The sequence below is a fragment of the Diadema antillarum genome, unplaced genomic scaffold, assembly GCF_040938485.1.
Source record: "Diadema antillarum isolate AM-2024a unplaced genomic scaffold, OU_Dant_1.0 scf00000035, whole genome shotgun sequence".
Classification (NCBI taxonomy): Eukaryota; Metazoa; Echinodermata; class Echinoidea; order Diadematoida; family Diadematidae; genus Diadema; species Diadema antillarum.
The window spans coordinates 496,640-784,997 of record NW_027270924.1 but is presented as its reverse complement, the minus strand read 5'-3'; the positions used below and the strand labels follow the sequence as shown (position 1 = coordinate 784,997).

Below are 288,358 nucleotides of genomic sequence, written 5' to 3'. Positions count from 1 at the left end.
CTTACGGTACATGGAATTGTTGTGTGAACACAATAAACATTGTCATTTTGTCCGCGTCATCATCATGTTTTGTTTTTATCTTGTTTGATTTGGTTTTCTGCCCCCCCCCCCCCCCCCCCATTCTCCCTCCCTCCCCCTTTCCGGACGAGTTTTTTTTTTTTTTTTTTTCTTCTTCTTCTTTTTTTTCTTTTCTTCTTCTTCTTCTTCGTTTTTTTTCTTCTTTTCTTCGCTTTTTTTTTTCGTTTTTTGCGCCCTCAAGGAGTGGCGCCCGGGGCACGTGCCCCCCTTGCCCCCCCCCCCCCCCCCCCCTAGATACACCACTGGTCTGCAGTGAATACTTCCATATTTTTGTCCCCTCGTTTTTTTTTTAATCTCATAGTTTGTTCTGTTTATTTGTTTGCTTTGTTTTTATTTCTTCTTTATTTCAAAGAAACCAGTAGATAAGTAGAACAGAGGAATAAATAATCGACTGGGGTCTGTTGTCCATGTGATCTGCAGTAGCAGTACACCGCAGTGTGTGAGCACTGCTGAGCAGCGGATGGTGTACAGCATGTACAGCAGGGATCTTTTGAAACAGCGCCATCTGCGTCAGTAATGAATCATTGCTCCATCGGCTCGCTAGCTAGAGCCAGCACTAGCAGTGACTGGCGAAAATAGAGCGAGAGAATCACGAACACCAGTTGTGTGAACAACATTGTCTGGCATGCACATTACCGATTGAATGCTCGGTTTTACGTAGTTTATTTCGTCGTTTTGTTCTCCTAAAACCAACCTTAAACTCAAAATGCAGAGCATACCTCACGGCTACCAAGAGGTTCCGAGTTATCATCCAGTGGAACATCAACGCTTCAATCCATATTCTTTCAATGGAGGGTAAGACGGCGGGTGTTCTCGGTCATGTGAATAAATTTAGAGTTTTCATGATTAACGTAGACTACGGTATGGAGGTGTATCCTATTACCGAACGATTTTTATTTTATTTCTCCAGACGCGCAACATTATGCTTCAATTTAGCTAAAGATCTCCTGGAAGATAGTTAAAATTCTGATAAATTTAGCTGTAACATTAACGTTAGGCCTAACACTAACAGTAAGCCACGCACGTAACAAAATCATTTAACATTTCAAATAACCCTTCCACAAAAACCGTGTCTTTTTACCGACGCAAATCGTATTGTATTTACCGAACATGCCCCCTCTGTATGGGGAAATTTAGGCATTGCATTTTCGGTCAATGTTATTAATGCAGAATAACAAACATCAACATTTCAGCGATTATTACTAAAATTTGTAACGTTACTGTAATGTCTGTATACTTGACGTTTTTTGCTACAGTTTAGCAATTTTCTGCACCGGCCTCCAGGGATGCCAAGTTCAAAAAGATTTTATGAGTGAGATTTTCATGACTCGGCATCTCGGCATGCGAATGTGCGCGCGAGCGAGGGTGTGGGAGGGGTTGTTTTTCCCCCCGTGGCCTCCCACGGTAGGGAGCTTTTTCAATTTTGAGCTCTTAATGGTGCGATCAGGTGCATACTTAAGTGACTATTTTTTACTTATTTTGAAAGACAAAAGGGAAATATACCTTCAAAAATTGCAACTATCACTTAAATCTTTTGAGGTATGCTCATTATAATAGGCCCAAGTTGCAGACTTCGCCCGATGCGTGTGAAAAATGGGTGTCATGCGTGAGATCGTGAGATGGCCCCTAAATGCTTGAGTCTCACGCAGAATGCGTGAGACTTGGTAGCTCTGGGCCTCCCTTGTGAGCAACATTGCGTACATAGTGCAATGGATGCGCGCGTTGTTTAACGGGCTTCCATTGAAAATGTACGTGTTCGATAATAGGATACCTGGCTAGGCGCTCTATACATGTATCTCAGTTCGGGAAACCTACTCACAAGGGGGGCCCCTCCTTATAAGCAACCCGTCCCCCTTTTAAGTAACCCCGTCCCCCTTATAAGTAACCCCCGGGGCACCCCGTATAAGGAGTCTCCACGCTTTTTTGCAATGCAACGCGAAAATGAAAGGACTGCGGCAATTCGCTTGATTATGTCCATAAAGCTTCACAAGTTTCCTAGTTACTCACGAAATTTGAGCAAAATCGGTTCGAGGCATCATATCTAAAATCATGGATTTAAATGCGGTGTCAAACGACCCATGCGAATGCTGAAATGCGAGCGATTACTGGCGTGAGTGTCGCCAGGCGCGGCGGCGCGGCAATGCTTGAGTGCAGACGTGGCAACTGAGTACGGACGAGACTTTTGTACTCAGTCGCCACGTCTGCACTCAAGCATTGCCGCGCCGCCGCTCCTGGCGACACTCACGCCAGTAATCGCTCGCATTTCAGCATTCGCATGGGTCGTTTGACATCGCATTTAAATCCATGATTTTAGATATGATGCCTCAAACCGATTTTGCTCAAATTTCGTGAGTAACTAGGAAAGTTGTGAAGCTTTATGGACATAATCAAGCGAATTGCCGCAGTCCTTTCATTTTCGCGTTGCATTGCAAAAAAGCGTGGAGACTCCTTATACGGGGTGCCCCGGGGGTTACTTAGAAGGGGGACGGGGTTACTTATAAGGGGGAAAGGTTACTTATAAGGAGGGGCCCCCCCTTGTGAGTGGGTTTCCCGAACTGATCTAGGGTCTAGCTCTATACATGTATCTAGGGTCTAGATCTCGGTAAGTTTTAGGGTCCTACACTTGTTACCATTCCCACTTGGTTTTGCTAGGACTCTCGTCTAACAGAATTCTTTTTTTATTTCCTGTAGACTTGATCTAACACTCCATCTGCTTCTGAAACGCGCTACCCAAGAAATGGTCAATTGTCCATCCTCAGCGCAGATGAGGTCCAGCAAATCCAGCTCCTCCCAAAAAAGAGAAGATTCCCCCCCCCCCCCCCCCCCCCCCATAACGACTAACGTTAGCACCACTTGCCACCAGTCTTGCGCCCCAGTAAATTAGATCTAGTAATTACTGGTATTTGATTTAATTGTTTTTTTTTTGTAGCACATCATTATTGTCATTAGATATTTTGATATCGCACTGCATGCACCACACTGTCACTGAGCCTAACTAACATTGATTTAACGTTAGTATTACGTGCCAGTATTACTAATACTAACAAGGCCCTATTGTTTCTAGATCTAGTAACAATAAACAATCAGTAGATCTAGGCCTAAATTTAAATTTTAGATTCTAAATTTTACCTAAACGTTAACTTAACTGTTACACCACTCACCAGGACTCCATAGACGGGTCTAACAACCGCTAGCCTAGGAGATGGACTTCATTCAGATTTCAAGAAGAATAGGAAGGAAGAAGAAAATAATGTTATTAAAGCATTTGTCATGTGGAGACAATCTCATGATCTGCAAGTGCAAAGTGATGTGTGGCAGGGATTGTTGCATATAAGGGCACAAGGCCCAATCAGGTGGGAGGGGGGGGGGGGGGGGGGGGGGGGGAGGGGGGTGCGAGAGTATCACTTTGCATAACACTAAATTAACAGTAACACTTGCAAGTAAGTTTAACTCCCAAAACGGCCAAACACCCCCACTTTTATTTGAAAGTCGTTGGGACTGAAATACTGTGTAAGCACACATGATGATGCTCTTGGACTTTATTAGCTCTGTTTTATCGATGGAAACTGCTGCCCCTGCCACAAATTGGCACCCTATCAAAAGCGGGAATAGATCCTAATTGAAATTACTCCAGAAACATACTTCGGCCTTGGGTCTAACAGAACAGTAAATCATCCCTGTTTGCGACAAGGTGCCTATATGTGGCAGGGGCAGTTTCATTTGTTGATTAAACTAGACTATTACCTTAGATGTCTACAAAGATTAATTCAATAGTGTAGGCTCTGTAGAAGTCTAGTTCTAATTATATTTATTAGAATTACTCTATTGGGACACAAGTTATCCACTCTGTGCAGGCTGACAGGTGATGCAAAACTTTATCTGAAAATTATTTAAATCAGCTGATGGTTTTGTTTCTCCTCGGATAGCAATATCCCACCTTCATTGCTGCAGCTGACAATTCATCTTAATTTTATACCTCTGCAGGGGAGATTATGTTTTTACCACATTTGTCCATCTGTCTGTTTGCAAACAGACTTCTACAACTCAAAATGTTACGGCATTTGGATGAAACTCACAGGAAAAGTTGATTCACTTGTATACTGTATGACACAAGGAGCAAATGATTAATGGTGATCCAAATCACTGTCTTGATACAGCAATTAAAAAAAAAAAAAATGAAAGGATTTTCTATCATTGACATACTGGCCATAGGGCCAACGAGGGAGTTCAAGCTGTGTTTACTTCAGCACATGCTAAAGGCACAGTACAAAGCTGTTCAAAGTGGATGCTGAGACATTAGTAAAAAGGCTTCTACACAAATTCTCTATCATTGAAAAGAAAAAGGGTGATTTTCAGCGTGTGTGAATGGGTCAAAATTAGCTACATGTACTTGGCAGAGGTCTGTGCATCCCTAGTGCTTTTCTAGGGGTGATAGATTTTTACTTCTACCCGTTTGATTAATTAATTATACTTGTGCCATCTTTAATGTAGCATCTAGGCATGGTCACACTACGGGAAACTAGGCGTAGTTTCACTACGGGAAACTAGGCGTAGTTTCACTACCTGGTATTTTTCGTCGCTTGGGCAGTGTGACCTAAAACTTCTGGAGAAGTTAACAGCGAAACTCCCTGCGTGCACTTGGGAAGGTTTCTGTCTTCTCGTAAAACTGCATAATTTTGTGTAGTATGACTGCGTGTGGCTAAAACTAAAAAAAAAAATTAAAAAATGGCTTAAAACTGCATAAAGTTCACTATGCATTTGCACACTTTTTTTTTTTTCATCACTGAAAATATAAAACTTTGGCATAGGATGCATACAAGGAAATCTTGACAGTGGTTGCCAAGCCTGATGTACCCTCGATGTGAGCAAACTGACCAAAGCATCCGGCTTCCAGTGTTGGATAATAAATTCGGTAGCACACTGCTCTCCACGTACAGCTGTAAATGTAGAGCAATTGTAACTAACCCTTCAATCCGGAGCATTATTCGACCTAACTAAAAAACAACACATGCTTTCTTTTGTAATCAGGTGATGTTTACTTTTAGTCAGGTTTGATAGATGGTACATACCCTTTGTACTCTTAGAGCAGAGACTCCAACCCCAAGCACCTGCTGATCTGGAGATTCTCCCGCCCGAAACCCCTAGCAAACGGGAGACTCCAAGTTTATGTGTGCAAAGCGCGAAGTTCCTAGGATTCTAGATGTTCTCTGGTGCTATCTAAGGCTTATTTTTTCAACATACGATGGAAATAAGTAAGAAATCCTTTCCACCGGGAGACACAGAGCCAGGGCGGGAGAAATCAAATCTCAAACGGGAGAACGGGAGATTGTGCAAAAATAGGCTTTCGGCGGGAGATCTCCCGTCGAAAACGGGAGAGTTGGAGTCTCTGTTAGAGTGTACCTCACAAATTTTAAAGTACATTTTCTGAAGACCATAAACTGCACATAATAAAATAATAATAACAACAACAGTAATAATTATTTACCTTTTTACCGAGCTTACTACAGAGTTTACTGGAGAGTGTCACGAGTTGAATTTTTTGAACAAATTGTGCAGTTCTCATTTTTTCATTTTCATTTCTCATATAAACATTATTCCTCTACATGAGGATTTGCCACAATTGCTTGTAACCGACATGGCTTGATCAAACTTCATTGCAATATTGTGACTGTACATGTATGTGTATGGCTGAGTGAAGACCAAACGGTTATTAATGTATGAATTTATCATCCTCCAGGACTCTTTTAGCCATGGCAGGAGAAGACTATGCCATCATTGCATCCGACACCAGACTTAGTGAAGGCTTTGCAATACACACACGAGACAGCCCAAAGACGTACCAACTGTAAGTTTCAAGATTTCAAAGCCTAATTATTCCTTCTGATCTTGCCATTGTTTTCTCAGGGATGACAAAGGAAATGCGATTTGTAACTTTCAAGGGAAATATTGAAAATGTGAGATTCATGCTGAAGAAACAACGTACAGTATGAACAAGGAGGTACCTCCTTGGTATGAATAACTACATAGTTGTTGGTGAATATGATACATGCCTAGAGGAAGAGGAATGCTTGGACATGCTTTGGTTTGGAAACTCTGCATTTTATGAGAAAGAGTGTCTCTATCCAGAAAATATGATTTGAAACTGCATAGTTGCTGAGTTGCAGAGATGTGTGCAGTGATAACATATTGAGTAAATACTGCTCGAAATTTCCATGTCAAGGAAAATCAAGAGTCTGCTGCAAAGACTATTGGTTTGTTTCTTTCTCGATTAAGTGTATGGTCATTTCAATGTACGTACAAATTACACTCATCAAGTTAAGTGATATTGAGATATTTTAAGTAGTGACATGTGAAATGTGTTTTTCTTACTACAGAACTGATGCAACAGTGCTTGGCTGTGCAGGTTTTCATGGAGATGTTTTGACATTGACAAAAGTCCTTGGTGCAAGGCTGAAGGTAAATGGACGATACTTGTTTTGTTTGTTTTCTTTCTTTTTTTATAGAAGAAATTGATGTTCAGTACAGAAGAGCATTAATTGTTTTTAAGGTCTGTAAGACGTGTAGTTCTCAGTATTACTCAAAAAGGGCAAACAGTTTTTGTATTATGCAATATGTGCCCCTTGTATGCTGGTAAAACCATTGTCTCTTGAGTTAGACATACTGGAATATACAGAATATCAGAATTTTGTAAATATTAACGTACAAAGTTTGAGCATAAATACTGTGCACTACTGTTATAACAAATACAGGTATAACAAAATTCCAGTTACAACGAAGTAAAAATTCAGACCACAAGAATATCTGTGCTATGTTTTTCATAATTGTTTATTTGGTCCGTTATAAGGAAAGAAAACTGCCAGTCTGGAGGACTTCGTTATAAGGGAAGTCCACTGTATGTAGGTAAATTGGTAACACTAGCAAAAGATGAGCTTGCAAAGTGGAAAGAAGGAGAAATGAACTGTGTCAATGGTCAAATACAGAAGAATGTAAGTTTTCATAAAGTGTGTGTACTCTCACAATGTTTAGTAACGCTGGTTTGGAATGTGAACCACCTACTTCTGCAATATGATCTTGCCTTCTTTTTCTTTTGTATCTGTCTCATCTTTTTTCCCCTCCTTTTCTTTTTGCGGTCTTCTTTTTTCCAAGATGTATGAGCACGAGCACCACAAGAAGATGAAGACGTCTGCCATTGCGGCCATGCTATCCACAATTCTCTACTACAGGAGATTCTTCCCCTATTACACCTACAACATCCTGGCTGGCCTGGATGATGATGGTGAGATTCATGTCACCAGTATATCTTGTAAAGATAATTCCTTCCTTTTCCTGGTGATCTTTTTACACTTCTTGTGTGGAAAACCCCCAGAGTGTGTAATGTAGTACTGTAAAAGTGATATTTTTGCGCGACTAATTTTCCGCGCTTGGCTGGGTGAGAAGAGTTTCGCATGTTTTTAATTCTGCGGAATAAAGACATCAACTACTGGAACATATGGCATGCAAAAATATTCCCGTGCTTTTATTTTCGCGCTAGTTTTTGATTGCACGAAATGTGCACAAATTTCAACACCACGAAAATTAAAACTTTTACAGTATACATTGAGAAAGGAGAGGGCAATATACAGTCAACCTTGCCCAAGTCAAATCCATTTGAACTGAAGAAATAGCTTTGACTTCAGAGAAAATTAAGACTTATGGGGGATTAAAATCAATAGAATGTAAAGAGAAGAGGACTTGAAAAAAAAAACATCGACTTCGTCGATGATTCAACTTATACGAAGTCGACTTAAGCAGGGTTGACAGTAAATACATTTTATCTACCCTTACCCTCTTAATCCTGATCTTTAATAGTGAGGAGAGGTATATTGACTAATTGTGCTTTATAGTGTAATATTTCCTGTGCATTGCTTACCAGGGATATCATTGTTGCACATTAGTCATTGTTGCAACATTTTTAGAGGCTTTCCATCAATTTAAGTGCAATTTTACACTATGCTTGATTTCACTACAGAATTGCAGTAAAATTGAATTTATAAAAAAAAAATCAAATCAAGTCAAGTTCATATGTGACCACCAGCTCAAAACCCACAAACAGTCACAGATTAGGATTCTATGTAATAAACCAAAATATGTCACTCGTGTTGACTGACTCAAATTCGTAAAGTTTGTCTTGCATGGAAGAGTAATCCTTTCATTACCTACTGTCAAAATTTGATGGCTTAGAACAAAACTGAAATAGAGATATTAAGCAGTTTTTCTGGACCACTGGGAAATTTATACTTCTGCATTGCACACTTCAGTGACTAATCTTTTTCCTTTTTTTTCTCCCTTTTCTATCACACTGCACCTCCTCATTTCAATTACTTTTTTAATGGGTAAGGATGGTCCAATTTTGATTAGTTATATATCATTTAAGAGTGTAAAGCTTAATCTTAGAAAACCTAGAAAACTTCAAAAACTATGTAGGAAAGTGGACATTCATTTTGACTACTTTTTAGGGGCTTTGAGCAGGGCAATCAACTTGCATCTCATGTCTTGTCATCAGTCTGTGCACGAAGGTGTCATGCTTTTTAGACAATTCATTGGGTGTCATAGCAACTGACAGAAGCTCCACAAACATTTGCTTCAAAGGAGGCAGTTCTGTTAACAGATTAGTTGCCAAGTGATGCTTCAAATGTGTTCAATGTCCTGTGCTTTTTTCACTGTGAAATCACAATAATTGTTGGTTGTGATCCTCCAGGCAAGGGGTGTGTGTACAGCTTTGATCCTGTGGGGTCGTATGAGAGGGAGACCTACCGAGCTGCAGGGTCATCCAGTGCGCTTCTACAGCCTCTCTTGGATAATCAGGTCGGTGATCAGAAAATCACTCTTTATTACATGTATTGCGCATGTTAACTTTTTATTTTCCATTAATATATGCATTGGTCATTCTTCCCAGCTATGGTCTTGGCTCTACACATGAATGTGTGAGCTTGTTGCCGGTTTGTAAGCTGCTGCTAATTCTGCACCTGAATAGATGGAGGAAAGTTATGAGTGTGCAAATGTATGTATATGTCAGTGATATAATATCATTTCAGTTTCATTATAATTCATCTCAACTTCAATTTAGTCAGATACAACATTTTAGAAAAAAAGTGAAACTGGGTGACTTGTTTTAAAGTTTTTGAGTGCACCATGTCTCTTTTTCTGATGTACCTACTGTAAAGATAGAAATTTTTCCCCAAGTAATTTTATTTTTTGCACTCTGCCAGGTAAGATGAATTTTGTGCATTTACAGTCTATGGTGCAAAATTCCCTTGGTCATATTGAAATTTTGTTATAATGTAGAAAACTGCAGGTCCAGAGGACTTTGTTGCAACAGGAGTCGCCTGCATACACATCTTGAAATTTTCGGATTTTTTGTCTCTCTCTTGCCCTCTGATCAGATTGGAGGTAAGAACCAGGAAGGGTGGGTGAAGGAACCCATCCCACTGGACAAGGCTGTAGCCCTGGTCAAGGACGTCTTCATCTCTGCGGCGGAGCGTGACATCTACACAGGAGACGGGATCGTCCTCCACGTCTTGACAAAGGACGGGGTCAAGGAAGAGCGGTTCCCACTCAGACGAGATTAAATCTTGCGACATGTCTCGCAGTAGTGTAGATATTAGTGTTGTATTGTCAATGTCTCATATCATTACATAGTCTGCGTTATGTTTGAATGTGATGTCCACAAAGGTGACATCTCAGTCTGGAAGATCTGGGCACTACAAGATGGTGGTCCAAGACCACAGGGTAGAGATGATCATTTCCTGTGCTTATGGATAACTTTGGTCTTAACTGTGACTGAACTTGAGTCTTAAAAATGTTCTCTAGCATTTCTTTATCAATGATGTAACTTAAGAGAGAGTGAAAAGAAAGTGCACACAGTGTCCCGAGAAATACATTTAGGTGTGATTGCCACATATGACATCATGTACGACATATGTGAGTGAAAGCAGAAACGATTCAAGTTTGTTCTTGATGAGTAATTTTACTTCTTCTTGAAATGCAGATTTGGGGGAATTAGGTACGGTCTGATACAAGAAGATTCCTACAAAAAGTTTTATAAGCCTAGTCCCATATTCAGTGCCTAGTGGTCTGTAGAAATGTGATGCATGTACGGAGCTGTAATTGGAGATGTTGAGTATGACCTGCATTCCATGCAGGTAAGTTCTGAAAGAAAAAATAATAATGCTGATGTATTCATGCACACATTGACATTAGGGCCTTGTGAGTAAGTTGTCCTGTGTAAGCCAGATTCTACATGGAGGTGAATAGCAAAACAAGAAATTTATAGTACAATGATAAAGATATTTTTGTTGGGAAAGTAAAAATTGTCAACCATGGAATGTGCAGATATCCAGCTTTGTGCAGTAGTAATTGTGCCAGATTTAGTGATTCCTTGGCCAGCTTTGACATTCAAAAATCACCTCCTAACTCAAAAGTACCAGTTAGTTCCAACACCTCAGAAACATTTAAAAAAAGACAGAACTTATCCACAACATTCATATTTACTCATTTGAATAACGTTCTCAATCTTTGAGTCTATTTAAGATGAACTGAAAAAAAGTATTGAAGAGAGAAAGAGAGAGAGAAAAAAAAAAACATGTACAAGCTCTTTTAATGTTACTGAACTCATGGGCCCGAATTCACTAAATAAACATTTACAAGCTCTTTTAATGTTACTGAACTCAAGAGCCCAAATTCATGAAGGTGGTTTAAATTCAGTCCATGGTCTAAAAATAGGCGTGAAATACACATACCTTTGACATGCGTGTATCAAGGCACGTTTATTTGGATGTCTGTCAACATACTTAATATTGTATCACACATATTTATGTAGAAGTAATTTACATAAATCATGGTCTAAATGGTCTACACCACCTTCATGAATTTGGGTCAGTATAAACTGTCAGATGGTCTTGTGTTGTCTCTTAGTATATCTAGCTGTCATCATGTACACTTGTACATATCTTGTACAACACACCCTGTCCATACTATGACATTGATGAAAATAAATCAATTTTGTATATGATATCAAATAGACATGTCTCTTTAGCATGTGGTGTATGTGTATGCATTGGTTACATTTGTGAGTGCTACGTGTAGTATACTTGTCAAATGATCTCCAAACATGTACAACTCACCCTAAATGTTCCACAACATCAAATTACTTGCATCTGGGTCTCAACTTTTTTGAAGGTGGATATTCGCCATTTGCACACTTTTAGTCAAGAAATTGCACATTTGAACACAAGCGATCATATCCATACCTATCACACTGATATTTCTATGGTATCTCCAACTTTACTTTATACTTAATTGACAAATACTTGCATAAAGGCATTTGTGTGTGTGTGTGTGTGTGTGTGTGTGGTGTGCTTTTTTGCATGTGTGTCTCGGCATGTATGTGTGTGTATGTGTGTGTGTATAAGGGGATATACGGAGTAAAAAGGATAATAGGAATGTATACTACAGTATGCACAGTGTTTATGTATGAGTGTTTTGGATATGTGTGGTTTTGTGTATAATGTGTGTGTGTGTGTGTATGTGAAAGAGAGGGAAAATGTGTTTGTGTGTGTGTCTGTGTGTGAAAGAGAGGGACAATGTGTATGTATGTGTGTGATAGGTGCGGACATGTATGAGTTTTAGGTAGGTAGCGAGAGGAAATGGGGGATTGATGGTTGGATAGGATTTGGGGACATGGGTTATGATTTCAATGAAATCAAAAAAAAAATTTCATTTCATCTATTCAAGAATGCTTTATGAGATTTTAGTTTATTGAGGCTCCCATGCCATGCTATCCTTTCATTTGTATATTTTGTGCTATTAAGAAGGCTGTCATACCGTCCTTTCAATTGTATATCTTGTACAATCAAGCAGAAGTTATCTTTTTTTTTTCAATTTGATTGTTTAGTTAGTTTAATGTTTGTATTCATTTCATTTTAAAAATGGTGGTGATGGCACAGAATTCCAATAAAAAAATTTAACAAGAAAGTGTGCAGGCACGCTCACCGTGATGTGCGGCATAATTCTCCTTCCTCATCATTAATATGCCATAACTCACGGCTCTGTCTAGTTCTGGATTCTGGCATTCAGACTAAGATAACAACCACATTCATCAGTTACCCTGCAGCACAATCGTGTACACGCACATCAAACATAAAAATGAAATATTGACTGCAGAAAAAAAAAATAAGAGCACAAAACATGATACAGAGGTATTTGTCTTAAAGATATTCTGTATTTCTTGATATATTTTTGATAAACCTTCACAAAGGAACACTTTCATAGACTTTTAACAAGGAAATAAAAAAAGAGATTGTCTCATGAAAAAAATTGTAGATCTTGTCAAAATGAAAGGGATACTCTAATTTTGTTCAATACATAAATGCAAACTTAGATGAAAAAAAAACAAAAACATCAAGCAAAAACAAATACCATAACTTGATGGAACATTTCATATTTGACAATGAAAAAAAGTGCGGGGTTAAATTAAGGAGGTACAACCAGGTACTATTGTTCGCCTAGTACCTCCTTGGTTAAATCACAACTCGAGTTATCACGCGGACAGAGAGGATGGAGGCACGTTCGGACCAAGACGGACGGACAGACGGACAGACGGACAACCCGACAGCAACCCTCTGCAAATTGGCATGAAAACACGATCTGCCAGAAATTAACGGTTGAAAAATACTCTGTAGAAATGATTTAGGCCTACATTCAATTATGACCCCTCCACCCCCCCCCCCCAATCTGCAATAATCTCTAATTGATTGTCATTTTCAAATATGTTGAAGGCTCTATTACAATAAAGTGCTAAAAAGTCGAAATCAGAATTGGAGTTTTACTTTGTTACAATGAAACTGCAAAACGCTTCAATTATTTGTAGGGCGCCCTCTCAAATACTTTCTGTAAGATCTAAAATTTTGACGATAACAGTTGAATGAAGGATTACACGAATGCACATGATTGAGAATACAATTTACTAGTATGATCGTTTGTTAATGACTATTCTTCAGGACAGAACAAGGGGTTCTAAAATTGGAAAGGAAGACAACACAATATTTCCCTTGAAGCAAAAGCCACATCATGGCCGCTTGGTGAACAATATACAAATGATGCACAGGACAGAGTGGATCGGTGAGAATTGGATGCACATGTTTAACTTTGGAACTGTTTAAACCCACGAGCGCAGCAAGTGGGTTTTAGACTGTTCCAAAGTTAAACGAGAGCATCTTAGAATTTTATGATTTGCTCATTAAGTCGAGCCATGAAACAAGAAATTAAATTGTCAAAATGTACAGCTCAAACAGAAAAGCGTTGATTTAAAAAAAAAAAAATCATTGGTAGTCATTGTTCACACTCATCTTTATTGCCATACCTTGCACTCTTCCCTTTATCATAACAAACCTCAGTCTATCACACTTTCCTTTCCACAACTGATGCTTATGTGGAGTCATAAATTCACTAGTCCTTTCATTTCAGGTCACTAACCTGATCCCAGTCTCTGATCGTAAAGCGTGCGGTCTAGCCTCTGTTCAGACAAAATAGTAATGTTTTCTATTCATTGTCAGCTTTCTTTCCCCATCCTAAATCATCTAGTCTTCTCTCAATTTCTTCTATTCACTTTGTATCTTATCCAGCCCCAACCCCACCCTTTTCCCAACTGTGTGTATAGTCAAAGGAAAAACAAAGACATGAAATACTTTGTAGATGGAGTATCCATTAACCACCGAGTGACACCATTCTCTCATCAGCTCTACCAGTGTCCGGTCTGTGTTCTCACTTTCGTCTTTCTCACGCCAGCACGAATTCCATTGTCTTCTCGCAGATACTTTACCCACATGAACTCAAAGTAATAATAAAGGACCCACTTTCCAGTGGAATTAACAACAAATATCATCTCGCCTCCTCAATGTTATAAGATCAAATTAATATGTCACTGTTTCTATGTAATATATCAACATGATTCATGAATAAAGACACCTGCATGTTTCTCATTTTCGAGATATCAAAACATCAAACAAAAAGAAAGCAGGATGCTTTTGATAGCGGCAAAGATTTAATCATCAAGGAAATCTCAGAGTATTATACACTGTAGAATCCCCCTCCCCATTTTCGTATAAAACTCTTTATAAAACCCAGTGTCAGATCAGTCGGTGGTGAAACATCCTAGGCTTCTATTAAAACGAGAGAGTTATCATTTTCATCTTGTAAGATGGCTGCTGCTCAGCCTTTAGGCAGGAATGTGCCGAACCAGGAAGAGTTTGGAGGATTAACTATCCAAGATGGGCCATCGATTCAAATATGACGTCGATGCCATAGTTCGTTAGTGTCGGAACCATGGACTACTTGCCACACACATGGACTGTGCTGCCTTTGGCCGACCATGTCAGAAAAGACCCTACAACAGGACAATTGATGGCGTCACTTGGCGTTGCCCATCCCAAGCCTGTTGTAAGACAGTGAACATTTGTGAGGGAACTTTTTTTTTCGAGAAAAGCCACCTGCAACTCTGGTAGGTTTTTGCACTGTCATATATTTGGTCAACAAACTGTTGTTGGGTGAGAGGGCTACCTCAGGATGTCAAAATGAAGGAGATCGGAGTGTCCAACAGGACGACAGTTGACTAGATGCAGATTTCTTTCGTAATCTCTGAGTGCAACATTTTCAAAATCATCAACATCATATCGGAGGTCCGGGCGTCATGGTAGAGATCGATGGATCGCATTTCGCAAAATAAAAGAATAATGGGTTCTGGGCAGATACAAACCTGCCCGCAAGGTAGGTTTTCTGGTCAAAGTCCAGCTGCGGGACGTGGCAACCTTGCTTCACCACATCCAACAATGGGTGGCCCCGGGGAGTGTCGTCTGGAAAGACATGTGGCGAGCGTACAACAATCTGCCAAACCTGCCCAGGCAGTATCAACACGAAGTGGTAAATCACAGTCTTAACTTCGTAGGCCTGAAACACTGGAGTCACCACGAACAGAGTGGAATCAATGTGGTGGAGGGCTAAGGCGACGTTCAAGGCGCTGCAATGACAGACCAACCGGGAGATGATTGGGGATTACCTGGCAGAGTTTATGTGGTCCTAGCACTTCTCAGAGAGTCCACTATTTCATCTGTGGACACAAATTGCCACGGACTTAGGCCCTGTCAATTAGTGTCGGAATCATGGACTACGTCCCACACACTTGGACTGTTCTGCATATGGCCATTTCAGAAAAGACCCTACAACAGGACAATGGATGGTGTCATGTGGCATTGCTCATTCAAAGACTGTTGGAAGACAGTGAACATTTGTAAGGGAACTTTTTTTCGAAAAAAAGCCACCTGCAACTCTGGCAGGTTTTTGCTCTGTTATACATTAGTTCAACGAACTGTGGTTGGGCAAGAGGACTACCACAGGACGTCATAATGAAGGAGATCAGAGTGTCCAACAGGACGACAGCTGACTGGATGCAGTTCCTTCTTGATGTCTGCGTGCAATACTTTCAAAATCATCAACATCAAATCAGAGGTCCTGGCGTCGTGGTAGAGATCGATGGATTGCTATTCGCAAAGCGAAAGAATATTATTGGACACGCCACACCAGCAAAATGGGTTCTGGGCGGATAACAACCTGCCTGGAAGATAGTTTTTTTTGGTCGAAGTCAAGCTGCGGGACGCAGCAACCTTGTTTCACCACATCCAACAATGGGTGGCCATTGGCAGTGTCGGCTGGAGAGTCCACTATTTCATTCGTGGACACAAATTGCCACGGACTTGTACCCCATCAATTAGTGTCGGAACCATGGACTACTAATTCCCACACACATGGACTGTCCTACCTGCGGCCATGTCAGAAAAGACCCTACAACAGGACAATTGATGGTGTCACGTGGCGTTGCTCATCCAAAGCCTGTCAGAAGACAGTGAACATTTGTAAAGGAACAAGGCAAAAGAATATCGTCAGACACGCCACATCAGCAAAATGGGTTCTGGGCGGACAACAACACGCCCAGAAGATAGGTTTTCTGGTCGAAGTCCAGCTGCGGGATGCGGCAACCTTGTTTCACCACATCCAACAATGGGTGGCCCCGCGCAGCGTCGTCTGGACAGACATGTGGCGAGTGTACAACAATCTGCCAAACCTGCCCAGGCAGTATCGACATGAAGTGGTAAATCACGGTCTTAACTTCATAGACCCTAAACACTGGAGTCACCACAAACAGAGTGGAATCAATGTGGTGGAGGGCTAAGGCGAAGTTCAAGGCACTGCAAGGATAGACCAAACCGGTGATGATTGGGTATAACCTGGCAGAGTTTATGTGGTCCCAGCACTTCTCGGAGGGTCCACTTTTTCATCATGATGAGATTGTTTACATCCTTGACTATCACAATGTTGCTAATAGAGGATACCATTCTCTTGCTCGAAAAAACAAATTTCTCTCTTGTGCCTGTCAGGTAAGGAAGAAATTGAATTCAATGATAGACCTAAAACAGGTAGATGGAAAATATGTAGGTGCCTATACAAGCGTCAGAGAGAGTATCATTCGTGTCCTAAGGGAGCAGGTTGATAACGGCGATACTGTGAAGGATAAGGTACGTGTGAAATTAAGTGGCGATGGTACTCGTATCACATGTAAGCAGAGTTTTGTGAACATTGCTATCTTACTTTTTCAGATCATAAAGATGCTACTGTATGTCAGAAAATGGAAATCACTTGATTGCCATAATCAAATGCCCTGAAAAGAATGATTCTCTGAAATCTGCCATCCATGACTTGATTGAGGAATTTGAAAATCTGAATACCATTTCTATTGATGGTAAAGAAATATTGATTGACTAGAAATGTCGCTATGGCGACTGGTATGCCTCCGCCATAATGCATGATTCTCCTAATAGGTCTAGATAGTACATGTGGACAATGTGTGATTACATTTTCACAAAATTGGCAAAATATTAAAATGACAAGTTTGTCACATATTATGTGTTGAATGTCCACCTTCCTTGACCTAGGTTTAATTGGATGAATAGGAGAGCATGTATTTGGGATTTAAGGATTTTAACTTGACATTGACCCATTCATACGTTTATGCATTGAGCAATTTTCAAGGTATGGAGAAAAAGTGCAATTTCTGTATTGAATAGTAAATTGTTACCATTTTCATCTGGCCTTTGACCCTAACTTCACAAGATAATCAGGCAGAACATGCATAAATACGTACAATGTAGCACATTTCAAGATAACTTGAGCCACTTCCGAGATATGGAGGAAAAAAAGTAGTTCAGCACTTTCACTTGATATTTGACCTTTTGACCTTTGAGGCAAAAACAGAAGGAAAAAAAAAACTTTCCAGAGAATCTCTATTAGGTTATAAATGCATACACCAAGTGTAAAAAAAAAATAATCCTGCTGGCATTGCATAAACATGAGGGAAATAGTAAAATTTTGAAGTGTTGCCCTTGACCTTTGACCCCTGACCTTTGACCCCATGAACCCTAAATTCTCTAGATAATCACTGCCAGTCAGTACTATCTTCCATGAAGATACCTTGAACAATTTCCAAGGTACAGAGAAAAAAGATGAAGTTTTAATAATTTTACTTGACCTTTTGACCTTTAATGTCATGACCCAAACTTTCACCAGAGAATCTTAGTGGGTAATACATATATAGACCAATTCTGTGACGCGCTATGTGTATTTTTGGCATGACCAGCGCCATTAACGCGATGTCTTAGCCGACCCCCCCTCCCCTCTCCCCACCCCCTTCCGCGCGCGGAATGAAAAACTGATGCATGGTCGTTTTAGCCAATAGGCGTCTCGTACTGAGTGCGCGAACACTTGCTTAGTTGGCGAACCTTTGTTACAAGTGCGTGATAAACATGTTGCCCGGGGATGGGGGAGAGGAGAGGGGGTCGGCTAAGACACCTGAAAATGAGCTCATGGCTGCGCCCAGTGCCACAAATTGTCTGCTGCCTTCAACGAACCCGAATCAGTCTATACACTAAGTTTCAAGAAGATATCTTCAGGCATTGCATAGATATGGTGGAAATAGTGAAATTTACATATTTGACCTTGACCTTTTGACCTTTGACCTTGAGCACGTTCACCCAATTTTTAAAGAAATAACCGCCCATCTGACGGAAATGGGTTTCCAGGCCCGACCCTCATCGAGAGTAAAACAAAAAATAAACAGGCTGAAGGGGGAATACCGAGAGATGAAAAGAAAAATGAAGACAAGCGGTGAAGGAAAGGTATTGATTGACAAGTCATCAAGGATTACGTAACGCCTTCGCTCGAGAATTCGAATTCTAATCACAGTTTTCGATTGAGCGTGTGTAAGGTCCGATAATTCTAAAGACGAATTGCAATCATCATTACAATGATGATTCAAGTCATGAATTTTCTCTCGTGTGTAACCGATCTTGGAAAAAAGAGAAAGTTTTGCTGCCACTTGGAAAAGAGAGGAAATTCTGGTTCTCCTCCTTTTAGGAAGCAAAGAGTGAGAAAAACTACAAGACTTTGTGAACATTGTAGTGAAAGGAAGGAAAACCCAAATTTTGAACACAAATGAAATTGTTGTACAACTGTACCAGTGTACTTCTCTCAGTTAGGAAAAGAGGCAGAGTATGCATCACATTTATTGTTTTATGTTGGTTGCAAGGAAACTTGTTGTGTATACATTTAGTTATAAAGACAAAAAGTACATGTTGAGTATAATTATGATGCGTGATACAGAAACCCTTTGGCAAAAGAAGATTTATTTGTTACTTTTCACTAATAGGTTTTGACAGAATTTTGGTTTGACAATATTTAAGCTATAAGATTTAACAGTAACTGGATATAGCTTTCCCAAGAGGAGAATAGAAGTTATTATATAAATAGAATAAAAGGTGATTAGAAATATTGGTTGATTTATAATTTAAGCAAGAAGGAATTAATCAGAAATCAATCAGAGAAAGGAAGATAATGTGATATATAATTTGCTTGGAGTGAAATTGGTTTGATTAAGTAATCACGTTTTTATATAATTCTGTGACAGAAACAAGAACAATTTTGAGCTACATGATGTACAAATGTTCAAGCAGTTATGAATGTAACTTTATTGAGAATAAAGAGAACACTTTGCAATGCCATCTCAACCTAACCAGATCGTCTCTCCTTGTCTCTTTTTCCAGCGAGTCCAGTGAGTTTCTTTCTAAAAGACCCTTGCCACCTTGGCGCCACCTTGGCACAGGGCTTACATTTGGCGACCCTGCCAGGACGTCACACTGGCTGAAGAAATACAGGTAAGACAGCTGTGGCGTCCCATGGACCAGAACTAGGAATCCTGAAGAGCCTCTAACCAAGTACCCACACATCTACCATGGCGGCCAAACTCACTACAGTGACGCAGCAGGTGCAGGAAGGACTCCACAGGCTAGACGAGGGTCAACTCCTGGGGCTGGCAGAGACGCTGAAGATCTCCCCGGAAGAAGAGAAAAAGGTAAGGGGGAGAGGGAGGATGGGAGCCTTTAGGTGGGTGTGTAGGTATTTGGACAGGGAAGAGGTGGAGGAAATGGAGGACGGTGGACTGGCGGTTTTCGAAGGCGTGCTGCACTACATCGAAGGACTGGTGGGGAAAGAGAGCAAGGAAATACCTGCACCAGCAGCTGATGGGGCGGACACGTCCATCGGAGAGCACCAGCTACCACCACCACAAGCCACACCATACGTTCAGCTACCAACCAACCCCAACTACATTCCCGCCTACTTCTCAGTCCACCATTAATCCAGCTACTTCATTCCTCTTCCCAAACCAGTACCCGCCCATCCCTTTTCAGCACCAAACTCTCCCCCAATTCCTTGGTCACCCACAAGTACCACTAATAAGGCCACCATCAAATGCTGGCCTCAATAGCCCCATCAATGCAACCATGAATATGCTGTATACTCGCAGTGCTGACGATAATCCTTAAAATCACCTTGGAGATGCCGGCAGATGCACCCTATGGGCCAGCCCTACACAGTGACGGGATGAAGGTTCTCAACAAGATATGGACTAGAAGGACGTAACAACATGATTGTGAGGACAAGACGGGACCAACGAAGAGTGGGGAAAAGCGGTACAAAGTCATCAAGCCCAAGTATAAGCCTGTGAAAGCATCAGTTAAGGTCTGCAAAGGAAAGGTCTCATTCTCCTATGTTCATGACCGCATGGAAGAGGTATCCGTCGGAGTGTCAACTACAGTGCAAGTGAACTGGAAAAGAAAAATGCCCCACCATTCCTTAGCAGCTACACATACCAGGCCAAGGATGAGCTCATTCGCCAGCATACTAGCCGCTTCTGTCTGGATACCTGATTATCCATCCCATAGGCTTTCTTACTAGTCCTTTCATCCATATGCAAGTACTGCAGTATGCTTGACACATAGTTATAGACGAAGGTATCATGAAGACATGAACACTTTTTCATGGTTTCACTCTGGACCCTGTTTTCTGTGAGACATGTACATTTACTGTATCATGTTCATAATCATATTGTATGCTTTGGGAGGCTGTTCTAGCAATAACTTAGCTTATGGCACACATATGGATGTCAAGATTAGTTAACCTTGCTTGCCAATTTGTATATCACTGTATATATGTTTAGTAGGTATAGACTATTTTATATACATCATTGTAATATATCATAAACATGTATTCTTGTATTTATGTGTTGTACTCTCATACCCCGGAATGGGGTCGGAAGAGTCGAATAAAATCTAAATCTAAATCTAAATCTAAATCTAATATATGTCATATGATGTACAGTGCACTCCCGAACACGGTTATAACGAAATTCCAGTTGTAACAAAGTAAAAATTTGGGCCGTAACATTATCCACTTTATGTGTTTTTATTGTTTGTTTGTTCGGTTACAACAAAATTTCAATATAACGAAAGAAAACTGCCGGTCCCAAGGTCTTTGATATAATGGGAGTCCACTATGATACAGTCATTCAAGCATGAAAGAGGTTAACATGTGGCTTGGATTCCATAGTCTTACATTATTATCATAAAAGTACCCCTAGGTGTACTCAGTTCCTTCCTCTAGCAGATTATTATACACCTGCCAAACATAGTGTGAAAGGGGTATGTGATAGGTATCAGTGTGACGTTAGTCGGGCAGGTGATGCAAACTGCGACAGCTTTTATGCAATTGACATAAAAATTTGTGTAAGTGATGAAATTGAGGTGTAGGTGTGCAAGACTTATTTTTTGTGTGTTTTTCAGACAAAGTGATGCCATGTTAACCAAAGTTTCATCAAAATGTTGTACAGCAATAACTTCCACAGCATTTTAGTAGTTAAGGTCAAAGTTGGTGTTTGTGATGGTCTGTTTCTATTTGTGCGACACACCCTTTGTGTTTGTACCTGACTAAGCATTAGCCATATAGTTTTCTTTTTTATATTCTATTTTAGTTGAGCCATTTACCACACAGTCAAGAGGTGATGTATAATGAAGTACTGTACAGATATCTAAGCACCTTCAACTTTTACAACCTTGCACTTTTTGTGGTCACCAACAAAAATGCAATAAAACAAGGAGTACTCTGCATACAAGTTGTATTAGAGAGATTTAACAATGACAATAATGCAGTTAATGCCAATAACATGTAAATGGGAGTTATATTTAGGCGAGGTCAACTGCGATACAGTAAATCAAAGTCACAGAGAAGCATACTGTCAAACTTCATCAGTGGCGAATCCAGACGGGGTGCACCACCCCTCTTTATTCATTTATTTATTTTTTAAACAAAAGAAATATGACAACAATAGGGGGGGGGGGCATAATTTCTGTAGGCTATCACATGTATTTTATGTATGTTTGCATGCCATTGCCATTTGACCTTACCCCCAATACATGTACTATGCATAAATGCATCTCATATAATTAGTTACTTTCAACATTCTTTTGCTATACATGTAGTATCCAGTAGTGTTTCATGTGCATGCTGTAAACACTAGATACGGTATGTGAACAATCTGTTTCATTATGAATATAAAGATTGTTTAGTGTTTGTTTCATATGTGAAGAGTGATCAAGTATTTTTAGACACATGTAGGCTGAAAATGTATGCACAACACATTCTTGCCTTATGTTTGTTTGGTACAAATAATTCATGTTAAAGGGTGTGTACAGTTCTGGTCGAGGTGAGGATTTAGCTTTTTACGTTTTGCGAGATATTTAGAAACCACTCTATGAGATGTCAAAGAGCATGCAATTCTAAGGGGTATCAAAAGTTTATTTGATGAAAATCGGTTTTGAAATGGCTGAGATATCCCAAAACAAGGTGAAACAAAGAGATCTTAATAAAGTTGTGCATGTCGCCTTTTATTATTATCCCTTTTTTGGATATCTCAGCCATTTGAAAACCAATTTTCATCAAATAAATGTTGAATCCTTCTTAAAATTACATGCTCTTTCATATTTCAAAAGAGGTTTCTCATTATCTCACTTAAGAATGTTCAAAACATGAATCCCCACCTCAACCAGTACTGTACAGTCCCTTTAAGCTTATCACTACTTATTGCATTGAACAAATGGGTCTTTTTCAGCTCAGTTTAAACCTATGTTGTGCCATGTAGTGTATGTAAACGATCCAGACAAGTTCTCGGTCTATATCATTGTATCTTTGTTGTACACATTGCATACATCATGTGTGTTGAGAAAATGTTCAGAGTTTGAGAAAGGATTAAAGAGAATGAAACAAAATAGTGTTCCAATTACCACATACCTAAAATCAAGTTTGTATTCCTTTTTTTTTTTTGTACAATGTACCAGGTAGTAAAATGAAAAGGGAAAAGTACCTAAGATTTTTTTTAGTGTGTGTTTGTGTGTGTTTGCATTTGAAGTATGTGTGTGTGTCATAAAAGGAAACCCGAGTGTACTGTAGATGTACATACTTAGGGGGTGTTGTAAGAAAGTCGAGTTGCGATTAATTGCAAATATCTATTGCAACTTTGCAATAGATAGAACTACTGCAACTTGCAATCAATCGCAAGTTGCAGTAAGTTGCAAGAAGGGAGCTTGCAATTAATTGCAAGATGCAATTAATTCTAAGCTCCCTTACTGTATTTTGTATATTTATGAAAGCGACTGGCAAGACAAGCCTAGCAAGATGCAATTAATTTCAAATATGATTGTGGTATCTTGTATTTATAAAAGCGACTGGTTAGACAAGCCTACCAGATTTCTCTGTTTTCAGGTCATTCCAGCGATATCGTCTGTATTTGCAACGCTAAGCTACAAAAACAAGCACTCATGGCCAAGTATGACAATGACAGACTAGAGCAGTACTCTTGGCGTGAATTGGTTCAGATATCTGGGATCCCAGCAATCAAAGACGAGGATGTCCATAAGAAGGTCATTGATCTAGGAAACAAGCTCGGCGTGGACATACGTGATCAAGATATCTCAGTTGCTCACCGCTATGGAAAGAAGAGATACATCCACTGCCAACAAACTAGTGGCAGCACGCTAGTAACTGTACAGTAGGAATCAGTGGGAATGCTGGGGGTTGATTGTTCCACTTCTTGTGGGATTCATTTAAGAGTACATTATATCTATTGTTTTGTGAAAATTATTTGTTTCAGAATGGTCTCATATTTAAGTAATGTGCAGTTTAATGTTTCCAAGTTAGCATGCCTGTACAGTGACAGGGCATTAAACTGCACAGTGCTTGAATATAAGACCGTTCTGAAGCAAATAATTTTCACACAACCATAGATATATAAAGCACTCTTAAATAAATCCCACAGGAATTGGAACAATCATCCCCCAGCATTCCCACACAAGATCAACCACCAACTCATCCTCTGGCTCAACATCCACAGACCCAAGATCAACGACCAACTCATCCTATGCACACACAGCCTTCTTCCACTGAGCAGCATCATAGCCAACATTCCTACCACCAGCACCCCATTCCACATGATCAAGGTCCATCCCATTTTCAGCATGCACAAGGCCAGCAAAGCACATCTCAAAATTGTCAATCACTCTCGGAAGAAAACAAATGAGTACACCCTAACAAAGATGTAAATGAGAACTATGATCTCCTGACTCCATGTAAAGGATTAAAGGTGAAACTCGCTGACAAAATCATCGCAGTTAGTTTGCCACCCACGCCCGGTCTCCATATCTCGAATGTTGCTGCCCCCAAGCTGCAATCAGCTCCGACGCAATCTGCATCTGAACTCGGAATTGAATTCTTGTTCCAGAGCTTTCCTTATCCCACTACTGAACTCGCCCTGTAACAATGCATGATGACATGTATCCACTTCAAACTTATTTTTGTGGTGGTGTCAGAGGTTAGAAGTATTTCTTCTTCCTTAACTATCAAACAAGAAAATGTGTATAATTAATTAAGAAGGGGGGGGGGTGGGTATTTTTTTCTATCAATATGTATCACAATACACTGTAAAACTGTAAATGATGTCATTTCACATCAAAATGATATGTCATTATCAAAATGCAAACTTTATCCTACAAAATATTGGCCTACCTATGCACCTCATAACATTTTCCTTTTTTCCGTCTTTTACATTTGTTAGGGGGAAGCATTTAAAGAAGCTTGGTGCCTTTGGGAGCGACTATGGACGCTTGGCTTAGATCCCATCCCTCATCCCATGGGCAGTTCCTGTTATAGCTTTGACTGCAACATCGTCACTGGCCTTGAGGAGCGAAATGATTTCTAATTTGTCACTCACATCACCGTCAATCATCACTGACACGCCAGATCGACCGAATATTCACTACAGCATCATCAACACGTCACAGAAAGAGCAGCCAGAAATATTCCACAGTCTAGTCCTTGAGCTTAAGGAGAAGAAACAACAAGCAGTACAAACTGTCATCTTCTGCCGCACTCACAGACAGTGTCGTTTTCTGTACAGTTACTTTTTAGGTGAATTAAGCACTGAATGCAAACAATACTTTGCAATGTTTCATTCAACCAGTGAAGAGAGTGTGAAGGATCACGCGCTGAAGTCGTTTTCAGACCCAGATGGTGTTGTCTGTATTCTGTTTTGTACAATAGCCTTAAATTTGGTATGGGGATCAACTGCCAGAACCTGACAAGAGTTTTCCACTTTGGACCGTCAGAAGACATTGATGACTTATGTGCAGGAATGTAGAAGAGGTGGGCGTGGTGGTGAAATTTGCACAGCAGTTTTGGTTAAGTATCGTGGTTGTACACGTCTTCCTACCAGTCAGAGGATCAAAGAGTAAATAGAAAAATGAGACGCGGTGCAGGAGAGAACTTCTTTTGGCACCTTTCGGCGAGAAACCAGACACAAGAACGTTGATGCATACATGCTGCGATGTATGTGCAAAGAAGTGCACTTGTGGTGGAGTGACGTGCTCTGACTCACAGTATGGTGACTTTGTCATTATGAGTCCTGAAGCTGAAGAGGAGGACACTTCGGTTTGCAGAAGACTGACAGAAGAAGAGAAAGCTACACTCAGGGACCAACTCACGGCATTAAAGAGAGGAGAGCTTGCAAAACCAACGGTCGACACTATACGGCGGGCATGATCTTGCTGGAGCTCTACCTCAACATGTTATCGACTAGGAGACTGTGAGATCCTCAAGAGCCAACACATCCTGGATGCCAAGTATCCATCCTTTGGAAACTCATCAAGAGTATGGGAACTCATATCGGCCTCAGGAACTGTTACTACAGATAGCAGTGGACTCAGCGCTGAGTGCTCAGCAAAGCTTTCAGATTCAAGTGAATATTCTGACTCTGACATAGATACCGAGCACAGAGGAGTTCTGATTTTTTCATCGGACTCAGATTAACTTTTACATACATGTACATACACTGTACACGTACATCATGTACACATGCCTAAGGGAATTCGCGCTTCGCGCTCATGATGTGCGCTTTGCGCACATTTTTCACTTCAGATTTTTTGAGACTTTTTTTTAACCAGCTCTCACACCCCTGTTAACTGATAGATATTTTGATAAACATCTGTGCCGTGAAAGGTGTCTTGTGAAGCAATTTGTAGAGAGAAATCTTTTATATTAGTGCTGTGGATAACTTATACCTCATATGCAACATGATCAAAGCAATTTGCAAAGACTGAACAGAGACTGAAAAGAGACTGAACACTTAAGTGCTTGTCGAAATCAACAATGTAAAGTTGGATGGTGCCCTTTACCTTGTTTAAGAAAAACATGGCTTTGTAGTTGAATCCAAATCTTAGCTGCAGAGAAGTTCAAGTTCATGGATTCAGTGAGTAGTATTGTAAAAAATTACTTGTAGAACGTTCTGGTTGAAATCAAACCAGATTTTTTTTACTTCAAAACGACCACTTGCTACCCCTGAAAAGGGTAAATTAGCTCCCCCAAAGAAAGCGAGCACCACACAGTGAGTAATCACACTTTTATTGAAAAAAAAAGGTATATTAAACGTGAAATTACAAGGAACCTTTTGCATATTTATAATACAATTGAAAGTATGTCGCAAACACATTTTTGATGGAATTTGGCAACCCGTCAATCTTCCAAGACTTTTAGTGTACGGTACTAATTATATGAAGGGTAACTAAGCGGGTATCGGTCAATGAAAGAAGATATTCCCTCCCACCCGATGGAAGTTTTTTTGCATATTTTATTTTTTTCCTTTAACTGAAGTGAACTGTGATATGCTCCTCCCCCTCTCACAGGATCCACGTCCCTGCGTCAGATGTACGGTTGTGCATATTGCATCACTGCATTTTTAGGAAACACCTGGTCTGGAGAGCCTCGGTTTATATGGCCATTTGTTAAAGGGATGGATCAGTATTGCGGAGATAAATATACTAGGCTTTTGACTTTCTGCGATATAACAAGAAACCACTTACGAAATAATACAGAGCATATATTATTCTAAGAGGAAATCAAAGTTTTTAAGATGATAGTTGGTTTTGGAATGCCTGAGACATCCAAAAACACAGTAAAACAAAGTGATATAAATAAAAGGTGGGTACCATCTTTTATTAGGATTGCTCTGTTTTGGATATCTCAGCCATTTCAAACCCAATTAACATCAAATGAAGGTTGAATCCCTCTTAAAATTACATGCCCTTCCATATTTCATACGAGGTTTCTCACTATGTCACAAAAAAGTTAGAAACTTGAAGATAGGTCCTAACCAAAACCATGAAATCGAACAAAATATTGTACCATTCATCGTTCATGGCCTCCAAGCTCGACTCCAGCAATGCTCTGCTTGGGAACCTGCCGGAAATGGAGATCAAGAGACTGCACCAGGTGCAGAATATAGCTGCCAGGATAGTAACCAAGGTCCACAAGAAGCAGCACAGCACACCTCTGCTTTCAACACTCCACTGGCTGCCAACTCACCTTCGCATTCAGTTTAAGATTCTCCTCCTGGTTTCAAATCTCTAAATCAAATGGTAGCACACCTTCATACATTTCTAAACTCAACAAAGATAATGCCCCAACCAGAAACCTTCGGTCAACTCGTCTGCACCTTTTCCAAACACCCAGGGTTAATACCAAGTACTACGGGCAGCGTGCTTTCAGCATCTTAGCACCAACACTCTGGAATTCTCTTCCTCCCCAACTCCGAGATGCATCAACTGTCAACAGCTTTAAGAACTCACAAAAAAACTTAACTATTTTCGCACTGCTATACTCTGTAATTTTCTGTAGATCAAGTTTTGTTTAATATTTACTTTTTCTGTTTATGCATGCTATTACATGTACTGTGAAGCGCATAGAGACTTATGCTTGTATTAAGCACTATAAAAGATGTTATTATCATTATTAGTATTATTATTATTCCTTTTTCTTATACATTGCCTTATACTTAAGAAATTCCAAAAAAAAGGATCATCTCATTTGAATAGCACACTCGTAAAACGGACTCAATGTTGCACGGCGAAATCAATTTGGCATAAGATATAAAAACTAATATTACATGCATCTAAAACAGTGAACCACTAAAAGAAGGACGACAGTAAAGTGCGAGTCTGATTTTGGAAGCTACAAATCCAGACTCATCTTCTACAATAATACCTGCCTACAGCAACAACTCTCAAACCCAACTCTAGGAAAAAGTTCATAAATTAGACATCCATCAAAGAGTGATTTTTACCTCTGTGATTAAGCTCATGTTACAATTGAAATTACCTTTATGTGCAAACTGGCAACTGCGAAAGTCTACGTTCTTGAGAGGTTCGAACTAAGAACAACAAAGTTGTTGTTGTTGTTATTATTATTGTTGTTATTATTATTATTATTATTATTATTATTATTATCATAATTATCATTATTGTTATTATTATTGATATTTTCTTATATATATGTTGTCTTATACTTCAAGAAATTCCGATCATCTCATCATCGAATATAGGGCATTTGTAAGACAGACCTGTAATAACGCATAGTATACATTTATTACAGATGTTGCAGGGTGAAATCAATTTGGCATAATAAGATATAAATTTCATGTTACATTTGAAATTACCTTATTATATGCAAATTGGCAACTGCTAGACTTTACATTCTGGAGAAATTTGGAGCAAGAACCACTAAAGAAGAATGACGGTACAGTGATGGCATGATTTTGGACGCTACCAATCCGGAATCCTCTTCTACAATAATACCTGCCAACAGCAACAACTCTGAAACCGAACTCCAGGAAAAACTCCAGAAATTTGAAGTACATCAAAGAGTGATTCATGTTACATTTGAAATTACAGTACCTTACTACATGCAAAATGGCAACTGCGAAAGTTTACGTTCTTGAGAGGTTCAAACAGAGAACCACTGGACAAGGACGACGGTACAGTGTGGGCATGATTTGGGACACTACAAATCCGGAATCATCTTCCACAAAAATACCTGTCTACAGCAACAACTCGTGGATCAAAACTCCAGGAAAAATGCCATAAATTAGACATTCATCAAAGGGCGATTTTTACCTCTGTGATTAACACTGAAAAAAATCTACGGCTGACAAACAATTCAAAGGTACATACCAATTATTCTCAGCATGTCTATATTACAAGTGAATCACAACTTATTATTTGGACGCTATGTGCAAAATGGCATCTGCTAAAGTTTACGTTCTGGAGAGGTTCAAACCAAGAACCACTAAAAAAGGATGTTGGCCGGTACAGTGCGGGCATGATTTTATATGCTACAAATCCGGAATCATCCTCCAAAATAATACCTGCCTACCGCAATGGCTCTGGATCTAAACTTCAGATAAAACTCCATTAATTAGACATCCATTAATGGGTGATTTTCACCTTCGTAATTAAGCTCATGTTACATTTGAAATAACCTTATTATGTACAACATAGCAACTGCTAAAGTTAACGTTCTTGAGAGGTTCAAATAGAGAACCACTAAAGAAGGACGACAGTATGGTGCCGGCATGATTTCGGATGTTACGAATGCGAAATTATCATCTACAATAATACCTGCCTACAGCAACAACTCTGGAAAAAACTCCAGGAAAACACTACACCAATTATTCTCTGCAACTTATTATTTGGACGCTATGTGCAAAATGGCAATTGCTAAAGTTTACATTCTGGAGAGGTTCAAACCGAGAACCACTAAAAAAGGACGATGGCCGGTACAGTGCTGGCATGATTTTGGATGCTACGAATCTGGAATCTTCTTCTACAATTAATACCTGCCTACACCAACTCTGAAATCGAACTCCAGAAAAACTTCATAAATTAGACATCCACCAAAGAGTGATTTTTACCTCTGTGATTAAGCTCATGTTACAATTGAAATTACCTTATTATGTGCAAAATGGCAACTGCGAAAGTTTATGTTCTTGAAAGGATCGAACAAAGAACAACAAAGTTGCTGTTGTTGTTATTATTTTTATTATCATCATCATCACTATTATTATTATTATCATTATTATTATTAATATTAATATTATCATCATTAGTATTATTATTATTAAAATTATTATTGTTATCAATTTTTTCTTATACATTGTCTTATACTTCAAGAAATTCCAAAAAAAGATCATTTCATCCGAAAATAGGGCATTTGTAAAACAGACCTGTAATAATGCATAGTATATGTTTATTACAGATGTTGCACGAAGAAATCAATTTGGCATAATAAGATATAATTTTCATGTTACATTCGAAATTACCTTATCCAAAATGGCAACTGCTAAACTTTACATCTGAGAGAAATTTGAAGCGAGAAGCACGAGAGAAGGACGACGATACAGTGCGGGCATGATTTTGGATGCTACCAATCCAGAATCCTCTTCTACAATAATACCTGCCTACAGCAACAACTCTGAAACCGAACTCTACGAAAAACTCCAGAAACTCCTAGTACATCAAAGAGTAATTTTCAACTCTGTGATTAAGCTCATGTTACATTCGAAATTACCATACTACATGCAAAATGGCAACTGATAAACTTCTTTTGAGAAGTTCAAACAATGAACCACTAAAGAAGGATGATGGTACAGTGCTGGCATGATTTTGGATGCTGCCAATCCGGAATCATCTTCTACAATAATACCTGCCTACAACAACAACTCTCAAACCGAACTCTAGGAAAAACTTCATAAATTAGACATCCACCAAAGAGTGATTTTTACCTCTGCGATTAAGCTCATGTTACAATTGAAATTACCTTACTATGTGCAAACTGGCAACTGCGAAAGTCTACGTTCTTGAGAGGTTCGAACTAAGAACAACAAAGTTGTTGTTGTTGTTATTATTATTGTTGTTATTATTATTATTATTATTATTATCATAATTATTATTATTGTTATTATCATTGATATTTTCTTATATGTTGTCTTATACTTCAAGAAATTCCGATCATCTCATCATCGAATATAGGGCATTTGTAAGACAGACCTGTAATAACGCATAGTATACATTTATTACAGATGTTGCAGGGTGAAATCAATTTGGCATAATAAGATATAAATTTCATGTTACATTTGAAATTACCTTATTATATGCAAATTGGCAACTGCTAGACTTTACATTCTGGAGAAATTTGGAGCAAGAACCACTAAAGAAGAATGACGGTACAGTGATGGCATGATTTTGGACGCTACCAATCCGGAATCCTCTTCTACAATAATACCTGCCAACAGCAACAACTCTGAAACCGAACTCCAGGAAAAACTCAAGAAATTCAAAGAACATCAGAGAGTAATTTTCACCTCTGTGATTAAGCTCATGTTACATTCAAAATTACCTTACTACATGCAAAATGGCAAATGATAAACTTCTTTTGAGAAGTTCAAACAATGAACCACTAAAGAAGGACGACGGTACAGTGCTGGCATGATTTTGGATGCTACCAATCCATAAATCATCTTCTCCAATAATACCTGCCTACAACAACAACTCTAGAACCAAACTCTAGGAAAAACTTCAAAAATTACACATCCACCAAAGAGTGATTTTTACCTCTGTGATTAAGATGGAGAGGAATCTTCGTTTGAATGTAACTAGTACGGGCATGCATCAAGTAAATTTATCCGTCTATTCAAAACTACATCTAGTAAGTCTTATAAGATTTCTGAATTTCTTGATAATGTTGAAGTAATATTACGGAACCTTTATAGTTATGCATTATAACCAAGACCTTCCAATGTTTCTGTATGCTTGAAGCATTTCTGTATGCTTTAAGCAACCATTATTAATTAATATCTACACTCATCCATTTCACGTGGCTGTACGCTAAAATGAGAGTGTAGCGTTTATGTCTTTCTTTTTTGTTGTTGTAAGCTTTGTATATTGCCACAATTTCAGGCACGCAAGATGCAGACAGATGTTCCTTGTTTGTTCAATTTCACTACGCTATCAGCTGTTAGCTGGTCAATGAGCAGGCCGCGGATAGTTCTAGGTCAATAGTGAATAAAACAGCATATTTGTGACTGGTTATCTACCCATGTTTAAAGCACATTTGAAAACATGTGACTGGTAGTGACCAAATAGGGTGGCTATCCTGTGGGCGTTCTGGTCAGCCCGCGAAATCTAAACTCGCTGGCTAGGATTTACATTCTCGTCTTTCGAAATTATTAAGCCCAGACACTTCCACGGCAGCTGAGCTGCTGACATCTCCACGGATGTCTGGGGGCATACACCAGTGGAAACGACAAGTTCTCAGCTCAGCGCTGCGGTCCCGCCAAGGAACCATCTACAAAAATTGGGACTGATATAATTAAATTTTGCTTGACATACGTGCTAGAGACACTGTTTCCCTCAACAACAAATAAGGGGGGGGGGGGGGAAGAACAGTATTTCGGGACGCCATGACTGGCACTGCACATCGTTTGTACACTAGGAAACAACATATGCCAGCACGGCGGCCTCGATGGCCAGGGGTGGCCGCACAGAAATGTTGTTAGTGCTAACAGCACACTTACAGTACTGATAGCACTGATTTGACCTCACAGAAGCGTGCTGTTAGTCGAAATCACTAACAGCGCTGTTAGTCTAACATTGCAAGGCCGCACAGAAGCTAACAGTAGTGGTGATTTGCCAGGGGCACCGATAGTGACAATGTTAGTGAATAATTTTTTGCGAGCGCTATGTGGAGGGTAGTGGGTGACATAGATTTTGCTAATGACGACACGAGGACACCACGATATGACCCTTTCATGAAGAAAGTGAAAGTGATTTTTTTCCTCCAGGAAATATCAGTTTACCAAATTGTACAGTCAGGTCTTGCTCTGGAAAGAACAGTACATATCGTACATGTGTAGAATGATATAAAGAAAATAATATTTTGATAAGTTGAATTTTCTTTATTTACTTATTTATTTTATTTTGATATGTTAAATTTTCTTTATGTCATAAAGAAAATTCAACATAGTTTCACTTTCCTCGCATAATAAAAGGACACTTGAAACTAAGGGAGGAAGACTCGCTTACAAGCGTGAACCAGAGTTTGCTATAAGTAGTGTATGATGACCCGGTTTGATCACCAGATTCTCTGGCAATAAATTATGTTCAAAAGGTAACATCACTGACTTCTGGTTATTTTGTTTGAGCAAAAAAAATAATAATAATAACGGGTGAAGAATTATGTGGACGTCGGAGCTGACATGTTAGTCGCCGACGGTCTGGACACATGAACATATAGTAAAGATTCTATAGTAATCCATTTGATGCTTTGTGACTACAGAAGTACATCAACATAACACAGGTTGTCCACATTTTTTTCAATTTATCAAACCATTATTGCCCATAAAACTCGTTATTAAATTTGCAGCACCCAATACAGTGGACTCCTGCTATAACAAAGTCTTCAGAACTGGCAATTTTCTCTCATTGTATATAAATTTTGCAAACAAATACACAATAAAAAACGTAGGATGATGTTGCATCCTGAATTTTGATTTCTTTGGAACCAGAATTTTGTTATAACTGTCTTCGTTTTAATGGAAGTTCACTGTAAACTTTCGAAGCAATCTTCTAATGTTGCACTAAATGTTGAAAGCACATCTCATCCAGATGGCCTCATTCAAAATCCATCTCACCATGATTTTTATTCTTAAGTCGTCTCGTGAAACATGTTAAGACACATGTAAAACGCGATACCTCACTAAAAATTTAACAATTCTATCTTTTATCGAATGAGTGGGGCAGATTTTCTATGTGGACAGAGCCGTAGCAACAAGATCGCTTATCGCATGGTCGGCATATGAAAAACTTTCACAGTCCACAAGAGAGCCTCGTTCTTATAATGCTGACTAGAGAGTGAACTCAAGCATGCAGTCTACTAGAAGTTCCAAAGGAAAACTGCTATGGAACAGCACTTATTTTATTACTGAATGACTTTGTTTATCACTTGTATTGGATCAAATAGCTGCCTCACTCACCCACAGTGATAAGCCACTTGTGTGGTTTCAAAAATTTGAGAAACGTTTTTACACAATTTTTGTTAAAAGGCTAGATGACTTGACCGAGCAAGGTTACAAAGAGTAAGAAACTGGACAGGGTCACACTTAATTCAGAAAGCTTATCTCAAAAGTTACATGAAGCAGATAAAAGCTGAGAGAAAGAAGATTCTGGCACAGGTTGATGATCTGGAAAAGCGAGGTCGGAGGTGCAACTTCTTGTTTAATGGTGTTCAAAAGACTACACATGAAAACTGCAATGATACTGTCAACAAAATCCTTCATGATTTCATTGGTCTAGATCTTCCTCTGGGCATGTTTCACATCGAAAGATGCCAAAGAACTCCTCCATCAGTATAACAAAGGAATGATCAAGAAAATCAGAACCACTAAGAAATCATATATGAGGGATTCGCTACATTTTTCAGAATAGGAAAGAGTTCACCATGCTAGCATCGCTTAGTTCAAGGATGGCCATTTCAAGGGTTAAAAACGTTTTGTCAGCAAGGATCTTTCAAGGAGGGTACTTGATATGAGAAAGGGCAGTGTGAGATGTTGAAGCATTTGAAGGAGAATAAGAGGCCCTTCTTTTTGAACTGCCCCAAGATCCTGGGGACAAGGGCCCTGAAGCAAGGGGAAGCTCGTCACTCACCAGTACTGCTCAGCAGACTTGAGAAAGCCATTCTCATCCAAATTCTGCTTCTGCTACCACCAAAAATGACAGGCATCTTTGTTTTACCACAGTGCATCTTCATGCCAAATATCTATTATGAAGTGACAATGTTTTAAATCATGATAAAAAGGGAAACACTTAGATGGGATTACTGCATACACTCTGCCTGTGCTTGTTATACAGTAACTCTGCACTGCCATCAAGTATAACATGCACTGGAATCATTTGTTAAGCCTATGCATCAATTACGTGGAGTACTCAATAGAGCAGTACCTCATTATGCAGAGGTTACTGTACAACACAAATTTGTTTGTACATAAAACTGCATAATACCAAACCTCTGACATAGCATTATCTATAAGCCAGTTCGGGGTTCCACTTTGAGCATGAACAGAAAAAGGTCATCTGTACCGGCAGAGCATGTTGGCTTTTTATTCACTGAGATAAGCATCTGTGATGTACTGATTATTCAAGTGATCATTATGAGTGGTGCTTGCCAGCACATCCACCTGACAGCAAAAGTGATAATTGACAATATCAATAGAAAAAGATTATTAATACATTCAATGCAAAATAATGAAATGGATGCTTTCCAAAGTGCTAACTGATGGATCATTCTGGTCACCTGGTCTACGCAAGTTCATCCTTTGTTTGAACTGAAATACCTTCTCTCGCTTGAAAACACGTGGAGTGCCTAATCAACTGAGAAAGAAGAAAGGTCAATTGTACCGATGTGCCCATGAGCCAACCCCGAACTGGCTTATTGGCTACAAGGTTGTAGGAGATGACATCAATAGAGGATATAATGCAGTCTTCAAAGAAGTAAAACTTTCTGGAAATCAGTGCTCGGTTTCCTCAGTTGCAACGGATTCCACCTCATTGGCCCTGACAGCACTCACTCTCCCTGCAGGTATTCCTGAATGCCTTTATGAGTTATCATGCTCTTTCATGACAGCGTTCCTCTCGAGATTTAAGAGTAGTCACTCACTCCAGTGATGCAGGGTCAAAGGTCATGCTTTCCTCAGTGGGTAAACCCTCATGTGTTCCCTCAGCTCTCCAATGGGAGTCTCCCAGTGCCGCTCAAAGTAGACGTTCAGGAGCAGCTTCGACCTCGGCGCCATCTGTAGGACAGCCGGCACGTAGTGCGTGAGCAGCTCCCGCCTCTCGCTGCAAGGGTAATCACAGAGACATTCCAGCAGATTAATATTCTAACTAGGACAGGCACTCTGAGAGCACAAACCTCCACCAAGCAGTTAATTTCCGTTCATACACACATACAATGTATATGCTGAAAATGGCTCTATTTCTCCATGATAAACAATCCTTTCTAGTGTCTCTACCACATGATGTGTGTATCTCATTGAGCACACATTCAGTGATTGTATGAGCATCTCAAATATGCACAGGTTGAATTTCTTCATTTGTTGGCCCTTTTTGCAAATGACAGAGAATCTTTCAAACAATTCAAAACAATTTTTGCATCCAGACAGTGATTTAAATCACTACTACATTCAATCATATGTTCCTTGTGTCATCAAGTTTTCCTGTAAATTACATCCAAATATGTTTACAACTTTTTAGCTATTTTCCAAACAGACAGACAGGTAGAAAAACAAACACCAGCAAAAATCAACACCTTCTTACCTGAGGTAATAACTAAGACTGTAAATGAGAAGAGTTCACACAGCTCCCTTACTCATCCATAACAATTCACATTCAGGAACGGCTTACCAGTTCAACAACAATACATTAAAAAAACACACATTAAACAAAATTCATATCGAACTGCAGTAAGGCTTACCTTCCCGACAGATTGATGGGGCCCAAAATGGCTCCCAAGGCACACATGGGCAATCTGGTTTGGACCGCTTCAAACCACTTCACGACCACCTCTCCCATGATGTTGATGGGCATGTCTAGGAGGGTGTGGTAGAAGTCATGGACCTCCCGGTAACGCTGGAGGACATACGCTAGGTCTGGATCGTCGACGAAGCGCACAGGTGCTCTTGTATCAGCTGAGATGTTCTATGCAGAATTGAAAACACACATATTCTGACTTGCTAAAGATTTGATTTTCATAAACTTCAAATATCTATTCCCTCTTTCAAAGTATCTGGGTCATGCACTAAGTGCACTGGTACTCAAACGTCAGCAAAGATGTTTTAAGGGATATTTGTAATCATGTAGTGTATTACATATACTCCTTTTTTTTTCCCAACAGTACGATACATTTAACTTCTTGCGAATGAGTCTCTCTTTTTAACTTACATACACACACAAAAATGAAACCATCAATTTGAATTAAGTTTATCAAATGCAAACTGCTACATTGAGACTGTGTGATGAAAGCCACAATTTTTTTGTTCAAAAATTTCAGTTGGGATTTCCTATTCAAATGACTGAAACAAAGAAATAATGAAACTCACATTGGACACCATAAAATCATAATACATCTTTCCAAATGTGTCATCTGGTAGACCAGCCAGGTATTGCATATCAACAGTCTTGTGATTGATGCGAGGTCTCTCCCTGTGAGAGCAAGAAACAGAGAGAGAGAGAGAAATAGTGAGGGTGAATGGTATTAAAGATGGCACGGTGCACATTTTAAAGGCATTATTTACCATTTGCAGATGAAACAAAAACCCAGCTTAAGTGCTTCAAAATACATCTAAAATGTGAGTTAGGGATAGTAACAACCAATGTAAAAATGTCAATCAGTATAATCAATGAACCATAGTTAATAATAGAATTGTTTCAATAATAAAACGTCTACAGTTATGGTTTATTGATAAAAATAGTGATATCTCTGTATATTTAGGCTTTATTGCAAAATTTCAATATGGCATGATGAACTTTTTGTGATACAAGTGACCTACAGAGTACTCATATGCATCAAATGTGATAACTCGAATATTTCTTTAAATCACTGCTCCCAAAGGTAAAACAATACCTTTAAGCCTTAGTAAGTGCATTCTATTGCTACCATGACAAAGTTAAAACACCACTCTAAACTGAGAAGTTCTGTCACATTCACATCTGAAGATGGTTTTTTAACATTAGAAATTGATTAATTATACTACATGACATAAAATATTCACTTGTTCTAAACGATAAGTTAGTTGCACTACAAAAGAAATAAAAAATAAGTATTAGTAATAAAATCAGGTGATTTCAAGTTTATGTTAGATTTGCTAGAAGATTTTCATACACATTGAGATGGGAAAAATCTGAAGAGCATCATGCTGATTAGTTTAATTTCACTTCAATCATGAATCGAACTTGATATGAAAAATAAAAATGAAGAGATAAAATTTGAACATCAAATATACAAGCTTGACCTGTTTTAAACTTCAGCTTTCATTTTTTGGGACCACTGTTTGATCAATGCTTCAATCACGGTACTCACTCACTTGAGTATTTCTCTGCCCACTGGGTCCTCTTTCATTAGTCTATACAGTCTTGGAAGTGCGATGAATCCAGTTGTTTCTCCGAACACTGCTACCATATCTGAGCAGAAAAAAAATATAGTTCACATTACTACTAGTAGGCAGCAACCTTGTTTCAATACAACCCTCCCTGCTCTGGGTTGGCTTGTAAAATTGTATTCAATCTAAATTCATTTCACAAAAGCATTCAAAAGAACATCAGTAAAAAGCAGGATATCATAACATAAAGACAAAGTAATACAATATGTTATGCAGGACTCAACATTAGTAGTCGTTCAGGGCCACTAAACGGCTATCTTTCAGTGGTCCAATTGGGTAACTAAGGATTCAAACTGGATTGTTATGCTTGCTTTTATTTCTGGCCATATCTGAAGTTTGTAGTGGCCCAAATGAGGCCACAAGAGAAAAAACACTGATGTCAAGCCCTGCTACAAATAGTGAATGGCACAAGATTTCACACGAGGTGAAAGATGTAGGTGCTCTATTCAAAGAGGCAAAGCCGAATTGAATACTGCACTTCATCTTTCATTGAGTGCTCAATCTTGAGTTTTATACGACACCTTGGAGGTCAACGGATGAAGTCCACACAGATTTTTGAATTTAGTACAGAAATTGCAACCATTTTTTTTTTGTAAAAGGTGAATGGGTGGCACAGTGTAGTCAGTCACACACAAAAGTGATTAGTTGGACTTGTTGATGACAGTAAAATGAGTGACTGAATGCGCTTGTATGTGATTGAGTGCGCGCAGCAAAGTTATGTTTATTGTGACATCAGAGGTGTAAAATGGTATGAATACTATGAATTGATCATGAATCTAACAATGTCAGAGTCAATGTAGATTGGTGACGTCAGGTGTGTGGGACCCATTTTCGCTAAAACACAATTTCCCGGCTCAACAGCGACAGCATGTCACATGATGAGCAATTGACCAATCGCATCACTAGAATCTTTTCAGGTGTTGTATAATACAGATAAAAGTCAATGAAACTGAAGGTGAAAAAAATATTCAATTTATTTATTTATTCATTTATTGCAATTCTTTATCCAGAGTAGCCTGATCAGCATGAAATATATATAAACAGTATAAAATATTACATTTCAAAACAATATGAAATAATCACACACATCACACACATCAAATATTCAATACAACTAATGTATTTAAAGCAAAAAGCAAACAGCCAAGGAAAACTTCTGTGTTTGTTTAGAGAATAGACACTAATCTTCAAACTACATGTACATACATGTATGACAGAATTACTACCAAAAAAAGAAGATGTATTGAGGAGAAGATCTCCTCAATGTGTTCTTAAAACTTAAAAGTGGGGGGCCAAGTCTATATTTCTGGTACCACTTCCGGGTTTCATCAGCTAACAAGCAAAAAAAGAAAAAAAAAAAAAAGGCCCCAAGCGCAACTTTCTGCTGCCACTTACTTCCGGTTTCTTTGGCTTACAAGCAAAAACAAAAACAAAAACAAAAAAGTTCTTACCCACACTAAGGCCTCTGTTACAAATAGACCCTATGTATTTATTTAAAAAAAAGGGGGGCCCAAGCCCCCTCCCCCAAAATCAGTTCTGCCTGCCCCGCTTACCATGCCTGTAAGGATTGTAGAGTGACATAAAACCAGATCCAGCTGTGAGAAGGATCTTCTGCAGGGCTGTAGTGGGAGTGTGATGTTCATACAGGAGACCATCCATGTTAGGCTTTGCCATTGTCTCATCTGGATAGCCATCTGCAAATCCAACAAAAGTCAGTGAACACTGTCAACCTAAACTAAAAAAAGGCATAAAGTTGATAGGTCAACATCTATCGTTCTGTTTCAGTGGGGTTGCTGCACATCACGGAAAACTTGATTTTTGTCAAAAGCGAAGACAAATGTTTTTTTTTTTCTTCTTTTCAGCATGGAGAGTGGACATGTGTGTAACTAAAAATCACTGTGCAAACTGTGACAATGTCAGATGTGAGGTGGATGAGAAGTGGACAGGGGGGCCTCATCACGGGCATCTCGCTCCACGGGCCTCATGAGCACCTCGACCACGCTCAATAGGAGGAGCCCCCCTCCCCCATGACGTGACCAGGTTTCCCGCACCGAGTTGTAAACTTGTAATTAGGTAAATTACAGTCATTACTGCTTGGAAGTTCAGTTGGCAGCAGCCCTGCATTTACTGATTTATCTTCAGCAGAATAGAATTAGACTAAACACACCTTAATTCAATACCACAGTCCACAGACAAACTTAACCCAACTCGGGTTGCCTTTCGCCTTTCGCCTAAAATTACTTACCGTTCCCCCGACGCTCGTGACATCTCCTAACACCGAAAAACCAAACAGCTTTATGAACAGCAAAACATCGTTTGTTTTTTAGCTGTAAAACTGCACTTCTCGAAGAACTCAGGACGGACGATGCATTCATGTTGCAAAGTGTGATTTTTGTATTAACCAAGAAAGAGTTCTTCCTTATGTATAATCAAGGATTCGGTAAGTGTGAAGGCCATGCCGATGTCTGATGAGAAGCTAGAAGTTGATAGAACACCAACAAACACACATAAGATACGGTAACATGCGCGCGCTCAGCGCTCGCACGCTGCGCCACACTGATCGAGTACTGAGTCACGTCGATTCTAAACTGGATTGCGTAATAAAATGTTATGATCGTGCATACACTCACGTGCGTCGTCCGCGTCCCCGCATCCAAGAGTTCGTTTAAACGTGAAACAAACCATCGCCTCACCGCCGCGGCCGCGACTTCCCTGTAGATGATTTGCTGTAAACTTACTGGCAACACTATTGCAGAGGATACCGAAGCTGATTTGAAATTGAATTTGAGGTCTGCTAAACGGAAAGAAGCTACAAAATCCCCTGAAAACCACGTATTTTTTTTTCTTTAAAGGCACTGCCCACACAAATGTAAGTATGTGGGACAACAGTAAATTTACAGATGAGATGAGATGCACTACCACTACCTACTACTTGTGGGCCTGCGCCTGGAATGCGCATGATGTAGATTTTGTTAGTGTTAGATTAAAAAGATAACAAGGATTGAAGGAATAGTGTAGCGTGTCAAAGTAAATGTTGTGAAATTATTAAGAAATGTTCTCGATCCTGATCCTGTAAACTTAACAGAAATCTATTTGTAAGACGGGAGATAAATATAACTTAATGTTGATAACTCGGGAAAGCAAAAAAAGATGAACTGGAGTCGATGAAGTCTGGGTAGTGCTCTGCTTTATTCTGAGGGCAACTCGCCCTTAGTAAACTTCTGCATGAACATAATTTACACAACCAATATTTACATATATTCAAATTATCTATAGCAACCAATGGAACTAAATGGAACAGAGGACTTCAATAAAGTAGAAGAGTCCAATTCAATAAATCAACCAATTAAAGTAAAGGAGAGCATGAGATGATGGAAGCAGGATGGGGTGATTACGTAAGAGTGGGAGCTGTCTGGGCTTAACTCAAGAATCGTGTGTAGGATGGAATGAATGAACATACCTGAATAGAGAAAGAATGAAGGTGACAAAACTAAAGAAGAGGAAAGGTATGTGAAGTGATGATCATGGAGGCGACAACTGAATATCATTAATTTAACTGAATTAATGTCAGACTGCAAGGCAGTACTGAAAAGCAAACTAATGCAAATTAATACAAGGTCTAGACAGACAACAAAAGGGGAGTAGGCATACAAGATATACAGCAAAGTAAGCAACGACAAAATAACTGTCCTACATTAGCAAATCTTGTCATAATTCACTAATGTTAAACATTCACTTCGGTGACTTCATTCAGTTTGTTTTGAATAGAAAGATGCCAAGCCTATAACATTTAATGAATACTTTTTAGTCATTCCGATCATGAATTCCTTTTCACTTAGTACAAATTTACAATACATTACTATACTACAGTCTATAGATCTGTTTAAATATAAAAAAGAAGAAAGAATTAAGATGGTTGACTAAAGAAAAAGACTGGTGTTCGGGGGAAAGGGGAACCATGAATCAGCGTGATGGAGATAGGTGACCTGCTGCAACGAAAGGATCCAAAAGTCGGGGGAGGACAATTTTCTGAAAATGACATGCCATTATTCCCTTACTCTTCCGCTTAAATGTCATATATAACATGACTCATAAAAGTACTCAGTTGCGGGGATATCAATTAATTTATTGGCGCATGTGGAGTGGTTTAGGAAATCAATGTTTCGAGAAAACCGCCTTCAAAGTTTTCCTTTTGATGCTATTGATTGTATCAGGATCAAGGGGAAGCAAGACAGTTTTCACCGTGTGACAATAGAAGGTACGCTTTTAGCAACCTCCATGATGCTTATTCAAGCTTAGCCCCAGCGGTCTACGCACAACCAATCAGTAACCAAGCAGTCTACGCACAACCAATCAGTAACCAGGATGCCACGCACTGACCAATGAGATCACTCCCTCGTTGCTAGGGGTGGAGTCTAGCTGCGGCGCTAAATCCAAATCTTCGGACACGTTTCTGTTCCGTTGAAAGTCTGAAAATCATGGCCCAGAAAAACACTATTTTCTTGCCTTTCCTTTGATCATTTAGCTTCGAAATTTCCGTAGATGATAAAAGATACATTAGACTACAAAGTTATGTCAAAAACAGAAATCCAAACGTTTTGACGGATTTTGATCATCTGACTTCAAACTGATTTTCTCCACTCACCCGTCAGCAACTTTAGGATCCTTTTGTTGTAGCGGGTCACATAGGATATTCTCGTAGTATTCAAACTTGTTCTATTTGTCTGGATATTGCTTTGTGAAAGCTCAATTGAACAATGTTTGTAGACCGATGGTATCTGTCTCTTCCGGATGGGCTTCTTATCTGATGTTGGGACATGATGGGCTGACCATAAATGTCAGTTCAGAAGCCCATTGTGAAGAGACAGATACCATCGGTCTACTGAATATTGATGTCATGCCATATGTAGTTTTGTGATAACGATGATGTATCATTTCTTCTTCTTTTTGAAGGACATGATCATGAGGAGTTAAACTTTAAAAATTCCAGATGAATACAAAGAAGGAGTAACACTCAAAAAGAGGAAAGCAAAATACTTCACAATGTCACAATCTGTAAGTGCAGTGACCAGACTTGGAGCTCGTTTCTTTACAAGAACACTTTGGAACATCCATGGAAGAACTCCACCTGTGCGAGCCACAAGTTCTTCTGTTGGCTTTAGAACTTTTTCATCATCAAAAATCAAAGCCAGGACAGCTACATCGTCACCATGTCTTTGTGTGAGAGGACGGAATGGAGGACTGTGTAATCATCAGAATGACTCTTGTGTGCTGGGAAGACACAGACCACATGTCAATATTAGGGCGCCATCAAGGGTTTGTTCAAGTGGAGAAGGCAGCAGTGAGGATGGCAAGCAAGCATTGGGAAAGATCCAAGGTATCCTACTTAATCCAGACCAAGCACATTTCTGGTTTGCTTTTCCTGTCTGTATAATAGGAATAAACATTGAAAAGTCGCTTTAAAGGGATAGTACAGTATTGGTGGAGATGAGAATTGGGCTTTTAACTTTTTGCGAGATATCAAGAAAACACTTATTTTATAGTACAGAGCATACCATTTTAAGAGGAATTCAAAGTTTATTTGATGAAAATCGGGTTTGGAATGACTGAAACATCCAAAAACAAAGTAAAACAAAGCGATTGTGATAAAGTGTGGGTCCCACACTTTAGTAGAATCGCTTTTTTTTGTATATCTTGGCCATTTCAAAACCAATTTTCATCAAATTAATGTTGAATTCCCCATAGAATTACATGCTCTTTCATATTTCAAAAGATGTTTCTGATTAGATCTCACCAAAAAATGTTAGAAACCTGAAATTAGGTCGCAACCAAAACTATACGATACCTTTAAGAGGCATCAGTTTAAATGCATTGGCTGGATGAATGAAATTAATATTTACTGATTCAAGTTTTTGCTTGAAGTGGAAACTAATACATTTTATACTGAGTACCTTTTGCAGTTGGTCTTAACCATCCATGAATGCATTTCAATGGACATTGCCAGTCACAGTTTTCATGATGGAAACCAACTGACGATTTCATGATGTGATGGAAGATAATCTTTTTCATATCAAGGGCACATCTGATATCTTCAATTCAATAGGCTAAAGTTTAGCTGTCTCCCTATCTTTTGAGGCCTTCCTATGTGCAAGATAAAAACAACTATCTTCGCTCACATTTTGTTAACCTTTTGTGTTTGCTTGAGTGATGGAATGCGAGAGAAATCATCCATGGGATAATGCATGATGAATTTTATGCAGATAACATAAAAGCTAAACAACCACACAAGTAAGATGTGAACTTTTTTATACAGTTCTATTAGAGTTTGTTCAGTTTAGTTTAGGAAGAATAAATGGAGTCACTGCACAGCACACCTAGCTTAATAATCACATGATGATGCCTTTCCAGGAAAGCTCCATCTGGCCTTCACCTGTAAAGTGTGTGGAACACGGACAGCACGCTCCATCTCAAAGCAGGCCTATGAAAAGGGTGTGGTCATAGTGAGGTGCAGCGGATGCGACAGCAACCACCTCATTGCGGACAACCTTGATTGGTTCAAGGGAGCTGAGGGGGCAGGAAGGTAAATACATGTATATGTCTACAATGTAGAGTTCTCACTCTCAAATGCTGTAATGTCAGAGGCTGACCTGACAGAGATATCTGTAATTCGAGAGCTGGAATATTCTGCAAATACAAGTACACTGTATTCTCCTACACAAAGTGCAAAAAGACATACAGACATATTTCATTATTTCACTAAGACGCCCAAATAAATGATCTAAACGATTGCATGTGTCTTCATGTTGTCGTTTTAACGTGTGTGTCAGATCCCCATTAAGGTGGTTCACTGGTTATGTGTAGTTCTTCAATTGTATGCTAACCACATCATTATTCAACATTGCATAGAGTTGTTGAAATAAAAACAGTTGTTTTGTAGGGATGATTGGTAAAGAATTCATTTCTCATGTATTGTCATGAAGTGTTGGAATGATGTACAGGTGAGTCGCATTTCAATGAATTCCTTGGAGATAGCAGTTTTCTTTTGTAATGGTATTTACATTTCTTTATAGCCAAACAAAGAAAGTATATAAAGATATTTAAATGACACTTTTGGAAACCAAATTTTTACTTTACTGTAACAAATTTTGGTTATAACTGTGTTTGTTATAATGGGAGTGCACTGCAGTTGTTTGTCTTAATCTTCTGGATTTGTCTGTCTGTCATACAGGAACATTGAGGAGATAATGGCAGCGAAGGGAGAAAAGGTACGTTCAGAATTGACAGAAGAGGAAACGCTGGAGATCACAAGTCTGGATGTGGACACTCTCCCCCAAAAATCATAATACATAGCGGATTGTGCACCCTTCCCTTTCAAGATTATTGGATGTCAAGTCACGCAGGATGAAATTTCCAAATGCTCAGAAGCCCCGTAACATTCCTGACAAGAATGCAGTCACCGCACCCTAGGTTTCGTTGTCAATCACCTTTTTTGCAACACATTTGTTACAATAACATCACAGTCTGACTGTGATGTGACAGTCAGACTCTGAAATTTTCAGATGCTGGCCTTTCAGATACCCCTGGGGTTTCATGTGGAACAACTGCTACAGTAAAGGCCTGATGGTTGGTTAGAAATGGCTTCATCCTGGATTTCAGAGACACTGAGGAAGCAAACTTGCACCAATTTTACAATCGTAATCTACATGCATCCCATCAAAATGAGCAGCTTTTCCACAGGTACCATGGTCACCGTGGAATGAATATCAGTGGACTCAGAATAGCAAAAACAATAGTTATTCATGTCTGAGTAGGGCTTTACCATTGCAACCTTGTGAGAAATAGGGAAATGTTTGGATGGGGGAATTTTTGTTGGTTTCTTTGTCACTGAGACTTGTGGCAGTGTAATGTAAATTCGCAGTTCATTACGTCAAGTGAAATACCGAGATTGCTAGGTATTTATTTTCAAGTCATAGGCACATGAAGTTTTCAGCACTCAGTGATGAAAATAAGATTTTAAGTGCTGAAAAACAAGACAAGCTAAATTTCACATAATTACAGTGCACTCCCATTGTCATGAACATAGTTATAACTTAATCCTCGTTACACAAAAGAAAAAAATTCAAGTCCAAGATAATCGTCTACATCGATTATACATGTACATGTGTATTTGTTTTAGAATATGAACTTTGCTGTTCAGCTTAAACAAAATTTCGATGTAATGAAAGAAAACTGCTGGTTTCGAGGACTTTGTTATTACAGGAGTTGCCTGTACTTATGATCGATTTGACAAGGCTTGCAGAAAAAGGGGTGAGCTTATTTGCAAGTACATGTACTACTACTGTGTTATTAAACCACATGACTACAATTGAAAGTTGCATGTACAGTTTACAAATACAGTACATTGTACATGTATTTTGTATTTACAGTCTTTGTCAAGGTATTGTCATTCTAGTCCTCCGAAATATGTTTCATGTTGCTGTAGAAGTGAAAGATTTCTGAAGTAGTTGTGGTGGATGTGAGAAGTGATGTGCTGTAAGAACAGGCTTTCATCTCGAAATGCTCTTATCGTGTGGAGAGATTTTACAGAAGTTCAAGAGAGGACTTTTAGAAATGTAAATCTTTCGGCTCTCTACATACTTTATGATGGCAATCTCCTCTGAAAGGTACCGATCTGTGTGTGTGTGTCTGTCTGTCTGCCTGTCTGTGTATCTAAAAATATTGTGATGTGGTGATATGTTGGTACATTGCAGTTGATAAGGTAGACGACTTGTTAAATTTGGTGAATGAAGTTAATGGAACACTCAGGGTGAACAAATTCAGAACTGCTTTGAATTACATGTACAGTACTTCTTCAGCCATTACTGACAGGTATTGCGCAAGCCATCTTGAAACTACAAATCTATTCTGTCTATGCAGGGAGGTTGGGAAGACCTCCCTGGTCTATGTTTGCTACTATGTGCAGCTGACCAGGGCCCCATTTCATAAACCTGTTATCAATAACAAGTTATGAAAGTTGTTACAAGCTACAGAAATCCTTGCATCTGATTGGCTGAAAGCAAAATTTGTCATAGAAATGTGGCAGTTACTGATAACAAGTTTTATGAAATGAGACCCAGATCTTACAAGTTTCCTATAATTTGTCATGCAGAGTTTGCTGTGATGCTCATCACTGCTGTCTGTTCGTTCGCAACTGTATGAAAAAAAAAATAGGCCAAGGAACCACTTTCTTTTTTCTTTTTTTTTTACAATTCCTTTTCTTTGTTGGTGTGCTTGTTTTTGTGAGTGACTCTTGACATTCTCACACAAAAGTACTTACATATGTATGCTTGCACACACACACACACACACAGGCACGTGTTAAACAATCTAGCTGTCTGGTGTACCGTAATACATGTACATGTACAGTACATGTAGAAGCGGTCTAACTTTATTACAGAGTGATGGGTGGCTAGTCATTTTAAGCAGTCATGGGTTGGTTGCTGATCGAACACTAATGAAACCATCATAATAATGGACAGACCATGTATCTATGTGTTGTTGTCGTAGGATAGGGATGAGGATGGGGTATGTACACGCTAATATTCTAACAGCCTTGAAATCAGGCTAGAGTTTGACAAAGGTGACACTGAATGATAATGCTGTCAAAACCAACAACAACATGATAGACAACTATCGTAGCATAAATTTGTTGTGAACATGAACACAGATAACGGCCAAGAACTGAGTGGTAATCATGAATCTTTTTTTTTTTTTTGCCTTTTTATTTACATCTTCATACAAATCAATGCAGTTTCCTGATGGCACTTTCAATGCATTCACTTTCAGATAATGTGCACCAAAAACGGCTTCCTGGTCAAATATCTGGTTTGGTATTAAAGAGGAAAGTAAAAATGGAAAAAAATACCACACAAATACTGACAACAAGGGAGTGAATTTAGCCTCGGACTGGCTCCGAATCTGATAGATAATCAATGGGCTAGCGGTCTAATAAAAAGAATGGTGGCCAATGTAATGGGGGGTTGAGAAGCTGCTTCCTTTTTTCAGGAGGGAGTTTGAAGTTGCTCAGCCACACTGGAGCTTCACTTTTTCCTTTCAAGTGTGCATAGTGTTTTCATGTTGGCTTCCACAACAAGGGGATTGGTCACACTCTTCTCTTGCTGTCTTACTGAAATACAGTTGTGTTTCAGCTTGTGACTTGTCACTACAGCTTGCTTTGGGAAATAGACATTGTATACAGCTTATGGGCATGACATGTTTAGAGTTGCCAATTACTTTTTTTGCAGTATTTTGTACAGTTTTTGCGAAAAATTTGTAGGTTTCATGGAAAATAGTGTTTTTTCTGAAGTGTGTTCATGTAGGAAAGGTAACAATACAGTCAACCTCGCCCAAGTCAAATCTATTTGAACTGAAGAAATAGCTTCGACTTAAGAGAAAATTCAATTATGCGGGATTAAAATCAATATAGTATCAAGAGAAGAGGACTTGAAAAGACCTTTCACTTAGGCTATTATTCGACTTATGTGAGGTCAACTTTAGCAAGTTTGACTGTACTGTTCCCCCCCCCCCAAAAAAAAAAGCCTTTTCAGCTGCTGGAATACTGAAATGATATTTACAAGGTTGGCATCCTTGCATGTGAGGAAAGGTTCATACTCCATAGTGCATCACAGCCTCCTATCAAGAGACTACTTTTTCCTTGACATTTGGATCAGTCACAAACCCCCTTTGACTTCATGTGGACTCAAATTCTCATTCAGGACTACATTTTGCTATAAAACCCCCCATTTTATTAAAAAAAACCCCAACAACAACAAATGAACACAACGGAGCTACTGTATTCCAAACATTTGTAGCTGATGAATTATCAACCAAGGTGTGTATTTTGCAAAGGTTATGTCTTTTGGTCTTTATATAGACCTTGTTCCTTTTTTTCTTTTTCTTCGTTATCCATATAAAGTGATCATGCTAACCACTGTATATAGAACACCACAGTAAGATAAAGTGTAATGCAGGTAACTCTGGAGTGAGATTTCTGTTGCAGAATACCTGAGTACTGGATGACTTGAAATCATGCTTGCTATGTTGTCAATTTCTACTTTGCACAAACATAACATTTCCCGTTCTTGTATCAGTGATCCACCAATATGTACAGAGAATAGTAAAAACTTGATGAAAGGAAAAGAGAAAAATACATGAAAGATCCTCCAGTGTGTTTCTCTTCCCACGTTTTGGCTCGCTCCTGGCTTCCTTAATGCACAGTCTGCATCTCTCATAATGCATCACACAGCATCCATACACACAGGGTATGACATCACTGTTTTCATGATCAGCGTCTCTGAGTCAATAGTCTTGTCTCAAGGAGGTCACTGTTTGCTCTGAGAGGCCTCCTTCCGAGCGGCATCCTGTAAAAGCTGTGTGTCGCACTCGTCCGCCGGCAACTGAACATACCTAACCACCGAGCCCCTTATGAAGCAGTTCTTGACTGACAGCTGTAAACAAATTGTGCAAGAAATTATGTACACAGGCCAGTAAAAAAGGAAATGTACATTTTGACAATGCTGAATCAGAGGGTACACAAAGTTTTCTCTCAGTGAATGAATAAATGATAATAATAATGATGATGATGATAACAACAAAAACAACAACAACAACGACAATAACAATAAGAATAAGAATAAGAATAAGAATAATAAGAAGAAGAATAATGACTTATATTGCACCAAATCCACTCTGTAGAGTGCTCAAGGCACATGCATACTCTTATTATCATCCTGAACACTGGATATGCCTACATTACTTCCACTCAGTACCAACAGTGCTCACTCTTTACTTCCTGGGGAGCATTCCAGCCAGTTGCCACTTTAGGTGCACAAATCATAGAAAGGGAATGATACCATCTAAGCACGAGTCCCTCAATATTCACCCAACCATACCATGCCATACTGATTCACACTGTTTTTGTCCATACTTTGCAGGAACTAGGCATATTCAAACTTCCATTACTGTCAAATGTGTTACAGACCTTACAGTGGTATAACATTCTTTGTTTTCCTAAAAAGACTTTCTTAATGCCCTCTTTTGCAGAAAAATAAATACAGCAGCCAAAACTATTGACACACAAAAAATGTTGTCTACATTGTGCAGAAGGTTTGAGAATTGGCTTGTATGCTCAATTCACCTTAAATGTGCTTGGCGACAGGTTTTTTTTCAGATCCATTAAATCCAGACTAAAATCTGCTCAAAATTTTTAAATGTATATTCAAAAGGCTATATTTTTACAATACTGAAACTGCAAGGATCATCAGATTTTAATAATGTGGGTTTTATAGTGATTAAACTCCTAAAAAAAAGTTGGTGGTCGATCAACTTTTAACCAGCTTTAGATTTTTACATCATTGCGCAATTTCCCTTTCTATTTTCCTCGCACTTCTTTTCCACTTGAAAGTGTGTGACTTTGGTCTGTTGAGGTGCATGTGATTTGAAAGGAACTGATTCATCACTGAAGTGCTCTCTGGACAAACAACTGCGCTATCCCTCTGCGTGTCAAGGGTCAGAGGTCAAAGAGACAACTTACCATGTGTGGATACCTGTCTTGGTCGACCACAGAGATGTCCGTCAGCTTGATGTTAAGGAACTGATCCACAGAATGCAGCGTACCACATATACTGTAGACATAAAAAAAAACCACACAAAACACAAATATACAATGTACATCAGCTATTGCCTGGTTATACACACATTTTTGCAATGCAGTGCTAGAAAGATACACCTCCATTAGATGAAATTTCCTTGAAAAAAAAAAGAGGGTATAAAGATTGACGATGACAAAGAGGTCAAAATAATTTTACTTAGCAATTGACCTGACAAATGGGGAGAAACATTTATGAAATCATTTGAAGCCAGATTGAGAGTGCTCAAAACAATCAAGTAAAGATTGTGATTGTATGTTTTGTCACAAGTTTATCTTCAAAAAAAAAAAATCCTTATGAAAGGGTTCTTTGTAGACTTTAACTAGGAAAGCTGTTTTCCTTATATTGGCAACTACAATATCACTGAATTTATCCTAAAAATTAAAAACATGATGTCTCTCTGAGGGCTGAACATTCTGTATATCTTTATTTATTTATTTATTTTTTTAAGAATTGCTCGCTTTGCCTTGCCAGTATTCTATCCAGGCTTTCAAAATTATACTTTTCTAGTTTAATTCTCATCAGTCACTTACTTATTAAGTGAGTGACTGATGAGAATTTAAAAGATGCAAAGAAAAGGCACTGTTTTCTACCCCTCTTTCTCCTCTACTTCAACACAATAGGATATCACATCTGACAAAGACTTTTAACAGTAAGTGAATATCATGACCAACAGTTTTCCAAGTGCAAAATCAATTTCCAGAAAGTATGAAAGTTGGATGTGTGTATAGTACAGTAGAGGTCTTCTTTGCTCATAGCAGTTAAATGACAAAAGGGGTGCAAGTAATCAAAATGGACATACCTGAGGTCATTCTTCAACTCTACAACCACATCCTTTCCCACAAGGGACTTGAAGAAGGAATAGAACAACTGCAGTGAAAGGAAATTAATCAAATAAACAACATAGAAAGGGATAAGATTTACTGTGAATGTTACATACACATTGTAGAAGCTCCTGGAAAATATCTTCATCTGACAGGTAATGATGGATGGAAGGACATTTTGATTATTTTTATAAATGCATGTGTATGGTATCCCTTGCACACTTACAGTCTGTATATATTAAATAAGAAATGATATTGCAAAACAAAACCATGTCATTTGAACCATGGGTGGCATGCAAACTGTTCACAGTATAGATTACTTACACAATTAGTAATGCAAAAATCAGGTTTGTCAATCATGTCACAATGGCCCTATTAGTTTTATCTTCACAGAACCTTTTCTTACAAATTCCACCATCAATTCATTCAGTTAGTGGTTCTGCAAGTATTTTTTCACAAAATATAGATAAATTACTGGTATTACTCATTACTGTCAACAAAATATCTACCTGGATATTAAAAAAAAAAAAAATGTATGGAAAACAAGTTAAGTGTACTGAACCTAACGTTAATCTACTTTGAGCTAGCAAATGCCTGAAAATGTGATAAAATTGTGCTTGATAGATTTGAAAACAGCACTATTTGTACCAGATACCAAGTATTATAGCATGCACTGAAATACATTGTAACAGCAATTCATAATCAAACAATGATTGCACAAGTACAATTTGCACTGTCTGATAATTCACCCCACTGCCCAAAAGTATAGGGTGGATCCTGTACAAAGAATTACGAGATTGACAGGGATTGGGCTCAACCCCCTTCCGTGCATGACATGAACAATCATGCATGAAACATAATTTACACCATAAGAAATGACAAATCCACTCTTCCATTTGCGAGAATCAATTCTACTGCAGTTACCTGCAAGTGACATTCAAATTCAATTCTTCTTTGAATCAGGGGAAATTATGTAGACTTGCAAAAGGCAAGTTAGAGAGTGATGTCACCATTGCAAAGCTGCCAGTGTCATCCAGATATGTACAGAGCAGACAAGGTGGCATGATGTGGTGTGAAAAGGCCAGCCAGTTAGTTATACAGGTATAGGGTGAGTCAGAAAAAATGTCCCATCATTTTGAAGTTGTCTAGTTTGTGAAGTAAGAACATCTAATCATGGGTGGTTTTGTGATATATCTTGGACCATTGGTAGAGTTATTCCCCCAGCATTTTTGATGCCCTTTTCATAAACTTTTGCATGTTTGCATGCATGTCTGAATAACAATCTTTTGAAGACTGCAAAATTTTGCTTGTAGCAAGTGGCTGGGTGAAGCTAACCATTGGCATTATATTTCCATATTAAAACAAATTTTGAGAGAATTTACAACTTACGTGCACACAGAAAGACACACACAACAGGATATGCACACACACACACACACACACACAGAATAAAAATTCATAACACAGTGTTGACCCCTTTTCTGATCAAGCAATTCTTTTTTTTATTAATTTAAAAAAAATCAAGATTATTGCTGAATGTTACTGAATACCAGACTATCATTAGTATTAAGCCAAGTGGTGTGGTATCAAAATTCCCGAACAATTTTAGTGGCTACTTCAAACTTGACCGAAAGATCGTAAGGACATCGGAGATACTGTAAAATATGTGGTCTATTCGCAGCATGAATTTTCGCGCTCGTTTTATACTTCCATACTACTTACTAGCCGGGCAGCCCAACCAGACCAGATGCCATGCGCAGCCTGTCGCGACGTCTGTACAGCGCCAGGGGCAGGGCTTTGTAATGTAATTTTAAACAAGGCAACTTCAAAATGACGGGACCTTTTTTATTTTTTTGGTCACTCTGTACTCTGTAAAAGCTTTCACTCAGTGCACTACCACTGTACCAGTTATACCGCTGCGCGCTACCAATGAGTGACTCCAGAATTTGGTAGAGAGAGGACAGCAGGGCTGCCAACTCTCACTCATCGAGAGTGATACTCACTCATTTTGGTCCTTTCTCACTCTAAAACTTTATTTCATTTGCATGCATTTCTATTGATCTCACTCATTTTGACTCCTAAATCATAGCATTGGCCTATGGGAGTCTCACTCTCAACTAGTTTCCAATGTTGGCAGCCCTGGGACAGTGATCTGCAGCTTTGCTTTACCCTCTGCTTTGGTCAGATCGCACTGCCACTGCATTGGTTCGCAGTGGCTGAGCTGCGGCTGCCGGCTGGTGGCGTTTGTACTGAGACCTGAGTACTGCATTGCCAGTGCAGTGCCCCAGTGGTTAGTAGGACCCTAAATTTTTATATTCAAACAGTGTTTAGTGAGTGTAACTAACTGTGGACCTGGTTCTTTTACGCCCAAAAACTTACCATACTTGGAAATCACTCCAGTTTTTGTAACGCCAAACAGTCTCGGTGATATTTGTAGTCAGCCTGTGCTATACGAGTCTCTCTCTCACTCCGTAAGCTAGGCTATCACGATGTTGGCTGCGCTCTGCATGCTGATCTAGCTAGCTACCTATGCCATGCATCCATCCGCGCCGCGCCGCTAGCTACTGAGTAGTTAGCAAGCTGTGTAAAATGTGTGAAGCATGCATGCGAGCGCAATCGTACATGATCGTACAACCACGCGACTTTAGCTCACGACTTTGCTATGGCTTCACGCGTGCAGCTAGCTCGTCGAGTTTCGATGCGATGTCGACTTGTTTCTGTACGTAAATGATGATCGCGATCGCGAAAAAGGTTAATGCAGCACGCATGCGCAGTGAGCCAGAAAATTTGCTGTTCTTGTCCTCTTGTTCTGTTGCTGTCCGAAATATTGGTGAAAATGTATAAACTATTAGTTGTCTGACTTCAGAAGGACTGACGTTTGGTATCGTAAGTATGATATTTTACTTCTACCATATTTACGTGTCATGTTAATGTATTTTAAGAACATTTTATTGGCAAATAATCACATTAACTAATCGTATGGATATGAAGAGGAAACCAAGCCCATTTGAATGGTCCCATGTGCTAATGATTGTGTTGGCTACGGACCCATTGATACAACAACAGGTCAACGAATCTCAGTTTGCCTTAACCATAATTGGGGTGGTGAGGTCTAGATTTTATACAGATGTAGGGCATACAGTAATTTATTCCACATCTGCTCTCGTTATTAGATTGCATAAATATCAATGCCGCTTTGCCTTTGTTACCAAATTTTTTTTTCTTGAGAAAAGAAGGGCAGTTTTTACTAGAGTAAAATATCCCGTTTGCGGCAGTTCAGTCCGGGAAACCCGCTCATGAGGACTGTCCCTCCTCATGAGGACTGTCCCTCCTCATGAGGACCTCCCCCCCCCCCCCCCCGCCTCATGAGGCCCCCCATTCACTTCTTATTCATCTCACATCTGACGTATAAATTGTCGCAACTTTGCACGGTGATTTTTTGTTACACACACATGTCCACTATCCATGATGAAAAGAAGAAAAAATCCTGTCTGTTTTTTTTTTCAAAAATCGACTGGTATGTGCTGGATGCGTGATGTGATGCGACGTACGTCGCGTTGCGGGATGATTCCAGAAAAAGCGCCCAAACGGTAAGCGGGCGGCGGAATTGACGAAGAAAGTGAACTCGTCATACCTACAAAGTCACTAAGTGATTATTTTGCTAACAAACTGGAGAATGTCATCTACCCACCTACTCTATCAGTGTGGAATAGTAATTTGGAATATATGGACAAGATCAGGTTAGTACTGATTTAATTTTTCTCGTTACGAATTTGTGTAAAAAGATGTCAGACTTCAGCTTCACGAGGCTGATTCGTGCGCGGAGAGGTGAGAGCCGCAGAAAAAAGCATCGAAAATATTTAGTCGGATCAGGCCGCTTTGGCACTAGGTGCGGCAGTCTTGCATTGTGCGAACGCGCTGGCGCCCGTGTTTTGATGGGTGCTCTGCATCGGTTGATTAAAACTCGATTTTTGAAAAAAAAACACACAGGATTTTTTCTTCTTTTCATCATGGATAGTGGACATGTGTGTGTAACAAAAAACCACCGTGCAAAGTTGCGACAATTTATACGTCAGATGTGAGATGAATAAGAAGTGAATGGGGGGCCTCATGAGGCGTTCCCCGGGGGGCCTCATGAGGCGGGGGGAGGTCCTCATGAGGAGGGACAGTCCTCATGAGGAGGGACAGTCCTCATGAGCGGGTTTCCCGGACTGAGTTTAAGCATTGTTAAGGGTTTTTCCAACTTGTAAACAAATCAGGCAAATTATTTTCAACCATTTCATATATCATAGACAAGATTATTCATTAATGCAATTGTTTTCATAAAAGAAATTTACTATTGACCAACGCAGTTTTCATGATTTACCAGGGCAAAACCCGGCACAATTTTCGCCGATAAGGGCGATATGCGACGTAGTATTTCTGCTTGCGGCACGATGTACAATCCCTATGCAATACGCGTGTGCTCCGCGATCTTAAGCTGAACGCCTTCACATGTCTCGCGAACATTGCGTAAGCGCCAATTCCCATTGTGAAAGCACGTGAAAATAGCGGGCGCACATGCATTGGCCGCAAACAAGATCGCAATTCTGGCGGTGTTGTTGATGTCTTTCTCGTGTTTTTCTCATTTTTTAGCTCACCTGAGCCAAAGGCTCAAGTGAGCTATTGCGATCGCCCTTCGTCCGGCGTCCGTCGTGCGTCGTGCGTCGTGCGTCGTGCGTCGTGCGTAAACTTTTTACATTTTCACCTTCTTCTTGAAAACCCCAAGACCGATTTTCATCAAACTTGGCAGGTAGCATCTCTAGGGGGTTAGGAACTCAATTTGTTAAAATGGGCACCATGACCCACCCAGGGGGCCTCCAGGGGGGCCCAAACCCCCCAAAATTAAGGAATCTGTAAAAATCTTCTTCTCTAGAACCAGAAGTGATAGAGCTAAGTTAATACTATGAGTTAGTACATTGATGACTGTAGTTTCAAGTTAGTTCATGGCAGAATCAGGGATGCGCCCCCCTTGGGACCCAGGGGAAGGGGGTGGGGAGGGGTTCTAATGGGGCCTAAATTGTACATTTTCATCTTCTTCTTGAGAACCCCAGGACCCATTTTCACCAAACTTGGCAGGTAGCATCCCTAGGGGGTTAGGAACTAAATTTGTTAAAATGGGCACCATGCCCCACCCAGGGGCCCCCCAGGGGGCCCAAATCCCCCAAAATTAAGGAATCTTTAAAAATTTTCTTCTCTAGAACCAGAAGTGATGGAGCTAAGTTAATACTATGAGTTAGTACATTGATGACTGCAGTTTCAAGTTTGTTCATGGCAGAATCAGGGATGCCCCCCTTGGGACCCAGGGGAGGGGTCCTAATGGGGCCTAAATTGTATATGTTTATCTTCTTCTTTAGAACCCCATGACCCATTTTCACCAAACTTGGCAGGTAGCATCCCTAAGGGGTTAGGATCTCAATTTGTTAAAATGGGCACCATGCCCCACCCAGGGTTCCCCCAGGGGGCCCAAACCCCCCAAATGAAGGAATCTTTAAAAATTTTCTCTAGAATCAGGAGTTATAGAGCTAAGATAATACTATGAGTTAGTACATTAATGACTGTAGTTTCGAGTTTGTTCATAGGAGATCCAGGGGTGCCCCTCTTGGGGGCAGGGGTGGGGGGGGGGGGGGTTGGTTGGGAAGGTCCAAATGGGGGCCTGAATTGTACATTGTCATCTTCTTCCTGAAAACCTCATGATGGATTTTCGTCAAACTTGGCAGGTAGCATCCTTAGGGGGTCAGGATCTCAATTTATCAAAATGGGCACCATGCCCGACCCAGAGGGCCCCAGGGGGCCCCAATCCCCCCCCCCCCCCAATTAAGGAATCTTTAAAAATGTGGGCCCTTATTGTACATTTTCATCTTCTACTTGAGAATGCCTGGTCAAATTTTGGTAGAGCTGTGAATAATTTAGATTAGTGACTGCGTGAAAGGTGAACTTGCGATACTCAGGTGAGCGCTAGACCCGCGGGTCTCTTGTTTTTATGGTAACATCCACTTTCCGAAAAAAATGGCGGCCCACATCGGCTCGCGAAAGTTCTATTTTACGTGAGGATATGTTTTCAAAATCCATGAACATCGAGCAAACGACAAAAAATCCAGTTTCTTGGACCATTGTTTCTTAACTGTTATGTTAAGAAGTACCAAAAATTTCATTTTGGATGCGATATGTTGTCATTTAGGTGAGAAAATTTCACTTTCGTCAGAGATCGTGCCCATTTTATCGGTTGGTTTTTGTTGATTGCTAGTGTGTTATGTGTAGTGTGCATGTAACAGTGCAGTGCTGTGTATGGCGGTATATTACCGTGTATGTTGTACCTGCCGCGCACGGCTGCACGGCCACATACTGCCGCAGTTACTCTAGTCTTGTTAACCATATAACATGGATGTAGTTACACATGTTGATGTTTTTTTTTTTTTTACATAACTTTATATGTTATGCACATGTTTGGTTATTTCATCTCCCAGGGGTATGAGCCTCTTGATGAAGGTGCGCTTTACATGTATTGTGCACTGATTGCGATACTGTACTTTAAATGTTTACTTGTTTTACCTGCTCATCTCCTGTGCTGTGTGCGATCCTGAATGCGACGTGCTTGTGTTGCGTGTACGTATGTATGTGTGTGCGCGCATTCTAAATTGCTCATGCTGAATGCACTGGCACAGCAAGATAGATGGCTTTGTGTGTAACGAAAGTATTAAAGCAAGTTACCCATTTTTTGAAGGCCTAAATTGCAGTTCTAAGCAAAATAGCGTGCATGATTCGAACGCCTGCGCTGCCATCATTGTTCAACCCCATATGTCTATGCTTCGAATTTGTGATGTACTGCCGTGCGCCGCCTATGAATGGATTAGTGCGCGTGCCACGTGCGGACGAAACGCTGTGCTAGCGATTCAACGCATACACGTTGCGGTCGAACCATGGCAAATATCACAAATTCTGGCACAGTGGCATGCAAAATATAATTAGCGGGTAAACGCACAAGTTATCTCAGAAACTGCTGCCACCGTCACTGTAGGTGTACACGCTCTACAGATTCAATGCAGATAAGCGGACTAGTAACTTCGAAACTTGGAATGAAACAAGTACAGGATGTATATGTGTTGCTATGCAACTAGCAACTGTACTTAGCAGTTACTTACCCGCTGAACTGTGTATGCGAGCTCACCTGGAAGGGTCGCGACAATGATTTCTGGGGTCCGACGATGTGGCCCACTGTTGTGCTCTTCGGAACAAGTGTGGAGGTAGTTGCATAGTTTGAATTTCGCACTTGATTTGGGCCATTTTTTATTCATGAATTTCAGGGAATTTATATTCGTAAGAGTGGTCTATTCATGGAAACGGTCGAATCAAGGGTAACATGCTTTATATTGAGTCTGCATGGAAGTCATCCCGTTGTCCATTTTCTGCCTTTTTTTCTCTCCTTACCTTCTCCTAATTCTCTGCTTTCCTAAGTACGCCATAGTATCTTGTGTTTGTAATACTAGTTAACTGATGATTTGCCAGTGTTAAAGACAACTCACCTGAGCAGACCATTCCATCTTCTGATTCCCTTCTCCCTGGCCCCTCTCATCTTGTACTTGGCTCACCCTGCTCTTTCCCCTCTTCCCACCCTTGCAATGATCACACGAATGATGAAAAAAAAAATGCAAACACCAAACCACTTCCTAACAGCAAATATATGTCCACTTGCAAACAACAGCAAATATGTGTCTCTTGTAAGGTGAAGCAAAATGTTAAAAGATAATGATATGAAAAACAACATTGGTAGCTAGGGGGAAACTTGACACCCATGCATGCCGACAGGCAAAGCAAAAGGGCAAAGGAATTTGTGCACACATGTAAATTGCATGGATTTACAGTATAGGGGTTGGGAACAGGGTGTTAAAGTAATCGAAGCAGACTCATTTGTTTTCTGCTTGTAACAGACACCATGATTCCTTCATCAAATGTAAACTACATGTATTGTGTTCAACCGAGCAAGAAACACACACATAAGGCATGCCTTCTGCACATTGGCACACACACTGACACACACACACACACACACACAGCTGGTATAAAAATATGGATTACACAGAATGTGGATCATTGTGGCACAGTGACTTAATACGATACAGGGTATTAGGGAAACCAGAACTGTTACAAATTATGTTAACGAACCAAAGTAAAATGAAAATTAATGCTTTCAAAGTGCATGCAAAAATTGTTTCCATATTTATAGATGTGCGTCAAGACTTTGACTTTGGTATGCTTCAATTTACCAAGGATGTCCCTTGTATTTGTGACTGAGATGTGCATCACTTTCATTGTTTTGTCGGTCAAAAAAGTAACTGAGGGGTGCTTAAAAAACCACATATATGGTCATCCAAAAGAATGACCATGACGCACCCATGTCCGCAGGTAGTAGAATGGGACTTTACGTTGACAGGTGCATTATGCCTAATGCAGCCTAACAACTTTAATTTTAAAAAAAAGGCAGTGTATGTCAGTCTGGGAAACTGTCTTATGAGGGAGCTCCTGTTCATATGGATCCCTCCTCCTCATGAGGAGTGCTCATGAGGCCCCCTGTCCACTTCTAATTCATGAATCTCTCATCTGACATGTAAATTGTGGCAAGTTTGCACAGAGATTTTTTTTTTACTCACACATGTCCACTCTCGATGATGAAAAGACAAAATTCTGTCTGCGCTTTTTGACAAAAATTGAGTTTTAATCGACTCATGTGCAGCAACCCACCGAAACATGGGCGCCAGCATGTTTCGCTCAATGCAGGGCTGCCTTACCTATCGGCCTGATCCCAATTTTTTGGGCTTTTTTTTTGCAGCTCTCACCTCTCCATGCACGATTCAGCCCCATGAAGGTGAAGTCTGACATCATTTTACAAATATTCATGAAGAGAAAAATAAAATCAAAACTAACCTGATCTTGTACATATATTCCAAATTACTATTCCACAATGAAAGAGTATGTGGGTACTCATATTTGTCAGGAAACTAATCACTTTGTAGGTATTACGGGTGCACTTTCTTCATGAATTGTGCCGTCCACTAGCCTTTTGCCGCTTTTCCTGCAATCGTCCTAGATGTACAATGTATAGGAAAACATCCATACATAGCCTGTAGAGGCACAATGCTCTCACTTTTCTCCAAAGAAAGAAGAGAAAACAACAAAACCAAACATGTGACACATTTCTTTTCCTGTGCAGACTTCAGGTTCCATGAATGTAATCATGGCAGGAGCGCAGCAAGTATTTGAGACGCAGCCCCAGCAGTCCAAGTTTGTCTACGTGTCGGACCGACACCCGAAGGACACCCTGGAGATGACGAACATACTGCGGAAACAGCGCGAACTCTGCGACGTTGTGATCAACGTCAACGACATGAAGATTTACGCCCACCGGATAATTCTCTCAGCGTGCAGCCCATACTTTCGTGCAATGTTCACGGGGGAACTGGCCGAGAGCAGGCAGACGGAGGTGACAATAAGGGACATTGACGAGCGTGCCATGGAGGCACTCGTGGACTTTGCGTACACGTCCACCGTGACAGTGGAGGAGAGCAATGTACAGACTCTATTGCCGGCCGCATGCCTCCTGCAGCTGTCCGAGATCCAGGAGGCGTGCTGCGAATTTCTGAAGCGCCAACTCGATCCATCCAACTGTCTCGGCATCAGGGCCTTTGCCGACACGCATGCCTGCCGAGATCTGCTCAGGGTTGCAGACAAGTTCACCCAGCACAAATTTCTCCAGGTGCGTATGAATGTTATTCCCCTCTGCACGTAATATAGTGAACATGAAGTTTACAATGCGAAGTAGATTGTACTGAAAAACAGTGTGAAATAAATGGTAAACATTAGCACCTGATTGTTTGCCAGATCAAAGTATTTACCAGTGTTGAAGCACATGTTGACAATGAGGAATAGTTTCCAAATTATCAAAATGAGAGGTAATAAGACAGACATGTTTTTATCTAAAATAAACTTCAATCTTCTCATCTTGGTCAATATGATAGGTTTCTAGTAAGTGTCTGACAAATGCAGTGAAGAGTAGATTGCTATATTCATCTAAAGTTGTCATCTTTACACTTCAGTTTGCTATTCACACATGACAACACATTCCCAACAGTCCAATATACATCATGCCAAGTACAGGATATTGGTGTCTTTCACTGTCACCTTTGTAGATAAGCACCATACTTTAATGGTCGAAACCGATCACAAGATGTTTCAGCTGTTGATACCAGATATTGTGCCAATTTTTGTGACCAGACTCAGCAAAGGATTTGAAATTGACAGCATGTGCAATGTACGTTTTGTTATTATTTTTTTTCCTGCATGGCACGAAGGTGATGGAGAGTGAGGAGTTCATGCTCCTGCCAGTCAACCAACTCATGGAGATCATCTCCAGCGACGAGCTCAACGTCCACAGTGAGGAGCAGGTGTACAACGCCATCATCTCGTGGGTCAAGTACAGCATCCCAGACAGGAGGGCGCACCTGGCAGAGGTCTGTTTGTTTGTTTGTTTGTTTGTTTGTTTGTTTGTTTGTTTGTTTAATTGATTAATTGATTAAGCCACAGTAAGAGCTTGCTATCAGCAGGAGACTTTCTACAGTGAAATTTTTTTTTTGAAGATTTTTAAAGATTTATTTAATATTTTTACAAGAATAAAAGAAAGGAGCAGAAGTTAGACACAAAAGTGTAGAACATCAAAACTTTGGAGAACAAACAAATTTTCAGGATAAATATAAAAACAATAGATAAAATGAAATGAGTTATATGATGTTAGTAGATTGACAATTGTGTATTACAGACAAATATTATTTTTACTTCTTGGGGGAGATGTGTGGCTTTTTTGGGTTTCATCTTCTCGGTAAAAGTTTGCATATTGGCAGTCAGTCAAATGTTCCAAGGTAGGTTACTGAATAGCTTTGAAGAGAAGTATTCATTATATAGATATAGGTACACAGTTACATTTCTTTCAAGATTTTGAGCAAGGCATTTTGACTTTATGTGCTACAAAGACTAACAAGATTGCTGGAAATATTTGAAACTACTTTGTTTTCTCATCTTGGCATAAATTCAAACTCTCAATCTTCAAATTGCTTATCATTATCATCATCATCAAATTAACCCATCTCTCCAGGTGTTACAGCATGTAAGACTGCCGCTCCTCAACCCCAAATTTCTGGTGGGTACGGTCAGCTCGGACCTGCTGATCCGCAGTGACGAGGCCTGCAGAGACCTGGTGGATGAGGCCAAGAACTACCTACTCCTTCCCCAGGAGAGGCCCCTCATGCAGGGCCCCAGGACAAGGCCACGCAAGCCCATACGATGTGGAGAGGTGCTCTTTGCAGGTACTACAATTTAGTCCTTTAATACTTTGATGAGTCTTAATTTGAAGATGTTGAAATATATTGTTGTCAGCCTATGTTTTAGACATATGATTTGAATTTGAAGATGTCAAATGTATTGTAATGAACCTATTTTTAGACATATGAAAATTTGTATATGTGCACCTTCGTGACAAAGATTACTCCCAACAGGTAATAAACTTACCAACCTTTGACAGACATAGCAACAATAAATGAATCCATCTAGAGAGAGAGAAGATAATTTTTGTCAGTGCAAATGCAAACACTTTGATGGAGACTGTATTGACTAAAAAACAAATCTATTTATTCCCTTATTCCTATCCCCTTACCCCCCCCCCAAAAAAAAAAGAAAAAAAAGAAAAAAGAAAGATGGAAAATAAAAGGTCAGAGAAACAAATAACCAAAGATCAGAATATTTGATCTTGAAAAGATAAGTATGGTGATATCAAACTTTATTGTGGCAGCCAGAGTTATGAAGTCACTCAGGACATCAAACTCTCCCTACACTTTTGTACCTTCAAGATAGGGCTTTGCTAATCATGGGCTTTCGTTTTCGGATGAATGATATGCGGACTTACTTTGCTAGCTAGACTTGTTTCAGTTTCATGCAGAGGACATTGCATGTGTGTCCAGTCATTCAGAGCATTCCAGTGCATGTTGTTGTTGTTGTTTTTTCCCAGTTGGTGGCTGGTGTAGCGGTGACGCCATTTCCAGCGTGGAGAGATTCGACCCCCAGAGCGGCGAGTGGCGCATGGTGGCGCCGATGTGCAAGAGGCGCTGTGGTGTGGGAATCGCCGTGCTCGATGACCTCCTCTATGCCGTGGGTGGACACGATGGTGCATCCTACCTCAACAGCATAGAGAGGTACAGTAAATGATGCAATATCTTCTTTATGAGAGAATGTATCCCTCTGTGTGGAAGCTTCAACCACTGTCTAAAGATTGCAAATCAAATCATATTTGGCTTGCTGAAGCTTATGTCAATTTACACCCATGAGAACTATTAGTGTTTCGTCCATTTTCTTCCAATATCTGTCAAGGCTTAGGCATTGCCCAGTTATTCCAAATTGAGATAAATGAAATTTAAATGTTAAATTGTATTTAACAGTGGCCAATAGTTGAAGAAGAATTGTGATGATATATTCATAATACTGTAAACGTGGAAATTTTCGCGGTACATTAATTTTCGCGGATTTCGCGCTACGCTCGGCTAGCGCGAATTCAAAAACGCGCGAATATATCTTCACAATTTTCTACGCACATTTTGAACGGGATGAATTGTGTGCGCTTCATCGATGATACTGCTACGTAGTACAATGTACAGGCATGTTTACGCTACTAGTACTGTGCGAAGAGACGATACCCTAGATTGCTGTGTACTGTAGCATGCATGTGTGCACCGCACGCATCGATGCTACAGTCCCCCGTGACTACGGTACTAGTAGAGTCACAGCTGTACTACGTATTTGAGTGCTTGTACTCGCAGTCGAGCCGCTCGCTACGTCGCTTGTCGTACGCTGGCATAGCAAGCTATGTAGCAGAGGCTTTGGATGAAAGCAGTGAATGTGTACTACAGTAAAGTAACCTGCTGCGGAGCGCGAATTTAAGAACCCGCGAATACGTTTTCGAGCCGCTCAGCGCGAAAAATTAATCGCGCGAAAATATTGACGTTTACAGTATGCATCATCTGCAACTCTTCATTGACTCCACTTCTTTCCATTCAAACTATACAGCAGTCAGGTGCAAATAGGAGCTGCAAAAGTCAGCATTCCTGTGTAGCGTGTACGTATGCGCATTACACACTCAACTCAAGAGGGACTTCAATCTGTCCATCTGCTTTGCTCTCTGAATTTGTGTTTTCAAGTCTGTCATTCAGTTCCGTGAATGCAGACTTTTTAAAATTCATTATTTTGTGTCCACCCAAATTGTTTGTATTGCTTTGGTATCATTTTGTTTACCAGCATAGTTTCCTTTGCCTAGGACTGTGCCTACATTGGAACAAGCATTGTAGTTTGTTTGCAACCCATATTTCACTTACCTGTTTGAAGTCAGTATATTGTAACCCGCTCAGACATCCTGTTCTGTGGGAGGAAAATGACAACTACAACAAAGCAGCAAGAAATGCTCAACTTATAAGGATATGCCCTTTCTTTTTCAATGCAGGTATGATCCTCAGACTAACCAGTGGAGCAGCGACGTCGCCCCCACCAGCACGTGTCGAACCAGTGTAGGCGTGGCGGTGCTGGATGGGTACATGTATGCCGTGGGAGGCCAGGACGGGGTGTCCTGTCTCAACATTGTGGAGAGGTGAGAGGGTGTGCATAGGTTTGTGGGAGGGGGCAGCAAGCAGCTGGTGTGTCTGGAAGGGGTCATTATCATAATGCTGAGTAGATATCAGTCACTGCAAGAATATAAGGCTGAGAGGGCTACACATATCACAGATAAAACAGAGATGATGAGAAAACTTAAAGGGAAACTCAAGAGTCTCTGTTCATGTTGACTTTGATAAAAGGAGAGAATTCAAGCAAACAATTGTGAAAGCTTGATCAGAAAAAAAAGTTACGTAATTCCTGCTGGTTCTGAAATTTTTCTCACATTTCTCACATTTGTATATTGAGATAGTGAGGTAATCACTATACAATTTTGCCTGATGTGTCAGTGCACTGTCAGAATGTGAGTGCTTTCTCACATATGGATTCTTTTAGTAAGAACAAAAATTGTTATGACACCAAAATACTATTTTGTGCTTAGAAATTGAAGAATGTACCATAATTTCATCGATTAAATAGGAAGCAGAAAAGGTATTGACACGACTGACATGAAATAAACATAATGCATGTTAGTCTACATGTATATCTCATGAATATGCATCATGTATTTAGATTTTGTTGCGTTGTTTTTTAATTGGTAAAAAACTAACACAACCATTGTCATGATGCTTTACAAGAAATATCAAAGTGTGAGATTCCTGAAGGATACAAAAGATGTGACCATTATTGCCTGATAAACTGTCAAATTGTGCATAAGGTGCAAGTTTTTATGCCTCCGCCACGAAGTGGTGCCGGAGGCATTATGTTTTCGGGTTGTCCGTCCGTCCGTCCGTCCGTCCGTCCGTCTTTCCGTCCGTCCGTCCGTCCGTCCTTCCGTCCGTCCGTCCGTCCGTCCTTCCGTCCGTCCGTAATGAATTTTGTGGACAGAGTAACTACCAAAACCTTTTGAGGTATCCTAATGAAACTTGGCATGTATGTGTATTAGGGGGTGAAGTTGTGCCTATCAACTTTTGGGTGCACATGCTCAAGGTCAAAGGTCAAAAGGTCAAGGTCAAATGCTTAAAATTTTACTATTTCCCCCATATCTATGCAATGCCTGAAGATATTTTCTTGAAACTTAGTGTATACATGTACTACCCAATGAAGATTCTCTGGTGAAAGTTTGGGGTCATGAGGTCAAAAGGTCAAAGGTCAAAAGGTCAAGCAAAATGTTAAAATTTCACTTTTTTCTCTGTATCTTGGAAATTGTTCAAGGTATCTCCATGGAACATAGTATATATGCATCTACTGACTGGCAGTGGTTATCTAGGGAATTTAGGGTTCATGGGGTCAAAGGTCAGGGGTCAAAGGTCAAGGGCAATACTTCAAAATTTTACTATTTTCCTTATATTTATGCAATGCCAGCAGGATTTTTTTTTTAACTCGATGTATGCATGTATAACCCAATAGAGATTCTCTGGGATTTTTTTTTTGCCAAGAACGTCAAAGGTCAAAAGGTCAAAGATCAAGTGAAAGTGCTGAACTTACTTCTTTCTCCATATCTCGGAAGTGGCTCAAGTTATCTTGAAACCTATGCTGAATTTATGTATGTTCTGCCTGACAGTGATTCTCTTATAAATCAAAGGCCAGATGAAAATGATAACAATTTACTGTTCAATACAGAAATTGTGCTTTTTCTCCATACCTTGAAAATTACTAAGTGCATAAACTTATGAAATGGTCAATGTCAAGTTAAAGTTCTTAAATCCCCAAATACATGCTCTCCTATTCATCCAATTAAACATAGGTCAAGGAAGGTAAACATTCAATACATTTGTGACAAACATGTCATTTTAATATTTTGCCAATTTTGTGAAAATGTAATCACACATTGTCCACATGTACTATAGACCTATTAAGAGAATCATGCATTATGGCGGAGGCATACCAGTCGCCATAGCGACATTTCTAGTTTGTTTTTTGTTTTTTGTTGTCATTGTTGTTGTTATTTCTTGTGTTTATAGATATGAGCCCCACGCAAACAGGTGGACTCGGGTGGCTTCCATGAGCACCCGGAGGCTGGGTGTGGCAGTAGCAGTCCTAGGGGGCTTCCTGTATGCAGTAGGGGGGTCAGACGGCACCTCCCCTCTCAACACAGGTAAGGGGCAAATTCTCGTCCTCGCATGCTCCAGATGTAGGGTGGAGCGGTGCACTTTACAGTGTGTGATATCTTCACTCGGATTGACACTACGAGTGTACACCTTGGTGCCGGGTTATAGACTGCACTGTATTGTGGTTTATTGCTGAACACGTTCATACTTCTGACACAAGGTGGCGCTATTACAACTCCTCCCTTCTTAATAAAAAAAAGTTCTGTTTACATACATGTGAATACATGTGTGGGTACAATATAATATATATAAAAGGCTAAAATAACTGTAATGCAGGCTTATGCATTTTTTTTTTTTTTTTTTTTTTTTTTTGCCTTGTCATATAACTTTGTTACCCATGCAATGCATAATATCAAAATGTTAACTCCATAAAGGATCACTTTTCCTTTCTAAATAAAACATTTCTTTCACATAGAAAATGTTTACAACTGTGCTTTTGTTCAAAATGTGTCCTATAGTCATTTTCACTCATTTGTGTGTGTGTGTCTATCATTATACAATCAAATATCATGTCACCTTAGAATAGTAAATAAGTAACCAAAGTAATACCAGTTATAATGTGAGTTTAGAATATCATCAAAATCTGTGATGCCTTCAATCTCAATCAAATACATCCTCAAAATATGATAAGTACATGCTTGTCATGTGACTTCTTAATAAAGTAGTACATCTCCTGTGACCCGCATGTACAATATACACTTATATTTATAAGTTTTCAAATCTGTTATACATGTTATCAGTGCCACTTTAAACTCAACTTCCGGTGTACATAAAACACTCAGTTTCATGAAACATTTATCTGGCATTATTTAAATATAAATTCCAGTTGTTGTTTTTTTTTTTTTTTATCAACATTTAAAACTTAAACTACAGATTATAAACAGCTGTAAGTTTGCAGGAATGTACATGTATGCATGTACAAAAATTGAATGTTAACAAAAACATTTCAGGTATAATCTATAATTACCTGTATGTTCAACTTTCATTGCATTAGTGCTACATTTTTTTTGTAATAATAAAAAATCAACTTAAAATTAGATACATGTATGCCTTTTTGCAAACTGTTTCAAATTCCTTTTTTTTTTCTTTTGTATGCCAAAATTTTGCAACATATACAGTGTACTCTCATTATAAGGGAAACACTGACAAACACAATATTTGTAATGGGCCCAATGAGTTTGTTATTACAAGAGCCCACTGTATGAACAGATTATTTGTGCAACACTTTTGTTATTGCTGTATTTTGCATTACTCCATCTGCAAATTTAGCAACATAACATTAAAACAAAAACAAACAATGCATAAACTACAATTTTGGCATTTCTGTTTATGCATCAAATTTGACCACAGGTTTTCTTTTCCTGACTGGATACCTTCCTTGTCCAAACGTGGCTGACCCACCTACCTCTGATTGCGGTGGGGTCAGTCTCTGACCTACATCTGTTTCACTAATCTCTAGTCCAGCAGTTTGACTGCTACTCACATTTGAACTTCCATTTACATGTTGGTTCAATCCCTCACTATCATTTGTACGTTCATGTACTTCATTTTCATGCATTTGTGCATGTGTTTCAGTCATAGTCACATTTTCTGATTCATCTGGTTTCTCCTCTGTTCCTAACTCAGCCATTTTCATTGTCATCATGTGATCAATGTGTACCATTTTCACTTTCCCACTACCGAACATCTTGACCATGTAGGTTCTTGGCCCACATTTTCTCACAACCCTTCCTGGTGACCATTTCACCCACTTTTGATGCTGGTTTTTCACCTTAACTTTTTGGTATACCTCCACACATCTTTCTTTCACTCTACCTCTGTCATGATTTTCCTTTTGTTTTTCTTGTTTTTCCTCTACAGTTTTAGCCAAGTTTGGTTTGAGCAGTGTGAACCTTGTGTTTGGTTTTCTTTTCAGGAACAGTTCTGCTGGTGTCTGCCCCGTAGTGGTATGAGGTGTGTTTCTGTATGTTATCAGAAAATTGGCTAATTTGTGTGACAGTGATAACTGTCTTTTCTTTGGATTTTGGTCAAGCATTTGCTTCACTAGCGCGCGTTTCACAATTTGCACTGTGCGCTCAGCTGCTCCGTTTGAAGCTGGATGGTACGGGGGTACCCTAGTGTGCTTTACACCATTGTTTTTCAAAAACTGGGTAAAGTCTTCTGAACAGAATTGGGGTCCGTTGTCAGACACGATTTCTTCAGGAAAACCGTAGGATGCGAACAATCCCCGCAAAACGTCTATTGTTTTGCTTGAGGTTGTTTTGTTCATCGGAAACACCTCAACCCACTTGGAGTGACTATCTATCACAATCAACAAGTTTTGCTTCTCTATCTCTGCATAGTCTATGTGTAGCCTCTGCCACACTCTACTCGGCCATTTCCATGGCTGCAATGGTACCTTTGGGGGTTGTTTTCCTACTACTTGACACGTACTACACTGTTCTACTATATGTTCAATGTCCTTATCAAGACCTGGCCACCACAAATAGCTTCTCGCCAAGCTCTTGGTCAGGCACATACCCATGTGCTGATCATGCAGATCTCCTAACAGTTTGTCTCTGTACTTCTCAGGGATTATCACCCTAGATCCCCACATCACACAACCTTGATCTATTGAGAGTTCATTTCTCCGTACAAAGAATGGTTTGAGTTCAATGTTTGACATGTGGTTTGGCCATCCATTTTGTACGTACTCCTTCACCTTTGACAACACTTTGTCTGTTTGGGTTGCCTTCCTAATGTCATCTGCTGTGACTGGCAACTCATCTACATAGGAGAAATAGAACAAGTCCTCTGGGTTTGGAGTCACTTCTGATGCCAGGGGTAACCTAGACATTGCATCAGCGTTACCGTGCTCCGCTGACCTTCTGTATTGAATGTCATATTGATATGCTGACAGTATGAGGGCCCACCTTTGCATCCTAGCTGCAGCCAGTGTTGGAACATGCGCAGTTGGATTTAGAATGGCTGTCAATGGTTTATGGTCTGTTTCAATTACAAACCGTCTGCCATAGAGGTATTTGTGAAACCTGCGAACACCAAAAATCAAAGCAAGCGCTTCACGCTCAATCTGCGCATAGTTTCTTTCACTGGTACTGAGTGTTCGGGATGCGAAGGCTATGGGTCTCTCTTCCCCATTTTCTAACACATGTGAAATCACAGCCCCTACACCATATGGTGAGGCATCACACTGCAACTTCACTGGTTTGTTTACATCATAGTGTACAAGCATGGTACTCTCTGCCAACTGAGATTTGCACAGTTTGAACGCTTCTTCACACTCACGTGTCCACCTCCAGGGTACATCATTCTTCAGGAGCTCATTTAGAGGGTGCAATATGGTAGCCAAATTTTGCATGAACTTCCCATAGTACTGCACGAGTCCCAAAAATGATCTGAGCTCAGAGATGTTCCTGGGGGTGGGCGCGTTCTTGATGGCATCCACCTTACACTTCATGGGGTGCAAGCCATCCTTGTCAACTCTGTGTCCTAAGTACTCTACTGAGTCCTTGAAAAACTCACACTTCTGTGGTTTGACACGAACATTGTGTTTCTCGAGGCGTTTCAGTACCTCTAGCAGTTTCTCATCATGTGTGCTCTTATCTGGAGCTGAGACCAAGATATCATCGAGGTAACATACCACACCCTCAATCCCTTCAAGGATTTCTGTCATGACCCCTTGGAAAATTCCAGGAGCTGTGGATATGCCAAAAGGAAGCCTATTAAATTCAAATAGACCCAAATGTGTATTGATTGTCAGTTTAGACTTTGATTCATCATCTACACCTAACTGTAAATAGGCATTTGTCAAGTCCATTTTGGTAAAGACCTGCCCGCCTGTGAGGGTACTAAACAGATCTTCTGCAGTGGGTAGTGTGTCTGGCATGTTACCTTCCAGTACCTGGTTTATGGTGACCTTATAATCACCACAGATTCTGACACTTCCGTCTGACTTAGGTACTACTACAATGGGTGTTGCCCATTCACTATTGTCTACCTTGCTGATAATGTTTTCAGACTCAAGTCTTTTCAGTTCTTTTTCTACTTTTTCTTTGAGTGCATACGGCACAGCACGAGCTTTACAATGTACGGGACTAGCGTCCGGCTTCACACGAACTTTCGCATTGTGACCTGTGATTTGTTCTCCTTGGGCGCTGAACACTTTAGGATGCTGTTTGATCACGTCCTCCGCACACTTGAAGTTTACGCGAACATGGAAGATGTCACTCCAGTTGAGCTTCAAGGTTTGTAGCCAATTTCTACCCAACAATGCTGGCTTATCTCCCTTGACGACCACCAACGGCAAATCGGCCTGTTGCCCCTTATATGTGACTGGGACCTGAACGCTACCCAACACTGGGATTTTCTCTCCAGAGTAGCTGCGCAACTCGATTCGCTTCGCGTCTAAAGGAATCTGCTTCAGCTTTTCCATGTACACTGCTTCTGGTATCACACTCACTGATGCTCCGGTATCGATTTCCATTGTTACAGGGGCTCCTCCTAGCTCCACACAAACTGAAAATGATCCATTTTGTGCTCTGGCTGGTTTACCGGTAGCTGTTGAATTACTATATATCGTGTATATAGCAAGTTCGTCCTCCTCAGTGGTAGGTTCCTGCTCGAGGGTATGTAGTGATTGACGATGTCCGCTTGTGGATCCTGAAGATCTGGTCTGCTTTGAAGTAGGCTTGTTTTTGTTTCGACAAGCGCTGGCGATATGCCCTTTCTTCTTGCACGAATAGCACTCTGCATTCTTAAATGGGCAGTTCATTGGCGAGTGCTGTCCTGAGCATCGGTAACAAGGCTTCCCTGTCCTGTTACCATGGTTACTTGTCCCTGTGCTTGACTTGGGTGACTTCGCTTTATTTGTCTTTTGGGCGGGATGGTACATCTTGTGAACTTCCCCTGATGACTGGTGCTGCGCTGAGGCTGACGGGCGCACTGCCTTAGACCCTTTTTCAGCCAAGTCCATCTGGATTGCAGTGCTACATGCCACATCAAAAGTAAGATTGGACATTGTCATCAACTTGCTGCGTATCCTCTCACTCCGAAGACCGCACACAAACCGATCTCTCAAAGCACGATCTTGGAAATCTCCAAAATTACAGTGGATTGATAATTTCTTCAATGCCACCACGAAATTCGCGATGTCCTCTTCTGGCAGTTGACATCTAGTGCCAAAACGGTAGCTTTCCGCAATCTCCAGCGGTTTAGGGTCAAAATGATCCCTTAGTTTATTCAGTATCACTTGGAGTGATGTGTCTTTTGGCTTTCCCGGTGCCAGGAGATTTTTGACAGTTTCATACACTGCAGGGCCAACTTCAGTGAGAAAAATTGCCCTCATTTTGGTCTGAATTTCACAGTTTTTACGCACAGACTCTTCATCAGTAGCATCTATCTCTACTATATTGTTTGCGGCAAAAAATAACTCCAAACGTTCCACATAGGCACTAAAAGTCTCACGACTTTGTTGGAACTCACCCAGTCGTCCAATGTAGCCACTGGGCGCCGCCATCTTGGATTCCTATTCTTGACAGTCTCACCAACGGTACGTGTTGAATCCAAAAATAATCAGTCGGAAATTTAAGCTTAAACTCCACTAATAGTCCTCAAAAACATCTCAGTGGGACGGTAGACATCATAATCTACTCGAAAAACAAGCTTGGGATTCCGCTCATCCCGACCTCGTCGCCATATTTGTGATATCTTCACTCGGATTGACACTACGAGTGTACACCTTGGTGCCGGGTTATAGACTGCACTGTATTGTGGTTTATTGCTGAACACGTTCATACTTCTGACACAAGGTGGCGCTATTACACAGTGCAATACCACTTTGAAGCGAAGTAGAATGTGATTTCAAATAGAAGTCCATGTTTAATCTTGCTGTAGGTGAAATCTCTATAAAGGTGCACATGTGGAAAAGTGTGACCGCACATAACCTGGTGGATTGATGTTAGCATTGGAAATGGAACATTTTGGCTGCATTAAGAATTCAACCCGGATATGGATGATAATAATAATTGTTTTCCATCATTCTGCAAGGTTTCTGGTAAATAGATTTCAGGCTGTGCAATCATGCTGTAGTATAAGTAGGCAGAGAACTTTTGAAAATGAATGTTGTGATAAGATAATATTTCTGAAAATTGAATCTTAGTTTTGTGGTAAGTTTCAAGATGTGCCATACATAAGTAGGAAGTGCACAGCTTCAAACTTCTATTATATTTGGAGGTGAGATGTAGTATCTTAAAAGATTACTGAAAAAGCACAGACAATGCCGGTGGATATAACAGGAAAAAGAAGACCAATGTTCATTTAGTAGAGAAAAAGAACCTCTGTAAATCTGTCATGAGCCCCTAGATGAAAGACATTACATTGAGGATCTGTTAGCTTCATAGTTGACAGAAACTTTGGGGTTTTTCGTAAATGGTAGCTAATGTTGAAGAGATCGAGTGCTTATTTCTCTTTGATTGTTAATTTTTTCTTCCAATAAAAAGTTGAAAAGTATGACCCTCGCACCAACAAGTGGACGCCCGTGGCGCCGATGGGCACCAAACGGAAGCACCTCGGGTGTGCGGTCTACAACGACATGCTGTACGCGGTGGGCGGGCGTGACGAACAGACAGAGCTGAGTAGCGCCGAGCGCTACGACCCCCTCACCAACACGTGGAAGCCGATCGTTGCGATGAACTCGAGAAGGAGCGGGGTGAGTTGAGTTTGGCATCATTTCTTGACATTGTGGGTGTCAGTCCATATCGAAGGTGTCCCATTCTCTCTAATATGCAGAGAACTTTGTGTAATATCTATTTGTTTATATATCTATCCATCTAGCACTATCTTTCTATTTTTCTGTCTCTCCATCTGTATGTCCATCTGTCTGTCTGTTTATCTGTTTTTTATTACCTGTCTGTTAATCAACTGGTATGTCGAATGTTGTAAGGATATCATGTGTGTGTGTATGTGTGCATGTCTGTGCATGTCTGTGCTTTATCTTGGGTTGGGTAGGCTATTTCCATGAGAAATGGAATGTCACACAGTACATTTGATTCCTCTGTCAGACCTGTCCATACCGTAAGAATGTTCATCTCATTGTGATTGGCTCTTATTCAATGATTACTGTAATTAAATGGCTCCTGGAACAGCGTTTTTCCAATTCAGGATGGTTCAGTTTACAAGCCAGCCGCTATTTTGCTCAAAATTGCTTTCCCTGTCTCATACAGTTTATCTTGAAAGATCAAACATTTCTGAGCAGGAAAATATAACGTTCAGATATTGATACAGGGTGGTTTTGTAAAATAATTACTACAACAACAACAACAACAACAACAACAACAACAACAACAACAACAACAACTAACAATATCAAAAATAATGGAGTCTTTTAGTGCGCCATGTCTGTCACACAGTGGCACTCCTGGCGCAGAAAGGTAAGACCTCCTCTCACATCGCTTCATTCAGGAAAAGACCACAACTGAAAGAAAGCACACAGTTACTGGAACAAAAAGTATTACTCAAAATGTGTAATTATGGCACATACTGAGACTATATCTTTGAATCATTTGACCAGGGGCCTATCTTATAAAGACTTGTGATAGAAATCAATCACAAGTTTTTTGAGAGCTGCAATGCAAGTTGTGATTGATTTGGGGACTTATGATTGATTTGAAGGCTTTATAAGACGGGGCCCAGATATACTGGAGGCAAGTCCTGAGCAAATAAGAAATGACTATAATCTTCATGAGGTTTCCACTCACAAAGAGCATCTATGTCAGTACTATAAGAATGTTCATCTCATTTGAGCTGATATTACTTTCCTTGAACCTTCACAGGTCGGCCTTGCTGTGGTCAACGGTAGGCTCATGGCTGTGGGTGGTTTTGACGGAACGACGTACCTCAAGACGGTGGAGGTCTACGACCCGGACACGAAGTCGTGGCGCATGTGCGGCAGTATGAACTATCGGAGACTGGGTGGGGGTGTGGGCGTGGTCAAGCTCCCCCAGTCGGAATCAAATGTGTGGTAGCAGCGATGGTTCATCTCCCCCTCCCCCTCTTTTTCAGCCATGGAACCACCAGAAACCCAATCTTAAAATTGTGATTGCTACCACGGTAACTCCAATATTCCAGCAAAGCTCAACTTCTGCCCCATGATGCCATTGCGACTCGAGTGGTCTCATTACGCTTTCTGATATTTAGCAGGTCAAGTTCGGTCTTGCGCATTGCTTGTGCCAGCTCTGTGCCCACCACGCCATGCCATAGCATGCACGAACAGCGCCCTCAAGGTAGCAGCAGCTTGCGGCACAAGCAAACAGAGCCTGCTTGTCTGTCGAAATGATCGTAAGGTGAAGCCAAGGAATGCTGTGCTTTCTGTGAGACTCGCCTCTGCAACTGCCCATGGCAGTGCTCAAGCTTCAAGCCCTTTGGACGTGCTACGAAAGTATATTGATGCGAGTGGCTTGAAACTCTGAGCTAGGATGAGATCGCCGTGCTTAACACATGGGAGCAATGAAGCTTAATGTACTTGTTATCCCTTTTGCTCCCAGTCACTTAAATATGACACTGAGTGTAAGAACTTTTGAGGAAGGATTGTGCTGGCCACAAAATATTCTTATCGTTCAAATGCATTGATCGTAAATTACATACAATAGTAACCACAGAAAGAAGGTGACAGATTAGAGACTCCATTCCCTGTTTATGATTACGCCTCCTTCTAGGAAAGTGTACTGCACACTTTCGTAGCGGAGAATTGTTCAATATGCTGACATTGTTGGAAGGGAACAGACTTTGAAATTGCTAGTAGTCTGCATCACATAGACTATCCACCTGGAGCCATTATTTTGCACTACCACAGAACATAGCGTAAGACTGTAGAGTAGGACAAATATTTAAGATATATATTATTTATTTTTGTGCATGTGAAGATACTTGGTGCTCAATTAGTGGGGAAAGAAAACGAATATCACAGGCATATGGATGGTTTGACATGTACATAGAGCTTCACCAAAGTATGGTTATCTTTTTGGTAAAACCAAGGAAAACATTTGTAACCAATTCAATCTCCAATGTGCTCTAGCAGTTCGCAAGCAGCATATCAGACATAAATTTGCAAAATTTTAGTGCGTTTATGTTTTCGCAAGATATGATTTACCTCTATGGTTGTGGCTTTTGGAAGAGAAATTTTTGAGTAGTTATCATGACAACATACCAAATTTATAAACCTACATTCCACATTTTGGAAAGCAAAACTAAAGTTGCATGGCAGATTATCAACAAACACAGAAGCCCAGTTCAGAAAGGCTTTTGGCTCGTGTTTGACAGCGATTTGACAATAGAATGGACTGTGGGGATCTTCTGTGCGGCAAACTGGAATCCTATCCTACCAATGCAACTGTATAATAAATTTGATAGTGCCCATGTCAAATTATGGTGTGAAAGGGCCAATGAAAATTGTAGGGGGGGGGGGGGGGGGAGGAGGTAAGAAGGCTACTGTATATATGTAAGTACCATGGAGATGAATTATCGTATTTCAGGAGAGCCACCTCTATCTGAGACATGTGCAGACAAAAATACAAGAAATTGTACATTACAATTGTTGTATATAGACAGACAGATGAGAAAAAAAAAATGATCCTATTTTATGTAACTGTTCATTGAATATTGATTGCAAGTGTACTGAATGGACGAGAGCTGGGAAGGTATTCGTTTGATCTAAGTCAGCTACAAGTCATATTCAAAGCTTGCAAGATTTAAAACAGTAAATGTGACGAATACCAGACCGTTGACAGATGGATATTTGCCAAATAGTTTTTATTTTTATTGATCGCTAGTGGACATAAAACTAGAGAGCACACAGTATCAATTAATACATTATACATTTGCCTATGGACTTATCATACTTAATCAGGAATATTCATTTTTGTATTCCGATATAATCATTTCGAAAGATGTCTATGCTGTGTAGTGGTGCTTGGGATCTGATTAATCAGTATCACTTAATTCCTTTGCAAATTTTTGGAACAATGGCTTTCTTTTCTTTGTACTGTGTGGAAGACATTCTGTCAAAGAGGAAATTTTCATGTGAAAAACTTTTCAATACTTGGCCGGGTAAGATGAATATCGCATGCTTTTAATTTTTGCAGATGATCACAACAATTTAGTTAGCACTTTAAACGGCTCACTGCTGCCACGGCAGTTATTAAAGGTCTTTGGCAGCACATACTGCTGTAAAAGATAACTGCAAATCAGACGCATTTGATATCTATGATTTCAAGATAGGTATATAGTTGGGGTACAACCGCTACATTGTGTAGTAATTTCTTCACGTTCAGTAGCATTCATGAGTGAATTTGCTGTCGTAAAATCAGATGTTTTACATTGTATGTCACAAAACACATGGTATGGCGCTTGGGATTAGCCACAAAACTCTCCTTTATATGGTAAGACTAAAATCCAATGAATGGACATTATATATCCATTAGAATCGTTAGTTCAAAATTATTCGGGTTATTCACTTTCTATTTTTTCTTTTATATTGATTAATCACATTGTAAACTTAATTTTTATTAATTTGTCTCCCAAAAATGTCGTGTGTCGTACATGTACACAGACATTCGTTTTTCTTCCATTACGTGTAGCACTCATATGTTTCTTTTAACATGGGATATCTTCATTTGTTGTGAACAAAGTAAAAGTTCAGTGATGTTGTTCAAATCAGTATCTGATATCTTTTTGAGCATGGAGCCAGAAAGTAGCTACGTAAGGACCTGTAAGATCTTGTAACCATCTCATGATAATTAAGTGTTTTAATGAGCAAGCATTAGCTTGTCCCTTTACTCCACTAGCTTGCTCTTTGCATGATGGAGGCATGTGTTTCCGTGGTGCTGTGTTAAAGGCACGTAGCCCCGGTGGTTTAGTTGAATGCATACGCGAATGCATGGCGCAATTTTCCTACAGAGACCTATGCTATCGACTCCTCTTTAATGCTTATGCTGTGACCCATTTCCCCGGAGTCCAAAGAAGTCCGATCACAGTTCGGCTCATGATTCGGCTGATGATGACAGCTTTAGTGAACTTCTTCTGTGACGTCATACTAAGAAGTGCACACCCTGGCATCACTACAGACTGTGTGACGCGCAAAAGACAACGAAAGCAACGTTACCTAGCAACACCTACGTGCTTTACTCCTGATGACAGCTCAACTTCGGCAATCTTCGTATCATCCTAATGGTGATTGGCAGTAGCTCCCTTGCACCCACCGGGTCTATGTGCCTTTAATTCGATTGGCTCTGTTTGGAGCAGGAGCACTCAAAGTAACTTGCATTTCTTCTGTTTGTTGTTTAATTTTTTTTTTTTTTTTTTCATTAATGATGGAATAGTTGGCAAAAAAAGAAGAAGAAAAAGAGTCTCTCAAGGTCACTCGCTTGGAAAGTATACACTGTTATAGAGATGTATCTCTCCTCACTCGCAATGCAACATGATGAACAATTTTGGCAGCAGGACATGATACAACAGAGAGAAAAGACTTCACAAGATTTGTTCATTTTGAGAAAACTTTTCTCCCAACCACTGACATTGATTGTCACAACAGACTTTTGGTCATCTGTGAACATGTATGTATATGTTCTGAGCGTTTTCTCTATGTGCAATATATTTGGTGCATGTTAGGCTCCCTACCCCTCCATTGTATTTAAATTTTCCACTTGTATCATTATCCATTTCGTGTGTATTCACCCGTGCTTAGTGTGGAAATCGAAACATTGCGCTGTACTAGGAATCTGTGTCGAATCAATTTCACTTGTCCAGCTGTGTGTTGGCATCTTCTGTCATTCATAGCTTTAGTGATGGCAGATGTGTCCTTTTATCTCAGCTATGGACAATCTGCTGAAGTACAGCTGTGGACAATCTCATGAAGAGCAGCTTCTGGTTGTGGAGGCGTACCGATGTTAATTTACATTAAATTTTTACGCACAATCATGTACCGGTAAAAAAATTTGTTGGCAAGCAAATACATTGCTGTAATTTGTAAAATTATCTTATCATCTATATTACATAAATAATCTTAACTCCAGTGGATGATTTGTAAAATGCTTGAATTCTTAACATATGAGGCATACAAGGATTTATTCCCAATATGTAATACAGTGGACTCCTGTTATAACGAAATCCTCGGGACCAGCAGTTTTCTTTCGTTATATCGAAATTTTGTTATGAACCGAACAAATAAACAATAAAAAGGCACAGAATGGATAACGTTGCAGCCCGAATTTTTTCTTTGTTTTAACCGGAATTTCGCTTTAACCATGTTCGTTATAATGGGAGTACACTGTATGTATACCAGTATTATTATGTTAATTTGAAACTTCAGTGTGCAGCCGTGCTGTTTGTTTTGCTTTTTCAGGAATTGGTCATACACTTATTCCTGTCAAAAGTTTTACGTTGTCACTGTTCTTACATGAACATGAATATCCACTGTTTTGCCCAATGGTATGACTAGTATTCACCCAGTTAATCTTATGAAAAGCAATGACATCTAAATCATACAACCAAATTATTCAGCAGTAGATATTTAATTAACACCTGAATGTTATCTGTCAGATATACAATTGATTCATATTTTCATTGTATTATTATACCATAATTATTATACATGTAATATTTCAAATTGCATAATTATCAAACAAGATTTCATGATATCACTTTATGGAAAGACTATTCTGAGCATCCTGAGCTTTTGTGTGTGTTTCACCTGTGAAGTATCTTGGGTCCTACGACCACAGCCCCAACGCATAAAGGCTCAACTCTAGTATGTTGTTTGAAACAATGTCATAAATTTACCCTCTTCAGACCAGTCAGAATAAGGCAGAACGTGACACACTTTTAGATATGATGCTCTGAGATGTGAAGCAAAAGTTTCGTCGTTGTCAGTATTGCAGAATAATGGATTTGGCATAAAGTCAACATATTGGGAGGTCTATATCCTAGGAAATATTTTAGAAGTCCAATGCATTGTATCACACGAGCCGAATGCGCATGCAAGAGTTATTTATTTTTGCATCGTGATGCTAAAACCAACGTTATTTGCCACTGTTCACACGCAGCAAGAAAAAAATATATATATACACTGTATATGTGTATCACCAGCTGCAAATGAAGCACTCTGACTCTCAAGACTACGCATGACTATAGAATGTGAGTGTGACCCTGAGCACCCAAGTGTGCAGACATAGCGTGGCGACTTGCATTATTGGATTAAAAGAAATCAATGTTCTGTTTGGGTCCTGTTCACACATGCTGTGCAGGTCAAATTTTTATGAGAGTTTAAAAAAAAAAAGGACTGATTTTTGTAATCATGAGAATTATCTGGTAACAATCTTTTGTGCTCACATGCAAGAATGAACAGTTTTCCCACCACGTTGCAAAAATCTACATTCAGAAATCGTTACTTGCGGACGTGTGAGAACAGGACCACTTTTGCTGGGAACAGGGAAGAAAACAAAGCAAAAGAAGCAAACTTTAACTTGGCATCTTTGCCTCTTATCTTCATCTTCAGCGAAAGCGTTTGCTTTATTTTGCCTTTGTTTACGTTGTGCTTCTGCTGAAGAGGAAGTCTAGTCTCTTCACAGAAAGTTCTGCAATACCAGCACAGCAGCACCATGTCTGATATGCTGAGAAAGACACTCACTTCTGCAAATTTGAAATAATAATTCACAGCTTATAAAGGGATGTATTGATTTATGTGTACCGTGGTATGTACATTGTGTAATACTGGTCCCATATTGTGAGGTATTATAGGTTACACGAGTGTCGTGCAGTCTTTAGTCAAGACTTTATTACACTTGACTGCCTTGCTCATATCATTACAATGTATCTAATGTGGCCAGCTACTTGCATATTTTGTGACTTTGAACTCAATATGGCTGATGGAACTATTGCATGCATTCCATAAAGACATCAGCTGTTGTCCATTTTTTTCTTTTAATATTGTGTATAAGCATCAAGTATAAATATATATAATTATGATTATATATATGTAATTTGAAGAGATAAACATGACATTACCTGTGTGACTACATGTGCATAGGCAGACATGTTTCATAGCAATGTTGAAGAGGAAATTAATTGTTCTCTTGGAGGAAAAAAAAAAAAGATGACAGTTGCCATATTGTGATTTAGAATCTCGATGGGATGGTATGTAATGATGTAGATCATTTACAAGAGATGTTAGATGTTACAGGTATGAAACTTTGACCCCAAGCTAGAGTTGTCACATGCTTTCCTCATGACAAGCGAGTAGCCATGAAATCATTGGAAGACAGGCTAGGAGAAACGACTAGTAGATCCGTGTGGCTACGTTATGTTTAAAAGTTTTGTCTTTAAAGCATAGTAATCTATGTTCATCTACCAGTAAGTTTACAAGAATTAACCTCAACACTCAAAAAAGAGAGAGAAAAAAAAGACTGAATTCACAATATTCCTGAAATAATAGCTTACACGTACATTTATGCGTGCACCATGGCTGATCAATATTTTGCCACGTTCACTGATTTTTTAAATAAAACCAGTATATCCTCCCTCTCTCTTCATATATATATGTATATATAAATATACACAGACACAGACACACAGACACACAGGCACACACACACACACACACACACACACATATATACACACACACACACACATATGATTGCACTGACATTGTGACCCTATAATCTACTGCCACACATTGATGTTTTATGCATGAAGACTTTGTACGAGACAAGTACAGTGTATCTACAACATATCCTGTTGTTCGCTCTCTTCCTACCACTTTGCACAATCTTTATTCTTTCCTTGGGAATATGTCAACGTCAATGATAAACTGCCCGCCATTTACTTTACGTAATTCAATATTAAGGACCGATTATTATAATTTCTGGAAACTCTAAATCACTGATAGTTGTATATGACCAACAAGAAAGAAAACAGGAGAGATTTAAAAGAACAAACAAACAAAAACCTTCCATGCTTGGTTACGCAGTTTCTGAAAAATGTATTGTTTTGTTGCTTTGAATTGTGAATTAGTATTTGAATGTTCCTTCAGATTGGTAGGATGCTCCTGTAATTAATTCTTGGGGCAAGCTGTGATGTATGTATTTGTACTCACGAGATGGTTGTGGATTCTCAGTTTAAGGTGAGAACACGCATATGTGCTGTATCGGGTGAGAACGAATTCAGACGAGTATGTTCTGAATGTGTGACACAGGTTTTTCAAATCAGTCGGTTGGCTAGAGGCCCATACTGACCAAGAGATGCCAATGCTTGGAATAAAAGATATTTACCATGCTAAATATTTGCTTTGTCTTTTCTTTTTGGTCATAGGTGAAAAGCGAGGAGAGTCAGAGATTTGAAAAGGTTATGTGAAGAGGTCAAAGGTCGAAAAGTAAACAAAGATACCAGCTCTTTAGTAAAGAGCTAAGTATACTTGCAAGATGCCAGTGAGAGAGAAGATACAGTATATCTAGGTTGTTTGTTTGTTGTTGTTTTTTTGGAGGGGGGTTCTTGATAACATAAAATGAAGCATCATATACATGTATAAAGAAATTATGCAAGCGAACAGCTGAAAACAGAAAAGAAAAATAGACTGGACCTGTGTGTATGTTTATTTGTGCTGGTCATGAACATTGCATACACAGTGAACTAGTCTCTCAAACTTGTATCTGTGTTGGCATATTTTAGTGAACATGGTCTTCAGCATTTTTTTTTTTTTTTTATGACCTCTACCACTTTGATAGTTTGCTTGATCAATGGTATATATAGATTAACTTAATCAACCAATAGAAATATACAGTACAGTCTGTAGTACATTTTCAAGAAAAGTTAGGTGTATTTTATCAATATTACATACTGTATACAGTGCACTCCCGTTAAAACGAATTGCTCGGGACCGGCAGTTTTCTTTTTTTTTCGGTTTCGGTTTCGGGGTTTTTTTTCGGTTATAACGAAATTTCGTTATAACCGAACAAATACAATATATAACGAAAACAAGGAAGCCAAGCATATATGATATTCTGTTTGTTGTATACTCGTCATACACTGAAAAGCTATGTGAACAATAAAACAAATAGTTATTCAATTTCAGATTATTGTATTACAATAACGCAAGTTCCCCTCGGAAACTGTGCGTGACACACCAAGCGAACGCACAGTGATGTGACGCGTTCGCCCATGCAGAGACGCTATAAATGCTTGTTCCACTACGTACACAGTGTATTTTCAAAAATGATCCTCAGTTCGTTGTAACGGAGCACATTTCTTTTGTTTTTCTTTGTCAGTGGCGCTCAAAAAAGACTTCGTTATAATGAAAACTTCGCTATAACCGTGTTCGTTATAAGCGAATTTTGTACCATAGACTTTAATGGCGATAATTTTGGGACCAGAAGTTTTACTTCGTTATAACGAAATTTCATTATAACCATGTTCGTTGTAACGGGAGTGCACTGTAAGTGAAATCTGTCACATTATGTCACTGTTTTCATGGTCAGTCTGCTGTTCATTTTTTCTGACTAGGCAATCCCATTGTTCGACTAAAACCCCAAGGTAAGTACCCTCTGTGGAAGTGGAGCCCAATACAGTATAAAGGGGAAGGAAATACGGAATATTCCATCGCAATGGTTGAAATGCCATTAGTAGATGTCAAAACTTCCCAGATATTGCATAATGAAACACAGGGGGGGGGGGGGGGGGGGGGAGTGGATGATGAAACAGAAGGGGTAAAATAAAACCTCCCAGGGCAGCTAGAAGCAAGAAAATGCTGCTCTTGCAAGTAGAGGAATATTAATCTCTCTATCTATCTATATACAGGGCTCGACACTAACGGTGGCCCAGGGCCACCAAAAACGCACGTCGGGCCCCAAAAAAAGTCTGATGTTTGCCTTTACTTTTGGAAATGTACAGCGGTAACAATCGGCTCTGCAAGATGCTAAAATAAATGTCAGATGTTTGCTTTTAAGTTTGGAAATGAATAACGGTAATATTTGACTCCATATGATACTAAAATAAATGTCGGATGTTTGCTTATACATGTATTCTTTTGGAAATGAATAACGGTACGATTCACCTCCGTACGGTGCTAAAATTAATGTCAGATATTTGATTTCACGTTCGGAAATGAACAAGGATAACATTCAGCTCCGGAAGATGCCGAATAAATGTCGAATGTTTGCTTTGACATTCGGAAATCAGAAATGAATAACGGTAACTTTCGGCTCTTTACAATGTTAAAACAAATGTCGGATGTTTACAAATGTCTGCAAATGCTCCCACTTTCTCATTTCAAACCTAAGTTTTGACCACCTAAATAGGCATCAACTTTTATAATAATCTATAAGCCCATTTGCAAAATCTTAGAACTCAGAATAACGGTAAGATGATTGAATTTTCTATTCATTTATTTTAGACAAGGGTACCTGTATCACTTCAGTAATATTTAATATTTATTTTTCTCTAATATTTATTTTTCTCTTTAGTAGGACCAATTTAGTTTTTCTTATGTTTTTCTTGATTTTTTTTTCGGGCCACCAAAAAAATAAAAATCAATGATTTTGGTGGCCCGATCGGGCCACCAAAAATAAAAGTTAGTGTGGAGCCCTGCTATATATATATATATATATATATATATATATATATATATATATATATATTCATATATGTGATATATTTATATATATATATATATGTGTGTGTGTGTGTGTGTGTATATATGACTGTGTGATGCCGAAAGAATCAAATTGTTGTTTTGTGCACTGCAAGTATACACACAATCTGGATGACAGACTGCAAATAAATGAAATATTAATGGTAAACAAAGGTAGCAACTTGGTAATTCATTTGTTTATACATAGGTTACATTTTATTCACAAAATTTAGAAATCAAATTACAAGAAAACATAATGATAATCAACACTGAATTTGCAGTAAGACTTAAGAACAGGCTTAATGTTGCCAACATAATCATGGTGAACTGCCACAAACAATTTTGCTAATTTTCCTTTTGCCATAATCTTTCAAAGAATACAATGCACCACAGATATAGAGAAAAAAAATTAAATTTAAATTAAAAAATGTGAAGTCACTCGACACTGATTATCTATTTGAAAAAAAACCCCAGAAACAACAAAGGTTTAAAATCATTCCTCAGAAAATAAAGGAGTCACTTCATAATTTGTATGTTTTCAACATACCCATGTGTGCATTCACAGCTACTGGAATAAATATTTGTACATGTCTTCGGCACATGCGGTCAACCTCGCTGAAGTTGACCTCGCATAGATAGAATAATTGCCTAAGTTGGTTAGGCACTGGGGTTTCAGCGGTGATAGATTCTACTTTAAAATTGCTTTGAGTAAGACACAGACATCTTAGGTTTCTTGTAGGATGTGATAGGGTGTAATAACTCCTTCTAAATCCAGTCTCATTGATGCACCTCTCTGGAAAAATGTATGATTTCAGTTGAATCATAAAACACAGCTGATCTAGCTCAAAAAAGAGAGGAAAATGAGTACGCAGAGGAATAACTGCCACTTCCCATTGCCAACCAAGAAAAGCAGCTGACCAAACACATTGTACATAACTACAATATCAACCCGTTGAGGGACAGGTTGAGTTTGCTACGACAAGCATTTCCCATAGACACCTGCCTGGTCATACTCGGGACTTGTCCTTAATGGATTAATGGTGGCTCAAATTTCAATGGTACAAGTAATTTGTGAATGATGGTTCGCAGGCCACACTTTAAACCAAGGGTTCTCCTTCTTGCAACCGATTCAACAAAGAGTGAAGATCTTTTCGTAGATGGCTTCGTGTCCACAATGTTGTACAGATGGCGTACATCACTTCTTGTTTGACACGTGGTGTTGAGTCCACAGCGGTTTGCATAAGTCTGGCATTCCATGTTAGTATCAAAACAGGTGAATCCTGTTCCAAAATGGCTTTACACACAGTGGGCCCTCAAAGTTGGCTCGCCGATGCAATGGTTCCAATGCTGGTAGATTTTCATGGCTGCTTTTCATTCCAGTTGTGATTTAAAGATGGCTTTCATGGTGTACATGGTTGCCATTAAGAGTGAGCCATTCACACTGATAGTGAAGAATTATGTCACCCAAAAAGTCAAAGACTGGAGTGTCATTTTGACGTTAAATTCACGGTGACAGTTTGCATTGAGAATGTTCAACACAAAAACATAATAAACTTTGTAACAATACTTCCTCTTGGGTGCTTGGATCCGCCATTTGCATGCAATAAACGGCCCAGCCAATTATGCTCTTATGTCACAGTGGCGGCAAGAACTTGTCTTTTTTTCTTAAACTCCACAATTTTTCACTGCAGTGTAAATGGAAAGGCTAAACATCCGTATATCTCTATAGTTTACAGTGAGATTGTGCCTGAAGCCTGCTTAAGCAATTTTTTTTTTTGTCACAAATCTGAAGTGACTTTCTGGCATGATGAGTTGAATTTTCAGCTTCATAACACCAGCTTGCCTTTACAGCCAGTCCAATATGCATCTATTCAAATGTGTTGTCGTATACTACAACTTCCCTCTGGTCCTTGTGTCTCGTCTTGGTTATGCCACCAGCTGGAAGGGGGAAAAATTACAAAACAACAGAATTTAATACAAAATTTACTGATTCATATGAGTGATTTCTTCACTTCAAACATGACAGGGATATTAAAAAAAATAAACACATCTGCTGACCATCAAATGATAAAATGAAAATCGAAAGTATGATGTGTTCTTAGCATAAGAGTCATTAAGACATACTGGAAAGGAAGGGTAACTAGGCTTATCCCTATATTCGGTAGATGATAGAGCGGGGGTGGGGGTGGAGGGACGACAATGAAGGGATTATTAGATTAGGCTGAAATTAAGCATGCTCTATAACCACATTTTGTCCATGCTTAACGCCAACTTTCAAAGCAGTAGCATTATCCTTTCAAACGTTTTTAGAGTTGAAAGTGAAGACCACGTAAAAGATGTTTACAGAAATTTCTAAAGAAATGAAAAGGGGCCTCTAAGACATATCTAGTGACACTATTCTACAAAGAAGTGTTCTAAAAACAACCTGCTAAAAACATGCTTTCCTATTCATTTTATTATCCTAAAACCTACAAATTATGTAGAAAAAGAATACATGTACACGTAGCTCTTTCAGAAAATATGAAAAACTAAAGATTGCCTGGGTTGACCCTTTCACCTTTTTTTGAGTCCTCCAATAAAATCAAGTCGGGCAACGTTTTGCCAGTTTGTGATGCATGGTCAAATTTGAATTATATGCCATTTGCCAGTGTGTTCTCACCCAGTTTTGTCCAGGGAGAGTTGGTGTTGTTCTGGACGGCCTCCAGGGAGGGCTGTCTCCGGGCAAGAGCTACCTTCAGCGTCATGCCCTTCACCATATTGCCGTTCATCGCTTCGATGGCGCTGTCCGCCGCATCCAGTGCGTCAAACGTGATAAAGGCGCAGCTGGAAAGAAAACGGAGGATCATGAATAGCAGCCATGAAGCAAATGCATTTACATTGGGTGGTTACATCACTGGCAACTAGCTTAGAAACATATGCTTGAAATATTGAACTACACAGATCTTTTGACAAAATTACATCAGAAATGGATAACGCAATAGTCAAATACTTACATACATTGTAGTTCGAAAAAAAAATTGCATTGCACTAATACTACTTCTTATGACCAGCGTTATTAGCCTACCCCCCCCCCAAAAAAAAATGTCTAATTGCACGAGTTTTTCTCACAAAACATGACATCATATGAATTCAAACATTCAGAGTGAAAGGAGGTTTACTTCTGATTTGATTCAAGGAAGATTTTTTTTCTTAACGGAGTACCAGTAAAATTCCAGTGTAAATGATCTAAAGTGTTGATACCTCACTGTGGTCAACAATAATCCATCTATAATGACCACCATAGGGCACATGGAAACATAGCTACATGCATTCTATCTTTTAGACTTGTATCAGATGGTCCCATCTTGAGAGACAGACTTCAATTTGTCGACATATCGCTAAAAACATCCAACTTTTGTGGCAGGCAGTGGGGAGGGGGGAATCTCATTACACGAAATCAGAGTGAAACAATTTCATAAATATGATTTAAACTTTTAGAACATTTTTCGTAGCAGTTAGTCTTGTACTTTCTGTCCGGTTCCAGGGAGATGTTTGCGATGGAGCCAAACTTTGAGAACGTTTCCTTGCACAGTTCTTGGTTGATCTTTGGACAGTAGACATATATTGTGTTTCCTCGCCGCCTTCCGCTGAATGACGTCTCTTGATCTGTGAGGAAAGTGAACACGATTGAATACTCATGAATAATGCAGCAGTTGGCATCTATTCCATAAACTTTTACCACATTCTGTATCCTTATTGCCATTATTCATTAATCCAATAACTGACATCATATTATATACATTGCAATAGAAAAATAACAGAACAGCCATGCAAACATAGAATATAGGAATTAAATGTGTAAGAAAAACAAAGAGTTCAGTTCCTCAAGGATTGATAGACTGAAAATTCTTCACATTGCTACAGATAAAGACACAGAATATGAGTATTTGCCAAGTTAGGATGTCCCTCACAGGATTGCAGATGCAAGAAGCATATCAGGGCAATAACCACTCCCCCCCCCCCCCCCCCCCAGTAGTGATAAGGTTAGAGTAAAAATTAGGGTTAGAATTTGGCTTAAGGTCAGGATTAGGTTCAGGATTAGGATTAGGGTTACGGTCAAAGTGTCCGAGTTAATTACCCAGGGGGTAATTGCCCTACACCCTCAAGAAGATAACAATGGTGAAAAGTTCCTGCTGATCATCTAATTTTGCTTCATTTAAAATGTCCATATCATTCTTTGGTATACATCAACAGATACACAGAATAATATGTACAACCGCACATCCCGGTTTGATCATAATGACAAGTTCTTGGGTTACATGATAACTGCAACATAGACTGTAAACTGAATTTTTTTTTTACAAAGGATGGACCTTGGTCTTGAGGAGTTACCTACAATAAAAATCTTATTATCTTTTACTCACTACAAGTGTGTCACATATCTATTAGATAACTCACTGGATTCTCGCTTTTCATCTTCCAACGTCCCTTTGCTGACAAATCTGTGTGAGAATAACCGGAAAAATAGCAAATGTGTCTGTATTATCCAATAGAATAATACATCTGTGAATAAAATTTCAGAGCACCCAATCTTTTAGATAAACAGCTGTGGTTTGTGAAAATATATGGGAGTCTTATGACAAAAAAAGGGCTTATCTAAACTTGATAATAACAGATTGTGTGGTATTAAATGGGTATTATCATCCCATATTCAGGGTTAACAGCAAAACTTTGATCTTAATTTTCAGAAAACTGTAAAATGCCATGGCAGTGAAACAAAATATCAAGTGGTTTATAGGAGTGATTTCCTTCATTTTCAACGCCAAACCAGAGGGTGGTTCAGGCAAAATCTGGGTAACTGTCATTCTACCATCTAATGGCATCTTTCAATAAAAGCTGCTTGCAATTGTGAGTGCTTGCAGGTGACGGCTTCTAAATGTGAGCATGTGATATCAAAGTAAATTCTTAGTTGGGAAAGCAGGAAGGAAATTCACTATCAAAGGCATAGACAACTACAACATGAATGTCTACTCCAGCAGGATCTCATCTGATTGATTTGAAATATTTAACACAGTGTGCTGTACAGCCCCTCCCCCCCCCCCAAAAAAAAAAAAAACACCCAACAACAACAACAACAACAACAAACAAACACACAAATAAACTAACTAACTTACTATTCAAACTAACTAACAAAAGATCAGACTGCTTTAATAACAAGAAGCAGTCACACTTGGGTGTGACTGCATAAAATCATCAAATCACCATATCCTTTCAAACAGTAAGCACTTAAGCATCAAAGGTGAATCTGGAAATCTTAATCACCTATTATATAACGCCTGAAGAGTTCCTTGTCATTTGATTGGTTGTTTGACATTGATCATTCGGTCCATTTCACTATGACGTCATCATCCGTGCAATTGTGGCTCCATTAACCGTGCAATTTTGGATCCATACGATCCATTGCACGCTCGCTGAGAGCCCGGCACACTACGCGTGTAAAACACTTGCGTTTGCAGTGTGTATGCTACAGCGCGATAGCGGAAAGCGCTCAGATTCTCTCTTGTTTCTAAATCAATAATACGTCAAATGACAAGGATCCATTTTAGGCGTTATATAGAACAAATAATAAATGTTTTTCATTTGTGAAATGGACAGAATATTTTATTTGGTCAAAGATGAAATGTTTGATCCATTCAACTTGGCTGCGCCTCGTTGAATGGATCATTTCATCTTTCACCCCATGAAATATTCTGTCCATTGCACTCACAAACATTCATTATTTGTATACTATTTTTCGCACACCAAATAACGACCAGCTGCTCCATCCTATGAAACTGCAGTAAACAAAAAATAATAATAATAATGAAAACTAAATTTAAAAAGTGGAAAACACACACACGTTCAAACTGAAGAAAAATTCATTGAGGTGATATTTCATGGTAATAGCAGGACTTTTCTATTTTTTTACCTGTCATATAGTCCCTTGTGTTTCTTCATATCTCCCCCTGATGAAGAGGAATGGTCATCTGACCCCCGAGGACTTGACCCCGAGGCATTGAAAGGTTGATATGCTGGAGCTCCACTGGACTTGTCTGGATCACGAAGCCTCTTTTCAAGATTGCGAGATCTCTTGAAGCCTTTTTCTTTATTTTCTTGCTTTGTCTGCTTTGCTTGCTGATTGAGAACAATAAAAATGCATAGTTCCTTGGTTTGTACATTGTGTATAATTTGTTTTTATTCCAATAAGATGAATAATTTTAATGAACAGAGATTTCTCATCATCAACAAGCTGAAAAGTACTACAAATGCATCCCAAAATCAATTCCTATGTGCAAACATTTGATACTACAGCTCACATGCATTTTGAAATTGCATTAATAGTCGGGGATAACCACATGATCCTGTTGATAAATGGTTCTGCATGAAGTCTTCTTTTTACTCAGGTATTCCAACTTCAAACTTGATTTGATTTGATCACACACTTCACATTTCTCGAGAATCAACTCTTTATGCGCCACAGTGTAAACCCCCTGTGTGCCACATTATTTTAAGACTGCATCATAGGCATGCTTTGGTTTTTCAGATCTATGTAACTTTTTATAGATTTTTGTTACCTGGACATGCAAAGAGCAAAGTTGTAGAGAAAATGCCAAGCTTTGATATGATGTAAACTTTATGACAAATCTATGTTCACTGTATATGCTGTTATTTTCGCGTACAGATATTTTCGCCAATGACGAGGTCATAGACATTTTTGCGAGATATTGTTTTCCCGAATCGACACCGACACTTACGTTAATGCTCTATTATAACAAAGTGCAAGGAGACATTTGAGCATGTTGTAAAATTCACGATCCAACTGAGATTCGCAAAATTCGCGAAAATTAAACCCTCGCAAAAAAAAATAACAGCTTACACAGTATCTTTCTTTGAAATTACCAGTAGCTGCTATAATCCTTCAGGCACACAAAACAGGGGCAGAAATTCAGAATTTACTCACAAATCCAATAGGAAACGCCATTTGATATTCAATCACCACTCAATGCAAGCTGCAAGTGAGAGGAAGAGAATCACAAGTGAGGCTTCCATTGTAATGCAGCATTTTGCAATTTACTGATAGGTTTTAAACGGGCAGGTTTGAGTGATTGAGCAAAATACGCAAACTTTGCACACCATTGACTGAGTCAGGTGTGCTAAAGTGGCATTTAAAGAGTAAACACATACCTGGGCAGCAAGGATCTTTTTAGCCAATTCCCTGGCATCCTCTTTGCTTGTTTCAGCAGCTGTTGAGAAAGGGACGGGAAAAGGGAAACAAAATTTTCAGATGACATTTCCAAGACACAAATAAACACACACACACAAGATAAAAATCATAATCATAACAAAAATAGGCATCTCTACTGCACCATCTACCCATAGTTAAATTATTCTGAGGCACATTATGAAATAGGAGGACAAGGAGAACTAATGCAATATGCTACAGACAATTACAAACTTGTGTCAGCTGTGTGGTGTATGCTTTTGTGAAAAGGACTGTTTTTCAGGTTAGCTTTGAAAGAATCCAATGTTTGCATGGAACAGATACGAACACAGAACTGATTCCACAAACATAGTGCAACATCTGAGAGGGCTCAGTCTGCAAAATGATAAATTCGTTCTTTGAGTTACAAAGTTTGTTCTTATCTGCAGAAATTAGAGTAACAAGACATAATTGTCGTAAATATCCTCCTAAATTGTCTCTCTTTCTTTGGATACCATACTATACTCTTTTACTCTTCATTTGAAACTAGCATTAAGAAACAACCATTTTACAGTCAACCTTCATGTGACACATGCAAACATTTTGATTTGCGAAAGCAATAGAATCTAGAGCCATGGAAGCAAAGCAACAGACCAGGAAAAATAAAAAATTTGAGAAGTAAGCTGCATTTCAGTTTACTTACAGGTCCCATTTCAATGATTATCAATTTTGTTTGTTCATTTTTCCATCTGAGAAGATGGCTGGAAAGCCCGTATTCAGCTATGCAAAGCTGGTCTTCCATGGGGTCCAGTTGAATGTGAGGCAGGTCCACTTCACCGGGTTAAACACCCTGCTCTTTGCGATGAATGAATGGAGCGGGATCTTTTACATGCATGAGTTGTGACTCTCTCACACAAGGGACCTCCATTTTATGTCCTATCCGAGGGACAGAGTGTTTTGCCTCTTGCCAGAGGGGACGGTATGATTACACAAAACATTGCTCAGTCCAGACTCAGGTTCAAACCCGGGTCCTTTGGATCGTGCGGCAGATGCGCTACCGACTGAGCCAACTCACCACCCAATTGATGAGAGTGCTAGATTATTTAGACATCGGTCAATTTTCACTTAGTTGTAACAATTCAAGACCAGTTATTTATAAACATGTTCTCATTCAGAATGTAGGACAGCATTAGCTAAATTTGTATAAGTCACAGACATGACCATATGCAGGAATATTTTTCTAAGGGAACAAGAATAATTATGTTCAAATGTTGTTGTTGTTGTTGGGTTGTTGTTGTTGTTGTTGTTGTTGTTGTTGGGTTGTTGTTGTTGTTGTTGTTGTTGTTGTTGTTGTTGTTGTTGTTGTTGTTGTTGTTGTTGTTGTTGTTTGGGGGGGGGGGGGAACACTCCAGTGAGTGAGTGAAGCAACTGAGCAGGGAGAAGGTGTGTGAGGGGGTATCACCCTCCTATATGAGGGAGATTATGCATTCTTAAAACTAAAACTCAACGATCTATATTTAAATGCACACTTTTGGGGGAAATGTTTGGAAAAATTTTCAACAAAAAGTAAGAAAAATTAATATTCCAGGGTATTGCAAATGGCAAAGTTGTAATATCTGTCACCTCTTTTTCCACATGTGCATCTTCACTGTATATATTATGAAGTCTATGGAGATGGACCAAGGCCAAGACAAGGGGGAAAGGTGTGGAGCTTTTGTACTTTAAGAATTGATACAATGATCTGGTATGTACTAGTTTCTATTTGGGGAACTACAAGAAAATTTTCAGTCATAAAGTAAGAAAAAATGAATATTCAGACAGTGTGACTGGCTGAATTTGTGGTATCTGTCACCTCTTTTTTGCCATGTGCATCTTCCCTGTGCTGTACTAATACAGTCCATTCCCTTCCCACACACCAGGACACAAGGGAGCTTTCACATCTTTAGAACTGAAATTTAATCAGCCTGCAAGCAAAAATGATTACAGCCTACACAAAATCTTTATAGATTTTTACTTTAGTGGCAACACTTACCTCATTCATTCATTCATTCATTTAACCATTCCTCTTAATAATACCTCTTCATTACCCCTTTCAATAAATTCATACTTACCTCTTTTAGTTGCTGTGGGTTGGGGAGTTGTTGGAGTTTGTGGGTTGGATTTACTTTGCCTCAGCTGCTGTATTGCCTTTTTCTGGAGTAAAAGTCAAATGAGCAATCTTAACACATCTCTTTTCTCATGAATGATTCATAACCACCTGATTGGCAGAAGATATTCAGTGTTGTAACAACTAAACTAAGATACTAGAACTCTAGACTATGGTCTAGATAAAATAGTTCTAGATAGAAAATTAAATGAAAGTATTTTAAAGATACAAAATTAAAATTAAAATGACTATTATCAAACTATAATCACAATCTGGCCCTACAGGAAATGTCAAAGTCAAAGGAGAAATTCCAGGCATTGATTTTTGAACTAGACAGACCATACTTTTAGATGTCATGCACAAATGCATAAATGTAACTGTTAGTAGACTAGACCTATCTATTATTATTTACCACGAACTACACGGTACTAGTCAGTACACTTTACAGCGATATAATAGTGTGGGACCACACAGTTTTTACCTTCTTTCGAAGCTTGGCAAATTTCTTCTGCAGCATCTCTTCTTCTTCAGTTAATTTATTAGAATAACCCATGGCGTCTCCTTGGTAATCATTAATTGCTATGAAGATCTGGACACTGTGTAAAGTCAAAATATGATTTAAACTTAAAATTGACGAATTAAGCGTGAATACTCTTGTACAGCGTCACCAGACGTACAATTGTACTCTACATTGTACATGACCACTCTGTGACGCGAACGACGCAGTCTTCCGGACTGGATATGAATATACAGAGCTCTGTCTCGCGCATGTGTAATAAGAACGCTATTTTTGGCCTAATTAGCGTCGTCTTGGCGTTCGCGTCGCATATCTAAAGCTCGAGTCCTGTAGTTTACATTCATCATTCATTTCATGGATTCTAGAACACTTTTTAGCATACATTTCAACTGGCAGTGTGATTTTTCCCAACGTTTTTGCCATTTTCGTTAAAATATAAAATATCAAAATAATTTAAGTTTCTTCACTTGATTTATTCAGAACATTAACTTGTTACATATTTAGCTTCTCCCTGCTATACACGTGTACAGTTCTGTGGTACAGCTGTCCCTGTGATCACACAGTGTAGGATCCAGTTTAAAATGAATATTTACTCAGTGGCAATGCAGATGAGCACATTACCAAGATTTTGTGAATCAAGTTAACTCCTTTTTTTTCCCCCTTTTTTTTTTTTTTTTTTGTTGCTTTCTTTAAAGCCTGTAATGTACTCAGAGAGTCTATAAAAATAATGACTGTTCCGGTATAGGCCCCCTATAGCTATCGCGTACATGTATAGATATATTTTGCTACAGTATCCAAGTCAAGTAAAGCAGAGCTACCAAGTCTCACACATTCTGCGTGAGACTCAAGCATTTTGGGGCCGTCTCACGATCTCACGCATGGCACCCATTTTTCTCACGCATTGGGCGAAGCCTACAACTTGGGCCTATAATAAGGAGCATAGCTCAAAGGATTAGAGTGATAGTTGCAACTGAAGGTATATTTTCCTTTTGTCTTTCAAAATAAGTAAAAGATATTCACCTAAGTATGCACCTGATCACACCATTAAGAGCTAAGAATTGAAAAAGCTCCCTACCGTGGGAGGCAAAAGGGGGAAAAACCCCTCCCGCACCCTCGCTCGCGCGCACATTTGCTCGTCGAGATGCCGAGTCATGAAAATCTCACTCATAAAAATCTTTTGACTCATCCCTGGTAAAGTGATATAGCAGTCAGTTCGGCTCAATAAACGGATATGTGACGATCTGTATATATAATTATAATTTTGTTATTTCTTGTGGTGAAAAGTAAAAAGATGTTGAGGTGCGTCCATTTTAGGGAGAACTTGACCCACCAGCGGGGGGCAGTATGCTTATATTTTGCATATGTATGCGGTTCCATTTAGTGAGTACCGGTACCGTATTTTTTTCTAACGTTGTTTGTTGAAGAAATGAGGAAGTATCCTGTTTAGACAGGATTTCCAATAGTTCAATAGAAAAATGATGGATTTTGGAGGAGCCACTTTGGAAAGGGAGACACTTTGATGCATTAATTTGTGATTTCTGGATATTTGAAAAGTCGTTTACTGTGTTCAGTGTCCTCTGATAGACCAAAGGGTCATTAGTCAGGTCGCTTAACGTCAAATTTTGAGATTACCGTTACACGGCGGATAAAAGCACCAAATTTGGAGAGATGACTCCTCAGGACCTACTTACTGATATTTGAGTAGGAGCTCTGCAAAATATTTCATGGTATAAATGCTGAATTTCATTTTGCAGAAAATTTTGCGGGCATAAAAATTTCGCAAAAGCAATTCGCAGAAATTTCATACTGCAAAAAAGACTGTCGGCTCCAAGTCACGAAAATTTCATGCCATGAAAATAACTCAGTATCTATGTATCTGAGGGAGTAAAGTAAGCTTTTCACTAAGCGACCTGACTATATCTGATTGCTCTGATATCGCCATGAAAAGGCAGCAGTCTTGGATTCTTTATTAGGCGATTATTCTTGTCTTTTTTTTTTTATTCTAAACTTTTTGTTTAGCTGTCATTGACCTACGGAGGTCAAGAAAGATTTCCCCATTGTTACTTCGAAGGTTGATTCCAGGACCAAAATTTGGGCGACCCGGGGGTCACAGGGCACCTGCTGATGTCAAGCCCTGTATTCACGCATTTATGATTCATACAATATAAAAGATTAGTTTCCTTCTTCAATCCATCATTATCATCATCAATGTCACCACCACAAGATGGTGTGAATATATAGAATATTGTTGGTAATAAAGTTTGCATATTTGCGGCACAAAACTATATTCTGAATATAGGGAGTTGAATACAGATACACTCACACACACACACACACACACACACACACACACACACACGCACACACACACACACACACACACACACACAAATACTTGGTAAACATCTGTACAGCCACACTGAAGAATTGCATTCAGCTGACTTGAGTAAACAAGTAGAAACTGAACTAAATACACAAACACACAAACACACATATACACATTAAGAAAACGAGACAGGTATACATAATAAACACGAAGTCACTCATGAGAAGTTAGAAATACTGTTGAATTTTTAATGTGATCATTCACATTTTCATCTCTTACAAATAATGTTACATTACACAATCATATTACAAAGTGTGATTTCATCTTGTTTCAGGCTGTAATCTAATGGTCCCATCTGTCCAATTTTTCTCATTGCCTTTAGACTTCATAGGGACACACTGCTATTCATCAATCTTGAGTCCTAAACGTACTATAAAATCCATGATGAACATTTCCATCTTTCAATTTCCTACACACTTGCACTTTGTGTGAACTGCGCAGGGAAAATTGACTGGGATGAGTTTGCGACGGCAAGCAAATTTACTAAACACTGTTCTCTTGTCACAAGTAAAAAAAAAAAAAAAAAAAAAGACACAAATCTCAAGGATGTTGCATTCAAATGAAAACATGGATAAGATTTAAACTGTGTAACCATGGAGACAAGTTATGGTTCCATGATGGCATTATCATTCCACCTTTAACAACAAGAACATTTTCCCCTTTTGGTTGCAGATATTCCATGTGTTGACACAGGAAAAAATGGCATGCGAATGTGGCACGGCAGCAGGAAAAATGCCTATCTAATATATTCCCGTGAACCTATCCACATACAAGAACGGGAGTTCTTAATTCATCTCTTTCTCCTTGCTCTGTGTGAAAGTTACCATTCTTTTTATCATATTAATACTAATACTTCAGTATTTCATGGACTTTTGTTTTGGCGGGCACAGTGTGACTGTTACTGATAACAGACCTTTGAATAAAAAAGGATAAATGATGCATGATGTCTACGATGAATAGGAGTGCATTACGACCATGATGTTGAATACTACTGTTTTTAAATAATGCTATGCTGCTGAGAATACCAACAAATTATATTTAGCTCATGAAAACACAATTTTCAAGGGAAATCTGAAAAGATAACAGATTGGGAAGAGTTGGCACAAAATCGGACAGTAATTTAAAAAAATGAACAAGTTCCATGTTTTGAATCTTCATATATGTCGTCTCACAGATGGCACTGTAGATCCTATACAAGTGCTTTGGTCGTGTGAATGTGGTATCATCTGCGCATTACAGACATCTATCATGAATGAAAAATGACTGATATATTCCTTGAATTGTTTGGGAGAAATCCTTCCCCTCTCCTTAAAGGATGTACGAAAAGATATCTTTGACTAGCCTTGAGCAGCACAACAGAGAAAGCATGAGATTACTAGCAATTCCAGGACAAATCAAAATTGCAGTTATCGCAAAAGAAAGCATGACACTATTGTCACCTGGACCACTCTTTTAAGACACCAGGGAAATGCTGAACATAAGGACTAACAATCTCATATTAATTTGTCCAATTTAGCTACTGCATTCATCGGTTGGTTGCTGTCAGTTGCACTACTCTCATGGACTGCCAAGTTAGATTTTGCATACATGGAATATAAGGCGAGTCTAGTAAGCCGAACATTCTCCTCTAATGTGACTGCTAAATAAAGTGCTACATCACTCTATATTCATTCTGACTTTAGGATTTCAATTTCTGAAATGTCTGGGAATAAGAGCAAAACTGGACTTGTCACTTTATGGAGTGCTTCACATATGTTGGCATATATTAAATAAAAAAAAGACAGAAAAAAAAAACAGACAGGAGAGAAAGCAGAAGAAACAAGATAGAAAATGTAATCTTCTCTCAAATTACAGAGAGATGACTTCATTACAACATTACATTATGTAAACAGGCTGCTGATACCAGCATGCAGCATTTTAAAAAAAAGATACAACAACATGGATTGACTCAAATGATTTACATGGGTGATCTGAGCTGTAAACAGGGGTGGGGTGGAGTTTGCTTAATTTAAAGTGAATAAATATATCGACACCTTGAATATTTACACACGAGAGAAAAACAAAAAGCTAAAACAACATCGACCAAAGCCTGTGCGAAAAGGTGAACAGGAGGCAGAGGGGAAAAACTAGCTAGCACTGCTCCAGCATTCTTCGTAAATCAACAAATACTTTATGACAAACTATGATACACTGTACATTATTTCTCCTCGCTTGTTTTTTAGCATGGTATTCTCACACTCGTAGTAGTACTGCATATTTCAACATTCTCAAACACGCTGCCTGGCATTCATGGCTGAGTCACGGGGGTTTGGATGATGAGCCAAACCGGGAACATTGAAAAAAGGAAAAAGAAGAAAGAGAAGTAGAAAGAAAGCAAAAAAGGATCACCTAAACATGCCCCACTTCATTCTTATCTTGCATTGACATATATTGCTGCATTATTTTTTCACACCAAATTGTCCCAATGTTGATTTTGACAAGATTTCTCACTTTTCAGGTAGTTGCAAATGACTTCAGTGACCATTGGACCAAACCCAACGGTCTCGCTGTGACCCTCTTGCAGACAAACAAACTCACACACACGGAAGGTACTGTGGCAAAAAACAAGAACAAAACCAGATTCAATTCAACATCTCGGGCATGAATATGCTACCTCGAAAAAAGAAAAATCTTGGATGAACATGTCTCTCCTCAAGCAATTGTCTTTTGCATGTTTGCTTGCGCCAATCTTCAAATGTAAAAACAAACAAAACAAAACAAAACATGACACAAAACTGTATTTAGTGATTCATCACCCTGCTTCAAGTTGTCTACTGCCACTACGGCTCAAGATATAAATGGCTGGAAGAAGCTGCATTAAAAGTCTTCTGGGGTTCATGTGAGCCTTGTACAATTGATGATTGCATTCGCTGGTGAAAGTGTAATGTCAGTGCATTAACCCGTTGAGGTCAAGCTGATTTTGCTATAACACACATATCCCATAGGCACCTGCCCGAGTATACTTGGGGCTGGTCTTCAAAGGGTTAATGAATAGTGAAATAGTGGATACTGTTTAACAGAAACACATCTCATCTTTATTCTTCCAGAAGGCCAATCTATGTTTCGCATGATGTGTAGTAATGCACCATGCCTCCCTGGATATCTCTGTCTACTTTCCACTTTTCAGCTGGTCAACCTTGCATTCTCATAAATAGATGGGATCATACAGTCATATGTGGTGCGTCATCATGTTACCCGTAGAAAGTCGGAGATCATAAAAGGGATGATAACTGCATGTAAAGCCGACTTTGGCAATACAACTCTTACAGTTTTCATATGATTTAGTTCTTTTTTAAAAACATTTTCCTTGCAAAGAATTAGGGATGAACAATACATCAAATTAGAGCTTTAGCATCTAACAACTTCATATCTGTCAAAATCCACCAAAAAAAAAAAATTGTTACCATTTTCTTGACATCATATGGTTTTCATAATGATGCATCACATATGTTCTTGAGGAAAAAACAAAACAAAGCCAGATTGCATAAACATCAATAATATGTGCTCAAATTCATAACTAACATAAACTGAATAGAAGTTTTTCCGTTTTAAAAAAAAAGAGCAAAAGAAGACAAAGTGATCTACAGTGTGGTGATACAAGACATTGTATAATGAGGATTTCTTCCTGTTTTTCTATTTGTTTTGTTTTGTTTTGTTTTTGTTGATACACATCCAGAATGAGATGATGACACACTATGTTGTGCATACAAACTTCTCTACAAATGTTGGGACTGCATGACTTGATCAATCCAAGGGAGTGTTTATGCCTTGATTTTGTTTGGCCATACTGGCAATAGGTGCTTTGAAATGTGATTAGTGCAAAAGAAGGCTGTGTCCTGACACATTCTGATACAAACGCCATTTCTAAATAAGCAACAAGGTGCATTTACAATATGTGACTTTCTCTAATCATGCTTACTCTGAAACATAAACTCAAATCACGTTTACAATCAACAATTTTTTCTGATGACATGTTCTGGGAAAGCATAAACCCAAAATCAAATACGCTCAAGAAAAGGGGTTAATATAAAGTTTTCAACAATGTGCAGTGCATATTTGCTAATCAGCTTTTTCTCAAGCTCTAAAGAATTGAGGATAAGATGTATCCCTGTGAATGGCGTTTTGGATCAGCGTTTCAAAACACTGATTCTTCCATCGCAAATTGAGCACAAATGCACCCTATTTCAAATCTTGGATATACGCAATAAATATACCATAGTGACCTGACAGTCCTGGGCTAGGCCCTTTCACATTGTGAAAGTGTATCTCTTCACAGCTGTTTCTTCCCGTGACAATCAAAATAATCTTTACATTCACAAAGATAAAGCTCACACTCACAGAAGAAAGAAAAGAAAGAAAAGCAAACAAAACAAAAGCAGTACCTCTGCACTTAAGATGAGAAATACACAGCGATAGGAAGACTTGAATGAAAAAATGATGCTGGAATTTAAAACTCGACTATAACTGAGAGCAAAATGTACAAATTATCTAACTATATACCATTACATACTTGTCAGCCATCTCGAGAACTATACATTCTTATTGCACATATAACAGGTTACACATCTTGCTACGGGAGTATCCACCTCCCCTTTCATAGATACAAAAAAAGAAAAAAAAATGGATGACACATAAATTAATGATTATAAGATGCATTCGGATAACCCAATCTCACCGCAGTGACAGCATTAGTTTTTGTCAAGCATTATTTCATAAGTTTTGCCTCCAGTGTTGCATTTTACCTTCTAGACACGAGTCATTGGAACTTTGAGATAGGGCAATCGTGCAGACCATTGACTTGAAAACTTAGCAATGCACTATTAAAAGAAACTATATATCTGACTCAAACACTGCCAACTGCTAGCGGGGAAAGAGAGTTGTTCCTGTACTTAAATGTTACTGCATTCGCGAAAGTCCTCAATGGACAATTACACCTGCGAGATAGGAAATTAATTTCATTCGACTCACTCAGATGGTAAAGTAAGTTTGATAGCACACATAAAAGCTACAGTGTATACTGAAAAATCAGAAATTTTTGCATGCATTTTAATTTCAGGAATTTTGCGAGAGCCAAAATTCATGAAATCACACTGCACACGAAAGTTCCTGTCTATACTATAATGGATTGGATGCCATCGGCAATTCATAAAAATTTAATGCCATGAAAATGATGGCGGCTCCAAGTTGCAAAAAATTCATGCCGTGAATATTTCTTGCTTTAATACAGTTCTCCATTTGTTCCAATTCACAATCAATGTTTAAGGATGAAATTCAATAACCCTGTGTTTTACAGAAAAATCTATTTGCAAATAGAAAATTGCCTACCTTTCAGCCAGTGGTTATAAGATTGAATCCTAACTTTTCTTGAGCTCAAATTTTCATTTCATTCAAACTAAGTACCAGTCCCACATGTTCTTGCATATATTATATGAAAGGAACAGAAAGTAAAAGACAAAATAACATAACGATAGCATATTTAAAGGAATTTGTTAGTTGGTGATTGAAATGACGGTCAGATCAACCGAGAACTTTCGTAATTCTACATTTGCTAACCTCCATAGAAAGATCAGAAATATCATATGTTCACAGTGCGTATTGTTCATGTAACTTGTAAAGTGATATAAAATCTTTTATTAGTACAATGCACTATTGAAAATAATGGTATGAGAGCATTGGTGTTAGAATAAATGAATGTCTATCATCACTAAATTGGAGGCTGAACTGCTAAAGTGAACTGAGTTCTAATATAACTCTCAAATTTAGATCCACCATGCTCTTTGCGTCTTTGTCATGAGGGTCAAACTCTTCTTCTTTATTTTTGATTGCAGGCAATTCTAGGTCTTAGATCACAAAGGACAGTTTCCCCACGAAATATCATTCTTTTGTGAAGATATTTGGCAAGTCTTAAACCTATGAGATGACAGATATATCCAGAGAAACTTGCCTGTAGTTGTCAGCTACCATTAAACTTTTACTTTCATTTCAACAACAATAACAAAAGCCACAAAAGAAACGGTTTAATAAGAAGCAAGACTATGAGCAAAGACTTCAGATATCGACTTTCTGCTTTTCAAACAATGACCAGTGCACTACTGCCAAAATAAAAAAAGGAAAAAACAAACAACCACCAACATCAAACCTTTTCAGGAGTTACTGTAAAACCAGACAATAATACGAATTTTGCGAGGAGCTGGCATTTGTGAAGGTAAAATGCACGCTAAAGGTTTCGTCTTCACAATTGTATTGAATGCCAGTTGCCAATTCGCGAAAATTTCACGCCGCGAAAAAGGCTGTCGGCCTCAATTCGCAAAGGTTTCATGCCATAAATATTTCTGGTTTTACAGTAGCATATCGAGTCTCATCAGCAGGCGACAGTACATTAAACCTTCAATAAGTGACGCTCCTTGAAAAAGAAAAAGAAAAAAATTGGCGCACACACTTAAAGTCACACTAATGCATTCAAATGCTTCTACAAAGTGAGATGACGCGTCACAAAGATTCTCACACAGACTCGTCCGGCGCCGGGCCAACGTCTTGCCCAGCAAGACCTGTACGTTTGAGCGACCAGACCAGTGATGACACACACACACCAGGGTATAACGTCAAATCAGATTTCGCCCCGGGATAGGCATCCAACAACAGAGAGGGATATTTTGGCTCGTGGATGCAAATATCCCGGAGCACGAGAAACTATCTTGAGGATCCATACGGGTGAGACCTAGGAACAAGAGAAGTAGGACTAGGAACTCTCACACACAAACACAAAGCTGCCCCACGCTACAAGTATCGATAGTACCATGGCAAAAAGTGTGGAAGCACCAATAGTAGTCTTTTATAACAACACTACGTTCATCTAATAATAGTCTCTGACGTCACAACAAAATGAGCTGTCGGTTCCATGCGTCACTCAAAGCTCATCAGATTTAACGGGGCCTGTGGACAGAAACAGAAGAAATGAAATCCAAAGATCACTTTCTGAGCAAAAATATAATTACAGTTGAACCTCTCGTATCCGGACAAGTCGGGACCGGGGCTCATCCGGATAAGGGATTTGGCCGGATACGGGAGACTCAATGCTTTATACATGTACATACATACACATGTACTGATGTAGCCCATTGTAGTACCACATGTAGTAATGTGTATACTGCCACCTTTTCATTGTTACACTCAGTAACAGACCCCAAAATAGAGGTTCGTGTTTGCAAGAATGAAATCATTTTCTGTTATAAATTCTTGGGATGATTTACCTAAATAATTATTAAGAAATGTATCAAGTATATGTAATTCATGTGTGTTTGTGTAGGAGTTCTCAAGGAGTTGGGAATCCCCCTTTCCTCCCGTGATTATTAAAAAAAGATTAAAAAATCATGGCGAGATTGCGTCCGGATAATAGAGAGATCCGGATAAAGGGAGGCCGGATAATAGAGGTTCAACTGTATGTCTTAATATGCATGTGTGATATCCCTATTTTAGACATAATTCTGCATTTATGAAACCACTGCAGACTGTGAATGCTAACCAAACAGAACCATTTTGTTTCATCAGCAATAGGTAGTTTCATGTTTATGCTGTCTAACTCAATTTTTGTAAAAATGTCACTCTCCCTGTGCATCCACAAAATATGAAAATGGTATTCTTTCATTCAATATGTATGTGTGCTTTTCAACATCTATGACCACTATAATGTAACAAACAAGAAATTGTTGAATGACATGCCAATTCAATTCAAGCACAATGGATTTTAAAAAAATTGAGAGTGAAAAATCAGAAGTTTCCAAGAATTTTGCAGGAGTACTTTGTCCCATTCATGTACTTTTCTTAAGTAACATGCCAAAAGACAAACACAAAGCACAGAAATGAAACAAAAACAAATTGAGAAAAGCAGCACCCTGTGTCATTTGTATTAGCATTCATGGTATTTATGGAGAGTTCAGCATATCACAAAAATGGAAAAAAGGCACATAACATATTTCTCTGCTGTCATATTATCTAATTTAACCCTTTCTGTGTCAGGGACTTTAGACAGTGTGTACAATGCTATAGGGTTTTCTGCACCATATGGCTTTCAAAGCACAGAAAGGATTATCAAAGAACTCTACATATGGAACAGATCTATGATTCAAACAAGAATCACTGAGAGAGAGCTATGATGGGTGAATGGATTTTGAATAAGAGCCAACGACTTTCAGATCAATGTATGGAATTCTGGTTTGATCTAGTACAATCTGTGACATAAGAAATATCTCACCTTCTGGCCTTTCCTCTTCTTCGAGGCCTCGTCTAGATGTCTGACCCAGGCACACGCCACGGAGTAGTTCTGTGCCTTGTACTTGTAGCTGTTACCTAGAGGATGACATAAAGATGGATAGAGAAAGTGTCAAAAGCAATCACTTCACACATCAATTTCACTAGCCTGATATGGCAGATAGTAAAATATCTTGTCGGTATCACATTATTGGTTGTAGAAAATAATTATAGTCTTTCTTTTCATATCTTTTTACAGAACTCATTGGCAGGGCTTGTTTGTTCATTTCTATCTGAGAAGACGGCTGGATAGCCCATATTCAGCTACACTAAGCTGATCTTCCGTGGAGTCCTGGGCCCCGTCTTATAAAGACTTGTGATTGATTCAAATCAATCACAACTTTACGATTGAATGCAAATCCATCTTATAAAAAAAGTTATGATTGAAATTAAGACAGAGAACTGCAATCAATCAATCACAGGTTGCGATTGATTGCTGCTTTCAAGAGATTTGTGATTGAGTGATTTCTATCACAAGTTTTATAAGACAGGGCCCAGTTGGATGTGAGGCAGGACCACTTCACCAGGTTAAACACCCTGCTCTTTGCGATGAATGAATGAAGTGGGATCTTTTACGTGCATGAGTTGTGACTCTCTCACACACAGGGCCTCCATTTTATGTTCTATCTGAGCTACCCCTGAATATGTTGCACTAGCTCTGTGTATGACTGATAGAAACAATGTATGTTAATAACTAGGTTCTTGGTAAAATGTGGCCAATTATCTTGTGGTTTATGTTTTTTTTCTCTCGAGAATGGGTTTAGTCACAGTATCATTAATATTTTGTCATAGATTATGTGATTAGAGATAAAACATGTTAATAAGAAGAAGGAGCACATGCTCCTAAACTGTACAGCAGTTGTGTGTTACTGCTCCCAACATCACACTATAAACCACACGGGATGTAAAAAATTCACAGTCTGCCTGTGCTATGGAGCGTTCACATCTGTGTGATTGGATTGTCATGCCATATGGGCCAGATCCTGCATTCGCAGTGCACCGTACCTGTGTTGGGATCCGTGAGGACAAACACGTTGTTGTGCTTGGTGTCCGGCATGGTGACCAGCCAGTCAGTGATGGACAGGATCTTGCACGGCTTGGACTTGAACTGTGGGGGAACAGAAAGCAACAGGGGTCAAAGGGCAAACCAGCACTCATAAACAAATCAGGGTCTGAGGGCTTCACAAGCCATGAGTTCATTCATTTGTAGCTCAAATGGGAGGGGGGGGGGGGAGAGAAAAAGTATTCTAGTATCAAATGTATTACAGCACTTTGAATCATGGCTGTAGCATGACAGCAAACATGACTGGATTATTTTTAAATCATTAATGAAGTTTTCACATGGTTGTGACCAATGTCATTATTTTATGAAAATGTATAAACTTTACAAATCCTACCATATTCACATTTCATCCCTGGGGCATTTCATGAAGTATTTTGTCAGATATCTCTTTTTTTTTCCGGACAAAATGTTTTAAACTACCAGTACTGAAATCCTTACATCTGACTGGCTGAGAGCAAATTTGTTAGAAAAAACTAGATATATCGCTACGGCTACTGATATGCCTCCGCAATAATGCATGGTTCTCCTAATAGGTCTATAGTACAATGTCTTGACAATGTGTGATGACAGTTTCACACAATTGGCAAAATATTAAAATGACAGGTTTGACACAAATGTGCTGAATGTTCACTTTCCTAGAACTAGGTTCAATTGGATGAATGATTAAAATGTCAGAGTGCAGGTATTTGGGGAACTGATGATTTTTACTTGACTTTTGACCCTTTTATAAGTTTATGCATTGAGTAATTTTCAAGGTATTGAGAAGAAGTATAATTTCAGTATCAAATGGGAAAATAGCATTATCTAAACCTGGCCTTTGACCTTTGACCTCACAGTTCCAAAGAGAATCACTGTTAGGTTGAACATGCATAAATATGTAAGTTTCATGATGATACCTTGAGTTACTTTCGAGATATGGAGGAAAAAGTGCAATTTAGCACTTTCACTTGACCTTTTACCTTTTGACCTTTGACCTTTTGGCAAGAAACTTCCCCAAAAATATATATTGGGTAATACATGCCATACATCAAGTTAAAAAAAAAAAACCTTCAGCCTATTGCATTTTAAGGAAAGTAGTGATATTTTGAGGAGTTGACCTTGACCTTTGACCCCCTGACCTGTGACCCATGACCCCCAACTTCCCTAGATAATCACTGCCCATCGGTACAAGCATATATACTAAGTTCCATGAAGATACCTTGAACCATTTGCGAGATATGGAGAAAAACATGAAATTTCAATTTTTTTTCCACAAAATAAACCTGTGACCTTTGACCTTTGACCCTGTGACCCTAAAATCCACACAAAGTATTATCCCCCAAGGATATACCCTCATACCAAGTTTGATGTAAAACCACCACACGGTTCTTGAGATATCGACAAAAACAAAACGGGACGGACGGACGTACGGACGGACGGACGGACGGACGGACGGACGGACGGACGGACGGACGGACGGACGGACGGACGACCCGAAAACATAATGCCTCCGGCCACTTCGTTGCGGAGGCATAATAAAACATCAGACAAAACGCTTGATGAAACACCCCAAGATATTAACCCTTATCCAATGAGTGAGACTACCACGCACTGAGACAGCAGTTTACATGAACTAACCTCCTACAACATGCAGTACATCGACTACTCATGGTACTAGTTTATACTTTATTGTTGATTTCATTCACAGCCAGACTGGGCAGCTGCCTGGACAATGCCCTACTGTGTTACAAAGACCTCTTTGCTCCCATTGTCAGACCCAAAGACCCCCATTTGCATAATAAGAGTCAATCTAGGCGAAACCCTCAGAGGGTCAATAGCATATGCCTGTGAGTTTCATATAACAAAAGAGTTTGACCCAACTGGTCAGAGATTAAACAAAGTAGCACAAAGCCTCACACACACACACACACAGACTTTGATCCCAATCCCTTTTATCAAAGTGGCAAGTACAAGGCATATTCACCTAAACCTCTCTGAGCTATTTTATAACATTTTGTATAGCTGGGATGCCAGACTGCATTGGCCTGCAATCTAACTCTTTTGATTAAACCATTAAGGATGGACTGACTTTGCTACTACATGCATTTCCCATAGACCCCTGCCCAAGTATACTAGTACTCGGGACTTGTCCTCAACGGGTTAACATGCCAGAGGGTTTGAGTTGACCAAGGGTCAAAATCATGGTCAGACATACCCACTTGTGTGTGGTCAGGATGGGATGTGATTTGAGCAGGTGTTCCAGACAATAAAAGCTTTTGTCTCTGGTACAGAGCACCCCACAAAGAAAATTTAACGCATGGATGGGGCTCTGGTACATATAGGATAAGTATACACTGGCGTAAACCTCCAAATTTTGTACTGCATACATGGTATATTTTGCAGTCTTGTTTCTGTTGCTAATTTGATGAGTCGACCAATAGCTGCTAAATTTTCAACAACTGAAAATACTGCCTCCTGTAACACAATTACTCTAAATATCATCTCCAAGGAGGAAAAGTGCAAACTATTTTCTTGAAAAGGGATAATACTTAATTCTCATTCCATCAATATGGTTCTGGATTGCGAATTAAACGCTATTATCTTACACGTCCCTAATTTGCACAAAGTGTACTAGCAAGATGTACATCGTGTACAGTATATGTTTAAAATCATCTGTTTCTGGATCATGCATGGATCATGCAATGGGATATCATACCATCCTACATAACACCTGCAAAAATGTTCTACGGATAGATGGAGGCTTACGTGTGATCGCTCAATGGAGCTGAAGGATTTGGCAGCGTAGTGGACCATGTTCGTGCTCCACAGCCCCATCCAGAACCTAGTCCATGACGTCACGGAAAGTTTCCTCCCCGCTTTCCTGATTGGCTTCCTCTTGAGACACGCTGCATTGAAAAAAAGAATAATTGCAAAACGGTGTGAAAGAATGATTATGCTCTTACTTTAAATGTTTGAAAAAAAATGCAAATATGCATGTGCACCCCATTCAACAGCAGCAAGAAGAATGCAGACAAATAGCAGGAAACAAGCACAATTATTTACTTTGTAGTTTAAGTGAATCACAAACTTCTTGCAAAGAGAAATTGTCAGCCTGTGAAGCAGCAAATGAGATATGAATAGCGCCCTCTTGTGGGCAGTCTGTGCTGATTGCCTAATTCTCCCATTGCCAGTGGAAGTTCACATCAGTGGTGGACAAGTTCAAAGACAGATATTGTCATATGATATATTATGATGCAAATGATGTGATACACACTGCACCCTACAGGTCATGTCACACCCTGTGACGGGCACTCGTCAATAAACCACATTGCTGACTCCATCAGAAACTTGTTGGCAGCTTTTACAACAGGTATGATTTAAGAACAAAAGGATTTTTTCTTTTGTCATGGTGGAAAGAAATAAATATTCTTCAGCCAGGGAGACTTGACTGCTCCCCGCAGTGGGTCTTGCAATGAGATGAGCTCACTCAGCCCCCATCTATTCAGAGTGCTTGCGCTCTTTGGCAAAGTTTAGCCTATAAAAACTGAAAATACTTGCAGAAATCTCAAACAATTAGGGGTTTTCCCAGTCTCTTCGGAGTACATGTTGTGTCTGGCACAGGTGTCACAAACATTAGAAATACTTGCGGAAATCTAAAACAATCTGGAAGTTTCCTCCTTTGATACTTTGCATCGATGGAAGAGGGAATCTCCCAACTATGAAAACAGAAAACTATCCAGCGGGTGACTAAGCTTATCAAGAGTCCATGAATGCTTACCGCTGAGGACAAAGGAGTTCTGTGGGATGTCGATGATACTGGAGACAAGGTCCTCACAGCTTTCTGTCACACCCCTGTCAGCAAATCAGTTAGAACAACAACAATAACAACAAGAGACCCGCGGGTCTAGCGCTCACCTGAGTATCGCAAGTTCACCTTTCACGCAGTCACTAATCTAAATTATTCACAGCTCTACCAAAATTTGACGAGGCATTCTCAAGTGGAAGATGAAAATGTACAATAAGGGCCCAATTTTTTCAAGATTCCTTAATTTGGGGGGATTGGGGCCCCCTGGGGCCCTCTGGGTGGGGCATGGTGCCCAGTTTGATAAATTGAGATCCTGACCACCTAGGGATGCTACCTGCCAAGTTTGACAAAAATCCATAATGAGGTTTTCAGGAAGAAGATGAAAATGTACAATTCAGGCCCCCATTTGGACCCTTCCAACCACCCCCCCCCCCCCTACCCCCAAGAGGGGCACCCCTGGATCTCCTATGAACAAACTTGAAACTACAGTCATTAATGTACTCACTCATAGTATTATCTCAGCTCTATAACTTCTGATTCTAGAGAAGATTTTTAAAGATTCCTTCATTTGGGGGGTTTGGGCCCCCTGGGGGCCCCCTGGGCGGGGCATGGTGCCCATTTTAACAAATTGAGATCCTAACCCCCTAGGGATGCTACCTGCCAAGTTTGGTGAAAATGGGTCATGGGGTTCTCAAGAAGAAGATAAAAATGTACAATTTAGGCCCCATTAGGACCCCTCCTCACCCCCCCCCCCCCCCCCCCTGGGTCCCATGGGGGGCACCCCTGATTCTGCCATGAACAAACTTGAAACTACAGTCATCAATGTGCTAACTCATAGTATTAACCTAGCTCTATCACTTCTGGTTCTAGAGAAGAAGATTTTTGCGGATTCCTTAATTTTGGGGGGTTTGGGCCCCCTGGGGGCCCCCTGGGTGGGTCATGGTGCCCACTTTAACAAATGGAGTTCCTAACCCCCTAGGGATGCTACCTGCCAAGTTTGGTGAAAATGGGTCATGGAGTTCTCAAGAAGAAGATGAAAATGTACAATTTAGGCCCCATAAGAACCCTTCCCCACCCCCCTCCCCTGGGTCCCAAGGGGGGCACCCCTGATTCTGCCATGAACAAACTTGAAACTACAGTCATCAATGTACTAACTCATAGTATTGACTTAGCTCTATCACTTCTGGTTCTAGAGAAGAAGATTTTTACAGATTCCTTAATTTTGGGGGGTTTGGGCCCCCTGGGGGCCCCCTGGGTGGGGCATGGTGCCCATTTTAACAAATTGAGTTCCTAACCCCCTAGGGATGCTACCTGCCAAGTTTGATGAAAATCGGTCATGGGGTTTTCAAGAAGAAGATGAAAATGTAAAAAGTTTACGCACGACGCACGACGGACGACGCACGACGGACGACGGACGACGGACGACGGACGACGCACGACGCACGACGCACGACGCACGACGGACGCCGGACGAAGGGCGATCGCAATAGCTCACTTGAGCCTTTGGCTCAGGTGAGCTAAAAAGCATGAGAGAATACCACCAACGGAATTCAAATGTACTGCTTGGAGATTAAAACTGTTCCTGATCTCATCCTGCTTAATATCCTTCATAGCAAAATTTCTGATTCATGATTAGCTTATATTTTTTTTAACCTAATTCAGTGTCTGCAACAATGGTGGAAATGTGCAACAAAAAAAAAAATAAGAAAGAAAGAAGAGATACACCATTGTCTCTGACCATATGAACCCACACGACACCTTTGTGAAAGGGCGAGTCACAGTTCTGTAATTGTCTTCTTCATTTACAAATTAGCGTGATGACTACTACACTTGAATCACAGATGAAGGGGAACCAATGACGTGTAACTTGATCATCAAGCAAAAATAAACCCACAATAGCCACATACGGGCAATGGTGAGGTGCCTTTAAAGGGATGGTATAGTTTTGGCTGAGGTGAGAATTCAGCTCTTAACGTTTTGCGAGATACTTAGAAACCACTTCATGAAATATTAAAGAGCATACAATTCGAAGAGGAATTCAATGTTTATTAGATGAAAATCGGTTTTAGAATGGCTGAGATATCCAAAAACAAAGTAAAGCAAAGCGATCCTAATAAAAAGTGGGTCCCACCTTTTATTAGGACCACTTTGTTTTGGATATCTCAGCCATTTCATAACCAGTTTCAATCAAATAAACTTTGAGTTCCTCTTTTAATAGAATCATATGCTTTTTCATATTTTGTAAGAGGTTACTCACTATCTCCAAAAATCATCATCAAAACACATTGGAAACCTGAAGCCCCATCTCAACCGAAACTGTACCATCCCTTTAAGTTACAAAATCACAATGTTAAGACTTCTGAACCCTGATAAGCATCAAGTTAATTCATTCAAAACTTGCTTCTTTTTTTAACATAAATCCTACAACTGATACCATATTGAATACTGACAGCACTATCGATATCGGACATACTATTAGACATTGTACTCATGAGCAGTTGTATCGTACCCATTGTTTAGCCACATGTCCTGGTCATCGCTGAACTCTGACCCTTCGCTGCTCCCTGTGGGAAACAAAGAACACCATGAAGATCACAATACTCTCAATGTCTAATCCAGGGCATAGTCACATGATGACACATCTTAAAGGACAAGTCCACCTTCATATACACAAGGATTGAGAGAATGCAGCAATATTAGTAGAACACATCAGTGAAAGTTTGAGGAAAATTGGACAATCCATTCAAAAGTTATGAATATTTTAAGTATCTGCGCAGTCACTGCTGGAAGAGGAGACTACTACTGCAGTATATGATGTCACATGCGTACAACTATATAAGGAAAATAAAAAGAGAATTTCACAAAACTTTACTTTTTGAATAAAGCACACAGTTCTTCGACTTGCTACTGACGTATCTGAAGGGTAATATTATTCCCCCTGCCTTATGAAAGAGAGAAGTTGAGTGTTCTTTTGTTATGGGAGAAAAATGGAAATATGTTGAATTTTCTTTATTCTTTCTTTATATCGTTGTACTCATGTGACATCACAAGCTATAGTAGTCTTTTCATCCAGCCGTGACTGAGCAGAAACTTCAAAAATTCATAACTTTGTAACGGATTGTCCAATTTTGCTCAAACTCTCACTGATGTCTTCTACTAATATTGCTGCATTCACTCAACCCACATGTCTATGAAGGTGAACTTGTCCTTTAATATGACTGAAACCTGTAGAATTCCGTTTTAAGTCTATGAAAACTTTGAGAATAGTAAATTCTTGAAAAGAGGAAAATTAAATTTGATGCAATTTCTTTTTTGTTTATGTAAGACACAGGCAACCTGTGTTCAAAGCTAACAACAGGATTAGCATGTGTAATTCTTTCACCACTGAAAGATATGTCCATAAGAGACACAGAGTTTTCTTCTACCAATATCGATCACTTTTCCATCAATGTTTCGGTCTGTGACAACACACTATCAAATTAATTAGGTCAACCTCTAATTGTCTCAAAACATTGAATAGGGGATAATATGTCATGCACTGTTTCCAGCCACAAGTGAAATGATGGATTTCTTGTCGACAGAAATTGCGCTTTTTGGGGGGGAGGTGCGCACTTCAAAAATAACGCTATTCTTGCCCCCTTAGAATCCATAATTTCAGCTATATGAGCCTCTCAGTGCATGGTATATTTGCTTACTGACCATACCTTCTATTGAACTGGACACGGACGGTCGTACTGAGCTAGTTGTCTCCTCCAACAGGCTGTCGTCCAGTAAGTGCCTTGGACCGTTGCCAAAGTTTGTGTTTGGGAAGCTTCAAATGTGACCAGAAGCAAAAACAATAACAAGTTATTAAACTGCCTGCCAAGTGGGCACCTGCTGCAACACACACGCAAGATTTGACTAAGCGGTTATCTGTTTACATGCATTCAACTATTTTCAATAAAAAAATGGAACTCCTGTCATAAGATGAGTGCTAACAAAGCAAAGCAAAATATATGGTAAAGTTCAAGAGGACACAGGAGTTAAAACTTTTACTTGTTGCATACTATTTCATCTCTTGCAGTCATTACATCTGAAATGCACAGCACAATATTTTAAAGAAATGAATAACTCTTGAGATATAAAACCAACAAAAGTCATATGAAAGTAAACTGTGAAGAAGACTTGATAAATCATACTCTCTACAGACTCTGACAGCAAAGGCACAATTAAAGCATGCATCTGTTGATTAGAAAACTACACATCTCATGATACACATGTCATATTTTTTTTTCGCATTGCGTTTGTCAAGAAAAACAAAAGAGAACAACAGAGCAGACAGCCTTACCTTAAAGGCTCAGCAGGACCAAGGTGGTTGGGAACACTGCAGAAATGGAGGAAAAAAGCAACTATAAATGAAGTCATGTTATTGATGCCTATAACTGCGTAAGCAGACGCTGAAACAAAGGTACACATACAATGTAGAATACATTTTTTACATACATGTACAGCATAGACAAGAACATGGCAAGGATAGACCTTTATGCTAATAGCAGACATAAATAAAACTGTCATCCCATAAAAACTATTGTAAATCAAATCTAGTCAAATGAGGATCATTTGTCAGTGTTACATTCAATGTATCTCAAATGCGCTTCAGAAATTGACAGAGAGTTTGATTCTACTCACTTTGCCCCTAAACTTTTCGTTTTCCGGTGGCCAGGTACAAACTTGGCTGAGATGACAGGCGTTGACGGGTTGGACTTCCCTATCGAGCTCGTCTTCCCTCCACCACTGTCTGTAAACACGACATAAGAGACAAGGAATTGATTAACCGAAATGATCGACATGAAATGCTTTGATTTTTCATGAAAGCATAATTATACAACATTGTACCATTCCCCAAAGCAAATGTAAGAATGTCTGTATACCATGTGGGTACCACGGCTCATGATGTACAAGTACAATCGGGATGTATGGATTCAATATACTCTTGGATGATGTGTGTTTATATGTTTGGCTTGTACAGTACAGTCTATGTGGGAAAATATTTGAAAGCGATATATCATGAGAATAAACTCTATACACATTTAAGTTATATGTTTTTTTGCCACTTCTCAGCTGGTAATACAAAATTTGATATCGCATTGATGCAGGGAGGTAAATATTCAACATAAACAAACAGGTAATTTATTACTATTCCATGGATTTCAATTTCATGTCAACTCTGAGGTTGGTCTACTTTAATGATGATAAGAACAATTCTAATTGTCATAAACATGTACAATGATGTGTCCTAAACCAAATGAGAAAAAAAAAGTCATTGCACATAAGTTACCAATTATATTTGGGAGCAGGTTATGCGGAGTAGATGTTCACACATGTATAAAGCTATTGTAGCAAATGAATATGATATGAATTGACTAGGAATTAACAAGAAGTTGGTAAAATTCATTTTCATCACTGAATAGACCTGATGATGGAATGGGACCAGAAAATTTGGATGCACAAAAAAAACCCTGAAAGGTATGAAAACAAAATGAAAAGAAAAAAAGTATACACCCAATGACATGATAAATGAAAATGATGATCCCTCCAATATCATAGCATGATGATATGAGTCCTGTGCTCAGAGTTATGCAAATCAGTCATCAACCTCAACACACACATGATAAAGACAAGGCATGGTAGATGTGCTTCATTATGGTCATACTCTTTCTAAGCTGGAGCACAAGATCCAATGGTGATGCCTTGGTTTTTTATTGTACGCATATCTGGATGTAATTTTCAACTTTTCAGCTTGGTAACATCAAAGCCATAGAGGGGATTAAAGGGGTCACTGTGCAGTGAATGTTTAGGCCCAAGGTTGAGCTGTAAGTATAGAAATTAAGCCAAGTAGGCCCTGCCTCCACCCCACCTCCCATCATACTGGTTTATTCCTGTCAACTTTATCTATGCCAAGAGCATGACGATGCCTGTGAGTCAGCGTATCGTATGAGATTCTGGCGGTGTGAATAAGAGGGGGATGATATTGCACACGGAGAGAGATTAGCAAGCGGTGACACATGGCCATTGTACGTAAGTACAGATGTAAACGAGACTGGGTGCTGATGTTAGATGAACTCACACAGATTATGTCCTGGGAATCATATAGCACAATTGCGAAAGTAAACAGTGCAGTACCGGGTATTGTCTAAGAATATCCACTCTTGTAATCTTGGGGCTTGACAGAGAATATTTTTGTGCAGGACTATTCAAACATACATATTGTATAAGATCTAACATGGTTGAATTGAGCAGAAACAAAATGAAAATAAACAAATACACACACAAACACACACATACGCATACAAAGACATGAATTGGCTTATTCACGTGTTTGCATTATCATGTGTGAGATATATTCTATCAACTTACGTAGGTTATAAGGAAGAGAGCACATCAAAGCAGGTTAAAGTCACAAATCATGCATTGCATACGATGCATTCAAGCACCAAAAAAAAAAAAAAAAAGAAGAAAGAAAACAATATTCTTAAAAGATTTAGAGTGAGATGACATATACACACAAAAGTACACATGATAAATTACACACACTGAACACACCACCAACTGGTTTAACACTCTGCTAGGTAAAAGTTAATGTGAATACATTACTGTTGAGATCAGCAACATCATACAATGCCAGAGAGAATTTGAATTAATGGATGGAATGCAATGGTCAGAGAGATGAACAATTGGTACTGTCCAGGTGGTAATGATCACATAATTGACATTTTTGCCCAGTCTGGTGAGATGAATTTCACCTTTTACTAATTGTCTCCATATTATTTATAAAATTTCTGTGCACAAAGTACTTGACACAGACATTCACCAATTCTCATTTGCATACTGGTATCATATTGCAGGTAATGTGCAAAATATCAAGAAATTGCAAACTATTCCATGTTTGAAAAACCATGTGACTGAATCCCTGTGAAAAATGGCAATATGGAAGATGAAAATGTCAATCACGCGTGTTAGGTTAGCAACATAATGTATTTTCCCCCCAGAATTGACCACGAACTACACATTAGACACATTTTTTTTTTTTTGCTTTTGTTTGTTTGTTTTTCAAACAGGAACATGCAATATTGGCAGTAGTTTGGAGAAAAAAAAATTCATGTGACTTTATACAAATGTACTTGAATCTGACTACCACACTTGAAAGTGGCGTGACTACAAGCACTTTGTTTGGCTGGTCAATTCTGGTCAAAAGTAAGAATGTCCACCACACGGTCAAGGGGAGAAAGAGCAGAGGCAGATGAGCGAATGGTCATCGGTCACTACCTACCTGTCAGGTTAGAGAGATTGAGGACGGGAGGAGTGCAAAAAAGGGAAACCGACTGGACTTCTAGCAAGCGAGAGAGGAGCAGAAAGAAATCAAACAAGGGGTGTTTCACATGTAACGAACGGAAAGCGTGTTACTCATTAGACATCGCAGACTGCAGCGAGCAAGACGACATGTACCGAACTCAGAAAACTCACTCGCGTGCTCAAAGAGACATAGAGAAAAGTACATGACGATTCCATAGGAAAGAGGAAGTTTGTGACTTAAGTGCTCTCTAAGTGTGCATTCAGAATTACATCCTAGGACAAAAGTAATGTGTTCTGCAATCGGAAACATAGACTTAAGTATTAATGAAATATCAAATGGACATATCATATTACCTGGGGGGGTATTTTGCCAGAGATTTTCACTGACAAATTTGCTCTCAGCCGATCACATGAAAGGATTTCAATAGCTTAAAAACAGTTATCACAGTGACTGACAATTTTCATGAAACACTGCACTGAAATGTATAACACAATCATCCCCATTCCCCTACCCCTCATGTTCTCGGTCAATCCTGCCAAAACTCTAGACAGCTCTCACCATACAAATTCCAGTAAAAACTTGGAGGAAGTGCAGAAACCTTCAATTAGGGCACCTTAAAGTTTAGTCTAAGCACGCTCAGAACTTCCAGGTAAACCAATTAAAACAGCATGTTTTCACAACGGCACTATGACTGTTGGTAGGATGCAAATTGTTGGTAGGATGCACCATATGTGACATAATTCATACCTGCCAACATTTCAAGATGAAATATCTTACTCGTGGATTGCAAAAATCTGATTTTATATGCAAACTGAAGTTAAAAATCTTACTTTCAGTCAAATCTTCAGAAAATACACATGAAAGGTATACAGGTACATATTTTTCTAAAATCTTATTTCTCTGACAGAAAATCTTATTTTGCTATTTTCAATGTAAAAAACTTACTGAATCTGATAAAATCTTATTAGTTGGCAAGTATGCATAATTGAAAAAAATAGTACCAAAAATGTGCATATAATAATATGCAATTATTCATAAGTTCACATAAAATTCCTTTAGACATATCCCTTCCCTACCTATAAAGGAGAGTGGAAAGAGAGAGAGAGAGAGAAGGAAAGAAGGAAAGAAAGAAAAAAAGAAAAAAAGAAAGAAAAAAGAGAAAAAGAAAGAAAGAAAGAAAGAAAGAACAAAAAAAAAAAGAAAGAGAGTGGAAAAGAATACCTTGATTGACTTTATTATGATAAATTAAATTGTGATTAATCAAATTTTTCCCGGCCCGTTAAAGTGTGGACATTTGCACACATTTGCACAAATCTTCAAGCAACACATACTAGAAGTTCACCAGATAAGTTTAGGAAAAACACAAGGCCTGAGGTTATCACTAGAGGCTTTTGATAAAGTTCAAACTGTGATACCAGACAAGTGAAAGATCCACTTTCAAAACAATTAATGGTAGACACCATTTTTAGTATATTAAAGGAGAATTAAGGAGATTCCAAAGGGTGCAGCCTCAATCAGTGGGAGAAAGAATATTTCATTAACGCAATAGTTTTTTGTACATACCAGTTACTTGATTTCAATCAAAGAAGGACACAAACATAAAGAGCAAAAGCTAATATAAGAGATGAAAAGTTTCAAAACTTTGAAAAGGGCAGAGTCACACAGTATCTTCTATAGCAAATCATCTTCTATTGATACAGAACCATCATCCTTCCTGTTTCCTAATCTCCTTAACAGCGAATAGACGCAAAAATAACTGTGTCTGATTGATACACTACAACTTCTATCAACAAAACTCTCTAAACATGAACATTTTCATTCGCATTATTCATAAAACGACAATAGTAATCAGGAACATATTGGGGTGAGGTGTGAATTATTCTTCGTATCCCTGTACACTGTCAGTATCTATCAAAAGAACTCTGACCCAGTTTACTTATAACAACACTAATACATAGGCATAGTGTACAAATCATACTTTCCTGTTATAGCAGCTGAGGGTGCCAACGTGAAATTTGTGGTCTTAAGGCTACCAATTTATGTTGGAATCACTCTTAAACCTGATAGTAATTCTAAATGACAACATACTTGGAGTGGACAAACACAATTTCTTTGCTTGATGACTGAACTAATATAATAGTCAAGTCTAAACTACAACTGTGCATTTACACTTATAAATTTTGGTGTGTGAGGGTATACAGCAAAAGCCTCAACATATCATTTTAAACTTTCAAAGCACTCACACATCTAATACGGTGCAAACACAAATACATATACTTTCGGTGCACTTGTTGGAGTATCATTCAAATAAAAACAACAGACTCTATGAGTGAATAGCATACATAAACAAAAGTGTACATTCAAAACGTATACAAAACAGAACTTAAAATGTGCACAATATGTAAAGGGGACACTTTAGACATGCTGCTCAAAACAATACCAAGTTTCGTCATGCATTCACCTTGCATATTGAACAGTGCAATTCCTGATGCCCTTCCGAGCACAAGCACATCTTAATATCGACTTGCTCGACAATATTGCGTGCATATCAAATGCAACAGGGTGAGAAAACATCAACAGAACTAGAACCGAGTTATATTGAGTTACCTGTTTGGTCAAGTTCATCTTTGGACTTGGATTGCACTGTTGGTTCCAGTTGTAATGAAATTCTGTGCAGGGAAGGAGTGAAGGAAGGGTAAAAAACAACAAAAACAAACAGTATAGTTATAAATTAATTCTCCAACTAATTTTTTATTCAGTTTATGACAAAAAAACAACAACCTGGTAACAACCAAACTATTAGAAAGCCTACAAAAAAAAAGATAAGAAAGTATGTTTATGACATTTAAACAAATGAAGACTAAAACCAAAGTTGATAATAAAGTGATAATGATGATGATGGTGGTGATGATGGTGATGATGGTGATAACAATAATGATGCAAGTGATAATGATAGTGGCTTCTAAAAGACAAAAAAAAATAGCACATTCCAATTACTAATGCTTATGATGCTATCAAGCTATACTGTTACCCAAAAACATGAATCAACACAAAATATGACAAGAGCATAATGACATGTTAAACAGATGATAGTAACAATTCATGAATTGACAATATGTAGGTAGCAATTAATCCTAAAATGTTTGCAATCCTTTAGATACATTACAGACAATACAGCACGACAGATATTTTGCTAATTCATATAACTACTCTTCTAAAAAAAAACCAACTACATGTCCAGAGAAATTAGTCAAATATTGATTTATTTAGCAAGCAATCTTTGCTGTATTCAACTCATTCTCCAGTTGTTCTTGTTGTTTTAAAGTCTAGATCAGTAAGCACTTGGAGGTAAGTTCAACACTAGATTGTTTTGAATAAGCTACACTTCATGCTAGAGTGGAACATAATTTTTTTTAAAAATCCAAACCCCTCTCTAATGCAAATGGTGCCTGGAAGAAAACAGACAAATAAACACAAAACTGTTGAATATAAGGACAGAACAGAGAATTCTGGAATCTCTACGGAGAACAACTTCTAAAGTTTGTTCACATCACAGAATATCATCATCATCATCGAGCGCATGCAGCAGGAAGCGATCAAAGGCATTCCTGTAGCTTGACTTACTTGTAGTTGTCTTCTTCGACAAACTTCTGCAGCTCCTCGATGTAGCGCACAGAGTGGAGGTATTTCTGGACGTACGGCAAGCACTCATAGTCGTATTGCGACTGCTGGAGCTCGGCGATCACCCTCAAGATGTTGTTCATCTGGTCGGAGAGGAAGTCAAGTTTTATGTATCGTCTTGTAAATGTTTATTGTCACAGGTTACTTCCTTCCTGTATGCTACTCTACAGTCATTGCATTTAGCTGCGAGATGTTCAACAAATGATACCCTTGTATAGTGCAATGACCCTCCCCCACCACCCCCCCCCCCCCCCCCCCCTTGCTACAGGAGGAGTAGAAGCATACACTACAGCTGAATACACTTGTCATTGCTTTCAGAGTTGGCACATTGAATCACATTGTCATCATGACTTGTACATTGTGAATCTCTTTGCTGAATAACAATTTGATTGAGCTACATAGCTACGTACGACAGGACGAACCCTGTGTCAGTGAATACATCTCCCTTACATTACCTTCTGAGCGCAAGCTTTGTAAACAGCTAGATATAATTAAAGTCCAACCTGACAACCTATCCAGTGAAGCGAAATCTAGCTCACTTGTAAATAATGACGATGATGATTGACAACATTCATGTAGCGCCATTTATCGCCAAAGATTATTTTAAGGTACTCGGCTCCCGCAACATGTACAGGAACTATACCCTACAGTAGTGTGGATAATGCGAACTTACTAGCAAAATTGACACTTTCACACACACACATATTTTTGAACAACTCTTCCAATTCAGTCCGCAGAAAAAAGAAGAAAACAATAAGAACAGAAGCAAACAGGACAGGAAAGTCTCCAATACATTTGTGGGGTATGCTCTGGCTTGTAGCTCCTCCAATAAAATATTGTGAATATATTCTACAAACAAAAATCAAACTAAAGAAAGAAATTACATCACTGAATACTCACTTTGGTGGACCTGCTGTCACTGTCCATCCCACCAGTGCTGGGATGAGCAACGTCTATGTAGACCAGGTCTTGGAGGTACATGCCTGGAATAGAAGATGCCACAGTGATTTTAGGGCAAAAGTTTCTCTCTTACTGTTCATTATGATTTAATACAAAGTACAACATTTCAGCATTATTGTGTATGGTGTTGATGTTGGTTATGAAGAGAATGATGACAGTGAAAATTACAAAAATCTATAAGAGTTCTAATAATAACAACTAATACCATGTGCAAAAAAAAAAAATAAATTCTATTTAGAAATAAAAAGAACCATGATATACCACATTTCTAGAGAGGATGTGATGAGATTTCTGGAAGCTTTAATACATATCACTTTCCTACTGCCAAGATACAATTTCAACTTCTGACTTATCATTTCTTTAGTTGCCTCTCATGGTGCTCTGTTAAATAGATAAACATCTCAACACAGCAGCAATTTCGGTAATTATTTTACCACAAAGGGAAACTAGTGATGGGCCGCAATGGAATTCAAACCCATGACCTTCTGATTAAGGGTCTCGATATCAAACCTACAAACCATTATGCACCATAGCAGAAAAGACAAAGCCCTCTCTCCTACTCCCCCACTGCCCTCCGCCCCACAACCAACTCTCTCCCTCAACCCGCATCCCTATGCTGGATGCCGACAGACTCACCCAGATATGGTAGGCATGGCAACCGGACCGCATCCATGTGATCCCTCAGTCTCTGCCTGTTGTCGTCCTCTGACATCAGATCCGACAGTTTCTCGCACGTCGCCTTCTCCTTCTTGTGCACCAGCTGCATGGAAGTCACAACAATATCCAATACATTTCATCAAATCTTTTGCCTATTTAAACAGATATCTCATTACAGCTTTCTCTTGGAAATACCTTGCTTAATCCTCACCATGAAGCAGGGCAGCCTCTTTTTGTGTGGGTGTGTTTTTTAGGAACTAAATTACATCACAACTGTCAAGGGTGTCTAAAGAAAAGAAGAATTCTCTACACAAGACGATGTGAAATTTCACACAAGTTTGTGGCTGGGGCGTAGATTAATCTCTACCATGATGTGTACACTCTGATTCCAACAAATAAACCTCATCTCTGAATTCATATTCTTACTCTCTCTCTCTCTCTCTCTCTCTCTCTGCATTTTTAACACAGAAATGTGGGTGAAAAGCATGACCACTGTAGCAACCATTTTTTCAGTGTTAAATAATCATAAGCCATATACGGGATATTTGCTACAAAAATGTGTGACTTTTTTTTTTTCAAACAGTCATTTGAAAAATAATGTCAGAAAGAGGGGGGATTTTTTTTTTTCGACGCATTCAAAGTCAAACTTTGTTGACTGCATCTCAGAAGAGAAAAACAGGTTTTAAATAATCCACAAAAACTTGATCCGCAAGAAGTTTAATTGTTGCAAGATATGTGCATCAGTGTAACATTAAACTTCCAGAAGAAATTAGCCAACTTTATGAGAGTTTAAAAGTGTGTAGGTACAAATGTATGCTCCTCATACTCACGTTCCATGTTTTCGTCAACCTGAAAATAGGCGCACTGTGTAATGCCGAGATGATTGCCATGACTGCGTGGAAGTTGTTGATGTCAAATAATTTCTACAGGATAAAAATAAGGAACAAAAGTTAACATCTTAAGCCCAAAGCCTTTGTAACAGCCACATGGATGTTACTTTAATACATTGTATATTCTTTAAACACAGAAATAAAATGAAAAGAGCTCACAAAACATCACACAAGGAGGCAAAGGAGAACATGAAGATTAGTTTCAAGTTTCTCTAATGCAGTCAATCAATTCAAATTGACATGATTCTTATATCATGTGATATCAAATGCATTCATTTAACCAGTCAATTCCTCTGTCAAATTCGATCATTGTAGGCATAAGAAAAGACATTTTGTTTAAAGGCCACATGAGGAGTATAGTCCTGTATCTGCTACAACATTGTGGTATTCCAAGCATGACACACTTTCTTTCACACGTACATGACCCAGAACAAATTAGTCATCGCTTCCTCTCAGGACCAACTAAATGGCCTTGGCACGACTACTTTAGGACAACTTTTAGTTTTAGGTTACTTGGGATCAAGATTCTTCTTAAAAGGAAAATGGACAAAAGGACAAAAAGACAGACAAATTCATGACATTTGCCTTGGCCAAGCACATACACAATGAACATTTAGCATTTAAACTTAAAGTATTCTGTTCTGCTACTCAAACGTCATTCAAAAAACCAACACAAGCTTGCCAGATTTTGGCTTTTGAGGCTTGCCTGACCTAGAAAGAGCAAAGTTATACTGTATGCAAAACATCATATACAATGTGTCGGTTCCAAGAAATGGTATTGGATGAAACAGGCAAAGATGAATAGGTCATTACAGGCAACGTGGGCTACAAAAACATGATTGTATGTTTGAATACACTAAGAAATATTCAAGTGAATTATTACTTTGGCTATTTTGATGAAGTGACCTATGACCTCTGCCCTGGCCTTGGCCATCTGTGTGATGAGGACCTCATGTACCACCCAGAAGCTGACCTGCAGGAAAAAAAAAACATTGAGGTTTATAGCCTTAGTGGTGGAATCATCAGCTCACGCAGCATTAGGATTTCCATCAAACAGTACACAACTGGATATAACCGACTCCTATTGGTAAAATTCATGTATTTATTGGCACCACAGGAATAAAAGAATACAAGGAAAAGTAGAAATTACGTGGTGCGTAATATATGTCCCCGCCGGAAGTAGCATTTTGTAGCAAAATGTACAATACAGGTAAAAAATCAAGGTCAAAGGTCAAAGAAGTCAAAGGTCAAAATTCTGTGTACAAGTTTTGAAGCCCTCACCTAGTGCCATCACATAAAGCAAACGGAATCGAAATCGGGCTAGAAATGGCGAAGGAGTAGCATTTTGTAGCCATGCAATGTACAATATAGGTCAAAAATCAAGGTCAAAGGTCAAAGAAGTCAAAGGTCAAAATTCTGTGTACAAGTTTTGAAGCCCTCACCTAGTGCCATCACATAAAGCAAACGGAATCGAAATCGGGTTAGAAATGGCGAAGGAGTAGCATTTTGTAGCAAAATGTACAATACAGGTCAAAAATCAAGGTCAAAGGTCAAAGAAGTCAAAGGTCAAAATTCTGTGTAAAAGTTTTGAAGCCCTCACCTAGTGTCATCACATAAAGGAAACGGAATCGAAATCGGGTTAGAAATGGCGAAGGAGTAGCATTTTGTAGGTAATGTACAACATAGGTCAAAAATCAAGGTCAAAGGTCAAAGAAGTCAACGGTCAAAATTCTGCATAGAAGTTTTTAAGCCCTCACCTAGTGCCATCACATAAAGCAAACGGAATCGAAATCAGGTTAGAAATGGCGAAGGAGTAGCATTTTGTAGCAAAATGTTCAATACAGGTCAAAAATCAAGGTCAAAGGTCAAAAAAGTCAAAGGTCAAAATTCTGTGTACAAGTTTTGAAGCCCTCAACTAGTGCCATCGCATAAAGCAAACGGAATCGAAATCGGGTTAGAAATGGCGAAGGAGTAGCATTTTGTAGCAAAATGTACAATATAGGTCAAAGGTCAAGGTCAAAGGTCACAACTGAAATTCTGTGTAGAAGTTTCAAAGCTCCCATGTAGTGCTCTCATATAAAGCAAACAGAATCAAAATCGGCTCTTAAATGACAGAGAAGTAGCAAAATGAAATTTTGATCACACACGGACGCACACACGGACACACGGACACACGGACACACGGACGGACACACACACGGACACACACACGTACGGAGCCCGTTTCATAGTCCCCTGCTCGAACTCGTTCGGCGGGGACAATAATGCAATGTGAAAATAATACTTTCTACATTGTATGATAATGATGACATAAGCGACAGAACATTATTATTATTATTATTATCATCACTACTATTCTTCTTCTTCTTGTTATTATCATTATTATCATTATTATTATTATCATTATCATTATTATTATTATCATTATCATTATTATTATTATCATTATCATTTATTGTCATTATTATTATCATCATGTTCAATATTGTTAATAATCACTACTACTGCTATCAATACGAGCACTTACCCACCTTTCACTTCTTGTTGGTTTCATATTTAATAGGAGATTACAAAATGAAGGTTGTCTTGATTATCTTCACTTAGTAATATCTGAGTCCAACACATTCAAGTATTGACAAAGTGTATACAAGACTTATGCACTATAAATTTGGCTCAGTCTTGGGTTACATAATTTTAAATGGAAGGCATCATTGTCAATCACTGTTTGCTTGTTTGCTGGCTGTTGGTACTTTGCCTTCATCCTGCTCTGTAACAGACTTGTTTAACTTTGCAGAAATTGGCAAATTTGCGTGACTGTAGGACTGCTTCTTCTTTTTTTGCGGGGGGCCCCAAATTATCTTCTAGGCCTGCTTAGAGCTGTTGTGGTTGAAAGTATTCAGGACACACAGAAGCTAAATATTTGTTATTGTTGGTTTTCCCTACTATGAGAAATTCTCATTGATTGCTTACACCTGCTTTCCCGCGGTTTTGAAGGAAATTGGGTATAAAACCTTTGCAGTTTATGAGTGTGTACTACAGGTAAAGCATTGGAAGAGCACACATGCAAACAAAAACAACAACAGCACAAATGTGGATGAACGTCACTATCACATGATGCATTGTTTTGAGATCTACTCCGGTGATTCGCGTCTAATTCAATCTTCCTTCTGTGGCACAAGCATCGGAACGGTGACAGACCAGGCTCGGAGCAATGGATAACGCAGGCTGGTTTTACACCAACCATGACTAGCACACCAGAGTCCTTGGGTTTGCGTGACGTCACTGCGCTCGTCAACGGAGCACCGCTTCTAGGGGCGGGCAGTGCCGTCGTCCTCGTAGCACTCCTATGCAACGCACCTCAACAAAACTTTTTGGAGGGGGAATAGGTCTGCCATTCCTCGAAGCAAGTCAGCAGAGGAAATAGAAACAACAGCTGCCGAGTGCACACACCCCTTCCCCCTCCCCTTGCCCCTTGTTTTCCTTGCAGATGACATCGCTTCGGATGAGATTACGCCAGAGAGAATCGAGGTCGCCACATACGTTACCTGATTTCTTCTTCTCATTCTTTTTTTTTTCGGTGGGGGTGGGGGATTTCAGCAGAGTGTACGCAAAAAGGCGAGTTCACGACATACCCAAGATAGTGCTGACGTAAATGGTGACAGCCACATGCCCGATTTAAACAGACACGGCCACACAAGTGGCAACTGGCATCAAAAGACTCCTCTTCTGCCCAATAAAATGCCACAGGTGGGGGGGGGGGGTGGGGGCATACAGACAAAAAGTAACAAAAATACCAGATACATGCATTCCAGAAACAAATGAACAGAGCAACTGAAAAGGTGCCTCGGTGTTTTTGTGATACATTGTGTCATTCCTTCTCTCTAAAGGCAAGTACATTGAATCAAAATTGCCATCCAATCACTCGCTTGTTTTCAATATATTTTCATTCATCAACATTGAAAAAAAAAGGTCAGTAACATAAGCTACAAGGAGGGGCTGCCACGATTTCCTTACCTGGTTGAATCTCCTGGTGAAGGCCACAATATTTGGACAGACATTGTTTTTGGTTTTCCCTGACCACGCACAGCTGCTCAGCTCCTGCATATCAAAATGACATCACAAAAACAAGACAGAGTGAGTCAACACTTCATGTTCTGCTCTGTTCTGTTCTGTTCTGTTCTGTTCTGTTCTGTTCTGTTCTGTTCTGTTCTGATTTGTTCTTTGCTGTGAAATGAGTATTCCTAGAGAAAAGATCCATCTAAAAATGTACACATCGGCTCAAAGCTCTAATATGGAGAGAGAAATAAACTGATAATAATAAGGGAAGGAAATCCAGTCAATCTCTCCATAATATACATATCTGTCTCTTCTAATACCTGTCTTTCTTTCTGAAATTGCATACTGCCAGTAATTTCTTACTAACGGTAGGTGATTCAATTTTCCCCCTTCTTTTTAACACATGTCACGTACAAATGTAGGTACAGTCATATCGTCAGGACTGATGACAGATATACCACACGTCATCAAAGCAAACTCACTCGAAAAACAAAGAAGGGGCACGACAGATTCTGAAGCACAAATCATAATGTTTGCCGCAAATGTGTCGCACCTGTACAATGCTTACGGGGGAACCTGCTCTTTGTCATTGGTGGGATCAGATCCCTCCTCAATGGGCATGGGAGGAAATGAGCTAATTGATTAGTTACAGATTATTGTGACCAGCATCATCGACGTGGCATCACCGCTTTTAATATAGGGTCCGGCGCTGTCCCTCCGAAAGCCAGACGGCACTGGGAGTGGGGGAAGAGGATGTTTTTGGTGTGGCCAATTAGTGACCGGCCAGAGTTGTCCAGCGTGGCCTTGTGCCGCCATTGAAATTGGCAGAGTTTTGTTTTCCAATTCACGAGACCCTAATTAGTTCAAGTGGCACAGCCTCAACTTCAACAGTAATATATCCTCGTGTTTATCAGGACTGCTGCTCTGATTGGTAATAAGCTTCCTTTATGTAAGGATCTGAAGATGAATTTCATAGGCTCGGCTTTCTCTGTCTGAAGAGTACTTTATGAATATTTTCTTGCGTTTCTTTTGTTTTCCTTCATTTTTATTATTCATTTGTCTACATTGCCTGGGGAGGGTAAAGGGGCAAGGATGGATGAAATGACTAGTTATAAAATTAGGTACTATATTTTTACATGAAATTTGAATACCCTGATACGTACATGCAAAAAAAAAAAAAAATGTTGTCGCTTCAGCACATATAAAACCTTATTAATCCATTACATGATACCTGTTAATAGTACCCTTTATCTTTGCTACTATTTTTTTTTTTTTTAGATGTTGCCGCTTCAGCACATATAAAACCTTATTAATCCATTACGTGATATCTGCTAATAGTATACAAATATACTTGGCCTTGAGAGTTTCTTGTTAAAACTATGGACAGAGGTGACTCCAAACTAGTACTATTCACTGAGGGGCGCAGCCCCGAAGTGAATAGTACTGGTTTGGAGTCACCAAGGCCCATAGTTTTAACAAGAAACTCGAAACTAGGCAAAGTATGTTTGTTTTATATTTTGGATCAAAAATTTGAATAAAAAGTGAAAATCATTTTATATAGGCCCTAGGCTTAGCCGCACTGCAGCGGCAGCGCAGCGCCTGCAATACGCAACAGTGCCAGAGATCGGAAATTGAAAAACGTAGTAGCCGTGGCACCGCCAGAGTTGCCCGTCGCATGTATTCAAGCGCTCGTATGGCCGCTGCAAACTTGAACACTAGAATTCGGGACGGGACGCGGACGGGTACACTTGATTGTAAAGAAGGGTGATTTGTGACATCATTTTGCAAATAGTATACTATTTGCAAAATGTCGTCATAAAAGTGACGTCATTTTGCAAATAGTACTTCATGGAGTGTTAAACACACCAACAATCTAAAATAGTTCAAAATACCTATAATCACGTGAAGCTCTTTTAACCAATCAATGGAAGACAAATTTTTGATCCAAAATATAATACCCTTTATCTTTGCTACTATTTTTTTTTTTTTTGATTGACAACATTAAAGTTGAAAAAGAAGTGATAACCTTTAAGACAGGGATGAAATGCTTGATCTGGCAGAGATCTAGCCATGGCCTACAACACAATCTGCCCTAAGGGTTTAAAATAACATTTAAAGTCCCCTATAAATAGACTCTTTATACCAAATTGGAAAAGTGCCTCATGCACACACATACACACACACACACACACACACACACACACACACACAAAACAAAACAAAAAAATCAACATGGGAGTTTGATGCCATTGCATCCATGCTTTAAAGTGCTGGGTTTGTACTCAACAGCCTATACTCAACATAAGCCATGTTCTGGTGAAGATTGGGGGTCTTTTTTTTTTTTTTTTGAGAAGACAGCGGATTGCAAACTCAAATATTTGTTGCACAGACTGAGGGATCACTTCAAAGCTGCAGAACCTTCAATAAAATATCTTTTTTTTGCTTTCATTTCCACACAGAAAGGGCAATTTTGGGGGCTCACTTTAATTTCCAGACTGACACAGCGAGAGTCGGGGCAACAAGGGTTTTACAGCAAATAGGATTCAATTTACAGCAGCAATATCCCACGAGTGGAGCAAAATTTAGTTTGGAATGGATACCTAAACCTTTCACGTCAAAACAGACACCCCCTTAAAGTGATACACTGTTTCAATATCGACACTGGGGTGATACAATACGCTCGTTCGGGTGACATGGCAAAATATTTCCAGGAATACAAATTCCCTTATCTATGTGCCGCATGTTATTATGGCGAACCCTCCAAGGAGCTGATGGGGAGTCTTGTAGAGAATGATTCATTTGTTTGTGGTCTTTGCCCGATAGAAAAGGTGCCCCCGACACTTTGCGTGCAGCGATCATGATATCACTGTTTGAATGTGAGCACCTGTGCATTTGTGAACTGCATCATTCATGCACGTTCACACAATAGTGATATGTCACTTTAAGGGTTAAAAAAATGTGAAACCAAATCAACAAACTGCCAAGAGCTTTAAGGACAAGTCCACCTTCATATACAGTGTGTACATAAGGATTGAGAGAATGCAGCAATATTAGTAGAACACATCAGTGAAAGTTTGAGGAAAATTGGACAATCCGTTCAAAAGTTACGAATATTTTAAGTACCTGCGCAGTCACTGCTGGAAGAGAAGACTACTACAGTGTATGATGTCACATGCGTACAACTATATAAGGAAAATAAAAAGAGAATTTCACAAAACTTTACTCTTTGAATAAAGTACACCTTTCTTCGACTTGCTGCTGACGTATATTAAGGGTAATATTATTACCCCTGCCTTCTGAAAGAGAGAAGTCGAGTGTTCTTTTGTTATGCGAGAAAAATGGAAATATGTTGAATTTTCTTTATTTAATTCTTTCTTTATATAGTTGTACTCATGTGACATCACAAGCTATAGTAGTCTTTTCATCCAGCCGTGACTGAGCGGAAACTTAAAAAATTCATAACTTTTAAACGGATTGTCCGATTTTGCTCAAACTCTCACTGATGTGTTCTACTAATATTGCTGCATTCACTCAACCCACATGTCTATGAAGGTGAACTTGTCCTTTAAGATTAACCCAGAATCTTTAACCCATTGAGGACGGGCTGATTTTGCTACAACATGCATTTCCTATAGACACTTGCCTGAGTATACCCGGGACTCGTCCTCAACAGGTTAATAGCACAGTTGCTACAAGTTTGGTACACTTCTAAGCATCTCTGAATCAGTGCGTGAAAACTGCCTCTCTATATGATCCTGCACAATTCCTGGCATTGCTATGGCAGAGCATGATGTTTGAAATGTCATATTTTGCAATATAAAATAGCATACATACTTATGATACAGGCCGGCAGTGCATGACAAAAGTTATAGTGCACGTAAAATATAACGATTGCAGACGATAACCCACTATCGATTTGATATCGGTTTTTGCTCCCTCATTTTGATCATCGAGTACTTCGAATACTGAATCCCGCACCTCATCGACGCGATTACGCCATAACCGCGATATGCGTTGCTCGATATCATCGTTATTCTCAATTCTCGCTGGCTATGCCAGCGACTTATCTGTGTGGGACTAGACTTTCAGCAGTAGATTTAAACATGGAAGCTGAAATGAACAGGTTCGCTACTTTTACAGAGACTGATCTATATAAACAGTATCTTAGACAATAAGGACACAAAGGATGCCATCAAATACGCCCTACGAATTTTGGACTCCTACTGTTCTGAAAAAGGAATCAATCCGACGGATATTGAGCACGTCAACCCAAGATTGTATGTGCGGCTTTCTCCGTACATTCTACGCGGAAGTGCGCCGTGGAAATGGGTAGCGTGTGTACGGTCTGGGTACGCTAAGCGCTCTTTGATCGCGCTACGCTATGAACTTTTACTACGACATTTTAATACAACACACGCTCGGAATTCACTTGTGCAGCAATGGTGACTTCAATGATGCCTGGCACGATCCTTGTGTTTAAATCCAGTAGATCCCTAATCCTACAAAACATCATCTAGTCCTGGTCCTGGACCCACAGTGCAGTAAGTAAACTTAGGGCGTCTAGTGTTAGATCCATGGTAGACCTATTGCAGGGTCAAGTGTTAACTAACGTTAGCTCTGTCGCTCGTAAGTGACGAAGATCTCAAACGTTAGGCCAGGGCCCCTAGACCTAACCTATCGTAGGGCCTAGAAATCGTTAGATATAACCACGTAGACCCTAGACTCTATTGTTGAATTTGGATCTTCAGGATTTTGTCTACACAGGTTCAAAGAAACTGGTATTATTGCTTGTCTAGACACGTGTTTCAATTTATCTTGCCTAGGTATGTATGCTATTTTATATAATACATAGTGCATGACATCTTATTGCACTATAACAAGTACCAAGCACCTCCAAATTCTGAATTTGCCCTCAGGCAATTATATTCAATTCGGCCTGCGGCCTCATTGAATATAACTGGCCTTCGGGGCAAATTCAGAATTTGTCGGTGCTTATATTGTTATAGTGCATTCAGCCTCATGCACTATATATATATTAGAATACAGGACAAGTTTTTGTTTTTTTTTTGTCTCTTTTAGTCTATATTGGTTTGTTAACCCGTTGAGAATAAGTCCCGAGTATACTCGGGCAAGTGTCTATGGAAGATGCATGTTGTAGCAAAATCCGCCCATCCTCAACTGGTTAAAATATAAAAACAAAAGCCGGGGGAGGGAGGAATGGCGTGGGATGGGATAAAATGAATGCATAACAAGGTTTTCACGATAACATGAACATCCGAATGCCTAACATCACTCCAGGGGAACTTGGATCAATGCAAGGATCTGCCCCCAAAGAAAGCCCACGAGTGAATATCAGTCAATGTTTTATCCTAAACCACACTTCTCAATGTACCACTTCGTTTTTGTTGTGTTTGCTTTTTTTTGGGAAGGGGAGGGGGGCGGCAGCAGAAGATCCTTTTCTTAAATAAAGTGTGCATCACTAAGCTCTTGCATATTTCCTCTGTTATCCACTGGACTATTGATCATTTACTCATGACTATTCACACACATCTATTCTTTAAAGTGCATTGTCCATCTTTGCAGACAAGACATGCCAAACAGGACAACAGGAATGACTTGAGGCACAAATTACTTTAGTGGATTTCTGACTCATTAGTCTCCCTCTGAAAGTAAAAACTGAGAAACAGACCCACAGCCATTCTCTTCTCACTTTACATATCCTTTGCCCCCCCCCCCTTGCCTATCAATCCCCCCCCCCCCCACCATCATGCTTGCATCAGTTAGTTTCCCATCACAGAACGATATCAAAGAAAAACATGCATGAACCCATGAACAGGTAATGCTGCTTTAGCAAAAATCAATGAGCACAAAACATTTGCTGCAAGCACACAGTATTACAGAGTGAAGGTGAGATAATGAAGGTGTACGTATCAGCGAAATTTCATTTCCCCGGGGGAAATGCTATAATTAGATTTTTTTCCCCTCAAATTTTGATGTCATAGTTGGTGCAGAAGAAGGGAACGAGAAGGCTAAATGTAGCTCTTCTCAATCAATGATAGATTTAATGTTCATGTTGAATGATCATTAGTACAGTCTGCAGATCGTCCTTGAATGAGTTATATCGTGTTGAAAATTGCAGATTAAGGTGCTAGGAAAGTTGGTGATGCCGTGTGATGCAGATAGCAGGCAGAGTTTAGACGATAAACCGATCAAAGATCCTAAGCTCCATTTCCTCTTCTAATCTATCAAAAATTAGGCTCACCTCCGGTGTTATTGCCTTGAAGACGGGCAAATCCAGGAGAGTTATCTGGGTCTGCGAATGAGAAGATTAACATACATTGAGTGAACATCAAGAATTACAGAGTAAAAAGACCAACTAGAACTACCCCCTTTTCTGATGCTTTTGAAGTTTCATACACAAAGATTACACGTACATAAATGAAGAGTGTGATCACAAACCGGTTAAGCGTTATTTTCAAACATTTTAAAGTATAGTGAATCATCAGGTTAGAGCAAAGTAAAACCTTTCCAATGATACCTCACTTTTTGCAAAACAAGGAATATTCTAAAAGTTATGATTAGAAATATTCTATGTTTTCTCCTTCTTTTCTTTGTTTTGTTTTGTTTTTTTTTTCAAAGCAGGTTTAATCACACACATCTCAAATTGACAAGAATGGAGTTAGTTCCTTTTGCAATCAAACTCCTCAAATGTAAAGACAGGAACATGATATTTAACTAGAACTATCACTCAATGTGATTAATACCCCCAACCTAAAACTGAGGGAGTTGGCTCTACCAGCAGTAATTTTGTATTTTTTATATTTCAAAAACAATGTTGTTACCATGGCAATGCATTGTTCAACATTGAATAAAGATGTGTTTTGCTCATTAAAAAAATGATGTTAATCACATGTGCTACATCTCAAATCAAGTGCTCAAACTTTATAGTTCGTTAGATAAATAAACTGGTTCTTTCTATGATTTTCATTGAAAAAAAAAATGCTGTTACCCTGGCAACATAGTGTTCAACATTAACAAAAGACAAAGTTTGCACAACTACATATCATAGCTATAAATGAAAAAAAAAAATCCACTCTGAACGATTACTGCATCTATCTCAAAGGTCATTCCCGCAACCAAAACAAAGATTCTTCTAGACTTTCTAGAGATCTATAATGATCACTAGTGCATCGATCACGGGCTCCTGACTGGAAATCCACACTGATTTCCTGTGCTTCTCTACGTTTGCCGTTTTGTCGGCGGGAATACGCCAGCACCCTTCACTGACAGACTATAAAACGATTAATCATCACCCGACAAAAATAGAAAGAAGAGAGAGAGGGAGTGGGAAAGAAAAAGAGAGAGAGAGAGAGAGAGACAAAAAAAGTCCCTTGTGTGATGTAACATGACTTCCGCCTGAATCAAAGAAATGAGCCAGAAATAGTCACACAGGCCCCCACGTAAGCGCAGCTGAAGTCATGGTTGAGTTTACGCTTTTGAATGCGAAAGGGGGAAGGAGAATCAGATGATACAAATACTATGCTGTGAAAATATTTAAAAATAGAAAATAGGTAAGAATTGAGTTGGAATCCCCCTTCCCCCTCCCAAACCTTGCTCTACAAATGTCTAGAGTTCGAATATAAATCTGCACATTTTGCTAACACGAATGGGACACGAGACTGCGAGGCGATGAACAACACACCATTTTATAGCTCTAGGCATCACTCCAGAAACAAAGTACTTTCTAATGGAAGAACTGAACTGGATTTTCTCCCTCAATACTCTGGAAACGTAAAGAGCTGAAGTGTCAGTCTAGACAAGAAATAGGCTCAAACTGCTCATAGTAACCATAGTAACTGAACACCTTCCAATTTATATGATCAAACACAATGAAATGGCCAAAATATCATACAGAATCTGTAACAGATGAGGGATGAATGGCAACTGTATTGGGTGTGGCTGATTTGATCAGGTGGATGAGAGGGAAGGAATGGGGGTAACAGGGTTGGAGAAGAGTTTAATAGGGCACAGAGAAGGGAGGGAGGGGGATCATATTTTTGCCACAGATAATGGGGAAGGAGGCTATGGGAATGGGGGCTGCATGGACAGTAGTTCAATGGTATGGTTGATGGAAGGTGAAGGGGTGAAAGGGGGGAGGGGAGCTATCTACTCACAGCAAACTCCTCTGGCTGCACCCGCAGCATGTCGAACACTGTACGGTCATAGCTCTTCATCCGGGGCAGTGTCCACCTGCTGTCGATGGCCGGGTCTTTTTCGCTGTGGTTCTGTTTGGGGGGAAAATGATACACAAAATATTGTACATGAGAATGATGTGTTCACATTAACATCGCAGCTTTTAGATATCATACAGTCATTCAATACAGGACCATGTCCACTCCATATACACTGTATTTGTAATACTAAAAGTGAGTTTGGTAGGTTCAATTTCAAGCATATAATGCTTTGTTTGTATAAAATGAACTTGATCAATCTTCATCAATATATGCAAAATAATCAAGTCAGCTATCCCATGCGTAGATCGATTGTGTATGAATGACTATCAATCTGACTTCGAAAATTAATCTACTGGAAAAAAAAGTATATTGCATTTAACAGATTTTCTGCCAAAATTTCCACACAGTGGAAATTGAGCATGGGTTGAAGTCTGAAGATATCATGTTCTACAATTGTATGTACATTCAATCTGACACAATATCACAGACAATATTGAATGGCACACTGTACTCTGGGACTCTTACATCTTGATTATTCATTCTCGATCATGAAACTTGGCAATAATGACACACTTTCAGAATAAACAATGCAGGCCTGTATGTATCTCATTTCTGCCGTTTAATTTCAAAACTCATCATACACGGAACAAAAGCAAACAATCCTTTTGATGAAACTCTTTTGAAAAGAAATGCGGGCTAAATCTGACAAGTTCTTTTTTTTCTGCTTGCGAGGGAAGTCAAAACTCAAGCAGCACAAATGATCACTTGATATCTATCACAATCAAAAAGCATTCACATGGGGAATAAAATGGGAAGTTCTAAAGTTGGCATTCATCGCAACCTTTCTGGCAGTTTGCAAAAAAAGAATCTTTGTATGCCGATTCATATTCTCTATAAACAGCCTTGGCAAAGGAATCATCATTATTCCCTGATAGGCTTATTCAAGATGGTAAAATTAATCTTATCTCAACATTTTTTTTTCTATCAAAATCATTTATTGTTTTTCAGTCCAAAAACTATCAACATAATCACCTGGATAGAACATGTAAACCTTCATTTCATCTACATGTAATTGATATTGAAAAAACAACAACCTGTCACTGGTACTTTCAAAATATTTGTCTAATACTAGTACAGTATATGTATTCTCAATTGAAAGTCCCTCATTAAATGCAGTTTCTTGTTTTCACAGGGGAGAGTTTCTTCAAATTAATGCAGTGAAACAAGTGTCACAGATAAGAGCGAACATTTGATTCTTTTTTTCTTCATGAAAATGTCACCTACAACAGCACATCACATACAAAATATAAAAAGGAAGTTCCTACACTACAAAATGATATATGTTTTGATGTACCCATGTGACACAGTGCCCATAAACCTACGTGTTCACATTCATACGATTGGAATTCTCTTTTAGCTATTGACGCAAGTCCAATATTGCTCGGATATTCATCCCAAGATCTACGTACATGTATTGTAGATTATATGCATTGTGTTTCTCTCTCAGTTCTCATCGGAACTCAATTTCACGACACAGTCTCCTGCGATGGTGATATGGAAACTAATCTCGCATGTTGAGTGACTGCTGTAATCCATGCGCGTACATGTGTGGTATATATTTATACGTGTTCTACTCTGTATGTATTACTGATCCACGCCTTAAGCAGATGACCTCTCTGGTCAGAAATATGCCATAGCTGTAACCGTAGATCACAGAAGATCCCCCATGTATACCACACCTTACATTAATCCCCAACAATGACACATCAATACAGTATTTCAAGACGAGCACTTTTAATATAGTCAGAGGAGATAGCTCGGAGTTGGCCACCCCCAACCCCACCCCCACCTTTCGGCAGTTTTTCAAACACGCAAGAGTTAATCCACGCACATGTAATCTGGATTTCAAAGGCACATCTCTATTTTCCACGAGGTTCAATCGTAAAAAGTACACCCTGGAGTTAAAAGCATATCCCCCGATGACACTCGATGATCGAGATAGATTATCAAGTGACCTTTTCCAGAGTCACAACTTCGGGGTCGCAAAGGGTGTTGAGGTCCTCACCGATTCCGGTGAGCGTGACTTAAAACCTTCCTTCAAGTCTGTAATATCTAATGGATTTTTTAATCTCTGTCAGATAGTTTTTCTGCCGTCCATGAATATCACATGTGGACAAAATGAAAAACATCACATTGGACTGATATCAATTTGTTCTGACTGGAGACAGCACATGCAGCATTTGCAGATAGATGAAGAAATCTCTGAAAAAGGGATTGACCTAAAATAGATACTTTCAACTCATAAGTTTTGATCATACAGCTGATCTTTAACTTGCAGTACTTGGCTTTGGAATCACAGGGTATGAGACCGTGGGAGACGTTTTATGAACACATAATTAGAAGAAATTAAAATGCATCAAATCCATAAAGAACAAACTGGTGAATGTTCAAAAGATGCTGTAGCATATAAAAGCACAAATAAAGACAAAAAAAGGGGGGCAGACAGAAAAACACCACTCACTCCTCAGTCAAACAGTGAAAATGTAGAATTCAAAGGGTATTGTCAATTATTGTTGAATGTTTCTTTAAAAAAGGGGGGGGGGAGGGAATGAAAGCAAGGCCAAGAAGGATTTTGAATCAAAGAAGACATGGATGGAGTTTTCTTCTGCAGCACTAGCACTGAAGGATATAGTGTTCACATCCAGATGATGGAAAAATTGTATACTTGTCTCATCATTCAAAGTCAGGAATCAATCATTTGCCTTAGTAAAATATGCCACACCTACTGCACTGTTCACATCTCAGAAGTTAAAAATAGACTAGATGGACAAGAAGGCACAATTACGAAGCCCTTTTTTCGAATCCCAAAAATCGCATCCAAACCAGACACTGATACTTCTGTGGATTTTTCCTCCTTTAAAGTAAAAAAAATATATCTCTGGAGGGGGGAAGAGAAACATAACCTGCAAAATACAGATTCCCGTCCCACACAAAAAGTGGGAAAAGAGAAAATAGATTGGAAGGAAGATGGCGTTTGAGGAAATAGCGTGACTAACGGGTCGCCTATTAGTGTGCAGCCACTGGATATTGTGATAGAGTCGCGAGAAAGGAGCTACAAGAAGAGATCGGCAGACTGTTGTTCATGTCTGACCTTTATGGTATACACGGTCTGTGCTAGATAAGCCTTCATGTCAGTGAGAACATAAGATACAAGCGTGTACATAAAATGAAAAGTTACCCCCCAAAAAAAGCCATCCCAGGGACATTTTTTTTTTCTCCGTCTTCCGCCGATTTCGGCAAGCCCTGTCTGTTACGCCAAGGTGTGGCATGACGGGCACTGATGGAGTTTGGCTCGAGATTGGAATCAGGAGCAGTACGGCATTTATCTTGTGTCACAAGCTTAAAATGCCACGTCATGGGAATTGGCTTTAAAGCCCACAAAATACAGGTATTTTAAGGATTATATGTTCAAACCTTATGTATTATATACTATGTGTGTACGGAATAAAGCCTTTTCCTCTACATCATTTTGAAAAAAAAAAATGTCTATTATTAACAAAAGAAGAATACAGATAAGATCCATTAATGAAAGTTACGATGATGATGATGACAATGATGATAAAAAATAATTTTAAAAATAATAACAATAATAGTGAGATGAAGCACAAAAGTGCATGAAGCACGTAATGTAAATAACTTTGTGTACTGTGCAATTCATAGATCCATTAGCATGTTTATAATATAGAGATTACTAGGAGGACAGTTAAAGCAGCTACAATGTACTATTGTGATGTAGAACTATCTCAATTCAATTCAATCCTATTCAAACTTTATATTCATTCTTTTAACAGTGCAAAGTAATATGACTGAAATTAGACATGCATTTTTAATTAATGATAATGCCATATAGCATCAGGCCTCCCAAATAACAACTCCAATACTAAAAGCTGCTCTGAAATCAATAATGGAGCAAATTTCCTGCGAGCATGAAATAATTCTTTGTTAACAAATTTACAAAATCTAATCAAGGACGACTGTTTTTCTTAACCTCGATAATCACAGCCACAGAGTAAGTGTGCTAATCACAAAATAGTGGAAATGCTTATTAATCAAAGTTTTAAAACTGTACAAGCAAAGATACCCTGCTGCACTAAAATCAAGGTGTGACTGTTATTGAACGCAACTTCTATTTATCCACAATAGCCTCCAATAACTAATTTGCTTCTGATTGTCCACTACTGGAAAACATTGTAATTTTTACAAGATGTTCTTTGAGTAAGAAGTACTCCTTGACTTCTTACTGGTTTGACAATGATAAACACAATTGATGATTTACGGAAACTACGCTTCAAAGCTTAACACCTCTATCGTTGTCTTACGTGTGTTCTGTTTATAACTTGAAACCTGTGGTTAAAACCAAAAATAGGCTGTAATAGAGGGAAATTGAAACACGATCACTGGCAGAGTACTTGGCAGGTTCTACTATCAACACTAATTTGTGTGCGTGGCAGACTGAGGGCAACACACTGTGCCCATACTATTTTGATATCAGTCTATTAAAAAACATCTAAATCAGTCACATTGCTATTCATAACTTATCGCATCATGACAAGGTAAAATTGGATCATTGCGTATATTATTGCAGTTCACGGCCAAGATGATTAAAAACTGCCATAACAACGACCAACAAGCCTGCAGAGCTGAATGGCACGGTGACATATATTCTACGCATTACGGCTCTAGCAATGGTCCTGGTTCTACGAGATGTATGAATAGAGAGCCTGCTAACGTCAAAGACTACGACTATCGAGTGAGTAATGCGATTTGAAAACTTGATTAAAATACATTGTAAGTACGCAAAAAGGATCTCTATGCAATTAATAACACAAATCATCTACAGTCAAAGGTACAAAAAAAAGCCAACATATAATACCTGACAATTCTACACACAGAAACAGATGTACTGTCAAGAAGGTATAGAGTTCATGCACAATCAATCAAAAAAAAAAAAAAAAACTGTTAGTTTAGGAACACTATAACAGCAGATTTTCTTCAATAAAATGTCTTTAGAAAGTACTGGTACCCAAACTTACCATTTGTCTGCATACCTTCCATGAACCATTTTGCTAGACATTAGTCAATCATACTTTAATTCATTTTTACCAGTATCAGCAGAAGAAAAATAAAAACAACCACCGCAATCTATGAACTTCTTGCTTATTCTTGCCATTATTAGTGCTACAAAATGTTTAATACAACCTGCTAGTATGTGCCAGGCATCTGCTAGACCAGACCCTATTCTCAGTTCTCCCCAAAATAAGCTTTAAATTCCTTACAGTCATTTTTCCTGCAAATTATTAATTTCCTATTTTGTTTGACAAATGCCAGAATTGCTTTGACTGACCAGGAAATTAATCACACTAATATTGATAATGACAATGTCCCTTGCATTTCTACACACACATACGCCCCCACACACAATTACACATACACCCGGCAGTGGGTTGGGGATGACAGTGGGCCACGGCATAGAGAAAGATGGCTCTTCACTCTGCTACACACAGCTACAACACAGGTACAACACGGAACAAACTAGCAATCGAAAATTGATGGCATGTACGAGATCTTCTCAATTAATTACGTTAATGATCAGTAGTCAGCCTTCTCAACAAGTCCCCAAGGGTGGCCACTTTTTGATAATGGACCTGGCGTCTTGAATATATACTAATGAACGTGACTGTGTGCGGGAGCAGCACTTGGTATAAAGACACTGACAACCATCAAAACTGAAACATCAACGAGAACATCTTCACTTGGGAGGTAGGATTTGTAAGGTGCTGACTCATTTCTGATTCTACTTTGACTGAATAGTGTACAATGTACTATTTAACAGAGTGTATCACTCTACCACGGAAAGAGAGAGAGAGACAGAGAGAGATACCATTGCTGCATATTTTTCTCTTCAACAGTATGAGGCCAGAAAACTTGAAACTACAAACTGTACTTGTAACAATGTCTGAAACAGCATCTCAAATATATCACAGCCATTACTTGATTTTGTTTTTAGACCTGCACTTTCACACATCTTAGTCCCTAAAATCTAGGATGTACAAAAGTGTAAGCCACAAGCAGATGTCATAACAGACTAACAGTGAGATGTTTCAAACAAGCATCAACTAAAATTTAAAAAAAGACGACATCATAAAGTTTTTGAATTCTCTAGTCATCAAGACTGAAGTGTGTACCTTGATTGCCCACATTGCACATAATTAGGTACTTCTTCAACCACACCACACATAAACACACATTATGCTTGCACACACATACAGCACACTCAAGGTCAGCCATGACTATGTATCATAACTCGTTAAATCCGAAAATTTTACCAGGCTAAATCTCGAGGGAAGTCTCCGCATAGTCACGAGCTTTGCAAGAAGGCAGAAGATTCCAGTCAAATGAGTACTTACCGACAGACAGTCAATTAATTAATAGACGTACTGTACGTATGATTGGGTGGAAAAATAGAAATGCTTCTGATCCGACGTCTTTAAAGGAAGGCTGGTTTGCTAAATAAGGTATTAAAGTGCACAAATTTTTGTTAAGTCTCAGGTCAATGTCGTACCTGTCGATGTTCGGCACGAAATACTGGAGTGAAGACCAAGCCTACCTCGGTACGTGTGTCAAAGCTGTGGCCAGTGTTCTCAAGCCGGCAGGGAACAGGGGAAATGTAGTAGGCTATAAATAGACCCCTTGATTGCCTCTCCAAGTTCTACCTCAACCATAGAAGGAGCAGAGAGAAGGTGTGCTAAAAGTCAACTAAACTGCAAAAGATGACATCAAAGCAGCAGCACGGTACGGGCGAACCCAGACCCCATTATTGTGTCATTAGCATCCACTTCCTGTAATGGCACACTCGGCTGTATGTGTGCATGCTGGACACGTTTATGAATAGGCCTTGATGACTATATGGACTGTGTTCAAAGGGAAGAAGAGATGTATCAGATGCTTCCACAAGATAGAGCACTAAAGAGAGGTTGTCCCTCTACCACCCTTCTTAATAAACCTCACAGCAGACTGCCACAGCAGCACAGTGGAGGAGAAAGTGGATGGACGTTGGCGTGGATTGTTCCTATTGTCTTGAGTTCGCTGGAGAAGCTCAAAAACTGTTTGTACCCTAACATTAACCTTGGGCTGGGAATCCAGCCTCATTACTCACAATGGATCATTATGGTTGGGCCAAAAACAGGTGATTTTTCTCTCCTTCCTTGAGAGGGGGAATGCATCGCCCATGTATCGTAACAAAATTGTTTCTGACACACGAGAACACGCCATACGAACAGCCAAGATTAGTTTAAAATGGAGCTACACTGTTGTTTGTGACCTACTCTGTGATGACGCACACTGACTGAGAACTTTGACACCACAAGCACAAAAACAACTGCATCTTCTTCAACTTGTGATGTGATTATATCAAAATAATCACAGGTAAAACAGAATAAAATGAGATACATGTATCAAATATGTCAGCATTAACAGTAAGGAACATACAAACTACGGTGACATGCATATCAAATGAAGTCATGTCGGGGCTATTATACTATTAGAATACTGACTCCTACTACAGTGGAAACTCGATATAACGAGATGGTCGGGACCGAGTCATTTTCCTCGTTATAGCCGATATCTCGTTATATCAGTAGGCATAAAAGAAGGCATATCATAAAGACATTAATTTGCACATGTGGGACTACCCATCATATTTCAATCAATATATACTGATAACTTGATATTGTGTGTGAGGGAATTACTCACCTTTATGGGTAAGAAGATGTTTTTCGCCAAGGAAATCCAATATCAAGAATGTGTTTCTTATTAATAGTAGATGTTTGAATTTGTAAATTTATATAGCTTGCGATTGTATCAAGATCGTCTGTGGATTGGTATGTGGTTATCGTATGGGTGTGTGTTGTGTGGGAAGCTTGAATACGGTCTGCACAATGCTGTGAGTGTATGTGACACATTCTGTATGTACATTATGACTGCGTGTGTGTGTGTGAAGACGGGGAATTCCCTAAGTAGAAGGCCAATCACAGCATCAGATTGCCTCACACCTGCTAAACGTCATGATGATGTCATGTATACATGTGGCCGTCCCACCACATTTTCTGCATGTATCAGTGTGCGTGCACACACACACTTCACACGCACAACATGCAGTGCTAGCTGGAGTGCACTGAAGAAAATGATTATGTGTGTACAAGACAGTTTTTGGCGCATCAAGCTTTACAATCTCGGAAGATGATAGCACAGGCGAAGTAAAGCTTTACCGAAGGCATCTTGCTTTACCTCGCTATAGCAGGTTTGATTTACTATGTTTTTCTTTGTTTGGAAGTCACAAAATTTATCTCGTTATAGCAGTTATTTCGTTATAGCCGATCTCGCTATAAGAGTAGCATTTTACATAGACTTGTGTGGAAGGAAATTTGGGACCGAGAGAATTTCCTCGTTATAACCGATATCTCGTTATAGCAGTGTTCGTTATACCGAGTTTCCCCTGTATAAAGTGGAATATCATTTGCCCAGAATGTGCAGAGTACTATCTTTCCAACATTGTGTGATTACGCTGTAGATGCATTGACATCAATACCACTGTCGAGCAGCTACAGAAAACATATGGACTACTACCAATGAATTTACCAGCTCCAAGACTTTTTTTTTTTTGTGGTAGATGGGCGAGAACTCATATACAGACTAAAAAACTTTGAACAAAAACAAACCTGACAACAGGGGACAATTCTTTCTCTAAATTCATGCTGCACTGGAATCTATGCTTTACTACAAATTTAGAGAGATACTGTGTAGGCCTACAATCTGATTTGGTATGAATTCTCAAAACATCTACTGTATCTTTCTAGAGAGAGAAAAAAAAAATTGCAGGCAGCAGAGTCTGCCAAACTGAAAGGCATGTATTTCATTCGTATTCAAGAAATGATTGCCTGAAAAACTGTGCCTATGCTGAACTTGACAATGCATTAACTTGATGTTAAACATACAACTGAACACAAACAGAAAAAAAACTATACTCCTGGAACACAATATCTTTCTAAAAGAAACAGGACAATTATCCAAATTTACACTAGAAAATGCAATGTATAACACCTAAGTAGAAAAGATTTGCAGAGCTATAGTTTCTGAAAATAAACTACAGCAAGTGAAGTGTGATTACTGATTATGAACGGCATCGTAATTACACATGCAGTGCAAGTCACGCTTCATCAGTAGTATTACAACTCTTCGTCTCTTCCTTGCTTGTACACTGCACACCTTTTGGACTTTCTCTCCAGACTTAAAACAGGCAGGAAATTTGTCATTAGGCCTAAGACTTCGCGGGACTCGGCTTACAGAGACGCTACCTGGAGTTGACAGACTGGCTATACAACTGCCACAGGCAAATAACTGCTTCTCAGTTTGAGCACAAGACTGACACTTTATGTGTATTTTTTCCCCCCGTATCACTGTCACCTCATCTTCTGTTTTACTCAAACAGAAGCGAACTACTGAACATTGGTTTCAACCTCACCATTCATGACTCTGATGCACATTTGGCTAGACATTATAGCCGACAATCCTTCCCTTAAAAGTAGGGGTAAAAATTAGGAACAGAACTTCATAATGTGAGCTTCAAACTGCTAAAACACCACTTACTTGCAAAAACATTTAATTAATTGCCATGGTGCAAAAATCATTCAGTCATCAACTTTCATCCTAGAGGAATAGTCCTTCACGAAGAAATCAAACTTTAATATGAAAAGTTGTTCTTCTCCAAGATTAAAGAACAGTGTTGGATCATCAAAATCTGCTTAATCTTGTTTAGGTCTATGAATCAACAACCATGAAAAGAAAAGCTCCCCATAGTTACCATCAGGTAATACTGTATACGCCAAAACATTTCGTAAGGTTTTTATTTTCGCGAATTTCGTGAGTCAGCTGCTATTCGCGAAATTAAAAACACGCGAAAATATTGACTCTAATGCCGATATGAATTTGACGTACGCGTATCGCATACATTTCTCCGTTCAGTACAGGACTCCACGATCGCGAATTTTACCACTCGCGAAATTGTCGGGAAGTCCCGATTCGCGAAAATTTAGACTCGCGAAATATATGGCGTATACAGTAGTTTGTTTCTGTACTGCCCAACACTAAGGGTGTGAGTCTGCATTATCCCATTTACACTAGGCAAATGTCCATTTCCTATTTGTCCAATTTTCATCTCCACCAATACTATACAATCCCTTTAAGAATTATGATTTGATGCCAACAACCTCTAAGTAATATGGGCTGGGGTAATGAGAGTACCTGAGAGGAGATTTCCTAGTGTGATTTACCCAGCAGCTGGAAAAGTCAATGTACCAGATCTCCACCTAATGGGAAGATGTCGCAGCTGCATAGCAGTCTCTTTGATCTCGAAGGAGCAATGCTCAAATTAAACATCTGGGGCCCGTTGCATAAAAGTTACTATTATGGTAACTTTGCCATCCAATGGTACAAATGTAACTACCATGGCAACGATACTCAACAGCCAATCAAAATCAAGAATTCCATAGATGTTACCATTAATTAGCAAAGTTACCATAATAGTAACTTTTATGCAATGGGCCCCTGATACTCGGTGATAGGACAAATCTTTTTTTTTTGGGGGGGGGGGCATGGAGGAGGAAGGGAGAGGTTCCCTGATTTTGAACCCACTAAACATACAGTGCATACAGCCAAAGCATTGCAATTAACCACTTTTACCTCTCTATACGTTTAACTCATCACTTTCAGGAACTGGGTATGCCATGAGTTCACTCCACTGAGAATTGCCTTTACTCAGAAGAAACAGGTCAAGACACTAATACCACAATAATTTTAGGTTTTACTCTTCTACATACATAGTAGGATTTAAAAAGTCAGCTGGAGAGGAAGGAAAGACAGATTAAACGGTGACCGATACAGAGACTCCAACTCTCCCGTTTTCGACGGGAGATCTCCCGCCAAAAACCCATTTTTGCAAAATCTCCCGTTCTCCCGCTTGAGATTTAATTTCTCCCGCCCTGGCTCTGTGTCTCCCGTTGGAAAGGATTTCTTACTTATTGGCATTGTATGTTGAAAAAATAAGCCTTAGATAGCACCAGAGAGCATCTAGAACCCTAGGAACTTGGCGCTTCGCACACATCAACTTGGAGTCTCCCGTTTGCTAGGGGTTTCAGGCGGGAGAATCTCCAGATCAGAAGGTGCTTTGGGTTGGAGTCTCTGCCGATATTAGGAAAAACTGTACTGCTTCCAAGGTAGAGATGACCAATTCTTTGTGACCAGGTAAAGTTCAGCATGACGATCAGCCACCCATCTAAATCAACTTAATATTTGGTATCTTTACTGCAGTGGTACTTGGTACAGCACAATGAGCAAAAGGCAATCACTCCAGAGAAGGGATACTGGTGAAATATTCTTATATTCACATCTCAAGTAGATGGCACTGTTAAATGCAAATATTTTTCACCCATATACTTCAAAAGACCTGGCAGAAAAGGAAATTAACCATCACCAAACCAATGAATAAATGAATAAATGCATGAATAAATATAAGAACCATTACTACGAGATTCTACAAATATCTGAACTCAAACACCACATGAATGACTTCACTTTGACTCTCTGAGATAATAAGGCTGAACTTTTTTTTTCTCACAACACTCAAGAAAAGTCTGCTCTTTGTTCTACCCTTTCTAAACACTACCTATGTAATGCAATTCACTGCAATTGTTTTTTGCAAGTTATGCAAACATATCAACTCAAAATTCATGTGAGAGTTATGTTACTTATCTAAAAGATTTTGATATTTTTCTAACCTTTTCAAAAGTTTGAAAGCCTTAATTGCCAACTGCCTCTTTTTTTTTCCCACAGCATTAATCAGGAACCTTACAGCAGATACAAGGGAGACAGAAAAACAGAGCAAATACGTGTACAGTATGTATAGTACCTGGTAAACAATAACACTTCCACTTGACACAAAATAAAGTATCAAACATACCAAACACTCCTCATCATCATACTAATTATTCATACACACAAAAATCGACATGCCATGAAAACAGAGCAAAAAAGTGTACAGTATGTATAGTACCTGGTAAACAATAACACTTCCACTTGACACAAAATAAAGTATCAAAGATAACACTCCTCATCACCATACACGCAAAAATCAACATGCCATGAAAACAAGTACATCGTATGCCAAAGTCTGAAGAGCGATCAACAGGCCATACAATATTTTTTTAAAAAGGACAATAAAAGGGGGCACAACAGAAAAATAACAGCTCCTCCATACACTTATCCGTGGTGTTGCTAGGAAACGAGCAGCTAGCAACCAGCTGCTATGCATTCGGCTGCAACTAAACCAGCTAGTGACCGGGATGATTGGTCAGCAGGTGGGAGGGGTCTTTTCTCTGACCTTTGCTACTTAAGTTTCTACTTCCCTTCTCTTTACCCCACCCCCCCCCCCCCCCCCCCCCCCCCAGGCTGTATAATGCTCACCAGGATAATCATGTTGATGAAAAGGCAGGGAGGAACAAAACGTGACATCCTTTCTCACTTTTCACAAGTTTTTTATAAAGCATCAGGATTACTCGAACAAATCTACTCAGTTTTTCACATGAGTATATTTAATTCAAATCGCAATTAGCACATCTGATTAAATAATGTAAACAGGTGTGATATTTCATTTGTTTCATTATCATTTCTTTAAGTATCAGAACATGACTGCCTAATTTGAAACTTTGTTGATTTTGCTTCAGAGTAGAGGGCAGTTCATCACAGACTTGGAATATGACTACATGTATTTCATTGGTTAACAAACCAAAAATGGCAATTTTCATTTTAGTTTTAACATTTCCAGTCCAATAAACACTGTGCAGAGGCTAAACCTCACAAAAATTTCTGTGATGAAATAAATTAATGAGCCATTACTCATGCTGCATGAAGTTCATAATCAAATAGACTTAATTTCCTCATGCTGCTAACTAAATCTCAACCCTGTTTTTTTTTCTTGCTGATTTTGCAGAAGATAGCACTTTTTTTCTTCAAGTACAGTGTAGCTACAGCAATTGGTGACAAAAAATCTAGTAATTCAAATATCAACCTGTAATGAACTGAATCATGTAGTTTCCAAACATGAGAATGAAAGCAAAATTCTAACAAAATTGCCATATAGTGTTCCCTGATTCCATTTACGTACAATTGTATGAGACATTCTGCCAAATTAGAAATCAATGGAAATGGAAATATTATGATGTATTTCAAACATGATCATGGAGGACTTTTAAGTATTAGCTATAAGGAAGTGGCATATTTCTTCAGTATTTCAGAAATTACAAACTTTTCAAGACAAAATTTCTGTATGAAAATGGCAAATAATAGTGTTCAACAAAAACCCAACTGACAGCTCCATCCTGAGATACAATTGTACATTTCGACACATTCATGTTAGAAAATCAGACAAATGATGAAATAAGGATGAAGACAATGTGAAGGGTTTGGAAAGTTTGATGTGTCCCTTTGAAGTCATATTCGGGGGCTGAGGTGTCTATACCACAGCACACACTTCCTCCCACTCTCAGACATACACTGTGACAAGGCGCATGGAATCAGCGATCTGACTCGCGGATGACTGAAGATCACATGATCATTGCGGGGATTGGAACACAATGTATGATACTATCCATGCCCCTATCATACTGGTGAATGAGCCATCGTGTGGCTATTTTGGGGGGCGGTGGGTGAATATGAAACATGTGTATCCCCTTCAATTCACGGGGCACCAAGCACATGCTCACTAATCTGTGAATGCATCTTCATGTTGCAGACTATGCTGGAAAAAAATATCATATTCTTCCATGACCATATATTCTGTGAAACATACAATTGACCAGCATGTAGGTCATATCATTTGTAAATCACAACGTATTTCATTGCTTGGCCTCTGTTCGTCCTACCTCTCATTTCCAAATTACAGAATGTTGATGTTTGGTTGTATTAATAGCAAAGTGATATCCATTCCAATCAAACTTGACAAAATTTCTTGTCAGTCAAAAAGGAATCAATCTCCAGATAAAAGGGATGTCGTTGAAGAAGAATTTGTTGTCTTACCTCATACCAAAGACCCATCATGGTATTGCGTTTATCCTCGCTCCCACAGCTGAGCCATTTCTGGAGAATATGCTCCAACATCAAGAAAGACTCCAATCGCAAACTTTCCTCATTCAAGAAAACAAAAAATATCAGACAAATAAAAATTACAAAACTTATGAATCCGTGTTTCACTGTATCAGTGTGGGCTGAACAAAACCATAGGAGATGATGATGCCGAGCTTTATGTCTAGTGCATCCTCATTGCAGGAAATTGTGAAAATCAGCATTCATTTTTTCTGCTCTTCAAGCACACAAAGAGTTCCTTCCAGTACACTTCCAATCCACTATCACAAGCAGAGTACTCTCAGAAAAGATATTGCCATGCTGTGGCTGTGACTCCTGCCTTAGTGTCCTGTCCTTACAGGTGGATTTGATGTAAGAGCAGAGATATCACAGAGTATTCTCACTTGCAAAGCTAAGTTACTATAAAATCAACGAGTCACAGGAATTAACACGTTGGGTCTTTCTGTCGCCAATTAACGTGGAGCGACTGAAGTGAGATTACTGGGAAAGCAATTGGCGCATTCACAGAAATGGATGATACGAGTAAATGACACTTCCTGGTGTGTTTCCGTATACATCCTACCACATCAGTGTCCCCACAGGTCAACACTGGTCACCTGATTAGTGTGCGGCCTGCGTGAGGTGGCACACTTATAATCCACTACATGTACAAGGGCAAGCCAATCTTGCAAATGACCGCAGTCCCAATGAATTTTCAAGTGCATGGACCACTGCAGAAGAGACCCGCCAACTTGAGTGGATGTGAAGTGACTGTACACTAGCTTCTGCGTAGTCAATGATTGTGTCATTCGCAATAGTACAGTGCTTGGTCCAGCTGGCTTCCAACCAATGTTTCTTCAAAAACTTGAGTTCACAATCCTCATATGGTATGTTAAACCAGGTTTTATGTTCGAAGGTTTCCCCGCCACACAGTTTTGGGTTGCTCCAAGATCAGTGCTCCTAGAAGTACAGTAATTATCATTGTGCTCACTTATACTGCGTGGCACAGCATCTAGTCAATTGGTTGCATTCAGTGTTGCCATGGTAACTTCACTGCAAATCGCAGCTTGACTCGTCACACACAAGTACTCACTCCCATATCATGGCAAGGATGCATCTGGTAATCACACGCTGAATCCAAGTACTTTGAAGCGTGAAGATACTAAAGCTAGGAAGCATTACCATAAAATACGCCTGCAGAGGTGCTAAGGCTCATTCCGCTTTCAGCAACAACAATCACGTTAGCAGGCGCATTCACAAGTTGCCAGTCACACAGGCACGCAGTTTGCCACTCGCTCTCCCCGCTTGCCAGCACGTGAGACACAGATAGCGCTTTTGTTTGGGGTTAATTAAAGCAATGGGCTGGCAGGGCCAACCCCTCGTGCGTACGTACGTCGTTCGTTGTTCACGTAAACTCGCCTGAGCCCGGAATGCCTTCACATGTCAGAGACTCCACGGGATGATTCACTGCTGATCGGTCCTTCCTCTACAAATTTCTCCCTCATTCTCTTCTGCTCCCTCCTCCTCCCTTCACTAATTAAGTGGCAGCCACCAGGAAATGCTATTCTTGATTGGGGGAGAGACTGGATTAGCACCGAGGCTAGTAGTCCCTGTGATCTATTTCCTCCACTGCTCAGAACTACAAAGTAAGAGATGTGTTTACGAGCTTGTTCATCGTGTAAGGCCAACACTGTCTACAGTGATCAATCAGTATCACCCTTTGCACTCACAAGAGTTGAAGGTGAGCAACCCCAAGAAATACACACTAGCAAGAATCTTGAGTAATGAACAACTATGATCTCATTTACTAGTACTTATGATTCACACGAGGGAATATGTTCCCTGCACTCAGTACTCGCAGGAAGTGTCTCAAGCAAGCAAATTCTCTCTTTCTGTACAAGAAACGTATCTCGTAACAGCAATTCTTGGAAAAACTCTGCAGATAGATAATACTGATGATATCAGTCTTTATCTAAGTTTGTACACATGTACTTTGGAAACTTTACAGCTAAACAAGTGTTGAATGTTAAACATAACATTACCGGGTACTGCAATCCCTCAAAAAAGAAAAAGAAAAAAAAGAAAAATTCCAATGGGATATTCACCTGTCTTCTATGAAAAATTGTAGCTGACTCATCAATGGTTACAAAACTATTAAAACAGATGCTATTTCAACCTATGACAAGCTTTTGAAATACACATACACAAACAAAACAAATTAATAGGAATATACTGTAAAACAAGAAATGTTCGCGTGCATTTTAATTTCGCAAATTTCACGAGCGCCAAGATTCGCGAAATTAAAATGCACGCGAAATTTCTTATCTACACTATATGCATTGAACGCAAGAGGCAATTCGCGAAAATTTCTTGCCGCGAAAAAGGCCGTCGGCTCCAATTCGCGAAAATTTCGTGCTGCGAATATATCATGTTTTACAGTATCCAACATACTACATGTATCTTTCTCTATATCAAAACATAGAGTTTGTGGTTTTCTCCAGTTCCAGGAATATGCACATGTTTCAGTTTGATGCCAGCCTTTATAGAGTACACAGCAACACAACAGACTTGCTGAATAAGAAAATTCTCCATAGCAAATGTTTTTTTAACATCAAATTTTATAGTTTCCTATCTTTATAGCCTGCAGTCATACACACATATAGCACAAGGGAAACATTATCAGTTATTTTTATACCAAAAAGATTTTAATGCTATTTTTAAGATAGAGTAGGTAATCATATGTTTTTATGGCACAGAAAGCTTTTACCCAATTCTCTGCTGCATTATTTCACTTTAAGTTGCCATATCCATCCCTACTGTACCAGAAACGCTGAGAATTTTCACATGCGAAAAGTAAGAATGTTCATCATTACAAAGATTTGTATATCAGATATTTGTGTTTTATCAAGGTTCGCTTGTATGGAATTCAATACCAGACAATATTCGTAAAGTTACCTCTTTCAATGTATTCAAATGTGAACGTAAGGAGAATTTCATACAAAATTATCATTCCTATTAACTTCTTGACATGCTTGACTGACATTATTTCATCTAATGATTATAACTCACTTTGTGTTTGTACTGTCTTTGTAATGTAAATGTAGTGTTTCGTGTATCATTGCTGTATTTTTTTTTTGTTCTGTTCTTTTATCTGTATATTTGTTCATCTCTTTGTTTAAAGAATATGAAAATGATTACCACTAATGCATTTCTTTATTGCTTACCTGGGTCGGCCAGATATTAAGGAAACTTTTAATTCCTCGTTGGCTGCTTCCCTTCAGCTTATCATGTATTATGTATTCCATAGATCCGTCTTTACTCTGTGCTTGTCATGATTGTTTATCGTTGTCATTCTTTGATTTCTTTTATGCTGAACAAATAAATTCAATTCAATTTGAATCAATTCAATTAAATTCAGTTATCAAGGTTATTCACAAGCAATATTTCAGTGAAATAAGCTGTCAAACTGAACATATGAAGATTACATGAAAGAAGTTACCCCTCCTGTTTGTTTTTTTTACGGGGGGGGGGGGGGGGGGGAGACTTTAACTATCAACTGACTGGGCCTTAAAATGCATTGGATTGAAAGGACCTGTTTGTGTTCATGCAGCAATTGCTTCACGATAACAATTCTCCTATTTGCAGTATACAAGCTCATGGCGTCTTTGACTGCAATAAACAAAGTTCCTCGAGCTCATAAAATGCTCATAAGTCTTCCACTGTAGCAAATTGATAAACCAGCAAACAAGAAATTTCTGAATATCGGCTTTTATGGCCATGACAATCCAAAACAAACATGACACTGCTTAAGTTTGATTTTCAAAGTTCAGTCAAGGAGGCAAGAATAGGGAGTACACTGTATGCAGGCTTCTTCCTTCGGAATGTCAGAAACTTGCCAATAGAGGGAGCCTCATCATATCAAACATCTGTCAGACTTGACTACATGTACCTCAGCACACTGCAATGATGCAGTGAGCAGTGAAGGCATACATTTGAACGACATGAACAAAGTTCAGGAGGATATACAAGGCACATAACTTTGCCCATCATCCGGACTGTAGTGACAGGTACAAGCAGGTGTGTTGTATTAATACCAAAAGAGCTTGCTTTAGTATAAAATTGCAAGTACACAAAACACTATAGTCAAGCCCCCTACCCCTCCCCCCCCCCCCAAAAAAAAAAAAAAAAAATAATAATAATAATAATAATGATAATTTTAGGCTGTGTCACATCAACAGAGCTCTCTATTTTTTTTTTAATCAAAGTCATGAGTCAAACATGCAGCTGAATGATCTTTTCTACGAATGTATAGAAACATTGTATCTTCATATCATAAACCGCATTAGAAACCACGTCAGAAATCTGTTTTCCCCTCGAATGCAATTTCAGATGTGATTACATCAATATTTTCAAGTTTGCTCCAGATGTCTGATTTTGTTAATAAGACTAATATGGACAAGCTACGTTCAAGGGATATAAGACATCAAACTGCCCTCAAAAGAACCGTATTGCCTTCATCTAAAAATGCTGAATCCCCCCCCCCCCCCCCCCAAGGCCGGTTCATATTACATTATCATTTCGGGAATTCCTATAATCCATATCTTTTACATTAATTTTGAAATTTTTGACTTTCAACTGTTGTAGGGCTATGACTGTGCCATGCTCAGTTATATTCTGCATCCCCTCAGGCTAAAAAGAAAACAGAAAAAGAAAAAGAATCACATACATACTTGTTTTGAAACCAAAAGAATCCTGCCTGCTTTGCCTCTCTGAGTAGAACTGTGGCGTATCAACCACAAAGAACACACACACACACACACACACACACACACACACACACACACACACACACACACACATACACACGCACACACACACACACACACACACACACACACACACACACACACAAAACTACAGAAATGTATCTGACAGAACTCTGAAGAGTACATTCTCATAAGTTACTAGAAATCACAAATGTACAATGTATTTTAACAGTAAAACTGCAAGAATATGGATTGTTTGTAACAATACCATTCTACCCCACAGGTTAGCTGTTTCAAAACTGAAACTAGTATTCTGCTTGTAATATCAAAAGAAATCAAAAAAAAAATCAGCAGAATTTTGCCCTGGGGAAAAACAGCAGCCACATAAGGGAGTGTTATTATATGATCCTCTTGGCAGTTGTAGCTGTAGGCAAAGTTTTAGCTTGTCAACACTCTCAGTACATTGTAAATGTCCCTCAAAAACACAATCTGCTGTTCTGCCTAAGATACCTTGAGGATAGGCCCTAAAGTTCTCTACATTACCAGACACAGGGGCATCAAAGGCAATCATAAGATGCAAATTCTGAAATTGAGAACAAAGTAAATGTCACGTTCTGTGTAAGAGATGTATCAATGTGACACAAATAGTAGCATCTGTCTGATTTTGCCAAATTTTCACACATGCATCATTTCTGATACTGCCCTTTAAATGTAACTAAACCTTTTCAAAAGGGTAGCTTTTTTTCAGGAAGAAGTGTCATATGAACACTGGTTGAAATTTGATAAAGAGAAGACTAGTTTTCTTTTCATAGTAACAAGCAATTTATATCAGTTTTGATCTGAGCATACCAGATGGCTAAACAATTTTTCTATGTGCCATGCATATTTGATAGAAATTGGAGAATATGAAAGTAAGAGGTTTTGAATTGGTGGAGTAAAAATGGCTTTCTCCAGCTGCTCTGACATAGAGCTTTGGCGAGAAAAAATTCAGTTTTAACCATGGACCATTTTTTCCCCTTTTCTTCTGTGACAACTCGCCATCCATTCCCCATTGTTGACAAAATGATATACATACGTGTATGTGGTAGCACAGTTTCTCTAGGCTGAAAGCTATAAACTGTGACTGATGTCTGCAAGATAGAAAATGGCTTCCGCTACAATCATCTAGCATGCATCGATGAACACGTTTTGACCCTTCATTAGCACTGGGAAGTTGTTTGGAAAGCATAATGTTCATGATATTCTGACATTAATTCAGGTCCCAAAGGAGTTAAACCTGCACATGCCCATTGTGTACACTTAAAGGGGATGGCTAGTAACTGATCAGTGGGAATCAGTGGGAATGCTGGGGGATGATTGTTCAAATCCTTGTGGGATTCATTTAAGAGTACATTATATATCTATTGTTGTGTGAACATTATTTGCTTCAGAATGGTCTCATATTCAAATAATGTGCAGTTCAATGTTTCCAGGTTAGCATGCCTGTACTGTGTTCACGATCGCCCCAACACTGTACAGGCATGCTAACCTGGAAACATTCAACTGCACATTACTTGAATATGAGACCATTCTGAAGCAAATAATTTTCACACAACATAGTAATGTACTCTTAAATGAATCCCACAAGGATTGGAACAATCATCCCCCAGCATTCCCACTGATTCCAACTGATCAGTTACTAGCCATCCCTTTAATGAATTCTCAGTCCACCTAATGGCATACTACACTGAACATCAACTCAGAGATGTTCACTTTTGTTCTGATCATGTGTACAATATGTGCATATAATATTTAAAGACAGACTTTTGTGATGGCAGTGAATGCCTTGGTGTAATGGAGACCGTCTAAATAATGCAGTTAATCTAGATGTCATTATTTCATGAGGTTCTGGGTCATGATAGGAAATCAAAGCAAAACAAACTTCTGAGCAGCACTATTTAATTTTCATCTATTGCAAGGCTGGTAAGCAAGATGTCATTTCATAATCTGCTTAATATTTGCATTGAAAAATCAATGACAGTTATACCGTTATTTACAGTAAAATGTCTGTTTCTGTTAAAAACAGAATGCATAACCTGTATATTGTTTTTGCACAACTACATTGGATATTCAACATATCACAAGTCATGAAACTAGAATGTACAATTCTTTGAGTATTTTTACATATTATCATAGAAACATAATTTCTATTGATGCTACATCTATATTCACACTATCTTAAGTTCTAACAACTAAAGATTTTATTTCTGACAGATAGAATCTCCCTTTAAACATTTCAAGTTTCAACATTTTTGCTTCCTGTGCCTTTGTGAAACTTGGAATATTTGATTTAAGAGTGCTTTAATGAACTATTATCATTTGAACTAAAATGGCACTAATCAACCAAAGTGGATAAACAAAGTCCATCTTATCAAAATCACACAACATTACAACAGAACTTCAATGAAGATAGTTCGGTAATGTAGGACACAACACAGAATTTATATTGAGTTGATAAAACAATTCTAAAAGCACAAGAAATCCCTCACTGTTACTATCTATTTTAGGAGGAAGTTTGGACAGTAATAATGTGTAATTCAATTTCAAAACACCATTGGGGTAATTTGAATACAAACCATGTTGAGGGTGGGGGAGAGATTGCTTTTTAGCTAGCAAATACAAAGATCAGTCCCCTGAGGAAACATGCAAACACACTCTGCCTAACCTTTGAAGCTGATGTGATGGCAAATTTATATTGGGGGATGAGTCAGCCACAATAAAAGATCTCAATAAAAAATGTTGCCACATTGTATGGGGGCAAGATATAACAGGCATACACTGTGATTTAAAAAGGAAAAAAAATGGGCAGGCTAGAAATGGTACTGTTATCTCAGAAAATTCCAACGCATCTTCTTCTCCCTTGACCTTTGTGCTTTAACTAAAAGGTTCTGCCAGTGAGGACCACTTTATTTTAAAGAGAAAGTCAAGTAATTGTTTGCATCTCAAAGGGGCATATAATCATCTGGTGCCCAATAACTGCAATGATATTATTCTAAAACCAGAGCCCTCCACAGATGAATCCGACTTCAGAGCCCTGTAACTTAGGGTGGCCATGTCTGGGGGGCTTCCAAAGAAGAACAAAAGCACATTCAATGAGTTACATGTATGCAATGAGCCAGTTGCGTTGCTATGTCAGTGCATAAATTATATTTTGGTTAAAAGGCATACTTGAAGCCTCTCAGTTAGAAATTACCATAAAAAACAGTACCCACACCACAATGGTCTATACAACCGCCTTTGTTACAGTATGATAAAGATGCTCCAGCAAAACAGGGATTCCACGTTCCCTGATTCTCTTTTCTTGTTACTATTTCTGTACTCTGTATTTGTTTGTCTTTCATTTCTCTTCGTCAGTAAACATGTCTTTGGGCGATGCATCCATTAGGATGAGCATAATCTTGTCTTTAGATCTGAAGATCCCTCAGAAATCCTAGCAATAAATCTGTTCTGTTTTGAAGCTGATGAAATATGACAAAATTAATGATGATGACATATCATGGCATGCACTGAGGGATGGCACTCTACCTTGATTGTGTTTCATCCTAGCCATGTAACAATTTACGTATGTTGTACATGCGCTATTAAAGCACTGAGGGAAAGAATCCATTCTACTGTACATGCACGGATGCGGTAAACCTTTTCAAAGCAATCGAAGACAAAAATTTTCAATGAAATCAAAACTCTATTTTTCAAAAACTTGTGACCCATTGCACATCTACAAGTCATTTCAGGTAACATTAAACAAATCTGAATAAATCAAAAAATCATTTTTATTTAAGCTGTGACTTATTTGCATATATACATGTAGTCTACAAGTCGTTTGACATAAAATGAATACTTTTGTCACAAATGATTGGCATTGCTCATGCCATACTCTTAATTTCTCAATGGTGCAACATTGATTTCTATTTTTCTTGACAGATGGTAGTCCTGGTAGTCCTGGTAGTCAAGATTCAAGAGCATGTGTCAAGGATATATCATGTTACAATATGCTGTTTATGATTTATAAAACAAAATTATGTTTTTTAATGAAATGGTATCCAGCGTTCTTTGGTTACAAAAAACATGGGAAGTCTTTCACATGTCACGGCATGGTCTCATGATCAATGCTACATTTTGAAGGTCCATGTGATATTTAAAAACAGAGGTCATGTTGCATAATTTATAACATTCAAATGGTATTACACATTTCTTTTACCTTTTGCTCCCTTCAAATTCATGTGTGACAGCATCTACATGTTGATATCTTGGACAAATTTATACAAAATAAAATATTTTGCATCCGATACTTTAAAAAAAAAACACCTCGAAGTGTAGAAGTTTTTCATTATCAATTGTGTATAATATTATGCAAAGCTTGTGTATAGTATCACACAACACACTACAGACTTAGGGAAGGGATATTTATTCTCACTAGCGTTCTACCGCGGGATCCCGCAAATTTGCGGTAGGACGATTTGCCGAACGCGTATACGCGCTGAACGTTTTTTTCTATGCGCAGCGGCAGGGGAAAAAAAATCGTGCGGAGGAACGCGGTAGGACGCTGATCGTCCTGCCGCGGTAGGACGGGCATGATTCATTCTTCGTGTGCACGCAACTACGGGCAGATACTGAAGTGGTGCACGCACACCCTTTCCCCGTCGATCGGATCATCTCTGTGGCACAACCTTTCTAACGTTTGATGCATGCACGATACACTCGTTACATGTATCATGTTGTAGTGTATTTGAACGGCTCGTGTGTTTCACGCGGGGTTAGTAACGGTGCGTTTCAATTTTTGAGTTCTCACGATCGTATTAATAAACATTATACACTTTCTTTCGATCTCAACATAAGCAAAACTGCGTTTGACTTGTTTGCACTTTACGAATTCTTTGAGCTCTGTCACAGCACGATCATGACAAAGTTTTGTCAAATTCTTTCGAAATCATGCTCAGCAAAACTGCGTGTGATTTGTCTGACTACAAATATACAATCTAGCAAATTCTTTGGGCTCTCTCCAGCACGATCATGACATTTTTTTATCTAATTTTATCTTTTTAAAGTTTTTGTTCGATCTCACTTTCAGGAAAATTGCGAGTAATTTTTTTTCTTTGAGTTTGTACAGTACGATCATGACATGTGAAGCAATCTATCACACACTTTCACATACTAACAAGCTAGTAGTAAAGTTGGGCAAGCATTTTGGAACAAGGAAAAAAAATGCTTGACCGAATCGGGCAAGCAAATTATTTTGAAGTCATCCTTTTCCCCCACATTTTCCCTGAGCTCCAATATCAATAAACCCATAAAAATCGAGCATACGGAAGCCCTAAACTAACGACTGTCTAGCGCTGCTACGCAGTTTCAACAACTTTCTAACACTTACTTTTCGATGAAACACGAACACTCGAGAGATCGCTATGATCGGAAGTACGAGTAGTTATACAATGTACTTGAATATTCCAATGCAATTTGTGTGTGAATAGTATTCCGTAGTGACAAAGCCCAATATTTTGGCAGTAAAAGTAACCACCAGCAGAGAACTGGCGTTTTCTGCTCGCCGTAAGCTGTTTGCAGGTGAGTATAGGTGACCCCCTCGTAAACAGCCATACAGTAACTGTTTGTGCACCACGTGTCTGTAGAGCACGCAGCGAATTCGGAGAAACAAAACAGAACGCAGTCACGTAGACGAAGTTGTGAACACCAACTTGACCAAGAAGGAAAACATGAAAAATCCCACGATGGCAAGGTGCCAGACTTGGGGGAAGGGTGGGGCGGTAGAATAGAGAGCATTCAACAAAGGAAACCGCGCGCACTGGTGCATTCCTGGAGGTTATAAGCAGTCTGGGGCCTGGGGGACCCGGGATGGACAGGTAAGGAAAGCAAATCGAAGACCGAGGGCGAAGACCAAGGATGTCAAACATTTAATACGATTCGTTATCACAGGCTATTTTTTCTTTTTCCTCTCATTTCTTATCTGTCTGATCTTTCATTTATCGGTAAAAAGAAAAAAAAAACATTAATTGATGTCAGGATTCAAATACTAGTAACTTGTTTTTTTGTGTGCCTTATTTTCTTTTCTACTGAATTATATCTTACCTCAATTATCACCACTGATCAGGGAAAAAACAACAGTAACTGTTCGTTTCTCACAGTTCACAATCCGAAGTTTTTTGTTTTTGTTTTGTTTTTTTAATAAAGAAAAAAAAATGAAAGAGAGAAAAAAAAGTTTCGGTTTTCCGAAGGTTCGCTTAACAAAATATGGAAAAAGAAGAAGAAAAGTTAAGTAATTTTGAAGGTTTGTTGATTCGAAAGCGAAACACAATGTGTAATTCTGAAGATTCCGCAATCCCGAAACTAATAGGCCATAAGTTTCGTACCACGCAGACCTATACATGAGAGTTCGTTCTAAGATTAACAAACTTTTTCTCAGATCTACAAACCCTGGGGATAATGCCACAGTAATATTCGTATTAACGAATCCTTATATTTTCTTTAACAAACATCTGGAGATTTTGCGTGTTTCAGATTCGAAATAACGGGGTCATCCTACGAGACCGACACCCACGACTCATACAGCCCACGAGTTCGACATTGAAAACAGGTCCATGAGTCATACAGGTCACGAGTCATAGAGCCCACGAGTTCGACGCTGGGCAAATGAAGTTCATGAGTTCGACACTCGGTAAAAACGGCTCACGAGTTCGACATAAATAAAAACAGTCCACGAGTTCGATGGATAAACAACACGGGATTTAATGTGTCGGTCTCGTTAGGCCTTTTTTGCTCACGTTAAATGGGTTATTCAAATACCGGTTTTGATTGATTGGCTAAACACAGTCACGTGATGGAGGCACATTGGTTATGTTCGCCCATGGGCAGAACATTTTTGTAATGCTCTCCCATGGGAAAACATTTTCACGTAAGAAATGACAAACGATACCAAACGATTGTACGATCATATTTTTCACGCAATCGATAGGATATAAATTTGCCTATTCCGTACAATGTGAAAATTAAAGCAGATGACCGATAATTGTAATGCGTACGAAAGTGTGATAATTTGACTAACCCATATAGGCCTAATCTAACAGATAATGACTTTCGTTGTCGGGAACATGTACCAAACATTCCACCATCAGGGTTTGAAACACTATTTCGGGAGGCTGTAAGTTCCTCGACTTCGTCTCGGGACTTATAACCTCCCTCAATAGCATTCCAAACCCTTCGGATGGAACATTCGGTATTTTCCCTCCCCGCCAGTGGACATCATCTATGTCGAACTCAGGGCTGTATGACTCGTGAGGTGTATGACTCCTGGACTGTATATTATGTAAATATGACTCGTGGGTGTCGGTATCGTGACGTACATGCACCCGAAATAACGAAACATCAGAATTTCCTTTCAACGGAATAATGTATACCGTGCCTGAAAAAAATCAACCATTCTAAACCAAAAGATACTATACTTATTTGTTACGATTATATCTCCACGTTTTCCATACCTCCTTGTAAGATATCACTCACTGCCATATGAATACTCCTCGATAAAAAGTAAACTATGTCGAACCATGTATGTTAACTTATCTTGCCTCAAGGATTTTGTCTTTTCTTGATTATCCCTAATAACCAGAAGGTTCGATAATAAAAAAGAAATAAATATATAAAAAAATGAGAGGAAGAAAGGATCGAAGGTTCGTTCATTTGATAACGAAAATTGATTCGGTATACTGCAAGTTCGTTTATCAGAAAAAGTTTCGTACGACGTGATTCATTCTCTGATCAACGAATCTTATTTCATTTCCAGAGAAACGAACCTTCGGAATAATGCCACAAGTGCAATGGGATAAACGAACCTTGTTGATTATTTTCGGATTGACAAACTTCTATATAGTCGGCAGAGGGAATCTGCGTGTATCGGATTTGCAATAACGAACCATCGGCATAACGAACCTCCTTCTTCTTCTTTTTTTTTTTTTTTTGTCGGAAATTGAACACCACGCCTAGAAATCATCGATAGTGTCGAATAAGAATGAAACTGATTTCTTATACCTCAAAGATTATTCTTTTCTGAACTTTCTCCCAATGCCCGAATAAAAAGGGTGGTTTTAGAGCGTGTTGCTCTGAAAGTGCTTTATTCCAAAGGTTCGTGAATCCGAAAATGATGAATGATATGGCCTATTAAATTCTCCGAAGGTTTGCCAATCCGAAATGAAGGTTCGATTTTGTGATGGTTCGTTAGTTCATATATAAAAGGGTACTGTTCGTTATTCCGAAGGTTCGTTAATCCGAACATTTTGTGGCGTTATTTCGAAGGTTCGGTAATCCAAAAATGAAATAGGGTTCGTTATTCAGAAGGTCCGTTGATCCGAAAATGAAATAGGGTCCGTAACGAACCTTCGGAATAACGAGCTTTTATTTCATTTTCGGATTAACGAACCTTCGGAATAACGAACCTTATTTCATTTTCGGATTAATGAACCTTCGGAAGAACGAACCTTCGGAATAACGAATTGTAACCATATGTATATGTTGAAAAAATGGTGTTATGTTGAGGTGCATGTAAACACATAATTACAAACACAAGAACACACGATTCACAAACTGGAATACAATCGTAATCTCTATTTGTGGAATTGATGAATTTTATATCTACTCCTGACATTATTGTGATGAAAGAAAAAATATCTGCTTCTTTGAATCTCTCTAAAAAAAATCGAGTGAAAATATTCACCCTTAAAGGAGTGAATACAAAAAAGAGTGAATTTCGAGTGAATTTTGAGTGAAAATGTTCATTTTCACTCGTTTTAGAGTGACCTCAGGGATCACTCCAAATTCTTCGAGTGATCCCTGAGGTCACTCCAAAATGAGTGAAAATGAACTTTGCATTCAAAATTCACTCCAATTTCACACTAAATTCACTCTTTTTGTATTCACTCCTTTAAGAGTGAATATTTTCACTCGATTTTTTTAGAGAGTACGTGTGTGCGGAGATGGGTTAAGATGATAGGTGAGTGGTCGAGTCGCGACTTGATAATGTTTTCATCAGCGTATACTCCATTACAAAAAGTTTTAAAAATGGAGATATCAAGGAATGAAAATTAAATGAAAACACACACGTATACAGAATCACGCACATACCCGTTTAAAGCTGACAGAAGGTTCGTTAATCCGAAACACACAAATTCCCTATAATACCTACAGAATCCGAAAATGAAAAAGGGTTCGTTATAATCCGAACATTTGTGGCGGTATTACGAAGGTTCGTTATTCCGAAGGTTCGTTAATCCGAAAATGAAATAGGGTTCGTTGTTCTGAATGTTCGTTTATCCGAAAATGAAATTGGGTCCGTAGCGAACATTTGGGATAACGAGCTTTGTTTCCTTTTCTGATTAACGAACCTTACTTCATTTTCGGATTAATGAACCTTCGGAATAACAAACCTTATCACTTTTTCGGATTATCGAACCTTCGGAATAACGAACCTTCGGACTAAAGAACCTTCGGAATAACGGACCTTCGGAATAACGAACTACAATCGGTAGGCGTAAATTCACACACGAATACACGATATACACCAAGAGACGAACTGGAATATAATCGTAATCTGAATATGTGGAATTGCTTTTATCATTGTTATTTTCATTTTTTCCTCTTCCTCTCCCTTCTTACGAAACTGTGATGATGAAGAAAAAAAAAATTCTGCTTCTTGTATATAGGTTACTTCATTATTCCACACTTGTGTGCGAAGGTAAGGTGAGGGGTACCGAGTGGTCAGGTGTCGGGGTCATCCAACGAGACAGTGGACATTGGAGTAGTGCATACAGATGAGGCTTATGAATATGTCTTACGGTATTTTTTGAAAAAGTGGACCTTCCAGACTTTTATTTTATATTTATTTATTTATTTACAGTATTTATTTTTTGGGGGTGGCGTATAATGTATACGCACCCTAACACCACCCCCGCTACGGGCCTGCTGATCCTGATCATCCTCTTTGAAATAATGGGCTGCGTGTTCCCCTTGTCATTTATCAGCCCCTTCTCATCATCATTTTATAACGATGACCCCCCCCCCCCCCCCCCCCCCCCCCCCCCGTCTTCGCCGCAGGTTATTCACTGCTGTATAAGTTTGTCTTAATTCGATTAAAGGAGTGGTATAATATATTGGGTGATTTTTTTTTTTTCATAGCAAGATACTCACAAGCAACCTTTATGAAATGTTGAAGAACATACAATTCTAAGAGGAATTGAACATTCATTTGAGCAAAATCTGTTTTGAAATGGCTGATATAAAAACAGTGTAAAACAAACGATCGTCAAAGTGGGTCTATAACTTTTCTTGAACTGCTTTATTCCACCTCCCTGATATCTCAGCCATTTAAAAACCAATTTTCATCACTAAACTTTGAATTCTTCATAGAATTATGTGTTCTCTATTATTTCATTAGAGATCTCATCTAAAAGAAAAAAAAAACATCTAGTCCCATCTCAAACAAAACTGTACCATCCCTTTATCGAACCTTTCCCTGTGGAATAATGAACTGTCGGAAAACTCCACAAAGAGTCCGGATAGAATTCCGCAAAATACTACGTGGTGGCCATATTTTACTCTTTCTTTACACACCGATCTGCAATTCCAAACGGTAAAAACAAATGCCAGTCCCTTCCAGTCAAAATGGGATGATGTTCGTTGTTCCGAAGGTTCGTAATTCAAAACAAATTTTCATCAAATACAACTTTGAATTCCTCACAGAATTATGTGCTCGTAAGCAGAAATTAGTAGGGACATACTCAGCAGCTCCAAAATTCGTATTTTGCCCTAAGAATAAAGATTCCTATGTTCAGCGTTCATTGATTGCTTTATGTTATATCAAGGACGCAATATCTGATGTTATACCAAGGACGCAATATCTGATCTCCAAATACTTCGGAAGGGGGGGGGGGGGTGCGGAAACTCCAACTGCCTTTCAGGAGAGGGGGATACTTTGATCTTCTCAAGCGAGCTTTTGTGAGAGCGAATGCAAAACTTTGTTGGGTATTTTTAATTATCGTTTACTATAAAACATAGACATGCATTGTTTTCAAGCTTTAACTTTAAACATCACCATTTCCGAAGTATATTATTCCAGTTTCTTTTCCCCTAACTATAATCTGAAAGTCTGCCACATGCATGATCGCTAAACGCCACGCTTTGCGTGGATGTGCCGAAGTACGAAACGATTACAGCTCGTTATTCCGAAGGTTCGTTATTCCGAAGGCTCTTTAGTCCGAAGATTCGTTATTCCGAAGGTTCGTTGCTCCGAATTTCATTTTTGGATTGACGAATCTTCGGAATAACGCCACAAATGTTTGGATTAACGAACCCTTTTTCATTTTCGGATTAACGAGCCTCTAAGTATAGGGAATTTGCGTGTTTCGGATTAACGAACCTTCGGAATAACGAACCTTCGGAATAACGAACAGCACCCGTACGAAACACATGGTTTCACTCAATTCAAAGGAATGAGGTTATTGCAAGTTCGATGGATCGAATGCCCCTCATGACTTAGTTGAAGAAATCAAGAAGTCTTTTACGAGCAAAGAAATAAAAATGAGAATGAAGAAAAGAAAAACCCCGAACGAAAGTTGCTAGCCAAAATATCTAAGTAAAATTTAGTGGAAATTTACAGTATATATATAATAATATATATATATATATTTTTTTTTTTCACAGGTGAAGTTCCTTCGAACTTTGAATAGGGATACGCAGTTTTGAGGGGCATGAAATTGTCATGATTTTGCTGTCTAATCGGGTACATGTAGCTCTCAATAAGCATGCGGCTGCATAACATTCTCGTAGTGAATTTGTCTCGGCATACGAGACCCTTCATACTAGTAATATTTCTGTAATTCCATTTTTGATTGAGTGATTAATCAATCCCTTTTATAGTTCAGTGAGCATTAAAATACTGGTATTCAAGCATATATAATCGACTGTTCGATGTTGTCTAGTATGGGCCAAAAGAAAAGCTATACACAATCATGATGTGTTGCTTAGAATCATGATCTTTGCCAATTACAAGCTGATCGTTGTTCGATCGATGTTTCCAGGCTATGTCATACGCTGTTTATTACCAGAAGTGCGCGCATTCTTTCGTCCAGCACCTGCTGGAGTCTGGCAACTGTTTTTGTGGAAATGCCCACAAGTGTGTGTTGTGTGTGTGTGTGTGTGGGGGGGGGGGGGGGGGTCAAGTTTCTTCTATCCGAAGAGACTGCATACGCACAATCAGCTCTTCGCTTTTATTTTACTGTCGTCAATGTTTTTTCCCCTTATTCTTTGCTGGTAATGGCATTCGTAATTTAACCGAAAATAAAAAAGGTCAAACGGTTGGTTATTCGGCAATTCCATCCAAGTTGTAAGTTAGTTTATCATAAAGAGCAATACATGTACATGTAATAGTATTTGACAATTACAACAGAGGAAGAAATGATCAAATTTGATCCTGAAATTGATCCTAATGGCGATGTAGAAGAGAGGGAAACGTGGCAGATGGAAGGATTTTTTTTTATCATTGAATTCTAAGAAAATTACAGATCACCAGTATATTTCATGTCGTCAAAACTATATCGTGTTTTTGTGTTTATGTCAGTGCGTGTATGTGGGCATACGTTTACTTGCGTGTTTTAATTCAACTCTCATCGTGTAATATCCCATAATTATAATTACAGCAATCTGCGCATCCCGAGAAAAAACTGAAAGATGTAGCATCTCCTTGCTCAAAGTCTTGTACTACGCCTCCCCCTCCACCACCCCACCCCTCGAAAACCAACCTAACATAACATAGTGTGTTTGAAAACACCGCTGTGCTTCTCAAAAAAAAAAAAATAGAGAAGAAAACAACTGTACATTTCGCGTCGTAACGTGTTGATTGCACGTCGGTCTCCCACCACTCAAAGAACATCTTACATGACACCGTGCGTGGGAGCTGAACATGAAAGTTGCGTTCTTCCCAGGCACGCACATGTTGAATGACAGCACGTGGTTATTGCGCACCTCTTCTTCTGCAATACTCAGTAGACTGTTCACAGATTCTCTTGCAGACTGACTTGATTACAGTAACTGTTGTTCTCAATCATTCAACTATAGTACTTTATAAAATGGGTTCAAGAATGTAGCCAATAGGAAGCGCTGAAATGAGACACACCTCCTTCCTTTACTTCAGTACAACTGCACTGCCTGTAATCCTATGGTAGATTGCCGATCGTCTGTGCGCGCGGCGGCTCCTTTGATGAATTGCATGCATACGCGTACGCGCTGTCAATCCTGTAAACAACTTCTAGTTCGGGCTGCCGGCCGGCCGGCCTGTCTTCCCTTGTGCATAACATACGTGGCGTACGTACGTATACTGTACTATACGTACACTTTGTACAGTACAGTAGACCAAGCGTTATGGGACCGGACGCGTACATGGAGTCACTTTGAAGAGCAAATCCAACGATTTAGCAGGTTAATTCTCACGCCGTTTTCAGAGTATGTTGTCTAGTAGGCCTATATGAGGAGTCTATATCAAGTCTTTAAGGTAAAGGGTGCATATTCTATGTAAAATAAGTAAGTTTTCATGCGGGTGTCCGGAAACCCAACCCCCCATTATACTTATACTGTATGTGCGGGACTTCCGCGAGTGCGACGTGCGTAAAAGTTTGGGACGAACATCTTCGGACGTCTTGACCCACAAAGGTACGTGAAAAACGCTGAAAAATGATGTTAGTTTTCGAATTTTCGACCCATTTTATAAAACAAATGATACACAGGATTATTTCGTGGCGTTAGTGTAGGCGTAGCTCACTCTCGGGTATTTACAATGTAGTGCAACATGCACTCGGCTTCGCCTCGTGCATGTTTCACAATTGTAAATACCCTCGAGTGCACTACGCCTACACTAACGCACTCTATCCTGTGCATCATTTGTATAATAGTGTACGCGTTTCTCTTCATATTGTTATTGTGCTGTTAATAGCCTGCAGCTGCAGGCCGGGAAAACAACAGCGTGTTTGAAATGGAATTGTTGGGAATATATCACAGGTTACTACTGATTTGAGAAGAATTTGCTTTCCTGTCTTTCAAAGTGGTATGTACAGGCAATCTCCCCTAAAAGCCCAACCAATTTAACGTAAAATCCAGCGGTTTTCTTGGGATTGCAACGGTATTTTAGCAGCAGCCTATACTCCTGTAATGATAGGGAGATCAGGAACGAAATTGCACATCGTTTAATACAACCTTGGGCGTCCTTACACACGGAATGAGTTGCCCGTCGAGGCGTGGTAAATATTCTGTAGGTGTATGTACCATTATAAGAACTAATTTCCGTAAAACAGTATCCCGACAGTGAAAAGAACTGCCGTGTCGGTAAAATAATGTCAATGTGACGATCAAGCTGTAATAACAATGTACAAAATACAATCTACAAACTACAAGAAAGACATGATATTACATTCGCTCATCAGAAGTGAAATTCATCCACCAAAATTTACGTCTAAAAAGGCGAGTCTAAGCAAGGTGTGTGACCGTGGCACATGCCGTATTCTATGTAAATAATCATAAGAGTTGTCAAAATGCAGCTTCACGATGTCCTTTTTGTGACTTGTGTTTTGTTTTGTCGGGTTTTTTTTTTTCTTAACAAAGGAGCTTCGATATTTGAAGCTCATTTTTCCCATTGGCATTTTAACATGTCAAACGTTGCACTCTCGCTATTCGATTGCCTGACAAAGAATATGAGTCACGTGTAGATATTTTTTTCAGTGATTTCGTTCATTTATATCAACACAAGACTCGCGAATTGTCATGTCACATTATATAGCTCATTTCACTGTCGTGAAATCAGGATTCAGGTACCGGTACTAACTAGCCTAGACCTACTTAATCATAATCACTTCATCCTTGGATGTAAATTAGGGCCTACACTTTATTTTTTGAGTGATCCCAATAGAATAGTGTCTCAGCTTGAAGGTTGCGCGACGATATTTTTCCACCTCATTTGTGATTAAACTGGCATCCATACGGCCACAAACGATTTCAAGCCGTGTAATTCTAGTCTTTAAAAATGGCCATACGCATCGTAGTAGTAGTACACCCAGCTTCTGGCTCTCGTTGGTTGCGTTGCTGCTCGAATTCTCACTTCTGTTGATTGGGATCACACGGCGTACGACCAAACCGGGCTCCCCCCACACACACACACGTACACACAAAGCATGAGACGTGACCAAAATGTGGCGGTAGAACGCGGAGGGACGCCAGTCGTCCTACCGCGGTAGGACGATCTCTCTCTTACAGAAAAAAATCACTAGCGCGCACATCATGTCAGATGCGCCTATATACGCGTAAAATCGTCCTCGAGCGTTCCATGCGTCCTCCTGCGGTAGAACGCTAGTGAGAATAAATATCCCTTCCCTTAGCTGGTTATCTATAGACAGAGACTCCAACCCAAAGCACCTTCTGACCTGGAGATTCTCCAGCCTGAATGCTAGCAAACGGGAGACTCCAAATTGATGTGTGCAAAGCGCGAAGTTCCTAGGGTTCTAGATGCTCTCTTAGGCTATCGAAGGCTTATTTTCTTCAACATACAATAGCAATAAGTAAGAAATCCTTTCCAACGGGAGACACAGAGCCAGGGCGGGAGAAATTAAATCTCAAGCGGGAGAACGGGAGACTGTGCAAAAATGGGTTTTCGGCGGGAGATCTCCCGTCGAAAACGGGAGAGTTGGAGTCTCTGTATAGATAAAAATCGAAGTTGTAATTTATATACAACAATACATGTTGTTGAACTTGAAATTAAAAAAAAGAAGTCATGCTACACATCACATTTTGTACTTGCATAGTACAGTTTGTATAATTCTTGTATGTGCATAGGGATGTGAAACTTTTCCTCATATGGTACCCTTGTGTACAATCACAATAGAAAAGGATATGCAACATATTCAAGTAACATGTTGTTTTTTAAATAGCACTTTGAATATCACAGCGAATATCTACATTGTAGATTAAAACCTATCTCAATCACCACTGCATCTCCTATAACCAAGAATGGTATAAACTGACTGAAACTCTCTGCAGAGCATGTAATTTTTCACAAAATATCCTGTCGGGTCACTTGACCTTACTGCTTACCACCATCCATCAACACTAGATCGGTAGGAAAGATATTCCGCCTTTCATCATTATACATAAAATGCAATTGGTACCTCATCTAATATGTGTCGTACCTGCATGGCCGCTGCACAGATACAATTGGAGTCTTCTGTTTTAACAAGGAAACCCATTTAGTACTCAACCGTGACTCAGCTCAGTGGCTGTGTATTGCACTGTGAGAAGCACCAAAAGTGATTTTGCATTCAAGAACATCTGACAAATGTTTGGAAACCAAGACGTGCCTGCTGGGAACGGCATACAGCGATGACAGCATGCTGACTAATCTATTAATCTCACAGAGCACCACATGTTATGGTTGGAGCCTGAAAGCAATACTTTGTAGCCGATGCCAAGGATGACAACAGCACCATGCACAGTATTGGAGGAGACCCCTGATTATGCATTATTCAATGCTCATTAACAACTTGAAATGACACCATAGAATGAGCCAACAATGGAAAGGGGGTGCACTAGTGGGATGGCTCAGGGTTTGTTTTGATTTGGTTTACAACAGGTGCACTCTGTTGGATATCAGCTCCATTACATAAAATCTGATCCCTCTGAAAATGTCTCTTGGCAAAAGTTATCAAAACACAAGAGACTGCCTTTGTAATCATCTGCCTTCTTACTCTAAGAAACACAAGTTGCTGTTCAGCATTGTTGCATAAAATGCCTCAGGAGAAAATTCATTATGGAAATTCACACATTCTATGCAGAAGTCCTAGAAAGCTCGGTTCTTTTTATATCCTAACAACTTTTGAAATTAGTTTTTGCTTTTACTTTTTTATTTGTTCCTTGGTGCTTAAATGCACCATGGCTATTAAGAGACTGTGGGCAGATTCTACAAACAATACATTGTACAAGTATAGTAAACAAACAGCAGTCCAGAAACCGTCCATCCCGCTGTGGAATCAGCTCTAGATATGTTTCAGTTACTAGCTAGTCACGTACCTGTAATTCCATGTACCTTCAACAGGCATTTGAGCAAATTCAATAGACTTTATTACACCAGCTTGTTATGTCCTGTGGTAGTACTCTGTCACACAGATGAAACTTGTGGTTACTTCATATCAGTTTTGCCCCCCCCCCCTTCAAAAAAAAACAAAAACAAAGTTTTTTTCATTGCAAAACTTCATATCATTAAAGCATCTGCCCTGTCTGATTACAACTTAGGCCAATGCTTTGAATGTGTCCAATTATAACAGAGATGGTCAATAAAGATATCATCATGCGCATGATCATCAGTGCTTTCCACCGACGATGAAATCTGATAAAATGTATCAAATGTCTTTTAAAACTAATTTCTGATGTACATTGATATAAAGTGAACACATCTACACCAAAAGAATGACAAACTAGTACTACAGCATGTGCCTCAAGGTAAACAATTAAAAGCTCTGATAAAGCCAATAGAGAAAGTGTGCATCAATTATGCTGGACAGATATTGTCAGCATGATGATTTGAACAATTCAAATTCTGCAGTGTATGCTCTGAAAGCAAAGTGAAGAAGTGGGGCAGATTTGCACTCTGTTTTAAAACACAAAGGTCATCATTGACATCACAGTCTGCTGCTAAAATCACAGTCAACAACAACATAATAAAAGTCTGCAAAACAAGTACAAGTGGTACAGATCAATTTCGTTTCTTTCAAATTTGACCGTGGCACGGGACATAGCCCACTAAGTCTATATTCCTTTTAAAAATTTGATCCTGTATCATCGTGACACGAGGCGGGTATGTGTACATCCCTACGTCACAACTCTGTCTCACACGTACTATAATTCTGAGAAAGTGGTGTGATGTTGCCTTTCTCTGTGACATTTGACACCACATTTTCTCTGCTAATGTAAAACAGTAAATATCAACTTACTTTTAAAATTCCACAAACCAAGGACAACCACGTATACCATATGTTGCGGTCACACACGGTTCATTACGATCAAGAGTACAGTACATTGCTCGCAGGATGAAGGATTAAGTAACTATATTACTGCACAGAGATAAGGGTAGGAGTTTGAATCAAGCTCCTTTCAGCAGAATGACCAATAGTTGATGTGGCAAGCAGCAATGCATCATGTATCACATATCAGCGTAGTAAATGAAATCCAATCCCATGATAAGGGTTGCTCTCTCTCTCAGATAAGCCAATAAAGAGCCACAATACCAGTGAATAATGGAGAACACATGATCGATAGAAAGAACACTCCAAAATGATCAATTGTCTTGCTTGAGGGCCTACAAAATCATAAAAGTTGCTTCCCATATTGCTTCATGAATATGGCTCATTGCAGGTTTCACCATGACTGCAAAAAGTGTTAATAATCAGAGGCATCAAAGTCTATCTTCCTAAGATGTTAATATATCTCTCGGTGGCAGCTCTCCCAGAATGAAATTGCATTTCTCTCTCCCCATCATCTCGCAACATTCTAATCTCTTTCTCTTTCTTCCCTCTCACCCCCCCCCCCCCCCCCAAAAAAAAGAAAAAGTCCCAAATACTGTCATCCTATGTGTCACTCACCCCTGCATGTGACTCCGAATGACTTGACTGCCGGCTGGAGGTGCCCTTGGCATTTGAGTTGGGGCTGGTCGTCGCGTCCTTGGGGCCATCACTCTTGCTCTTGCTACCACCGTTGGGCAAGTCCTCATTGGACATCGAGAGCTGCCGCAGTGGCTTGTGGGTCAAACTCATCCTGTGCACAAGGAGGAATAGAAAAGAAAAAGGGGACAAATTACAACTTTAGACCAGAGTCACGGGAAGAGGCACATTGTGTGTCATATGGAGGATGCATACAGAACATCATCTTTGGAGGGGGGGGGGGGGGAGGGGGGGAGAGATTGGACACTCACATCAGATTTCAAAGAATGCAACAGGATACTGACCACCTACTCTCGATGCAGCTCTGTATGTGCTTGCAGGCATAGCGGGAGTCAGTGTGCAATACAATTACACAGATTAAGTGGTGGGTCGTGAAGGTTGAATTTGTAGCCTTCAAAGAGAGGTCATGAGTGTATCATATGCTACTAAAATGCACAGTGACTATACTGGACTGCAAGTCAGCACGTACAACCTGTATGAGACCCTGAGTTTGAAGAGACATGGTTTCAAAGAAAGACCAATGGATGTGGCATGCTAGTTTATGGCAAGATGTTAAGTGTTTACTGTAAGAATTAAAATTAATAAACAACAAATTAAAAGAAAAAAACTTTCAATATTAATCAATCATTTTTAAAGAACTAATCAGTACAACAACAAAAAAATGACAAAATGCAAGCAATCTCCATGGGAAAACTTAAACATTGTCCCCATGCCCTTGGTGACTAATATGTACAATGTATACAGGTATCCTTTCTAATCACCTTCATCAACTGCAATGTAGCCAGCCCACTCGGGTATAACAATATGCATCAGTGCAATAACAAGGCCATGGTGACACAATAGGGACTGGAGATACACAATGTAGGTAATTCCCTCTATCTGTTGACAGTTAGTTTGCAGATATTCATACCAATCAGCAAAGATAGCATTCCCGTGAATGTGACAAATTGTGAATGAGGCAGAGGAAGGGTATAACAAGACATTTTGTGAAACCTGATACGATTGTGATACAGTCTTTATTTTTCATCATGTTCAAAAACTAGACTACATGTATCTCTCACTTTAATACAATTATTCAAAATATTCATTCATGCAATTTAAGAAAAGTATGCTGTAACATAATCAAAATGGTACACTTCCTGTACAGTATGGTACAATGTACAGTGCACAGTCTACTTTACATTCACAAAGTGTAAATAAAAACACTTCCTCATTCATACGTACTGTATGTACACTCAATGAGAAATGTAAGAAAGACCAATGATTCGTTCTGATAATAGGCCTCATCAACAGATTACGCTACACGGGGAAACAGGTCTACAAACTGTACTGGGGTCCTGATGTAATACATGTTTCAACGACAAGACAAAAATGCCAATGATGTGGCCAAATGGATGCATGGGGTACATCTAAAGATGGACAAGGTTAATCGTGTGCGCAGGCGAGACTGCTTTAGCACAAATTCAAGAGTGATTAAACGCCTGGCTTCACTGCGAATGCATCTGATTGCATATGCTCTCAACCGAACTCATGGCAGAAAGATCATTGCACCGACACTGCATAGAGACACTGGCGAGCGGTACAATGTAATTTCTTTTCTCCTCTGTTTGAAAAGATGTTCATGAACACACTTTCCTTTTGCTTCGTAATCACACAATATGGGCACTCTTCAAACCACTTCTGAGTATGATTTCATGGAAAGTTTAATAGTCCTCAGATGATGAACTATGAAAGTGAAATCTTTGTTCAAAGAAGCAATATCTTCCAAATACAGATACTACAAGTACATGTAATTACATCCATGAGAAACTAGAACAAATGTGCAACTTACAATCCATACACTGTAGTGTCACTCAAAAGTGCTAGATAAAGATAATACAAGTTACTGTAAAAGAGGTTTCTTTCGCGTACAGAAACTTTCGCGGTTTCCATCGGTGCCGACTTTTTCGCGTGTGTTTAAATTCGCGGTCGGTAATTTAGCGTTGTAACAAGCGACGGGTTCAAAACATTTTCGCGTGATGTTAAATTCGCGGTTCAACCTCAAAGCACGAAAAGCGCGAAAATAAAACCACCGCGAAAGAAACCACGTATACAGTATTTGAGGTCTTTTAATGTCATGCATGGTGTAGTAGCTCACTGCCTGTTAGTTTCACAATATCCCAATGGCATCATGATGAAAATAGAAAAAGAAAAACGAAGCAAGGCACTATACACTCCAATATACACTGTTCTATCACATTATGTACATGAAAACTGGTATGTTTTATACAGTTTCATACACATACGCTCATGTCTTTAAATGAGAAAACTTCATTGATCAGATTCACAAATAGTGAACAGCTTACTTCCAGGGCTATGAAAGGCATGAAATTATACAAAATAATACATCTCAATGTATACTGGGGAAAAAAAACAATCCCTGCCAAGATAAAGAGTGTTTCTGATTTGCTTCAAAAAAAAAAAGGAAAAGAAAAGAAATGAAAAAGGACTTCCTGTTTCTTGGAGGATGTTCAGACAAACATGGTGTCCTTGCTGTTTTGATATGAGGCATGTAGGAAATGTCTGTTTGGTTTGAAGACACCAATGAAGCCACTGAAATCAAATAAAACTGTTCATGTCTTCAGTATTTGAGGAGTGGCCTCCTGGTGATGTACAAAAAGTACCTGTAAAAGTCACGTACACATGACCAACTTGGCTATTTTTGAAGTGCCCTCAGAAGTTATTACGTTCATAATACTCAAATGACCACAATAATGTTTTTATGCATGTGTTTACAATTGTACATTTTGTCTTGCAGTCTTTTCCACCTTGGAATCCAAAGGACTCTGTCTCAACAATCTTGGTTTGTCTTTTATTGTATAAAATTGTTTACATGAAGACAGGATTTTGACATGAGAATACAATAGATGGTAGAATGATCAGAATAACGAAAACGGTAGACTTGCTCTTTATAGAAAACTCCACAGATTATAATATAAATCTTCCATTATGTCAGAGTAGAATAATCATAACAATAAACATAGTAATTAGTATAAGTGGATTTGCTCTTTATAGAAACTCCACAAATTATAGCTTACAAATCTTCTATCATGTTTAAGTGAAGGTGTTTGGAAGTGCATATCATATTTATTATAATTTTTAAAGACTTAATTTTTAAATGCTGAATAGAAGAAAATTATGCTTCCTCTTCATTTATCTTTAATATTTGGTACATTGTCTATCAAACATTTTTTTTCATAGCCTTGAATATGGATTTAAATGACACTTTCAAGAATGTGCTCATAAATCTATGCAACAGATAAACATTACATGTATTCCCTATAATTATTTTCCAATTTGCACTTCATAGCAGCCACTGGTTGGAATGACACATAGAATTTAGGGGAAGACTGGAGAGATTGCTAGTCTACTACTAACAGACAAATGAAAATGAATGACATTATAGCAGCAATAGAAGCAGGACAGTACAAATGTATAGAAAGAGTTCTCAAGTTTACGAAATGGCTACTGGTCTAATTTTGAAGACAAGAATGAAGTGCATATTTCATAAAATGCTTTCATGCCTCTCAGACAGGACAAGTACAGTGTACAGTATGCTGTCAATACAATGTTTTGTGATATATAAACTAAGTACTATGCAATAGGCTCACTACACAGCAAAGCAAAGGCTACATAAATAATACCATATTTACTCACACAAGTACTAAATTGAAGTTGAATGAATTAAAGAATGTCTGACACAGTATATGCAAAAGAATCCAGTCTGTTGCCGCTGCACATCTATATTTCTAGATCATAATTTTTGAAATTTGCTGGAAGGATGCAATACTCCATATATCCAGATCCGAAATAAAAAACAAAACAAAAACAAAAACAAAGAGAATGTGAAGGTTTGCGAAAAGTGGGCTACATTGTACTGTACCTCCTCTGGACCAGGGAATAATTTAAACTGCGCTGGGACAAAAGACGTGCCCACCTTTTCCGATAACCGGGGGATCAAATTACAAAAATGGAATTGTGCCTTTCATAATAGAGGAAAATGACCTGTCACAGATAGGGTGGCCATAACTGAAATAGTATATCGTGTTGTAATCTGGAAGAGAAAGTGCAGTGCCTTCTAGTTCTACTGTACTGCACTGAAGTGGCTGCCGGTCACGTCTTTGCCAGCCCGTGTTTACCACTCATTTTCTATTTCTATACTGCAAAGGCAATGACCTTTTTTTTTTTCGAGGAATGGTGGAAGCAGATAGTCCTCCCCTCCCCTTGCCACAGTTTTTATTACATGTATGAGTACTATATTATTATTATTATGATCATTATGATCATTATTGTTATTATCATTATCATCATCATCATCATCATCATCATCATCATCATTATTATCATTATCATCATTATTGCTACCTCTGCCAAGGTTACTTTTTCCAGCATTGGTTTGTTTGTCTGTGTGCAAAATAGCTGAAGATATAGTGAACAGATTTGGATGAAACTTGCAGGAAAAGGTGATAATGGCACAAGGAACTGTAGATTGAAGTTTGGTAGTGATCCGGGAATTTTTATGAAGTTTTGAAGGATTTTTTTTATCTTCTGGCAAATAAGGTCAATGAACTTGGGAGTTCAAGCTGCACATACATTTCGTTGCTGGGGTGACAAGACCTTGTATCTGAAATTTTGGTGACAATGACTTTTTTGGATAAATGGTCAAATAATGGGTTAAGTGATGTCCTGGCCAAATCCCAACTGTTTTACTCCCAAAATGAAGCCACCACAGCATGTCAAAGGAAAGGTTTCCCATTTACTATAGTGCTTTGGCCACCATGTTTTTTGGCTTTCCTGAGCATTTGACATTTTGTAGATACGAGGTCTTGTCACCCCAGCGACGTTTTGTACTTGAGGTTTGCATACGCCCACTAAAGCGTGTGCTCTCCTTGAGGTGCTGCACAGCATGCAGGAAGCTGATGATGTAAACCAAAGACAGTACACAGAGTGTATTGTCTTTGGGCAAACAAAGGCTTCTTTTTCATTGGGAATCATGATGATAATGATGATGATGATGATGATGATGATGATGATGATGATGATTATTATCATAATCATCATTGTTATTTTTTTTTCTATTTCAGTAATGCAATTGGTGATTTTTCAAGCAGATTTCCACTTTAGGTCCACTCACACTGGACAGTGAAGATATTGCAAAATTAGAAAACTTGAATTGCAATGACAGTCAGCAAATGACCCAAAAAGTGATCTGAAACCTTGCCAAAAATATCAAGCACTGCAGCACAATCTAAATGGACTTCAGGTGATGGTGTATACTGTGACAATTACTGTGAGGTAAGACCTCTCATTTCATATAAATGATACCATGGTAACTCTTCCTTTTTTTTTTGTAGGTCACATCATGGCATCCATTTTACATTTTGATTATCCCCCAATGCCACACGTGGAATGTGAATTGCAACTACATGTAGCTGGTCTGGTTATAATACATCCCTAGCTGCACCTAAGACTGCTACGCCATTTGTGCATAAGATTATGATGGCACACCTCCTAATGTTTCTACAATAAAGCTTCCAATTTTCCATTGTGCAGTACATGGAGCATAAAACATCGATATGAATTTTACACTTAGAAAAATGCATCAATGAGAATGAGCCTGGTAGAAAGCAGCTGTATCATAACACTTAGAACTCTAATCAGAAACAAGGAGCTGCCTTACTATGATATTCTTAATTTGTTTGTGCGTAATAGCAAGTGTCTGCACCTAAACACTGAGGGTGTGGTGAATTCATGCTTTAGATCTTCTTATCAAATATTCACCTCAACTTGGTGAACAGTGAGATTAGGCAAATTGCCTGAATGTGCATACATCACCAACAAACATGCTACTTTGTGATGTACAGTTGTAGATCAATTGTTCCAGGATATCATTATATGGAATGATCTTTGTAATAGACATGTCAGCCATTTATAACATTTTTATCACATTTATTCAGTATTGCCTCTGTATATAATGCAATATCAAGCACTATTTTGGGATAAGATGACATACAATGTATTTCTAAACTGCCATTGATACCAAATTTAGGCTGATCGATACAGACGCTTTCTACTTGAAGGCATCTACAAAGGAATCTTCTATTAAAGGGCAGAATACTATTAGTACCATCATGATTTAAACAAATTGGCCCAGAGTCCAGACCGGCAACACAAGCCATCAGCAGGAGGTCACTGTGCAATGATGGTATGGGTTATGATTTGGTGACATTGACACGTAGTGATTGACGATGATGCGTCTGGCATGGGGTGGGTGACATAATTGGCATAATTGCCCTCTACACATATTCACTTTGCTATGGATCTGTGTGGGTGTGCTGATATGGTTCTCATGATGTGGTCTTGCACAAGGGACCCATCTCAAACAGCCTTCTTCAAGATGACTGCAGAGGTCAAATATTCATGTCCCTTGCCAGTCACTGTTATTGTTTCATACTGATCAGAGAAGATCACCACCTCCAAGCGAAATGAAAATGCACTGTGCCCACATCACTATAAGTCAGAGATCATGCGGGGACCATTATGATAGCAGAATATTCTGCTATTACTGTTGTCTTTATATACCAGTTTGTATTCAAGTCAGGGGCATTTTGAGATAATGGCCCAGAAACAGGATTTTCAAAGGCAGATTATGGGCTGTATGATGTAGGCCTACAGGCCTCAGAACAGAGCAATGTTATAACAGTGGCCTAAAAAAAAAAAAAAAAAGAAATCAAACTAATAAGTCAAAATAATCCCAATTTCTACTTTTGACATCATAAATCCAAATTGTCAATCATCTGCATATATAGAGCATCCCTGCCTAAATCATTTGGACAATGTTTTTCCAGTAGATGTCACATTACTGAATCAGTATTTCACCATTTCAGTCAGTTTGAAAGTTTAGATCGTACATTTTTTTTTTGTATAGACAAATCATAACTATATCAATTGGAAGATCTAAACAATGATTAGTAAAAGTTAAAATTTATATAATGTCATGAATAAAGGTCTTTAGATGATGCATTGGAGGAGCAATTTGCCCTTCTATGTAGAAGCTTTACATTTTGTAGCTCTTAATTTTCAACACATTTTTTGGCAAAAGAACCCAAACTATACATTAGAAAGCAAATGTACAGATAATTATTTTTGAAATCATAGTCTCAAGGCTGAAGTGTTGGAAAAGTCAATAATTTCAACATTGCCACATTCCTTCAGCTCACAAGTATATAGATTATTGTATACATGTACTGCATTCATGTTCATGATGAACATTGACAAAACAGACACAGATGAATGCACATGGGACAATGCATGTTGCATTCTTGTGGTAAGAGACACAGGTACAGCATAAATGGAGCGTTGAAACAAATTAATGAACATATACTATTTGTAGTGAATTAATTGCCTTGCTATGGAGACTTAGGTTCAGTTGGAAATGGTGTTCATAAAGTGTCAAATGTGTCTCCAAATGAGAAAGAGTTCATATTGTATGATGGAAAAATTTCCTTCTGACTAACAACTGTACCCCATAAATAGTATATTGATCTCAAAGTATCCTGATATTTCCTCGATAGCTCCTTTATCATTCCACATATGTGTACATAAATCTGACTTTCCCATTCAAAGAAAAAGGACAAACTCATGGATATGGCAACCCAAACTCGTGCATCATTATGAAATAAAATAGTGACGGCTGACATGCACTCGTTATCTCAAAATATTGAGAGATTTTATGAATTGTTCTTTCCCTTCAATTCCACTGTCTCCTTTCTCTGAGAGAGATAGAGAAAGAGAGACGGGGGGGGGGGGTGGGGGGGACTAAACTAGAAGATTCAGTTCTGTATTTGGCTGATGCAGCTACTTGTATGTTGCTTCAATATTTCACAATAACTCGTAATCCCTGGGAAGCAGCGAAAACAAGAGTCCTGCTCTGCAGTCCAGCCACACTATCAAAGTGATACAGAAGTAATTTATGGTCCATGGATATGGAAACCAAAAATGACGCCCGTTCAATTTTCCGGCGCGACCAAAAACACGGCGAGTCGATGCAGTGCCACAATGGCACAATGCATCACAGAGAAGCCAGTCACTGCCACGGCCGGTGTTTACCTCTCGCACGTTGCTGTCTGTAATGACACCTTCGTGCCCACCATACACACTGATAATACCACAGACAAATACCGGTAGTACTCATGAAAGTGAAGATGATGGCTGGTCTGAAAACGTGAGGAGATTCGACAGAACAACAGTGGCCTTCAAAAGTGTATGTTTTGCTGGGTCTCACTCACCAGCCGATGTGTCGTGTCACGTGAGGTGAACATCGATCACATTCAGACTTTAATATCACTCACTTATAAAACACACACACACACACACACACACACACCAGGCAGTATAAAACAGAACTGTAACCTGCAATGTATTGTGCTCATTCAGCATCACACAAAGTACATATACTGAGCTTTTTGCTAATGGTCTTTGTCATCTGAAAAGAGGGAATGTTATTTTTGTGAGTCATACAATGTAGCATATCAGCCTCATTCTGCAAGTATAACAAGTGAATATATGTAAAATCATTGCGCTTCTGGCCGTGCCGTGAACGTGACATGAGCATCAAACAAACACCAGTCAGGTTTTATCAACTAAACACACTGCAAACCAAACTTTGACAGTACCTATTTTCTTTTTCTTTTTTTCAATGGCAGTAAACTAAAAGTGTCATTGTAACCCCTTAAAGTGAGTCGAAAGAGATCTAAACTCCACTAGCCACACTTGGGCAAAAACCAAAAGAAAAGGTGTAAGGCTTGTATTTATTTTTCCCTTTAGTGGGAGATAGATTATTCTCCCTTCCAACCTCCCCCCCCCCCAAAAAAAAAAGAAGAAAAAAACCACTCACACACACACAATGACACGATGACAACGAAATAAAATAGAAATGAAATACTGTATAGGCCGAATATTTCGCGAGGTTTTTATTTTCGTGAATTTCGCGAGTCAGGTGCTATTCGCGAAATTAAAGACACGCGAAAATATTAACTCTGATCCCAATGTGGATGTGACGTACGCATGTACATTTCTCCGTTCAGTACAGGACTCCGCGATCGCGAATTTAACCACTCGCGAAATTGTCGGGAATTCCTGATTCACGAAAATTTAGACTCGCGAAATATATGCCTTGTACAGTATTACAGAACATTGTCATGGACAACTTTAGTTTCACTTTCAGAAGGATTACTGACAGAAATCAGTGTACAAATTGTTCCTCCTGAGATCACACGGAGCTGCAATATACCGGAATGCACAAATTTTGTCTGTAGCAAGGATTGATATAACTACCCCCATACCTGTAAACAGACCTGTACTGAACAAAAGATGCCACAGAATATGACCCCGTGGCAGGTAAATAATTTGGGGGATTATAAGAGGCCTTCCCTGCCTGGTAGAGGGGCATACAAGTACAATGGAAATCCTTCACTAGTAGGTGGTAGTGGAAGTAAAAGCACCTTGCAACAATCATGAATTTTCCCTCATATGTATAGTAGTGGGGCATATACCATTTCATGTATATTGAACTTGAAGTCACAATAAAAGTGAATCAATTTTTAAGTATCAAGCCCCCCAAAATGATAAGCTGATAAAAAACATAAATATAAATGCATAAAACTGTTTGTATCTCAATTCTGATTTTAGGTGAGAAATGTACATGTAGCATGCTTGAAACCCACAATATCTAGACCAGAATGAATTTCCACTTTTCTACATAGTTATCAGAATAAGTTCTACGCTTTAGAATTACAATGTATAACTTGTTAAAATTGGGCCATCATATAAACTATTCTAAAAGTAATTGCAATAAGAAAAAAAGAAAGAGGTGTAGTTTCATCGAAAAGAGAGAAAAGAGGATTTGAAGGCTGGGTCACTCAGGCATGCTATGCAGAATATCCATTTCTCAGTGAAGCAGGGCCTGTCCCATAAAAATATGGTCCCCCAAAAACAACAACAACAACAACAAAACTGCAAATACACTGTATCTCAATTTTTCGTTTTGTTTTAAGCCGCCATATTTTGACAGTGGCATAGGAAGAGAAAATGTTACTCTCCCAGGAAAGACAAATCAAAAATTTAAGTCAGACAACCAAATGACTTATTTTGGTTCATTACAGATAAAATCCTAATCTGCAAGTTTTTGAGGGTTTTGAGCTGGGCAGCAATATATTGCTCATTGTATACATCTAATAAATATACAATAACTGACAATACAGAACACCATTATAGCTTGAAGGAGAAACTTCCTATGAAGATGGTTGATTCGTGAGTACTCAGGCAACTTGCAGCATGCAATGTATAAATGTGTACATTGTTTTACTGTCTGTTTTGGTATTTCAAACGATGGTCTACAGCAAAGTTTTATGAGGTTTTTTTGAACGTGTGTTCATCAAAATAACTAAAAATTAATTGGGCCTTAATCATAAACATTTCTACATCAAGACCTTGGGCAGCTTTCATAAACAAACCCATCTCTGCATTTTAGGAGACACTACTACATTTGATTCATGGACATAACGTACAACTGAAATGAGCATTTGTAACCTATGTCAATGCTGTATCCTTGAGAAATATTTTTTATTACACACCACATCTGGAAGACATTTTGGTTATCATTCAAAGATGATACAGAGATATTATGGAATGCTTTCTTACTGCAAGACCGATAAATTGCTAGGCAAACAAAAAAATCATTGTCACAAGAAAGTAAAAGAAAGAGAAAAAGAAGAAAGAGTGGGGTGGGTGTTCTAAATACCAAATGCCATCTTCTGATAAGATTTCACGGCAGTTTGTGAGGGGCTGGTAAAAAGGGAACTCCTCTGGTTATTATTTCTATCACAAAATAGTTCTCCTTGTGGCCCATCATAAAGGGAGCTGCCTTCCTGTTGAGCCGTTTACTGTCCTCCCTGCACATACTGCTCGAATTCATCATAATCTCGCAGCCATCTCAAAAATCTGGGTGCCCCAGAGGTAGGAGAAGATGCTGGGCACATGCTCACGTGTCTGCAAGCGCAAAGCAACCAGCCAGAGCTCCGAAGAAACCAAACAACCAGCCTCTCCGGTGAGTCTCGCTCGCAGGGCTGCTTTCTCTCTCTCTCTCTCTCTGCACCATTTCTCCTTCTGCCTTTCTCCACTCCTTCTCAAAATCTATCTGTGATCTGTTCTTCTGTCTATCCTCCTTCCTCACACATACCACACAATGACGCAAAGCAGCACAGATATCAAATGCAACTTTCACAAGACAGTTAGTCGTAATTGAGAATGATTGCAAAATAGGTCTTCTAAAGATAACAGCCTGCGTACATCTAAACAGAAACAAAAAAAAGAATAGGAAAAAAAAAAGGCAATTACCCAACACTGCCTACAAGACAACGGGCCAGACAGTGGATGCATGATACACTGACATGTCATATGCCATTCTTATGACGATAATTTGATATCTCTAAACACGCACACAGACTTCACAACAAGCTAGCAGTTGAAGTAGCATTCTCATATTGGGAAATGCCAATTTTTCTAATGCTCAGTCATCATGCTAATTGATCTAAATGGATCGCATATGACAGCAGTCTGTATAAAGACTATGGCCATCATTGTAATGGAAATATGTAAAGTCTATGCCACTCAATTTGTGTTACAAATTCACAACATTCATGTTTCTAAACATAATAAGATTATGAGTTGTACAAGCCTTTTTACTGATTCTAACTCTATGGCATTATGAAGACTAAAAAAAAAAAAACACAGGTCTCTATTAAATGCTCTTATATATTTCAGGCATGCAAAGAAGAGTAGTTTCATCAGTTAAGAGCATTTAGCTCTTTCCCATTTGATGCAGAATGCGATTTAAATGGTGGTTAAACAACTTTGTATCTCTGGTTACAAATGTAGGCTTGTAGAAGTTTTACACATTCTGTATTCACAAGGAGTACCTTTTCAAAACATTCCACCCATATTTGAGATGCATGTCACTCACTTCTTTACTTCAGTTTTGTTTTTTCTTTCAATTCTATATCATAATGCCTGAAGTTTTTATCTGCAGCAAGTAAATATTTGCTAGTGTAAACGTGCGTGTAAAGCACAGAACGCTCACAAAATGTTCAATGTCGTCAAATTCTAGCATACTATATGATCTGTAAGATACTCAAATAATATTCAATTAACACCAGTTGGCCAGGCTTAATATGATCATCATGCTTTCTACATGAATATTATCCTCACATATTGAACTACAAGAGATTATTCTTTGCGTACCCTACCTCCAACTTGTATTCATCATTATTTGTCACTCGTCCCCTTTCCCGCTACATCAAACAAACAAGGCGGCACGCAAACAAACTAATAAATCAAGGCGGAACAGGCAATGTCCGTCATAACAGACCCCATCATAATTTTGATTTACTTTGACATAATGAATATCTTCCGTATATCTATGCCCGGGCAGATGGCAATGCCCAGTTGTTCCACGCCAATCTCAACAGCAGAGCCTAGACGCATTCTTCTGGAGAGGGGAAGGAAGAGCCAGGGAAGGAGGAAGAGGAGGAGGAGGCGGGAGGAAGAAGAGGAGGAGGAGGCGGGAGGAAGATTTTTTTTCCAGTAGGTCTAATAACAACATCCAAAAGAGCAGGCACCAGTAGGTACAGCGGTAATTGCAATGATGATGTCCTACATGTATGAGGCACTCATCGCAGCACCAGTGGACGACTTCCCGGTAACATTTGCCCACGACGGGACAAGCCATTCAAATTCTTTTCTTGGCCGACTCTCAGTGTTTAGACTCGACTGTCAGATGCAGCAGGATGGATTTCATTCGGACCTGTCGGCAAGATTACATTACCCTGACGTTGAAGAGGGGAAGCATGGTCAAGTACACCATGCCCTTTCACTGTACATGTAGGTCTATAAAAGCTACATTTACATTCTTTCACCATTCCTCACGCACTCTTCACGCAGTAAATACCATTTGACAAGTCTACTTCATGGCTCTATTCTCCTGCATGTCCTTTTAGTAGTGAAGTGCTCCTGTCGATGGCTTTAAGAGTTCGCATGAACCACGCCGACTCACTGCATTCACAACTCAAGTGTGTTTATGCCCAGTCAGCTAGAAGCAGATAATTTTTGCTGGCTGGGATCGATGCAGCTAATATGAAAATTGTCCTCTCTCTCTACCTGAAGTCTGGCATTGCCGCATGAATGAAGTAATTCTCGTGGATAGTTGTGAGAGATATGAAATGGCTGCACAGCAATGGGGGATTTTGGTTTCTTCACGTAGTCACAAAGAAATGCACTTTCGAAAAGTGAAGATGTAATAAAACTGTCTGATAACGTAAAATGTGGTCTCATGAATGCATCAATTTGTACATATTGTATATCTCTCAGCAGTAACATTTGAGTCTTGTTCGGTTTGGATAAGCATCAACCATAAACTTCACCAAATTGCATAATGCATGACTGACCACAATGTTGGTCATTCTTGCAAGAAGATATGTGTGATGGGTTTTTCTTGAAATATACTGCACACACTGGCTATTTAATATGTACATGCAGTCACTATTTGCTGTTCTAGAGTGTTGACACAGCACCAAGCTGTGAACTCACCACATAAATAAAATAAATTCTTGAGGAGAATGTATACACTTCATTATCATTTCAGGAGGAAATGTATTTTACTGACCAGCTGAAACAGCAGTGGCCAAACAATACATCAAGTGCTAAGTATTCTGTTGAAAAAAAAACTAAACAAAACAAAACAATTGTAGAGGTAGGTCTGATGTGTATTTGTTCAACATTTCAAGCCAATTGTTAACTAAAGCTGTTGATTGTACATGTAATCACTGGTGAATTAAGTATCCGTGTATCTGGTACAAAAACAAATATCACCTACAATCTGTATTAAAAGCAAAATACAGTTCGACCTCGATTATCCGGCCATGTCGGGATCGGCGCTCATCCGCATAAGCGAATTGGCCGGATATGGAGACACAATGTTAATGTATATATAATAGCTGCCGTCCAAGCTGTCGTCCCAGTGCACTGGCAGCTAGGCAGATAGCGTACCCCGCAACGGTGGTGATGACTGCTTACTTTTACGATGATAATGTGGTGTGAATTTATGTTAGTTCTGACGGGAATATTGTGGGTAAATCGTGCAAGTTTTGTAGAAATTTTAATTGAGTTTAAAGACACTGTTTTTTCTCAATTTTTGGATGAAAAAAAAAGTCCTTCACTGTGTGAACGCGTCCAGATATAGAGATTTCCGGAGAAAAGGAGGCCGGATAATCGAGGTTGAACTGTAACAAGAAAATCGTGAAAAGGTCACCTGTTTGAGCATTTGGTATTTCCTTGTCCTTGTTCTTCTGCATCCATGAACACATCTGCCTTCTTTACTTGTGGAATGGAGGGATGGGCATGGATGCATAAAAATGCCACTTAAAGCCAACCGTCTGCACAGATATACTGTATAGGCACAACCTTCAGATTGAACATGGAGCTACACGGATTGACCTTCAAAATTGTATGCTGTATTTTGGGATTGAACAAATATGATGCTGGTACTATGTTTTGCTTAAAGTTCTCTTCATCCACATTTTGTATGATTATAAGAGTGTTCAGACACAAAAAATTTATACTAGAATGGTATAGCTATACGATGAATTTATACGTCTGAACGCTGACTAACGAAACGACGTACAACGAAACGACGTATAATTTAACGACGGTCAGAGCATTGTTTCGAACTAGAACTCGATAACCAATCAGCATTCCATCGTGTCCATTGTGCGTCTAAATGTATGGTGACCATAGAACGGTATAAGTGGGTGGGGCTTAATGGGAGCATGCACGAAAGGTGACCCCATAGCTGTCACTCATGACCATAACAGCATGCGCAGTGGGAAACTGCACATCTATACGACGTTTTCCAGAACGGTCGAGATTACCGTCTGAACAGTCTGTCGGCTATACGATGATTCTTTATACGTCGTTTCTTTACCAAGTTTTGGTATGAACTCGCATGCGTTTGAACAGGGGGTACAGTATAAGACTCTTTATCATTTTACCCCCCCCCCCCTTGATAATAAATAAGAACTTGGCATGTAGGTTACCTTGTTTTCTAAATATATGCCCATTACATCCTCTGAATGCAAATAACCTTTACACTGAAATATAGTAGCACGGGTCAGCTGTCATGGAGATCAAAGTTCAGCTGCATTTTATAGATCCAGGGCAATACTCATTATTATCACTACTATGGGGGTCTATTCTCCATTATTTGCTTTGTTCAGCAGGAGCATTTATTATTTTCTATGCCAGGCTGTACTGGTCCCTTCATTGCTATCTCATTTTCAAAATTCTGTAGGCCTACTGTATGAAAATCAAAATTGCAGACAGTGTCAATTTGCACTTGTTCATGCTGAGGATATCACTTTAATTTACAGAGGACATCAAATGAACATACCAGTATACCATTTTTTCAACTTTTTCTTCCTTTCTCTCCAACTTTGTAATAGGTTTTTTGTTTTTGTTTTTGTTTTTTTTCCCATTTCTCCCACACTGCACTACTCACTTTATATTTATGTCAATTATTTACAAGTCCTTGGAACCAAGGTCCACTTGTAGTAGATCATGAATATCTCAATTCTCGTCTATCGAGATAGGAAAATACATCACAGCTGAACATCCCATCAAAGCCACTCTAACTTTTTGTGTGGTGTACAGATACTATGTGTGCATATTTTGCATTATCTACTGTACACACTCAACATGTATATATTGCATTGAAAATGAAATTGTGTGTATACATCAGGGCATTGCTGGAAACCTTTAGCCATGATTCACAAGCCTTAGTCATCCAAGGAATGGGCCACAATAAGCATGCATTTCATCACCCAGTCCATTCCATGTGCCACAGCTTTGGGGATTACCGGTAGGATACGTATAAGGTCCTACACCAGACCCCATTTGTGGATTTTCAAAGCCGCTGGGCAAGAATGTACCACCCAACACATGTAGTTTGTTTGTTTTGTTTTCATGTGGCTGCTAGGATACTACTGTACATACCCCCATGAGCTTGTTTGCATGGATCAACCTGAATTTTGCGTTTGGGCATGCTGAATTACATGGCACCTACCCTAGCTGGCAACCATTAAATGTATGAGAACCCAGAGACTCCAACCCAAAGCACCTTCTGATCTGGAGATTCTCCCGCCTGAAACCCCTAGCAAACGGGAGACTCCAACTTGATGTGTATGAAGCGCGAAGTTCCTAGGGTTCTAGATGCTCTTTTGTGCTATCTAAGGCTTATTTTTTCAATACACGATAGAAATAAGTAAGAAATCCTTTCCAACGGGAGACAAAGAGCCAGGGCGGGAGAAATTAAATCTCAAACGGGAGAACGGGAGATTTTGCAAAAATGGGTTTTCGGCGGGAGATCTCCCGTCGAAGACGGGAGAGTTGGAGTCTCTGAGAACCCAACATGCTATAAACTATGAGAAAAATTAGGATATGAGGGCTTGACATCATGTTGAAGTAAAATGGGATCAAGTCATAGGACCTATCTCTTTGCCTTTAACATGAGCTGCTGAAAACCTACACATCATGTATGTGCACATCACAGGAAGTACTACTCTGAAATGTTAAATGATTTGTAGGGACGTTGACATTTCAATGTTGATATTCCATTATCTTCTTTTTCACTTATCTGATCAGGTACATGCAAGAACACTTAACTCTTTCTAATAAGCATCCAGCAGTACCATTCAGAAATATGAATCAAATTTTGATTTGTAAAAAAGTTATTTCATGCAGTTTTTGTTTACCAAATATTGCTCTGGATCCAACATCTGTAGAAGCCCACGCTCTGGAACAAATTTAGGTCATGATTTGCTAGATCATATCAAGCAATACAAAAAGCTTAAAATTTCAAAATAATGCACTTACACCCTGAACAGGTCATTCAAAGGATTTGGATCTGATGCAGCTACTGTAGTCCTACAAATGCTTGCCTCGTGAGCAAAGAATTTGAAGAAAAGATTTATTCACCCATAAAAAGTGGAGGAAACTTTTTCCCTCTCTTTCTCTGATGTATGTAAATGGTACATCAACCTACTTACACACAGACACATGAATATTGTATAAGTCGTATATTTCATGAGGGATTTATTTTTTGAAATTTTAGGAGTCGGGTGCTTTTTGCAAACTAAACAACATGCAAACTGAAAACCAAAACTGTAGGCACATGATACAAGCATTTTTCACCTGTGAGAATTACATGTCTCTGTGATGGCCAAGACCAAAAGAGGTAACATCATGTTCTAATTTTGTTATTGGCCTCTACGCCCAGAAGAATACTCTGCCCATACTTCTGGAAAAAATACATCTAATATTACCTACAGTTGTACATGCGGCCTCATAAAGATTTTATTAGTGACACAAACGGAAGTCATCAAAATTGCAATAAGACTTAAATAACATGATAACAGGTAAAATTTCATGGGCATTAATAGTTCAAACCGCCAGTAGCTTGAAGCATCCGAGAAATGGGTAATTTATATCCTTTTCATTAAATATCATGCTCTCTCCAGGTTCCCAGTGAGAGTTTCATATCTGCTTCTGATGAGAAATGAAAATGGGACAAGAATTGAAATTTTACTGAGATCTATTGAAATACATCATCAAAGCAGCTCTAAAAGGTACTGAGGTATGAATAGCACGTTTCAAAAATTACAAATTACCACTACACATACAATTGTACATTGTATAGTATACAGACTCATACACACACAAACATGCACATACACACACACAATATTTGACAGTGTTAATCCTAGCTTTGCATTAATAGAAGCTCAATGCTTACAGTACGGCCACTCACTTCACTTCATCTCTATAACTGTCATTTCAGCAGTCTTCGATGTTTTTATGATAATTTTGAAGTTTCAAATTTCCATAGTTATCCCACATAATGGAGTACACTATGTATATCACTACAGATGCTGCTATCAAGAAAAAAAAAAAGGCTTCACCACTGAATACTAACATAAACTCTGAAAATTATAGGTTTACTGTCAAGGTTTTACAGTACCGGTACATAAACTCGAGGATGAAAAAAAAAAAAGAAGAAGAGAAAAACTCCGTTTCCTGCCTTACCTACCATATAATCAAATGGAGGAAACAAACCGGGAAGAAAGGCAAATAAAAGAGAAAATAAAAAATCACAGCTGCAGTTTCAAAGTCCCCGAACCCAATCCATTAGAACAGTCCGGCAGGGAAACAGCTTTGCTTGGGGTGTGACTTTTCTCCAACGGGGGAAAGCCACTGATCAATATTGGTGCGGGGATGACCTACATTCTGCCCCATTTATAGTCTAACTCTTCCATCTCACTCAGTCTTGTCTTTCTTCTACCTCCCCACATCTTCCATCCTTTTTTTCTCTCACAGAGGAAGTTCCAACCTTTTCCAGTTGGAATGGGCACACAAAATTATAATACTTTGCATCAATGATACCACAGACAAAGCTGTGGGTACATTATCCTATTATCTTGTATAATTCACCTGAAGCTATGACTGCAGACTACATGTGGTATCAATGCCCTTGTGTCATGTCCTATTGCAACAACCTGTACTATCCACTGTTCTGTTTTCGCTTTTATTTTGAGGGTATTTTCCAGGTTTTTTTCCCAAACCTCAAATGGTGGACCTATAGACCTTTCAATTTCCCAGAAGACCATGAACCTTACTCACCTTCAAGCTTTATGGATTGACACCAGGGGGGCATTTCATGAAGCGCTTTGGTCGGATATTTTTCTGACAAACTGTTACAAGCTACTCAAATCCTTGCATCTGATTGGCTGAGAGCAAATTTGTCCGACAACTTTGGCGGACAAAATGCTTCATGAAATGCCCCCAGGTTGCTACACATGTTATGTGTACTTATCTATACATTTCATATATAACTGAAATGTCCAAAGCTGATCACAAACATACGAGCTTGAAATATATATGTACTAGGAAGCCAAATACACATGGTTTGCAGGAATTTCTGATAATCCCAGTTCATTGCTAAAGGTCACTGTATCATCAGCTATCTCATGAGCTATGCAGGGGCAAACTGTCCTGTTCACACAAACGAAAGAAGTTTATCACATTGTAAGAAGAAAATGGACTGATAAATCTGTCAAACGAGACATTGAAAACACCCTGATTCAGTGGGCAATGTTAACACCCTTTATCTTGAAAGAGAACTCAAATATTGACATGGTGATATATGGTGTTGTCTCCCTTTCTCCTGCCCCCCCCCCCATGTCTGCCAATGACAGTGAGTACAACATGAGACAGATACTAACAGCTTGCTTGAATAGAGAATGGTACCGAAAGGCCAGGTTCCAAGGTGCACATTGTACACCCATTGCTATTGTGTACATTTTGACACACACTTGCAATCGCAATTCACTGGAATGACCGATGTTTGATTACTAGTACAACACTTTCTTCAAAACCATTGCTAGTGCACATAAGTGTACATTACATGTACAATATTGATAAGCAAGTGAGGCTCAATTAGTATTGAATTACACACTGTAAGTTAAAAATGTGCTTTAAAACCTTTGATTCTTCTTAAAAACAGAAAGTACAACCCTCCAAGATGAATGAAATACCTACAAATGGTCACTGATAATGTTGACAAGTTCGTGCACATAAATTGTGAATAAAGATATTCTACCAGCAACAACCAATAACTGACTAATACATTATAGCAATTTCAATAATAAAAATTGTTAACATAGCAGAAATAATAGTAATGACAATTAGAGAAGTACACTGCAATACAATTGGAACAATTTCATGAATAATAATGATCAGTATTTTCAATGCCATGTCCATAACAATAATTAGATTTATGACTGCAGTAGTATTATATACATGTCATTACTTTTTTAATTGCTATGCAAAATGCAATATGAAATCTATTCTAAAGACTCATCTTTCTTCGATACATTTAAAAGCAGTCCAATCAAACAGCAATCGAAACCTACACTGTGTAGATTTCAACATTTTTACATTGTAATCAAAACAAAAGTAAGGACAGCTGTTATTTAATCTCCCCTCCCTGTCTCTTTTGGTATGCTATTTGTGTATTGTACAGGACAGTTTCATCTTCAACATTGTTTGTGTTAAACACAAACATACAATGTATCATGATTCCTTTGGCTGGTGCTTTTAGACTACTGTAAACGTCAATATTTTCGCGCGATTAATTTTTCGCGCTGAGCGGCTCGAAAACATATTCGCGGGTTCTTAAATTCGCGCTCCGCAGCAGGTTACTTTACTGTAGTACACATTCACTGCTTTCATCCAAAGCCTCTGCTACATAGCTTGCTATGCCAGCGTACGACAAGCGACGTAGCGAGCGGCTCGACTGCGAGTACAAGCACTCAAATACGTAGTACAGCTGTGACTCTAGTACCGTAGTCACGGGGGACTGTAGCATCGATGCGTGCGGTGCACACATGCATGCTACAGTACACAGCAATCTAGGGTATCGTCTCTTCGCACAGTACTAGTAGCGTAAACATGCCTGTACATTGTACTACGTAGCAGTATCATCGATGAAGCGCACACAATTCATCCCGTTCAAAATGTGCGTAGAAAATTGTGAAGATATATTCGCGCGTTTGTGAATTCGCGCTAGCCGAGCGTAGCGCGAAATCCGCGAAAATTAATGTACCGCGAAAATTTCCACGTTTACAGTATAGCATTTTGTACAACAGTTTCTCCATACATTACATCACAGCACAAAAGAGAAAAAAAAAACACCTAATAAAATTCAGACGTAAGTGCTTCATTATCAGCTCATAAATATCCGAGTCATGTCAATTACACTTAATTTGTTGAGTGAATGAAGTATAATACACTGGCTCTTGCTGCTGTATGAAGTACGTGTAGATAACATGCAATTCAATTTCACGTGTGCAATTTTAATCTTAATCCAGCCTCAAAGCAAGAACAAGTAAGCAAAATTTGTCTTCTTGCATCCTTCAAATTCCTCAATAGCTTAAAAGCCATTCACAATTACAACACAAGTTGCAGAGTACATTGTACATATTGTACAATGTAGGTTACACACTTTTTATTTTGGTGCATAATTGTACACTGACTTTACATTCTCCCACACAAGTTAAGGGTAAAGTGCACTTTCACATACACTGTACCATCTCTGCACCAGGAAGTCAACAGAGTACTAAGTAATGGAGTCTATTAAATGTGTTTCCACTATGGCAATTTTTTTCTGACCAAGGTCACACAGGTTGATTACAACTGTGCCACTTCAATCAGCCACCATTTGGACATAGAAACATCGGTTTTCACTGGATGCATATTTTAAACCAACTAAAACAACAAATGAATTTCACAGACACTCCATTAATGCATCGTCTATATGGAACACTCCATTAATACATGTACATAGTCTGTATGGAACAGCTTTTGGAAGCACTTGTTTCATTAGGTTCCTCTGTAAAGATGGTGGTAATGAGTATTATGTACAGTAAACCATTTTGAATGACTTCCTCTTCTTCTTTTTTTCGATCATACAACGTAGGTATTGGAAAATGACAGAAAATTCAAGTACTGTCCTACTGATAACACAGAAATTTGGCACATTTCATTACATATTGTACAATGTACAATGTATGTCTGTCAAATGAAAGAAGTGTCAAAGCTTTTAATGTAGGTCATGAATTAAACATGAAAACTGAAATGAATAGACATAGAATTGATGCCAAAAAAGCCTTTTAACCTTACAATAACCTACATTGTACTCTTTAAAAGTCTACCATGAATTTGTGATTGATACATTATGTATGATGTTTATCATACCATCATTTTGTTTGAACACCTCATACACACAAATTTTTCTTTTAGAAGAAATATGGTAGACAATGTACGTTCTTGATTTGATTATTATCACTAAGCAATGTAAGCAGTGCTATTTGTGCTAACTGTTTAGCAGCAGTAGATGTGAAATCACCTTATATGGAAACACAGCTGCAAACTCACTCTTTGTATTATGTAACTGCACTTTGACAACAAATATGTCACAGGTATTCTTCTGCATACATGTGTGAAGTGCTGCAAAATTACCAAAAAGTAACTTTTTGCATTATAACAATATGCATACTTGCATAAAATCAGTCTGACTGCACATTGCTAAGAAGCAACAGCAATATCACATATTTCCACTATCATATATGTAAGTATCTTACCCTGATCACTACAAAACAAAATCCAAACTTTTATTTCTCAGTGAGAAACCAAACATACAATTGTACATCACATTTACATTGAGTGTTGTGTCAACTAAAACATGTGACTGTGGTGTGAAATACTTTGAAATTCATAGAAGTAGCCACAAAATTGTTGTGATACAATGTATTTGGGAGACTTATAATTGTAATACAACAGAGCTAGACTGTTTTCAATATTGGCAATCACATGGTTCAAATATCAACTGTACAGCTAAAAACGACAGAACATCATGTGTAGTCCAAATATTGTATCAGTAAAGCAGTTTTAAGACAGAAAACTCTGATCATGTTTAGGTAAAGCATACACATACACATGCACCAACATGACAACTAGATGGTTGTCACACTCTTCAATGAAAGGAATGTCAACAAATGAAATGCTGCTGTAGGTGGCAATAACTTCACCTCCATCACCCCTTGATACATGCTATGACACTTAAACCTCTATTCATCATGAAGCAGGAGAACGAAAGGTACACGTGTATATTACAATTGTATCTCAGAAGAAGGCTCATCTTCAAACAGCTAACTGTGTGGAGAGTCCACCCATGATAATCACTTTTAATTTGTGAGTGACTGAGAGACAACTGTGACACATCTGTTACCGCCATTGCTGTGCTGAGAGAACAGATTCACAGATTCCAATCAATCACGTTTTGGTGGCTCAACGTGGACGTGATGCTCCACTCAAGGTCATGTCTCAGCTGCCCATAATGTATCTTTTTCCATCTCTGCTTTGACACGATGAGCTACTGTAGCTGGGTGCTCGGCTCGGCTTTGCAAACACTCCCCTACCAGCCCGAGCTGGTGGAAATTCTATTTGGGCAAGGCATCTAAGGAAATACGAAACAACTTCTAGCCAGAATTGATTTACGTAGCATGACAGGCTTCTAAAAGAGCCAACTTTTAGGAAGGGAAAGGGAAATCTGCACATTGTTTTGAATTCAACTCTGTTCTGTCATAGTTGTAGCCTTTAAAGTCATTTCACAATCTAATATTCAGATGTCATGTATGTGCATGTAAGTTGTATCTTTTCTCTATCACTGATTTCAAGAGGCTCCACTTCAAAGTTTATACATGGTGATAAGCACAATCAGGGTATGCAATCATGACTTTCTCACTTTATAAAATTGTAACTTCTAAAAGAATGCACCAACTGAATTAAAAATTCACATGCAGCATGCTAAGACATCAGTAATCACATGTGGAAAGACAATAGCTAATTTTTTCTCATTTACTGTTAATCATTAAAGATTAATTACCAAAAAGTCCCCCCAAACCCACGTAATACGTCAAAAACAGCATTTTACAACTTGCGTAAAATCAAGATTTGAGGTCCATATTTTAAGTCTACCCCTATGTGTTTGGTATCAAATTAATGGATTTTTTCCTGGCATTGCTTGCATGCAATAAAAAACAGTGATTCTTTCAGCTGGAGAAAGTTATAAGGTCTGAAGTCCCATACTGGTAGGAGTGTAATGCTGGCTTATTTTTGTGACATTGTGACCTTTTAACCCATGCTGTACAGCTATACATGGAGAAACAGCTTATTTTTCTGCTTTTCCTGAAAGTACTGAAGACACACTGCAATACATGTATGGTGCGCTGTTTGCCAATAAATGTTCAGCCAGTTTTGAGTTTTGAGCCATTTTCAAATGCTGAGTAAAATAAGTGCAGCCATTTTTCAGTATTTTCAGTGAGGTATATCCTAATTTGACTACTTTAAAGAATCTTTTCCCCTTATTGAATATCCTTGTTTTTTTAACCATGAATTGTACATATATGTAGAAATCTATTGTGTGAAAATTTTAGCAAATTTGAGCAATAGGAACTTATTTTTTTATATTTTTACAAATTGCTGAGCATAAAAAAGTGCGATACACGCCCATGTTATACTGCATGAAGGTCATATGATAAGTGTTCAGTGTTCATATTTCAATGCTTGTTCAATTTCTAAAGATATCATAAGCAAAAACATAGTATTTTGGCTTAATTTGTCATTGTTTGAGTGTCACAGCTTGGATATCAACTCAAGTCATCATAAATCTCACATTCATTCTTCTATCTGTGTTTACAAATATGAGAATTGATCCAAACACTGTGCGCACATTCAAGGTCAAACTGTACAGATAATTTTTTGATGAAAAATATCATATCGTCCAAAGTACCAGCCCTAATTTCATAAAAATTTGTAATAATGGCCACTATATGTCTGTTACCTATTCCTGAAAGTTTTGCCTCTTCACTCTCTGGCAAAAGTGAAATATGATAAAATATGTAAAAGTGGTTTTATTTCAATTCAAAATAATGCCTACAAAATTGATCATCCATTTCGAGAAGTGAAAATATGAAATTTATTCATATTTTGTGATATGTCATGGCTATGTGCTGGTGGTGAATGAAAGGGATATTCATCAGGAATATCTAACAGCAATATCAGATGAAAAAAACATTCTCCTTTTTTTAAATGAATTTTTCCAATATGTTAGTCATTTCAATGTAATTCGACACCCCTAATTTAAATGCCAATTTATGCGCACTTTAATCCAAAATTTTAACTCTTTCTTTACATGAAATGAAAATTTGAACACTCTGCTACAACAAACAACAAAAAAAGCATTTTCACCAAGTTTTTTCATTTTTGCCCTGTTACACAATTGCATACCCTGATTGTGCTATTTATCACATGTACATCAAGAGATGATTCACACCTCCAAATGCTGCATCCTAAATTTCATACTGCCACTAATCTTTAAAGACCTTGCCCTCAAATCTACTGACCAATATTATCGCTAAATTGTGAAGACACTGTACATCCATGTTTAGTTTCAGTTGAAATGGCTCATGAAAACTGAGGTACAGAATTTCCTTCCTAATGCAATGTCAGACAACGTGAGATGTCATGAAATGTCACAGCCATTGGAAAATGAGTAAACAAGGCAATAACACTGAATATCCTATTATTGGAAATAGTAGTGAGTGAAAATAAAATGGAGGACACTAGGCATCTTGTTCACTTGGCCTCTAGCTCTTGCTTTGGCACAAGGGAAAAAAGGTCATGTCTGCTATTATAAAACCAGTTTTCATTCTGCATAACACAGGGATCGACATCAGCAGTACATAGCACTGTGGCCCAGGGCCGCTAAAATTTGATGTCGGGCCACCAAATTTCCAAAAATGTAATTTTTTGGTGGCCTTATCGAGCAGCTGAAATTCAAAATCAAATTTCATATTCAAAGACTTTTATAGTGCCTGGTTCTTCTTGCTGTAGTGAAGTACACGCTGTACCATACAATAATTGTCGGCCTGGACAATTACATGTCATTGTACATGAACACTGTGTGTCAACACATTATGCTTTTTCTTTTAGACTAAAACGAAAAATTACGAAATAAGCAAAATTGAAACAAATTATGATTGAAACAGTAATGGCTCATATTAGAAAGTGCTGATTTACATTGTATAACTGTTTCAATTTTATGGAAAAGGGCTGCAATCTGCCAGAATCATTTGAACAGAATATAATTTTGTGAACATCTTGTACATTGTACAATTTTCTTTACAACTCCCTCTCTATTCAGAGAGATAATTATTCTACAAACGTGTGTACACACAGTCAGCATCCATCACATGTTGTAAAACTGGAAAATGCTTTGATGACAAAATTTTGAATTTAAGTTCATACGTGTATTAAAATGAAAACATATAGTTCTGGTAAGGGTCTGAGAACCCGTCTTGCACCATTTCACATTTGCTTGCAATATATCGATAGAGTCTACCAAGAAACCAGAAGGAAACCAGAAGGATCATTCCAGAAGGATCCAGGTTGACTCGGTCTTAGGGACAACTCGGCCCTATTTCAGACATTTTATACGCAGTTTGTAATCGCCATTATTCTATACATAGGCGCATGTTCATTTTTGTAGGTGCGCCAGAGGTTCTTTGATGCGCGCGTTTTATTAACTCGGCCCATAATTGCGTCCAGCCAGAACACGAAGCGCTTCCATAGTACAACACTGTATAATACAGAGGGACAATTCGGCCCCGTCATCAATGTGAGGCCGAGTTGTCCCCGAGTCCGAATTAGCCTGAACCCGATCGGATAAGTTCTGAGATGCGAACATTTTTGGTTAATATTTCGCATTTTCATCATTACCCAATGAATATATATCTTGTTAATACAGCGTTATTCCACTCATTTCTTAGGCATACGTGTACGATTTCTGAGCGAAATTTGACAATTTTGCTGGCGTACCAGAACTACTACATTTGGCTTTACGTACACTGTAATACATGTAATGCAACTCTCACCATTCTTACATACATGCAATCAGGTATTACAGTTGTAGGCCATCGAACAAAGTGTGCATAATTGACACTGGACTATTAAAATGACCTTTGACTAGTACACTGTACCATCCACACTTTCCAGAGAGTAAATATACTGGTACATGTACAAACTATCCATGGATTGGCTCAATTCAAACTACATGTATGCATTGGATAGTAAGGTGCCCTGTACTTACATTGTATGTTACAGGGGAATGAAACCCACTAGAAGTGGATTGAGTGAATGCATCAATATAAGTAGAACACTTACACGTATTTGAGCAAAGTTTAAGGAAAATTTTCTAAAGTTTCAGTGCTGCCATCACTGGATGAGAAGACAGACCGTACACTTTGTGATGTCATGCATGGGCAAAAAGCATTATTTAGAGAATTCCACAACATTTTATTCTTTAATGAAAAGTACACATTTTCTTAACTTGCTACTGTGTATGTGTGTGTGTATTGAAAGTAATTTGTTAATTGTGTTTTGTGATAATATTGTAAAGCGCATAGGGAACATTCACTTGTTATATGTGCTATAAAAATTTCATTAAAAAGAGATAATAATAATATTGCAAGATTGCAATGGCACAGAGTTTCATGTTTGTTTGGACTGTAAAAAGATGTGTTATCATAGCAGACTTTAATTTCCACCTGCCGGTAATTTGTCTTACATTCTGGGGTAGATTATTCTATAAAGGAGAGGCATTATGTGCAAATGTTCATTTTCTACGAATAATATTGATAAATTCCCTTGATCCATTGGGTTTCATTCTCCTTTAAGGACATTCATACAATTTCAAACTGACGAAGAAGCCATGAAGAAGCATATTGCAAGAACTGGAGGGTGTTGTAAAATCTTTCATGCTGCTATGCACTTGAATAGAAATATTCATGTTTTCTTCCAGTCCCAAAGCTGATCAATGGCGGTCATTTCAAAGGAACCATGTCTGCTTGTGCATCACAAATCTTCATAGAATACAGAGGACAGCAAAGCCATTCTTCATGTCTGTTGTTTGCCAAGTGGGGTCAATCAATAGTGTAACAAATCGTCTATTCAGCACAGGACAATACGCAGGGCTGACTAACTGCATGGGAATTCTGCGTTATTCCCACACACAAATTGCCAGAGTAAAAAAATACTTACAATAAAGAGCAGACTTTGAAAATGGTCTTCCAATGTGACTGGAAAGCAGCATGAATGATTTTCCAACTTCACCGAGTCCAGGATTAGTCTTAGGTACAGTGTTGTAAACGTGCTACATTAAAGTATGCTTGGTGCTCTGTGTTGTACAACCCCATCAATTCAGAGCATGACATGAATTTGTGCATGTGATACGCATTGTGGATGTGTTTTCTGCACTCTTGATGTTCAGTATACACTGTAGTTCCCCGTTAGTTTCCCTAATGGAAAGAGATTCATGCACTTTCAACTTGATATACAATGTAAACTGTGAATTCTGGTGGCTTCATGTTGACTTAAATTGCTCTTCCTTTGCGAACAAATTGGCTATAGGCCTACTACAATGTATGTGTCATTGCTGTACAAATTTTGTATATATATCAGAGTACATCAATGCAAGCTAAATGGCTTCTGCACATCTTACACATGTACAACACACTCTTAAACAGTGTGGTGTGTATTATAGTGCTGTAGGACATTAAAAGCATTCACTAGATTAGTGCACAGGTGGAACCACTGGCACTGATGTACAAAATGTAGAAAAGTACACTGAATCTCCTGAGCACATCCACTACAGTGTTGTACGCTGCCCTATACCTTTTATATACCAATGTATGGCTTCTTTCTTCAATAAAATGCACCCACTTTGGAATGTTTGGGAATAACATGGTTCCCTACAATGCACAATGGACATGGCATTCCTCAAGAAGTTGTCATTAATGAAAATGACAGCACTTTGTGCAAATGTACAAAAAAACAAAAAAAAACAAAACAGAAGTTCGAGAGGGAATACCCAGTAAATGACAGGTTAATCTGCATCACCATTTACAATGTACAATTGTAGGCTGCACACAATGGTGATGTTGAATGCAAGCCGTCGAGAACAAAGTACATTCTTATCTTTTAAAGTCTTCTTAGGAGGGATTTCTAACCAAGCACTTCTAATCAAGGTTCATTTGTCATACACAATACAGAAATTTCTATACCATTAAGTCACTTTCACTATCTACAATGTACAGGATGGGGGTTGAAACTGCTACCAGTCTGAATATTTTACTTTATATTATGCATTTTCCTTCTACATGTTGGACAGGCTGATGCAGCAATTACATTCCAAATGAAATATGGCACACTCATCCAAAACTTCTGGTACTTGTGTGTGTGTGTGTGTGTGTGTCTGTGTGTTGTGAAATCACATTGCATCCACATGTACAATGTACATGTACACAAGCATGATACTATGTACAGTACTGTAGTATACATAATGTGAGTTACTGTTTTTGGGTGTTTTTTTTTCTGAATTGTATAACTCAAATGCAAGAACACTGTACAGTCAAAAGAAAGTTCCTATCCACTTTGTCAACATAAACTGTATATTTTCTGTATGAAGAATACACTGTACTTTATTTGTTTCAAATGATCTTCTGCAGCCAGTATTACAGTTCGGTATGGAATCTTAGCGGCTACAATGTAGATCATGTTTTCAAGCTATGAATTGATTCCGAGCGTGAAAGAAAAAAAAGCACTACAAACTGTACAACACTTAATGGCCACACTTCCCTTGAGAACACTACATTTGTACCATACTTTTCGAAAATTATTTTCCAGTCCCCAAAGTGGTGACAAACGTTCCCAGAGAGGTGATAAATCACACATGGTCCAATGGCAATTTTATCATAATTGCACGGGAAGCACTTCACATGCAAACTGCATAAGAAACACACCATGATAATGACAGGCATGAATCACATACTTAAGTAATGCATTGTACTGTTCATGACTGTTCCCATGCAACATGATTGCACAGATGCAATTCACTAAGTCCTGAAATAAGCTATGGACTGCTTTTAACTCTTGGCTATCTTCAGGATGTCCAGTTGTATACAGTAATTTCCAGGGGACTTCCTTTTCCAGGGGACTTCCCCTTTGTACATGGGGGAATACCCTAAAATTTTATACCATGTACAAAGTGTACATTGTACCCAAACTAAACAGAATACAATGTAATTATTTCGAGAGTAAGGTTTATTTTCTTTTTAAATCTTATCATTGAACAGTTATTTTCTTGTCATTTTTGTGACTGAATCAAAATATCTTCCAGATACCAGCACCACAATTTTAGGCCATTAACTATAATTTCTAACTTTAAAACTTCTTAGTACATTTATAATTCTATCACAAAATGAATAACACACACACACACACACACACACACACACAAATTGGGCTGACACATGTGAATACTGGTAGTGAATGGAAATACTTTATAAGCTATTATACAGTTTCTACTTGTTAGAGGAAATTAGAGAAAGGAGTTACTGTAAAAGTGGAAATAATCGCAGTGTAGAAATTTTTGCGCTTTTCGCGCAACCAGAAACTGGCCCGAAAATAAAAGCACGCGAATATTTTTGCGTGCTATATGTTCCAGTAGTTGAGGTCTTGATTCCGCGTAATTAAAAACACACGAAACTCTTCTTACCCTGCTGAGCGCAAAAGATTAGTCACGCGAAAATATCCACTTTTACAGTACTGGTATTAATTTTAATGGTTTATAGTGCATACAGCACCATAGAATGTAGACACCTGATTGACATTTTTTCACTCACGATGCTACATTGTATCTGTCCCAAGCTAGCCAGTGGATCAACTTCTCTGGCAATATTTTCTCCTGGGCTCTCTACACACTACACTTTACAATAGGCAGTATGTGAGCACTATCAGAGGCCCAGTATCTCAACATACAAATGCAGGAGACAGATTACTGGATGTACACATTATTGTACATGTTACTGAAGTGTGTCAGGAAGGGAATCCTACAAGTCACTGTGGGAGATTATCATGTTTGTAACAGGTAGTCTTTTGACCTTTTCACACTGGGCATCTATAAGCTCTCACTCAGTATCTTGCAGAGAGGCCAGTAAGAGGTCATGCGTGTACAACCAACCATACAAGAAGGGTATGAAAACTGATGGTATCTAGAAAGGCAGTCATGTTGACTTAGGCCACACACAGCATTTCATGCTTAAAGGGGAAGGCTAGTAACTGATCAGTGTGAATCAGTGGAAATGCTGGGAGATGATTGTTCCAATCCTTATGGGATTCATTCAAGAGTTCATTGTATGTTGTGTGAAAATGATTTGCTTCAGAACGGTCTCATATTCACGTAATGTGCAGATTAATGCCCCGTCACTGACCAGGGACGCTTACCTGGAAACGTTAAACTGCACATTACTTGAATATGAGACCATTCTGAAGCAAATCATTTTCACACAACAATAGATATACAATGAACTCTTGAATGAATCCCATAAGGATTGGAACAATCATCTCCCAGCATTTCCACTGATTCCCACTGATCAGTTACTAGCCTTCCCCTTTAAGTGAGCTCTAGGATACCTAATGTACCAGTTGACCTGTATGCAGTTCTTCATCTCCTTATTTCTGTATAGCTACACGTTGAATGCATGTAGGTGAGTGTATATTGTTGTTAATCTCTCTGCTTCATATTTTTTTTTAAATCATTTTCTTTAAGAGGGTGTGATAAGGCCATGCCAAGTTGTGTGTTTGCTATCTTGCTACACTTAGGGAGACTTGCACTGGTCATACACTTGTACCAGGGGCGGATCCAGGAATTCCGTAAAGGGGGTGGCTTTACAAAATTAAAGGTGGTGCATGTGCCCACCCACCTTTTTTTTTCTTTTGTTTGAAAACAAAATAATGGGGGGCGCGCCTGGTGCACCCCCGCCTGGATCAGCCACCACTTCATACAAAATAAGTCAGGATATGTGTAATACAGAGGCCTAGATTCTTGAATAGTTAACGTTTACTCTCTCTATCAAGGAGAGTTTGTATCTATCTACATTTGTACTCCATATAATTTGATGACAACCAGACTTACGTTACCAGATCTAAACTAACAAACAAAAATGAGATTGATACCAAACTGTTATCAAACTGTACAGGCATAAAACCCACTTTGTTTACTGATGCATATTGCATCTGTGTCATCTGACAATCATGTTTTACCTGACTCCACTTGTGCTCACATCCCAACAGCGACAACAATCCCGCAGAGTGTGTGATGACCGAATTATGACAAGTTCAAAGGTGACTGGACTGGCAGTAATACACAATTAGGTGGCCTGTGAATCCACAAACAAACAAAAAAATATGACACAACACTCTTAACTATCTAAGTGTATAACTATGAACATTTCACACCAAATAGAAACAATAGGGTAAAACCCACAGTATTCGGTCATTTAAGCTTTTCTGCAATATTTTCTAAACTAAAATAATACAAGTACATATCAAAATCATATCCACAACAATGTATATCAAATAGTAAATAATATATCAAATTTTCTTCATCTCAAATCGTAATTTGTTAAATACATCATGGACTTTCACAAAATCCCAAAATTATCACCTAGATAATCCCCCAGAATACGGTTAACGCGATCAAAATTCAGTCAGGCAATATGCGCGTTCAATGTCAATGCCCATTCAAGGCCGCTGAAAAATGTGCAGCACCATATCTTGTTGGTGCAAAATTGCATTGGGGACGTTGAGGCACCCGTTGGTGACTGAATTCTTTCAAGCCGGCACAATTTTGCCTTCAACCCCTGTACATAGGTAGACCCTATAAATAGTCACGGCATTGGAAAGTAGAGATTTTCTTTTTCTTTTGCAATTTTGCGGATACCATCTCAGTCTGAGCTTGCAAAAAGCAAGAAATCGCACTTGTGTGATTTTCTCTTGTGAGAATGGCGTATTTCTCAATTCTTAGCACATTTACGGCGACCCTGACTCTTAAAAGTCAACACGCCAATTCTGTTTTTTGATGGCGAAATTTGGGATCTTGGATGGATTTTTGGAGGGGACGAAAAGCTATCCTGTTGTGAACGACAGTGCCAGTAATGTATGTGGAATGATGTGATTTGCGCTGCATGTATTGTGACAATAGAACTTGCTGGTTTTTGATTAGTGATAAGTGACCGAATTCTGGTAGGTGACCAAATGCTGGTGGGCTTTCCCAACTGACTCCTGTCTTTGTTGTTTAGAAGTTAAGTTATGATACCCAATAATACACTGTACATGAGTGATCACAAAGCAAGAAATATCTTAAATACTGATACTCAACAATTGGGTTTAATAATTTACATTCATATGCTGTGAAATATGTTAGATTCTAAAATAAAACAAGTTATTTAATCAAAGTTGATAAATGAATATCTAGATTTATCTACAGCATGCACAAGAGAACTCCACAGGGTTTCTGGGTTACCTTTCACTTGGCCAAATGCTCCTCTACTACATTGTACTAGATTTCTAGTTGAGGTTCTTGTATAATTATTATCATCATTAGACCTATAAAATCCATTGACAATCTAACGACAGAACGTTTAGATAGTCCTAATCCTACTCTAATACATGAAACAGATGTTATAGATCTAGACCCTAATCATGGACTTTTTGAAACAAAGCCATTAACGTGAATTACAGCAGGTGAACATACACAGTGACACAAGTGCACAATCCCGACCAGACGCTGTTAGTACGCTGTGTCGCTACCTACAGCGACTGGGCTGTGTATAGTTAATCTGCTATGTGCTAGAATCAGCCAGACCATTAACTTTAACGTTAGGCCTAGATTCTAAACCTAATCTAAATTAATTGTTTTGAAGGAGGCAAATTGCCAAACATACACAGACGTGACTTAACCTAGTATTCAGTACTCAGACAGTAGACTAGTAACTTAGTAGTTCTAGTACAATCGTAGTAAATTTAGAAGGAGAAGAAGAACTGCAGCTAAGTTTTTAGCAACACTTTACAGCAGGACTTCCAGTTTGGACTTTGGTATTACTACTACAGTACAGGTGCATTACAGAATGGCCAAACTTTCCTGGCCAGCTGAAGTATACAGTGCATACAGAGCCTCCAGAGGTCTTCAAAAATGAACCATATTGGCTCACACTAAAAAGTGTGTACATTTGACTGCACGAGTGCACACATACTGCACTGGTAAACATCCCCGTCGAGCTTCGCAAGGCGGCCACTGCTTTTCGGTCGACGCACGTCGGGTTTAGCTAGCAGTAGCACTGTTCTACACAGTGTAACACACCTAGTCAAGAGATCACTCACCGTGGCACTAAATTTCACGTAGCAGATGGATAGATCATAATTTGACATCGGAATTCAGACTCTGATAATATCCAGAAGGAGCTTACGAAGCAAAATACCAAAAGGTATTCTGTTTAGCAGGAGAAAAATCGAGTAATTCTCACCGGGTGGTTCTGGTTGTGGCTGTCCATACGCACGTACGTACACAAATTCTGTGAAATGAGCTCCGATCCGATATGTTTGCTCGATCGATCACGATATAAGAACAAGGCTATCGATATGCTATCGATATTTCAGATACCAAAAATAGAAAGTAGGCATAAGCTGTAACTACAGATTATTGAAGGAGGCATATATAATGCAGAAGAAGAAGAAGAAGAAAAAAAAAAAGAAGAATCTAAACTCAACGTTACAACGTAATGGCCGTCATCAACAACTGAAGAGTGACTTTTTCTCCTCTCAATACCATCTGTTTCCGTAAAGTAAACGAAGAAGAAGGAGATGAAGAATAACAACAAGAAGGAGAAGAAGAAGAAGAAGAAGAAAACTGAAAAGAATTATTGATCATTCACATGCAGCTGCCACTAATCACATCTTTTGAGTCAGATTCTATTTAAAAAAAAAACTCTGAAAATAATGTTTGTCATTGCAGAATAATGTACAGTGCAAACATAATACGCACGCAGTCTCTTTAAAACGAAAGAAAGAAATAGAGCTATCGAATGAAGAGCCTTGCCGCTTTCTCACGTAGGCCTAATCTGAATCACTGTATATCTACACGACCTTTCACCTATCATTAATGTATTAATGCAAATAATATAACGTAAGTTATTTATTCATATCTTTTCCACAATATTACAATATCGCTAGACCTTTGTTCACTAAACGCGCGTGATTCAACAGGCTCTTTTTGTGGTGGTGCTATAATATTCCTCCTGTTTCGATATTATAGTGTGACATTTTTTCATCTTAATCACTTTCTGGCCATTCCGCGATAAACATAAAAATTGTTACGATGCGCGTGCAAGCTGTAGGTGCACTGACGTAGCCAAGGGGGGCGGTCGCACCCCCCCCCCCCCCCCCAAGATTTGGACCGGGGATTTGGGAGGCGGAAAAAAAAATGCATGTATGCATGTACATGAAACGGGTCTCCCTTTCAACGTTTCATCATGTAACATCATAATTTTTTTTCAATATTTCTCTTTAAGACAAGTAGTGTGCACCAGATTGTTGAATTACAATTCAAAAAATGCAAAATCTCTCGTGCTTGGGAGGGGGTATCCCCCTCCAAAACCCTCCCCCTCTGTGCCTCTTTCCCTAGCATTAGTACACTTTTTTGATTTTAAAAAAAAAAAATTCTAAATAATTCTCAGTGCACAAGACTTATCAATTATATTCCGAAAACTCAAAGTTCCCTCATATACGAGGGGAATACCCCCTTTCAATCGACCCTTTCCTCCCTCAGTTCCCCCAGATCAATTTTTTTTAAAATAATTTCACAAATATTCAATCAAATTTGCGTATACGAGATATCTCAAAAAAAGCTCAATCGCACGGGAAGGGTGGTGACAACACTCGCCCACGCCTTCTCCCCGCCCCTCATGCATACAAGTAGACTGTGGCTATCACTTTGAGCATAAACATTTTTCCAAATATGCCACAAAATGTGTGCACCAAAACGTTTAACTGCAATCAGAGAATTTATTATACAGAATCTCCTTCCACAGACTTGCTATACATATCTCTTCTGATTGACAAATTTCCAGATATTCCAACAAAAGTGTGCGCCAGATTGTTCAATATGGGAGAGCTATCTTTAGATCTTGCCACCCTTCCATTGCTTGGTAACCCACTATAGACTTAGTATACTTTGGGGAATGACAATTTCCGAATTTTCCACAAAAAGTGTGCTCCAGATCGCTTTATTTCAATTCTAAAAACGCAAAAGCTCCGTCGAGCGGGAGGGGTTACAAAACCCCCTCCCCTATACCTCATTGAACTTTGTACATTTACGCAGAGATGATGCACATTGGGAATAAGAGCTAAATACCGTGATTTTACCACTTCCCTGAAAAGCCCTATATTTCCATTATTATTTGGCACTGGAAAAATTCTAAGTATTGCACCAAATGTTTACACCAAATCGCTGAATTTCAGGTCTGAAATGCAAAATCACCTTCGTGTGGGAAGGGAAATGCTCCTTATCTATACACCCTCGTGTGTATGCTTTTTCTGTTTGATTGCTGAACAGACAGCGTTCATGATATTCATTGTAAGAATAGAAGTTTGTCTAAATGATACCATTTTATATAGGCAAATTGTTCAATGATGATCTATATCAAAATATATTGTTATACCTCATCTTAAGTGGGACTGCTTCAAGTCGATAAAACAACCAAAAACAGGCATCAAATTGCACCATTTGCAACATCAAAATGCAAAAAGTTCTCACCGTGGGAGGGGGACACCCCCTCCCGCACCCTCCCCCCCCCCCTCACTCACTTTCATGATATTCAGTGTAAGAATTAATACAAGAAGTTTATTAAAATGATACCATTTTATAGCCAAATTGTTCATTAATAATCGACGTGAAAATATATTGCTACCTTAAACAAGTAGGACTGTTTCAAAGCGATAAAACGCGCAAAAACATGCATCAAATTGCACCATTTACAACATCAAAATGCAAAAAGGTCTCACCGTTGGAGCCCCCCCCCCCCCCCCCCTTGCTCCTCTCGCTCGGGCTCGGTCGCTTCGCTCCCTCTCAGACTTACCGCACCCACCCCCCCCCCCCCCACCCCAAGATCAAATCCTGGCTTCGCCGTTGTGCATAATATAGGTGGGGGCCAATCAAGTAATGATCGTATACGAACTTTCTGCAGAGTTGTTAATTGCACCCTTTATTGGCCTATACGGATGTGTCAAGAATTGAACTCGCACGTATTTTTTGTATAAGTTTATGTGACTTTCATACATGATATTGTTTAATTTTTGTGGGCTTTCTATATATTGTTGCAACTTAATTACGACGGCGGCCAATAGCAGCAGCACTATACTTTGACACATGGTCTTGCGCAGTCATCATTGCTTCCGGGAACGTATACGTGGTATATTGCACGATCTACAACTATATTATGTTTATGATGTATATAATAATGATTTTGTTTATACTTGAAACAAGTAGGACCTATAAAAACTGTCAACGATTTGTTTTTATATTATCAAAAGCATCATATAAATCAATATCATGAAATGCTCACGCAGCGGCACATTGATTAATTTTGCATATAGGCCCTACTGGTAAATTAATGTTCTTGTTTGTTTTTGTGGTGTGTTTTTTTTTTTTCGAGTGATCCGATCCACGTCTTGTCCCCACAACATAGATGCTTCAATTGCAACATTGTTCAACCAAATCAAATTTAAATACACTGTAAATATATAGTTTTTGTGCAATATATTCGTTAGACCCATCCCATGATGGTCATCACAGCCTTTGGCTTGTGGGCATTTTTGATTGAATGAATGAAATTCAGAATGTTTAACTATAATACGTAGCTCCGGTTTCCAAATTTTATGGAGTCAGTTCATTTTCCACTGCCTAACATAATCCATCTATAAGAGTCTACATGCAAAATACGTCGGGAGTTTTGTGGAATGATCAGTATTATAGAACGATCGGAAGTTGTTGGGGTGTTGTTTTTTTTTCAATGATGATGGTGATTCTTTATGAATTGGGACAATATTTTTTCCCCAGCATCTGACTGGCACTTGTTGAAGAGGTGAGACATTTATGATGACATCTTTTAAAGGGGAGAGTTATGAGTTCTAGAGCGAAAAATCTGTTCAAGGACCGTTCATTTGCATGCTGAGTGAACATTGTTTCAATGTCACAAGGACGAACAGACATGAAGGAACCTGCTAGTACATACCATTAGAAAAGTTGGTCTACATCCAACTCGTAAAGATCCACCTGTCCCATTTTCATAACATGACTGCTCGACTTTCCCCATACAGAATTTTGAAAGAGCGCCATCTTGCGAACCTTAACATGCAATCGGCTTCCATTTTATTTTCTACAGAGAAAAACAACAAGATGTAAAGTTAATTCCAAGACCGAATGGAAGATGAAAACCTATAAGAGCGGTGTATTTCATTGCAAACATTGTACCAAATGGGACGTCATTTTTTTTTTTTTTTTGAATGAGTTACTACAGGCACGCTTAAATTTAATGCTAAAAATCGATTGACTGCATGCAGGAGTAGTTACAAATTCTTAATTGTTATGTTACATACTGAAATCAATTTCAAACTTGCCGCGTCGGAAATTGTAAAGATCTGGACAACAATAACGAGGTGGTTTTGAAGACTGGGTGTATTGTGGATGATGAGTTTAATGCAAGTGAAGAGTGGCCCAAAAGTGGCTATACACTGCGGCACTCTTTGGGGTGAAAAACAACAGAGGGAGTCTGTCCATACCGCAGAGATGTTATTACCAAGTACTCAGAAAACTAGCTTTTACTTGTGGATGACTGCTTGACAACTGGACATTATTAGTTGATCTCTTAGTCTCTTTACAGAAATCTACACACATCGTGAGGATCCCAAATCATTTAGGAATTCCAATAAAACGTGCATGATGTCACTTATTTATACAATATGATGATGCAGGAGACGATATTAATGATTATAAGAATTATGTATATGAGTTGAATAAATTGTATAAAAGTGACATAGTTTTTGTATTATGCTGCTATGGTGCATATGTTATTGCATTTTAATATAAGTTAGTTTCATTCGTATTTTGTGATAATGTCTGTGGTGTATACCTGTGATGTATTTGATGTTTATTTTGTTGTGATATCCAATGTATACAGAGAATTTCCAGAGTGGACAATAAAGTAACAAATCAATCAACAATAAAAACAAAGTGGACATAACCACAATGTTAACTGTTTTACTTTTGTTTTGTTTTGTTTAATAATGTCAAAGCTGCAGTCCCCTCGACTAAATAATGACAGATGAATTTGTTTGATTGTCGTCAGCATTAGCGAAGTGGTTACCATTGACAAAGCTTCTTATGACACCAGATATTATCAGAGGTATATAGATTCTATGATTCACTTATATCATTTCAAGAATAATAGCACACATTTCAGGCGACCATAGCAATCAAGGAAAGAATCGTGGAGAACTTTCACCACCTCTCATCTACCTATCAAAAATCAATAATCATATTGAAGTACGCTTTAATTTTGTTTGTGTTTGTGTGTGTCAATGACTTGTTGTCATTACATTTTTTTTAAATCTATAAAATTGTCAATTTTTAACAATATGGACCCTCAATTTCAGACTCACCCAATAGGAACTATCACTGTATAGAAATAAGTATAGGTCCTATAACATTTTTTTGCGACGTTGTATGCCGATGAACTTGTGTATGCATGTGTGTGGGTGTGTGTAATGTGGGTGTGTGTTTGTGTGGTGTTTGTGCGGATATGACGATTATAGTTGTGTTTTGATCCGTCTTTTGCTGACAAATCACGTATATCTTCATGGATCGATACACTTGGTGCGTTTCGAGAGAAATACTTCAGATTTCCGTTTGATCGCTGGATAACCATTATAGGGCTCACACGGGTAAATAATTCCCCATAGAGACGTGTGTTAAAATTCAAATTTCAAAAAATTCTGTAAGATAGCTGGGAGAAATGAGGTGTTTCATCTTCACTAGCCTGAATAAGTGAGATATTACCTTTCATCCATCAGATTGCCAGGGTGGGTTGTTCTGCTCTAATTCTGTCCAGGGGTCCGCAAAGCCAGACTACGAGTTCTTGTCACTCAAAAAATCACCTATTTTCCGTACACGTACCCAATGAAATATAGTCCCCTCAAATTCCATCAGAAAAGCTTTCATCTTCCAACCTAAATGCAGTTTGTAGAGGAATTCATACTCAATATCTACAGCTATTCAGTTTTTTGCCAAACTACATCATTGATTTTTAATTAATTTTTTTCTTCATTTATTTTGGTATCTTTGGTACGAATTTGTGAAGGGGTCTGGGACAGTCTATTTTATTTACAGGTGTGAGCCCTATAGTGGAGGTCATATTTCTTATTTGACTTTTAAACATCATAAATGTGTTTTTTATGATATTTGCCCCTACATCATATGAGAAATTACACTTTCAAGGATTATAAAGCTTCTCAAAGGGACACTTTTAGAAAATCATGCCCTTTAGGGTTTTTTAAAAAATAAATCTTTCAGTTTTGATCAGTTCTTCATAAGATGAATACATAGATCCAGGCAGTTATCCTTGATTGTGGGTGTGTCATCATCACCTTATAGCCTACAAAGTACTTGATAAGACTTTGTTTTGTCAAACAGACTAACTTTATGTATTTTGAGCTGTTTCAGTGGTAGCCATAACAAAGAAATACATTAAAATAACACAGTCATTCAAAGTTGTGTGATACTGATGACTGACTGCTATGTACTAAGATCTAGTGACAAGAACATAATATTAAGAAAAGAAATAGTAGCAAGGCAGAGTTGAGGAGGGGGGGGGGGGAGTAGAGGAGAGAGGTAGAGAGAGGGGGTAGGGAGGGGAAGGGGTGGGAGGAAGAGATCTGACACAATACAAGATACACAATACAAGATTAACACAGTCATTCAAAGTTTTGTGATACTGCCGATGACTGCTATTTACTAAGATCTAGTACCACAAGAACATAATATTAAGAAAAGACATTGTAGCAAGGAAGAGTGGGGGGGGGGGGGAGTAGAGGAGAGAGGTAGAGGGGGGGGGAGTTAGGGAGCAGAAGGGGGAGGGAGGAAGAGATCTGACACAATACAAGATACACAATACAAGAAGTCATTCAAAGTTGTGTGATACTGATGACTGCTATTTACTAAGATCTAGTACCACAAGAACATAATAATAAGAAAAGAAATTGTAGCTAGATAGAGTTTGGAGGGGGGAGTATACATAGAGGAGAGAGGTAGAGGGAGGGGGGGGGGGGGTAGGGAGGAGAAGGGGGAGGGAGGAAGAGAGATCTGACACAGTACAAGATCAACATAAACCAGCAGAGCTTGTATGGAATGAATACTTCCCATAGACTTGCATGTATTGCGTGCATTCTCTATAGGGCTCACACGGGTAAATAATTCCCCATAGAGACGTGTGTTAAAATTCAAATTTCAAAAAATTCTGTAAGATAGCTGGGAGAAATGAGGTGTTTCATCTTCACTAGCCTGAATAAGTGAGATATTACCTTTCATCCATCAGATTGCCAGGGTGGGTTGTTCTGCTCTAATTCTGTCCAGGGGTCCGCAAAGCCAGACTACGAGTTCTTGTCACTCAAAAAATCACCTATTTTCCGTACACGTACCCAATGAAATATAGTCCCCTCAAATTCCATCAGAAAAGCTTTCATCTTCCAACCTAAATGCAGTTTGTAGAGGAATTCATACTCAATATCTACAGCTATTCAGTTTTTTGCCAAACTACATCATTGATTTTTAATTAATTTTTTTCTTCATTTATTTTGGTATCTTTGGTACGAATTTGTGAAGGGGTCTGGGACAGTCTATTTTATTTACAGGTGTGAGCCCTATAGTGGAGGTCATATTTCTTATTTGACTTTTAAACATCATAAATGTGTTTTTTATGATATTTGCCCCTACATCATATGAGAAATTACACTTTCAAGGATTATAAAGCTTCTCAAAGGGACACTTTTAGAAAATCATGCCCTTTAGGGTTTTTTAAAAAATAAATCTTTCAGTTTTGATCAGTTCTTCATAAGATGAATACATAGATCCAGGCAGTTATCCTTGATTGTGGGTGTGTCATCATCACCTTATAGCCTACAAAGTACTTGATAAGACTTTGTTTTGTCAAACAGACTAACTTTATGTATTTTGAGCTGTTTCAGTGGTAGCCATAACAAAGAAATACATTAAAATAACACAGTCATTCAAAGTTGTGTGATACTGATGACTGACTGCTATGTACTAAGATCTAGTGACAAGAACATAATATTAAGAAAAGAAATAGTAGCAAGGCAGAGTTGAGGAGGGGGGGGGAGTAGAGGAGAGAGGTAGAGAGAGGGGGTAGGGAGGGGAAGGGGTGGGAGGAAGAGATCTGACACAATACAAGATACACAATACAAGATTAACACAGTCATTCAAAGTTTTGTGATACTGCCGATGACTGCTATTTACTAAGATCTAGTACCACAAGAACATAATATTAAGAAAAGACATTGTAGCAAGGAAGAGTGGGGGGGGGGGAGTAGAGGAGAGAGGTAGAGGGGGGGGGAGTTAGGGAGCAGAAGGGGGAGGGAGGAAGAGATCTGACACAATACAAGATACACAATACAAGAAGTCATTCAAAGTTGTGTGATACTGATGACTGCTATTTACTAAGATCTAGTACCACAAGAACATAATAATAAGAAAAGAAATTGTAGCTAGATAGAGTTTGGAGGGGGGAGTATACATAGAGGAGAGAGGTAGAGGGAGGGGGGGGGGGGGGTAGGGAGGAGAAGGGGGAGGGAGGAAGAGAGATCTGACACAATACAAGATCAACATAAACCAGCAGAGCTTGTATGGAATGAATACTTCCCATAGACTTGCATGTATTGCGTGCATTCTCTATAGGGCTCACACGGGTAAATAATTCCCCATAGAGACGTGTGTTAAAATTCAAATTTCAAAAAATTCTGTAAGATAGCTGGGAGAAATGAGGTGTTTCATCTTCACTAGCCTGAATAAGTGAGATATTACCTTTCATCCATCAGATTGCCAGGGTGGGTTGTTCTGCTCTAATTCTGTCCAGGGGTCCGCAAAGCCAGACTACGAGTTCTTGTCACTCAAAAAATCACCTATTTTCCGTACACGTACCCAATGAAATATAGTCCCCTCAAATTCCATCAGAAAAGCTTTCATCTTCCAACCTAAATGCAGTTTGTAGAGGAATTCATACTCAATATCTACAGCTATTCAGTTTTTTGCCAAACTACATCATTGATTTTTAATTAATTTTTTTCTTCATTTATTTTGGTATCTTTGGTACGAATTTGTGAAGGGGTCTGGGACAGTCTATTTTATTTACAGGTGTGAGCCCTATAGGCTTAGCATGAGAATATTGAAGTGTCATAAAGCAGAGGCGGATCCAGAGGGCGCACCGGGCGCGCGCCCTTCTTTATTTTATTTATTTTTTTTGTCAAAACAAAAGAAACAAAAAGAAAAAATGGGGGCGCGTGCGACCCCTTTAATTTTGTAAAGGCGCCTCCCCTTTTGAATTCCTGGATCCGCCCATGTAAATGGATGAGAAGATTATTATGAAACTATAATGTTCTTATTTCATTAAAGGAAGCAATAAACCTAATAACAATAATGGGACCTGTGTGAATATAGCGAGGCTGGGGAATCAACAGAAATGTTTGCTCCAGGTCATATAATGTTGCAAAGATAGTTACCTATAATCAAATTGGATTCTTTGAATTATTCTAATGCCTCGCAGCATTTTGAATATACACTTTGTTCTTATTTCATTGCTTCTTTCTTCAATCATATCGCCAAAAAATGGTCTTTCATGAAGCAATCAGATGCAATATTGTACCATGCACATTAGTTGTGAGGAAAGCGTATATATACTCAATGCTCTATAAGATGAGACTGTAATTGGTGCACGATTGATGCAATATTATGGTGGGTGTGCTACACACAATTATATAATATGGAATTTTTGACATGATTATTCTATGCTATGTTGGTTTTCCGCATAACTGTCTTGACTTATAATCGCACATTCTTGCACGTATAATGTCGACGTTCTTGAAAACACCACAATATAAGCGCAACTCACTCGGCGATTGTGTAATATAACGCGATTGTTTTTTTAAAGGACTCTATGCATATTTCACCTCATACTCGTAGTATAAGCCTAGTGGTTAAAGGGATCGTTGGTTCTGGTTGCGACCTAACTTCAGGTTTCTAACATTTTGGGGTGAGATAATGTGAAACCTCTGAAGAAATATGAAAGAGCATGTATAATTCCAAGAGGAATCCAACATTTTATTTGATGAAAATTGGTTTTGAAATGGCTGACATATCCAAAATAGAGTGATCTGAATAAAAGATGGGCCCCACCTGTTATCATGATCGCTTTGTTTTACTTTGTTTTTGGAAGTTTCAGCAATCCCAAAACCAATTTTCATCAAATAAACTTTGATTTCCTCTTGAAATGGTAGGCCTATAATAGGCCTACTGATGGTTTCTTGGTATCTAGCAAAAAGTTAAAAGCCCAAATCTCATCTCCACCAATACTGTACTACCCCTTTAAGCTATCATACTTGTTTTTTCTTTCTTTTATATTCGTGGGTCATTAGGTCTATTAGAAGCGAATTTAATTTACAATCAAAGTACCTATGCGGGCTTTCGCCTGCTTTTTTTGTTGCACTGAGGCTTCATCGGATGTTGATTCGCATTGACTCGCCGTAGATCTTTCACGTACATTCCTATTCTTTTCTTTTTGATGAAAAATTCAATATCATTGTATTTACTTCCTCATATACGTTGGGCTACACAATACATGAACTAAAAAGTATCAGTACTTTACAATTATACATCATTATAGAACGAAATCAGCGCTATAATGTACACTATTGCGATACAAAATACATTCAAGAACATTTTCATTGAGTATTTCACACGGTTAAAGGGATGGTACAGTATTGGTGGAGATGAGATTTGGGCTTTTAACTTTTTGCTGGATACCAAGAATGAAATAGTATACAGACCAGTCTTATAGGCCTACTATTTCAAGAGGAATTCAAATTTTATTTTATGAAATTCGGTTTAGGAATTGCTGAAACATCCAAAAAAAAAAAAAAAACCACCCCAAAGTAAAACAAAGCGATCATGATAAAAGGTGGGTCCCATCTTTTATTCAGATCGCTTTATTTTGGATGTTATGTCAGCCATTTCAAAACCAATTTTCATCAAATAAATGTCGGATTCCTCTTGGAATTACATGCTCTTTCATATTTTTAAAGAGGTTTCTCATTATCTTACCAAAAAATGTTAGAAACCTGAAGTTAGGTCTCAACAAAAACTATACGATCCCTTTAAAAATCTAAGAGAAGTTATTATACTCTTCAGAAACATTATTTTTAGGATTTGTGCGTGTGCAATGTGTACGTGCATACACCTGCAAAGATTTGTAAGCAATTATGATTACAATCAAACGAAAACAGAATACCGACCAGAAATGAATATTATTTATTAGTGGCAAAGTTGAGCAAAGAATTGCTCAACTTTTCCATTGATAAATGATTGTAATCTGTTAAATTTTCCCCTTTCTACCTCTCCCCTTATTCTCTTTTTGAACCCCTGACCGAGACGAGCGATGCAGATGAATGCATGTACGCGGCGTGCGTGCATCCAGAATCTGTTGCGTGCATCCGTCCGTACGTGCGTGCGTACAGCGTATGATGTGCAATGAAATCCGCGTGCAGGTCCCAGGACCGATCGAGATGTCAAGCAGAAACGCAAAATAGAAGGTAAAATCAAACTTATCGTAGATAAAATCAAACTTATCGTATCTTCAGATACTAGTAGCCGATTTGCGGCAGTAAAGGTAGATGAACTCTTAAAAGATATGCTTGATAGGTTGTTTCAGGTGAGAAAAGAGCTAGCGACAGTAGCGTAGCGAGCAGGCGTGGGTAGCTAGCAGGAGACTGTGCACCTGTGGATGGGGATACTGCCGAAAGTCTGCAGAGCACAATGACAGCAATGTGCATCACAGATCGCTGCGTGCAGCAGCTGTGGATATCCCCATACCCGTGGTAGGCCTACCAGCAAAATTGAGTATATGAATATAAGAACGACCCAAGTCCATGGAAGACCATTTCGAGTAAACTAAAAAAAACTTCATATCTTTTTTGTTTGTCCAATAATATTCTATTTAACTGTGATGGGAAGGCAACATTGTATATACAAATTAGAACATATACCATTATGACAATTAATATTAACATTAATTGTGGAGACGCCATTTTGTGTGATGGACTTGGGTCGTTCTTTGATTCATATGGACTTGGGTCGTTCTTTGATTCATATATATGAAATTCTGCTATAGTGGTGAGAGAAGGACGAGAGAGGGTGCTATAATATGAATGTAAGAATGACCCAAGTCCTTCTTTCTTACATTCATATAAGATTTAACTCACTTATTTCAGGCACTTCCGGGGGTAATTAGGATTTATCATTTATACACAAGATGAGTCCATGCATAAGCTACAATTTCCCATGTCAAACTGAATTTGGTTTAAAAATTGGACTTGGGTCGTTCTTATATTCATATACTCAATTACTTGCACCAAACAGAGGCACTAACTGTAGTGTTTACAGGCCTACTAACTGTAACAAGTTAGGCACGTCACTAACGATGTTACTACCGATTTCTGAAGATCTGTGAGAAACTGTGTAGTGTTACTGTTAGATTTTATTTGTGTTGCATGTATGATTGTGTCGGAGACGAGTGTGGGGTTAAATTCTTTAGATACAGCAACCCAGGAAAATATTGCACAAACCTTGTCCTTTAACACGCTAGGCTTTGACTGGTGAAGTCGGTATGGTATGGTAGGCCTTCTCATTTAATAAATTTCCATCTATCGAATGAAAATGTGCAGTTATGTGTGTAATGAGTGATAATGACTGATGACAATCAATCTTCATGACAACATTGATTGACAACATGTTTTTGTCAAGTCCTTGACCTTGCTTTGTAAAATTGTGGTAGGACCCACCCTTTTTCATAGTACCAGGTAGCTGGTAGGCCTAGTGTTAGGCCTAATGCACTTGTCAATGTAATGACGCACCCCACTACCCCCGGACATGGGTGCGTCATGGTCATTTTTTGACTGACCACACGGGGTTTTTGACGCACCCCCACAGTCACTTTTTGACGGACCACACGGGGTTTTTGACGAACACCACAGTCACTTTTTTGACGGACAACACGGGGTTTTTGACGAACACCTAGGTCACTTTCTTGACGGACATCCTCGGTACATTTGACGCACCCCGTAAATACTGAAAGGATTTTTGCATACGCTTTATTCACGCAATTTCATTTTCTTTCGGTTCGTAAACACAATTTGTCAAAGTTTCGGCAAGTTTCCCTTACCCTGGCCCTGTAAGCACCGTACCGTCATTCACCGTACATCACTCTGCTGCTACGATATTCCGAATGTATGTGCATGCAATCCATAGTCACCTGGCCATGACTTGTCTGCAGATGCGCTGTATGTGCGCGGCCATTTCTAGTCCGGTTGAATGCAACACATGGACGATGTACGTTCGATGAGGAATAACGAGCACGCTGCTCACTTGCGAATTGCACAGCGTTAGCGAGCGAGTCGCGCACCACTAACACTCGACTTGCCTGCTACTATACTGCAGGTACGCGCAGTACGCACCACGCAACGGTATACCAAAGATCGTATACGGAATTCCGTATTGACTGATTCGGGTTCGTTGAGGGCAGCAGACATTTTACGGCACAGGGCGCAGCCATGGTGTGTATCAGCCGACCCCCCCTGCTCTCCCCCACCCCGGGGCAATATGTTTATCACGCACTTGTAACAAAGGTTCGCGCACTAGCAAGCATTCGCGCACTCAGTACGAGACGCCCATTGGCTGAAGCAGTTTTTCATTCTGCGCGCGTGCTAATGTAGGGAGAGGGGTGGGGGAGTGCGGAGGGGGGGTCGGCTGATACACCCAGTATGGCGCTGCCCGTGCCAAAAATACACATAGCGCGTCACAGAATCGGTCAATATGATCTTTGATTTTACTATTTAGTACCGTACTGTGAGGTTGAAATCGTTATATCGCTAAACAGTCCGTCTGGCTTGAGATTGAGTATGCGTGATTTCATGAGTTTGTTGGAAAGAAAATGTGAGGAGAAAGGGTGGCTTTTAAATCATTTGCATTTTTCCCTCTTAGGCCTACTCCAAAACGCTTCCCGACTTTGATTTTCACTCGCCGCGGGAAGCGTGTTTTTTTTAGACGGCACAGATTGGGGAAACTAAAAATCTATCGGGGACCCTATCCCTAAACCTAACCCTAATCCTAATCCTAACCCTAACCATCAAACCCTAACCCTAACCCTAACCCTAACCCTAACCCCAACCCTAACCCTAACCCTAACCATAACCATAACCAAAAACCCTAACCCAATGTTTTTCCCATAGGTTTAACACGCGCCATGCCCCAATCTGTGCCGTCTTAAAAAAAAACGCCCGCGGGAAAGCGCTCACTGTAAATTCACTCGCGGTACGTACAGTACGTGTATCCGGCACTGGTAGCGTGCCAAAATGCGTGCAGTTTTCCATAGCCAAGTGCATACCATGATGCACCCCTCGGTTCAGAATATGCGTGTTGTTTTCCATAGCCAAGTGACGTACCATGACGCACCCCTTGGTGAAAAATTTGACGACAATGATGGGATTTTGACGCACCTCTCGGTCAAAAATTTGACGGACATAGCTGGTAAAATGATGCACACCTGGGTCACAAATTTGACGGACCAAACGAGGAAATGACGCACCCATGCAGGGTTCTCGCCAGGAATTTCTTCACGCTTGTCGGCATTTATGCGCGCTGTTCTGGGGGTGGGTACGGGAGGGGGGTTCCCCCTCCCGCGCGAAGCGCGGAAGCCTTCGCTAATGCTCAATACAACACAGATAAATCGCCGCTAAAATGCCACTAAATGCGACATTTTCACGGAGATGTAATGAACGTTGTGAGGGGCATATTCTCACAGAAACAATGCAGAAACTCCATACCTTTTGTTAGCGGCAGTTCCTAAATAATAAATGAAAGAGAAGTAGGTGCCGATGGTGGAGGTTCCGATTTCTTTTAGGCCTTTCCTGTTTCACTGTTGCAATAATTAGCCGCCTCTGCATCGCAACAACGCGCGCCGTGTTGCTTTCTCGCCGTCTGCTCGACCACGTGGTAGGCCTATTGCATGCAGATGCGCGAGAAGCGATCGAGAACTTTCGGGACATCGTTGCACTTTCCTTTCTGGGTATACTGCGGTAGTTTGGCCGTGACATCAAAGAGATATCATACAAAATGTATAATGATGGTCATTATTCCGAAGGTTTGTTTAATCATAAAATGAAACGATTCATTACTGAGTACTTCGAAGGTTTGTAATCGAAAACAACAACAACACCAAAGGTCGGTACTACAGATGAATGTTCAAAATAAAACTGATTTCGTTCGAAGATTAACAATCATTTTTTCTTTATTATTTTCCGATCAACGAACCTTCAGAAAGGAATCTATCATCAATCATCGTTATTGTTTCAGAATAACAAACCTTCAGAATAAGAAAACGCCCTTTTGGGGCCGTTGTTGTATTCCGAAATTATACTGGCAGAACATTCGAAATAACAAAACTGATTTCGTTTGGATATAAACGAATATTTTCTCCTTTATAATTTTTCTATTAACGATCATTCAGAATTAAGAATGTAGAGTATTATTTTGCCATTATTCTTTCGGAGTAACGAACCCTGAGGGTAAGAAAACTGTAACCGTTTTCATTTCTTCTTTATCGTTTTCCGATTAACGATCGTTCAGAATTAAGAATCTAAAGTATTATATCGTTATTCTTTCGCAGTAACGAACCTTCAGAGTAAAAGAAAACTGTAACCGTTTTGGGGCCGTCGTTTTATTCTGAAATTTCAATGACGGAAACGTTCGAAATAACAAAACTGATTTCATTGTGAAATGAGCGGACATTTTTTAAAATCATTTTTGGATTAACGAACCTTCAGAATAAGGAATATAGCATTATTTTTTCATTAATCTGTCGGAGTAACGAACCCTAAGAGTAAGAAAAGTGCAACTGTTTTTTGGGCAGTTTTATTCCAAATTTCACTGGCAAAACGTTCGAAATGACGCACTGATTTCGTTTTGAAATTTACGGACATTTTTCTTTATTCAATTTTCGGCTAACGAACCTTCAGAATAAAGAATCTACAATTTGTTATTTCATCATTACTACTTCTGTCGGAATAACAGACCCTTAGAGTACGAAAACACGCTGTTTTGTGCCGTCGTTTTATTCAGAAATTTCACTGGCAGAACGTTCGAAATAACAAAACTGATTTCGTCGTGAAATGAACGGACATTTTTTCTTAATCATTCTTGGACTAACGAACCTTCAGAATAAAGAATCTAGCATCATTTTATCATTAATCTGTCGGAGTAGCGAAAAAAAAATGAATCTTGGTGGCGATAACTGATGCTGGTGTAGAGAAAAACAAAGACAGCTCGCTCAAAAGATGCTTCCTTCTTCGCAGTTTATTTTCTCCCCAGTCATTCCTATCGTTCTCCTCCCATGAACCCCTGCCATGCACGGACGATGAACAAAACAAAATGTTACCGATGCTGCAATGAAAAAAAAAAGAAAAGAAAGAAACACTCCCTCAAAGCAAATTATCTACACTTTTCAAGTTGAACAAATTGATGTTCGTGACGAAGAATAAAAAAAAAAAGCACGACCTCAAGCAGTGGGGAAACTTGATATCATGGCTTGTGGAAATTTCCATGATATTTCCACGAAAGCCAGGTGTCAGATAAAGAATGTCGCGCGTACGTACTGCCACCTTGCTTCAGTGGTCGTAAACAGCGTGTACATGCATAGCATGTAAACCAACTGGGAACATTGATGAATGATCATCATTTATTTTCTGCCCATGAAGGCCCCTAACCCACCTTTTAACAAACCAAGCCAGAAGCACGTGGAGCATTACGTATACGTTGAACTTGAAAGACCATCATGACAGAATTACTATAAATTTCGGCCCGGAGAAGGAAAATGGAATATTCACGAATGACGTTTACAAATCCATAGAAATTGGAAAGGCTAAAATGGAACGCATGGCTTTTTAGATTTAAAAAAAAAATAACCAACTGAAACTACCAAAACCTAGATAACAATTTGCATTTGCTTACTCCATCGCACGTTCTTTTTTCTTTTCTTTTTTTAACGAAAAATTGAGTTAATTTTCTCTCTGCGGCAATGCTTTGAACGCATCTAATTTTGCGTCATTTTGCCGATGGCCAGCTTCCTAAAGAATTGATACGAATCCTTTCAAATATACGAAACAAAGTCTAAAGATCCTGGATCCTGGCGGTGAATTTCGGTGGTATTATAAATTCTGCTCACTATCAAAATTTAATCATTTGTTCCTTGCGCCATTTTACCAACCAACTGTTCCTGAAAATTTCATCCTAATCTGTTCCCAAATTGTGCCTTATTTTGCGAGTAGAGAGACAGACAGGCAGACAAGCTAACAAACAAACCAAAGCAGCCAAAAAAGAAAATACAACCTTTGGCGGAGGGTAGGGGGGCATGCATTTCATATCGTTTGTTTTGCGTAACCCGACAACAAGCGTGACAACAAGCGAGCACGTGTCAGCCTTCCTCAGCCTCCCTCGGCCTCCGACCCTCTCTTCCTCTCTCCCTCTCACAATACACTGTAGCGTTGTACACGCAGGCGGCTGGATAAGTGGCCGGCTGGGTGCTTGTGCATGACTGTGTGTGTGGATCCCAAATCAGAGCGCATGTGAGTGAGCAAGTGTGTGATGTGGTGTGTATCAGCAGGGAGGTGAGACCTCCCTGGTATCAGCTAGTACGTCGCTCTGTTGAGCCGCGTTGTTGTGATCGGTGCAGTGACTGCGTGGGTAAATTTTTGCGCTTGTATAAGTATGTAAACTGCTGCTGCTTTCAACATCTAGCTTCTTTTCTAGCCAGATAATAAAGACTGAAAAAGGCGAGAAATCGGTCCGAACTTAGCTCGTCAAGCAAGTTACCCTTGTCGGCAAGTTCACGCGTGGTGTTACCCTTGTCGGCAAGTTTTACCCTTGTCGGCAATTGCTTCTTCAAACCGCACGCTTGTCGGGGCCGACAAGGGTGATATACGCTGGCGAGATCCATGCCATGTCCGGGGGTAGTGGGGTGAGTCATTACATTGACAAGTGCATAATGGTACTGTACAGTTACATCTGAATCAGATTTCTCACTACCTGCCATGCCTATCCTAAATAAGTTGGTAGGCCTACCATGTTGTATGCCTATGGAGTGCCTTACCAATTGCACCATATCATGCATATAGACCGAGACTCTTCAGCAGAGACAACGGATTCAAGCTTTAATTAGGGTGTCGGATCATGCGCTGCCAACCTTACCGCGAATGTGCGCCTTATCTCATAACACGCAACTCCCATAGGGCGCAATGGAAACGCGCGTATTGCCGATTTTGACATGAGATTTTGAGCCGGATTTTGCCTTTATCGTCTTTTCCCCATGGCAAGCAGCCAACAAATCTTAACAAATTTGGTATCATATGAAAGAAGAAGTTGGTCTCCATCTCCTATTAGCGCGCTGGTAAACATTTCCGACGATAAGTTGATGAAAACATCGTTAGAATCACATATGTCCTCGTATCTCAGCGTCTGCTTCGATACTCAAGCCAGCGTGTGGCGTGCGAGTAGTTTAGGATATGCTGAATCCGATGGTGAGGTTAGTTTTTTGCTAGCTCCACGTCTTGGGTTGGGGATATTGCTTTAAAAACACCCCGTGCAATAATTTTTTGGTCTCAGCGAACGTGTCAGGCGTGGCTTCGTATGCAACAACCATAGTAACGTCCGCGCAAATACGCTCATGCATATGTAAATCTGCACGCATTCGCCGCCACATGGCGCGAAGCTTGATCGTGTGTGCATGCAGCTAGCTCGCTCTGTCTGTGTGTGTGTGTGTGTCTACCATAGCAAGCTAGCTACAGTAGTTCGCTAGATCGCTGTGTGTGTGTGTGTGTGTGTATGTGTGTGTGTGTCTACGAGTACGTGCGCACCTGTGCCACAGGAAACAGAGCTGTCGCTTCGCTTGCGATAGTTCTACAGCACTGAGTTCTATGAGATTACGACTGTACAGCATTCACAATGTGTACATGCATATAATGCATGCATGGATGCAGTGCCAGTGGAAACACTACCATACGCTCGTAAACCACCTGGCACATCATTTTCAACGGAGAAAAAGTACTATTACTGGATTGGTAATGATCATAATAGGCCTACAATGTATTAGTTAGCAATACAAACAAACGACCATGTAGAGTCATTGATATCTTTTTTTGATACTTCAATAGAAAAGTGCACTCACGATGCACGAGTTGCAGTCTTTCTCGCGATCTTTATGCTACATAGCAGATAAGCCTAGTAGGCTACACAACGCATCAGGCATGTCGATTGTTAAGCGGTGGAAGGTACAAATACCGATTTTTACGACTGAACTTCCAATCGACAAACAGGGCAAGCAAAAGATTTCTGAAGCTAGACTCTTTAGCCATGAATGTATGCATGAATGGTGGTAAAGTAGCACCAATTCCGGGGCTATAGCCTTAAATTTTTCACACGAACTACCAGCATTGATCTACTCTGACTGACAGAATCGAGGTGTATTTCGTATAGCGCTAGTAGTCGTCATGTACACAGCTGTATAGTAGAGTAGCGTGTGTGTAGGTAGTACATGTACAATACACTCCAAGCATGCATGCTCGCTCGTCCGCCGATCGATGTTGGCTGGGCCTGGAGGCATGCGCTACGTATTCATTCACAACGCTGAGCGCTGTGTACAATGTATGTAGGTATACACACAGCACACACAAAGTATGACGACACAAGGGGGAGTGGCTTCTGCGCTGGTTACGCATTCTAGCAAACCGCTGTACGCTCATTAACCGGTCGCTGGAGATCCGTACGCGAATGCTGCTTATCGGCGTTGTTTGCAAAGTCACATGCAAACATGATTTGGACACATTTTTGTGCGTGCTCGTCAAAAAAGGTGTAATATTGCAGTGATTTGAAAGTTAAATTTCTGGAGATAAGATAATTATTTCGCCTTGAAATTTGAAATATATGTTAGTGACATAATTCTCTTTCACATGAAATAGTTAATAATCCACCTTTTACAGAATTTCAAAAGTTGCAAAAATGCTCCAGACACCGTACTTTAATAGCTTGCTTGAACCTTGCTTGAATCTTGCTTGAAATGAGAACTCTCCCAAAACGAAGACGCTATCTTTGAGAGAGGGCTGTGCTGTGCAGAGTGTTTATAGCATGTGCGGGCCAGCGACATGAATGTGTTGGGGTCGCCGGTGCTGTTAGATACTGTCTGTGTGATGATGTGAGCTCCAGTGCAGTGCATCTACAAGGGATGCACGTGCTTGGTGCAGTTGTGCCTCTCGGATAATTAAAGCATTACTGCAAGATGAATTGGCGCTAATGTAGGCCTACTGTCAACGTAAGTCAACAAAGAAAAGTCAATGTCATATCAACGTTTCCAGACAACAGATTTGGTTCAGATTTACATGAGTAATTGGAAGTACAGTACGCTATATTTCCTATGATTTCTGTTTTGCGGAGTTCGAGACATACTGTATTTGTGTGGATACTAAAGTATATAAACACTAATGATTTTTTTTTATGAAGTTTGCATCAATTGACATGAAAGTCTAATCTACCTGTGATGTTTCCTTCTCTCTTCTCTCCTCCCTGCAGATATGTGAAGGATTCTTCTTTGATGACATACTGCAGAATATCTGTGCAGAGTGGCGATACAGGCGTACCGGTAGCTTGACCCATCTCAATCTGGATTGCAGAATTGCTGTAAGTACATGCATCATGGCATGGATAGATGCAGTGATAATGCCCCGTATTATGACAAATCCCCAGTGTCCAGTCCAGAACAAACCATTCAAAGCAGTTAGTGATGTCAGAAGAATTTGGAAAAATTAGTTGTGTGTTTTTCACAAAAGATGCAATCTACTGTTCATGTATTGTACCTTTTGTCTCCCCCCCCCCCAATACATTGGCATTGGTATGATTTTCCCAATACCCCTGATCCCCCACAACAACAACAAAATAGAAGTAGAATGTAACTTGTTTGTCGAAGAAGCTGAAAAAAACGTAATTGCTGCTTTACATGTACTTTGAGGTCTAGAGACAGTCACTGTAGCTGCCTGCATTTCGAGTCAGTCGTGTGTTATGATATCCTCATTCAATATACATGTACACTTAGTCGCAATTAACTAATTACATCATAAGGTTTGTGATATTAATTTATCATGTTGTATTGGATAACATTAGGGTGTCTGATTGTGCACTACCTACCTTCAGACGTTTTTGCGCCCTATCTTATAACACGCAACTCCCATAGAACACCGTGCAAATGCGCGGTGCGCCGATTTTGGCATGCGATTTTGAGCCGGATTTTGCCTTTATTGCATTTTCCACAGTCCATGCTGACATCAAATCCTAACAAATTTGGTATCATATGAAAGAGGAAGTTTGCCTCTATATTGTATTACAGCGCTGGTACATGAATCCGACAATAGATTGGTGAAAATGTCATTAGAAACATGTTAATCCTCATATCTCAGCGTCTGCTTCGATATTTGCAACAACGTGTAGCATGTGAGTAGTTTTGGATATGCTGAATCCGATGGTGCCGTTAGTTTTTCGCTAGCTCCACATCTTGGACTGTGGATTTTGCCTTAAAAACACCCCTTGCCATGATTTTTCAGCTGCAGCGAACGCTTTAGGCGTGGCTTCGTATGCAAAGATCCATGGTAACTTTCGCGTATTGGGGCTCATGCATATTTAAATTCAACAGGCAACACAGCCACATGGCGTTCGCTGCACGAAGCTGGTGTGCGTGTACATGCTGTGTGTGTACTGTGTGTGATAAGTACGGCCGCGCCTGTTGCCGTGCTACTCGCTGCGAATATACTGTACACTGTAATACACAGCGCTAGCGCTGTCAACCGCTTGCGACTGTTGACTGCGATGCAAAATGTGCTACCCTCGGTCGACTACAGCACTGCATGCATGCATACAACGCACGATGTTTCTTGTTATATACCCACTGATTCAACGATTTACAAAAATGATAATGCTGAAAGTCCATGTGCCTTTGTATAGAATACAACCACACTCACAAACAAAACACTTTTGATAACATTGACTCTGGCTTTTATTGTACAGCTGAAACAGTATGTGGATTTGGAATTATCACGAGTTAACCACGCAAACAAACAAGTTGAGCCTCAGCTCGTATTAATGATCAGTCAATTCCTTCTGCAGGCTTACGCGTTGAAGACACGATTGAGCAGGAAACTGTGACACATACTTGCCAACTCTACCGCATTTGGCGGTAGACTACCGCTTTTAAAAGATTTCATTAGCATTCAAGCTAGCGCTGCTCGCATAGGCATCCTGGATTCTACCGCTTTCTCGAATGAAAATGTTGGCAAGTATGGTGACAGTGTGAGTACGATCGAGTAGGCTAATACAAATACCGATATTTGTTACTGAACTTCAAATCGAGGTTATTTTCAAAAGATTGAGAGAGGCTCTTTTGTATAATAAATGGTCGTATGAAAGGTGGTTAAATTTAGCATCATTTTCACGCAAGTGGCTGCTGCATGCTGGATGACACGCTTCCTGTGCTGTCAAGATACAGCAGAGACTGCATGCAGCTGATGCATGTACTGCTGGCGCTGATGGCGAGGCTGCACTGTGCTGGTTTATGCCATTGCATGGTTATTGGTAAAGGCATCATGGGCGCATTGGGCATCATCGTTCGCATGCTGGCAGAGCTAGCCAACAAGTTTCAGCATGCATCCGCATGCTTTTGTGCTAGCGAGCTCGCGATGATGGGGTTGCGTGGGTCTGCAATGTAAACAACTGCGCTGTGTGTGAAGGGTAGCGAGCACGGTACACACGCATCCCTGCACACACACACACACACACACACACACACACACACACATACACATACAGCACATGCGGTGTGACGACATTGTGGGGGAGTGGCTTCTGCACTTACGCATATTTTCTAACCGCTGTGCGCTCATTATCCGATCGCTGGAAATCCACACGCGAATGCAACTTATTGGCGTAATGATTTGGACACATTTTCATGTCTGCTCGTCAAAAAAGGGGGTAATATTGCTATGATTTTAAAGTTAATTTTCTCGAGATTGAAACATCATTTCGACATGAAATTTGAAATATTATGTGTCTTAATGATGTAATTCTCTTTCATATAAAATGGTTCACAATTCATTTAAATTCTGAGAAATAAAAAGTTACAAAAATGCTCCAGACACCATTTTAACATATAGATATGCAAATTTCAAACATAAATTAGTGACAATACAAAATAGCAAAGTTTGAATTTAGTTTGAGTTCACAAGTTCTATTAAAAGCATTTTTGTGTAGGATTTGTTACACCATTGATAGCAATAGGACTCGTTACTATTGTAAAACAGCCTAACTTTTGACATGAATGTTCAGGTTTATGCTGCATAAGTATGGACATAGAGTATTTTAATGTTCAAAGTGAACTCTTTCAAAGTGTAGTACTTAGCGTTATGTATCGCTCCTGTTTCAACCTTCTGTCATTTTGTTGTCCACCTCCCACCCTCCCCCCCCCTCACAACCCACCTTTTAGAATGTGCAGTCATGGACGACCCCCATATGGATCCCTTGGAGAGCCAGTTGTACGCCATGCAGGTGATGAGCATGAGCAACACCATGCCAGCAGGCATGGGTGCATCCTCTTTCTCCTCCTGGCATCCACCTGACAGGGATGGTGACCGCGCTTTGGGCATTGAACGCTTCCCGGGAAACCAGCCGCCACCACCAGGCCATGAGCTCTTCCCTTCCGCTGAGGCAACCCGTCGGTTACCCAACCGACAAGAAGGTAAATAACCATGCAGAAAAATATCATTCTGGTTTTGGCACCTTGGTATAATTAGATGCACTGAGTTTAAGCATCTGTGATGCAATGATTCATTCATTCATTCATTTATTTCCACAGGGTAAATGCAAAGACATACAAACATTACAATGAGCGCAACTTACATCATGCAAGATGCAATAAATATATAACACTGGGGGAATCAACAATAGGCCATAATAGCCTTTCAAAGGCTGATCCCTGACAATTAAAAATGGTACATTTGTTAATAACTATCACATAATAAAACATTACAGAATACATTGGACTGTTAGTATACAGATGACAAAAACATTACAATAAACAAGTGATTAGGCAAGAAATATATCTAACTCATTCATGCATGTGTCAAATGAGATTACTGAATCAAAAGAAATTACTTATACTTTCTTTTAAAGGACGAAAGACAATGTTATCTGGTAAGTTATTCCACAAAAGAGGGCCAGCATACCCTATAGTACGTCTAGAAGCATTGTATATAAAATGGGATATAACTTATTACTTTGACGAGTACTGTATGCAACTTGAGTATTGTTTTCAATGAAGCAGTTGTCTAAAAATTTTGGCAAGATATTGTTGATATAGGAATATGCGAATGTGCAGGTAACAAATTTATTAATTTCATACACAGATAACAATTCTAGCTTTTTAAACAAGGGCCCTGTGTGGGTTTGGGGCTGTGAATGGATAATAATTCTTATTGCACGTTTTTGTAAAATATAAATACAGTTCAAAAGAGATCTAGCACAGTTCCCTCAGATGATATTGCAATACATAAAATGAGGCAAGATCATGGTATGATATAAACTTAAGAGTATGTCAGAAGGAACTATTGCACATATTCTATTTATTGCTCCAATTGCCCTAGATACTTTAAAACATACATCCTCAACATGATTTTTCTATGTCAGATGATCGTCAAGCGTAACTCCTAAAAATTTTGACTGTATGTACTATTGGAAGGCTGATACCTGCGATACAGATATTAATATCATTAACATTATTCATATCAACCTTGCAAATGGTGCTTGCTAGCACAAGCACATCCACCTGGCAGCAACAAAGATTAAATTAAAACTTTGTATAGAGGAAAACAAAGTCTTTTAATGCATGCAATGCAAACAATGAGGTTGATGCTTCCACCCCTCTGATTATAACAGAAGTTTGATATTATAGAAGAAAACTGCCGGTCCTGAGGACTTTTTTTAAACAGGAGTCACCTGTTCATGGGGAGACAGTAGATCAGAAACAGCAAAAATAAAATCTCAACAGTTTTCTTTGTTTTGTTTTGTTTTGTTTTGTTTTTGTTTTTGTGCATCCTTTTTTTTCTTTTCCTTTTTATTGGGGGGGGGGGGGGTGCTTGTTCCAGTTTTAAGTTTATTTTGTTTCTTTCACTTTGTCACCAACAGTGAATACAACACCAGGATGGAAGATTGGCCTTTATTCCAAAGAAGATGACAAGGTAGGATTTCCCCTTCATTTCACACATTCTGCATTGGAATTGTTCTGTTCTTAATGTGTTTGGTTTGTTGTGTTGTTGTTTTTTTTTTGCTCTTGTGATAACCGTCTCATGTTCCTGATCTGGCACACCATTTTAAAATGGTGGTCTGTAGGCCGTTGACAGCAGAGAAGAACCTGTTGTTTGTAAATGTACTTGTGTGTGTGTTTGTTCCCGTCCTGGTCCTGTCCATGATACGTGGGTCTTCTTCGTCATGAAATATTTCATTCTGTGGTTTGTACTAACCTTTTCTTGGTGCTTCATCCCTTTTTGTGATTAGCTTTTAGGTTGTAATTGGCTTTTGCATGATGCTCTCATTGCACACAATGAAGATATCAACATTGAATGGAAACATTTGTCACATGAATTTACCATCCCATTCTTAGCCACAGATTTTTTATTCATTTTTTTTCCCTCTGTGGCCTTTTTTCTTTTTTCTTTTTTCCATGGAACAGATTTTCTAGCCAACAGCTGTAAGGGAGAGCCAGTACCATGAATGCAGGGAAACCTGTTTGAAATTTACAGTGGGTATTCCCACTTACCTACCTACAGTGTACCTTCCTACCTTATAATTCTGTTTTTAATAATGCTTTAAGCTCCAACCCTTCCTCTTCCCATTAGATATAGATGCATGTATGCTTACAGTCAAGATTATCTCAGTGGAGCCTTCCAGTGTGTTTTCATTCTGGTAAATATTCTAAGCAGCTGGATAAGACAGACTCCAGGATGCAGTTACTCTTCTTTTTTTTTTTTCTTTTTTTTGTGTAGGATTTGAGGTGCATGTGTTCCAGGAGGGAAGATTATAAATTAGATGCAGCCGAAGAATTGCACTCATTTTTTTTTTTTTTTTTAGAAATTATGTTTTGGTACGGAAAGACATGATATCGTATAATATTTCTGACATCCATCTTTGTATGTGCTGTATGAACCCATAACATGCAGGATTCCGAAGTCCCAGCTAACCGGGTTCCCATCAGCAGTAGGTTAACTAGGTTATTCTGGATCTAATGTCAAAAACACTCTGCTGAAATCATTATCAGATGTTTGAGACTATCTTGCCTTGCATAAGGGCAGTGCCCCTGCTCCTAGTAATAGTACAAAGTTTGGCTCACCCAAGCAAGTTCATTGACCATGGCGGCATGTGTCGGCATGGCGCTGGATCATTATCCAATCATAAAACATTTAAAGGGGGTAAAGGGGTTTTAAACTGTCATGCATTCCCTCAACTCTTTGTAGAGATGTGTTGATGCAAATATTTTCTTTCATGTCTTCCAGTAGAGTTTGATCAAGTGATGTCCCTATCCAAGAAAAATGAATTTGTGACATATGAAATTCTGTCTGTATGTTACTGTATACTGTAAAAGCAGAGGACATTATTTTCGTGTGCAGATATTTTTGTGAATGAGGAGGTCATAGACATTTTTGTGACATGTCCTTTCACGATTTGACACCAAGACAATCATAAGTGCACAAGATACTCATACATGCCCTAGCATGCATGTGGCAGTATTTTTGTGTGTTGTTAAATTCGTGGCCCAACATTGATTCAAGGTATTCACAAAAATCACACCCTTGTGAAATTTACAGGTTTTACAGTATCTTTGATAATTTCTTTTCCTAACCTTAGATGCAGTGGTAGCTTTAAAACATTTGAACACCACATAAGCTACCTCATGAATTTTCTTAGTTGAATAAACATTAATAGCCATCATAATCTTCTCACAAGAATCAATGCAAAAATTAGAAAATGACAACAAATATAATAAATCTGTGTATCATTTTTTTTTTTCAAATCAATTGATATTAACACTCTTTGATCTCTATGGCTTACTACACAGTGGCATGGGCAGTCCTTCATTACCATAGTGTCTCAAGTCTCTCTTGAGCGAGTGAGCCAGGAGATTGCGTTGACCTGAGAGAGAGAAAGAGAATGTAGGAAAAACTGTACTTGTAGTTTTTGAGTGTATGGTTCATAAAATAGTATTTGGTACTGTGCATTGACTTTTGCATCTGTAATAAATGCGTGCTTCATCTTCATTAGATGTCAATCAGGCGCTCATTACGATAGCACAGGGAATGTGCACGTTGTGAGGTAGAAATGCCCCCTGTTGTGTGTGGCTACTCAAATGCTACATGTATCTCTTGCTGCAATTATAAATGTCTCCTGTGACTTTGTCTCAGTCAAGGGATACTGAGCATGACCAGCACCTTCCATGTGCATTTGAGACAATGCAAAAATTACAAAGCAGGGTGGTCCACAACTTGAAATTTTAGCATGTTGCAAGCTCAGAATCTGAGAATATTGCAGAAATTGAATATGCGCAGAGCGCACAGGATGAGTACGTAGTACGCAATATTTTGCTGCTTATCTCTCTTTGTGCTGCTTCCATTCAATGTTCTCTCTCATGTTTTGCACATTAGTATCTAAAGTACCTGGTAGTTTGATGTTTCTTATGTTATGCACATGTTTTGCACATTTTTGAATACTTTTACTTTGAGCTTGTTGCAAATTCTTGAGGATGTTGCATAGCATGTTGCTGGCTTTTTAGGATGTTGCACAAGAATTTTAGCATGTTGCAGCGACATGCTAAAACCCCTCGTGGACCACTCTGACAAAGTAAAAACAGAAAAGCCTTGTTGGTCCTTCTCATTAAATTAACACATTACAGAAAAGAAGAAGTATACATCTGCACGTCTTTCTATTGCCGTGTACACATAGAATGCACAGGCCCACACATTCATACATACATGACTACGTATAGTATGATAATTTGGGTATTATTAGCTGTCAACTTTGTCACATTGAAAATTTGTACTGACCTACCCCAGGGTCAGCTAATTGGAACACCATTAATCTCCTGCTGGAAGATATGACCTTTTTTATTTTTTTTTTCTCTGGATAATGGTTGTTTGGCTGTACTAGAGTGATTTACTGCACACACTACAACTCGACCGTCTACTAATTTCCCCCATGATATAATGTAATCCCCCCTGCTTTGATGCTGATAACGCTTACAAACTTGCACAGTTTATTACAGAGTAGTGCTACAAACAAGAGATAAATCATTCCTAGATAGACAAGGTTCCACCATCAACCCATCCATTTTCCTCTCTCTCTCGCTCCCCTCCCGAGGCAGCAGAAAGCAGAGTTTGTTGGCATGACATTTAAAGGCATGCCATTCTCTGGCCCTGACCAGTTGTTCATCAGTCAAGCTGGGGGCAGTCTGCCTGTCTGCTCCTGTCTTGTTTTAATCTCTCACTGCCCAACTTTGCCTTCACAACTTTGGTTGCTTGTTCAGTACTCGGCATTATCGGTGGCCCAGGACCACCAGAATTAGATGTCGGGCCACCACTTTTTAAGAAAAGATATGTTTTGATGGTCCAAATGGACCCCCAAATCCCGTTGTCGAGCCACCATAAGAAAAAGTTAGTTTTGAGCCTTGTTGTTCCAGGGAAGGTTGTCATCTGATATTTTCAATGGACCATGAATACAAATGTTTTGTCTTTGAGTTAAAATTGGGGCATCCCCCCCCCCCCTTCATGGCACAAAAATGACTGCAAAATTGTTGATTACATGTAGATAGAAGTGATACTTCTCTAATGACATGGTAGATACAGTATGGCCACGTATCTCTTTCCTTCCTATTGAGAATACTTGAAAAAGCCCTAGCTTGAACTGGACAGCCCGGCTTTACTGGATAGTCTGCATTCAGACTTGTTGATTTATTTTCCTCAAGATGTCTGCATTTAAATATGAACACTGCAGCAAGACCTGTTATTCCTGTGAACATCACATCACATCCTGCATTTGACAATTAACAATGATATTAGAGTATAATGCATTCATATTATCTGCAGTTTGTGCAATTTCTCCAAGGTCATTTTTTTTCTTCCCTTTCATCTAGCCGAAGTTCATCTTTGTGCATTGGAGTGTGTATGCTATTGGTGTGATAAATGGTCAGTTTTGATGAATGAGGATTGATGTCTGGAAACAAGGCTATCCAGTGGTCAACTGTGTGACATCTGCCTGTGGCAAAAGAGCCATTCATAGAATTCTTTTTGCAAATTTGGATATGAAGTGAACTGAGGGGGCATAAACAAAATGAATATCTGGATTATATGTGCATGTATCTTTATATACAATGTATTAAATGTTATGAACCACAATATCTTTAAAAAGAAATAGAATACACGGCAGTTGCTTATAAATGCACAATGAGCAGTTAGGATTAGAATCCTCCTCCTGGTAAAGTGGTCAGACTGTATACATGCTGGTAATGACGGATGTTGGGAAATTTTTGAATAGTTTCTTCATGGGCATGTAGAGATTCTCCTTAGCATATTAGCCTCACACAGTGTAAATAGGTCAAACACCACGTAGTCCAGTTTATTCAGTGTGTTTGTAATTGCGCCGCTGCAAAGTGTGAAGAATTTCAAGACCCAGCACCCTGCTGATGTCCTGGGGAAGGTGAAAGATTACAGCCAGATTCTAACTAATCCATTGCTACATGATGAGAGGCTACCCCAAAATAGGTCTGAACGCTGATAAATAAACAGGAGCTGTAGTGGTTATCAGCTGTTGTGTATGTGTTGCCCATTATGGTTTTTAAGATAATCATGGACAAGGACCAGAGCTGGCCATTCGCATTATTTCTTGCCATTGATTTGACAGTAAATGTAAAGAGATGTAGCTTGTTTTCTCCTGAGCACTACAAAGATAATCCCCCCCCCCCCCCCTTGCCCTTGTGGGCATTCAGGCAAGGGTCGCTACTTTTAGTAGGGCAAGTGACCATCCCTGTTTTACTTGTCCAACTGTGGGCTTTGACCATGGGCAACCTGGTAAATGAGCTTCACAGTGTCCTGCAATATATACTTTACCTTATCAAGTCCCTAGGGGCGGGGGATGCTGCAGAAATAACCATTTTGTCATGTTTCAATCAGCCGCTCTGAATTACTCTGAGAGAGAAATGGGAATATGTTAGTCTTACATCAAATGTCTTGTAGAATGTCTTGCCAATTTGAGAATATTTAGCAATCAACCCGTTCATACAGGAACCTGGTGACCTGTGTATTACGCCTATGGGGGTTTCAGAATACAGTATGGAATGCGTTAAGTGACTTTTGACAATTCTGTGACTAAAACAAGCAATCATCTATGAACAAAGGAGCTCAAATAAAAGGGAGGTATGAACTTTGCCTTGTGAAACAATAACACTAAATTAAAAGAATTGTTATAACCAGTAACTGCACCAAGACCACAAAAATGCATATGCAGTTGCTTTGTGTGATGGGTTAATGCATGGAAAGTGCTTAACCCTGTGTGTGCTTTGAGTGCAAACTGGCTCAGAAAATCCCAAAGCATTTCATAAATTACACACTGTCCAAATTCATGGCACAGAGAGGGTTGAAGGGTAGAGCATCAAGAGTATAGGCCTACTTGAAGTTGACATGTAAGACAGCCTAATATGGATTGGTAGATGGTTCATGAACTGTCTGTCATCTATCTAGCCATGTGATCATTCTGCACGGACAACCTCCGCACTGTTTGTATCATAGGGATTATACTAGCCAACGAAGAGTGGAAAGTGAGAAGAGGGAGAAAAGGGAGGAATAGAGATAGGATATGGAGGGATTAGGAAAGACATGTGGACAGACAGACTTGGGGATACTCGGATAGAGTGAACGAGGGGGAGAGAAAGAGAGGAGTGGAGAGGAAGATATGGAGAGGGAGAGCGAGAGAAAAAAGGGGGGGGGGGAGAATGGTGTATCCAATGACCCGATTGTCACATTTTCTTGTGCATCATTGATTTGTTAGAATGTTCCTCAAACTGCCCAAGATGGCAGTCTTTATAAAGATATAGTGTATATTTGATGACATAATTAGGACCAGTAGTACAAAAGGATTATTCTCCCACGAGCTATCGATTGATATTACACTAGTCCAAGATGGCAGTCTTTATAGAGATGTAGTGTATCAATTTGAAGACATAATTAGGACCAGTAGTACAAAAAGGATTATTCTCCAGCCAGCTATCGATGGATATTATACTAGTCATTCTTGATTTGTAAAGGAAGATTTGATATTGCGTGATGCCAAATTAGTTTCAGATGTGTTCCACATCCAAACATCTTCATTGCGTATTGCCGCCCCCTCATGGCAACTGGATCCCCTTTGAATAGGTGGGGTGCATTTTGGCACTAGAAATATCTTGCCTGATGGCTGTCGAAAGATGAATAATGACGACACGAATAGTGGATTCCCAGTCGATCATTAGTCTCATCAGCAGTGCGCAGCAGGGCGTCTTCTCTTGAAAAGCACTCGCTCACCGTTTGTCTAGAATGTATAATAATAGGAGGAGGATACTAGTTCGAGTGGACAGGGATCACATCTCTGCCTCTCCTCCATGCTCCAACTTCCTCCAGTATAATTGTATCAAAGGGATAGTACAGTACTGGTGGAGATGAGAATTTGGCTTTTAAGTTTTTGCAAGATACCAAGAAAACACTTATGAAATAGTGCAGAGCATACCATTTTAAGAGGAATTCAAAGTTTATTTGATGAAAATCGGGTTTGGAATGACTGAAACATCCAAAACCAAAGTAAAACAAAGCGATCGTACTAAAGTGTGGGTCCCACACTTTATTAGAATCGCTCTGTTTTGGATATCTCAGCCATTTCAAAACTAATTTTCATCAAATAAATGTTGAATTCCTCATGGAATCACTTGCTCTTTCATATTTCATGCGAGGTTTCTCATTATCTCACCAGATAATGTCAGAAACCTGAAATTAGGTCTCAACCAAAACTATACGATCCCTTTAATAGTCTTCAACATGTAGGATCCATACTTGGAGGTATCGTAGCTTATTAAAGTTGCTTTTCTGTATCAATAAGGCTGTCAGTCAGTCTGCATGTGTGAATGCATTTCGATAACGTTAGATGTGTGCCCATGAGAATGATCATTCCATACATCAGAATCATTCCAAGGGTAAAATATGACAGTTCAAGATAGGATGTGGGGGTCAGGATGTGTATGTGTAGTGTAGGTCACACTACGATGGGATAGCACGAACAAGTTGGATTAGGTCATAAAGTATGCTAAAGATAATGGTATGCTTCGCTGTTACCACAGTGCTCTTACTACTGTATGCAGATGGTCAGTTAAGAAGTGTATCCAGTAGAAAAGGCACTATATTAATATCAGCTAGTTTAATTGTTGAAATTCTCTTTTTTTTTCTCCTTTTCCCTGTGAATATCTACTGTGTAGTAACAAGCTATTCACTTAACTTGTGTACAGTTTACTGCTTGGAATCAGTTTTGCATAGTGTACCTAAATGGGCGAGTTTTGTTTAAGATATGTGTGAACAGCCTTCCTAAAGGCAAATGTTTTCGCTGTCAGGTGCAACCTCCATGGTTTGACAGAGTATAGGTACACATACATTTTGAAAATATTAGTTAACCGGTCTACATTCTCATGCAGTGAGACAAACTTCATATCTGTCATAGGTGTAGCACCACAGATGTACTGAACCTCACGTAATATCATTTCGTTGGAGTGTAATATGGCTCTTGTCCAAACAGATGGAAACGCAAGGTTCGGGGGCTAGTAATTACTGTACCGACAAACATCAGCCCATCTACTGCGACTGGTCCTGCATTCCTCTCATTGTTTTGAGAGTTGGTCTAATGAAACACGTACATGAACACAGATACCCTTACCACAGCCGATCTCTGCCCCTCCCATGTCCGTTGACTGTCACCCCACCCCAAGCACCATCCATCCTATTCCCATTGGGCAAATAAGACGTACACCTTCTGCATCACACTTTATACTCCTCCAGTACGCATGGAGTTGCACTCTCAGTAGCACGCTCACCATCTGCCTTCTCTCCCTCTCCTTCTTTTATTCATCTTCTCTCTCTCTTCCTTCTCCATCTCTCTCTCTGTCACTCTCTTTTCTTTTTGTTATCATCTCCGTCTCTTTCTATCTTATTCACATGATATACACAACCAACTCCAACGCGCACACATACACACACACACACACACACACCTTTTTACACAATCGCATACAATGGTGACAGTGAAAACTCTTTGGAACTGCGTAATGTCGGGCAACTCCCCTGGAAGTTTTGAAAGTGCCACATGGAGCTAGGATGTGGCTGGAATATTTCTTTCTGGCTGCGAGGACAAGTTTCAATGTGAGTACAAGATGGAATAGAATGTGAGTTTTCAGTACTTTTATATTGTGAAAGTATTCTATGTATGCATATAATACAAACTTTGGTCTACAGGGAAAGACTTTTCTGATTTTCCAGTGGCAAGAAATTGTGTATTGTGATGTTAAGATTGTAATGATATGACATTGAATGGTATTATGAATGAGCAAATTCATAATTCTCTCCAGAAAAATTGTTTTTTTGGTTTTTTTTTTTTTGATATACTGTAGTGATAGGGGACTGTCCCTGTCCTTATGGGCAATTCCGCAGTTAGAGGGACATGACCATAAAATTTCAATTTGGTTTTTTCCTTGGATTTTTGTGTTTGACTTCAGAAAGAACACATTGATAATTCAGGAAAAACTATTTTTCAGGGTATCTTGATAGTTTTAGGTATTGAATTCACCAATTTTGAACAAGTAATCTTTCAGATTGAATTTCATCAGCAAAATCTCCATAATGGCAAAGAAGATAGCTTGTCAAGTTAAATGCCATTTTCTAGCCACAAATATTGAATTCATAGAGGCAATGCAGTGCTTTCATGGATAGATTAAGTAAAATCAACTTACATGTCTTGGAAATGCAAACGTGTGCATTTCCCCAACCATTGGACAGTCATGTAACGTTACTAACCAAAAAGTGAAATTATTTACCTCCAGAGAGTATAAAGTGTCTATGAATGATAATATTTCAATTTTTCCTGCTGTGTCCAATGACTAACTGAAATATAGAAATAAGTATTACTAATCATTATAGAAGTTAGAAATAACAGCAGTCAAAATGTGTAACGTTACTAACCACGTAACGTTACTAACCACAGCCTGTGTGTATTGTAACGTTACTAACCATGAAATAAGTGAATAAGACTCCAATGGACAGGTCCTGGTCTGGCAAAATTTTGCCTGATGATAGAGCCAGATGTCAATTACAAGATTACGTGGTCATACAGTAAAAAGATATTGGCTTCTTTTTTTAGTAAATTAATTATGCAAATTTGCGCATGAAATCATATTTTCACCTAGATAGCTCGATAAAAAAGACTGAAGGATTGCTAAAATTTTGTGTAAGAGTTCCTCAAGACACATCAAACAATTTTCTTGCAAAAAAAATAGCAAAATCAAAATCAGTTTCTTTTGTTTTTTATTGTTTTGTTAATTTCTTATGTATTTTAATGTTTTTTACCTTTTGTTTTCTATTGGTTTTTTTGCTAAAATTTGTTGCAGGCACTTTTTCAAGCTTATCTACATTACAATTGATTAATTTCACTGGTCAAAGGTTGAAACAATGTAATTAATATCAAATTAACGAAAAAACTTAATTTGCATTGGATTTGCACACGATATCATGAATTTGAGCTGTTTTCAAGTCGACATGCATTTATGCAAAACATTACATAACTGCAGAATGGTGTACCCGGACGTTGCAAATTTGGTCTCAAAATATGCGGGAGACTTCAATGAAAAAAGTCATGAGACGATGCGGCAAAATCTTTGCGCGTTGCAGAATCGTGGCGGGAAATGTTGGGGGGGGGGGGTCTACAGCATTCGCATCACTACAGAAGGCTCACAAGGTGCACATTGAGCGATTTTTTTGTTTTTTAACCACTTCCCATGGGAAGGGGCAATTGATGGAATCTGTGAGCCAGCACAGCATTTTGTGTGGAAAGTAGTGTTAAAAACAATTGAGGCCATCGCTTCAAATTTCCTGTCCCAATTTGAAATTATCATACAATGGTTTGTCGGGGTTAATTACGCTTCAGGTACAGCGAACAGACTTTTGTTTTCAGAACAATGCAGAGATTAGACATTCAACTGGTCTAAAAGAAAAAAAATCCATGTCTCTAGACTTGAATTAACATGAATTCAACTACAGTCAAACTCGGATACCTCGACGTCGGATAAGCCGAATATCACTTACCTCGGGGGCAAAATGAAAGTCCCGATTGTTCCTATGGAGTTTCCATGTATTAAAATTCGCGTAGCTCTAAAAAGATAACTCGAAGTTTGGTTACCTCGAAGGGAAATCTAATATCCCGATCTTAATTAACTTATTGTTTTTCCCAGCCTGTTGCTCGAATCGAAATTGTAAACATCACTCAGCATCTCCGATTAAGCGCGCGTGGACAGCGAAGATATGTCACATGTTTTCACACTCAGAACAATCGCGCGCCCAAGAAGAAATACCCGATACACAGCTGACAAGAAAAATCCCCAACACCTACCAACACAGCACATAGCACCCGTGCCAATGGAGTGCTTTACGATATAGCACTACGCGCTGCCCCATCATTTGCTTTTCTTTAACCACTGTGTTTTGATTTTTGATCGAGACAGTCATACCGTGCGCGTAGATTTCTCAACCGTCGGGGCGCACCTGCTTACGTTGACAGTTATATCTTTGCAATTAATCACGCTCCACTGTCAAAACATCAATCTACCCCGTAGTGCCTTTTTTTAAACTATTTTTTTTTTTGCCTTTCACGAAGTTTACTTCCCCGAGAACGCAAGCACTGAAACTTTTTTTTTTCCAGCAATGCGATTATGAAAATCTGGAAGTATAGGCCGATCACAATGAAGAATAGAATACACAGGGCTCCGCACTAAGTTTTATCGGGCCACCAATATCATTGATTTTTATTTTCTGGTGGTCGAAACTAAGATCTGGTGACAAAAAAAAAATCAGGAAAAACATTAGAAAAACTAAATCGGTCCTACTAAACATAGACAAATTAATATTAAGCATTATTGAAGTGATACAGATGTCCATGTCTAAAACAAATGAACAGAAAATTCAATCATCTTACTCTGTGTTTAAAGATTTGACAAATAGGCGTAGATATTATTATAAAAGTTGATGCCCATATATTGAGGAGGTCAAAACTTACGTTTGAAATGAGAAAATGGGAGCATTTGCTGACATTTGTTAGCATCCGACATTTGTTTTAGCACTGTAAAAAGCCGAAAGTTACCGTTATTCATTTTTAAATGTAAAAGCAAACAACCGACATTCATTTTAGAATCTTACGGAGCTGAATACTATCCTAATCCATTTCCAAACGTGAAAGCAAACATCCGCTATTTGTTTTAGCATCTAACTGAGCGGATTAATATCATTTCCAAATGTTAAAGCAACAATCTGTTATTTATTTTTGCATCGTACGGAGCAGAATATTACCGTTATTAATTTCAAACATCCGACATTTATTTCATTATCGAACGGAGCCGAATGTTACTGCTGTCCACTTCCGAAAGTGAAATGAATCATCTGACAATTATTTTATCATCGCACGGAGCCGAATGTTACTGTTTTTCATTTTTGAACGTCAAGGCAGACATCAGACATTTTGGACTATGAAACGTATAGCTGAATGTTACTGATATTTATTTTGAAATGTACCGTAGCAAATATCCAATACTTTTTTTTGATCATCGTATGGGGCAGAATGTTACTGCTGTTCACTTCCAAACATCACAAACGTAAAAGCAATCATTCGACATGTATTTTAGCATCTTCCGGAGCTGAATGCTATTGACATTTACTTTCGAACGTAAAAGCACACATCCGGCATTTATTTTATCAGCGTACGGAGTTGAATATTATTGTTATTCACTTCAGAACATCAAAGCAAACATTCGACATTTATTTTAGCATCTTCCGGAGCTTAATGTTATTGCAATTTGCTTTCGAACATAAAAGCAAACATCCAACATTTATTTCATCATTGTCAGGAGTTGAATATTATTGTTACTCTTTTCCGAACGTCAAAGCAAACATCAAACATTGATTTTACCATTAAACGCAGCTGAATGTTACTGTTATTCATTTCGAAATTTAAAAGCAAACATCAGACAGTTATTTTAGCATCATATGGACATGATGGAGCAGAATATTACTGCTATTTTCTTCCGAACATAAAAACGATCATCTGACATCTATTTTAGCATCTTCCGGAGCCGAATGATATTGCTATTTACTTTCAAAAGTATAAGGAAACATCCGACATTTATTTAACCATCGTACGGAGTTGAATGTTCTTGTTTTTCATTTCCGAACGTCATAGCAAAAATTCGACATTTATTTCAGCGTCTTCCGGAGCCGAATGTTATCCTAATTCATTTCCGAACGCAAAATCAAATATGTAACATTAGTTTTAGCACCATACGGAGCTGAGTCTTATCGTTATTCATTTCCAAAAGTATGAGCAAACATCCGACATTTATTTTAGTATCATACCGAGTCGAATATTACCGTCATTCATTTCCACAATTAAACGCAAAACTCTGACATTTATTTTAGCATCTTACTTAGCCGATTGTTACCGCTGTTCATTTTGAAAAGTAAAGGCAAACATCCGACTTTTTTTTTTTTTTTTTTTGGTGGCGCGATCGGGCCACCAAAATCTTTATTTCTGAAATTTTGATTTCATTTCCGATTTTCACTCAATTCATTCATATAAAAGTTAATTCAATTCAAATTGACAAGCATGCAAACAATCAGTATAGGCACTATAACAGACACCATGTTGAACATCGATAAACGTTGAACATCGATAAACATCGGATAAGTCGAAGAAAATTCGACGTATGCATACCTCGAAATTCGCGTACGTCGAACCATTTTCTTCAGTCCCGACGAATTCGAGGTATCCGAGTTTGACTGTAATACACTGTATTATTTGAGTTAATGTCATATGACTTAAAGGACAAGTTCACCTTCATAAACATAAGGATTGAGAGAATGTAGCAATATTAGTAGAACACATCATTGAAAGTTTGAGGAAAATCAGACAATCCATTCAAAAGTCATGAATTTTTGAAGTTTTTGTGCAGTACCCGCTGGATGAGAAGACTACTGCAGTGTATGAATAACTTAGATGTCACATGCGTACAACAATATAAGGAAAATATAAAGAGAATTTCACAAAGTTCCATCTTTTGAAAAAAGTACACATTCCCCTGACTCGTAACCGATAAATGTTATGGGTAATATTATTCCCCCTGCCTTCAGAAAGAGGCAAGTCAATTGCTCTTTTATTATGCGAAAAAAGTGAAAATATGTTGAATTTTCTTTTATATTTTCTTTTTACTGTTGTACGCATATGACTCACAAGCTGTAGTAGTCTCCTCATCCAGCGGTTCCAACACAAAAATTTAAAAAATTCATAACTTTTGCATCGATTGTCCAATTTTCCTCAGACTTTCACTGATGTGTTCTACTAATATTGTTGCATTTTCTCAATCCTTATGTTTATGAAGGTGAACTTGTCCTTTAAACTACTTTCACGATAATATAAAACATTGCATTATGCTGGATTCCTGTTGTGCAATGACTACGCACACCACAATTGGCCATACACTGTACAGGTGTACATACATGTACTACATACCGGTACATTAGTTTTTGCTCTTTGATTTCTTTCCCCTTTATTAAAGGTACTCTTGATAAGGAACACATTAACTGTTTTGCTCAATAAAACAGGCTGCTTTTGTGAATTACTGTGAGTCATGATAAACAGTGATTGGCAAAGTTATGAAACTGTGGATATCACTTGACCTACTATGATAATTGTAGCCTTTAAAAGTGGTACTTTTTTTAAGTTTGTAATTTATGCAAACTTTTTTTCTAGTCTTTTTTAACATATGTACAAGTACAATGGTACTATACTGCATGAGTTTGATGATTGAAATAAGAGTTTCATGTCTTATTTGATGTTTCTTAGCTTTAACTTTGCATTTTCATGGGGAAACATGTAATGATTTGAGTTAACACACAATTCTGTAATCACTGGACAAACCGTAACATTACTAACCGTAACATTACTAACCGTAACGTAATGTTACTAACCATGATTTTTGTACTTCATTTTCAAACAAAGTTGATATTTGGGGTAGACATTGGCCTTAAAGCTAGAAATGAAAAATAAGTGGTGATATATCTCAAGCTATACCAGTTTTAGCAAACTTTTTGTTCAAAGATGCTCATCAATTTTTCATGTCCTTTTTTTGTAACGTTACTAACCAGCATTAAAAGCAGACCTTTCATCTAAAATAATTCATGAAATGATTTCATTCTTTGCTCTGTTCTAGGTCTACACTAGAATGATCCCTGGTGACATTAATGAGACTTCACATCCACAGATAGAGAAATGAGTCTAATCTAAATCATGAGAATGTCCCTAAAATGTAACGTTACTAACCGCGGAATTGCCCTTATGTGTTTCTTTGAGCAAAGGGGACTGATGACATACATACATGTACATTACGTAATTTGAGGATACATGTCTCACTGAGATCTGCTTTTTCCTTTGACTACCTCTTATCTGTCCATTTGTCCTATTGAGTGGTTGTTTTGAATATTTGAAGTAGTTCTGTTTCCATCTTTGCACTTGCCAAGCATCATATTCTTGTTTTCCTTTTTTGTTGAGTAAATGCTATCCACAAGAACTGTCAAGATTCTCTGATTTTGCATTAAACTCCTAAAAGTAAAAGAAATAGAAATATTTTATCATGTTCAGGCAAAAGAATAAATACTAGGCCTCCCTGATTTAGGAAATTATCTTGCCTATTGTGATGCATTGATCTCACAATCAGCTCTGAGATCACAAATTGTAGCTCTGTGGAACCTCCTTGACATTAATGCCTGGACATTCCCAGCCCTCTTTCCATCTCTCCCACCGGGGGAGCTGATTGGAGGTGAAAGTGAGGAAATGAGAGAGAACAGAAACATAACAGAGCTGAAACCCCCCCCCCAAAAAAAAAAAAAACAAAAAAAAAAACAAAAAACAAAAAAACAAACACAAACACAAACAAAAAACCCCACACAAAACAAAACAAAACAAAACAAAACAAAAAACAAAAACAAAAACAAAAACGATAAGAACATCTTTTAATAGTGAAGGTGGATAGTCCATTATTAGACATTCATGGAACATGCTTTGCAAATGTCAACCTCCTTACCTGATAATAATGTCTTGAATTTCATTGTGTACTGTGAAACCAGAAATATTTACGGCATAAAACATTTGCGCATTGGTGTTAACAGCTTTTTTCTCGGCATGAAACTTGTCACTTGCATTCAGTTTAATTCATTTCAATTGTCACTGGCGTTCAATTCATTACAAGTGTAGACAAAACCTTTCAATTGCTTTTTACTTTCGTGAATCTTGGCTCGCGAAATTCGCGAAAGTTTAATGTATGCATACAAAACTTCATGGTTTTACAGGGTTACTTAACTGTTTTTAATAGCATATGCCATTCACTTTGGATCTACATGTATGTATCCGGGCTATGCTTTGAATGTTACAGTGCATGATAAAAACACGTTTTGATACATGTAGTTACAGTACATTGTATGTATCTGCCCATAGGCAGGTATTATAAAAGTACAAGGAAAAGTTTTTGCAATTATGCTGTCACTATCAAAGAACCATGGACAAATATCAAGCCTGTAGATCATCAACAAAATTGTTTATTCTAGGAACAGTGTCTAAGGAAAATGTTGAATATATTGATAAACTGAGTTTATCCAACCCTACAATGCATGTCAGAGACTCTAGAAGCATGTACTGTACGACCACACAGCTCAGATATTTCGAACTGTAAACATTGCTTGTAAACAGTGCCTTTGAGATTAAAGTTTGGCAGTACAATCTGAGCAGCATAACTGGTTGATATCATAGAGAACATTGCCCTGTACATAAAACATATAAATGTACTGTACTTGAATTACATGATATTATTGTAGTTCAAAATGCAACTTTGTTAAGGTGAACAGAGCTGCTCAGTCTCCCTCATTCTGCAGGACGTATCCCTGAAAAAGTCACTCATGTCTGGATTTAAGAGAATATCAGAATTTCCCTGATTTAGGAATTATATTTGTCCATTGAAATGCCTATGACACTGAAGTATCTCTTTGCTCTGAACCCCCCCCCCCCCCCCCCCTCAAATTTGGTTGTGTGACTGTTGGCAGCCCTATATTGAGTCCATTCTCTCATTGATGAAGAGCAAAAGACTTTTGTAAGTACTTCATTAGTGACTTCAATTTGCATGAAGAGCTACATTTGTATGAGATTTCGAGCTGTTAGGAATATTCCGCTACTGTACAAGTGTTCACTTCCCTACCCCCATGCCCTCCCATTGCTACATGCGTCTCACTGGTTCGGCAATTACCACACATTTTCATTGTAATCGACCTGGACAACGCTGGCTAGGTGATGACACGACAAATCCCTGTCGCCCCCGTCTTCATTGTCCAGTTGGGTTTGTCATCACCCTGCATTGCCAATTTGAGGACATTGTATCAGATGGCACGAGCCTGACCGATTGGCATGCCAATCTCTTTCCCTTGTTCTCTTCTCTACCTCTCACTCTCAGAGTGCATTATACAGCTGTAGGGAAACATTAAAGGACAAGTTCACCTTCATATACATGTGGATTGAGTAAAGGCAGCAATGTTAGTAGAACACATCAGTGAAAGTTTGGGGAAAATCCGACAATCCGTTCAAAAGTTATGAATTTTTAGAATATCTGTGCAATCACTGCTAGAGGAGAAGACTACTACAGTGTATGATGTCACATGCGTACGATATAAGGAAGATAAAAAGAGAATTTCACAAAACTTGACTTTTTGAATAAAGTGCACATTTCCTTGACTTGTTACTGACTTATGTTAGGGGTAATATTATTCCCCCTGACTTCTGAAAGAGAAAAGTCAAGTGTTCTTTTATTTTGTGAGAAAAGTTAGAATATCTTGAATTTTCTTTTTACTTTCTTTATATAGTTGTACTCATATGACATCACAAGCTATAGTAGTCTTCTCATCCAGCCGCGACAGAGCAGAAACTTCAAAAATTCATAACTTTTGAATGGATAGTCTGATTTTCCTCAAACTCTCATTGATGTGTTCTACTAATGTTGCTGCATTCACTCAACCCACATGTCTATGAAGGTGAACTTGTTCTTTAATATCAGGGCTCTTGAAGTGTGCTAGCATAGCAAGTATAGAATATACTCCTTCAAAGAAGATGATACACTGACAAGGTACTCATGTGAGAATAGGAATTGTAGTCCTTTATACAAACTTTCTCTTGTTTTCTTGTCAGTATTAAGTCCTTGCTTAACACTTTTTGACATATCCGTATGTCTGGTACAATCTATAATTGTATGAGCGAAAATCTGCAAAGCTATTTCTGAATCAGGTCATATTGGTTATCCAGAAGTTTTTCTGATGACATGAAGTCATAAAAAAAAAACACAAATCAAACTGTCATACATGCATGTATGTATGCAATGAATGAATATGAAAATGAAAAAAAAAAAAAAAAACCTGGACTGCTGGACTTACTGAGCAAGTGCTGAAAAAAAATTGAGCTTGTTTTTCTATTAAACCATCTTTTTTCTGTGTGTGTGTGTGGCTTGCACATATCTGTATATTGTATGTCATCAGGCTCAACATGTATCCTTGGTTCACTAAATAATGTACAATATTTATAAATTCTGTGAAAACAAAGTCATTTGGACACATATTATTATGATGCAGAACATTAGCTTTGCAGCGTAGGAAGACTTGACCTGTGCCTGCAAATTCTGTCCCATTTCATTGAAGGGAAGGTACAGTATTGGTAGAGATGAAAATTGGGCTTTAACTTTTTTGCGAGATACCAAGAAAACACATGAAATAGTACAGAGCATACCATTTTAAGAGGATTTCAAAGTTTATTTGATAAAAACCGGGTTTGGAATAGCTGAAACATCCAAAAACAAAGTAAAACAAAACGATCCTAATAAAATGTGGGTCCCACACTTCATTAGGATCGCTCTGTTTTGGATATCTCAGCCATTTCAAAACCAATTTTCATCAAATAAACATTGAATCCCTCTTGATATTACATGGTCTTTCATATTTCATAAGAGATTTCTCACTATCTCACCAAGAAATGATAAAAACCTGAAATTAAGTCTCAACCAAAACTATACGATCCCTTTAAGTGCTTTGAAGGCTGATGTTGGTGCTCATCCGTCAAGGGTACAATTTGTATGATAGGGAACCCTGGATTTGAATATTGTTTGTCACAGTGCTACCAGGAATAGGATCTGCTCATCACATCATCAGTGCTTGTGGGAAGATTTCATAACTGTGATAATTGATAAGACATAAGTTATGTTGAGCTGAATTTTATTTTTTTTCTCTCTCTCTCTCAAAAAAAAGTGACTCAAAGATGGTATCTCACATGTGAAAAATTGTTCAGTCATTCCTTCCCTAGATCTAGATTTGTGACACTGTAACCATGATTTGATGAACAGCAGGACCAGGTTCTTTTTATGCCTCCGCCAACGAAGTGGCCGGAGGCATTATGTTTTCGGGTCGTCCGTCCGTCCGTCCGTCCGTCCGTCCGTACGTACGTACGTCCGTCCGTCCCGTTTTGGTTTTGTCGATATCTCAAGAACCGTGTGGTTGTTTTACATCAAACTTGGTATGAGGGTATATCCCGGGGGGATAATACTTTGTTTGGATTTTAGGGTCACGGGGTCAAAGGTCAAAGGTCACAGGTTATTTTGTGAAAAACAAGGTTGAAAATTCATGTTTTTCTCCATATCTCGCAAATGGTTCAAGGTATCTTCATGGAACTTAGTATATATGCTTGTTCCAATGGGCAGTGATTATCTAGGGAAGTTGGGGGTCATGATTCAAAGGTCAGGGGGTCAAAGGTCAAGGTCAACTCCTCAAAATATCACCACTTTCCTTATATTTATGCAATGCCTGAAGGTTTTTTTTTTTTAAAACTTGATGTATACATGTATTACCCAATACTGTATATATTCTGTGGGAAGTTTCTTGCCAAAAGGTCAAAGGTCAAGTGAAAGTGCTAAATTGCACTTTTTCCTCCATATCTCAAAAGTAACTCAAGGTATCATCATGAAACTTACATATTTGGGTAATTCCATGGGGTTGGGACTGAAATTGTGACATGCAAGTTGAAAATTCAAGTTGGGTAAATTGAAATTTCCTTTTTCCCCCTGATTTGTTACTCCCATTCTTCAACTTCTTCCCCTAGAAATCTGTTTATTACTTTGCACACTTTCAGTCAGCATGGGTAAACAGGTATGGCAAAATACCTATGTTACATGGACTTCATTTGTTGACATCCTTCATAATTTTGTGTTCTGAAATGAAAACAATGAACACATCCACATTTTTTTCGTCCATAGCACATCAACATGTTATTTAAGAGGCGCATGAGATCATTATTAGTAAGATTGTATGTTCTGATGTCAACTGCAAGCCACTTTTATTAACATGTTTTTTTCTACAAACCATTAACAATTTCAATCAAAGGTTTAACTTTTTCATCAAGAGTGACACAATGGCAATATTCTTAAAAGCACCACAATTGAAGCAAGTGATTTGTATGGGTATTCAAGTGAAAACATGATTTAATTGTTATAATCAGGGGTTTTCAGTCAACAACCTCGCCCACAGTGTACTACCTATGTTACACGGACAGTATGTCTTTGTAACATAGGTACACTACGACATATCAACTGATTTCCTTTATTGTGGTGTGAGATGTTAAAACCTACACATATAGACTTTATGTATGTTCCCACAAATAACACTATTGTAACAGTTCTTTGGAATTATATCTACTGCACACCTGTAGAACAATACCTATGTTACACAGACTTCAATTCTTTGTAACTCTGGTATGAAAGAAGGCAGACTTAATCAGAAGAAGAAGAAGAAAGTGAAGCTTTACACAATTTGACCTTATATACACTAACAGCATCATCAACTAGTTGTTAACTAAGAAAACTAATAAAGAGAAATCATACAAGTCTTCTTGTCCTCTCCATGTTCTTTGTTTGAAATTAATTTCTGCTCTTTTATCCAATGTCCATTTAGCCCTCGATTTTTGTTTTTCTTCTGTCAATTTTCCCTCTGTGCAGTTTTCTTCTTGTCTAGTTTGTTACATTCGCTCTTCTTGGGTGTTGCTTTGTCGGCTTCCTCTCTGTTTGTGGAGTGCTGTGGATGTGTCCTTTTCACTCTTTCATGTAGTTTAAAATGTAGCAGTGGCAGAGGAGGAGCCATGGCAGATTCATCAACAAACTGAACAAAAGGTGTAAAGAGAAATAGAATTAAAGAAATTAAAAGAAAATTTTTGTCGGGATTGACTATATATTCCTGTCGATGTATCTGTGTGTTTATGAATGGAATTAAATAATTTCAACAATTTTGCTTACATTTCTACCTCTTGGCATACCCATTAGCTAGAGTTCCATGTGTACCTCCCACCAAAATTGGAAAAAAAAAGGGTTATGCTTAAAATGATGTAAATATTAATAATAATAATAATAATAATATAGCATGTAAAACAGGAAAATATCATTTTCATACTCTATGCTAAAAACTTGTTTTGATGTAAGCTAGGAAGGGCAGGTTGCTGCTCCCAGTGTCCTAGCTAAGGTTAGGGCTAGGGTCAGGGTTACGGTTACGGTTATGGTCCTTAATAGACTCCCAAAATAATACTAGGCCCTCTTTTATATTCATCCCCCATTGAAATTGTCGCCCTCTTTTTGAATGATAGTGTAGAGCAATAATAGTCCAATTTTGATTGGGGTTCATAATTTTATTGAAGCCTTTCCTACCCACTACCCACCCAAACTGAATAGGACACTGGCATTTTAGCTTTGAGACTTCACAGTGGGTGAACATCAAATGGAAATGGTGAATCCTTGTGAAATGTTAACAACTTCATCAGAGCATCTAACAGGTCAGTGAAATCTTGGAAGGAAAACAGTTACATTTTCGAAGTAAATCTGTTAAAGAGGAAGAATTTCACAGCTCCTAGTTCCCTCAATATCACCAGCAAAATAAGGCAAACTCTATTTCTCTAGTTCAGATGCAGTCTGGACATCTACGTTTTCCAACTAGTATATAGTGATTAATACTAACTCTAGCATGTCTACCTTGGTAGATACCATGACAAAAGGGTCCAAAAATTCACAATAATCGGGAGGTAAAACAAATTTATATTGCAGTGAAGATACACTGATATACTTTTGTATGGTTTTCTAAGAGAGGAATTATATGCTCCTTTTGCAGAGACCGGCATGGACGGAAAATTTGGCGATCAAAATTATGAACATGAACCTGTAACAAATATCTCAGTATGTGGGACTACAGTATCATCGTCCACAGTATTTTTGGCCAGTTCAGAGGTTTAGATGTCGTTTTTTTTCTCTAATAGAGTTACAGAATATGACAAATGTTATTATTTTCGTAAAATAGCGTAAAAGCTTACCAATTGACATCAGAAACATTAAAACTCCCGTACCTACGTTACATGGACAACGGCAGAAAAACAGATCTTGCGCTGTCCAGGTAGGTGTATATTGGCTGTGAGTAGCTTTTCTGCCATTGGGGGAGGACTGCCAGTGACATGAATACGATTGCTGAAGTTAGTAGCTCTTCTTTTTATCGCGAGACGCGTCTTTCCTTACCTACGTTACACGAAGAGGCCGGACATCGCACTGAAGTACAGTGATATGTTCTGTATTTTCTCGTTTATTTGGAGGATTTTGATGCTAATTTTTGGATAAGAATACTTCTGAAATATAAATCTCATTATAGAAATAAAGTTTCTAATCATATTATGATTGGAAGTGTATGTAAAACCATGCTATACCTATGTTACAACAAAAATTGCCATGGACATCGTTTGTAACATAGGTATGAGGTTGCTTGAAGATGCTCTGGTGTTCTTATTTTGTTACAAATGTTTATGTGCCTTATAGTCTTTGTAGAAGTCACCTTGTCTCTCTTAATTATGATAGGCATAATGCTGAAAGGTTGTATATTCCTGTTTTACATTGCCATGAAAATGGCATATATTTATGTCACAACATAAACCACAAAAAACCATGGGACATCATTAGTGAAACAGTCATAGACAAAATACATTTGTACACAGGCTTGTTTTTTTTTCATCAAATAATTCTTCACACATTTCTGTTCAAGAATAACTGCAAACCACAGACAATTATTTGATAAATTTCTCAGAATATGACTTTTATTCCCTGCAGAACATGAAAATCTAGAGAAGACCCAACCCCATGGAATGACCCATTTATGCATGTTCAACCTAACAGTGATTCTCTTTGGAACTGTGAGGTCAAAGGTCAAAGGCCAGGTTTAGATAATGCTATTTTCCTATTTGATACTGAAATTATACTTTTTCTCAATACCTTGAAAATTACTCAATGCATAAACTTATAGAAGGGTCAAAAGTCAAGTAAAAATCATCAGTTCCCCAAATACCTGCACTCTGACATTTTAATCATTCATCCAATTGAACCTAGTTCTAGGAAAGTGAACATTCAGCACATTTGTGGCAAACCTGTCATTTTAATATTTTGCCAATTGTGTGAAACTGTCATCACACATTGTCAAGACATTGTACTATAGACCTATTAGGAGAACCATGCATTATGGCGGAGGCATATCAGTCGCCGTAGCGATATATCTAGTTAGTCATGACTTTGTTTTGTGTTGTGTTTTCTCTCTTACCATTTAGAGCTTTTACTCAAGCTGATGACAAGATTTCAAAAAGGAGGATGATCTGAGCCTCCAGAGACAAGCAGAACTGCCAAGAATGTTTATTATGTGTGTGTGTGTGTGTGTATGTGTCCATGTGTCCATGTATTTGCATTGTCTTTCATATTGTCTTTTATTTGTGTTTATTGCAGGTTTTTTCAAAAGCAATTGAATGAACCCATCGAAGGACAAAAATCCCTCCAGAGCATTCTGGATTATTTCATGTTTTGCTTCTATATGTGTTTGTTTTGTTTTGTTGTTGTTGTTGTTCATGCTACACTCAATATACACTTGTAGAAATGTTGTAGTTCTACACATTCTAACTTTTTACATGCTAATCCATCAACACAGCAAATGATACTGCAAGTGCGACCTGAAGAATGTTCCATCATCATCTTCTGCATTATTGCTTTCTTCAGTTCTTCCAGCTTTTCAACCCAGCAACCTGTTGGGTAGCTGGAATCAAACCCTATGATGTTCCTTTTCCAGTCATGTATGAAGGATCACGTTGGTAGACAGTGAACGTAGCAGAATTACCCCCCCCCCCCCCCCCCCCCCCGGAAAATAGTGGAACCAGATGCATCACTGTATTTGTGTATGTCATGGAGTGCCCATGTCCCCATTCAATTTCTCAGCCATGTCATACAAATTTGTACATGGTCTGTTTCTTTTCTGTTATCCTCCAAGTTTGCATCAGTGTAGGCGCGTGGAGATTGGTAAGCTATGCGTGAACTGATGCTTGTTGCTGTTGAGCGAAGTTCATGGTGGAATGTCTGACTTCAATCATGTAATTCTGCCCTTGACTTTCAGTTTGGCTCCAGGAACAAGCAGCCACTGCCGCCAGGGGAGGAAGACAGAGATAGAAGGGAATCTTCACTAGGATCTCGTGAGTGGGATTACAAGAGATACCCTCGAAACCGTAAGAAAGATTCCTCTCGGACTGACAGCTCGAATAGGGAGCCGGACCCACAGTCAGTCACTCCGGTGTCCAGTGCTCCTCCACCAGGGAAGGTAGGGAAGGAGCCTGGAGGGCTGAACAGCCAAGGGAATCAAAAGCAGAGGGGCAAGCCCAAGAGAAACAGGGGCCGCAAAGGGCAGGAGGCCCAGAGTACCGAGCAGCCAGCCAGTTCTGAGCAGCCTCCAAGTAAAGAGCAGAAAGCAAATGAGAGCTTGTGGGACTCTTTAGCATCAATCAACTATCTGAAAAAGGACACAAAACGTTCTGAGAGAAAGAAGTTTTTCGACAGGAAGAGAAAATTGGAAGAGGAGAGGGCGAAGAGAGTGGAGGAAGAGAGGAAAATGGATGAAGAGAAGAAGAGAAAAATGGAGGTGGCGGAAAGGGCCACGGAAGTAATCAGGCAAAATTCAGGAACGTCTCATCGGCAAAGAAATCGGTCCTGGCGCAATTATAGACGGAGAAGCCCAGTCCAAAGAGATTGGTCGAAACTTGAGGATAAAGGCAGGGACGACGATCGCAGAGGCAGCGGTGGAGCTACTGTGAGCTGGGATCAGTCATTCCAACATGAGCAACAATATTCTGGAGGGCATGATGTATTGAGGCCTGATCAGAAGAAGAGTCGAGACACGGAGGCCCAAGATAAGTGGGAGGAATACGTCTTTGGAAGGCATGGATCATCCTCACAGGTGCCCAAGATTCCCCGCATGGAGAGAGATGCCACGGGAGAGCGCCCAAGATCTGAGATACAGCGATCAGTTGATGACAGGTGGAACCGTGCACGACAGTCGGCTCAGAGACCTCCGCAGGAGCACCACAAGAGACGTGAGGAACAGGTCTCTGGTGGTTTTGATGATCTGTCTGAGCAACCCATGGATTTAGATGATGCTGAAGATAGTGCAGGAAATACCCACCAGGGCACTAGCATCCCTTCTCTCCTTGATCTCGAGTTATTCCAGGGAGGGTCTGATACAGATATGCGGAAGCAGACTGCTCCAGCTGTTGCGCACATGGAGCGTCGTATTGCAGAAGATGGTGGCTACCCTATAAACCAGGACCAGTTTTTCATGAGCAGCCGCTCTCGAGACCAGGAGAAGGTGAGATTGATACCTCGATCAGAGCATTCCTGGTACCATGGTTTATGGTTTATGTACAATGTACATGTATATTGCACCTAGTTTTAAAAGCAAGTTTGAGATTCACCAGAAGGCATATGAATGAATTTTATTCCGTGATAAGATAGCCATATGATTTCCCAATCGTATCTTGTCATCCAAATTCATTTACTAAAGTGCAAAGAAGTTTTCATTTTTACATGACTGCAAGTTTTCATCTCTTTATCATTCCCCACATAATGGTCTTTGTACCTCAAACAAATCTAAGCCTGTGATATCAGATAGAACTGAGTCATGGTTAGAAAAAAGGGAACATGCTTCTTTTACATCTGCATGTGCATACCTCTCTTAACACCCAGCTATACGGCGAGCGTGGCCAGAGCGCAGAGCATACACTTCACAGGCAGCTGTTGGAGCAGGTAGGAGGTGCTGGCTCCCGACACGAGGAGGGGAACTTGTTCTCTCTCCCTGGAGGTGATCTGCCACACCTTGGTGCCCAGACCGAACCACGCAGCGCAGCGGGCATGATCGGTGAGAGTTTCTCTGAAACACCACTGGATCAGTTCTCTGCAGCTGCCTTGGCCGATCCATTCTCAGCTGGTCAGCTCTTTTCAAGCCCCACAATACCATTTCTGTCAGACGCTCCGTCCAGTCAGAATGTCGTGGGCACTTCCTCCAGTCTGACCTTTGGGGGAAGCTTGTCCAGTCAGAGCTTGCCAGGCCCTTTGACTGACTCAACTCTGCCCCAAGGAGATTTGTCCAGGATGAAGTAAGTATGGACCAAGAGCTGTTCAAGAAAAGTTTTTGGCTCGCTAATCAAAAGTTAAGCAAGTTTGCATCGAATCTTTGTTTGTTTTGTGGGGGTTTTTTTAACTCAGAAGGATAAGTTGGCTATCATACCTGCATGGGTGTTAAAAGGTGAAGAACTATGGCAATACTTTCCAATATATATTGAATAAAATGATAATTTATAAGAATGCAGATGAGTGCAAGATCAATTTGAAATAGAAAATTTTTGTGTGTGGCAGCACTTTCATTGTGATTCAAAGCAGAATAGTATGCAGTTCTAAAAAAGATTTTTTTTTCCAATTTCTGAGAGCAGAAGATGATAGGAAATATGTATTATAATGTAGAGTGCATGTTTGACAGCTCTTGATTGTTTTTGTTTTTTGTTTATTGTAACAGTTTTCCAATTTCAGCTACTGTGAAACCAGAAATATTTGCAGCATTAAATTTTTGCGAGTTGATGCCAGTGACTTTTTTTGCGGCATGGAACTTTTCACGAATTGCCCCTGGCATTCAATGCATATAGTCTAGACGAGAACTTTCACATGCAGTTTTTCACGAATCTTGGTTCTCACAAAATTCATAGAATTAAAATGCATGCAAACATTTTTGGTTTTACAGTATCTAACTGGCGTGAATTTAGTGTTGAGTGGAAGAAGGCATTAGAGTTCTCATATTTTTTGTGTGTTCTTCAGTTCCTAACTTTTCTCTCTGCCAGCATGCGAAGAATACACAAAGTTGAGAATACCATACCAATGTAAGGTGCACCCCCAAGGGCTTCTTGGATCAAGAATTCCAGAAGACAGTTGGTGAGGGGAAAAACAGAAAGACTGAAGTCCTCGTGTCTCAATTAGGGTCATAGGATTGAAGAATGAGGCAGAAGGCATAGACTGTCCCTGCCCTGCTTGCCTTAGTATGTATATTTTGACGACCCTTTTGACAGTATGGAACCTGTCCCTTGAGATCTCAATTCAAGGAATCACTCATGAGTGGAGATTGATATATCTTGGTCTTTTTTTTTCTGTCTTGTTTGTTAGGATGAGTTAGGGATGTAATCAAAATTGTTATATTCCAACTGAGATGCATATATTACAGTCACCTACTTGGGAACCCTTGTAAAGTGTCTCCCAGTATCCTAGACTATTTCCTGAAGATCATGTTGCTGCAGGGATGCCAAGTCACCCTGATTTTGCAAGAGGCCCCCTTGAAGTTTGAATATCTCTTTATATCTGGACAAGAGAATTATACCTGGACGAGAGAATATAGAAACACTTCCTGCTTGGGTATTGTGTTCGGCTATTGAGATTAACATCGAGCTCTGCTTTCTTCTTAATTACTCTAAGGAACCACAGTGAATTTTGATGGGTGTACCTTGGCACCCAGCCACATCTTCGCGTCGCTGCTTCACCACTTCCCAAGCTGAAATGCTCAGCCATTCGATGATGACATTTTAGATATCTTGGCAGAATGTAGCTGAGGTCATCAGCACATACTCTGTGGACATGTCTAGTGTTCAAGACTAATTTGTGTCCTTCACAGTCGTACTTGTGTCTTCACACATTCCAGGGAAATGAAACCAGCTGAGAAGCCTTGTCCAAAAAGTAAAATAAAAAGAAATTAAAAGAAGAAAGATGCTTTCCCAACATGTCTCAAGGGACGAGTGAATGTTCATGGCACAAGATATTCTGCAAAGTGCTGCAAAATGGTTTTACATTGCTGTTTTGTATTTCTTATTCACTATGTTTTTGTGATGAACAGTATGCCTGCACACTGTGGACCACCACGAAACACCAGCAGGGAAGCCTGGGAGTCGATATTATTCACCCGTTTCCTTCGGAGTCGTGTGAAGCATACCAACATGTCACTGCGGTTTTCACCTGCTCTGTACAAGGTGTTTAGTGGAATCATCTACACTTGTAGGTGTGTCAGTGATGACTCTTATCACACTCTTGGCCACCACTCTAGTGTTCCATCTGTGGGATGGTAGTGGGTTTTGTTTTGCTCTGTCTTTTTGTTCCATGACAGAGAAGGGATGGCATGATGGTGAAGAACATTGGCACAGCTCATCTTCTCTGGCCAGAATCCTAGGACAGTCTGATTTGGGCGCCTCGCTGCCTACGCCATCCCATACCAACCATGCCAGGCATCGGTGCACTTCATAAAATCCCAGTAAGGGAAAGATGTGAAGTGCTTCTGAACCCAGCATGCACACTTGCTAACATGCTAGATGCACTCCTGTGATATCACCTCCTGCAGTGCTGATGCCATCACTATTTGCAGGAAGTCTTCCAAGGATTATCAAGGCCATCCTCTCGCATACCATGTGCCCTTGTAAGCCTGACCTTACCTGGACCAACATTTTTTTTTCTCAGTGAATTCAGCATGTTGCCAGATCCTTGTGATGGTAGCGAGTCACGTCTTGAATACTGAAGTCCTATAAATGCTTCATGAAATGCTTGACCATAAGCATGTTAACCTGCTGAAGACGAGTCCTGAGTATACTCGGGCAAGTATCTATGGGAAATGCATGTTGTAGCAAAATCAGCCTTTCCTCAATCGGTTTAAGTCCATTTGGTTGCAGCAGTAATGTGCTTTGGAACGGCGGCTATGAGACGGAGGGAGAAAAGCAATAAGTTAAGTACACTGTGCTAGAAATGGACATATGGTCACACTCTTTTTTTGCAAAGTGACAGTGGAAGAAAAAGCCAAAGCATTCTTGAGAACGGTAACAAGATGAAGAAGGAGCAGAGAAAAAGCATAGGCATCATGAACTTGCCAGGTTTGACTGTTTAGTCATTAGTGGAGGTATTGCAGAGAATGGCAGAGGAAAATGAAAATACTGTGGAAGTTATCAGACCATTAGGGCATGCTCCTTGCATTGTAGGAAAGGCGACCTGAAACTGTTTTCTTATGCAATTATGTGTTACATCTTTGAAGAAAGAGACAAAGGTCAGTCTCTCAATGTGAGTCCTGCCATGGGTCGTTCGTCAATGATATGTTGACGAACAAATGAACTGGTGTGAACACCTCCTTTTCCTCTTCTTTCTCCATTTCTCCCTCTCCTCCTCCTTCGGTTGATACATGACTTGCCTTTGCTGCAATGACTGCCTTCCACTTTTATGGGAGAGCAGAGCAGTCTTGCCAACGTGTGGCAAAATTCTGGCACCAGCTTATCTCCTCAGGAATTGAACCAACAAGCTTGCACCTCCGAGGTGCATTCTTCAAGCACTGAGCCTAGTCCCCTATATGTACAGACATACTCTTTGTTGTCGAGTATGTTATGTGAGCACTGGGAGAATTTTACCTGGGTGTCTCCTCTTTACCACAGAATGAAATATTGTGGTCTAAGCTAGTGCTTGTGCGAAAAACGAATCACCTCTGATGACGTCTGTAATGGTATTACCCAGGGAAGCAGTACTGGAGACAGTGGATGCTTGCTAGAGAAGCATTACCTACATATGCTTTATAGCGGCTGTGGCCTGTTTCCTCAAGAGGTTTGCAATTATCTCAAATGCAATACCTGTAGTAACAGTCATTGCAAACCTGACTGAAATTCTCACAACTGACAATGTGATTCCTCGCTGCTGTCATCGTAAAAGCAATTGTTGCAGTTTATGATAATTGCAAACATCATCTAGAAAGTGGGCCCCCTGGACTGGATTGGATGCAGATGCCTTGGAATGGAGGACTGTCTCAGCCCTGCTGTCTGAACTTAGTTATCAAGCTAGATACGTATGAGAACTAGCAAACAAAGGAGAATAAAAGAGAAACAAATCGAAGCAAAAAGGAATATCCCCTTCCCCTCAAAAAATAGCAATAACAACAACAAAATAAAGACCAATGAAAAGAAAGAAACAACAACCCCTAACTTACTCTCCCCCCCCCCCCTCAAAAAAAAAAAAAAAAAAACTTTCTTCTACATAGCAGAGACCAGTTATGTTCATTCCACTCAAAGGATTAATTTGTGGGGCATGGCCATTTTTTGCATTTGCTGCAAATATCATTACTGTAAAAGTGGAAATTTTCGCGCATTTTGTGCAACCAGAAACTAGCGCGAAAATAAAAGCACAAGAATATTTTTGCTTGCCATATGTTTTTGTGCGTGATGTCTTGATTCAGCGAAATTGAAAACACACGAAAGTCTTCTGACCCTGGCTAAGCACAAAAATATCCACTTTACAGTAATTTCTTAACATACATTGAAGGGTAGAGGCTAATTGATTGTTTATGTGTAGACTTCTAATTGTACCTGACAAAACAAGTACAATAAAACAACATTCAAATGATGTGTATAATGCTTTTTCATAAACATGGACTCCGGTATTATTTCATTCTTCTCATCTCGAGAGGTACTTTAATCTCTCAGCAGCTGTTTAAAAAAAAAGTGAGATAAAAGCAGAAGAGATGTCACATTGTCCAAAGAACATGTGTCAATTCAGTGATCTATGTGATGTAGAGCAGAAAAAATACCTATATCTTTTCTTCTAGAACTGTAATAACATCTTGAAGACTGTTGAGAATTGCCTTAGAATGTTGAAGTTTCTTCATGTCATGCTCACTTAACCTCCTTCTCCAGTCAAATGTGACAATTTCTTTGCAATGTGAAAACAACTGAGAAGACTGTGTTGAAGTGTAAACTCGGCATGCCAACATCTCTTGAGTAGTATAAATGTGTGTTTCAATTTGTCTGGAAATGTTTTGAATGCTTTTTCATACAGTATGTGTTTTAATCATCCATCATTGCAGGAGTGAATTAAGCAAAGTATCACAGGATAGCCATTGGTCACCCTCTTAATTAAACAGCTTTTTTTTATTGCTTTACCATTTCCAATAGACTTTAGCCTTGGATAATTGATGCATTGTCTGCAAAATTGTAGGCTGGTTTATACATCTTTTAGACTTCATTGTGGTCATGTCATTCATTATTTAGCACAATTGTTCAAAACTTGTATTTCCTGTATTTTTTTGCCAGGATTTATTACTCTGATTATACAGGTGGCTCACTATCTTTTTGAATTAAGTACAGCTTGATCCATATGTCCGTATTATTATTTCAGTGATATATGTGAGCATTTGGTATGTACATTGCAGTGCCTTTTAATTCACATTCTTCTATAGAATATACCTGATGTTCTATCTGAACACCCTTTCTACTATGTTTTCTTTCGTCACATTTCTGGTGACTCTAAGGTGCATGCATGTCATTTGTCATGGACTTTGAGTGAAGGTATTCAGAAGCATGTTACATGTAGGTGTTATTTTCCACTGCAAATATAGATTTCAAACTTTTAATTTGCATTGCTCTTTCTGCTTTACCTTCCTTCATCAACTCTGCCTTCCTCATCTCCACTTTCTTCTGTCCCGATCTCCTTTTCACCCTGTGTTCTCTTTTCCCTTCTCTTTTATCCTTATGCTCAATTCCACCTTTTATTTGGCAGTAGAAGCAGTGATGGTCAGTTGAGTCCATCAGGAGGTGTAGAACCTGATCCTAGTGCTGGTTTGGACCCTGCTCTACAGCCCAGTGTGAGCAAAGAGTCTGTTGATTCCGACAAAGTGATTGGTGAGTTTGTAGCAACACCCTAGGATGAGGATCGTGCCCCCACTGTATTGCCTTTGGGTCTCTGTAATGAAGGGCAACAGCATTGCCCAGTGTTTATTGTAGGGTTGGACAAGGCTGAAATTTAGCTTTGGTTTCTATTCCACCATATCAGAAAGTGAAAAAAAAAATACAAACAAGAATACAAAAGCAATCTCAAAATACAAAGTAAGACTGATTCTTGTATACACACAATTTTGTACAAAACGACATTGCCATATTAAAGCCTCTCTTCTATGCTACACATTGTTTATGATAGCGTTGAATATCAGAATTCCCCGTATGTGAAGAGTATGATTTTAATAATAGACAGCAGTATATGAACATAGAAGTTTGCTAAACTCAAAGTGAGGCAGGCTTTAACCTCTTTCACAGTACTTGCATCCATGAATATATTGTGACCCTTTATTCACACTTTTACCCTCTAATTAGGGCATATAGATTGATATTTGGTAGAAGGAGGTATTTTTTTTTTGTTAGATTTTGCATACATATGCTGGAAGGTGTTTGGCTGAAATTCTCCCCAGTTGGTTAATGAATGCATTGTAGGTTTGATTTTGATATACTGATTCCTCTATAAACTAGGGTAACTATGAGTTTTAGAGCTCATTTAGGACAGCAAGTTTGTAGGAAGATGTTGTATATGTGGCAAAGGTTTTGGAAAAGCAGGATTGCTGTATGTGCATATTTCTTGTCCATTGTCCAAAATATGCAGTTGGGGTTGAGTGAACATATTAAAGATATGTTAATGAATCTTCGGCCTGCACTCTTTCGAGTGGTATTTCCACAGAAGTTGTGTCATGTTTTGTAAACCCCTGTACAGGAGCCCAGTACATTATTCCAGTGACTGGCTTCTTCTGCAAGGTCTGCTCCAAGTTTTTCAACACCAGGCGGCTTGCCTACGATATGCACTGCAAGAGCAACAAACACATCAACAAGTCATTTGTGAGTATCGTTGCTGCTGTTAAAGGAAACCAAAACCCAAAGAGAAATGTGGATTGAATGAAAGCAGCAACATTAGTAGAACACATCAGTGAAAGTTTGAGGAAAATCGGACGATCGATGCAAAAGTTATGAAATTTTAAAGTTTTGGTGTTGGAACCGCTGGATGAGAAGACTACTAGAGATTATGACGTATGTGTGGACAACAATATAAAGAAAATATAAAGGGAATTCCTCAAAAATTCATTTTTCATGAAAATTACACATTCCATCAACTTGATACTGACATATGTTAAAGGCATAATTTACCATTTGCAGATGAAACAAAAACCCAGCATTGGTGCTTTAAAATAGTTCTGAAATGTGAGTTAGGGATAGAAACAATCACTGTAAAAATTTGAATCTGTATAATCAATGTTAAGTGTTGTTAAATACACAAAATGTGAACAATAGTTATAATTAAAATGTTTCCAGACTAAACCATGTACAGTTACGCTTTATTGAGAAAAACACTGATATCTCCTTATATTTTAGGCTTTATTGCAAAAATGATATATGGTAGGATGTTTTGTGATACAACTGGCCTACACATGTGCATCAAATGTGATATCTTGAACATTTTTGAAATCACTGCTCCCAAAGGTAAACTGGACCTTTAAGGGTAGCAATTACTCCCCCTGCTTTCTGAAAGCAGTTAGTCAAGTGCTCTTTCATTATGCTAGAAAAGTGAATTTTTGAGGAATTCCCTTTATATTTTCTTTATATTGTTGTCCACACATACGTCATAATCTCTAGTAGTCTCCTCATCCAGTGGTTCCAACACCAAAATTTTAAAAAATTTTAACTTTTGCATCTATTGTCCGATTTTCCTCAAACTTTTACTGATGTGTTCTACTGATGATGCTGCTTTCACTCAAATCACATTTCTCTTTGGGTTTTGGTTCCCTTTAATGTGGCCCTCTTTGTCACTTCACAAGTTTTTCATTAGCTTACCCACATAGATGCACTTACCCAATATCTGTTTGTTTGAGGCAAATTATGATGAATGATAACATTTTCATGGAAAATCACTTGAGTATTAAAATTAATCCTCGTATACATATAATGGAGAGGTAAGAGTATGTTCGTAGAGATGTGGTGCATGTGAGGGTATTTACAATGGGACAACAAGTACAACATTGGGAATACCCTAGAGTGTGCCACATCTCAACTGAACATATCCGGGCAATTACCCTCAAAGGGCAATTACCCCCTGGCTAAAAACTGGTAAGCGGTAAGGTTAGAGTAAAGATTAGGGTTAGGGTTAGGTTTAGTGTTAGGAATTTAGGTTAGGGTTAGGGTTAGGATTAGAGCCAGGGGAAGGGTGCGGGGTGCTTGCCCAGGGGGTAATTGCCCTAGACCTCAAATGAAACAGACATGCCCTTTTTTATAAAATGGGTCTGTGAAGTCCCCCCAACCCCTCCCCTACTAAAACAGCTTTGTATTGTAATGCCGTGCAAAGATGTGTAAATCAAAGCGATTATCTTTGTTCGTGCCCCGTGCGCAGCAGGCAGTAATCTGCCACAGAATGAAACTCAATGCAGTTATACTTCATTGCATGTACTTTTTGCACTCCCATATGTGCGAGCAAAATAGTGAATGATTATGATAATGAATAACACTTTACAGCTTAATACTGATGTTTCTAAGCGCATTAATCCGGAAAAACAAACAAACAGACAAACAAACCTGCAACTTGTGACCAACTTCAGCAGTACTGTGTGGCTTCATTGTTGAAACTATTTTAGGAAATAGCAATAATGAATTTGTGTGAATGCTGCTAACTTACTGGGAAAATGCTTTGTGTAAATATTTTGTGTCAAAACCAGTGGAAGGATGTGAGGATCAAATATTGTTACCTTGTCTAAATTGTGTGTTATCCTGACTGGTATTGCCAGTTCATGATGATATTCTATAATTCTTATAACTATCATCTGCTTATCTCTGATATTCATGTTGACATGTTCCTTGTTCTTCCTGTGTGAGTTTGTCCTGTGATCCATGGCAACCTTATAGTGCAATTACATGTCAGCTCATATGGTCATGATTACAACAACTAAATAGTAATGGGAATTCACCATTGTAGAACTTGGCTCCCCCCCCCCCCCCCCCCCACCCCCAAATATAAATAAAGATCTGTGCGAAGGTAGGGTCTAGACACCCCAGAAGCCTGTAAAAGCAATATTTTGACATTAACATTTCTATCTCAATTATGCTTATTAGTCTGTGGCTAGATACATTTTTTTTTCATGTGTGTAAGTTGAGTCATGTACCTTCCATGTCTGTACACGTGAGCACTCATTTTCAACCCATTCCTCTTTGCCGTTAAAAAAAAAAAAAAATCATATAATTTGAAAATGTTCAGAATGAAGTCGATCAACCAGTTTCTTATGAAATGAAAGGGCATGGCAAATGTATGCTGAAAATTTGAATCCAACTTTGTAAAGAGTAATGAGTAATTAGTTGGCGACATAAATACAATGTTTTGTCTGTCTCTCTCTATAGACGCGGTTGAAGCATGACTCTTTGCTGCAGCAGCACCAAGCATCAAAGGCAGCCAAAGGAAATAAAGGTAATTTTTTTTTTTTACTATACATAGAACCAAACTTGCCCTTGTCATCTGCTGATATTGAAGAAGATTGGTATCTGGAAGATGTATTTGAGTTTTGTTATTTGTTTCATAGTATTTAATGACTCATTGTTTGTTTTTTTTTAACTAACGAGAGGTAACATTGCAGGTTCATATGATAATTTGATAACAGAAAAGTCTTGTGCAACTTACAGTTCGGTCTTCAAAAATATGAAAATGGGAGCCACAATTCATTAAAAAATATGCAAGTTAATGATCATTTAAGAAGGGATAACAAAACAGAAATCAGAATTGATGCAGACTTGTATGTTGTGTATATTTCTTTGGAAGCTGCATCCTATTTTATGAGTGGAAAGGGTGAGTCGCATGTTCCTTGCCGTTTCATTTATGCTGATATTCACTGCCTTTTTTTGTGTGTCTATTTTATGTAGGTTTGCTCGTTAAAGTCTTTAATGACTCGAGCACTAAGAGAGAAGTGTCTACAGAGGCTTCTCACAGCCAGCCGCTGTTACAGGGAGCACTTCCTCTGCAACCAGGAGCGCTTGTAGAAAGTTTGCAAGTGCCGCAGCTGCCAGGAATGCCTGACGAGCAGCAGCTGCGTGCGGTGCTGCTCCCCGACCGACCTCGGGACAAGCGACTGACGGAGGAGCTGCTAAAGGAGCAGATTCAGCACGCCACAAACCCACAGGCAGAGCTCCTTGCAGAGCAGGAGGCTGCAGTGGAAGAAGAGAGGCGGCGGCAGGAGAAGGAGCGCATGGAGAGAGAACTCCAAGATAAGCTGGAAAAGGAACGGGAGAAGGCCGCGAAAATCAAGGAGATGGAAATGCTGGAGGCACGGATGAAGGAGGAGCAGCGAAAGATTGACCGCCTAAAGAAGGAAGAGATGCAGTTGGTCCAAGCCGAGAAGGAGAAGAAGGAGCAAGAGCGGGAGAGGGAGAAGATCAAGCAGGAGCTCCTCAGGGCTGAGGAGGAACGGCTGAAGAAAGAGCAGATCCTCAAGGAGCAGCTGAGGGCCGAGGAGGAGATGATGCGACACCAGATGCTGGAGATGCAGCGGGAGGAGGAGAAACTCTTCCTGGTGGGCAAGCGCCTCCAGGATGAGATGCTGAAGGAGAAGCAGATGCAGGCAGAGCTTGAGAGGCATGCAGCAGAGGAGGAGGAAAGAGCCTATTTCTCCAGACGTTACAGGGAAGAAGAGGTTTATCCAGAGGTCATGGATGCACCGCCCTTGGACAGTCGCTCCAACAACAGGGAGGACACTGGCCATAACAGGAGTTATTTCTCGAAAACTAGTGGGGCTGCTCGGAGGAGAGCCAAGGCTTACAAGGAGGGTTTGCCTCCCAGAGCAGACACCAGGATGCCACCAGAACAAGAGGACCTTGACATGGGATGGACTAATGACCGGCCACGCAGAAGGCGTGGTAGGAGGCGTGGCAATCGCAGATCGGAAGATGCACATGACAGAGAGATGCCTGAGAGTTGCCCAGGTGAATGGCCTCCACCTTTCCAGTCCAGATCTCCTCCACCTTTTGACTCAAGGTCAGACATATCGGTGTCTCCTCCACCGAGATCGAATTCTCCAGCAAGGAAATCGCCAGATAGGCATTTACCAGCAAGGAAACCTTCATCAAGGAAATCTCCGGTGCCTAGAGGTCCAGCAAGAAGATCTCCGGGAAGATTTTCTTCCATGCGGCAATCTCATGAAAGTCCTTCTCCGGCGAGAGGTTCACATGGAAGTGTTTCTCCTCTGAGAAGATCGCTCGGAGGCGCTTCTCCTGGACGAATTCCCACAGGTCGATCGTCAAGAGAGAGTTCTCGGGTGCAGAGATCCCCGCCTAAGGCACCACCTGCAAAGAGCCATGCTACTATTCCTCCATCAGGAGTTCTCAGCGATCGGGAATCCCTCGAGGGGGACATCAGTGACGACGAGTTAGTCGACTTCGGGGAAGATTTTAGTGTTGTGGATGAAGTGTCTGGGTGACAAGGTTATGTCAAAACAAAGGCTATCATCACAGTTGGTTGTCATGAATCTTTTGCTCAGGGGAACCTGGTATGCCACATATATATACTCTATCGGTTTTACAGAATTTCGGTTTAAGTGGGTCAAAATGGTTAAATCTGCTTCCTGTAGGTCGCCTTTTCCCCCCAAAGAACATGGCATGCTTTCTTTCCAAAACTCTCTCATTCCAGTTCGAACATTTTGCGGCAGATATACATCAGGTTATTGAATTTCCAGATTGCACCTGTGCAAAAAATGTCTGAAAGGAAGACATAATGTACAAAGTGTGTTATGGTGGTCTGTTTTACATTTCGTAATGATTTCTTGATTAAACTTGCTATTTTGTAAATAGATTACATTCTAGTATCGATGTACAACAGGGAATAATATTTTACTTCTCAAATTTTGATTAGCAGTTTTGATCAATGGGAAAATACTTTTAACAAAGTTCTGTACAGTCCTATGAAAAAAAATAACAGACAAAAAAAAAACCCCTGCTACACACAAGAAATTTTATTTGGCAGTCATATAAAAAATGCATAGCAAATTGAGATGCGATATAAGGAAAATTATTCCGTATACAATGTAGTTGACATTTCCTTGAGTGACTTATTTCACTCCAGTTACTTCCACATTATGCATCTCGCGTTTTCAATTTGGAATTGTTGCAGTAATTGTGTGCTATCCCTTTGAAAAGAGATGGCGGTATAGTGTGTTGCTTTTATGATATTGATAGAATCATATGTTTGATTATGCATTGATGTTAACTTCATTATTTCTCGCAAGCTAGATCACAATTTGCAACTTGGTAGTGCACTTTCAGATATATAGCAAAAGAAAAGGAATGCTACTTATGCCTAATACAGTATGTTTGTTTTTCGTGATTTTCTTGAGTTGGGTGCTATTTCCGAATTCAAAAACACACAGAAAAGTCAACTCTCACCCTGACATGAATGTGACGTACACGCAAACATTTCTCCATTCAGTACTGTACTCCATAATCGTGAATTTAACCATTTACAAAATTGTTTGGAAGTTCCGATTCACAAAAAAATAGACTTGCTAATAAAAACATGGCTTATACAGTACTTTATGAAATGAGCAGCACATTGTATTTGTGGATTTAGCCGATGAAGTTTGCTTTTATTCAACCTTTTTTTCAATGCCAAATAAGTGGTAATAATTTGATATGTGATCAAGGAATATGCTGCAGATTTTATTTCTTGATCTTTGCCAGTTATGCTGTCATTAAGTTGTAGTTCAGCCATTTTGCTGCCTCATTCTGTTATGCAGACCACAGGCAATTTTTATCTTGTATCACACAGGTCCTGTGAAATGTGAAGAGTATAATTTCGAAGACTCAGTATCGTGAAGGAGATGTTTTGCAGCAACACAGTTTTATTCAAGCCCACACTTTTTATGTGATTCTCATATTTCCTAGTGTATAACATGAATGGAATGATGCATCTCCAACACCATATGTTTTGACAAGTTCACATAGAGAATGTGGTAATGACTTTTGCTCTTTCCCAAACCGTAGACAACTTTCAGTGATGCTGTTCAGATTAACGTCAAGGAGCATGTGGAAGGTTGCTCTTCCCAGTTCCCCGATTTCACTTGTCAAATGCCACTTTTGATTGTAATTTTGAAACTTTGTTCATCACAGCCATCTGTCTGTGCTGTACCCAAGGGAGTTTTGTGAATTGTACTGAGTATATAAAGCTGTATACATGAGCAATGAAGTAAAATTGATCATGTTGAGAGATACATGTATTGCACAATTGTTCACATCTTGGTAGCCTACACTCAAGATATGTCTGTAAATACTGTATGTCTGTCTGTATTTTTGTTATGTAGAAGCAGTTGTTCAGAGATCTGTGACGTTGTGTACTCATTTGTCATCATCAAACTCCTCCTATTATTCAAGATTTAACCCATTCTGTGCCAGGAACTTTGGACATTGTATGCAATGCAGTTCGAGTTGAGTTTTCTGTATACCAATTGGCACTCAAAGGACATAAGGGTTAAAGTAAACCATGTATATGAAGCCTCCCAGAGGATACTCACTATGTTAAGAAGCCTGTGCCAACACAATATTTCCTTACATTTTGTTAAATATTTTTGTTATCTTCTGTATATAATACAGGAAGCAGTGTCTGTGTGAAGAGTCTTGACAAACTCCTAAAAACTCTGTTATCATGAAGATTGCACGTAGTGAGTGCACCCTCGCAAGTCAGAGTTGTGCAGAAGATGCCATTACTAAGCAGTGGAGGTCCTTACCAATTGCTGGCAATTTCATGTTGATGTAGTAGTTCTCATTACTGCCCCATTTGCTGTTTTGTTTGTTTGTTCATTTGTTTTTAAAGAAGAGACCTCAAGATCGGAATCTCTTGTAAGACATATTTTATATTGTATGATTGCTACTGTATACCCCTCTTGACTTGGATCTGAAACAGTATAAATGTAGCCCAAAAAAAATTGTCAGAAAATTTTTGGTGTGTTTTTCCCCTTGTGTTTTGGAGGATACAGTACCCTAAAGAGAGGCATTTCTTACATATTCATATACAATGTATATGATATGATATACATGTACATGGACATATCAATCTATGTTTCCGTCTATATAGATATATAGATAAATGGAGAGATAGATAGATAGATAGATATAGATATAGATATATAAATGTATTGACATGTGTGTGTGTGTGTTTGTGTGTGTGTGTGTACAATGTATTAGTAAATACAGAACAGTGTGTATAGGCATTGTCAAATAAGCTTCAAATCCTGAATGTCTTGTGCTCCATCCACCCAGCAGACACATATAATTTCCTACATGTATATTGCACAGGCAAGTAAGTATTTTCAGACTGTGTGCTTGATATCATGTTTTGCCCACCCTTGCTGCAAAAGGTCACATTACACATGTGAAGAGTTCAATCCAAAAAATTGCATAAGTGCCATTTCTAAACATTTTAAGTACATGTGTAAGTCCAGCATCACATAGAGCAATACAAAATTTTCAGCCATGCCTCACATGTTACATAACAAGAAATATGATTGAAAATATGATTTAGAATATCCCATATTTTCTATCTATATTTCTTGATTTTAACAGCTTTAATCATGAATTGAAAATATCAAAAATTAACAAGAATGGGGTTTCCTATATAGTTTTGCAGTCAAATTCTTTATGTACATGTATATATATTGCCAAGAAAAGGACATGACTGTGAACTCGACATACACACTTGACAGTAGCAGCTGCCGCAGTGTGCTACAACCAGGCACTCTCACATTGCACCGTACCGACCTCCACAATGATGTAAATAAAGTTGCACATTATAGTGAACATACAAGTGCAGGGACAGATCCAGGAATTCCATCAAGGGGAGGTGCCTTTGCAGAATTAGAGGGGGGCACACGCATCCCCCCTTTTTTTTTTCTTTTTATTTCTTTTGTTTTAACCAAAATTAAAGAGGGGTGGGCCCCCTCTGGATCCGCCATTGCAAGTGCGTACATGAGCGACCCCATAACGGCATTTTTGTACGTCTTGATCAATGTTTCATGACACTTCCTCCTGACACTGTCAATGATACCTCGAGCTGTACCATGTAGCTAGCCAAGAACAAACACACAAACCAAAAACAAATAATATCTTGATGACCGATTAACACGAGAGGAAGGTAAAATGTCTGCACATTTTATCTACAAAGAATCAACGGAGAGAGACTTGCAAGACCGGTTTCGTATGCTGTAAATATGCAAGGATGGATGACATACACACACACATGCACACACAAAAGTAAATTCAATGAATAACCCAATTTCAACTGGAGCCATGACATAGCCAAGGAAACGAAAACATGCATCAAAACTTAAAATCATATGGAATTGTGGAACATGGGGAAAAATTATCAAAAAAGTTACATCAGATGGACAGAGTACACTGAATTACGGTAAAACGTGCATTTGTAATTGACTTATTAGTGTGAAACAAAATTCAATGGTAAAGATTATTACAATGATGCTAGCAATAACATTGAATGATGATCTTTTCACGTGTAGGGCAATTAAATATGTACGCGTAACATCATTTTGCCGTCTCTGCATGATGACTTTGAACTCGAAAGGATGAAAAGCAATAAATACAAATACAAAAATACAAATATGGTCATACATTATTATACAGGTAATGCTGCGTTTGCTTGTTTGCAGCATAGTCTGTTTGCAACTACGATCTTAGTCCATTTTCATTGTATCCTGTTCACCTTGGCTTTAAAGTAGACTTCCGGATGATTTTCAGACTTGTACACGCATTTGAACATATATATTGGTTATCCTGGGTATTGGTTATGCTGGGTACAAAGTTTCTAGTGATTGGGACAAGGGATAAGAATGTTTGTAAAATTCACAATAGGATGTAAATTCATAACATGATTTTGGTTTCTCTGCTCAAGGACCACAATAAATTCCACAAAATCTATATAAGGCACTGTCGATCTATGTAATACATGATGTAAAACTATATGAATCGTCTGTAATGTCTCTTTAATCTGTAACTTACAGGCAAGCACACAGAATAGCGATCTACAGTGCGTATTAAAAAAAGAAAAGTAATAGGCCCTACAGTGCGTATCAAAAAAAAAAAGTAATCCAAATTTGGAGGGCTACTATTTCATTATTGTTACCAATGGAGAGCGTAATATTGGTTGTTAGAAATAGGCAACTCTTCCTCTTTCCATTAATATCTAATTATATCAACAAATTGATTGGTTGATTGATTTGAATCTATATCCACTTTGAGTTCCCAAACGTATGAAACTATAGCGTAACTAAGTTACGCTGATTATTTGAACTATTACTATGATGTAATACGTTGTCAATTTTTTGGTACAAAAATAATTGAAACAATAATACATGCAGGGCCTACTTATATAACATCACTTGCAACACTTGGTGTCAAAAGAACCAAATTGGCCGAAACTAAATCAAAAGCACGGCTTGTATTACTTAGTCCCCCGAAAAATAAAATAATGATAAAAAAATAGAAAAAAAAATCGAATGTCATCATTATGAGACACATATGAAAATAAACAGAATATAATTGGAATGGCAGAACCACAACAATAACTAAAACTGAAGCTCCGCAATTAAGAGAGAGTGAGAGATAAGAGGGGAGGATATGAAGTAGAGGGAATAGATGAAATAAGGCGAGATGAGAGGAGAAATTAGAAGAGATGGAGAGAGGAGAGAATATCTATAGCAGGAGGATTTATCAATTTAAACAGAATATCTTGTTTATAATGTTAGTTTATTCCTAAATTGCTTCTTAAAATGACTCAACGTAGATATTTCTTTTAAACTTGTGTCCAATGAATGCCAGAGTTTAGGACTTGTGAATGTCAACATTGTGTTAGCAGATAATGTTCTATTCAAAGGTAAATGCAGTGAGTTAGACTGTCTTGTTGGGTAACTATTCATCAGATAATATTTTCGGAAGTTCATTATAATTAGATATATGCATAAACTATCCTAATTGAAAATCATATAAATCATGAATGTTTAGAACCTTATTATCTTTTAAGCAAGGGATTGGTGTGTGAACTTGATAAAAGTTGGTACAATGTGTATATCAAATAATACGAAGAACCTTCTTTTGTAATAAATAGATTATATCAATCAGTCATGTCATGCATGACTGAGTACATTAACTACATGACAAATTGCACTTTTTCCAAGTTTGAGTGCTATCGCAAAGGAACAATGAAAATCTCCATGAATGGATGAGATCTGTCAGTGAAAGCGGTCAAATTAAGAGGCTAGCTAGCACAACTTCGAGTTTGTGATTCAAGGGTTTCTTCTAACCTTTTATGGTCCATAACCTTCAACGTGGCCACGTTGTCGATAACTTGGTCACTCAAACAAATACTTAACCCATTATCCATTTTACTCTTTTCATATCCAAGACATAATACAGTAATACATGTCGCTGCGAACTATTATGTGTTGAATATGAATAGGAAAAATGAAGTGTGTTGGTTGACCTTTGTGGGAGTGACCAAGTTATCGACAGGTAACCATGTGAAAGGTTATGGACAATAAAATGTTAGAAGAAACCCTATAAGCACAAACCATAGACCAAGTAGACACAAACCTGCAGTCGTGCAAGCTCGCCTATATATTTTGTCGCTTTCATTAACAGATCTTATCCATTCAGTGAGACATTCATTGTTCCTTCATGTGACACTAAAACGTGGAAAAAGTGCGATTTGTCATTGTTGTCTTTAAAGTTCATGTGCTCAGTCATGCATGACATTTGTCAACATTATTAGGTATAAACTAAAAGAGGAAGAGTTCTTCTTTCCTCATAATTAACATTGTGCTCTCCATAGCTGACAATGAGTAGCCCTCCGAAGTTGGATTACTTTTTTATATATACGCACTGTAGTTATGGAAGGTCAAAGTTCGCCATGTTTTGAGGAAATGTTGATAGCGATAGATGGTAAATCGACCAGAACATCGCACGTTCTGACAGTTTTGTGTGCAGAAAGACATGATTTGACATCATCACCGGCTAAATTGATCTTTCTTTCTTTTTTTTTCAATTCAAAGTTCGATTTTGATGAATCCTGTACAATGTTGCTGTTTTAATTTCACTCTTTATAACACAATTTAACTTTAACATTGTAGAATTAAACCTTCGTGGTCCATTACACGTACATCCCAACATACAGGTCTGATATCTATTGAGCCGTAATGTTCTCAACACAGTGCTTATATTATATAGTGTTCATCATGCTCATTGGTTGGCGACTCCTTTATACTGACATGCTGATGGAAAAAAAAATGTATTTATCTTGGAAACGTTGATGATTTGTTTATATTATAGTACTTTTTTGAGTCTCAAATTTGTACTGGAAGCGAAACCGAAATCCCGTGTCATATTTCTGGCATTTAGAATTAACACAGTCAGTAAACTGTATGTATCTGGTTTTACTGCGAAAGAAGATTAATTAGAGCATTACTTTGGTAAATATACTCCGCAACGCAGACGTGAGACATGTCTTTTCAGGGAGGGAAAACCAGTAGTTTTACCTTGTACACAGCCATTGCGCAATGTTTTCTACCAACAGGTTGATATAGTTTTATACCTCAATTACGAATTGTCCATTCATGGGAATGATTTGCTTAGGGGTCCTAACCGTACACTATTTTGCGCTTTGTTCACGATAAGGCCCGACGGGGGAAAAAAAAAAGAGAAAGAAAGAAAAAAAGCGCGCCCCAGTGACACGGCACATGCCCGCCCGCCCTCTCTCCCTCATCCAACCCACCAATCCCATGAACGGGAAATCCCCCGACGAGCATCGATCAGTACTGTGCTCATCTTGCAAACGGGAATTGCTAGTCTTATTGCAGAAGACTATTTCTTACAGAGTGCGATGTTACAATGTCATATTTGTGCAGTGTAAACATTTGCTTCGTGAAAAACTACAGTCGATGTGTGTACTGTGACTAGATATTTGACGAAAATTTTATCCTTCTAATAACTGATCTATCATAATCATTAATGTAGTACTGAGCGTGCGGTAATTTCTGCAATGTGCGCCGCTGGGTAAGAAGAGACTAACTTAAATGTATTGACACTCAACGCCACCTCCCGCAGGTGACGTCAGCACTAGTCCACATTACAAGCGTGAAAACATCGAAAGCGGAAGTTTGGCAGAGACTTGTTAACAACAAGATATTAAGTTTTCTACACTGTTTGCTTTTCCACTCCCTCGATGCCCAATGTCTATGAATTCTTTTCCTTCACGGCAGACGAACAGATCTCGGCCGACGTCGCTGAGCAGCACAAACTACAGTAACAGATTAGGTCACCACAGGGGTACGCCATCAAGAAGCGGAATCGTTCCAGAGTCACACACACGTCAGCGGCACAGGTTGCAGGAACCAACACCGAGAATGTCCCCGGGCATAGCCCAGCTTGGGCCCGATGAGCGGCAGCGAGTGTACGAAGAGGTCAGTCTGGTAGGGGTGTAGAAGCATGCAGATATATAGCCCGACCAGACGCTGTTACGCTATGCGACGTACCATGTACAGCGACTGGGCTGTGTATAGTTAGCAGATATACTGCCATCATGTACACGTACATCTTTCTGTTGTACTATCACAGAGTAGAGACGAAGGATTTAACTTCACGGGCCATAGCTTATTGATTCATGTAAATATCTACGGTGTGTGTTCTTTCATAGGCATTCATATTTGCATTTAATGTCATTCGATTGTGGGGATCTTTGTACTTTAGCAACTCTGATTAAACTGGAATGCAATGAGATAAGAGCGCTGTGATAGTAAATGCAATCAGAATCACAGCCCCGCACACACACTAGCCATCACGGGTCGATCATCTTTGTACATGTACAATGTTATATTCTTGTACAATCTTGGACAATGTGATCGAGTGTTCTCCACCGATCTCACATAATAGTGCCCTTCGCGTGTAATGTCTGCATGTCCTCTGCTCATGATTACGGACGTGTTACGTAGCAGGCGATGTAATACAGGAAAACCCCCGAATAAGTACGTCTGCTGCTTTCTGCTGCTACTATTTAGGTCTACTACTACTGCTGCTACTACTACTACTACTACTACTACTACTACTACTACTACTACTACTACTACACTACTACAACTACTACTACAGTATTACTACTACTATACTACTACTGCATGTACTACTATACTATACACTACCAATAAACAAACTATCGACATCAGTGCCGCTGATGTTCGGTTCTGACGTTGCTATTAATTATAAAGAGTTTGTTTGCAAAAACCGATAAGTCCATATTTGCCAAATGGAGATATTTGCAATTAAAGGTCAAGAAAAACAAAAAGAATAATAAGAAAATTTTTGCTTCTTTTGACCATAACTTCAAAAATGTACCTTTATATGTAGTGAAGAATATATCATTTTAAAGGTACTATTTTGTACTTTATGACAGAGACCGTACTTCAAAATCTTCAAAAATGGACTTATCGGTTTTTGCGAACAAACTCTTCATATGTTCCCACGCATAAATAATGTCATATACAATAATATAATCATTATACCAACGTATTTTCAAACTGGTGGAGTAGGCAGTATTGGATAATAGTGACCCGGGTGTCTAACTCGGAAAAAAGAGTTCCATATTTGAATGGCCTCCATTTTCGTTTCCCATGTTTGCACGAACATAATAGTATAGGCCCAACTCTTGCAAGTACTCTCTAAAAAAAAAAAAATCGAGTGAAAATATTCACTCTTCAGAGTGATCCCTGACGTCACTCTAAAACGAGTGAAAATGAACATTTTCACTCGAAATTCACTCCAATTTCACTCTAAATTCACTCCTTTTTGTATTCACTCCTTAAAGAGTGAATATTTTCACTCGATTTTTTTAGAGAGTATAAAGGTCTTTACCCTATCAATATACCGTGCACTGTACGTGTGAAAGGGTTAACAAATAAACGCATTGTATTATTTGCGATATTATACCACGGAGCTTCGTGTTGTAGCTCCATGGTTATACAATATATTCCCCTCCCTCAGCTAATCGGGAGTATGACATAGGGCCTACACTTTAATCACGAATTCTTTTCCACTGATCATTGTTTTGATTAAAGGGATCGTATAGTTTTGGTTGAGACCTAATTTCAGATTTCTAACATTTTTTGTTCGATAATGAGAAACCTCTTAAATGAAATATGAAAGAGCATGTAATTCTATGAGGAATTCAACTTTTATGTGATGAAAATTGGTTTTGAAATGGCGGAGATATCCAAAACAGAGCGATTCTAATAAGTGTGGGACCCACACTTACGATTGCTTTGTTTTACTTTGTTTTTGGATGTTTCAGTCATTCCAAACCCGATTTTCATCAAATAAACTTTGAATTCCTCTGAATGGTATGCTCTGTACTATTTCATAAGTGTCTTCTTGGTATCGCGCAAAAAGTTAAAAGCCCAATCCTCATCTCCACCAATACTGCTGTCAAAGGTTCACTTATACTCTTGATTGTTTCATTTTAGAGCGAGGATGAAAATATTGTCGGGGTATCAACCGCCCGTCAAATTTTGCAATTATGCATGTGTGTATACTGGGAGGGGGTGGCAGGTGATGGGATATAAGTTCCATTTGGGACACATAGCTTTCTCCCTTGATCATTTTATAATACAACATAACTTCAACAACTTCCGGAATGAAGTGCAGATGATATTTTTACATCCTTTCACAGTTCGGGCCACGGACTGGCGTAAAAGTCATCCTCTTCTTCTTTCCGTCATCTTTCAGTGCTTGCCCTTTTCTTCCCACTCAAATGCAGGACTTTTAAGTCAGTTGATGGCGTGTGTATGTGCGATTTTGTTTGTCTGTCCTTATTTGGGGATATCCATGTGCCTGTATGAGTTGGATATATACATAATATATTGTATATATATGTATATTCTCAAATATTCAGGTATATGCATGTAGGCCCTAGATTTGTTCTCTAGTTTTAGAGGTAATACTAATTATGATAAGGGAATGCAAGTGATGTAAAGCTATATTCATCTACAACATAATTGAATTGGATTTCTTAAGTCTATTGAATTCAGGTAATCGTTTAGATTTTTAGTAGAAAAAAAAATTAGTAACGGTCTTTCAAGTGAAAGTAAAATTTCATGATGTTTATAACTTAATCCCAGGAATATGAAAACGCCCAACATTGCTAAAATATAACAAAAGATTCATGTCCAAAGCTTCGACACCAAGCTGCTAATCTTTCATCAGAGAACACAAGTTTATTTTGATATGAGATTATTATGAAGAATGAATATTATTTTGTAAGTGACTTGGAAGTGTCATATTCTATTAAGATCAGGGATACATGTTCATAATAATTTGATTACATAAGGAAACATATAGGCTCTAAATGTAAATAATGAACCGGAAAGATTTATTTTTTGGATCATGATTTTTTATAGAAATGTAAGGGCCTAAGTGGTGTAGCGGAAGAGGACACGAAACTGCAAAAACAGAAACAAAAATAAATGGGTTCAGGTTGCATTCGCGGAAATGGAGGGAAGGGCGATGAAAACGTTAGAGGGCAGTGTGTGACAGGAAGTCCACTCCTCTTGTTTTTGTTTTTGTTTTGCCGGTTCCGTTAGTAGGGCGCTGGCAGTTGTTAGTTCTCACATCCACAGTTTCGCAACCTCCGCACGTAAACATAAATTGCGAGAATGTCCAAGGGAATCGATTTTTTTTTCAAAGTTAAATCACTTACGTAAGTTATGAGTTATCAATTTACAAAGCAGCTAGCGCGCATCTATTAACTCAGTCCTAGTTTATTTTGTACTTAGTACAACGTGCGTGCGTATTGAGCAGGTGTGTATGAGCTCCGGAATGAATACGCGAAAACCCATTACAGCCGTGCGCGCCGTACAAGTGCGGACATGTTAATTTCCAGTGCGGAAGTGCACACAGTCTCATTGCGTATTACATGTCATATGACAGGTATGAAGTACACTGCAACACGGTAACAATAGTAACACACAATAGTACATACCAAGGTTACATACATAAGGTTGAGGTGTGAAATCGTCAAGTTTCGCTAATTTTCTCAATCTCTACAGTTTTATAGGCGTATTTAGTTACAGCTGTTGTGTCAGAGATATGTATATCTTTAAATAATATTTTAGTCTGTACTCGGTAATTTCTGAACTTCTTGTCGTTATGTATACTTGGCAAGAAAATATGTAAAGTATTAAACACGTATATACACGTTTCTGCCATGCAGTCTACTGAATTTCATTGTGAATGAGACTTGATTTTAGAATATCTCGTGCATGTGCTCACTGTCCTGTTTTCAGGCTATAGTGCGTTTTTATCTGTACAAGCTCTACTTCTGCATCCAATCATGTGTCTAGCATGTACATGTGTACTAGATACTCAATACATGTAATGATATATCTCCTTGAACAATGTAAACGTTGTATATATTTATAATTATTATCGTGGTAGTGGTTCTGATCATAATGATTTTGTGAAAGTTAGGAATGATAATAATTATACAGATGACAACCACCCCATATTCAATTAAAGTAATACTATACAGAGTATGATGGAAGAAAAGGGAAAAAGTATTGATGGAGATGATAATCAGAATATTATCAGATTCGTTGTATCTTTTTTCCATTTTTTAATCTTCTTTATATCTCCACAGGTTCTGGAGGCGAATCGACCATTCCTATGTAAACATCTCGATCCTGGTCGCCATTTTTCATACCTCAGAAGTAAGCGCCACTTCGACCTCAGAACCGTGGAACTCATCAAGCATAATGTGACGTCAGAAGATAAAGTAAACTGGTGAGAACAAGACTGTGGTTTTGGATTGGTTGGTTTCACCCGTATGCATGAGATAAATAAACCATCAGTGACGTTTTGTATAACACGATCTGTGATTGGTTGAATTTGGGATCACATGATGACATCATCGATGTCACAGTGTAACAGTCATGCATGCACTGTGACATAAACTATGTTTTGTAGTGAACTGTTGTAGACTTGAGTTTCATGAACTTGATTGTTTTAGGTCTTCGTAACTGCTAACGTCAACAAGCAATGTTCAAAAAGTAACACGGCATCGACGACTTGTAGTCCCCTCCGAAGGATTTGGCAATGAGGATAAAGTGAAGTAGACCTACCTTGTTTAGGGCGTAGAACGCTGCTACCAATAAGGGCTTCGAACCAGGGACCTGGGAGTTTATTTTCTGTAGTTTCTAGATGCATAATTTGCCACCATGCAATCTTTTTCTTTTTTTTTTTGGGGGGGGGGGGACGGGGAACTGGGATAAGTAGGCATTTCGTCTTCCTGTAAAAAGTCTTCTTCCTTTTTTTTTTTTAAACCAGAGCATTAGAGATGACAGCTCTTTTTAATGCTATAAGTCTTTTTTTCCCCTCGGAGAGAAATTGTTGTGTAGTAAATGAAAAGGGAGAATCACGTGCAGTGCACGATACAATGTCTCATTTAATATCACCAATTTGCTAGTTTATTTATGTCTTGCACCGCTTTGTTTGAATAAAATTATCATGATGGGAAAACAGGGAAATGTTTATGCCTACAAAACATCACTTCGGCTTGCAAGGATGCGAGGCCATTTTATAGAATGAAATGGTATAATTTCCGTGGACCGGTGTATCATGGATCGGAAGGATATATGAGAGAGGCATTTCCACGAAATTACTATTTTTGGCGGTCAGTGTTTAGCTGACGAAACCATGTCATGGTCCTTGACGGAGATTTTGATTTTCGGTTCCGTTACAGGCTTTATACATCCACATATGTAAGCATATAATGTCTTCAGAGAGCCGTAGATTACGTTGTATATCTATCCACACAAGCATTATGTGTGTCTAGAGAACCGACGTTTGCGTTGTATAACGGCGTAGAGTTATGTAGTGTGCAAGGAAATGAGTCAACCCTCTTATTTCGCATTTCATTTCTGGACGTGACATCAATTTCGTTCTTCCCGTTATTCAACCCCAAAACATTGTTTTGTTTGAGAAATATTAGCGTTTTGTCTTCCCATGAAAAGCTAGAGTTTGCAGCCATTCAAGTGCGAAGAATTTGTCCAATAGACTGTATCACGTTTTTCTAGATTCATTCTAGATTCAAATTAAGACGATGATTAAAAAGTTTGAGATCAATGATACATTAGAGTTTCAACATGTTCAAATGCCGACACAATATTGCAGTGTGTAATAAGGAACCTTCCAATGCGTCAGTTGCGGCGAACTGCTTTAATCTATTGATAATAGAGTATGTATTTGTTTTACAGTGAAAAGATTCCTTTTTATATTTAATACTATTTAAAGTGTGTGTGTGTGTGGGGGGGGGTAGTCTTTTCCTCGTCGCCATTTGGGAAAGGCAAACAACTTTAAATGGCGACATCATTTTAAGTGAAAAATCGGAAAATTACTGTAAGGTCACTTCTCGGAACTCGCTAGAAGTCGCTTTGTTCAGGGCGAGAAGGCAATAAGGCATATCACGTTATTACCCGCCTATATGAATACCATATTGTCAGATTTGAAACACAACGGCGCATTTGGCCATTTGGCGAGGATTTAATGAGATTCCTTTCTGCTTTCCCGCCCTTGATAAGCGCCAAGGCTATCAGGGAAGCGGGAATGTCGCCTTCAAGCCTTGTCATCCTATATAAAGAATATTATTATCAAAGTGCGTACAATGGACGAGATTTAACAAGTTGCTTCTCGCCACTCGCCTCAGTTTCCGTACTTTCGATTCAAACCGCCATGTGGACCATAGTGTATCTTTGTTGAATGCGTACGCCGTGCATGAATGCATCATGAGTCACGTTGTACATTCCCGTGTTTTGTGTTTTATACGCATGCGCAGGACGGGATCTTTTTTTCGTTCCTTTCTTTGAAAAGAAAGAAAAATTGTTTTCTCTTGCTTTTTGATATAAAGTTTTATAGATCAGCTGATGATCAAAGGCCCGGATGCTGTGGCGGCCTTCCTAGACTCATTGCTGCAGAATCGCGTGGAACAGTTCGTGTTCAGTAGACTCGCCGACGCATGCCAGACATTCCCGCTTGAACGTGAGTAATTGAGAAATTTAAAAAAAGGGAGAAAAAGAAGTAGGGGCCTATTTGAATATATATGACTGCAATCTCCTGTATATATCACACTCAGCAAAAACAGAAGAAAGTTAAAACTTTTTCAAGTTTATATTTCTCATAGAATATTTGGCTAAAACTTAATGTATTAGATATCATATTGAAGGTGATTTAATTGACTATCAGCTTGGTAGGTCAATTAAAAGGGAAACTTTACGCATGAGTGAAAACCTTTGTTTTTCTCTTCCAAGGCACAAAAGTTTTTAAAAATGCAAAAATTGCAAAAAATTGCAAGTAGTCATTCATGCGTAAGTGCTCTTCCATATAACAATAAGAACAAAAGACAAATTTAACACAATTTGACACATGAATTAAGTTGCAAAAATAAATCTTTGATCTCTATAACATCTTTGAAGCCCAAACTATCAATAAAGGCCAAACACAAGGGAGAAAATTGAAGAATCTTTGGTCAAACCCAAATTCAAATGAAATAAAGAAGAAGGAATATCAAAAAAGTGGTAGAAATGTCAATTTGTTTCAAATAAGGAAAATTGTATTAGATATTTGGTTCTTAATTTTATCTCATAAAAACTTATATTACTAAATAAAAAGAGACAAATAAAGAAATTCTGCTTAATTAATCATCTTTATGCCATTACTCCCTATGTCGTTTGAAGTTTAAGCTGACAAAAAATTCGTATTTTCCACCTTTAGTTTCCCACCTTGTTTTTGTTTGGGATTATAAAGAGATAAAGAGAACAAAAACTTGTTTTTGCTATTTCATTCATGTCTCTCATTGTGTTAAAGGGACTGTACAGTATTGGTTGAGTTGGGGATTCATGTTTTGAATATTCCTAAGTGAGATAATGAGAAACCTCTTATGAAATACGAAAGAGCATGTAATTTTAAGACGGATTCAACGTTTATTTCATGAAAATTGGTTTTCAAATGGCTGAGATATAAAAAAAGTGATAATAATAAAAGGCGACAGGCCACGCCTTTTATTAAGATCTCTTTGTTTCATCTTGTTTTGGGATATCTTAGCCATTTCAAAACAGATTTTCATCAAATAAACTTTTGATACCCCTTAGAATTGCATGCTCTTTGACATCTCATAGAGTGGTTTCTGAATATCTCGCAAAAAATTAAAAGCTAAATCCTCACCTCGACCAGAACTGTACACACCCTTTTTTAAACTGGCTTTTTGTCGTCTTTGTTATCTTGAAGGGCATTGCCAAATGAATGTGTTCACTCATGCTTAAAGTTTCTCTTTGTATTAACCCACTAGCTTGATAGCCAATTAAATTATCTTAAATATGGTACGGGTATATAATCAAAATCTTCTATGAAAAATATGTACTCGAAAAAGTGTTTACTTTCTTCTTCTTCTTTTTTTTTGCTGAGTGTTTATTTATATACTTATATAATAATTCAGATAAAACCAAATGTGCTGCATTAAGAATGGCAGTTCAGGGGTATCTAAGAATTCTGGAATCGAATGAAGAATACTTTTATATGAATGACACAGGACTCAAAGAAATTCTTCTTTGTTGTTGATTTACCTTATAAAGCCACAACAATATGTTGTAACATTCTTGATAAAGGGATGCAACTCCATACAACAGAAAAATGGTGTCTGTGCATCAAGAAGGAGAATGAAAAACTTCATTACGAAAATTATAACTGGTATTCTTTTACATGTATTTTCATTTCATCTCGTGTGAAATCACAAACTCTGCAATCTTACGCGGACCTGCATGTGCAAAGACAAGCTAATCACCGGCGTAACCCGGATATTTACTTTTAAATTATTATAGGTAATGCTTAATAATTCTTGTCAGTCATCGGTCAGTCAGTCATGAAAGTCAGTATTGTCAGTAAACGTGAGCGACTTTACCATGCAGTGACAGTTTGATGCAAAAAGGCAGTGATTTGTAATAGGAGTCGCTGTAATTACGCAAAAATGCACTTCGAACAGATGCCAATGGAGCTGTGAACTACCGTCCTTTCGACTACGACGTCGATGAGGACGAGTCAGTCAACGCCCACGACGACGATTGCTTCCGTGGGGCGTCACCGATGGGGGCGTCACCGAACCACGCGCCGGAGACCGTGCTTCCCCCTGTCGACCCCCGACTCCTCTTTGAGTCACAAGGCTTTCCAGGTTTGTCCAGGGCACCGTTACCATGGTTACAATCTAGTTTGCCAATGATGTTGGGCGGAACAAGGGAATTATCACGGTTATATCTCAAAGCAAACAAGAAAAAAAAAAAAGAAACGACACCAATATAAAAAAAAGAATGATTATCTATACTGCGATATAACCTCAGAAACATCAATGAGATATCCTCCTGTTATTTTCGCCTATGTGCCCTTCGTATACCATGCTTTCTCTAAAAAGTCAGGGTTCATTTTAAAAAAGGCGTTAAGATAGCAACTCTTGAGAGAATAGCAACGTCTTCATGCAACAGCCAATCAGAAAGCGGGATTCTTGTTATTACCATGACACTTGCCATTGCAGCAATACTTGTAGTTGCATACGTGTATTTATATACAGGATCTTTTTAATGAAATACGTTGTAGAGCCCCTGATATGCGACCAGCAATGTATGTGTAATCATAGCCAACGAGCCCAATATTCATTGGTGATCAAAATTGTGGTTTAATGAAATAAAATTGTCTTTCTTCCGATTTCAGCTCCGAGGCAACACCTTGAACCCGAAGAAGGAAGCGACATCAGCAGTAGTAACGGGGAGTTATCGCCGCACGGAAACTAAGGAGATGCTCAGGCTCTTTGAGACGATAAGCTAGCGCAGAAACAAAGAACATGTGGGATTATTTATGAACAAATTATCAGAGGTACGATGACGTCATAACGAGCATTCACTGGATCCTTGAGGGCGGTCGCTTGCATCCGAGGTAAATTTCAACAACAACTCGCCATTAAAGGACGCCTGTGACGCGTTAGAGGAGCCTCGTCTTTCATACTTACCACAGTAAGCTCCCTGTAGAGCGCCCTCAAACGGCCGTGACGTCACGACTATCAAGTTTTAGTGAATTTTTTTTTTCGGAAATACGTTATTGATTGCCTTTATGCTGTCACGGGCTCAATGGATAGGAAAAAGATGATCAAACTAAAGTGGATATTGATGTATATTATATGCATAGTTCCTCACATAGTGTGTATGTGCGTGTGTGTGTGTGTGTGCCTTGAGTTGATGACAAGTATAGGCGTATGTGTCAGTAA

The 288,358-nt window shown here is 38.9% G+C and overlaps 9 protein-coding genes across 11 annotated transcripts; 5 read left to right on the top strand and 4 right to left on the bottom strand.

Annotated features, from left to right (window-relative positions):
• Nucleotides 1-778: 778 nt before the first annotated feature.
• Nucleotides 779-10,224, top strand: LOC139743781 (proteasome subunit beta type-1-B-like). The gene is made up of 6 exons (XM_071654238.1): nt 779-873; nt 5,816-5,923; nt 6,453-6,534; nt 7,225-7,354; nt 8,816-8,922; nt 9,501-10,224. The coding sequence occupies exons 1-6, from the start codon at nt 785-787 to the stop codon at nt 9,684-9,686; spliced, it is 702 nt and encodes a 233-aa protein (XP_071510339.1). The 5' UTR covers nt 779-784; the 3' UTR covers nt 9,687-10,224.
• Nucleotides 10,225-35,017: 24,793 nt separating this feature from the next.
• Nucleotides 35,018-40,546, bottom strand: LOC139743771 (ubiquinone biosynthesis protein COQ4 homolog, mitochondrial-like). The gene is made up of 6 exons (XM_071654228.1): nt 40,386-40,546; nt 39,694-39,834; nt 38,066-38,162; nt 37,082-37,184; nt 36,457-36,680; nt 35,018-35,822 (listed from the first exon to the last, which is right to left on the bottom strand). The coding sequence occupies exons 1-6, from the start codon at nt 40,513-40,515 to the stop codon at nt 35,666-35,668; spliced, it is 852 nt and encodes a 283-aa protein (XP_071510329.1). The 5' UTR covers nt 40,516-40,546; the 3' UTR covers nt 35,018-35,665.
• Nucleotides 40,547-43,465: 2,919 nt separating this feature from the next.
• On the top strand, nt 43,466-45,483 carry LOC139744448 (DNL-type zinc finger protein-like; the record flags this gene model as incomplete). Its single annotated transcript, XM_071654888.1, has 3 exons — nt 43,466-43,517; nt 44,549-44,720; nt 45,369-45,483. Coding segments are annotated over 3 exons (339 nt in total), but the record flags the coding sequence as incomplete, so codon positions are not given.
• A 3,916-nt stretch (nt 45,484-49,399) lies between these two features.
• Nucleotides 49,400-53,919, bottom strand: LOC139744437 (U6 snRNA-associated Sm-like protein LSm2). Its single transcript, XM_071654877.1, has 5 exons — nt 53,820-53,919; nt 53,390-53,445; nt 51,629-51,696; nt 50,712-50,802; nt 49,400-49,626 (listed from the first exon to the last, which is right to left on the bottom strand). The coding sequence occupies exons 1-5, from the start codon at nt 53,917-53,919 to the stop codon at nt 49,501-49,503; spliced, it is 441 nt and encodes a 146-aa protein (XP_071510978.1). The 3' UTR covers nt 49,400-49,500.
• A 514-nt stretch (nt 53,920-54,433) lies between these two features.
• Nucleotides 54,434-75,882, top strand: LOC139743760 (kelch-like protein 20). The gene is made up of 9 exons (XM_071654216.1): nt 54,434-54,536; nt 60,898-61,440; nt 62,036-62,194; nt 62,833-63,043; nt 63,742-63,925; nt 65,224-65,367; nt 67,334-67,467; nt 73,978-74,186; nt 75,310-75,882. The coding sequence occupies exons 2-9, from the start codon at nt 60,910-60,912 to the stop codon at nt 75,499-75,501; spliced, it is 1,764 nt and encodes a 587-aa protein (XP_071510317.1). The 5' UTR covers nt 54,434-54,536; nt 60,898-60,909; the 3' UTR covers nt 75,502-75,882.
• Nucleotides 75,883-86,250: 10,368 nt separating this feature from the next.
• LOC139743749 (negative elongation factor E-like) lies at nt 86,251-95,168 on the bottom strand. The gene is made up of 8 exons (XM_071654207.1): nt 95,001-95,168; nt 94,485-94,566; nt 92,358-92,416; nt 91,102-91,307; nt 89,592-89,635; nt 88,661-88,799; nt 87,814-87,977; nt 86,251-87,092 (listed from the first exon to the last, which is right to left on the bottom strand). The coding sequence occupies exons 1-8, from the start codon at nt 95,070-95,072 to the stop codon at nt 87,022-87,024; spliced, it is 837 nt and encodes a 278-aa protein (XP_071510308.1). The 5' UTR covers nt 95,073-95,168; the 3' UTR covers nt 86,251-87,021.
• Nucleotides 95,169-103,799: 8,631 nt separating this feature from the next.
• LOC139744107 (ras-specific guanine nucleotide-releasing factor RalGPS2-like) lies at nt 103,800-208,417 on the bottom strand. Of its 3 annotated transcripts, XM_071654566.1 has the most exons (22): nt 208,254-208,417; nt 206,136-206,251; nt 174,132-174,303; nt 136,367-136,477; nt 134,455-134,505; nt 128,151-128,234; nt 125,020-125,109; nt 124,077-124,169; nt 123,226-123,349; nt 122,530-122,612; nt 121,573-121,712; nt 120,556-120,617; nt 117,925-117,984; nt 115,284-115,392; nt 114,943-114,978; nt 114,320-114,426; nt 113,125-113,179; nt 110,589-110,662; nt 109,577-109,716; nt 106,774-106,876; nt 105,713-105,807; nt 103,800-104,394 (listed from the first exon to the last, which is right to left on the bottom strand). In XM_071654566.1, the coding sequence occupies exons 3-22, from the start codon at nt 174,300-174,302 to the stop codon at nt 104,365-104,367; spliced, it is 1,818 nt and encodes a 605-aa protein (XP_071510667.1). In that variant the 5' UTR covers nt 174,303; nt 206,136-206,251; nt 208,254-208,417; the 3' UTR covers nt 103,800-104,364. The 3 variants fall into 3 exon arrangements, with proteins under 3 accessions (XP_071510667.1, XP_071510672.1, XP_071510678.1); XM_071654571.1 differs by lacking the exon at nt 117,925-117,984; XM_071654577.1 differs by lacking the exons at nt 174,132-174,303; nt 206,136-206,251; nt 208,254-208,417 and adding an exon at nt 150,614-151,012.
• A 23,429-nt stretch (nt 208,418-231,846) lies between these two features.
• On the top strand, nt 231,847-270,437 carry LOC139744425 (uncharacterized). The gene is made up of 8 exons (XM_071654868.1): nt 231,847-232,087; nt 233,533-233,585; nt 257,244-258,485; nt 258,863-259,272; nt 264,728-264,849; nt 265,709-265,830; nt 268,372-268,438; nt 268,888-270,437. The coding sequence occupies exons 1-8, from the start codon at nt 231,847-231,849 to the stop codon at nt 270,435-270,437; spliced, it is 3,807 nt and encodes a 1,268-aa protein (XP_071510969.1).
• Nucleotides 270,438-278,149: 7,712 nt separating this feature from the next.
• On the top strand, nt 278,150-287,962 carry LOC139743740 (uncharacterized). Its single transcript, XM_071654197.1, has 5 exons — nt 278,150-278,474; nt 282,698-282,840; nt 284,963-285,093; nt 287,090-287,275; nt 287,809-287,962. The coding sequence occupies exons 1-5, from the start codon at nt 278,244-278,246 to the stop codon at nt 287,886-287,888; spliced, it is 771 nt and encodes a 256-aa protein (XP_071510298.1). The 5' UTR covers nt 278,150-278,243; the 3' UTR covers nt 287,889-287,962.
• The last annotated feature ends 396 nt before the right edge of the window (nt 287,963-288,358 follow it).

Excerpts from the sequence above, each read along its gene's own strand:
- LOC139743781 (XM_071654238.1), top strand. The coding sequence starts at position 785 with ATGCAGAGCATACCTCACGGCTACCAAGAGGTTCCGAGTTATCATCCA. Across the intron at positions 874-5,815 it reads CCATATTCTTTCAATGGAGG|GACTCTTTTAGCCATGGCAG; the intron begins GTAAGACGGCGG and ends ATCATCCTCCAG. Across the intron at positions 5,924-6,452 it reads AGCCCAAAGACGTACCAACT|AACTGATGCAACAGTGCTTG; the intron begins GTAAGTTTCAAG and ends TTCTTACTACAG.
- LOC139743771 (XM_071654228.1), bottom strand. The coding sequence starts at position 40,515 with ATGAATGCATCGTCCGTCCTGAGTTCTTCGAGAAGTGCAGTTTTACAG. Across the intron at positions 36,681-37,081 it reads ATGATTTTATGGTGTCCAAT|AACATCTCAGCTGATACAAG; the intron begins GTGAGTTTCATT and ends AATTCTGCATAG. Across the intron at positions 35,823-36,456 it reads CCCATCAATCTGTCGGGAAG|CGAGAGGCGGGAGCTGCTCA; the intron begins GTAAGCCTTACT and ends TTACCCTTGCAG.
- LOC139744437 (XM_071654877.1), bottom strand. The coding sequence starts at position 53,919 with ATGCAGTACTCAGGTCTCAGTACAAACGCCACCAGCCGGCAGCCGCAG. Across the intron at positions 51,697-53,389 it reads TGCGCATGGCATCTGGTCTG|TTGTTCTATTCCTTCTTCAA; the intron begins GTTGGGCTGCCC and ends CTTTCACTGCAG. Across the intron at positions 49,627-50,711 it reads AAGACAGGTATCCACACATG|CTGTCAGTCAAGAACTGCTT; the intron begins GTAAGTTGTCTC and ends ATTTGTTTACAG.
- LOC139743760 (XM_071654216.1), top strand. The coding sequence starts at position 60,910 with ATGAATGTAATCATGGCAGGAGCGCAGCAAGTATTTGAGACGCAGCCC. Across the intron at positions 67,468-73,977 it reads CACCTCCCCTCTCAACACAG|TTGAAAAGTATGACCCTCGC; the intron begins GTAAGGGGCAAA and ends TCCAATAAAAAG. Across the intron at positions 74,187-75,309 it reads TGAACTCGAGAAGGAGCGGG|GTCGGCCTTGCTGTGGTCAA; the intron begins GTGAGTTGAGTT and ends GAACCTTCACAG.
- LOC139743749 (XM_071654207.1), bottom strand. The coding sequence starts at position 95,072 with ATGGGTTATTCTAATAAATTAACTGAAGAAGAAGAGATGCTGCAGAAG. Across the intron at positions 89,636-91,101 it reads CACAAGGGACTATATGACAG|ATTTGTCAGCAAAGGGACGT; the intron begins GTAAAAAAATAG and ends ATTCTCACACAG. Across the intron at positions 88,800-89,591 it reads AGATGAAAAGCGAGAATCCA|ATCAAGAGACGTCATTCAGC; the intron begins GTGAGTTATCTA and ends CTTTCCTCACAG.
- LOC139744107 (XM_071654566.1), bottom strand. The coding sequence starts at position 174,302 with ATGAGTTTGACCCACAAGCCACTGCGGCAGCTCTCGATGTCCAATGAG. Across the intron at positions 120,618-121,572 it reads GTCGAAGAAGACAACTACAA|AATTTCATTACAACTGGAAC; the intron begins GTAAGTCAAGCT and ends TTCCCTGCACAG. Across the intron at positions 114,979-115,283 it reads ACGAAAAGTTTAGGGGCAAA|TGTTCCCAACCACCTTGGTC; the intron begins GTGAGTAGAATC and ends CCATTTCTGCAG.
- LOC139744425 (XM_071654868.1), top strand. The coding sequence starts at position 231,847 with ATGGACGACCCCCATATGGATCCCTTGGAGAGCCAGTTGTACGCCATG. Across the intron at positions 232,088-233,532 it reads GTTACCCAACCGACAAGAAG|TGAATACAACACCAGGATGG; the intron begins GTAAATAACCAT and ends TGTCACCAACAG. Across the intron at positions 259,273-264,727 it reads GGAGATTTGTCCAGGATGAA|TAGAAGCAGTGATGGTCAGT; the intron begins GTAAGTATGGAC and ends TTTATTTGGCAG.
- LOC139743740 (XM_071654197.1), top strand. The coding sequence starts at position 278,244 with ATGTCTATGAATTCTTTTCCTTCACGGCAGACGAACAGATCTCGGCCG. Across the intron at positions 278,475-282,697 it reads GGCAGCGAGTGTACGAAGAG|GTTCTGGAGGCGAATCGACC; the intron begins GTCAGTCTGGTA and ends ATATCTCCACAG. Across the intron at positions 282,841-284,962 it reads TCAGAAGATAAAGTAAACTG|TTTTATAGATCAGCTGATGA; the intron begins GTGAGAACAAGA and ends TTTGATATAAAG.